The sequence below is a fragment of the Stenella coeruleoalba genome, assembly GCF_951394435.1.
Source record: "Stenella coeruleoalba genome assembly, chromosome: 13".
Lineage (NCBI taxonomy): Eukaryota > Metazoa > Chordata > Mammalia > Artiodactyla > Delphinidae > Stenella > Stenella coeruleoalba.
The window spans coordinates 7,891,933-8,180,290 of NC_137159.1; the positions used below are offsets into that span (position 1 = coordinate 7,891,933).

The 288,358-nt window shown below is 40.2% G+C and overlaps 7 protein-coding genes and 1 pseudogene across 28 annotated transcripts; 4 read left to right on the plus strand and 4 right to left on the minus strand.

Annotated features, from left to right (window-relative positions):
* Window positions 1-16,173: 16,173 nt before the first annotated feature.
* MRPL30 (mitochondrial ribosomal protein L30) lies at window positions 16,174-87,503 on the minus strand. 15 transcript variants are annotated; one of them, XR_013830964.1, is made up of 19 exons: window positions 87,074-87,358; window positions 82,644-82,721; window positions 81,114-81,194; window positions 71,071-71,217; window positions 70,789-70,862; window positions 70,527-70,710; window positions 61,724-62,050; window positions 60,816-60,971; window positions 58,353-58,432; window positions 58,106-58,207; window positions 55,453-57,285; window positions 40,420-40,563; window positions 37,418-37,541; window positions 35,260-35,352; window positions 33,787-34,081; window positions 32,480-32,771; window positions 22,675-24,461; window positions 19,792-20,006; window positions 16,174-17,347 (listed from the first exon to the last, which is right to left on the minus strand). XR_013830964.1 is itself a non-coding variant. In XM_079940357.1 (6 exons), exons 1-6 carry the CDS (start codon window positions 87,146-87,148, stop codon window positions 70,578-70,580), a joined length of 588 nt encoding a protein of 195 aa, XP_079796483.1. In that variant the 5' UTR covers window positions 87,149-87,358; the 3' UTR covers window positions 67,316-70,577. The 15 variants fall into 15 exon arrangements, 1 of the variants encoding a protein (XP_079796483.1); XR_013830965.1 differs by having other exon boundaries at window positions 55,453-55,568; window positions 55,898-58,207; XR_013830970.1 differs by having other exon boundaries at window positions 22,675-22,891; window positions 24,296-24,461; window positions 55,453-58,207.
* Window positions 22,253-29,960, plus strand: LYG1 (lysozyme g1; the record flags this gene model as incomplete). Its single annotated transcript, XM_079941681.1, is given in 4 exon segments — window positions 22,253-22,312; window positions 27,822-27,834; window positions 27,837-27,959; window positions 28,146-29,960. Coding segments are annotated over 4 exon segments (297 nt in total). The 3' UTR covers window positions 28,247-29,960.
* On the plus strand, window positions 50,381-54,731 carry LYG2 (lysozyme g2; the record flags this gene model as incomplete). Its single annotated transcript, XM_079941682.1, is given in 9 exon segments — window positions 50,381-50,578; window positions 50,703-50,763; window positions 50,875-51,077; window positions 52,006-52,094; window positions 52,097-52,233; window positions 53,116-53,121; window positions 53,124-53,256; window positions 54,615-54,672; window positions 54,674-54,731. Coding segments are annotated over 7 exon segments (618 nt in total). The 5' UTR covers window positions 50,381-50,578; window positions 50,703-50,763; window positions 50,875-50,940.
* Window positions 87,497-97,634, plus strand: MITD1 (microtubule interacting and trafficking domain containing 1). Its single transcript, XM_079940356.1, has 7 exons — window positions 87,497-87,772; window positions 93,760-93,861; window positions 95,482-95,618; window positions 95,702-95,788; window positions 96,380-96,495; window positions 97,247-97,307; window positions 97,409-97,634. Exons 1-7 carry the CDS (start codon window positions 87,622-87,624, stop codon window positions 97,502-97,504), a joined length of 750 nt encoding a protein of 249 aa, XP_079796482.1. The 5' UTR covers window positions 87,497-87,621; the 3' UTR covers window positions 97,505-97,634.
* A 6,775-nt stretch (window positions 97,635-104,409) lies between these two features.
* On the minus strand, window positions 104,410-111,325 carry LIPT1 (lipoyltransferase 1). Of its 3 annotated transcripts, XM_079940472.1 has the most exons (3): window positions 110,877-111,325; window positions 106,084-108,338; window positions 104,410-105,883 (listed from the first exon to the last, which is right to left on the minus strand). In XM_079940472.1, the coding sequence occupies exon 3, from the start codon at window positions 105,880-105,882 to the stop codon at window positions 104,761-104,763; it is 1,122 nt and encodes a 373-aa protein (XP_079796598.1). In that variant the 5' UTR covers window position 105,883; window positions 106,084-108,338; window positions 110,877-111,325; the 3' UTR covers window positions 104,410-104,760. The 3 variants fall into 3 exon arrangements, with proteins under 3 accessions (XP_079796598.1, XP_079796599.1, XP_079796597.1); XM_079940473.1 differs by lacking the exon at window positions 106,084-108,338; XM_079940471.1 differs by lacking the exon at window positions 110,877-111,325 and adding an exon at window positions 110,505-110,752 and having other exon boundaries at window positions 104,410-108,338.
* Window positions 111,326-115,967: 4,642 nt separating this feature from the next.
* On the minus strand, window positions 115,968-118,263 carry LOC307196154 (uncharacterized protein C2orf15). Its single transcript, XM_079940902.1, has one exon. It carries the CDS (start codon window positions 116,816-116,818, stop codon window positions 116,543-116,545), a length of 276 nt encoding a protein of 91 aa, XP_079797028.1. The 5' UTR covers window positions 116,819-118,263; the 3' UTR covers window positions 115,968-116,542.
* Window positions 118,264-135,984: 17,721 nt separating this feature from the next.
* On the minus strand, window positions 135,985-136,765 carry LOC307196174 (large ribosomal subunit protein uL13-like; annotated as a pseudogene). The gene has a single exon. The product of its transcript is annotated as a large ribosomal subunit protein uL13-like (transcript).
* A 5,028-nt stretch (window positions 136,766-141,793) lies between these two features.
* TSGA10 (testis specific 10) lies at window positions 141,794-236,132 on the plus strand. Of its 5 annotated transcripts, none has more exons than XM_079941335.1 (20): window positions 141,794-142,130; window positions 151,443-151,578; window positions 152,037-152,252; window positions 159,533-159,598; window positions 160,626-160,793; window positions 161,369-161,524; window positions 167,359-167,529; window positions 167,619-167,696; window positions 168,875-169,026; window positions 192,216-192,331; window positions 194,986-195,140; window positions 199,066-199,121; window positions 200,250-200,418; window positions 204,005-204,115; window positions 207,637-207,822; window positions 215,825-216,034; window positions 228,107-228,309; window positions 230,514-230,618; window positions 230,796-230,945; window positions 235,410-236,132. In XM_079941335.1, the coding sequence occupies exons 5-20, from the start codon at window positions 160,743-160,745 to the stop codon at window positions 235,432-235,434; spliced, it is 2,094 nt and encodes a 697-aa protein (XP_079797461.1). In that variant the 5' UTR covers window positions 141,794-142,130; window positions 151,443-151,578; window positions 152,037-152,252; window positions 159,533-159,598; window positions 160,626-160,742; the 3' UTR covers window positions 235,435-236,132. The 5 variants fall into 5 exon arrangements, with proteins under 5 accessions (XP_079797461.1, XP_079797459.1, XP_079797462.1 ...); XM_079941333.1 differs by having other exon boundaries at window positions 160,670-160,793; XM_079941336.1 differs by having other exon boundaries at window positions 160,696-160,793.
* Window positions 236,133-288,358: the final 52,226 nt, after the last annotated feature.

The window sequence follows — 288,358 nt, forward strand, 5'->3', positions numbered from 1 at the left end:
ATAGGGGTCCCAGAAGGAGAAGAGAGAGAGAAAAGACCCGAGAAAATATTTGAAGAGATTATAGTCAAAAACTTGCCTAACATGGGAAAGGAAATAGCCACCCAAGTCCAGGAAGCACAGAGTCCCATACGGGATAAACCCAAGGAGAAACACGCTGAGACACACAGTAATCAATTTGGCAAAGATTAAAGACAAAGAAAAATTATTGAAAGCAGCAGGGAAAAACAACAAATAACATACAAGGGAACTTCCATAAGGTTAACAGCTGATTTCTCAGCAGAAACTCTACAAGCCAGAAGGGAGAGGCATGACATATTTAAAGGGATGAGAGGGAAGAACCTGTTACAACCAAGATTACTCTACCTGGCAAGGATCTCATTCAGACTTGATGGAGAAATCAAAAGCTTTACAGGCAAGCAAAAGCTGAGAGAATTCAGCACCACCAAACCAGCTCTACAACAAATGCTAAAGGAACTTCTCTAAGTGGGAAACACAAGAGAAGAAAAGGACCTACAAAAACAAACCCCAGGGCTTCCCTGGTGGTGCAGTGGTTGAGAGTCCACCTGCTGATGCAGGGGACACGGGTTCGTGCCCTGGTCCAGGAAGATCCCACATGGGGTGGAGCGGCTGGGCCTGTGAGCCATGGCTGCTGAGCCTGCGCATCTGGAGCCTGTGCTCCGCAACGGGAGAGGCCACAACAGTGAGAGGCCCACATACCACAAAAAAACAAAACAAAAAAACCCCAAAACAATTAAGAAAATGGTAATAGAAATATACATATTGATAATCACCTTAAATGTGAATGGATTAAATGCTCCAACCAAAAGACACAGGCTTGCTGAATGGATACAAAAACAAGACCCATATATATGCTGCCTACAAGAGATCAACTTCAGACCTAGGGACACATACAGACTGAAAGTGAGGGGATGGAAAAAGATATTCCATGCAAATGGAAAACAAAAGAAAGCTGGATTAGCAATATGCATATCAGATAAAAGGGACTTTAAAATAAAGGATGCTACAAGAGACAAAGAAGGACATTACATAATGATCAAGGGATTAATCCAAGAAGAAGATATAACAATTATAAATATATATGCACCCAACATAGCAGCACCTCAATACATAAGGCAACTGCTAACAGCTATAAAAGAGGAAATCGACAGTAACACAATAATAGTGGGGGACTTTTAACACCTCACACCAATCGACAGATCATCCAAACATAAAATTAAAAAGGAAACACAAGCTTTAAATGTCACAATAGACAAGAGAGATTTAACTGACATTTATAGGACATTCCATCCAAAAACAGCATATTACACTTTCTTCTCAAGTGCACATGGAACATTCTCCAGGACAGATCACATCTTGGGTCACAAATCAAGCCTCAGTAAATTTAAGAAGATTGAAATCATATCAAGCATCTTTTCTGACCACAACATTATGAGATTAGAAAACAATTACAGGGAAAAAAACGTAAAAAACACAAACACATGGAGGCTAAACAATACATTACTAAATAACTAAGAGATCACTGAAGAAATCAAAGAGGAAATCAAAAAATACCTAGACTTTGTTATAAAGCAGAAACTAACACACCATTGTAAGCAATTATACTCCAATAAAGATGTTAAAAAAATACCTAGAAACAAATGACAATGAAAATACAACGATCGAAAACCTATGGGATGCAGCAAAAGCAATTCTAAGAGGGAAGTTTATAGCAATACAAGCCTACATCAAGAAACAGGAAAAATCTCAAATAAACAAGCTAACCTTACACCTAAAGCAACTAGAGAAAGAAGAACAAACAAAACCCAAAGTTAGCAGAAGGAAAGAAATGATCAAGATCAGAGCAGAAATAAATGAATAAGAAACTAAGAAAACAATAGCAAAGATCAATAAAACTAAAAGCTGGTTCTCTGAGAAAATAAACAAAATTGATAAAACATTAGCCAGACTCATCAAGAAAAAGAGGGAGAGGACTCAAATCAATAAAATTAGAAATGAAAAAGGAGAAGTTACAACAGACACTGCAGAAATACAAAGCATCCTAAGAGACTACTACAAGCAACTGTATGCCAATAAAATGAACAATCTGGAAGAAATGGACAAATTCTTAGAAAGGTATAGCCTTTTAAGACTGAACCAGGAAGCAATAGAAAATATATACAGACCAATCACAAGTAATGAAATTGAAACTGTGATTAAAAATCTCCCAACAGGTCTTCCCTGGTGGCACCGTGGTTAAGAATCCTCCTGCCAATGCAGGGGACACGGATTCTAGCCCTGGTCCGGGAAGATCCCACATGCCGCAGAACAGCTAAGCCCGTGCACCGCAACTACTGAGCCTGCGCTCTAGAGCCTGTGAGCCACAAATGCTGAAGTCTGCGAGCCACAACTACTGAAGCCCGCATGCCTAGAGCCCATGCTCCACAACAAGAGAAGCCACTGCAGTGAGAAGCACGCGCACTGCAATGAAGAGTAGCCCCAGCTCGCCGCAACTAGAGAAAGCCCACACACAACAACAAAGACCCAATACAGCCAAAAATAATAAATAAATAAAATACATAAATTTAAAAAAATCTTCCAACAAACAAAAGTCCAGGACCAGAGGGCTTCACAGGTGAATTCTATCAAACATTTAGAGAAGAGCTAACACACATCCTTCTCAAACTCTTCCAAAAAATTGCAGAGGAAGGAACACTCCCAAACTCATTCCATGAGGCCACCATCACCGATACTAAAACCAGACAAAGATACTACAAAAAAAAGAAAATTACAGACCAATACCACTGATGAATATAGATGCAAATATCCTGAACAAAATACTAGCAAACAGAATCCAAAAACACATTAAAAGGATCACACACCATGATCAAGTGGGATTTATTCCAAGGATGCAAGGATTCTTCAATATACACAAATCAATCAATGTGATACACCATATTAACAAATTGAAGAATAAAAACCATATGATCATCTCAATAGATGCAGAAAAAGTTTCTGACAAAATTCAACACTGACTTATGATAAAAACTCCCCAGAAAGTGGGCATACAGGGAACCTACCTCAACATAATAAAGGCCATATATGACAAACCCACAGCAAACATCATTCTCAATGGTGAAAAACTGAAAGCATTTTCTCTAAGATCAGGAACAAGACGAGGATGTACACTCTCACCACTGTTATTCAACATAGTTTTGGAAGTCCTAGCCATGGCAATCAGAGAAGAAAAAGAAATAAAATGAATACATATTGGAAAAGAAGAAGTAAAACTGTCACTGTTTGCAGATGACATGATATTATACATAGAGAATCCTAAAGATGCTACTAGAGCTAATCAATGAATTTGGTAAAGTTGCAGGATACAAAATTAATGCACAGAAATCTCTTGCATTCCTATACACCAATGATGAAAAATCTGGAAGATAAATTAAGGAAACACTCCCATTTACCACTGCAACAAAAAGAATAAAATACCTAGAAGTAAACCTACCTTGTGAGACAAAAGACCTGTTTGCAGAAAATGAAAAGACAGTGATGAAAGAAATCAAAGATGTTACAAACAGATGGAGAGATATACCATGTTCTTGGTTTGGAAGAATCAATACTGTGAAAATGACTATACTACCCAAAGTAATCTACAGATTCAATGCAATCCCTATGAAATTACCAATGGCATTTTTCACAGAACTAGAACAAAAAAATTTTTTAATTTGTATGGAGACACAAAAGACCCTGAAGAGCCAAAGCACTTTTGAGAAAGAAAAATGGAGCTGGAGGAATCAGACTCCCTGACTTCAGACTATACTACAAAGCTACAGTAATCAAGATGATATGGTACTGGCACAAAAACAGAAATAAAGATCAATGGAACAGGATAGAAAGCCCAGAGATAACCTCACGCACCTATGGTCAACTAATCCATGACAAAGGAGGCAAGGATATACAATGGAGAGAAGACAGTCTCTTCAATAAGTGGTGCTGGGAAAACTGGACAGCTACCATGTACAAGAATGAAATTAGAACACTCCATAACACCATACATAAAAATAAACTCAAAATGGATTAGAGACCTAAATGTAAGACCGGACACTATAAAACTCTTAGAGGAAAACATAGGAAGAACACTCTGACATAAATCACAGCAAGATCTTCTTTGATCTACCTCCCAGAGTAATGGAAATAAAAACAAAAATAAACAAATGGGACCTAATGAAACTTAAAAGCTTTTGCAAAGCAAAGAAAACTACAAACAAGACAAAAAGACAACCCTCAGAATGGGAGAAAATATTTGCAAATGAATCAAGGGACAAAGGATTAATCTCCAAAATATATAAACAGCTCATGCAGCTCAATATTAAAAAAACAAACAACCCAATCCAAAAATGGGCAGAAGACTTAAACAGACATTTCTCCAAAGAGGACATACAGATGGCCAAGAAGCACATGGAAAGCTGCTCAATATCACTAATTATTAGAGAAATGCAAATCAAAACTACAACGAGGTATCACCTCACACCAGTCAGAATGGGCATCATCAGAAAATCTACAAAGAACAAATGCTGTAGAGGGTGTGGAGAAAAGGGAACACTCTTGCACTGTTGGTGGGAATGTAAATTGATACAGCCACTATGGAGAACAGTATGGAGGTTCCTTAAAAAACTAAAAATAGAATTACCATATGATCCAGCAATCCCCCTACTGGGCATATACCCAGAGAAAACCATAATTCAAAAAGACACATGCACCCCAGTGTTCATTGCAGCACCATTTACAATAGCCAGGTCATGGAAGCAACCTAAATGCCCATCAAGAGATGAATGGCTATAGAAGATGTGGTACATATATACAATGGAATATTACTCAGCCATAAAAAGGAACGAAATTGGGTCATTTATAGAGACGTGGATGAATCTAGAGACTGTCATACAGAGTGAAGTAAGTCAGAAGGAGGAAAAGAAATATTGTATATTAATGCATATAGGTGGAACCTAGAAAAATGGTACAGATGAACCGGTTTGCAGGGCAGAAATTGAGACACAGATGTAGAGAACAACCATATGGACACCAAGGAGGGAAAGCGGGGGCAGGGGGCTGGTTGTGATAGTGGGATGAATTGTGATATTGGGATTGACATATATACTCTAACATGTATAAAATGGATAACTAATAAGAACCTGTTATATAAAAAAATAAAATAAAATTCAAATATTCCTAAAAAAAAGAAAAAGGAAGAAGAAAAATTGTCAATATTTATAGATGATATGTATTACCTCTTATAAAGAAAATTCTGGGACTTCCCTGGCAGTCCAGTGGTTAACAATTCATGCTTCCACTGCAGGGGGCACTGGTTCGATCCCTGGTTGGGGAACGAAGATCCCGTATCCTGCAGTGTCGCGAAAAAAAAAAATCCCGAAGAGTCAACCAAAAAACTGTTGGAACTATATGAAATCAGTAACATTGCAGGATACAAAACAAAACAAAACAAAACCCAACATACAGAGATCAGTTATGTTTCCTCTGATAAAGGAAATCAAAGATTATTCAAAGAATGGAAAGATATCCCATGCTCTTGAATTGGAAGAATTAATATAGTTAAAATGGCATACTACCCAAAGCGATCTACAGATTTTTTTTAACATCTTTATTGGGTATAATTGCTTTACAATGGTGTGTCAGTTTCTGCTTTATAACAAAGTGAATCAGCTATACATAGCAATCTACAGATTTAATGTGATCCTTATCAAGTTACCCATGACATTTTTCACAGAACTAGATCAAATAATCCTAGCATTTATATAAAACCACAAAAGACCCAGAATTGCCAAAGCAATCCTGAGGAAAAAAGGATAAAGTCTGGAGGCATAACCCTTCCAGACTTCAGAGTAATCAAGGCAGCACGGCATTGGCACAAGAGCAGACATACAGATCAATGGAACAGAATAGAGAGCCCAGAAATAAACCCAAACACCTATGGTCAATTAATCTTCGACAAAGGAGGCAAGAATATACAATGGAGAAAAGACAGTCTCTTCAGCAAGTGGTGCTGGGAAAGCTGGACAGTCACATGTAAATCAATGAAGTTAGAATACTCCCTCACACCATACACAAAAATAAACTCAAAATGGCTTAAATATAAGACGTGACACCATAAAACTCCTAGACGAGAACATATGCAAAACATCTACCAAGGCAGAAGAAATAAAAGAAAAAATAAACAAATGGGACCAAATCAAACTTAGAAGCTTTTGCACAGCAAGGGAAACAAACAAAAGGATAATCTATGAACTGGGAGAAAATATTTGCAAACAATGCAACTGACAAGGACTTAATTTCCAAAATACACAAATAGCTCACACAACTCAATATCAAAAAACCAGGGCTTCCCTGGTGGCGCGGTGGTTGAGAGTCCGCTTGCTGATGCAGGGGACGTGGGTTTGTGCCCCGGTCCGGGAAGATCCCACATGCCGCCGAGCGGCTGGGCCCGTGAGCCATGGCCGCTGAGCCTGTGCGTCCGGAGCCTGTGCTCCGCAACAGGAGAGGCCGCAACAGTGAGAGGTCCGCATACCGCAAAACAAACAAACAAACAAACAAAAAAACCCAAAGAACCCAATCAAAAAATGGGCAGAAGACCTCAATAGACATTTCTCCAAAGAAGACATACAGATAGCCAACAAGCACATAAAAAGATGCTTAATATCTCTAATTATTAGAGAAATGCACATCAATACTACAGTGAGGTATCACCTCACACCAGTCAGAATGGCCATCATCAAAAAGTCTACAAATAATAAATGCTAGAGAAAAGGAAACCCTCCTACACTGTCGGTGGGAATGTAAATTGGTGCAGCCACTGTGGAAAACAGTATGGAGGTTCCGTAAAACACTAAAAATAGAGTTAACATATGATCCAGGAATCTCACTCCTGTGCATAAATCTGGAGAAAACTATACTTTGAAAAGATACATGCACCCCAGTGTTCACTGCAGCACTATTTATAATAGCCAAGACAAGGAAGCAACCTAAATGTCCATCAACAGATGAATGAATAAAGAAGATGTGGTGTATATATATACAATAGAATATTACTCAGACATAAAAAAATGAAATAATGCCATTTGCAGCAACATGGATGGACCTAGAGATTATTATACTAAGTGAATTCAGACAGAGAAAGACAAATATTATATGAGATCGCTTATATGTGGAATCTAAAAAAAAAACAGTACAAATGAACTTATTTATGAAGCAGAAACAGACTCACAGACATGGTAAACAAACTTATGGTTACCAAAGGGGAAGGGGGGAGGGAAAAATTAGGAAGATGGGATTAACAAATACACACTACCATAAATAAATAGATAAACAAGTATTTACTGTATAGAACAGGGAACTGTATTCAACATCTTGTAATAACCTAGAATGGAAATGAATCGAAAAAAATATACACACACATATATGTATCTATCTCTCTATATATAAATAAAACAAAATCACTTTGCTGTACACCTGAAACTAACACAATATTGTAAATCAACTATACTTCAATAAATAATATTTAAAAATCAGTTATGTTTCTATATACTAACAATGAAATATGTGAATAAGAAATAAAGAAAATTATCCCAGTTACAACAGTATCAAAAACAATACCTAGGAATAAATATAAGGAAATGAAAGAGCTGGACAGCAAAACCCAAGACTCTGATAAAAGAAATGGAAGACAGTGTGAAAAATGGAAAGAGATACTATGTTCATGGATCAGAAGAAATAATATTGTTAAAGTGTCCATACCACCCAAAACCATCTATAGATTTAATGCAATTCTATCAAAATTCCAATGACATATTTCACAAAAATACAAACAACAATCTTAAAATTTTTATGGAACCACATAAGACTCTGAACAGCCAAAGCAGCCCTGAGAAAGAAGAAAACTGGAGGTATCACGCTTCCTTATTTCAAACTATACTACAAAGCTATAAGAATGATATCACGGGCTTCCCTGGTGGCACAGTGGTTGAGAGTCCGCCTGCCGATGCAGGGGACACGGGTTCGTGCCCCAGTCCAGGAAGATCCCACATGCCGCGGAGCGGCTGGGCCCGTGAGCCATGGCCGCTGAGCCTGGGCGTCCGGAGCCTGTGCTCCACAACGGGAGAGGCCACAACAGTGAGAGGCCCACGTACCGCAAAAAAAAAAAAAAAAAAAAGAATTATATCAGTATGGTGCTAGCATAAAAAACAGACACACAGACCAATGGAATTGAATAGAGAGCTCAGAAATAACCCCCTGCGTGTACGGTCAACTACTTGACAGGGGGTCTGAACACTGAGTGGGGAAAGGATAATCCCTTCAACAAATGGTGTTTCAAAAACATGCAAAAAAAAATGAAATTGGATCCTCACCTTACTCAACTCACCAAAATAAACTTGAAATACTGTTAAGTCCCCTACAGACGAACCTTCAAGTTGTGAACTTTCAAAGATGGGAATGTGGGGGCTTCCCTGGTGGCGCAGTGGTTAAGAGTCCGCCTGCCTATTCAGGGTACACGGGTTCAAGCCCTGGTCCAGGAAGATCCCACACACCGTGGAGCAGCTAAGCCCGTGCACCACAACTACTGAGCCTGCGCTCTGGAGCCCACGAGTCACAACTACTGAGCCTGTGTGCCACAACTACTGAAGCCTGCATGCCCAGAGCCTGTGCTCCACAACAAGAGAAGCTGCCGCAGTGAGAAGCCCGCTCACCACAAAGAAGAGTAGCCCCCGCTTGCCGCAACCAGAGGAAAGCCTGCGTGCAGCAATAAAGACCCAACGCAGCCAAAAAGAAATAAATAAAAATTTAAAAAATTAAAAAATAAAAAGCTTCTGCACAGCAAAAGAAACCATCAACAAAATGAAAAAAATAACCTATGGAGTAGGAGAAAATATTTACAAACCATATATCAGATAAGGGGTTAATATCCAAAATATATTTAAAAAATCATACAACTCAATAACAAGAAAACAAACAGTCCAATTTAAAAAATGGGCAGAGGAACTGAATAGACATTTTTCCAAATGTCCAAAGAAGACATCTGAGTGGCCAAGAGGCACGTGAAAAGGTGCTCATCACTAATCATCAGGGAAATGCAAATCAAAATCACAATGAGGTATCACCTTATACCTGTTAAATTGGCTATCAGCAAGGAGACAAGAGGTAACAAATGTTGGCAAAGATGTAGAGAGATAAGGGGACGCTCTTACACTCTTGGTAGGAATGTAAATTGGTGCAGCCAGTATGGAGTTTTCTCAAAAAAATAAACATAGAACTACCATATGATCCAGCAATCCCACTTCTAGGTATAGATCCAAAGGAACTGAAAACAGGGTATCAAAAACATATCTGTGCTCTCATGCTTATTGCAGCATTATTCACAATAGCCAGGATATGAAAGCAACCTAAGTGTCCGTCAATGGATAAAGGAGATGAGATATACACATATACCTTATATACTATGTATACAAACACACAATGGAATATTATTCAGCCAAGAGAGATAAGGAAATCCTGCCATTTCAACAACATGGATGGATCTTGAGGGCATTATGCTGAGTGAGATAAGCCAGACAAATATTATAATATATGATATCAGTTACAGGTACACTCTAAAAAAGCCAAACTTATTAAAAAAAAAAGAGTAGAATGGTGGTTACCAAGGGCTAGTGGGGGGGGGGAATCTGGGAGATGGTAAAGGGTATAATCCTGGAAGTAGAAGATGAATAAGCTCTGGTGATCTAATACACAGTACAGGGATTATAGTCAACAATTCCGTATTACATGAAAGTTCCTAAGAGACTAGATCTGAATTGTTCTTAGCACAAAAAAAGAAATACTAAGTATGTGACATGATACAGATGTTAGCTAAAACTATGGTGGTAATCAAATTGCCTCATATAATTGTATCAAATCGACACAGACACCTTAAACTTACATGATATTACACATAATTGTTTGTTTGTTTGTTTTGTTTTGGTCATGTAGCATGCGGGATCTTAGTTCCCTAACCCACACCCTCAGCAGGGAAAGCACAAAGTCCTAACCACTGGACCACCGTGGAGTGGAATTCCCATAGTATACATAAATCATATCTCAAGTTTTAAAATTTAGAAATAAAAAAGAACCGGAAACAGTCGAGACAAGCCCCTTCCTCTCAGGCAAAGCCACACTCTTAGAAAGATTTCGGCAAATGACGGCTGAGAGCCCACAGAAACTCTACAGCAGTGGGGCTTTCTTTTGCTTTTTGCAGTGGTTCTTAACTTTGGTTGCATATATCAGTTTCTTGTTGCTGTTGTAAAAATTACCACACACTTGGTGGCCTAAAACAACAGAAATGTATTACCTTACCGTTCTGGAGGTCAGAAGTCCGGGGCTCTCACTGCGCTCAGATTGAAGTCAGCAAGGCTGTGGTCTTTCTGGACGCTCTACAGGGAATCCATTTTCTTGTCTTTCCCAGCCTCTTGATGCTGCCTCATTCCTTGGCTCGGGGCCCTTTTCTCTCTGTCTTCATGAGCGTCAAGGCCGGATAGAGTCTCTGACACTGACCCGTCTGCATCCCACTGTCACATTGAAAGACCCCTGTGAATACTGGATTCACCTGGATAATCCAGAATATTCTGCCTATTTTAAGGTCAGTTGATGAGCAACCTCAATTCCATCTGCTGCCCCGATTCCCTTCAGCTGGGTAACATACATCCAGAAAACAGGTCACAGGTTCCGGGGATTAAGATGCGGCCTTCTTTGGGAGGCCATTGTTCTGCCCACCACACCTGGGGCGCTTCAAAAAGTAATGATGCCTGGGCCCAACCCCCAGAGATTCTGAGGTAATTGGCCTGGAATATGGCACGGGCATCTTGATGTTTTTAAAGCTCTCCAAGAGGCTCTAACGACCTGCCATTGAAAGCCACTGCTCTAAAGAAATAGAATATACATAGGCATCTAGCATGGTCCTAGATGTTTTTATTATTTATATACCATTTAACCTTCCCAACAACCTGTTTTTACTTAACAACTGTTAAAGTAACCTGATTAGGCCCAAGATGGAGTGGTTCATGCTACTTTTCTGTGTTCAGCTCTCCCGTAAAAGGAAAGGTCAGGTCACCCAATCAGTGCTTGCCTGCTCAGCACAAGTGAGCTAACCTGCTCCAAGACTGTCCTTTGCTCCATATAAGGGAATAGTCCTGCTTTTACCAATCAGCAAATGCCCAGGATAACTTCCTTGTTCCTGTTTACTTTGGTCTATAAAAATCTCTCACCTTGTACGGTTCTTCGGAGCTCCTTTCTATCTGCTAGACTGGAGACTGTCCGATTCGTGAATTGCTTCATGAATTGTTGAATAAAGCCAATTAGATCTCTCAAAATTTATGATGGTTGGATTTTTCCTTTATGACAACTAACATCTATAGGTCAGGCATTGTGATAAATTAATTGTGCTAATACTGTGGTGACATTTTACAGATATTTTCTCTCAAGCAATCCCCACAACAACCCTAGGAAACAGGTACTGTTTTTAGCCCCATTTTACAGACAAGGAAACAGACTCAGAAATTTGCCCAAGATCATGTGGCAGAAAGCAGTAGAACAAGGAGTGACTCCCAGTTCTGTCTGACTTGTTGTAACATCTGCATCATTTTGCTACTGGATAATAGAGGTAAAAGAGCATTTAGAGTTTCGACTCACAAGCAAAAGGTGTAAATCAGATATTTAACATTGAAATTCCAGGAGGGCTATAAACTGTGGTGAACTCTAGAAGCTATAGATATGACCTGAGGAGTCTTGATACAGGGGGTCTGTGTTTAGAGAAGTAGAAATAGGTTCATAACCAGGTACTTTTAAATGGTCTTTAGTGTGGATGGGCCAGGTTACATTTCATGATTTATAAGCCAATACTGAGCTTAACTACTTTTTCATGCATTTAAGATCAAACAGAAAACATATATATATACACACATATCTTTACTCCTTTAAAAATAGAGCCTCCCTGATTTTTGTTAGGGATCCACATCATAAAATCAGCCAAACTGTAGCTTAATTTCCCAGTAAAGCAACACTTATCAGCTTTTGGTAGTTTTCTTCTGGAGAATTTAGAAGATTCTCCAGGCCTTACTGAGTAGGCCCGACCCTTCTAAGTCATTTCCAAACGCCCCAGTGGCCACATTCATGGCTTATTGCTCTTTTTTTGTTTGTTTCGGCACGTAGGCCTCTCACTGTTGTGGCCTCTCCTGTTGCGGAGCACAGGCTCCGGACGCGCAGGCTCAGTGGCCACGGCTCACAGGCCTAGCTGCTCCGTGGCACGTGGGATCTTCCCGGACCGGGGCACGAACCCATGTCCCCTGCATCTTTAACACTGTGGGCACCCAAGTTTCCCCACATCTCCATCTTTGAAGGAAAAGGGGAATGAGCGACCATGAAAACACCACCAATGGGGTTTGTGCTGTGTGGTCATGGATCATCTCTGGAGGGCCCATGGCTGCGAGGACTGGGCAAGGTGGCCAGTTAACTGAACCTGGCAGCCTTACACTGGCAGTACAGGGCACTGACCACGAGTCTGCACTGGAAATCATCCAAGCCTGGAATGCAGCTATACACAATGTGGATGGGTCCTAGCAATATAATATTAAGTGTGAAAATAAGCTTTAAAAAAGTACCTTTTAGGGCTTCCCTGGTGGCGCAGTGGTTGAGAGTCCGCCTGCCGATGCAGGGGACACGGGTTCGTGCCCCGGTCCGGGAAGATCCCACATGCCGCGGAGCGGCTGGGCCCGTGAGCCATGGCCTCTGAGCCTGTGCGTCTGTAGCCTGTGCTCCACAGCTGGAGAGGCCACAACAGTGAGAGGCCCGCGTAAAAAAAAAAAAAAAAAAAAGGTGCTTAAAAAAAGTACCTTTTGGGAATTTCCTGGCAGTCCAGTGGTTAGAACTCAGTACTTTCACTGCTGGGGCCTGAGTTTGATCCCTGGTCAGGAACTAAGATCCTGCAAGCCCCGTGGCATGGCCAAATAATAAATAAATAATAAAGTACCTTTTGGAAAATATATTAATGTGAAAAAAATTTCCTTTCTTTCAAAAGCAAGTGAATGAAGGACTTTGCTTCAGGGAAGGTAGAATAGACACTCTGCTCCCTACTTTTCCCTCTAAGTACAACTAAAAACCCTGGACCTTATATATTTTAAAAAACATTTTGCAGCAACATGGATGGAACTAGAGATTATCATACCAAGTGAAGTGAGCCAGACAAAGACAACCATCATATGATATCACTTACATGTGGAACCTAAAAAAGTGATACAAATGAACTTATCTACACAACAGAGATAGACTCACAGACACAGAAAACAATCTTATGGTTATCAAAGGAGAAAGCTGGGGGGGAGGGATAAATTAGGAGGTTAGGATTAACATATACACACCACTATATATAAAATAGATAACCAACACTGACCTACTGTATAGCACAGGGAACTATAGTCAATATCTTAACAACCTTTAAGGGAAAAGGATCTTTATATATATTCTTTTATATATATTCAGCTATATAAATATATATATGCATGTGTGTGTGTGAATCACTTTGCTGTACACCTGAAATTAACACAATATTGTAAATCAACTATACTTCAGTTAAAAAAACCAAAAAACAAACAAAAAAAAAACATAAGAAAACTGTAAGGTTGAGAGAAGAAGGCAGACTGGCTCAGGACCTGAAGAATGACATGGCAGTGAGTTCCCTGGGTTTTGTTTTCTCTTGCTTTGTTTTTTTTTTTCTTTTGTTTGTTTTTTGCTTCATATATGCTAGACTTGAAGTTGAAGAAGCCACTAACCTGGAAACACCTAAGGGCCCAGAAAAAGTCCCTCCCCTCCCCCAAGAGACCTCAACAGAAGCCTGCTGTGTCTAACCAAAGGACCAGGAAAGGAGAAGCCTAGCAGGACAGACAAACTTTAGACGACCACCGCTCAAGTCTATCCAAACACCAGAGGCAAAACTGTGGCCCCACCCCCAGCAACAGAGGCTGAACGGGGAGCTTAGACTTCCCCCCTCGCCAGGCTGTAACAAGGGGCCCCAATTCCTCCCTATGCTGTGGTGTCAGGAAGGGAGCTGGTACTTTCATCCCAAAGCAGCTAATGAATGTCCTGCTCTCACCGCAGTGTCACTGGGGACCAAGTGAGGAACCTGGACTTCCACTACCACCTGGCAGTAATAAGCACCTCTCTCCAATAGAGGTGATTCTGAGCAGGTCTAATAGAGAATCAGGACTTTACCACCCAGAGGTAATGAGGCCACCCGCACCCAATGCCAGGGGAGCAGCAGGGCACCCTTAATCTGCCCAGCTGGGGAGATGTCAACGGAGGCCTGGCTGGGAACCAACCCCCCACCCCCGCACAGCAGTAATGACACCCACTGGGTGTCAGTGGAACTGAGTAGAGAGCCGGAACTTTCACTCCCACCTAGCAGGAAAGACATGGCACCTCTCTGGGGCTTCCCTGGCGGTCCAGCGGTTAAGACTCCGAGCTTCCACTGCAGTTGGCATGGGTTCAATCCCTGGTCAGGGGAACTAAGATCCCGAATGCCACGGCATGGCCAAAAAGAAAAAAAAAAAGGACATAGCACCTCTCTCTTCCCCTGTTGGACCAGTGTCAGAGGGAGCTAGCTAAAAGAGAAGGTTTAAATAAGATCCAGAGTCTCATAACATAATACCTCAAATGTCCAGGTTTCAACTAAAAATCACTCATACCCAAAACCAGTAAGATCTCCAACTGAATGAAAGAAGACAATCAGTAGATGCCCATACCCAGAAGACAGATGTTAGATTTATCTGACAACGATTTCTAAATCCTTCAACAAACAATTACAAACACCCTTGAAACAAACAAAAAATTAGAGTCTCAGCAGATAAATAGAAAGTCTCAGCAAAAGAAAAAAAATTTAAAAGATACCAAGAATCAAATAGAAATTTTAGAATTGAACACAATTACACACTCATTTCCACAAGTCGAGTGGATGCCATAATAATATTATTTGGGGGAATCACAAGATAGAACAGCCAATCCTTGCGTCTCAGCCTAAGTTAAACTTAATTCAGAACCAGTGGATGGGAAGCCCTAGCCAGCTTTGAGCACACTCCTTTTGATGCAGACACAAGGCAGTTATTCTCAAGGGATTATCTGCAGACCATAGGACCTTCTTATTCCCTTTGGTTGCTCATGTAGCTACTATTACAGAAGCCCTAGATGGCTTGGAATTATTGGCTGCTAATGAGGAGGGCCCAAGACTCAGGTCTTCATTTCTCAAGGCCACAAATCCTACTACTTAGAGAAGCCTCCATCTCAGATTTTCCAGGGTCACCCCGGACCTGATATTGGTGACTCCATGACCTAGGCTTCCCCCATGATCTGATGTTGGGTAACAACCCCTGGGAGTTCCATGCTCTTCTATAGAGACTGGACAGAGCATCCAACATCCTCCATTCCTGAATGCAAATCCCCAAGGCACAGGACACAGTGGTCCATTCCCTCACCTGACCAATGGCATTCCCTGACCAATGGCAATCTCCTCAGCCTTGCCAGGGAAGCATCATACCCCTGGGATCCCAGCCACCACCGGAGGCCAATCACCTCTCTACAGCCATGGTGGGCCATTGTTCCCCACATAGGCAAACTTCTGTGGCCTTGACTGATGCTGAATCCCAAATCACGGTACTCCCAGAGATCCCATTAAAGAGAGGAACTCTATCCTCTACTGGGGAGTTACAGGACATAAAATTGTAGGCAAACAAGTCTACCTAACCTGACCTGATTAGGTCATCTAAGTCATTTCATTACTGAGGATCACAGTTTCCTCAACTGTAAAATATGGGTAATGATTACGCCTGCTTCATACATCATAAGGACGCTTCTATAGCATGTGTGAAAGTATCTGATACCCTGGGAAGTGATCCACCACTGTGACGTCTGACCGGGTGATCCCTTGGGCAGGTTTCCACATTTGGGATATTTGAGACACTGCATGAGTCACAGCATCTACGAATTTTATTGGTTCCTGAATAAGACAGTTTTATTGGTCTCACACTTCCATGCCTGTGGACAATAAAGAACTTTACTTAGAGTTACTTCATCAGTTTGTTTCAGGGTAGCTAATGGATCCTATGGAGTTTTATGGTCTGTACATGAGAGGTTGGATGTTTGCTGCAGGGGGGAACCAGCAATTTAGCCCCTTGGCCCAAGAGAAGTCAGAAAAATATCAGTAAATACCTGGTAGTGAGCTTCCTGAGGGCAGAGGTTGTGTCTTATTCAACTTTTTATTCCTGGCATAAACCCAGTGGTTGGCACAATGTGGGTACTAAGTAAATACTTATTTAATGGACAGACAGAAATATGTTAAAAGGAATACGGTTGTTACTTGCTTCCTGGAATTGCTTTTCTCCATAGTCAGCCTAGGCATTTATTATTTGCCTTGTTTTTGTATTGTATTTGTTACACAGGGTCAATATTTTATTTCACACTTATTGGAGAAAAGGCATCATGTGAATATAAATAGAAAATGTACAGAAGTACCTATGTCTGGTTCATAATTCAAATCCCCAATTATTCTTTTTCTTCATGTAAACTAGAAGTAATCTGAAACAAATTAAAGATCCAGCCTTCATTCATAGATCATCTCCCTAGTACTTTCAGGCAAAGGTAGTTTCAGGTCCATGTAATAGAAGTTTTTGACAATTGAAAAGTATTTCTCTTGGAGATTTTATTAGGTGTAAGAGGAAAACCAATAAGAGACATGCATTTACATGTCTAAATTTATATAAGTACTCGCATGTTTATAAATTGGTATTAAAACACTGCTCTCAACACACAAGGAGATTTCACAACTTAGGGATGTGCCAAGCCAAAGATTAAAAAGGAGGAATGCAAAATAGAAGATTCCCCCCCCAAAAAAAAGCAAACATGGTAGAACCTCTCAATGAACTGGGGTTTGACTATTAAGAATAAGTCAATTCTTTCTGAACCCCAGAGCTGGCAGGAGGCGTCTTGTGAGCAAGATTGATCAAAATACTCCTCTTCTTCTGGCAATCACTGACAAGAAAAGCAGCAAGGTTTTGAGCTTTCCTTTCAGCAACCAGCAGTATATTTAGACATGGCACCTTTTTCCATCTGATAGTTTTAGGTAGTCAAACTTTTGCCATGCTGAAAATTCAATCGTATCTTTCCACTGTCACACTGACCTTAATGAAAACTAGAAGATACGGTCTTTTGCAGTGAGAATGCTTGACTACATGTAGACTTCTGTTTCTGAGGATGGCATCATAGACTGTGAAAAGAAATAGAAAAAATCATCCACAAATTCTGTGTTCAATGTATGAAAAAAATCACATAGATTTTATTTTTCCTGGTGTTTTGAATAATCTATGATAAAGAGCAGTGATAAGGCTTATATGACTGTAGGGTCTCTTGAAATGAGTATAAAGGTTCTATAGGTGAACATCAGATCAGATCAGTTCCTTCGTTTTTAGAAAAACACTAATGAGAGCTTTCCAGGATGTAGCAACAGGAAAGCCCTCTTCAGCTTGCCCACTAAGTGAGTGTAGGCTGCACCTGGTATCTGTGGGGTACATTCTGTTAGACTGCACCTCAAGCCTGTGTCTGGGACCAGCCTGTGTGTCCTTCCTCAGGGGAGGGCAAGAAGAGCTGCCAGGTTTTCCCCCGGGAAATATTAGCAGAGCACAACACAGCATCTGCCCTATCCAGCCAGCCACCTCTTATAAAATGCCACAAGGAGCATTCCTGGACCCTGACGTGTACAAAAGTACATATCTGTCATTTTTTCCGCAGTGTCCAGGAGGCTTTTTGGAAAATGCCCTCTTAGGTCATGAGGATTCTTAGGGTGGGAGGAATTAGAAGTCATCGAAGAATCAGCAGGGTCCGTGAGAAGCCACTTCCCAGAGACATGAATAGCAACCAAAGACAGGAGCTCCACTCAGGACTGACAGTGGTGGAAAGGTCAAACACTGAGTAGGGCAGAGACTGAACAGAAGAGTCCAGGAAGCCCCTGCCTAAAAGAGAGTGTCCATAACTTCAGGACCAAATGCCACTTGGAGCAGCATCTAGGGGGAAACAGGTTTGGCTCTTAGCCTAAGCCTGGGTTCCTAGCTTGGTCCCTCCATTTGTCCCCCTCCTGGCACGGAGCTTCTAAAACCCTTAGAATTTCCTAAGCGATGAGAACCATGAAGTTGTCTTTTGCTATTTTAATGAAAGCCCCTAAGCATGGGGGCTGGTTGCCAGTGGAGCCAATCTGGTGATTTTAGGGTTGGAACTTTCAATCCCACCCCTCTACTTGGGAGGGGAGAGGGGCTGAAGCTTGAGTTCAGTCACCAATAACCAATGATTTAATCAATCCTGCCTCTGCAATGAAGCCTGCATAAAACCCAAAAGGAGAGGGTTCAGAGAGCTTCTGAGTTGGTGAACATGTGGGGATGTGGGGAGAGCGGTCCCAGAGAGGTCATGGGAGCTCTGCACCCCTTCCCCATCCCTTGCCCTACAGCCTCTCTTCCATCTGGCTGTTCCTGAGTTATATCCTTTGAAATAAATAGGTAATCTGTAAGTATAAGGTTCTCTTGAGTTCTGTGACCCATTCTAGCAAATTAATGGAACCCAAGGAGAGGTCGTTGGAACTTCTGATCTACAGCTGGTAGGTCAGAAGCCCAGGTGCAACCTGGACTTACAATTGGCTTCTGAAGTTGGAGATGGGGGTGGAGGGAAGTCTTATAGGACTGAGACCTTAATCTTTGGGATCTGATACGATTTCCAGGTAGATAGTGTCAGAATTGAGTTAAATTATAGGACTCAGCTGGTGTCACAGAACTGCTTGGGATGGAAAAGAACACACACCTCAGAACTGGTGTCAGAATTGCATGGGGCATGGCAGGGAATATCTTCAGCTGTTTCTAATATTTAGTCTCACTTAAGAACAGGCGCAACAAGCTTTCTTTTCAATACCCGCCCTCACCCCCACTCCGCCCCAGCTTCCCCACTGAGTGTCCGCCAGGTCTTTGAAAGGGAGGTTGTCCACACAGAGCAGCTGAGGACTGAATGAGCCTGAGGGCACTGGTGTGCGTCATTTCCGTGGAGCTGTTGCCAGGCAACATGCTGGCTGCCAACCAGGGGAGAAACTTCCAGGATGCTCATGTGCATCCTCGGCGCTGGGTTTGATTGGCCCTGGTGACGTGGTGTTTTTGCAGATGGGGCCAGGGCCTTCCCGAGTTTTCACACACTCTAATAAATTTGAGTTGTCGTTGGTGTGTGCTACACCTTGGTAGACAAAATAAAGAGAAAGGATTCCACTGTTTGGTAGGGACATGGTTTCTAGTGGGGTACATTATTTGTCTGCTTTTTATCCCAACTCTGCCAACAACAGAGAGGAGACCAGCATTCTCACACCCTCTCCCCAAATGTAAAGGTCAGGAACTCCTGGCCTCTGGGTCTGGATCCTTGCTCAGAGTGCCCTGTCTTCTCGTAGCCTCACCATCTACGCCTTGGGGAGTGAACTAGGAAATCCCAGTCCCCAAAGTCTGAGCTGCAAATACGGAGTCAGTGACTTCCCCAAGTCATAAATATCCTTTGGTTCATTTATTCATTCTATCAACATCTACCGAATACCTCTTATGTGCCATTTAGGGGATACAGGAAAAAAGACCCAGTCCTTGCTCTCAAGTTGTTTTCAGGCTGAAATACCTACCAGGCAGCATGGAAACCAACCTGGGACGCGGGGTTGGAGGACTGATCTGAACCTTGCTGGGTGAGACTGAAGATTCTTCATGCACTGACGGATTCAACAGATATTTACCGAACACACACAAGGTGCTAGACTCTGATCTGGTCTCTGAGGACTCAGTCATGAATGAAGCCGCCAAGTTCACTGCTCTCACACATTCCAGGTGTGGCAGGGCAGGGGACCCGGGAGAAGGCAGGGGCTGCAGAGGAGACAGATTAGCAACAGGTCAGCCAATGCGCAACCCATTTATTCCATGGGTTTTATTGAGTATCTCATATGTGTTGGGCAGGGTGTTAGGTGCTAGGGTTGTAAAGACAAATGACACACAGTCCCTCGGGGGGGACACACAATGTCCCCGAGGGCATTTCTGCCAGAGGGAGGAGCCTGTCCATAGGCAGAGAGCAAATGATGGGGCTGCTTGGGGGAGATCAAGCATTCAGTAGAGCTGCGGCGTAGGGCGTGGTGGTTGAGGAGTTTCCTTCTTTTAATTGTGGAACTCATCCTTTGGGCAATCTGGGGCAAGGAGTCCTTCCTGGAAATTTCATATAAACCCTCTTGAAGTATCTATTGGGGTAGACATTTAGGAACAAACTGTAGGCATTAGAGGTGTATAAAAGAGCATCATTCAGCCTAAGGTGTGGCTCTGCTTGCCTGAAATACACATGAAGAATAAGAGTTTCTAACATTTCAGATTCAGTTCCTTCCACCCTCCCTCCCTTCCTCCCTTCCTTCCTTCCTACCTGGCCCCATTCCCAGAAACTGGTGCAAATAAAAACAAGTGTAGGACTAGAAAATGTCAAAATGAATATAACTAGGATCTGCCCTCTGAGGTGTGGCAGGAAACAATATTGCTTAATGTTTGCAAAATGTCAGGACGTTCTTGAATAAAAGGCCCCATATAAGTTCAAAGTCTTTATAATTATTTGATGATTACTATAATTTATGATTCATTTATAATTACTATAATTTATAATTACTATAATAACTATAATTTATAATTACTATAATTGATGATTACTTACTAAAGTAAGACAGTCATAAATCTCTCAGTAAGAGGGTGAAGTCAACACTTTTTGAAAGAGGCAGCAGGCCAGGGACTCTATATAAGGGGTGATGAGCGGATGGTCTCTAAGGACAAGAGCTCACTGAAAACAGGTGAGCGGTGGAACTCTGCTCAGGCCTATTTAGCTTGAAAAATCCAGGATATGGTGATCAACTGATAATGACTGTGTCTCTGCTGCTAAGTAAATAAGTAAAGTTGGAGTCAGAGAAAACTCAAGAACCTTGCAAGGAAAACACAAGTTATAAAAGATTATGTAGATGATAGAATGATTTTTTATTTATAATACTTATACATGTTCAGATTTCTTTTAATTTAAGTATATAGTTACTTTTGGATTTGTGAGCACGGGCGAAAGAGAGAATGGGAGAACAGAAACATGTGTGCATTTAATGGGAACTGTTATAGGCCATATGAGATGCATTTTTTTGTGAATTCAAAGCCAAAGGACAGAGGTGTTTATGTTTTTCCAGATGTAACCTCTCCCCCACCCTCAGGCTCCCTCCTATTTCATTAACCCCACCCACCTTAAGCGATGCCTCTATAACGAACTCCTATCTTCTCTGGAGGCTGTGAAAGATCTAAGGCCAACAAGTCTAACAGCTTAAACTTGGCGGAGTCAAAGGCTAGAAAGGCTTCAGGAGTCTTGCATGGAAGAGAGACCATGGTCTCTTAGATTTGATCTTTGTTCAGAACGGGATATTCCTGGGACAGTCCTTCACACTGGGAGAGGAGCCTTCCTGGAGTTCCCAACTCTGGGAATCCCAGATGGGCAAAGTGAGGAAAGCAGGCACAGCGGCCGAAGGGAGAGAAGGAACTCCTTCCCAGGTTTCTCTCAACCAGGAAAGGATTTGCCTGCAGAGAGTGAAGAGAAGTGATCGAACCTTCCAGGCTGGCAATCCTTGCTCACAATCCAAATTCAGTAAATACATATTTTCATGGACCATGTGAAAGTGCAACTCTGCAAAAAGTGAGTTTAAAAGGAGCCTTATATCTGACTCTAGAAAGTTAGATTTTTCTCAAGAAAATGTGGTCCTAGTGGCAGAAACATTTTATGTATGTGGCTGTCATTGCTGTTGTTTTCATTTAAGGGCTGTTGGTGCACAGCAGTCTGCGGGGCAATGCTAGGGTGTGTGTGAGGAGGGAGAGCATGAGGGGATATGGCTAAGATGTGATGCTACTGGAAAGGCCTTTCAGTCCATAGGGAGCAAGCAAGAAAGCTGAGTTAGCAATAAAACCAGGGTCAGGGTGACAGTACAACGTGGAGCAGAAGAGACCTGCCTGGTGTGTGTGTAGAGAGCAGTCCTCAATCCTTCCAGGACCAAGTGGGGTGGGGCACGATGGGGCAGGGCCACCTCCATCTCCCAGCACCTTAGGATGTTAACATGGCAACTTTTCCAGGCTGGTCGGAGGACCCTAAGGACCTAGGATGCCTGTGGTTCAAGGTTTGTGGGGATAATCTGGGAGAACATTCATGGAAAAGGAATGGGGGTTCTCTTGTGAGAGAATTACAAAGAACAAAGATCTTTATTTCCATCTTTTCCAGAAACATTGTTTAACTGAGGAGGAAATAGTCCATGACACCTTACAAATCTAAACACTGCTTTGAGAATTACAAAGTGCTCAGTGGAGGAAGGGTGTGTGGAGGCCACCAGGAACCTGAACTGGCCCCAAGTGGTGTTCAGGTTGTCAGTTTCCAGCGTGCCCTCCACCTTGACACCCCCATGCTGTCTGTCACAGTTTTGCTCTCCAGAAAGGGAGAAGAGGGATGCTGTGCTTGGCATCATGAACACAGTGCTGGACTGACCTGACGTTTTGATAATGGTTCCAAGTGTCTGGAGCCACAGGGGTTTGACCGGATTGGTCCTGGGTGACCGATGGACTCTCCCCACACACACTCCAGTGACGCCTCAACACTCCCTTCTGAACATAGACTCCTTTTTGGCACCTGGAAAGTTGTGTCACAGAGTTTGGGTTCCTTCGATATGCTATGTTGATGTCTTATTGTCCCTTCTTGCTCTTTCCTGATGTAATTGAAAAAAAACAAACAAAGTAACTCTGTGTTCCTAAGTCATTGGCACATGTATTTACACAGACTCTTTTCATTCAAGTGCTTACGCAACACAGACATTTAGCTCCATGCTTGGAAAATGAAACGAGCTTTCATGTTGCAATAAAAGCTAAGTTTTTCCACTTGTGTTTCCAAGAAGAATTTTTTTCCCCTGGAAAAGCAGTACAAAGAGTAAAATGCTCTGGGCTTTGCATCTGGTTGCAAGCAGTCCTTTTTTCGGATGGGTCCTTTCCATAAAGCCAGTGAGAAGCCTCTGTAAATAAACACTTTCACGAAACTATGAGCTTTTCCTGTACCTACATGGCTCTTTCTCTGCTCTTTTTCCTGGGACGGAGTGTCCTCTCTCATTCAGTGCTGGGGGCTCAGTGGGTGATTCCTGTTAGGTGATTGAATCTGAGAGTTCCTGTAAACACAGCTAAAATGCAAAGTTCCTGTATCTTTCTGGTGTTCTGGACTGGGCACGGCATTTTCTACTCAACTAAGGGAAATCAGATAGACTATCTCAATGTTGTAGGGAAGAAAAACAAAAAGCATGGCTTTTTGTTAATTCAAATGACTTCCTTAATACCTCTTCTTCATCTTGACATATTCTCTTCCTGGGTATTTGGAAGGAACCGCCCACAATACTAACCTTCAAACAAAAGAGATGAGAAAAGCATCATGAAAGTGCCGAGTACATATTTATACACACATCCCACTTGTAATGATAGTAGTAACTCAAAAGGATCGTAGCCAAGCTCCGCTGACCAAGGGAGATGATGGGAGCAGCCAGCAGTAGAAGGGGCTCGTGGAAGGTGGAGGCTTTGGGGGCAGGTGGCTGGCTCCTCAGGCATCCCCTGGGGTCAGCGGCAAGCTATTCTGGGTGGCATTTGTATATTCATTTGGTAGCTAGTGGGGGAACCAGGGCTCTTTGTACACGAGGAAGGTGATTAGAGGAATAGCTGGGATGAGAAAGTATTTGAGAGCAAGTGCTTGATGGTGACCAGTTGTCCGATCTCTTGTCTGCTGACCCCCTTATGAGTTCAATCCTGGACCCCTATCATGACCTGACTTCGTGAGAATTTGACTTTGCTGGTGGAAATAGCCTGTTTATTGGTCTCCCCAGGCTCTGGCCCAGGTTTGTTCCTGCCTAGGAGTCCTATAGAGGGAGAACGGGAAACATGGCTCAAGGTGACCAAAGGGGTCTGAGATTCCCAGGCTGGGGGCTTAGAGCAGTGGGGGATGTCTTCCAGCTTCTTCTTCTAACCAAAGCAAAGATGGCAAGGCACCAAGGAAAGCGTAACCTTTCCTCTTAACTCAAGGAAAAAGAACCCAAAGTAAGAGGAGCACTGATGAGAAATTCTACTTTTGGTATTACCTTTTGATAATGAAGAGGCTATTGGGATGAGGCACATGCATCAGAAACTGGCTTTTCAAGATCTGCAGTCAGATCACCGTATTTCTCAGTGTTGAGAATCAAAGTATCTTGGTTTCTTGAAAGAACCTGTATTTGGTAACTCGACAGTATGTTGAGTTCCTGTGGGCTGCGCAGGAGTCTCGTCATTTTTAAGCTAATTAAAAGGATGGATGGAGCACATGTCCCGCTCTGGCTTATTTCATTATGATTCAAATAATTAATTTTCTTAGTTCAGACAGGGGGACACACATTCATTCTTTTCACACTCTTCCATAGAAACACTACATAATGTTATGACAACAATTGATATCTTCACATCTTTGAGCTAATTTCTCTTTTAAAATCATTTTAGGATCTGTAGTGCCAAGTCATCAATATGTCTGTGCTGTGGCTACTTCTGGGCCTTCTTGCCTTTACTGGTGAGTGTGTTGCATTTTTCCCAAATGACCTTGGAGATGGGAAAGATAAGCATGGGAACATAGTGGTACTTCTGATACTTAAAACTGCAGTGGAAAAAAAAAAAAACTGCAGTGGAAAATGTTCTTTTTCCCCCCAAGCTGTTCAACAAATCCTGGAGTTGCTAACAGCCACTGACAAGCAGCCTCTTGCCAGGTGCCTCACAAAAGGAGGGGGCTCTGCAGAATGTGGGGTGGACTTACAGAAGCATTGCTTGGGCCAGACTTTAAATCCATACCATTGAAAAATGCTCACTGTTCCTCTATAAAAATTCTTTCACCAGAAATATTTATTGAATTTATTAATAGACCATATAATTCTACAGAAGCATTGACGTGATTTACCAATGTAAAACTAATGTAATGCAATACAAAACTAGCAACACTGGGATCAAGGAGATGGGACTCAGCTAACCACTGAGGCTGACATCGTTGCCATGCTTGAATTTCAGATTCGGTCCTAAGGTTCCTTGCAACTGGGGCAAAGAGGAAAAGGCAATTTTTTTTTTTTTGACAAAGAAAAGTAGGAAGCATAGTTCCTCAAGAGAAGCAAATTTTTTCCTGGCTCTGAATTCTAAAAACTTCTCAGATAGGGCCAGCCTTACATTCATTCCTTTCTTTCTTGAACCATCCATTCAACAAACATTTTTTAAAATTTTACAAGGAATTTTGGGACTATAAGGAACTTTGGGTGAAGGAGACAAGATGGCAGAGTAGAAGGACATGAGCTCACCTCGTCTTATGGGAACACCAAAATCACAACTAACTGCTGAACAACCATCAACAAAAAAGTGCTAAAGATACCCTACATCCAAAGACAAAGAAGAAGCCACAATGAGACAGTAGGAGGGGTGCAATCATGATAAAATCAAGTCCCATACACTCCAGGTGGGCGACCCACAAACTGGAAAATAATTATACCACAGAAGCTCTCCCACAGGAGTGAAAGTTCTGAGCCTCACATGAGGCTCTCCAGCTTGGGGTCTGGCAATGGGAGGAGGAGCCCCCAGGGAATCTGGCTTTGAAGGCCAACAGGATTTGATCACAGGAATTCCACAAGACTGGGAGAAACAGAAACTCCACTCTTGGAGGGTGCACACATGGTCTTGTGCACACCAGGACCCAGGATAAAAAGCAGTGACCTCATAAGAGACTGGACCAGACTTACTTACTAGTATTGGAGGGTCTCTTGTGGAGGTGTGGGGGGCAGCTCTGGCTCACTTCAGGGACAAGGACACTGGCAGTAGCAGTTCTGGGGAGTACTCATTGGTGTGAGCCCTCTTGGAGGCCGCCATTTTCTCACCAACACCTGGCTCCACGCTACAGCCTGTAGGCTCCAGTGCTGGGATGCTTCAGGCCAAACAACCAACAGGGTGGGAACACAGGCCCACCCAACAGCAAACAGGCTGCTTAAAGTCTTCCTGAACACACAGCTGTCCAATAAACCACACCCCCTGACACATCCCTGCCCGCCAGAGGGACAAGACCAAGCTCCACCCACCAGTGGGCAAGTACCAGTCTCTCCCACCAGGAAGCCTGCACAAGCCTCTTAGACAGCCTCATCCACCAGGGGGCAGACAGCAGAAGCAAGAAAAGCTGCAACCCTGCAGCCTGTGGAGGAAACTGCAATCACAGAAAGTTAGACAAAATGAGATGGTAGAGGAATATGTTCCAGATGAAGGAACAAAATAAAACTCCAGAAGAACAACTAAGGGAAGTGGAGATAGGCAATCTACCTGAAAAAGAACTCACAGTAGTGGTAATAAAGATGATCCACAATCTTGGAAAAAGAATGGAGGCACAGATCAAGAAGATACAAGAAATGTTTAACAAAGACCTAGATGAACTAAAGAACAAACAACAGAGATGAACAATACAGTAACTGAAATGAAAAATACACTAGAAGGAATTAGTAGCAGAATAACTGAGGCAGAAGAACAGATAAGTGAGCTGGAAGACAGAATGGTGGAAATCACTGTGGTGGAATAGAATAAAGAAAAAAGAATGAAAAGAAATGAGGACAGTCTGAGATCTCTGGGACAACATCTAATGCACCAGCATTCACATTATAGGGGTCCCAGAAGGAGGAGAGAGAAAGGACCTGAGAAAATATTCGAAGAGATAATAGCTGAAAACTTCCTTAACATGGAAAAGGAAACAGTCACCCAAGTCCAGGAAGTGCAGAGAGTCCCAGGCAAGATAAGCCCAAGGAGGAACATGCCAGGACACATAGTAATCAAATTGACAAAAATTAAAGACAAAGAAAAAATATTAAAAGCAACAAAGGAAAAGCAACAAATAATGTTCAAGGGAACTCCCATAAGGTTTTCAGCTGATTTCTCAGCAGAAACTCTGCAGGCCAGAAGGGAGTGGCACGATATATTTAAAGTGATCAAAGGGAAGAACCTACAACCAAGAATACTCTACCCAGCAAGGCTCTCATTCAGATTCAACAGAGAAATCAAAAGCTTTACAGACAAGCAAAAGCTAACAGAATTCAGCACCACCAGACCAGATTTGCAACAAAGGCTAAAGGAACTTCTCTAGGTGGAAAAGAAAGGCCACAACTAGAAACCAAGAAATTACAAATGGAAAAACTCACTGGTAAAGGTAAACATACAGTAAAGGTAGGAAATCATCTGCACACAAATTTGATATCAAAATCAGCAATTGTGAGGACAGCACAAATGCAGGATTTTGGAAATGCATCTGAAATTGAAAGACCAGCAACTTAACACAATCTTGCTTACATACAGACTGCTATATCAGCAGCACTGAAAGAGGGCATCAGACCAGTCCCTACGCTACATCTGTCACCTCTGTTTTCCAACTCTGCCTCTTACCATTACCCTGAAAACAGCTGTGAAATGTCTGCTCGTCCCTTCCTTTGCCTAAACTTGTAGCTTTACTATTTATCCTCAGGAAGATTGAAGGTGGCGATGGTTCTGCCAAAGGGGAGGAGAGAAAAAGGGAAATGAAAAAGTAGCCCTGAGCCCAGGAAGCTGCATCACCCTCTGCCTCTCTCCTTGCAGGACCCTGGCCTTCATGCCCCACCTCCTGGATCAGCAAGGCCCAGGTTTCCCAGATGACTGAGGTCCTGACTGTTAGAATCAAAGAAATCCAGAGGAGGTTTCCAACCTGGACCCCTGACCAGCACCTGAGAGCTTTGTGTAACCCATGGGTTGGTTTCCCAGCGTGGAGTTAATAGGTACAAACATAATTCATTGCAGCAGATTCTCCCAAACCTCAGTTGCCTCCTAAAAAGCAACTAGGAAAGAGAATCTGAGTTAACTGCTGAGCACCCTGCCACAGCGAGGGGCTGTGGGCTTGGCATTAACCCATCTCACAAATTCCAGGTGGACTCCGTGACTACACCCGAAGCAGCCAGGACCTGAGCTGTGACTTCTGCAATGGTGTCCTTGCACGAGCCAAATACTTCAGAAGACAGGGCTTCTAACGCTTCAGCTCAGACCCAAGATCATTATTGTGCAGGCAGCTTCAGCTGTTACACAGATAAAAGTAGCCAATGAGGGCTTCCCTGGTGGCGCAGTGGTTGAGAGTTCACCTGCCGATGCAGGGGACACCGGTTCGTGCCCCGGTCCGGGAAGATCCTACAGGCCGTGGAGCGGCTGGGCCCATGAGCCATGGCCACTGAGCCTGCGCGTCCGGAGCCTGTGCTCCACAACAGGAGAGACCACAACAGTGAGAGGCCTGCGTACCGCAAAAAAAAAAAAAAGTAGCCAATGAGGCCAGTAATTCTGAATCTGAGTTTGACCCAAATGTCATCAAAATAACATGAATCACATTAAAGAATTATTATCTGCATTTTGTGGTCTGGTGTGTGCAAATAAAAGGCTGTGTCTCTTGAAAGGTATTTCCATGGATGTGAGCTGTAATGTGGACTTCTGTGAAATGAATCCTGTGTCTCATTGGCTTGCATTGTCAGACTTAGCAAATAAAAATATCGGAATCCCAGTTAAATTTGAATTCCAGATAAAAAATGATTTTTTTTTAGTGTAAGTCCCACGCAATATTTAGAACACATTTATACTAAAATATTATGTGTTGTCTATTTGAAATTCAAATATAACTGGGCATATGGTTATTTTAGGTGGCAACTCTATCACTGATTTCTTTGATAAAAATCATAGTTTCAAATTTTAATTGAAAACTTTTGATGAGGAAAAGGGTAAGAGGGTAGCCAGTCCTATCTGCTGGGGGGGGGGGAATAGTTTTGCAAAAGGAGGGAAGGGCACAATCTTTATAAAAATGACATAGCCACTGAGGACACGACAAAAACTGGTTAGAACCAACTAGGTCCAAGATGGCAGAAGGTTCTACTTCCAGCAGACTTTGAGCCTCATTATACGTTCATTGTAATACATTAGCTAAATGACATACCCAGGGGTGCCATGACTGTTCTGAGGCCAACCATAAAAGGCCAAAAAGTGGGCAGTGGCCCAATACCTGGAAATCTCTGCCTTTTCTCCAAAATAATTGGAATAATCTTCTCACTCATTAGCCTATGAAATTAACCCATAAAAACTAACCACACCATATTTTGGGGTCTCTCGTCTTCTGAGATGGCCCACACTCCATGGAGTGTGTTTCTCCCAGGGCTGCTCTCACTTTCGGAGATGACCCCCATGCCCTGTGGCCACTCTCACCTTTTGAGACGGACCACATTCTGTCTATGGAATGTGTACCTCTCTAAATAAATCTAATTATAACCTATCACTTTGCCTCTCACTGAATTCTTTCTGCGATGAGACATAAAGAACCTGAGCTTCATTAAGTCCTGAGACCAGGTGTGTGATCTGTAAAAGACAGTGGGATGGTGAAAAACTGAAAGCATTTCCACTAAGATCAGGAACAAGACAAGGATGTCCACTCTCACCACTCTTATTCAACATAGTTTTGGAAGTCCTAGACAGCAATCAGAGAAGAAAAAGAAATAAAAGGAATACAAATTGGAAAAGAAGAAATAAAACTGTCACTGTTTGCAGATGACATGATACTATACATAGAAAATCCTAAAGATACCACCAGAAAACTACTAGAACTAATCAATGAATTTGATAAGGTTGCAGGATACAAAATTAATGCACAGAAATCTCTGACATTCCTATACACTAATGATGAAAAATCTGAAAGAGAAATTAAGGAAACAATTCCATTTATCATCACAACAAAAAGAATAAAATATCTGAGAATAAACCTACCTAAGGAGGTGAAAGACTTATACTCAGAAAACTATAAGACACTGATGAAAGAAATCAAAGATGACATAAACAGATGGAGAAATATACCATGTCCTTGGACTGGAAAAATTAATACCATGAAAATGACTATACTACCCAAAGCAATCTACAGATTCAATGCAATCCCTATCAAACTACCAATGGCATTCTTCACGGAATTGTAAAAAAATTTTTACAATTTGTATGGAAACACAAAAGACCCCAAATAGCCAAAGCAATCTTGAGAAAGAAAAACGGAACTGGAGGAATTGGGCTCCCTGACTTCAAACTATACTACAAAGCTACAGTAATCAAGAAAGTATGGTACTGACACAAAAACAGAAATGTAAATCAATGGTACAGGATAGAAAGCCCAGAGATAAAGCCATGCACATATGGTCACCTAATTTATGACAAAGGAGGCAAGAACATACAATGGAGAAAAGACAGCCTCTTCAATAAGTGGTGCTGGGAAAACTGGACAATGTAAAAGATTGAAATTAGAACACTCCCTAACACCATACACAAAAATAAATTCCAAATGGATTAAAGACCTAAATTTAAGACCAGACACTACAAAACTCTTAGAGGAAAACATAGGAAAAACACTCTTTGACATAAACCACAGCAAGACCTTTTTTGACCCACCTCCTTGAATAATGGAAATGAAAACAAAAATAAACAAGTGGGACCTAATTAAACTTCAGAGCTTTTGCACAGCAAAAGAAACCATAAACAAGATGAAAAGACAGCCCTTGGAATGGGAGAAAATATTTGCAGATGAAACAACAGACAAAGGATTAATCTCCAAAATATACAAACAGATCATGCAGCTCAGTATCAAAAAAACAAACAATTCAATTAAAAAGTGGATGGAAAACGTAAATAGACATTTCAATAAAGAAGATATACAGATGGCCAAGAGGCACATGAAAAGATGCTCAACATCACAAATTATAAGAGAAATGCAAGTCAAGACTACAATGAGGTTTCACCTCACACTGGTCAGAATGGCCATTATCAAAAAATCTAGAAACAATAAATGCTGGAAAGGGTGTGGTGAAAAGGGAACCCTCCTGCACTGTTGGTGGGAATGTAAATTGATATAACCAGTATGGAGAACAGTATGGAGGTTCCTTAAAAAACTACAAATAGAACGACCATATGACCCAGCAATCCCACTACTGGGCATATACCCTGAGAAAACCATAATTCGAAAAGAGACATGTACCACAATGTTCTTTGCAGCACTGTTTACAATAGCCAGGACATAGAACCAACCTAAATGTCCATCAACAGATGAATGGATAAAGAAGATGTGGCACATATATACAATGGAATATTACTCAGCCATAAAAAGAAATGAAATTGAGTTATTTGTAGCGAGGTGGATGGACCTAGAGACTGTCATCCAGAGTGAAGTAAGTCAGAACAAGAAAAACAAATACCATATGCTAACACATATATATGGAATCTAAAAAGAAAAGAAAAAGGTTCTGATGAACCTAGTGTCAGGGCAGGAGTAAAGATGTAGACATAGAGAATGGACTTGAGGACATGGGGGTGGGGGGAAGCTGGGGCGAAATGAGAGTAGCGTGGACATATATACACTACCGAATGTAAAATAGTTAGCTAGTGGGAAGCAGCAGCATCGCACAGGGAGATCAGCTCAGTGCTTTGTGATGACCTAGAGGGGTGGGATGGGGAGGGTGGGAGTGAGGCTCAAGAGGGAGGGGATGTGGGGATGTATGTATGTATATGGCTGATTCACTTTGTGGTACAACAGAAACTAACACAGTATTGTGAAGCAATTATACTCCAATAAAGATCTATTAAAAATATAATAATAACAATAAAAGCACCATCTATACACCTAAAAAGAAAAGAAAAAAAAAAAAAGACAGTGGGTTTGAGTTCCAATATGAGTTGTGCGGTTTCAGTTTCAGGAGAGTCACTTTTAAACTTTGCAGCATTTTCTTAACCCCAGGTCTCTCTGACATCTAAGTTTACCTCTTCCTCTCCTTCCCTGAACCACAATCTCCTACGTCCAATTTCCCCCAACTCAGCTAAGCTGTCCCCTTCTTTGGGGCACTTAATTAAGACTGATAGAGTCAGGCCACCGGAGAGTGATTCCTCAGTTGGAGCTGCCCTCAAGGATATTGACCACTATACTGACAAATTATTTAATTCTAGGGGTTGTACGCTATAAAAGTAATTAACATCCCACTCTATCAACACTTTACAGAGTGTCATTCTAGAACAACTATCATCATTTCAAGCAAAAACTTGTTTTGGAAATGACTGTCTCACCATATATGAAGCACTATATCAGAGTCTCTGCCCTCAGGAACCGTTAAATCATAACATTTGGTTGGGAATAGCAGCCAGCCACACATGTGCACAAGGTACAGATGCAGGGCGGACATCAGGTGATCATGTAAAGTGCTTACCTTCTGTGTTACGGGCTTGTGGAACCTGCTCGTGACCATCATGACCTTGAACTCCTGGGCTGCTTCCTTCTTGTCTCCCCACCGTCTATCTTCCAAGACCCACTTTCAAGGCTGAATCCAGTGAAGGGATCCTCACTAAGGACAATATGACTGAGAAGACCTCAGGAATACACCTTTGGAGATTTCCATTTCCCTGGCACAATGGCAATGGACTGGGAGGCACTGGTTACGAGTCCACGTGTGAACCAGTTGGGTAAAGTCCTGCAATCACCAGGGCAGCCTCGCGCAGCTTCTGTATTCAGATAGGGTAGGGGGTCCCCAGAGGAAAAGAACCAGATTTCACTTTTCTTTTTTTGACATAAGAGAAACCATTCTGGCCCAAGTCATTTTGTGATCTAAGCCTGGCTGCAGTGCTTGCCCTTGAACAAGTCATGAACCCAAGGAGGACCCTGTGGGGCTCCTGGGCTCGGAACCCTTTCAAACAGCTGCTAATCAGGGAAGGGAAGGGATGCAGAGACAAGGGAGGAGCAGCCAGGAGACAACAGTGCAGCCTTGCGGCAGGTCCTGGTTCTGTCTCAAGGGATATGCATAACAGTATCTTTGAGCTCTTCTGCGTAACTAAAACCCCCCCAAAATGGAAAATGCTAACTACTTGATGAAGCATTCTTCAGAGAAGATCAGGAGACCAACTGAGGCCAGATTAAAGAAACCACAGAAGCTCAACAGGAGAAGCTCAACCACAGAAGCTCACCTGAGACCAGATTAAAGGAATACAGGCCCTGCACACACCCTGATCCTTGTCAGCAATCCTGCCCTTGCACCATTGCTATAAAACTCCTCACCAAACCCTCCTGGGTTGGGACACACAGTTTCAAGGGCAATAGCCGGTTCTGTCCCCCTTTGCCTGGCAAAGCAATAAAGCTACTGGCATAGCCTTTGAGGATAAGACATAAACTGGTTAGAACCATCTAGGTCCAAGATGGCGGAAGATTTGACTTCCAGTAGACCTTGCGCCTCATTATACACTCATTGCAATATTGATACATTAGCTAAACGACACACCCACAGGTGCCAGGACAGTTCCAAGGCCCGACCATAAAAGGTCACAAAGTGGGCGGTGGCCCAATTCCTGGAAATCCCCACCCCTTCCTTCAAATAGTTGGAATAACCCTCCCACTCATTAGCCTATGAAGTTACCCAGCCCATAAAAACTAACCACCCCATATTTCGGGGCCATTCTCACCTTTTGAGACAGACCGCATTCTGTCTATGGAATGTGTATCTCTTTAAATAAATCCACTTCTTACCTATCACTTTGCCTCTTGCTGAATTCCTTCTGGGATGAGACATAAAGAACCTGAGCGTCATTAAATCCTGAGACCAGGTGTGTGGTCTCAATTAAACGACAGTGGATTCTGGATTCGAGTCCCAGCCTGTGGGTTCAAGTCCCAATCTGAGTTTTGGTGGGTTTGAGTCCCATCTGAGTTGTGCAGTTTCAGCTTCACCATCAGTCCTTTGCAGCTCTCCCATGTTGCATCTCCCCATTTTTCACATTTTTAGCTTACTCCTTTGTTTATATGGAGCACATCCTCCAGCAGCTTTCTGAGAAAAGTGAGTGGGAGGTTAATTTTTTGAGGCTTTTCGTGTCGAAAGTACCTTTTTTTCTACTCTCACATGAATTGGTGATTTGGCCTGGCAAAAAATTCTAGTCTGGAAATAGTTTTCTTTCAGAATTTTGAAGGCATTTATCCCTTGGTCTTCTGGCTTCTAGGAGTACTCTTGAGAAGCCTGAGGTCATTTTGATTTTAATCCTTTGTATATGATATATCCCCCGTTCCCTCTAGAGTTTATAGAATCTTCTCTTTGTCACATGTTTGACATTTCACAATGATGTGCTTTGGTGAGATTCTGGTTTTGATATATGGAATATTAGCCATAAAAAAGAATGAAACCTTGCCATTTGTGACAACATGGATGGACCTACAAGGTATTATAAGAATATTAGCCATAAAAAAGAATGAAACCTTGCCATTTGTGACAACATGGATGGACCTAGAAGGTATTATAAGGGAAATAAGTCAGACAGAGAAAGACAAATACTGTATTATTTTGCTTACATGTGGAATCTAAAACAAAACAAAACAAATGAAAAAACATAACAAAACAAGAGTTATAGAAACAGAGAACAAACATGTGTTTGCCAGAGGTGGGAGGGGTAGGAGGTGGAAAGAAATAGATGAGGGAGATTAAGAGGTACAACTTCCAGCTGCAAAATAAACGAGTCGCAGGTATGAAGTGTACGGTGTGGGGAATACAGTCAATAACGATGTAATGTCTTTGTATGGTGACACAGCATAACTAGATTTATTTTGGTGATCAGTATGAAATGTATAGAAATATCAAATCACTATATTGTGTAATAAGAACTAACATAGTGTTAGTTCAATTAGGTCAATTATACTTCAAAAACAAACAAGCAAACAAACCCATAGAAAAAGAAACCAGCTTTCCAGATTTGTGGTTACCAGAGGTGGAGGTAGGGGGTGGGCTGGGGAGGGGGAACTGGATGAGGATAATCAGAAGGTCCAAATTTCCAGGTATAAGGTAAATAAATACTAGGGATATAAGGTACAGCATGAGAAACGTAATTAACACTGCCGCATGTTATATATGAAAGTTACCGAGAGTAAATTCTAAGAGTTCTTATCACAAGAAAAAAATTTTTTTCTATTTCTTTAATTCTGTACCTATATGAGATGAAGGATGTTCATTAAACTTACCGTGAGAATCACTTCATGACGTATGTAAACAAATCATTATTCTGTACACCTTAAACTTATACAGTGCTGTATGTCCACTAGATCTCAATAAAACTGGAAGAAAAAACAAACAAACGAACAACAACAAGAACTCAGTCCCATTCCCAGGTGATTCTAATGTGTAGCCAAGGCTGAGAATTATTGCCTCACAGATTCTCCAGAATTACCTGAACGAAATAGGATGCTGATAGGTGGTTTTGTGTAGCCATCTGAAGACTCTTAAAGTCTCCTCTCGTGTTTCAGGGCTATTTAAAACCCAGATTCCTGGGACTTCCCTGGTGGTCCAGGGGTTAAGACCCTGTGCTCCCAATACAAGCGGCACAGGTTCCATCCCGCATGCCGCGCATGGTGCAGTCAGAACAAAAACAAAAAAAACAAAACCCAGATTCCTCATTGAGGTGTGCACCACTTCTGGCTTAGCTGGGCAGATGGAGCTGAGTCCCCTTTGACTTGCTGAGTCGGCCTATCCAGCCAGGGTGAATCTATCCCACTTCCCCCTCTGTCAGCCTCCCCTGCAGCCTTCTCTACCCGCTTTCCCATGCTGCCTTAGAGCAACCTCATGGGGACTTTTTTCTTTTTCAGATATTGAAGCAGTGCCCAGTCAAAGCAACTCCACTTCTCTTATGTTTGACTTCCCTATATGACCTGAATCTGTTTTTCTAGCACAGACCAAATAGACATTTTATACTTCCAATAACTTATTTATATTTCTTGTGATGGGGAAATGAAAAGGGGGAATACTTAAGACCCTGAGTAAAAGCTCTTTGAGAAGACAATATGAACCAGATCCCTCAAATTTTTTGCTCCAGAGTGTGAGATAGTAAATGAGCAAAACTCCAAGTATCCCCACGTTATCAGGTCATGTAGAGTAGAATGAACCCGGCCTGAACACACGGGGCACTAACAAAACATCTCATCACGTGGGTGCTGCAAAGAGCCAGGCTGTTCCTCCATGAGTTCCCACCCTCCCAGAAAGCAGTGGAGGCTGCTGGAATTGATAAAAGGAACTTGGTTAATGGCTTCACCTCAGGCATCTGACAGCATAATCATGCACTCTTTTGTGTTGTTTCTCCCTACAGCCTAGAAGCTCTGAATAACTCAAAAGAAGGATTTGTTCTTACTTCTGGGGGAAAAAGAAAAAAACCAGGACATATGTACAGGCACATAAAGGAATTACTTTATGTTGCAAACACAAATGAAACTTTAGAGAATAAAGCTAGATGGGGGACTTCCCTGGTGGTCCAGTGGTTAGGATTCTGCGCTTTCACGGCCACGGCCTGGGTTCAATTCCTGGTCGGGAAACTGAGATCCCGCAAGCCGTGCAGCGCGGCCCAACAAACAAAATCTAGGTGGGACTGGGTTGTGACTTTCTGCGATCTTGAAAGCAGGTAGCGTTTTATTCTCTCCTCGTGGTCCCAGGGGAGCCAAGAACCAGTTCACCGGAGCAGAGTCACTGGTCACAGCTGGCCGGCTGCTGAGGCACAGATCAGGCCGGACACGCTGGGGAGCTGCCAAGAGGACTGGGATCCTCCCATGTCCCTGCTCCCCACCCAGTGCACGCGTGTCCCCGACACTGCATCCTCCTTCCGGCTTGCGCTGCCCACGCTGTGAACGGTGCTTTCTCAGCATCTCTATGTATAGCCTCACTGGCGGTGACCAGGTGCTTTTTATTTGACAGGGATCTCAATGTAAATTTTCGTTAACATGTAAACAGAGGTAGACTGAGACAGACGTTTAAAAGGGGGATATCTTACAAAGCAAGAACAATGTCAGACCTGTTATTTATTCTGTGTCCAGGTCTTAATTTCTTTTTTTATTTTATTTTATTTTTTTTTATTTATTTTTTTGCAGTACGTGGGCCTCTCACTGCTGTGGCCTCTCCCGTTGCGGAACACAGGCTCCAGACGCACAGGCCCAGCGGCCACGGCTCACGGGCCCAGCCGCTCCACGGCATGCAGGATCCTCCCCGACCGGGGCACGAACCCGCGTCCCCCGCATCGGCAGGTGGACCCTCAACCACTGCGCCGCCAGGGAAGCCCCGGGTCTTAATTTCTAAAGGTGACTGAGTGATGACAGAGAGAGATCAGTGCCATCGTAAGAAAAATTGAATGGTACTTACCGTTCCCCTAGATACAAGAGGCAGGCCCCGCAACTCAGGGCCACGGGAGAAACGCCAGGTTTTGGTCGGGAGGCCGAAGACAAGAGCGAAGGGAGGGCCTGAGTCAAAGCCTCCAAGGGGGTTTCTGTGGGAAAGGCAGCAAGGAAGGGCAGAGGAAACAGTGTAGGATTGGCTAGTTTGCATAATTTCTGTGGGCTTTGGTCTTTAGACGTGGTCTCTAGTTGCCTGGAATCTGGTCTTGGGATAATTTAGGGCCGGGGAAAGATTGGCTCCACGTGCGTGAATTAGGTAAAGGTGGTGGTTAAGGAATAAGGGCTTGGATTGGTTGCTGTGTGTGTGTGAAAGGCACGCTCCCCGCTGAGCCATTTTCTTTCTCAAAGAACTGCTAGCCCTGGGAGGAGCAGTTTTTCTCTGGCCAGCAAGCTTTTTAAGACGTCAAAACGTCATAAAATACAGAAAATAGAAAACATGATTAATACACTATTCAAAACAGCCCACTGCAGACCAGCAGCATCCCCAGCATCACTGGGGAGCTTGTTGGAAATACAGATGAAGAGTGACCAGTGCACAATAAGCATGCAATGAGGGTTTGTGAATGAATAAGCCTGTAGAGGTGGTTCTCAAAGTGTAGTCCTTTGACCTACAGCATCACAATCCCCTCCCTTATTTAAATGCAATTTCTGGGTCCTCAGTCCTGGCCTATTAAATCGGAATTTCCAGGGATGCGAGCCAAGCAATTGCATTAGAGAAATGTATCGATTGATGGATTAGGTAATATTCATGAACTTCACAATTCAAGATACGAGAGGGTATATTATGAAAATTTTCTTCCCATTCCTGTCCTCTAGCCACTCAACTCCTCTATCCAGAAGCAACTAATTTTACCAGTTCTTGTCTATTTTCTCAGAGATATGTTGTACATATGAATAAATATTCATACAATATTCTCATGCTTTAACAATTCCCCCAGTCAGAGGCACACTATACACACCTTAATGTAAATTATTTCTATTTAAATATAATTTACGTAAAATGCTTACACACACTTTAAAGAATAATAAAATGCACGCCCATCCACTTATCTCTCAGGTAAAGAACTAGAACCTCACTGCTGCTAGGGGAATCCCCAAGGAGCTTCTCCTCCATTACCGCCAGGAGGATCGTGGACTGAATTTTTGTATTAACCACTCTTCTGCTTTGCTTTTTACTTTTACAAACCATGTGTGTATCCCTAGATGATACATCATGGAGTTGGGCCTGCCTTTGAACTTTATATCAATGAAGTCATTTTGTATCCATCATTCAGTAAGTTGTTCCTTTTACTCAATATTGCTTTTGAGAAACAAACAGCTTGATGCCTATGGCTGTAATGTATTTATTTTCACTGCTGTCTGGGATTCCATTTTGTATGTATGTGACACAGTTTACTTATTAATTCCACTGATGATGGACATTTGGATTGTCCAGACTTTGCTACTATGAGCAATGCTGTTACGGCCATTGTTGTACAGGCCTCCTGTTCCGCGTGTCAAGTTTCTGGAGCTATGCTGTCCAGTACAGTAGCCACTAGCCATATGTGGTTGCTAGGCACCTAAAATACAGCAAGTCCAAGTGCTGCAAGTCTAAGACTACTCACTGAAGACTTGGTATGAAAAAAATTCTAAATACTTCATTAATAATGTTTTTATATCTATTACATGTTGAAATGATTTTAAAAATTTGGATATATTGGGCTGAATTAAAATGTTATTAAAATTAATTTCAGCTGATTCTTTTTACTTTTTAAATGAGCTATTAGACAATTTAAAATTACATATATGGCTTGCATTTATTTCTACAGGACAGTGCTGATCAATAGGGTATTTATCTTGTTGTAAAATTGCTGGATTTAATACTGGGTGATGCCAAAGTGTTTTGTAAAGTAATTCTAACCATTGCACTTCCACTGGTGGTGTATGAATTCTCCTCTTGCCACATACTCCAGCATTGTCAGGATTTAAATGTTTTGCCGATCTGGTGTGTGTGAAACGTTATTACATTGTGGTTTGCGTACGCATTCCCCTGATCACTAAAGGTGTGGAACATTTTGTCATGTTCATTTATGGTTTTTCTTCTCAGCTCTTTTTCATTTTTTATTTCAGTGCATCTCTTTTTCTTTTTGATTGATAGAAATTATTTTGGGTGCTAATCCTTAATCATTTCTGTGTCATGCAATTATCTTTTTTTGTTTCTAACATTTTTTTCACTCTTTTTGATGTAAACTTTTGATTTTTTTTTTTTTCTGGCTGCTCCACACGGCTTACAAAATCTCAGTTCCCCGAACAGGGATTGAACCCAGGCCACGGTAGCGAAAGCGCCGAAGACTAACCCTAGACCACCAGGGAACTCCCTAAACTTTTGATTTTGAAGCAATCTCAAATTTACAGAAAAGTGGCAATCTCAAATGTACAGATACTGCAAATAACTCATTTTTCCCTAAACCATTTGAAAGTTGCCAACATGATGTTTCATTATTTTTGAATATTGTAGTGTGAGGTTTTTACAAACAAGGACATTCTCCTACACAGCCACAATACAACCATCAACATGGTTATCAAGGAAACGCTGTCTGGCAGCATTTTGTCCAGTTTTTCCTTGTAATCTGAGGGTGAGACAGGCTGTAGTGGGCTTATGCCATCTGAGTAAGAACGAAAAGCCCTGAGAGCTTTTTAAAATTACATTTCGTTGTTGCTGCAGTTTACAAATGCAATTAACATATATTTTTTCATTAACATCAGATGCATAAAATAGATAAATCATAAACCTTAGTCTGTGAAACACATCATTAGTCCATTTGTGGCCTTCCTCTATTATTTGTTTATTTTTAAAATACAATGAACACTTGTGAACCCACACCAAACTCAAATATCACCAATAACTGCCAGCTACCTGTGTGTTCTCCTATTCCATCCTCTGCTTTCCTCCCAACAATTACCCTGTACGCCTCAGGGTGTACTCCTTACCTTAGAGATGTATGCTTTTTGCCTCTTTTAAAAATCATCAACTTGTCCTCTCCGGACCTTCTTTTACCTTCTTCATATCTTCATGTATCTTCTCTATTTCTACTGCTTTCAGTAGCCCTTCCACATCTTTTGTGATTCATAAGGCTGTAGAAGAAAAGTTTATTTTTCTGTTCTTAGTGCTTTTGGATGATCTCCAAGAGGAAAAGGGAACTGATGACTTCATGGAGTCATGTTCAAACTAGAAGCTGCATTTTTGAAAATCTCCTTAAGTGATTCTGATGTCAATTGAAAATGAGAGCCAATTTTGTGAAGATGATCCAGAGAAAGGTCATGTATATTGAGTCAGAAGCAGGGTGGAAGGGGAGCGGGTGGATAGCTCCACTTTGAGGTCAGTACAAGAGCAGAGCTCAAGGGAGCCTAGAGCTGACCTGACCTGGCATAGAGCACAGCTTGAAATACCCAAAAACGTCTTCTCCACAGATTCAAAAATATCCTGTGTTAGGCTACTCCTTTGCCTTAGGGCATCAAAGCCTATGTTAATAGTCATCATTTAGAACTGTGTTGTCCAACATGGTAGCCACTGGCTCCATGTGGCTATCGAGCAGTGTGGCTAGTTTGACGTGAGCTGTGTTGTGATTCTAAAATACATAGACTTAGTATTAAAAGAAGGTGGTAAAATATCTCAATTTTTATACTGGTTACATACTGAAATAATATTTCAGATGTATCGGGCTAAATAAAATATACTACAAAAATTAATCTCACCTTTTTCTTTTTACTTTTTCAATGTGGCTAATAGAAAATTTTAAATCAAAGTTGTAGCTCATGTTATATTTCTGTTAGACAGCACTGGTCTAGAAAGCCTCTGAACACAGAACTCCAAACAGGTACAATTTCCAATGGGACTGGGAGTGAGTATATCAGAGACGGTGGACAGGTAGTGAGCAGTGCCAAAATTAAAGTGGGCCTAGGTGACCCTGAAGGGGTGGTTTGTTCAGCCGGGTGGTAAATGAGGGCATTAAAGCCTGGCTGTTGGAGATGACAAAACAGGTAAATCACTGAATCCTGGAATTTCATGATTAAACAATGCTTTCAGGTTCATCTGGTCCCGTAAATGATGGGAAGGAAATCCCTGGACTCAGCATCTGAATGTTTGGGTTCTAGTCTCACCTGCACCATTTACTAGCTGGGAGGTCTTGGACAAATCATTTAATCTCTTTTCTTGTATGTAGGATGGGGGAGATAAAATCTGCTTGACCTTTCTTGGAGGGTTATTTCAGGTTTTTTAACTTATTCAAAAGCCCACTTAAAATTCGGAAGCACTGTACAAATATAAGATATTAAAAAGACATTGCCTACATCACAATCCTGGCTCAGTCCAGCTCAGCAAGAGTTGTTGATAATTTTCAAAGTGGACAGTTACTTTCTAGATAATTTGGCATTGAACATATCAGCACCTTTGTGCTTATATCTCTACAGAGAAGCAATTCCTTTCTTCAGTTTTCATATGACTAACAAAAGACTTGGACTCAGACTGCAGTGTAATAACGATTCCTATTTTTAAAAATGAGAAAAAAGGGGCTTCCCTGGTGGTGCAGTGGTTGGGAGTCCGCCTGCCGATGCGTGGGACACGGGTTCGTGCCCCGGTCCGGGAGGATCCCACGTGCCGTGGGGCGGCTGGGCCCGTGAGCCATGGCCGCTGAGCCTGCGCGTCCGGCAGCGCGAGAGGCCACAGCGGTGGGGAGGACCGCGTACCGCAAAAAAAAACCCCAAAAAACGAGAAAAAAACAACCAACCTCAATTGGGAAAATGAGACTTTTCTCACCCAATTTAGAAGTCTGATAATAGGAAATTTTGGTGGAGAAGCTCCACTCATCATCCCCTGCTCTAGAGGGTAAATGTGGTGTAGCTGCTTTGAAGAGCAGCTTTATGAGATCTGGTACAGCTGAAGATGCAATTCGGCTTATTTTCCATGACTGTACATACATACGCTTAAAACAAAATTGGTAATATTCATCAGTGCCCTTTAATAACCTGCTTACATAAAGAGCATAACAATATGTCATGAGCATTTCTTGTTGTTAAACAAGAAAACTTATTATTAAAAAGCCTCCCGCTGAGGCCTAACATGTGCTTCCTCTCTCTGCACCTCAAGGGGCCTCTGGCCTGATTAAAAGTAACTGGAACCCTTTGCACACGCCATCCCAGGGTCGCACACACCTGAAGGCCCCCACTGCCAGTGAAGAGGCTGTGTGCCTGATTTATTCCTCTCACCAACCGCTCCCCACCCCCAAATAATCCTGCCCTTGATTTCACTGTTACTGAGGAGCACTTCCAGTTCCCCTAGAAATGAAAACTGCAGAAGGCAGGGAACAGGGAGTGATCAGGAACAGGGAAGGGCCAGGGCAAAGCAGGTTGAGGCTTGCATGTTGCTGGCTGGCGTCCGGGGTCAGGAGAGAAGACCAGGTGGAACAGAGGAAAGCCCCCCTGCTTTCTCCCTGTCGATGCCGAGGCTGCTGAGCCAAAGCCTGGCATTTCAGTGCCTCTGAACGTTTATGGGCTCCAACCTCAGCTACTCTGTATCTGGACCCCAGTAATCTTTCTGGCTCTCTTGTCAGTTTTAATCCTCCAGAGTGACTTTTCCACATTTTCTCCATTTCCTTAAGCCTCTAATTCCACATAATTTTTACTCTCAGCACATGATTTGGCCTCCTGCTTCAGAGGGATTAGGAATCATTAGAGAACTCTCAATTTTCTCTCATCGACTCTATAAATTGAACTGCATTGCTATCCAACTTCTTCCTCTCTTCCTCCTGCTACAATGGAAGGGGTGTTCCCATTCCTGCCTCAGGCCAGTCTCTATGATTTTGAACTCAAGCCTTTTACCTTACCTGATCACATAACGCTTCCATTCCCGAAAACCTCAATACCTTCTACAGGATTTAATATTCCAAGTCACTCCCAGCATAAACCCTAACAAAATGGCCTGACCCAAGTCTTTCTCCAGATGCCACCCCAGCTTTTCTCTCCATCACAGGCAGAGAGAGCAACTATGACACAGTTCTTAAAAATTCAGACTTCTCTTTTCTCCTTTTCAAACCACAAGGAAACTTCAAACAAATCTATTTCTAGATGTAGTTGAATGTGGGTACCTGGCTCAACCTAGGGATGGGAGTTCTCTGATTCGTTTGTTAATCTGAGTATTACTCTGTAATACGGCTATACCACAATTGTTAATCCACTCCCCTACTGACGAATTTTTGGAGTGTTTTCAGTATTGGCCTATTATGAATCACACTACTATGAACATTCTTGTACAAGTCTTTGGGAGACATTTGTTTTCACTTCTCTTGGATAAATGCCCCAAAATGGAATGGCTGGGTCATAGGGGAGATGTATGTTTAATTTCATAAGAAAGTGCTAAATAACTCTCCAAAGCAGTTATACCATTTTACAGTCCAACCAGAAATGTACAAGAGTTCTATTTGCTTTATATTCTCACCAACTTTTGACACAGGCAGTCTTTGATTTTAGTCTTTTAAGATAGTATGAAATGCTATCTCATTGTGGTTTTAATTTGTATTTCCTTGATGTCTAATGGTGTTGAGCACCTTTTCATGAGCTTTTTGACCATTTGTCTATCTTCTTTTCTGAAATGCTGGTCACATATTTGACCCTGGAAGACCCTGGAAGTGGTGTCTTCAGCAGGATATGGCATTTTACCTACTGTATAGTAGATTAAACCCCAAACAAGAAAAGCATACGGCAGTTCAAGCCAGGCATTAAAATATCTTGAGGTTACGGGCTTCCCTGGTGGCGCAGTGGTTGAGAGTCCGCCTGCCGATGCAGGGGACGCGGGTTCGTGCCTCGGTCCGGGAAGATCCCACATGCAGCGGAGCAGCTGGGCCCGTGAGCCATGGCCGCTGAGCCTGCGCGTCTGGAGCCTGTGCTCCGCAACGGGAGGGGCCACAGCGGTGAGAGGCACGCGTACTGCAAGATATATATATATATATATATCTTGAGATTAAATTAAACTTTTTAGTGAAATGTTGTGGAAGGGCTCCCTTCCACTAGCCATTGTTACCAAAGTGCCTTGCCATGCAGTCTCGGGCAGCCCCTTCATTCTATAGGCCATGCAGTAGATGCCTGGGCTGTGTGTGGCTATTTCTGGTATTGTTCTTCTCCTGTCCCACCAGGCAGGTTACAGAGTTGCAGCAATAGCCCTTGATTGTCCTGCCATATTTCCTTCCTGGAGGAAATGAGGTTTTACTTGTTACTTCCTATCCTGTAAGTCAACTCTTCATTATTTTTCCTGAAGCCCCGCGGATAAATAAATGAACAAATCAACAACCAGCTAACCCATCAGGATCTGAGGGCAACCCCATCATAATAACTGGCATCTGTAGGAAGCACAGCAGTTTATAACATGCTTTCACATATATAATTTATTTTTATCTTCAAAACAAAGTCACAGGGTACCACTATCATGGCCTCATTTTACAGATGAGCCCAACTAAGGCTCAGAGAAGTTAAAGGAGTTACCCATGATAATCATCCTTGGCTGTTCTTGAGAAATGGAGAGCTGTGGCCAGCCTTCACACATGGCAACATGGTGGAAGCAACCCCGTGTCTACAACCACAGACTAGTTCTGGGAGGGAGGTGAGAAGCCACCGCAATGAGAAGCCCGTGCACCACAACAAAGAGTAGCCCCCGCTCACAGCAACTAGAGAAAGCCTGCGCGCAGCAGCAAAGACCCAACACACCCATAACTAACTAACTAACTAACTAACTAACTAACTAAATAAATAAATAAATAAATTGTACCTGAAAAGGATATGACTTTAAGTCTCTGTCATCAATGACTACAACTCTGTTATCAGATCAGTCTAAGGGGCGGGAGAACACTGGGGTTAGGAAATAGAGAGGCAGCAGAAAGAAAACTGGAAAATTTACTGGACTTGCCAGAGGCCTTTGACTCTTGTCTCAGACCTGGACATCACTGTGCCACAATAATGAGTCCCCCAACTGTGGCCCCCACCGGGCCCCAAACTATGCGTGACAGCGACCAGAACCTGGATTGGAGAGTCTTCTGACAATTACGATTTTTAAAAAAAAAGAAGCTTGAGTTTTCAATTTACTATATTTGCCAGCCATTTACATTATTTGGGGAAATTTTGAGGCCACTCTTGACACATGTAAAGTTTAAAAATTTCATTGGCAGCACTCGTAACTGCCATGAGTCACCCAGCCTGACAGGGAAATCTGGAATTATGGCTGAGACTAACAAGCAAGCAAATGACACCTCTTTCTTTATTGTCCTTGTCAATACGAAAATGGTTGATGAATCGGGTCTTAAATTTAAGACCTGGGTTTACATATGATAAAGGTCTTCTACTCTTCACCAATTGCAAGATAGAGAAGAAAATCAGAGAAAATTCACTTTGAAAGCCACCTTAAACACAGGATGACTTGCATGGCACTTGTGGGTTTTGGGTTTTTTTAAATTTCATTTATTTTGGGGTCTCCATTCCTGCGTGAGGGCTTTCTCTAGTTGCGGCGAGTGGGGGCTACTCTTTGTTACGGCGTGCAGCCTTCTTATCGCGGAGCACGGGCTCTAGGCGTGCGGGCTTCAGTAGTTGCGGCACATGGGCTCAGCAGCTGTGGCTCGTGGGCTCTAGAGCGCAGGCTCAGTAGTTGTGGTGCACGGGCCTAGTTGCTCTGCGGCATGTGGGATCTTCCTAGACCAGGGATCGAACCAGGCCCTTGCATTGGCAGGCAGATTCATAACCACTGTGCCACCAGGGAAGCCCCGCACTTGTGGTTTGGATGAGAACAGAAACGCAGTGCAAGTTTCCACACCTCTCCACTCAACCTCCCATATTTATTCCCTCTTCTGGATCAGGATGCACTTGACTCACCAACTCCAGTAGATGGTTGGAGCCGGAGGAGACCTCAGCGATCATCTGCTCTCATCCAACTTTTTGACTCTATAAGTGGGAAAATGATGTCTACACTGGTGGTTACCCTCAGCTGGTTAGTGGCAGATCTGAGACTGTGAGCCAGGTCTCTAGACTTCCAGGCCAGGGATCTTCCTGCCATACTCCGCTTTTGGAAGACTGATCGAAGCAAGCTGTCTGTCTGGAACCGGCGTACATCTTGGCTTAAGGTCTGTTGCTGAGCCCATTTAGATGTGAGGAGTGACTAGAGTCCTCACCTCTAGTGCCAGGAACCCCAAATGTATCATGACTCACCAGAGGCTACCAGACAATTGCTATATTGTAAATTCTGAGAGGCAGATAACTGATTGGAAGGGGCAGGAGGTCAGGGGTCTGGTCACAGAGTTCCATTTGTACAGCAAGGACATTGCTTGCATATAGATTGTGTTTTTATTTTGGGAAGCCTGGAGATTGATGGAGATTATAGCAGGTGACAAGGTCCCCTCAATCCCCTCCTGACAATATCAGTACAACTCACGTGCATAGTCATTTTTGGCACCCCTAGGAAGAGATGGAGGATCACTAAGTAAATTACTTTCAAATGTCAAAAATTACTAAGATCCTCACATGATAGTACTTGTACTTAACCATCCATTGTGTCAGTAGATCGTAGTCATTAAGAATTAGGTTTTAGGGAATGTAAATTGGTGCAGCCACTATGGAAAACAGTATGGAGGTTCCTCAAAAACTAAAAATAAAATTGCCATATGAGCCAGCAATCCCACTCCTGGGCATATAGCCAGAGAAAACTAAAAGATACATGCACCCCGGGGCTTCCCTGGTGGCGCAGTGGTTGAGAGTCCACCTGCCGATGCAGGGGACACGGGTTCGTGCCCCGGTCCGGGAGGATCCCACATGCCGCGGAGCGGCTGGGCCCATGAGCCATGGCCGCTAAGCCTGCGCGTCCGGAGCCTGTGCTCTGCAATGGGAGAGGCCACAACAGTGAGAGGCCCGCTTACTGCAAAAAAAAAAAAAAAGATACATGCACCCCAACGTTCACTTGCAGCACTATTTGCAACAGCCAAGACGTGGAAACAACCTCAATGTCCACTGACAGATGAAAGGATAAAAAAGCTGTGGTACATATATACAATGGAATACTACGCAGCCATAAAAAAGAATGAAATAAAGCCATTTGCAGCAACGTGGATGGACCTAGAGATGATCATACTAAGTGAAGTAAGTCAGAAAGTGAAAGATTCACTTATATGTGGAGTCTAAAATGTGACACAGGGAATTCCCTGGTGGTCCAGGGGTTAGGACTCTGTGCTTTCACTGCCGAAGGTGGGGGTCCAATCCCTGCTTGGGGAACTAAGATGCTGCAAGCTGCCAAAATAAGTAAGTAAGTAAATAAATAAATAAATAAAATATGACACAAATGAACTTACCTATGAAACAGAAACAGACTCAGACATAGAGAATAGACTGTTGGTTGCCAAGGGGGGAAGGTGTTGGGGGAGGGACGGTTGGGGTGAGCAGATGTAAGCTTTTATATATATGATGGATAAACAACAAGGTCCTACTGTAGAGCACAGGGAACTATATTCAATATCCTGTGATAAACCATAATGGAAAAGAATATATATATATATATATGTATAACTGAATCACTTTGCTGTACAGCAGAAATTAACACATTGTAAATCAACTATACTTCAATAAAATAAAATTTTTAAAAAAGAGCTAGGCTTTAGAGTGCAACCAATCTGGGTTCAGACCTAGGCTGTACTCCTTACTACTATTCTACCAGGCCTACTGTGCAAGCTCGATGCATGTTAGCTACCATTGTTATCAATAGAGAAGATATAAAGTGACAAAAAGCCACTGTGGATTCAGTTGATTCATATTCATCTGTATTTAAAAATTACAACAGCATCTACCTGAATGACTGGTAAATATCTATGACTGGAGTTATTTATTCAGGCCACAGACAATGTTTTGTGTGCAAATTAATTGATTTGAACCTGTTACAGTAATCACTCTGCTGGGTCATGGGTCCATGGTGCTAGTACCTCTGATGTTGTAGAAGAGCATGGATTTTGGAATCTCACAGTCCAGGGTCAAATCCCAGCTTTGCCATGTTCTACCTGTGCCATCTTTGACAAGTTGCTTAACTTCTCTGAGTCTCAGTGTCCTCATCTCTAAAATAAATGATAATACCTCCCTCACAAGGTTGTTGGGAAGATCAAGTGATACAATGTCCACAGCAACCTAATGGACGATGGGTGTCAAATAAATGTTCATTTGTAGTCTCACAACTTGGGCAAAGCTTCATAATCCACATCACTTTGAAAACCATTACTTAAATTGCAGAGGACAGGGACTTCCCTGGTGGCGCAGGGGTAAAGAATCCCCCTGCCAATTCAGGGGACACGGGTTTGAGCCCTGGTCCAGGAAGATACCCCATGCTGCGGAGCAACTAAGCCTGTGCGACACAACTACTGAGCCTGCGCTCTAGGACTCGTAAGCCACAACTACTGAAGCCCACGTGCCTAAAGCCCATGCTCCGCAACAAGAGAAGCCACCGCAATGATAAGCCCGCACACTGCAACAAAGAGTAGCCCCCGCTCGCCGCAACAAGAGAAAGCCCGCACGCAGCAGCGAAGACCCAACACAGCCATAAATAAATTAATAAATATATTAAATAAATAAATAAATTGCAGAGATCCTGGACATTAAGACCTTCATACCTGGAAGGACTTGTAGCCCCACTATCTGAAAACAGGGAGAAGAATAAAGTAAGCTCCACATTCAACAGTCCTTTCTATGCTTTATTATTTCTTTTATTCTCTAGGAGCATCTAAGGACAGCTTCAGCCTCTACCTAGTATCTTTCACCTAACTTAATTCTTGGTCTACTTCTCCTTCTCCCTTTCTTGAACTTTCTCCTTACCCTTAGCCTGGAAGCCCCACATAAGCCCCTGCACTGGGAGGGCCATGAGCACTGTGTCAGCGTGCTGTTGCCACTGTCACTGGTGGAAGCCCAGGTGTTCCTGAGGGCTACCCTGGAGCAGCTGGACCCATGCCAAACCCCTTCTTACAGAGAGGCACTGACTGTGGCGTTGATGGTGGTGGTGGAACAGGTCCTGATAGTCGAAGCAGGATCATCCGTGGCTCAGGACATACCCACCCTTCTTCCCTGGAATGCAAGGCTGGAGGCCACTTAAAAGGGCAGGCTGTTCTGCAAACAGGAAGGCAGTCTGGGCAGAAGTGAGTGCAGTGGGGGAGAGCAGAGATCAGCTTCTGGAGGGCATGTTCTCCTAGAAGGTGTGGTTTACCCATTGCCAGGGAGCTGGGAAAGTCACTTGACTCCGGGCCTCTGTCTTCCCTGTCTCCTGCTCAGTCTCCCTCACATCTCTGTTCACTTGGTGGATGAGTGGAAGGACGTGTACAGTCATGGAAATTTCTCACACTGCTGGTAGGACCCGTGTCAGATTCCCTCCTCCCCTCTGGGAAATGCGCTTTGCCTATTTCGAAAATATCTCTTCCGCTTCCTGTTTCTGGAGCTGCACAATGTGCTCCGTCTCTTCCTTTAGACAGAAGTTTGAAGACAGTCCATCCTTGAAGAAATTTTCCTCCTTGGCCAAATCCTTTTTTACCATTTCCTCAGGAAGTTTGGGAAACTGGCACCCATGTTCCCAGTCCCTGGCTTCGCACTGACCTCCCAAGAGCAGGCAGACACTCTTGGATCTGCTTATCAGAGGCAGAAGTGGAGCAAGGAGCCAAGGTCACCCATTGAGATCACGTGACATGTTGCTATGGGAATCATGTGAGAGTGGAATGAAGAACAAAGAACAGAAGCCTCAGCATTGCAGGCAAACAACCAATCCAGGAAGGGCAGCTGCTAGTATTTCCTGTTTATTTATCTTTTTTAGACTAAGTATCTGTTTCTTGTTCTCAAATTTAGAAGCTGTTTGCCTAGCACAATTTTAGATACCCAGAAACAGTCCACCAAATATATGCCTCCAGTACACCTTGGGGGTTCATTAGATTAATTAATAGTGGTTAATATACGCTTTGAAATCCTTTCATTAAAAGGGCCACCTAAATCCCAAGTACCATTATAATCAGGCCTAATGAGGTCAGTGGTTTAAAGAGGGTTTTAAAGCATATATAAAGCTCCTCCCAGATCAGGGGTACAGCATGAAGGTGAGAAGAGGCAGGTGAGTCTGCATGCTGGCATTTAAAAGCTCCTCCACAGCGGGAGAGCCACACTGAAGGCAGCAGATTGAAACCAGGTGCTTGGAGATCTGCTAATGGATTCTCAAACTTAAACCTATGTTTTAGGGATAAGGCCACCACTTTGTAAAATCCTGACAGGTTGCTGCTGAGTTCGGAATACCTTCTGGTGAGCCATTCTGGGGGTCTTGGGGAGGGGCTTGGGGAGGATTAAGCCTATGGCTTTGCCGTTGGTTGAGTGATGTTCGTGAGAGCAACTCCGAGCAGTATTTTCTCGCAGGCTTCACGTGAATGATCCTTGTGCCCCGCAGGCACTTCTAGGGGCTCACGCTCCTTCACCCTTTCAATGAACCCTCGCCTGCGTTCCTGCCTGTACCGTGGCTGCTATGGTACCATCATGACCATGGAGACCTCTGCTGCTACCTGTGATATCACCGGGGTGATTGCCGGCAGTGAGTGTGAAGCCAGGCAAGCATTTGGCTAGCCCCCTTTCATCATTTTCAGATTCTTTCTTAGGAAGGAGCTCAATTCTGAGAAGTTCATTATTATAGTAGTAATATCAACATTAAAACTGAGGGAAAAACAGAATCCTGACTCCCCTATCAAGCTGCTGCTTTTCACTTTCCCTTCATCCTTTCCAAACCTGGTCGAGAGGTGTTTATTTCTACATATTGAAATGATTGCTTAATTAAAATATCAAATTCTGGCTTTGTTTGTTCGTTTGTTGTTGTGTCGACTTCAGGTTACAGCGTGAGCATTTTAAGCAACGCTCTCTGTACGTCCTCTCTTGTGTAATTCTGTTCTGAAGTCTTCTTCATGTTGTCTCAGTATTAGCATATCAGAGCTGGAAGCAACTACAAGGTCAATCTAATCCTACCTTCCCAATTGACAGATCAGACAACTGAGGCTCAGCAAGGAAGAGAGACTTCCCGAGGGCCCAGGGCTAGGTAGTGTCAGACCAAACTCAAACATAGGTTGGCTGATTTCTAGTCCAAGACTTTTCCCAATGCACCAGCTGTGGCAGAAAAGAGAACAAGAAAGAAAGCAGAAGTGGTATCCATCTGGGGCTGAGGACCTTTCTGGGTTTATGCAATCAGAGACCAAAAAATGTCCTAAGGGGCTTCCCTGGTGGCGCAGTGGTTGAGAGTCTGCCTGCCGATGCAGGGGACACGGGTTCGTGCCCCGGTCCGGGAGGATCCCACATGCCGCGGAGTGGCTAGGCCCGTGAGCCGTGGCCGCTGAGCCTGCGCGTCCGGAGCCTGTGCTCCGCAACGGGAGAGGCCACAACAGTGAGAGGCCCGCGTACCGCAAAAAAATAAAAAAGTTCCTAAAATGGTTGTCCCAAGCCTGTGGGCCACAGTCAGACCTGTGGCTAACTTATTAAACTTTGAAAAAGGGGTCTCTTCTGGAGTGGAGGAAACAGTTTATTTTCTATTGGTGTAGGCATCTGTGGTTTTGAAATGTTTGCTGAGATGGATTTGAAGGTCTTCAAGTCTTACAAATTCTAATCAAAGAAGTCAGGCTGAGGCACTGCATGGACCCTGCTCTCACTGCAGCCATCATTTCCAGAGAAAGCCATGGCGGAACCATCCGGCAAGATGGCTGGGACCACAAAGGACTTAAATTTGGCTTGACGCAGGTACTCAGCTAGAAACTTTCAATCGGCCCCACTTCATCCTTCCTCACAGAAGCTAACCCAAACTGGAAATGTATCTGCATTTATCCTAGGCTTCAAAACACGGGTACCTGCGTAATTTCCACTGGGATTTCTGTAACAAGTCAAGGTATACCAGTTATTGGATATCTTTTTTTAAGTATCTTATGAGTTTTGTAATTACAATTTGTAATTAATATTATGCAATGTACTTAAATTGAGAAAATCTTATAAAGGGTACTATTATAGGTATCCCTTTGAGGTTCATGAAATAGTAAATTTCATCTGTGTAGATCAAAACATTATAATGAAACCCTACTTGAACCAACTTGTCCTTTAGGCAAATTGGAGGAAGGGGACCCAAATTATCGGATATTTGCTTCCAGGTTTTCCCCTATTCTATTCTATTCTATTCTATTCCATGCCACACGGCTTGAGGGATCTTAGTTCCCCCACTAGGGATTGAACCCAGGCCCCGGCAGTGAAAGCACTGAGTCCCAACCACTGGACCGCCAGGGAACTCCCCCAGGCTTTATTTTAAATTGTCTGAGAAACCGAGACTTCTAGCCTTCCAATTATTTTTGACTGCAAATATCTAGACTTTGGGTGCTCATTATTTGTTTTGAAACAACTTTTTAATTTTTTTTGAGTGCTTAACTAAAACTATGCTACATCCACTTCTCCCAAATCTTACTGTATTTCTCTGATTCTCTTTTCTGTGAAAGGACTTGTAGAATTGATTCTGTGGGAATAAAGAAAAGGGATAAGGCCAGTGTCTATGACCTTGAACATAAGGAGGAGAAATCAGGACAGCAGAAGAATGTGTTACTCCATCCAGATGTTGACATTCTTATCTGAATTTTCTAGCTTGATAACAAAAAATCCATCGACCTGTTGGTACCTGGGACAGCAAAGAACACCTTTTGCAGGCTGTTGGGATTCTCACAGACAGAATTAAGGCAAACCAGAAAAAATTCCCCACGTGGAGTGTGGCTCAATACCTCAAAGGTAGGCCAGTGCTTTGTTTAGAAGAGCAGTGAGTGAGAGCCCAGAAGGCCGGGTGTACCTTGGGCCTCCCTGGGCCTGTGCCCATAGGGTCAGCAGTGGGCCTGGGAGGACCCCTAGTGTTCTCTGAAGCACTGAGTTCCTTGGAGTGTTCTTCATGCCCAATTTCCATTCCCCTTCTGCCAGATGTTGGGGGTTCTTGTTACATCTCATTGGTTATTGAGCCATTGAGTGATACCTTGAGCGTTAGTGTGATTGTTTAAAAGAATGTTTGCCTTCCTCTGATGGGTTTTTTTCCCCTGGTGCAAGAAGATTTTACCCACTTTCTGAATTTTTTGAACAAATTTTCACTCTCTGAGCGTCCTCAGTGACACCAGGGCTTTAGGTACCATGATGTGTCCAGGTGGAAATCCCTGCTAGGCTGATCACAGACCCCCTCAGGTTCAGCATCTCCCAGACTGAACTAACTCACTAGCCTCTCACTATAAACTTGCTTTTTCTTCTGTATTTTCTGCCTCTGTGAAAGGCACTATAACATACCCAGTCATCCCAGCCAGAAAAAACATATTTTTTTCTTAGGTTCTCTGGTTCCTTCTCCCTTCACATCCAGCCATACCAATTCTTATTAAGTCTGCCTCCTATAGGCCCATGGTGTGTATATACCTCTCTCCTTTTATGGCCTTAATTTCAAATAAACAGTTTTACATTTTATGGCCTTAATTTCAAATAAACAGTTTCTATTTTCTATTTCAAGGTCCTTGAAGGCAGGGATCAGGACCAGGGGTCTTTATCTCTAGACATCCGAGCAGAGCACAATTACGGTAAACACATGAGTAACTACTGAAGATTAACCTTCTAGGGGATAATACACATATGCTCAAACATGCATATCGCACACATACACCTACAAAGGAATGAGTATGTCTCGAGCATCACTGTGCGCTCAGTGTGGCACACATCCTGGTCATAGTAGGTGCTTAAAACATTTTATTGAATGAACGAATGAGTGAATAAATGAGTGAGTTCTTGAATGACTGAGAGAATGTTACAAGCAGTTTTAGACTGAAGATTTACTGGGGATCTAGTTTTGCCAGGCCTGCACTAAATAAGAAGCAAATCTGACTTTTGCAGCAAGAAAAACAAAAGTCTTCAGAAAAAGAGAGAGAGAAGGAAAGCAATCTGGAAGTTTTTCAGTGATTCTTGAGGAAATGGATCCTTTCAGGAGGAGAGGAAGGGGGGAAAGAGGATCTGGGACTGTCTGCTTTGGAAGATTTCCCTGGAGGGCTGACATCCCGGGAATGCTCATATCTTATTTCTGCTGAAAGTTAATCTTTCAATCTGAACCTCTGGTTTCATCTCAGGTGGTCTCTCAGCCTTCAAGTCAGGAACTGAAGCCACTGCCACCCCCGCGGACATAGACTGATGTCATCAGTGATATTATAGCTCGAGCTAAATTCTATAAGAGACACGGCTTCTAGGCAAAGCTCTGTGGGTGGGCCAGGTTGGCAGGTGCTCAGATAGCCCCTCTTCGAGGGTTTGATATGGTTGTGTTGTACCCAACACTGGCAAAGGAATGGTCGCACTTATGACAGAAAATTCATTTCTCACTTTTCTTCATGCAAATAAGCATAAAAAAAGGAAAATCTACCCAGTTCACATTACGGTTCCCATGAAATATGCATAAACATATGCATAATTATTGTGCAGTAAATGTAAATGTCATAGTAAGTGACATATTCTTAAGAATAAGTCCACATATTGCAGCAAGGCCTCATTTTAGCCCATGATTTCTTTTCTTTATTTTATTTATTTTTTTCTTGGTTATACCACATGGCATGCGGGATCTTAGTTCCCCAACCAGGGATCAAACCCATACCCCCCTGCAGTGGAAGCGTGGAGTCTTAACCACTGGACTTCCAGGGAAGTCCTAGCCCATGATTTCAATGCCCACCTACTCCCTGTCTTACCAGAATTGCTAACAAGAAGAGAGCCTGACCTGAGCCTTTGTCCTTTTCCTAGTATCTGCTCAAGCTACTAGGGCTTTGCTTGTGAGGAATGCCCGACTCCCAAGCTGGTCAACCTGGGAGGCCATGGAGAAACCAGGCTGGAATTCTAGCTCCCTGGGTACCTGAGAGCCAACTGTGGTGAAGCTGATCTTCCTCAAGGGACATACACCGTGTCCCTCAGGCCCACACCTACCTCTTGTGTCTTCTTCCTGTTGTTTGCTGAAGATCCAGGGACTGGCTTCTTTTCTTCCCTTTTCAGTAGTTGCTGCCACACAATCTTTCAAGAGGTCCATTCTCCACCAAACATGGCTGAAGATAAGCATATAGGAGCCAATTTTGTTATTGTTCTTTAGGTGTAAGTAAAATGAACCAGTTCTGGAAATTTTAAGCAGTAAAAGGAAATTACCGAAAGGCTATCAAAAGGCTCCCAGAGCCAGTGAAAGGCTCAAGGACAAGAAGAGTAACCAAGCAGCTCTGGGGTCTGGGTAGCAGGAAGCAGTTGACCATACTTTATAGCATCCCTACTGCACGAATGAATTAGCACTCTCACTGCGTAAATGAACTCCAACGACCTTTTCTCCCATCCTTTCATCATTCTGCTTCACCTCTATAGTTCCGGGAGAGACTGATGGACTTACCTGGGATCATATACACACCTGCAGGCTGGCTGCTCTGCTTTTTGGTCTTGCCCAGACCACCCACAATGGAGAAGAGACATTCTTCCAGAAGGAAACCTGATGCAGTTTGTGGCTTTACTTCCACACTCAGAAGAAAACACAAATAATATGTTGGAATGTAAAGCTCTCAAAGTCCCTGCCGATATGGCCCCTGCTGGGCCTTTAGCTCCCTTCAGAGATGTTCAATAAATGTTTCTACACATCACTTCTTTTTCTGAGGAGGAATCAAAATCATACCCACCTACCTCTGAGCCCCCTTGGAGAAAGGCAAGTAAACCCTTCTCTGCTCAATGACCTCTCAAGTCTACCTGCAGATTTCACCCAGGCAGAACTGGGACCCCTGTGTTTCACTGGGCAGAGCCTATGGTCAGCTGGTGAGGCAGCCCTGCAGCATGTAGACCAGCATCTTTTATGACTGGTTGAGGACCATGCTGTACCAGTTAAATACTCTGATTATTATCTCTGCATGTGGGCAATCCAGGACATTCTTTAGATGTTCACTTTGCTCAAGAATGATTTCTTCTGTGGGAGAAATCACAGCATGTACTCCATCTAATTGCCAACTCCTTCAATGTCACTACTAAAGCAAAAAAGTACACCCAGGTGAGATAATTTCCAAATAATTTGAAAAACAAGAAATAGTATGATGACTCATACTCTGAATCTATTCCCCCAGTATTCTTTTTATGACTGAGATACCAGATGTTCTAGAGGAGAGTCAATATTTAAGGTGTCTTAGTTTGGTTCCCGTAGAAGCAGACCCTGAAACAACTTCAGGTGCAGGTGGTTTATTTGAGAGGTTCAGGGAATGCTGATATGAAGTGGCTGGGGGATACAGGGAAGGGAAGAAAGCCAATAAAATGTGTGTCATCAAGCCGGCTACCACAGTGGGCACTGGAGCTCAATCCTCCAAGCAAACACTGAGGGACTGTGCAAAACACACTGCAGAATTATTATACACAAGGGCCAAGAAGCTGGGGTATTTATACATCAACTTCTAAGAGCCATTGACTGGGGTATCTGCCTGTTGGGAGGAGAGCAGCTTAATTCTTTGCTCCTCTGGTCTTCCATGCAAATAGGTGGCACACTTTTCAGAACTTCCAAGGGAATGAGACCGTTGACACCGAGATGCAGATCCTGGCAGATGGAAGTCAGCTGAGCATCCTGAAATGTCTAGGGATGTAGGAAGGCCCCTGCTTGGGTGTGGGGTGCAGAGCATCTCTTTTCTCCACTCTTCAAAACATTTCTCTTCCCTCCCTCTAGCCTAATACCCCTTAATAACTTCACGCTTTTAAAAACAAATACCTGGAACAGAGGCTGACCTCAGTCAAAGGAACACAAAGGAAGGCCTGGCCAATGAGGGAGAGAAAACACAAAAAACAAAACACAAATTAAAGTCTCAGAGGAATTATCATGCCACGTGGACATTCCTGCTGCTTGGGTTCACTCAGTAGGTTCCTCAAAAAAGCTATGCTGTTTACTTTTAGTAAGATGAGAAGTTAAAACTTGGATGAAGCTTTGAAAATGTGAAGGGCAGAAAGGGATGGGAGAGGCGTGGTTTCTGACTGTGGCTTTGAGCTTGAAGCACCTGCCTGACCCCCAGGCTCTGGCGTCCTGAGATGAGCTGCACACAGGGAGCGAGCGGAGTCTGGGTATGGACGGTTTGCTGCTCACTTCTGTTCCACCTGCTTGTCTTTCTTTGCTGGTTGTCTGGGGGTGAATGCCTACTTGACTGACAAGCTCTAATTTAAGAGTAGCAAAGAGTAGCAACCCCACTCCAGGGCTTGGCTTTGCCAAATCCATTCTGAATGTAGGAAAAATAGCTTTTCTCATTTTTAAAGAATGAAGTAAGTCGCTGTAGGCTGTTCGCTGTAATTTGAAACTGGCCAAACTATATGGAGGGTTCTAGGAGCCACGACTGTGAGCATGTCGTCTCACCTGTTGGACCACACCAAGTCGACGCCATGAAAAGCTACGGGTTTGGCTTCTCTTCGCGGCTCTACATGGCTCCGTTCCTAACCACATCCTCGTCTATCCTGCCTAAATTTCTCTCCAACCATGTCCTTCACTCCGTCTCTCACACCCTGGTCCTTCCTTCTGCAGGATCTATGCTCCCCCACCTGTTCCCCAGGTCGTCTGCCCCTTCTGAATTCTTGGGTCTACACCAACCTCTCCACTGCTGAGGCTCTGCCACGGGCTTGGCGTCCCCTCCCGCTGCCTCCATTTCCCAGCCTTCTGTCACTACTTCCTGTCTCTCTCCCGCACTGGATTCTAAAATGAAGACAAAGATGTTTTACAAAGTGAACTCTTAGTTAAGTTATCGTTATTATGTGTTATTTCCAACTTAAGGAATTGGAGCCAGAGAATCTGGATTAGCATTTTCACAAGTAAAGAACAAAAATTCCTTATCACTCACATCTTTGAGGATTGTTTGAAGTTCTCTCTAAAGAGAAGAGTCCCCTGCTCAGGTGTCCTTTGAGCTTTGTGTCCACGGATCTAAAATAAAAATGATCAGATAGAACAATGTGTTTCCATATGTGTCCTTATACTTTATGAAAGTTATAAAAGCATAATAATTAGATTAAATTTGATGATGTACACACATTTTTACTTCGATTTTCTTGCAAGAATATAATGAACTGATCTTGGGGTTGTCCTGGATTCTAGAATGTTTTGTCAGAGTATCTTAGGGGAAGAAGATACAACTTAAACGCAATACAGTTCTGAAGGTATTGTTGTGGGGTTTATGGGTGAAGAAAACACAGCTTTCCTCACAGCTGCTCAACACCATGTTGCTTACAAAGACTTTCCCCTAGGTGCAGTGCATGGGTTGTTTTAGTTTTTTGTGGGTTTTTTTGCGGTACGCGGGCCTCTCACTGTTGTGGCCTCTCCCGTTGCGGAGCACAGGCTCTGGACGCGCAGGCTCAGCGGCCATGGCTCACGGGCCCAGCCGCTCCGCGGCATGTGGGATCTTCCCGGACTGGGGCACGAACCCGTGTCCCCTGCATCGGCAGGCGGACTCTCAACCGCTGCGCCACCAGGCAAGCCCGGTTGTTTTAGTTTTTATCTGTGTATCTGTCTATGCTCTTATTTACAGAGTAGTGCTAAGAGGTAGGGTCTGTTCTCATTTCGTCTCATTCTCAGCATACTTTGAAGACAGGTGAGGATCATGAGGCTGTGGAGTCTGTGGATGGTTCTGGGTCTTGGGGTCTTCTTGGGGGATCTGGGGAGAGTGTCCACTCTGGAGATCTCAGGACATCTTGACTATCATCACCAGCGAAGACCTCTGAAAGGTCCTGAGGTCCAGTACCCACAGTGAGAGCAGAGTTGGAGGGGGAAGTTGTGAGAGCCACAGGTATCTTCAGAGTATGGAAGATGCATTCTGAGAAGAGAGAAGCCTTCTGCTCAAAGAAAAGCCAAGAGCTGAAGGTTCACCCGAGAGTGCGTGCTCTGTGGGAGGTGGCTCAGCACGGGGGTGGGGGTGTGGTCAGAAGGACATGAATTAGACCAGAGTATGGAGTACATCCATTAGGGAATAAGATTAATTTACCAACATTGATCAATATTCAATGAGTGAATCCGCCTGCATACCTTTACTGATAAGACCTCTTTGCACGTAAAGCTGCTGTTGAAACAACAGGAGAGACCAATAGAGGACCTCCTTAATGGCAAAGTACATTCAATTATTAAAACTCACGATGATGAAGAAAACTGAGCCATAGCTGCTGTAGGTACGATATGGACCATTTCGCTTAGACGTTCTTTGTTCTGTGTGCAGCTTCTTCCCTTTTCTGGGCCTGGCCTCAAAGTCTTGGCCTGTTCCCTTCCGGTGCAATGTGGGGGCCTGGAGCTGGGTCCAGAAACCTCCATGTGACCACTTTTCCAGAATTCCCAGTAGGCAAGTTCGGCCCTGAGGAGAGCAACTCTGCCCCGGCCAACACACACTCTCATTTCTCTGCCTAATTTTCAGTTGGTGTTTGAGAAGGAGGGAACTGGATGGGTGTTTTGGTGATCTACACAAGTTCGAGATTAAGGGAGCATCAGTGATAACCTCCCAAAGAGGGAAAAATGATCTCAGGTGTGAATAGTAACTATCGTGTTTGCACAGGGGCATAAACATTTTAGGCACCGGACACCCCAAGTCAGCACACAGATATGAGTCCACTTCGCAAAACTTTCAAATCAAGTCTTTCCCGTGAGATCAAATTCTTACGGACATGGCAGGGTTATGGATCTAATTCAATTGCATAATCGCTCAGGAAATGAGCCCTACTCTGGGGGCAAGCCCAGTGCTAGCAGGTGTCGTCTGCCTCCCAGGTGCTAATAGTCTGGAGAGTAAGGAGGCCTACTTCCCAAACTAGGACGTCAAGGAATCTTAAAATTCATTGCTTTCCTCAACACTTTGGCAAAAGTAGGGGCCAGTCCAAGGTTCACCCCAGCAGCCTGGATTCACTGATAGCCTGGGCCTTAATATGCTAGGGGCAGAGGTCAAATGGTATAAAAAGGTTAAGTGGCTGTGTTCATTTCTGAAGGAAACATACTGTCACCATTACTAGCAATAAAAACAGTGATAGCTACTATCTCTGGGTACTGAATCAGTTGCTTTACATTTATTTCATTTAATTCCCATGATAAAAGTGCTATTATCATCCTCATTTAATGGATGAGAAAATGGATAAGACACAGCAAAATTAAATTACTTGCCAAGTTCCCACAGCCAGTACTAGGGTTTGAACCCAGGGATGCCAGGCTCTGTAGCATGTGCCCTTAATCCCCGTGATGTCCTATGTGTGTAGTAACAGTGTTCTGTCTGCATCATGGATTCCCCAATTCCCACCTCTGCCCTCACAATTTCTAGTTGACCCCATAAGGTACGTACGTGGCTGATTAAATGTCTGCAGTAACGCAAGGGATCAAATGTTGGTTGGAAATTATTTCTTTCTCTGAATCTTTTCTTCCCTCGTACGCCTCCTTCATTTTGTATGTAAAACAAAGGCCTACTCAGTTTCAGACATGTATAATGTTGTGGCTAATTCTGAAATGTAAAATACAACAGCTTAGAAACCTTGTCCTCCCCCAACCCCTTCGATCAGTCACCCTGGAAATTTCCAGCATAATTTAAAACATTCTTCTTTTGGAGTTGCCTAGGAAGCAATTTTAAATTATCACCCATGAAGGCAGATTACCTGTGAAGGTAGATGTGTTACCTGGAAACCCCCAAAAGTTCTTTGGAGTCACATGTTGCAAAAAGCTAACACACAAAGAACCAGGTGATTAACCCAGGCAAGGTTGTTTTCATTCAAATGTAGAGGCTTAATGAGCCTGATTTAACTCAGATGGACACCACACTGACCCAAAGGAAGAATTTCCAACCTGGTGGACTAAGTAGGATCCTTCCCAGGGTGTTGACTCTGAAGAAAACATACTGAACTTTTATCATGGGAACTGAACGAGGAAATAAATATAAAGCAACTGATTCAGTGCCCAGAAACAGTAGCTGTCATTGTTTTTATTGCTAGTCATGGTGACAGTATGTCTCCTTCAGTGCCCTCATGCAGATGGGCTCTTTAAAGCAGATGACATAGAGCACATCCATCAAAACTTTCTTAATTGCACATCGCTACTAGTGAAGAATTTTTTAAGGATACCCGAATATATTTGTTCATTTTACAAATTTCCTGTATCCTGATATTTTACATACGTTATGAAATATTACAAAAATACAAATTTGAAGGATTCGATGAGAAAACAAATGGAAACAGAATTTCCAGGACTTATTTCCCTCACCCCAGTGGACCACGCTCTCTCCCTTGGGTATGCAAGCTCCACTTTGGAGACAGCACCCTCTCTCTTCTCCTGTCCTCCAGGGTCACTGCCTCCGAAAAGACTGAAGCAAAGGATCTTCGAAGGATGTTAGCCAACAAAGCCAGCATCCAAGAGGCTGGGAAATGGTTTTGTGTGGACTCAACGACCATTGCGGCCATCACCTCCTGGGAGAGCCATGCTGGGCGGGTCCTCAGAGATGCCTGGGGAGATACAGGAAATTGGATTCGGGCTGATGCAGGTAGGACAGCAAAGCCGTGCAGACTGGTTCAGTTGGCTGTTGGATTTTGGCTGTAAAACATCACAGGAGGTTAAGGGACTGTTTTATTTTATAGCACGAAAATGATCCCAACTCGTACTCTGTGGCAAGCTTTAAGTGGGCAAAATGCACCTTTCCAGGTCCCCTCTTTCAGGGGCTCTGCCCTGCACCTCTTCTACCCAATCCCAGCTCCCTCCCTGGGGCACCACCTCCCTCTGTGCTCCAGACAGGCTGTTGCTCCCTGAGAACCATCACTTTCCCACTTGCTTCCCCCACCAGACTGAACTGATGACCTAAGGAGAGCAGAGAGTGGCTTGGAGGTAACTTTTCTGAACAGCTGCCCCTTCCCTGAGTATTCCTGAAGACTCAAGGCCTTAATTCGATGACTGTGTTTCTTTTTTTCGTTTATTCATTTTAGTTCAGTTTTTTTCCCAGTTTTATTAAGATACAATTGACATACAACACTGTCTGTTTAAGGTGTACAGCATGATTTGACTTACACATACTGTGGAATGATTAAAAAGTTTAGTTAACATCCATCATCTCATACGGATGCACACACACAAAAAAGAATTTAACGTGATGAGAATTTTTAGGATCTACTTTCTTACCAACTTTCAAAATACATCAACAGCAGTGTTAACTCTAGTCATCACATTGTACATTACTTCCCTAGTACTTGTCTTACAACTGGAAGTTTAGGCCTTTTGACCACTTTCATCCCATTCCCACTCCCCCACCTCTGGCCTATGGTAACAACAAATCTGGTCTTTTTCTATGACGTTTCTTTTTAGATTCCACATATGAGTGAGATCATATAGTATTAGTCTTGGTCTGACTTATTTCACTTAGCAAAATGCTGTCAAGGTCCATTCATGGTGTTGGAAATGACAGAATTTCCTTCTTTTTATGGCTGAATAATAGATATATATATTGAATATATATATAATGTATGTATGTATATATATATATGTATATGTATATCTATGCTACATTTGGTTTATCCATTCATCCATTGATAGACACTTAGGTTGTTTCCATGTCTTGGCTATTGTTAAATAATGCTGTTATGAATGTGGGGTTACAGAATAGACCCCCAGAGACAAAGTGGTGTCTAGTTGGGGAACAAGAGCGTGCTCTGGTGGGAGCTGGGGAGATGGTCCGCTAGGACTGTGGTCCAGGGGCCAGAAGGGCTCTGGTGTCAGAAAGAAGCCCAAGGTTGATGGTGAACAAGGGGGAAGTGGGGAGGAGGTGGGTCTAAGGACAGAGAAGACCCCGGTAGCCAAGACGAAGAAGCCGGTGGGGATGAGTGGGAGTGAAAGAGGACAAGTGACAAGTATGAGGACACAGTGGCCAGGGGACTCCGGAGCAAAGTGGTAAGGCCAGCTGTGGGGGTGGGAATGCCAGTGAGAATGGAGGGGCCTTGGCAGAGAGGGCCCTGGCGGCAGAACAAGAGCCAGTGATGTGGTGGGAAAGTGTGGTGGGGGGCAGGGCCCGCCGGTGAGGAGGGAGACAGTGAGGGAGACCTGCCCGGAGCCTGGACGGCTTCAGTGAAGGGAAACAGGCCTGTGGAAGACAATCCAGCAGAGGCTGGGAGACCTTGTAATGCCCTCTGAGAAGGTGGAGGCTGGGGTTATGGGGGCTCAGAAAGAGGACCGTGAACGCTGAAGTGGGCACAGAGGATGCAGTATCTTCTCCAAGCTCCCCAAATAGCAGAATGCCAGCTTTGGAAGACAACCTGTATGTACATATATGAAAACACCTCACAGCCAGGATAACGACACACAGTGTGGTGACAGTTGCCCTTATCAAGGAGCTTACCCGGAACTCCCTGGGGCTGCAGGGGACAGGGTACAAGTCTCAGTTAGGGCGGAACAGGGGCAAGGTCCTGGCAGGGATAGCGGCACCTGACGGTTTCTCCTGTCCTGTTTCCTGCACCCCATTTCTCACCAAGGCTTTATCCCACATTCTCTTCCCTAGAGATTGCCCTGACATGTCAGGCCAAGCTGTCCTGAGGCCCTGGAATTGTACCAGCCTTCCTGGGAAAAAGGAACACAGAAAGCAGGGAAGTGATGGACCTCCTGCACAGAAGAGAAAGCAGGACTGGCGCCGCTTGTTTTTTTTTACAGCTTTATTGGAGTATAATTGCTTTACAATGGTGTGTCAGTTTCTGCTTTATAACAAATCCACTTGAGTTTTTTTCTGGCAAGCTCCCCAGGCTGCGAAAACAGCAGACTGGGTTACCTGTGGTGAAGGAAGGAGCAGAGATACTCTAAGGAGGTCGAGGCTGAGTAGAATGTTCCTTAGCAGCTTAGACCCGAGCGCCACAAGAATTAGTATCGGGAGTGCAGGCTGGCCACAGACCACCAGACACACCTGGGGCTGGATAAGTTCCCTTTATTGCATCTCAGGAAAAGTCCTTTGGGAAGGACTTTAAAGGATCTGGGCTCTTATTAGATGATTTTGATGAGTGTTCAGAGAAGCATGGTTTGCTCTGGATTGGATGCTGTCAGGAAAAGAGAGATGGCTCTATGATTGGTGTCTTCATGAATCCCATCTAGAAGGTGAGAGGAATGAAGCGAGGCTAACGCTGTGTGGTGAGAAGCAGCAGGCCCCACATTACCCAGAAGAGGGGACATGCCTCATTTTTCCGGCTTGAACAATGCTTGTGTTTTCGCCTGCGCTCGGATGTGATTACGGAGTGAGCTTGTCTTCGCCTTGATCCATCAGTTACAGAGCAGCTTCATCTGATGTTGGTGACCTGTGAAATTGCTTACGTTCAATAGGCAACACCTGTCCGTGCTGGGCCGGCTCCTAGACACACGGAGGCTTTCCAGCCCAGCCCCTGGCTGTCACAGCTGCTCTTCTCTGATGCCCCTCTTCAGCCAAAGGCAGACAAAGTCAGACCACAAGGCATCAATCCACAACGTCCAGATTTTTACTGGTCAAGATTTTGTCAGTTAAGACCAGGAGGATGTCCAGAGGGCATAGTCTTTGTTGGACTAGGGCCAGTTGTAGGATGAGTTGTTGAGTCACCTGATGTGCCGACGGCTGCACCGCAGCATTTAAGTTTTTGGACAGGATACACTGAGCAACTGTAACACAGGCAATGACCAGAAGCAAAAGGATCATGAGTCTTGTGACAAGACTTAAAGCCAGGGTCCCAGATTATAAAACCCAGGCAATGAAAACATGTCCCAGAATCCAGCTGGGTCTTTTAGAGAATCGGATGGATTTTTTGTTTATCCTAATATCCACAGTTGTGCTTGCCCTGTAGTTCATAAATGCAGCAAGAAGTACAAACCACCCTCCACCAGCTTAGAGGAAATCAAGGTGTTCAAAGGGGCCTTGAGCATCCTATCCAGTCATGTCAGAATCTTGTCAGGATTGTGTTGTTGGCAGGTAGGATGTGCAGTGGAAAAATCCTCAGTGGTATCTTGAAAATTACCCTACTAATGCTGGTTCAATACTGTTGTCAATTTTTCTCTGCTTTATGGGTAATATCACTACTTTTTGATATTTTTAATATCACAATATTTGCTAAATTTCACTTTTTATCACGGTCACCTCCTTACATATAGAAAAGCATGGCAAAGCTCTTTAATTCACTGTCAACGTTACAGGGGCTCCTGTGATGGGCATTTATTTCTAAAGCATTTCAATGTCATGGACTATCTCCAAATCATCTACCTATCCTATCAGTATATTTACTTTTGTTATTTGGCAGATCTGGGAGAGGGCATTGAATGGACACAATTTTTGAGAAAAGCTTATAATTCAAGGGTAAATTTGAGTCTGATGACACTTTTAATTTTACTTTCTAAGTATGAATAATCTACATACACAATCAAATCAGAGTTATCCAAGGGAGTCTTCAGAAGGTCAGTGCAGGGTATACATAGTTCCCTGAGGCAGGCAATTATGGGCTGTTCCTTCGTGGGAGAGGGAAGGAGGTGGCTGGGTTTAGAGAGGGGCAGTGATGCGTGATGGAAAAGCATCAGTACTCCCTAGGTTAGTTGACTAGCTGAAAGATGCTGAGAGCTTACTGTCAATGGAAGAATCTATACAGCACAGCATGGGAAACCATTAAGATGAGTGGAGACCCTAGAACTAAACCAGCTGAAGTTTTCACACTTTTGTTGTCACTGCTGTGGTTCTTAGACAAGATGGATATATATATGTTTTGGCTACTGGAGCTAAAGAAAGACTGAAATAAGCAAAGGGCCTCTGGTGATTTCCATTTAACTGAAGCAGTTCCCTAATGCCTGTTCAGATTTATAATAAAAGGAAAGGGGGTGGGGCAAGGGGAGGATCTGTGAATCCAGAACAATGGAGGAAACATTTGGAAGACAGTTTTATTGTACCAGTCTTTGTGTCCAAGGACTATGTTTCTTTTAACTTGAAAAACATATTCATTGAAAGATATTTAATAGACCTTACTTATATATAACTAACCTAGGAAGATAAACTCCTTTTTTAATTTGTCAGGATTGTTTTAACAGTAAGTTTGGTAGGGACTTCCCTGGTGGCAGTGGTTAAGAATCTGCCTGCCAACGCAGGGGACAGTTTGAGTCCGGGTCCCGGAAGATCCCACATGCCGTGGAGCAACTAAGCCCGTGTGCCACAACTACTGAGCCTGCACTCTAGAGCCCGTGACCCACAACTACTGAGCACATGTGCCACAACTACTGAAGCCCGTGCGACTAGAGCCCATGCTCCACAACAAGAGAAGCCACCGCAATGAGAAGCCCACACACCACAACGAAGAGTAGCCCCTGCTCGCCGCACCTGGAGAAAGGCCGCGTGCAACAACGAAGACCCAACGCAGCCAAAGTATAAATTAATTAATTAATTAAAAGAAAATAAGCTTGGTAGACAAAAATTCTCGCAATAGAATTGAAGTTCGGAGAACCTTTGGACAATCATTCCTATTGCCCTTACTTTTATGTGGTTAACAGCGAATCTTTATTTATGCCATCTAATGGCCACTTTAGAAAATCCACAGATAATGCAGGCATAAAATTCATCCTAACAATTTTATTATTTTGAATCTAGGTATGATTTTGCGAAAGGCAAAATCAAGACTAGTTTTTATAGAAGACAAGATATGTGATAAGTACCCCAAAATAGGAAATAATTTGATGAAAAATACCTTAGTTTACCCAAATTCTATTTTTACTTTTATTTTACATTATTCATGCACAGATTGTAGTAATTACTAATATACATTTATATGCAAGTATTTAGGCATGTGTAAATATATTTAAGACATTTAAAGCTTATATTGATTACCTATAGATTTAAAACATAATTTATCAGTAATATTAAATACAAAATGTACATATCACTAAATTTACCATGTTAATAAGCAGAAAGTCATATCTATTATGTTAAATACATATTTGTATTTCTCTGTAATTACTGTGCCTGGTATAATTAACTGTTTATATTCTCTTGAAGTGATCAACTATTTTTCTTTTCTCCAGAAAATAAAGAAAATTAGAGAACAGAAAATGAATTGTTTGGCTATTTTTTTCTCCATGAGCACTCATTTCATATCATTTTATTTTATTTTATTTTATTTAGTTATTTTTTTTGCTGTACGCGGGCCTCTCACTGTTGTGGCCTCTCCCGTTGCGGAGCACAGGCTCCGGACGCGCAGGCTCAGTGGCCATGGCTCACGGGCCCAGCTGCTCTGCGGCATGTGGGATCTTCCCGGACCGGGGCACGAACCCGTATCCCCTGCATCGGCAGGCGGACTCTCAACCACTGCGCCACCAGGGAAGCCCTCATATCATTTTAATAATTTTGAGGGAAAAAGAAACATAAATAATATTATTCAAAGGCATTTTCATCATTTGTTAATGGATTGCCATTCTGAGAAATAAGGGTAAAAATTTTATTTAGTGACTCATGTTTTGTATCAGTTTCTTATTTAGAAACTGTCCAGACTTCCAGTTTTAATTAACTGTTTACCAAGGTCTTAAAGCTGAGAAAAGTTTAAATGTATAAAATAGATTTTGACACATATACATAAAAAGAGAGCGACAGATGGTTTAGACAGTAACTTGGACCCTTGATATTTTTATCAAGCTGTGTGATCAAAAAGTCAGTACTTAATACTCCTCAAAGTATAGAAAGGAAGGAGAGGATATTAAATATCCTCTATATTAAATAAAATGGCCTTTTATTTTTTAAAGAAAAACAAGACAAATAATGTCTGCATGGAGGGTTCTTCACTTTTTGTTCTTTTTTGCTCTAAAGTACCTCCCAAACATACAATCTTGCTCGTGTCAAAAGCTCCCTAAAATGGCCAGTGCAATTCCAACCTGTCCTTGGTGAAACTGTGACAGTTAGAATGATAAGCATACTAGTTAGTATTGTTAACAAGAAAAGATGAAGAAAACACGTGTTTGGCCTGAAACAGGCACCATTTAGATTGAGAAGACCTTGAGAACTGGAATGGCCCTTAAAAAGAGTGCTTGGGTAACTTTTGTCTCCCCTGAGCCTGACCAAAGGCCAATGGTCACCAAGGAGTGGCCAGAAAAACCTGAAATAAAGCAATTCTCTGAGACACAAAGACAGGACAGAAGAAGTCCTTGTAAGGTTTGAAATGATGGGAGGCAAAGGAGTACCATTCTGGGGAATCCCCTGGGTGCAACTTAAGGATGGACTGACTGGGTTTGGCAGGTCGACTTTACAGAGGCCTCCCTGATCCTGGCCCCTGGTGGTCACACCTTTGTGGAATTCCCCTCTTCCTTGAGTGTGAGCTGGACCTGTAACTTGCTTCCAACCAATGGAATGCAACAGAGGAGACAGAATCTAGGCCACTGCATTTATATGATTACCTAAGAGGGTAGCACCCATCTTGCTAAAGTCTCTCACTCCAGTGTTGGTTTTGAAGAAGCAACTTGCCATGAATTTTATAACCACAAGGAAATGACTTCTGCCAACAACCTGGGAGAGCTTGGAAGCAGATACCTGCCCTGTCAAGGATCTGAGGAGAACCCAGCTTTGGCTGATGCCTTTTTTGAAGCCTTGTGAGACCCTAAGCAGATTAGTGGGCTAAGCTGTGCCCAGAGTCCTGACCGAGAGAAACAGCAGGGTTGTGAGCATGTGTGGTTTTAAGCGGCTGAGACTGTGGTAATATGTTACGTGACAACAGAAAACAAATGCTCTAGCCTATGCTCATCTCCCTACAGGCTTTTCCTCTTCTGGGCAATTTCATTTCTAAATATCCAACTTATCATTCAGATATTTTCCTCTAGTCATGAGCAGCAGGTTAAAATTACTTACCAAAACTTTATGAGACTCTTTGGGTAAAAATTAACCAATGGTCTTTTCCCCGTTTTAAACATTAATATTAGCCTAGTAAAAGAGGCAGCAAAACATTAGCAGGGGCTGCTTTTATCAATATTTATACAGCTGGCCTCAATCCAACTCCAGCAAGGACAGCTTCTGTTGAGGCATACAGGTCTCTCTCCAGTTAGACCCAGCCCTTCGAAGTTAGTGTCCTTCTGCTTTATATCCTCTCCAGGCCGTACCTATACTGGATATTCAATAATTGTGGAATTGAAAGTGTGATTACCCTGAAGCTTATTAATTAATGATATCTGGCTTCACTTCACACAGCACTTCTACGTGATGCCAAAACTCTATGACAGGACAGATGCTGGGACCACAGGCAGTGAGTATGCCAATGTCACTGCTGCCTGAGCCAAATTTTACGAGACACGGAAAATAAAGGGCGGCTAGAACTCTGAGTCCTTAGCACCAACTTCAGTTAGCTGCCACAGAATTTCCCGGTACTGAACCTCTCTTAAAATTCTTACTTCTCCCCACCCCTCCAGGTATCTGAAATAGAATAAAAGGAAATAAAACAACTTTCCCTAAATGATTTTTCCCTTCTCTTTTTTCTTTTAAATAGCAACCTCAACTGTTAGCAGAGGTTTCTAGGAATTCAAGGAACATCAATAAAGTTTAGGCCAAATGAGGTTTATAATTAGAAAACAGATACTATTTTGGGTATTGAATTTAAGGATAAAATGAAGCCAAGTCCACATACCTATTTATAGACACCACAGCACAGAGCAGCCGGTCCAGCTGCACCCAGTGTCTAATGCTTCTGGCTGAATCTCTGCTCTCCAGGGGAACAGACTAAGCTCCTTTAGGGCAGGGACCACATTCTGGTCAGCTCTGGATTTCTCCAACACATAACACACTCTTCACTCAAAGGGCCACTCATAGAATGTGTTGAATTCAATTAAACGAGAAAACAGTTTTTTTAAAACGTTAACGACGATTGCTAAGGTGACATCTGAACCCACATGTTCAAACATTGCCATCCTTACCCATTTTCCAGTGAAACTACTGGAGGGAAAGGGGACAGAATTAAACCAATTAATAGCACTAAAACCTCCAAGGCTACACCAAGGAAGACTCACACCATGTTTAGCCAGTGAAAATGACTAGAATTTAAAACATATTTTAATGAGAACACTTTCTCACCATCTTGAGACAGAAATGACTTGCACTTTTTACTCTGAAGCCGCGAGGCCATCAGGACTTATTCACTTCCTGGTCCGTGGGGCTCTGAAGCCACCCCACCACCAGCTCTCCAGTGCTCTTGAGGCACGTGCTGGACATGTCCTCCTCTCTTGGGAGACCCTGCGGCAGCTTCAGGGGCTTGATTCTGTGACATAAGGGAATGCTTTTAGAGTTATACTAGGTAACACGTTTTAAGAAACTGCTGGAATAACAAACAACAAACCTTATCAAATGTTTAACCACTTTCAGTTTTGCATTCACCGAAGGGATATTCTTGTGAACTTGAGGAGTATGTGCCTACAAACAAAGGAAACAATGTTATGGATCAATTTCAAAAGCACAGATGGTCCCATGTTACAGGAAAAGGTTAAGGTGTAGGCTCATTCTGTCTAAATCAAACTTCCAAATATATTACGTGAAATCATACATTTAAACAAAAGTTTTAAAAGTGGAAAATTTAAAGCAAATTTAAACAACACTAAAGATGACTAAAATAGTTACGTACTTTTTGTAACCCAAGCATCTTTATTATATCTTTCTCCCAATATGGACGTCTTTTTGTACTTTTTATTCTGGTAACAATATGCAGTTTATGAGGCTGCTGGGGATCCCCACCATATTTTTCATGATCTTCAGGTGAAGGTTGAAAAACCTGGAAAGGAAGAATTATAAACGGTATATTTTCAATTTACACAGCTTCTATGTGCCTCCTTTATTTTTTTTCCTTAAAAAAACTTCAAACAACTACATAATGATTTCATCCCTAATAGTTCTATAATCCTCACCTTCAAATTGAACATTTCTACCAGTCTGATTACTCAGATAGATGGAGTCTAAGAATTTCATACTCTAAGAAAAATACCACACAGGTAAGGGTTTGTTTTGTTTTGTTTTTATTAAGAGAAAAGCAGGAGCAACCAGATGACACTAAAGAGTTCAAATGTCAAGAGAATATGTTGCGTTATATGAGCTGGGCCTTGGGCTGCACCCCCTCCCCCATTCAAGTAGGGGGACAAACAAAAACTTACAATGACAATAACACATGAATATTATAAAAAGTACGTATTCACTGCAACCCCGAATAAGGATGTTATGTATAACACTATTTGTAATACTGACATTTTTTTTTTTTTTTTTGCGGTACGTGGGCCTCTCACTGTTGTGGCCTCTCCTATTGCGGAGCACAGGCTCCGGACACGCAGGCTCAGCGGCCATGGCTCACAAGCCCAGCCGCTCCACGGCACATGGGATCTTCCCGGACTGGGGCACAAACCCGTGTCCCCTGCATTGGCAGGCGGACTCTCAACCACTGCGCCACCAGGGAAGCCCAATACTGAAAATTTTAAAGGCCACATCTATATTCCTCAAGAGAATAGCTAAATAAATTATGAGGCATACACTCTAAATAAAAATAAAAATAATATAACTAAATAAGATATGATGCAAATAAATCATGATGAATCCTACGGGCTATAATGCTACCATTAAAACAAATAAAGTTTACTATCTTTGTAAGTACTAACATTGAAGGTCATAATATATTGAGCAAGAAAACCAAATTTCCACACCACTGTGTAACAGGATCTTGTATCTGTTTCATCTACACCATGATGAGTGTGTATATATGATATATTCTGTAACTACTAATTCTAAGAATATGATCCTAAATTCTATTTTTTGTTTTTAACATCTTTATTAGAGTATAATTGCTTTACAATGGTGTGTTAGTTTCTGCTTTATAAGAAAGTGAATCACCTATACATATACATATATCCCCATATCTCTACCCTCTTGCGTCTCCCTCCCACCCTCCCTATCCCACCCATCTAGGTGGTCACAAAGCACCAAGCTGATCTCCCTGTGCTATGCAGCTGCTTCCCACTAGCTAGCTATTTTACATTTGGTAGTGTATATATGTCCATGTCACTCACTTCATCTCAGCTTACCCCTCCCCGTCCCCGCATCTTCAAGTCCATTCTCTATGTCTGCGTAGTTATTCCTGTCCTGCCCCTAGGTTCTTCAAAACCTTTTTTTCTTTTTAGATTCCATATATATGTGTTAGCATATGGTATTTGTTTATCTCTTTCTGACTTACTTCACTCTGCATGACAGTCTCTAGGTCCATCCACCTCACTACAAATAACTCAATTTTGTTTCTTTTTATGGCTGAGTAATATTCCATTGTATATATGTGCCACATCTTCTTTATCCATTCACCTATTGATGGACACTTAGGTTGCGTCAATGTTCTGGCTATTTTAAATAGAGCTGCAATGAACATTTTGGTACATGACTCTTTTTGAATTATGATTTTCTCAGGTTATATGCCCAGTAGTGGGATTGCTGGATCATATGGTAATTCTATTTTTAGTTTTTTAAGGAACCTCCATACTGTTCTCCACAGTGACTGTATCAATTTACATTCCCACCAACAGCGCAAGATGGTTCCCTTTCCTCCATACCCTCTCCAGCATTTATTGTTTGTAGACTATTTGATGATGGCCATTCTGACTGGTGTGAGGTGATACCTCATTGTAGTTTTGATTTGCATTTCTCTAATGATTAGTGATGCTGAGCATTCTTTCTTGTGTGTGTTGGCAATCTGTATATCTTCTTTGGTCTACTTAGGTCTTCTGCCCATTTTTGGATTGGATTGCTTGTTTTTTTGATATCGTGCTGCATGAGCTGCTTGTATATTTTGGAGATTAATCCTTTGTCAGCTGCTTCATTTGCAAGTATTTTCTCCCATTCTGAGGGTTGCCTTTTCATCTTGTTTATATTTTCCTTTGCTGTGCAAAAGCTTTTAAGTTTCATTAGGTCCCATTTGTTTAGTTTTGTTTTTATGTCCATTTCTCTAGAAGCTGGGTCAAAAAGGATCTTGCTGTGATTTATGTCATAGAGTGTTCTGTCTATGTTTTCCTGTAAGAGTTTTATAGTGTCTGGCCTTACATTTAGGCGTTTAATCCATTTTGAGTTTATTTTTGTGTGTGGTATTAGGGAGTATTCTAGTTTCATTCTTTTACATGTAGCTGTCCAGTTTTCCCAGCATCACTTATTGAAGAGGCTTTCTTTTCTCCATTGTATAGTCTCGCCTCCTTTAACAAAAATAAGGTGACCATATGTGTGTGGGTTTATCTCTGGGCTTTCTATCCTGTGCCGTTGATCTATATTTCTGTTTTTGTGCCAGTACCATATTGTCTTGATTACTGTAGCTTTGTAGTATAGTCTGAGGCCCAGGAGCCTGATTCCTCCAGCTCCGTTTTTCTTTCTCAAGACTGCTTTGGCTACTCTGGGTCTTTTGTGTTTCCATACAACTTGTGAAATTTTTTGTTCTACTTCTGTGAAAAATGCCATTGGTAGTTTGATAGGGATTTCATTGAATCTGTAGATTCCCTTGAGTAGTACAGTCATTTTCACAATATTGATTCTTTCATTCCAAGAACATGGTATATCTCTCCATCTGTTTGTATCATCTTTAAATTCTTTCAACAGAGTCTTATATTTTTCTGCATACAGGTCTTTTGTCTCGTTAGGTAGGTTTATTCCATGGTATTTTATTCTTTTTGTTGCAATGGTAAATGGGAGTGTTTCCTTAATTTCTCTTTCTGATTTTTCATCATTAGTGTACAGGAATGCCAGAAATTTCTGTGCATTAATTTTGTATCCTGCTACTCCACCAAATTCATTGATTAGCTCTAGTAGTTTTCTGGTAGCATGTTTAGGATTCTCTATGTATAGTATCATGTCAGCTGCAAACAGTGACAGCTTTACTTCTTTTACATTTGGATTCCTTTTATTTCTTTTTCTTCTCTGATTGCTGTGGCTAAAACTTCCAAAACTATGTTGAATAATAGTGGTGAGAGTGGACAACCTTGTCTTGTTCCTGATCTTAGGGGAAATGGTTTCAGTTTTTCACCACTGAGAACGATGTTGGCTGTGGGCTTGTCATATATGGCCTTTATTATGTTGAGGTAAGTTCCCTCTATGCCTACTTACTGGAGGAGTTTTACCATAAACGGGTGTTGAGTTTTGTCAAAAGCTTTTTCTGCATCTATTGAGATGAGCATATGATCTTTATCCTTCAATTAGTTAATATGGTGTATCACACTGGTTGATTTGCATATATTGAAGAATCCTTGCATTCCCGGGATAAACCCCACTTGATCATGGTGTATGATCCTTTTAATGTACTGTTGGATTCTGTTTGCTAGTATTTTGAGGATTTTTGCATCTATGTTCATCAGTGATATTGGTCTTTAATTTTCTTTTTTTGTACTATCTTTGTCTGGTTTTGGTATCAGGGTGATGGTGGCCTCATGGAATGAATCTGGGAATGTTCCTTCCTCCACAATTTTTGGAAGAGTTTGAGAAGGATAGGTGTTAGCTCTTCTCTAAATGTTTGATAGAATTCACCTGTGAAGCCATCTGGTCCTGGACTTTTGCTTGTTGGAAGATTTTTAATCACAGTTTCAATTTCATTACTTGTGGTTGGTCTGTTCATATTTTCTATTTCTTCCTGGTTCAGTCTTGGAAGGTTATACCTTGCTAAGAATTTGTCCATTTCTTCCAGGTTGTCCATTTTATTGGCATATAGTTGCTTGTAGCAATCTCTCATGATCCTTTGTATTTCTGCAGTGTCAGTTGTTACTTCTTTTTCATTTCTAATTCTGTTGATTTGAGTCTTTTCCCTTTTCTTCTTGATGAGTCTGGCTAATGGTTAATCAATTTTGTTTATCTTCTCAAAGAACCAGCTTTTAGTTTTACTGACATTTGCTACTGTTTCCTTCATTTCTTTTTCATTTATTTCTGATCTGATCTTTATGATTTCTTTTCTTCTGCTAACTTTGGGGGTTTTTTGTTCTTCTTTCTCTAACTGCTTTACGTGTAAGGTTAGGTTGTTTATTTGAGATGTTTCTTGTTTCTTAAGGTAGGATTGTATTGTTATAAACTTCCCTCTTAGAACCTCTTTTGCTGCATCCCATAGGTTTTGGGTCGTGTTTTCATTATCATTTGTTTCTAGGTATTTTTTGATTTCCTCTTTAATTTCTTCAGTTATCTCTTGGTTATTAAGTAGTGTAATGTTTAGCCTCCAAGTGTTCGTGTTTTTTAGATTTCTTCTTGTAATTGATATCTAGTCTCATAGCTTTGTGGTCAGAAAAGATACTGATAGAATTTCAATTTTCTTAAATTTACCAAGTCTTGATATGTGACCCAATATATGATCTATCCTGGAGAATGTGCCATGAGCACTTGAGAAGAAAGTGTATTCTGTTGTTTTTGGATGGAATGTCCTATAAATATCAACTAAGTCCATCTTGTTTAATGTATCATTTAAAGCTTGTGTTTTCTTATTTATTTTCATTTTGGATGATCTGTCCATTGGTGAAGAGTGGGGTGTTAAAGTCCCCTACTATGAATGTGTTACTGTCGATTTCCCCTTTTATGGCTGTTACTATTTGCTTTATGTATTGAGGTGCTCCTATGTTGGGTGCATAAATATTTACACTTGTTATATCTTCTTCTTGGATTGATCCGTTGATCATTATGTGGTGTTCTTCTTTGTCTCTTATAATAGTCTTTATTTTAAAGTCTATTTTGTCTGATATGAGAATTGCTACTCTAGCTTTCTTTTGATTTCTATTTGCATGGAATATCTTTTTCCATCCCCTCACTTTCAATCTGTATGTGTCCCTAGGTCTCAAGTGGGTCTCTTGTAGACAGCATATATACAGGTCTTGTTTCTGTAACCATTCAGCCAGTCTGTGTCTTTTGGTTGGAGCATTTAATCCATTTACATTTAAGATAGTTATCAATATGTATGTTCCTATTCCCATTTTCTTAATTGTTTTGGGTTTGTTATTGTAAGTCTTTTTCTTTTCTTGTGTTTCCTGCCTAGAGAAGTTCCTTTAGCATTTGTTGTAAAGCTGGTTTGGTGGTGCAGAATTCTCTTAGCTTTTGCTTGTCTGTAAAGGCTTTAATTTCTCTGTCGAATCTTAATGAGATCCTTGCTGGATAGAATAATTTTGGTTGTAGGTTTTTCCCTTTCATCACTTTAAATATGTCCTGCCAGTCCCTTCTGGCTTGCAGAGTTTCTGCTGAAAGATCAGCTGTTAACCTTATGGGGATTCCCTTGTATGTTATTTGTTGCTTTTCCTTTGCTGCTTTTTTTTCTCTTTGTATTTAATTTTTGACATTTTGATTAATTTGTGTCTTGGTGTGTTTCTCCGTGGATTTATCCTGTATGGGACTCTCTGTGCTTCCTGGAGTTGATTGACTATTTCCTTTCCCATATTAGGGAAGTTTTCAACTATAATCTCTTCAAATATTTTCTCAGTCCCTTTCTTTTTCTCTTGTTCTTCTGGGACCCCTATAATTTGAATGTTGGTGAGTTTAATGTTGTCCCAGAGGTCTCTGAGACTGTCCTCAATTCTTTTCATCCTTTTTCCTTTATTCTGCTCTGCAGTAGTTATTTCCACTATTTTATCTTCGAGGTCACTTATCTGTTCTTCTGCCTCAGTTATTGTGCTATTGATTCCTTCTAGAGAATTTTTAATTTCATTTATTGTGCTGTTCATCTTGTTTGTTTGCTCTTTAATTCTTCCAGGTCCTTGTTAAATGTTTCTTGTATTTTCTCTATTCTACTTCCAAGATTTTGGATCATCTTTACTATCATTACTCTGAATTCTTTTTCAGGCAGACTGCCTATTTCCTCTTCATTTGTTTGGTCTGGTGGGTTTTCACCTTGCTCCTTCATCTGCTGTGTGTTTTCTGTCTTCTAATTTTGCTTAACTTACTGTGTTTGGGGTCTCCTTTTTGCAGGCTACAGGTTAGTAGTTCCCGTTGTTTTTGGTGTCTGCCCCCAGTGGCTAAGGTTGGTTCAGTGGGTTGTGTAGGCTTCCTGGTGGAGGGGACTGTTGCCTGTGTTCTGGTGGATGAGGCTGGATCTTGTCTTTCTGGAGGGCAGGACCATGTCTGCTGGTGTGTTTTGGGGTGTCTGTGACCTTATTATGTTTAGGCAGCCTCTCTGCTAATGGGTGCAGTTGTGTTCCTACCTTGCTAGTTATTTGGCATAGGGTGTCCAGCACTGTAGCTTGCTGGTTGTTGAGTGGAGCTGGGTGTTAGGTTTGAGATGGAGATCTCTGGGAGAGCTTTCGCCGCTTGATATTACATGGAGCCGGGAGGTCTCTGGTGGACCAATGTCCTGAACTCGGCTCTCCCAACTCAGAGGTACAGGCCTGACACCTGGCCAGAGCACGAAGGCCCTGTCAGCCACACGGCCAGTTACGTGGGGAGTTTCTTGCCTTTTGGGAAGTCTGAGGTCTTCTGCCAGCGTTCAGTAGGTGTTCTGTAGGAGTTGTTCCACATGTAGATGTATTTTTTTTTTTTAGTTTTTTTTTTTTTGTTTGTTTGTTTTTTTAAAGAAGATGTTGGGAGTAGGAGTTTATTAATTAATTTATTTATTTTTGCTGTGTTGGGTCTTCATTTTTGTGCGAGGGCTTTCTCTAGTTGTGGCAAGCGGGGGCGACTCTTCATCGCTGTGCGCGGGCCTCTCACTGTCGCGGCCTTTCTTGTTGCAGAGCACAGGCTGCAGACACGCAGGCTCAGTAGTTGTTGCTCACAGGCCTAGTTGCTCCGCGGCATGTGGGATCTTCCCAGACCAGGGCTCGAACCCGTGTCCCCTGCATTGGCAGGCAGATTCTCAACCACTGCGCCACCAGGGAAGCCCGATGTATTTCTGATGTATTTGTGGGGAGGAAGGTGATCTCCACATGTTACTCCTCCACCATCTTGAAGGTCTCTCCCCTAAATTCTAAATATGATTCTAACAATTATATATACATGTGTGTGTATTTTATATATATATATATATATATATATATATATATATATATTTATTTATCCTTATTTGTATAAAGGTGTCAAAAACATTAGGTCAAGAGTCATACCTCTAGGGAATCAGACTGAGGAAGGCCAAAAAAAAAGATGGTACTTTAATCAAAAAGGATATTATTCAATCATTAACTTATCCACAGAGGGTTCACATTACATTGCGAAATGATGAAAGCAGCTGGAGAAGCATTATAGGCAAGATGATGCACATCTTCAAAAATATTTAACAGAAAAGTATGTGGAGGGTGTTAGCAGTATTTGCCTCCAGGTGGGTAGGATGAAGGGTATTTTTCTAGAAGTTTTGATGGGGTAGGTGCACCAAAGAAAAGGAGAGAAGAATTAAAGAAATGGTGTGAGGAGCATGAAATATTCAGGAAAAGTAAGTGGTTCTGTGTGACTAAGGTAGAAAAAAATAGGAAAAGCAATGCAGGGCGAGAAGTTAAACCAAGCTTAACTATGCTTAGTCTTCAGAAATTCCCAGAATGGATGTAAGGTTATTGGAGGTTTGAAGCAAATGACATTTCAAAAATAGATTCAGAAAGAAAACTCTTTCAAATGAACTGGAGGTGGAGACTGATACAAGGAAACTCAGGAAGCACTTAGAGCCATGGTTTAAGAGTCTGAATTATAGCAGCTGTAACAGAAAGAGGCTGATTTGGGGACTTTAGGTAATAAAATAGATGGATTTGTGGTGGGTGAGGGAGAAGATAGGGTTGAGACTGACTTAGAGCTTTCTAGTCTGGGAAGTCAGGTAGAGGATGGTAGCATTAACTGACATCACTAATATAGGACAAGCACTCTCTTTTAGTTTGGTTGTCTGGAGGACAACCTCATTTGTAAGACAATGAGTCTAATTTTGGATAACTTGAAATACCTACAGGTTATCTAAGCAGCAAGGTCTAGAAACTACAGGAGAACATAGGAGTAAGTTCAGAAGATAGGCGAAGAGCTGGAGGTGCAAATCTCAGAGTCATTTCTATAAAGTTTAAAAGTTTTCATGCTCACTGCAACCAGTGATCAAAATCACTCCCCCCACATTTTAAACAATGCTAACATCTGTATCTATCATTTCTTCCAGAAGTTTACAGTCTAAGGAACATGAAAACATATAAGACAATGCAGTTGTGGACCATGACTTGAAAAAAAAGAGATTTCTGATAAAAGAACATCAAGCACATTAAAGGTATCTAAATAGTCAATGGTAATACTATTTTAGCTTTAAAAAAATCAGTGGAGAATGGTGGTTACCAGGGACTAGGGGGAGAAGGTATGAGGAGTTACTGTTTAATGAGTACAGAGGTCCAGTTTTGCAAGATGAATCATTCTGGAGATGGTGGCTGTGATGGTCACACGACAATATGAATGTACTTAATACAACTGAAATGTACACTTAAAAATGTTTAAATTTTATGTTGCATGTATTTTACCACAGTACAAAAAAATTGGAGAAATCAAAATAAAACAGAAATCTACTGAGGGCTTAGTCAGTGTTTTCTAAAAGAATCATAGGTAGACACAAATCTAGCAGAGAAGAAGATCCAAATTAGCAATGGCTGATAGAGAAAGTGAAAACCAAGAGCCACACAGACAGTCTGAGCAGGAGGAAGAAACACTGTTTTCTCAGGACAATGGTGATATGAAAACACAAAGTATCAAGGGAAAAAGCCATAAGCAGGAATAAACAGATTCTGAGACCAAAACCCAGTACTTAAAAGGTCAGTGGCACATATTTATTTTAAATAATCATTTACATAAATCCTACTATGTTTAATTTTAAAAAATTTTTTTTATTTTTAAACTTTTTATTGGCGTACAGTTGATTTACAATGTTGTGTTAATATCACGTGCACAGCAAAGTGAATCAGTTATACATATACATATAGCCACCTCTGTTTTTAGATTCTTTTCCCATATAGGCCATTATAGAGTATTAAGTAGAGTTCCCTGTGTTATGCAGTAGGTTCTTATTAGTTATCTATTTTATATATAGTAGTGTGTATATGTCAACCCCAATCTTCCAATTTATCCCTCCCACATAAATCCTATGTTTTAAACTCTACACTTCTACCTATACCCGCAAATAATTCAACATGAAAGTTTTCAATATTACAAAAATCGGTACCTTCAAAACATAATGTAACAGGGAAGAGAGAATTCTGACTCCATGTTGGTTCTGTTTCTTTCACTTTAACCTTTGCTTTTCGTTGCTTTTGTTATAGCTGTAAGCATAGATAATGGCCTGCCACAAGGAACCCTGCTCCTCTGCCTGTTAAACTAAAAGGCCTTTGTTCAGCTCACAGACAGACATTCTGACCCTGACCACCTGTGAATGGCTACAGAAAAGAAGAAATTAACACATCCCGTCCCCATGCAGGCCGAGGGAGGAGATTTTGCAAGACAAATGGCCTTTTTACTTTACTTCCTCACCTCCTCCCCCTGTCTGTTCTATAAAAGAAACTGGCATCCTGACCCCAATAAGATGGTTTTTGGGTACACTAGTCCGCCATCTTCTCAGTCTGCCGGCTTTCCAAATAAGAGTCGCTATTCCTTGCCTCAACACCTCATCTCCCGATTTACTGGCCTGCCCTGCGGTGAGCAGAATGAGCTTGGACCCGGTAACAGTAACATTTTTTTCAAATCAGTAATGTAAAAACTTACTTTATCTGGAATTCTTGACTTCGTAAATTTGTGACGAATCCAATCTGTACAAACAAGGGGCTCCACACCTTTTGTCACCATCTAAAATATGCCATAAAACATTTGATTTTTAGAACTCTATCTAGTGCAGAAATCATAACCTACCAATTTTTAGGTGACAAAATCTGTTCTCACCTAACCTGTAATTATTAAACATTTATCTCAGCCCCCTAGCTGAATGAATACATCTCATCTTACCACTAACATGAAGAAAAAACACATTAAATATAAACTTCTAGACCAGCAGCTGGCAATATTTTTCTGTAAAGAACCAGACAGTAAATATTTCCAGCTCTGGGGCTACACAGTTTGCGCAGCCAAGTCTCAGCTCTGCCACAGCAGGGCGAAAGCAGTTGTTGACAATATGTAAACAAATCTGTGTGGCTATGTTTCAATAAAACTTTTACAAAAATAGGTGGTGGGCTGAATTTGGCTTGTAGGTTGTAGTTTGTCAGTGTGCTCTAGACAACATACGATAATTCAGCTTCAGCAATACAGTGTAAAAGAAAGCCAAAATGAGTTTCCAGTTTTCTTTCTAGTCCCAAGAATGCCATCAACTCCTGTTTCCTGTCTCTTGTTCCCTTTCTACAATCTTCCAGTCGTGTTTCTCTCAGGCTGCAGAAGAAAAAGGATTCACTGCTAATCCTTCATACCAGGAAACTCCTCTGGGTGGAAAATAATCATTCCCTTCATGCCCTCCCTGTACTGCAGAGATGGTATAAACAATGGGAGAATAAGCAGGAGGGAACTGGGGGTTAGGGGGAGACTGGTGAAGGACATGGGCTTTGACATACCAGGAACACTGGGCCTCTAATCCTGCTCTGTACTTACCAGCTGTGACATATGAGATACTTATCCTCTCAGAGGGTCGGTTTCCTCAGCTATAAAAAGGAAATAATACTTACCACCCAGGATTAATCTGAGCTTAAGGTAAGTGTGTAAAGCACCTGGCATTATTATTATCTAAAGGCAGCAGCAGGTCCTATCTAGACTCTGGACCTCATGAATAGATTAGGCTGCACCACTGAAATTTCTACAAGAAAGACTGGAAGGAAATACATGAAAGTACAAACATTAATGGTCTCTGGGAAACTGTTTCTTTTCTTTCTGCTTTTCTACATTTTTCTAATTTTCTATTACTGAAAATGGACTCTTCATAACTGAAGGAAAAAAAATCTAAAACTTTCAAAAGATTAAGGTGGGCCATGGGGAATCAACACTAGCCATTTTTTACCAGCATTTTCTCCAGGAAAAGGTCTTTTGTGATTTCAGATCTTTAGGGATAAAACAGCAGATAAACCACAAATAAAATTAACGTTCAACATTAAAAAAGTATATATATATATATATATATATATATATATATATATATATATATATAAAGAAACTTAAAATTTTAACTTGCCTGTATGTTTTGTTAATTAGAAAAGAGAGAAAAAGTTCTTAAGGAATAGGAAAAAAAAAAGATCATTCTTGAAAAGAAATACTTACTTGTAGTCTGCCTGGGGGCCTCTGAACTATTGAGCGCAAAATCCCTGCCATGAGTGTGGTGACTGTTCTCCTTAGGGGCTGTGAGAAGTAGAAAACAGATCTGTGGGTCAGGTATGTCTTAGAAATGGATAGCTCAAACTGAAAAACTGGATGAAGTTTAACAGCAAAATCTTGATTGTTTTAATACATTAAGGACAAGAATTAAGTTACAATAGATGTTTTATTGAGAGTTCAAGAAAACCATAGGAAGTAATTATACATTAACCATATCCCATTTTCACCAAAGAGTTAAATTACACCCTAGGCTGATTCAACAAAAATAGGCAATGGAGGTTACTATCATTTAAAAAATCTTCAAGAGCGAGGGCAGATTCTATGCTTTGCTATAGAATCAAAAAAAAAAAAATTAAAGAGCTGGAAGGGACTGAAGAAATCCAAACTCCCAATTAGGACTGACAACGCTCTTACTTTATTTATGAGGAAAATGAATCCCAGAGAGTTCAATCATTTACCAAAGGTCATCCAGCTTTCAAGAGAGTATATGGTCTGGAACCCAAACCTCCTAATACCTAGTCCAGCATATTTTCACTAAATCATAACACCCTTCTGTTAAATAAAGCAGAATGTTCTTTTTTGCTTATTTATATTTTTAGACTATTCTTAACGAACATGCATTGCATTTATAAACTAAAGGTCATGTTTATTTAGACACAAAACAATTATAGCGTACCGACTTAAACTGAATGCAGAAAGATTAAGTTCATGAACTACATGTATATTTTGGACAGGTTACTTAATTTGTATGTTTCAATTTTTCCCCCCAGAGAACAGAAAAAAAAATAATACCTATCTTGCAAATGAATTACTCTGAAAACACCTAAAACAGTACTTGGCACATAAGAAGCCCTCAATAAATGGTAGTTTTTACTATTATAATATCATTAAATTATTACAAAGCTATAATAAGAATACCCTAACATGCCAAAATAGGGCAAGTACTGTATTTCAGTGCCCACCAGATTCTGGCTCACTCGAGCTCTGCAGGCCTTTCCTGTGGTGTGGACAAAGCAATGAAGCTACTGGAATCAATGCGAGATGTCCCATTAGAAGGGCCTGACTTCAGAAAAAGTCTCAGCAACCGAACCAGTCTCTCAAAACTAATTACGTATCAGTTTTAGAAGAGTTAACTACTATATCCTTAACGCCCTGAAAACAAGAATTTTGTCTTGTTCATCTTCTACTCTCAGCATCTGGCACACCATCTGATGGACAGTAGGCACCCAGTGTTTGTTGATGAATGTCTGAATCAGTTAACGGGTTAGATCCATGGTCCGCTCAACTCAGAATTCAGAAGTACATCAGAATTTCATAACTGCCATTCTGACTTCAGACCTCAAACATTACAATACAGCAGAGCAATTTCTAGTTCACATCATCCAGTTTGCTTGGTTGGTTGTTTAGATGCCTTGTATCAAGGCTTCTTTAGAAGAGACGCTTAATCCTCTGTCCCTCCCATCAAATAGACAATGCTAAATTATTTTCTCTACCATACTCATTCCTCCCAAGTTAAGCGTTAGGTACTAACCCAACTTATTTAGCTTCACTCTTTGTTAAATCTTTCTCTTATCACTTAGATTTCAACAAGAGCCTCCTAACTGGCCTTCCTGCTTCTATTCTAACTTCCCCAAGGTCTTTTCTCCACAGCAGCAATCATCTCATTAAGTCCGAAATCAGATAATGTCAACTCCTCCGCTCAAAACCTTCCAATGAGCCAGGCTTCTCATTATCAGAGTAGGAGGTTACACACAGGCCAGAGAGGAAGGCTACAATGATCCATGTGATCCAATGACAGAGGATTAGTGTTGGAACTCATGTTTAGTTTAATATAGATATGATGGATAGAGAAATAATTATAGATACATATACACACATGGGTTAGCTCTGTTAGCCAAGAGGACCTAAAGGCAATGGCATCCCGGTAGCGATGAGCATGCCCAGTGCCCAGATCTTAGTTTCTAATGGCATTCTCTAAAAAAAAAGAACCAGGACTCCTTGGAGAAATGGCTGATTATATGGCTGTAGCAGGGAATATATAACGATGAGTCTGGAGCACCTAGTGCTAGAAAGGAACTACTCAAAAAATCAAAATGATGGGGGTATGTCAAAGGGACCAGAAGCCAAATGAAAGAGCTCCCAGTGGCTACAGCTGAAATAATATGAGCAACAAAATAAGTAACAAAGTATTGGCTTATAATCCAAAACATAAACTAACCATGAGTCCATACTGATATAAATAGATGAATAAATTAATTAATGAGGGAGAAGAAACAAATCTCCCTTACAGAAGAATTTCAAATAATTTATGTAGACACTCCCCTCTCAAAGAGGTGGAGTAAAGCTATCAACCCTGAGGCATGGGTCATGCTTAAACACTTCCTACCAGAATATAGTATAGAAAGGGGGGAAAATACCGTTACATTAGAGGAACCTAACAAACACTGTGTCATCGAGGTGATTTAACATCAATTGTGATACAAGTCAAGCTGATAGCATGTATCCTTGATATGATGGAATGAGAATGGCACTTCACCTCTATGTCTTCCTTCCAAAAACCCCTAACACTTCTCTCACAGAAAAATATCAGACAAACTCCAATTGGAGGACATTGTACAAAATACTTGACCAGTGCCTCCTCAAATGCCTGACTGCCTCGAAACTGTCAAGGTCATCAAAACCAAGGAAAGTCATAGTCAAACTGTCATAGTCAGGAGGAGCATTTGACAACTAAACACAATGTGGTATCTTGGATGGTATTCTGGAACAGTAAAAGGACATCAGGTAAAAACTAACAAAATCTGAATGAAGTATGACCTTTAGTTGATAACGTATCAATATTGGCTCATCAATTATAACGAATGTACCATACTAATGTAAGATGTTAGTAAAAGGGGAGACTTGGTGTGGGGGGTATGTAGGAACTCCATACTATTTTCATAACGTTTCCATAAATCTAGTTATTCCAAAATTACAAGTTTATTTATTACAAGACTAAAAAGCTCCAATGCCTCTCCATTTCAATCAGAGTGACAGCCAGTGCTAAACCCCCGCCTTGAGGACACCACCTCCATACTTTTGGTCAATCGCTACACACACTGGCCCCGTTGCAGGTCCTGGAACCTGCCATGCAGGTATACTCCCCTGACTGGCTGTTCCCTCTCCTGGAATGCCCCTGATATCCACATAGTTAACTCTCTTACATCCTTCAATTTCTGGCCTAATTCTCATCTTCTCAATGAGTTCTACCCTGACTCCATTATTTAACATTTTGACCCAAACTACAATTGTCAGCACTCCCAATCTCTCTTACTCTCCTTGATTTTCTTTCCATAGCATTTAACATCTTCTAACATAATTTAATTTTTTGTTAGGTTTGTGGTTTATTGTCTGTTCCCACCCAACAGCATGTTGGTTCCACAAGCACAAAGATTTTAAAATTTTCTTTTGTTTTAGGCTTGCTCTGTCTATTCGTATCCCAAGCATCTACCTAAAGCAGCACTGCCATGTAGCAGCCACTCAATTAATTCTTGCTGAATGAATGAAGTGTCATTTACATACTTCAGAATGTGTGACAGTCAAAAGTTGTAAGTTTCAATAAAGGTTATTCTTAATAATTAGGCATGTAACTCTTGGACCTTGAAGCAATTATACTGTCTTTCACCGTACAATTAAGTTTCTCTTGCAAAGACACAAAAGCAGGAAAATAAATGCACCATAGGAAAAGGATGATCCCATTTTCATTAATTAGAAAAAAAAAAGATGTCTGTGAATGTGTGTGTAAACAGAGAAAAACTCTGGAAGGCTATCAGAGAAACGTTAGCATACCCAGGGAGAGGAGGGCTGGCTACCAGGGCTATTTCCGCCCCTCCCCGACGTCCCACACCCCCGTAATGTCTGATAGGTTTGTTGTTGCTCTTTTACAATGACCATGCGCGTAACTGTTCTTTAAAAAAAACTAACTCCTTTTCTAAAGAGACATAATGGTAAATGGGGGGGGGGGCACTACTGAAAATGCAGAACATAGGATTTCCCTTTCAATAAATCGACATCTCTGAAGGCAAGAAATGTCTCTTTAACTCCTAATGCCTTCTAGGCAGGCGTCCGAAGTGCCTCTTGGAATAAACAAAACTAAACAAAAAACCGCGGAAAAAGCAGCTCTGGGTAGGTGGCGATCAAAACGCGGTTGCAAAATCACGGCTTTTAGTAAAACGGTAAATATTTTAACTGTCAACTTCACAGGATTTACGTTCTAAAATGCGGCAATTTTTAAATTAGGCAATCTTGTATCTCCATCAACAATTCAAGTTAGGCTGACCCCAGAGGAAAGCCGAAGTTATGCATAAAGCAGAAGCACAGAAAATGTTAAAACATACTTGAATTCCCTTTCCCGCCAGACTGCCCAGCCGAGGCGGCTCTGTCCTCGAGCTCCAGGAGGCGGGGCTCCACATGCCGCGTCCCGGGATTCCACAAACTGGGAAATGGGATCCAGCCGGCCAGTGGCTTTTCGGGAGCCCAAGGGACAGTACCTGGACGTAGTTCCATTCAGGTTACTGTGACCCGTAAACACAGAATCGAATGGAGAAAATCAATCCGCATCTGCATAGGATTCCCAGATATGTACTCCTGGAAAAAATACACTACTTTCGGCCACTCATTCCCCACTCACCAGCAATTCCTAAATGTCTTTCAGCCTGAAGCTCACCACTCAGGGGAACCGGAACAGAGAAAGGACCCAGAGTGCCACACTCAAATCCCACCTTCACAGTGCACACACCCTGGCATTTTAGTTCCGGCCGAGTCCCCCCACTCAGGCATCATAAAAAGAGAGCGCAGGCGCATTGGAGTCACGTGACCGCTCCCGGCAGCGCTGCAGACCCTACAGCCTAGGGGCAGGTTGGGGCGGAAGGGAGTTGCTGGCATTATGGCGGGGTCTCTCCAGGGTCAGGACTCTGGAAGCACAGCTGCAGTCACTGTGATAAAGCGGGCGTTGGAACTAGAGTCCGAGTCCCGGTACCCGCAGGCTCTGGTGTGTTACCAGGAGGGAATTGATATGCTCCTGCAGGTTCTGAAAGGTGAGCAGTGAGCCTGGGAGGGAGGACTAGAGGAAAAGGAGCTGCAATCTGCTGTGTCTGGGCGGGAGTGAAAGATTAAAACGCTTACTGTGCACAGCGAGAAAGCCTTAAAATACAGAACGTAGGGTAGTCTACAGGACAGGTGGACTGATTTCTTTGATATCGTTAGTAGATTAATGTTGTCAATAAAAGAGGGATTACTATCCTAGAATTTTAAGAGACGTAACCAAATGTAATAGATAAGCCTCGAAAGGACTTGGGTTTGAATGAACTGTAAAAGACGTTTTGGGATCAAGTTGGAAAGGTTGAATATGGATTGGGTAGCATTAAAATTAACTTTGTTAGGCAGTATGGTATTTTTCGAAATCTGTTCTTAATTTTAGAGATGAAGCCTGAAGAAGTGTTTGGAGAAGAATTGTCATGATGTCTGAATTTGATTTTACTTTAAAAGAAAGTTGAAGCAAATATGGCAAAATGCTAACAATTTTTAAATCTAGGTGGTGGGTAATAAGGGTGTTCGTTACACCCTTTTCCTTACTTTTCTCATTAAACATTTTAATTAAAATTTTTTTTTTTTTTTTTGGCCGTGACCCGCAGCATGTGGGATCTTAGTTCCCGGACCAGGGATCTAACCCGCGCTCCTGTATTGGAAGCGCGGAGTCTTAACTACTGGACCGCCAGGGAAGTCCCTTCATTAAAAGTTTAAAAATATATATATATTTTTAAATTAGAAATGGGTATACTGACATTCGGTGTGAGAAATGTACAGGATTGTGAGAGGAGACAGTTAAGACTTTCTGTTACATGGTTATTCAATGTTGAGAGGTACACAGATAACCCTTAACACCCAGTACAATCCCTGGTAGGTAGTAAACACCTAGTAATTATGTACTAAATTGACTTAAGACCAGCCCCTGCTCCCCAGCCCCTGGGGCTCTTAGTCTGGCCTCAGATCTCCTCTCTGTGCTTTTTAGCCTGAGTGTTTCTGATTTGTTTCAGAAGCTTTGAGATAGTAGAGGCTGCTTTTCAATGTTCAGCACTTTTCTCAGAATGGTAAAACTCTACCTTGGGCAGGGACCATATGATGATGATGATGACGGTGATGATGGTGGTGATAATGAGAGTAACATCATTTGTGAGTGCTGAGTGCCAGGCAGTGTGCAGAGCACGTTAAAAGCATGATCTCAATTCATTCTTACAATTGCCTTATGAAGTAGGTGATGTTATCCTCATTTTACAGCATAAAAAATAAAGTTTGCTTTCCAGTTCTGCCACAATTGGTAGAGTCACAGCTGAAACCCAAGGCTTTAAAGACTCTACTATACTGACTCTTAGAAAGAGAGATGGTGTACATTGTTCGACTCTGAAGCAGCAGCATCACAGCAGTTCTGCTCCTCTGTGCTCCACTGATCCTGTGGGGCTTAGAGAGACAGTGACGTGATCTTGCAGGTTAAGATGTAAATGCAAATAACTCTAATACAGGGAAGACGTGCCAGGAGCCATAATGACAAGTGCAACGAGGATTTAAACAGTTAACAGTCATTGGGGGATGGAAAGGTTTGGGTGGCTTTTGATAGGGGTTTTGGAGGGATGAGTAGAATTTCAGAAATTCAGCTGAAGGTGTTCCAATTCTGTCCGTACTGTTTTACCAAACAAGTGGCATAGGTCTGTAGAGAAAGAGTGAGAAGTAAAGATTAAAGGTAGACTGGGGCTTGGAGCACACTGCAGATGGCCTTGGCTGCCAGGAGATTTTAACTCATTCCATTGACAAGGAGAAACCATTTAAAGTTTTTACAAAGGAGTGACGTAATTAAAGTTGCATTTCAGGGCTCGGCTCTCTGAGGAATATGCTTTTCTCCCAAATATTTGCATGACCTACTCCCGCTCCTCTTCCAGGTCTTTACACAAATATCACCTTATTTGTGAGGACATTCTCTGACCCCCAGTGTAAAATTACAACCCCCATCCCAGGACTCCCTTATCCTTCTTCCTTGCTTTATTTTATTTAATAGCACTTACCACAATCTAACATACATGTTTTACCAATTTATTTATTTATTTTAAATCCATTCATCTGTCAGTGAACACTTAGATTGCTTCTACCTTTTGACTATTGTGAATTTCCCATTGCTTATTTATTTATTTGGCTGCGTTGGGTCTTTGCTACTGCGCATGGGCTTTCTCTAGTTGCGACGAGCAGGGGCTACTCTTTGTTACAGTGCGCGGGCTTCTCATTGCGGTGGCTTCTCTTGTTGTGGAGCACGGCCTCTAGGCACGTGGGCTTCAGTAGTTGCAGCACGCGGGCTCAGTAGTTGTGACTCACGGGCTCTAGAGCGCAGGCTCGGTAGTTGTGGCGCATGGGCTTAGTTGCTCCGTGGCATGTGGGATCTTCCCGGGCCAGGGATTGAACCCATGTCCCCCTGCATGGCAGGCCCCCCTGCATCCCATGTGCCACCAGGGAAGTCCTACCAATTTATTTTTATTGTTGTCTTTCCTCTCATTTGAATGATAGGGGAGGACTTAACTGCTACGTCTCCAGTGCTTAGAACAATGCCTGGCATGTGGTAAGTTCTCAGTAAATATTTCTTGAATAAATGAGTGAATATGGCAGGAGCGTAGGAGAGACATTAACCTGAAGATACTGAAGTCAAGCAGACCAACTAAGGAGCTCCTGCAGAAGTCAAGATGAGAGGTGATAAGGGCCTGAATGAACCAGGGGGGCAACACCAGTATTAGGAAAGGGAGGGGACAGTCTGGACATTGAATTACTGGCACTGGCACGTGATTAGATGTTGGAATGGGAATTGAAGATGGCTGTATGATTTCAAGCCTGGAAAACCAAGGCATTTTTGAAGAATGGGTCTATAGTATCAAACTCTGATCAAGGATGATGATTAAGAAAGGAGTACTATATTTGTAGAGGACAGGGAAAATAGAGTATATTTATAGGCAGGAGCAAAGTAACAGTAGAGCTTAAGAAAAGAGATGTTAGATAAAATGTTCTAAAGGAAGCTGAGAGGGAGGTGTATGGAAAAAATTATGTAGATGATAATCATATTGACATTTATTGAGTATTTCCTACACGCAGGTCTCTTTCATAATTAATCATCTCCACAACTCTCTAAGGTACTGTTACTCTTTCTGTGCTACAGATGAGGTTGCAGAAAGGTTGAATAACTGGCCAAGGTCACATAGGCAAAAGTGACAAAGCAAGTTTTGAACTAGAACAGCCTGACTCCAGATGCTTTGCTGTTAACCACTTTTCATACTGCCTCTTTGTAAAGAGTCCGTAAAATGCTGAATCCTGACGAAAAGTTCAAAGTTTCTGAGTTTAGAGGAACATATATCAACGTTGGAACGTTCTGAGTTTAGAGGACGTTCTGAGTTTAGAGGAACATATATCAACAAAGGGTTGGAAACAACTTAAATGCCCCTGGGTAGGAGAGTGGTTGCATAAACCATGGTACGTTCTGAGTTTAGAGGAACATATATCAACAAAGGGTTGGAAACAACTTAAATGCCCCTGGGTAGGAGAGTGGTTGCATAAACCATGGTACAGCCAAACAATGGAGTACTATACTGCTGTAAAGAGGGTTGAGCAAAATCTTTGTGAAGTGATATGGAGTGATTCCCAGGATATATTGTTTAGTGAAAAGGACGAAGAGTAGCTATAGTATGGTAACCTGCATGTAAAGACAAAGATATAAGAAGATTTTCATGTGTCTCCTCATTTGTTGAAAAGAAACACAGGAAGGATAAAACCAGAAACTAATGAAATTAATTACTTAATATGCAGTGGGTGGGAAAGAGGTGGGAAGAAAGGAGAAATGGGAGTAGGGTAGCAGGATGAGGACGGAGTGAATAACTTCTCTAAGTTATTCAATTGTTATACATAAAGGAGAGTGAAAGAAATAGGTAACCTAAGCATCTTTGGAAAATAGTATTTTGGCTGTATTCTGTAAAGTTAAAGACAAAGTGAACAGTATACAAACATTGTATTATTTTAATTGGTAAATTATTTTCTCACAACGGTATGGGTTAGGAATTCTCAAACTATTTTATGTCTATACTAGGCTTGAACAAGCCAGTAAATATATTGTGGATAATAAAAGAAGTTACAGGTAAGGAAAGGAGGAAGGCTAGAATGAACCCTATGGGATCAAAGTAATCAGCATGAATTCATGGTTTTTAATATAGATACAGATGGACAGACATAGAAATAGAGTTGTATGTGTGTGTTAGTAAACCTCCACGTACTTTCTACCTGCATTGACGGAAAGGGTCTAGAGGTAGTGTTAAGACGCCCTGAGTAGCAGTGAGCACAGTTAGTACCCAAAATATGATTTCTTGATACCATTCTCCAATAAAAGGAACCAGGTCTCCTTGGAGAAATGGTTGATTCCAGGGCTGGGGCAAGGAAAATAAAACATTTTGCACCAAAAAGTAAGGAAGTGCTCAAAAAATGATGGGTTATGTCAAAAGGACAAAGGAGCCAACATGATGGAACTCTTAAAGCCAACACTGGTAAAATTTGAGCAAGAAAAGATTGATAGTATTGGATTACAACCCATAGAATAAAAGATATATCCATGAGTCCATATTGATATAAATCAGTAGTTGAATAAGTAAGTAGATGGGAGAGCAGAGACAGCTCTTCCTTACAGTGGAATTCCAATTAATGAATTAAAGAGGAATGATGGGAATAGAAAATCACCATTTGGCAAACACTGCAGTAATAATCATTGCAGGCAAAGACCATCAATGGATGCTAAAATTAGCGGATGAAGAGTGGAGAGAGACAGGATATCTTCCCACAAGATAGCGATTCCATACAAAAGAGAAAATAGTGATTTTTGTAGTGGAGAAATCTGTGAACTCCACCTTAACCAAGTGACCAAAGTCAGCGTCACCAGGAATAAGACACATCAACATCGTGTACCCACTGAGAAGGGCGCAACACTTCTGTGATTTTCTTGCTAAAAAAATGCATAACCTCAGTCTGTCTAATCATGAGAAAACACGACAGCCCCAAATGAGAGACATTCTACAAAATAACTGACCATGTACTCTTCCTAAATGTCAAGGTCATAAAAGGCAGAGACACACTAAAGGAACTGTTACAGATCGTAGGAGGCTAAAGAGACATAACAACCACATGGTATGTGGGATCCTGGACCAGAAAACGAACTTTCCCACTAACTTTCTTTAGGTTTGTAGATGAGCTAATAGTGTCGTGTCAATGTTAAGTTACTTACTCTGATAATTGTACCATGGTTGTGTGATATGTTAATACTAGGGGCATCTGGGTGAAGGGCTTCTGTGCCATTTTTGTAGCTTTTCCATAAATATATAGTTAATTCAAAATAAAATGTTTTAAAACTCAGGGTTTAAAAATAAAATTATAATGGAAAATAAAAGCAGTATTAAAAGGGAGGAAGGAAGGAAGGAGCCAGGAATTGATTTGGTGACTGATTGGGGGTGGGGCTTGGAGTAAGACTTTATTGATAATGTATATTCAAAAATACCTTCCATTTTTGGGGTGGCTGGGAAAATGATTCAGCATAAACCATAAAGGGGAAGTCTGGAACAGACGCTGGTTTTGTGGAAGAAAGATAGATATTGTTTGCTCTCTTTTGATTATGCTTAGATTTCGAACTTATGGGTAATTAGGACAAAATAGTGCTCAGACTCAGTGACATCAATAAGCCACCTTTGTTTCCTCACCAGAGTTGAAGTCTCAGCAGTGAGACATGGTGTCTGAGTCCCCACTCCTAAATAAAGCTGCTTCAAGTGCTTAGTGAAGAAAATGAAGGCCCTACATGATCAAGCTAAATTTGGGCCTATTATTTGTGCATTTTAGGACCAAGACAGACCATGCCAAAGAACAGGAAAGCCGTGGAAAACTTGGGAAATGGGAAATACTGCTTGTACCAAATAGGAAGCCTGTTTTGAAACTTGAAAGTGTATTTTTTATTTTTAATTTGTAGGCACCAAAGATGTAACAAAGAAATGTAATCTCAGAAAAAGAATTTCTGACTACATGGATAGAGCAGAAAACATAAAGAAATACTTGGATCAAGAAAAAGAAGGTAAAGAGGCTGTTTCGGAGAGTATGTGTATGTGCTCTTGTGATAAAGCCCATTTCACCCAGTGTTTCTGGCTGTGCCCTTTGGAGCTTGCAGGTCTACTCTGCATTTCCATTCGTCTGTACACGAGCTGTTCTTAACCTTTTTCTTCCCTGGTGGGGGGAAGGTGGGGCTCAGATACCCTCCTGAGAATCTGAGGACAGCTCGACGTACTGCAGAACTTTGCATGCCATTTTAAGGAGTTCATAGATCCCCGTGAAGCTTACGTGTAGACTCCAGTTTAAATAATACTACAGAGGAATACTGAATATAAATCCTGTATTTTATTTGTATTTCCCTTTATAAAATGACCGAAATATTAAAGTAGCTCAAGAAACTCCTGGGACTTCTTTGAGATTTTCGTTGTGAGTCAAGACATTTCAGGAGTTAGGTATTCCTAATGATTAGAGGTGCAGGAGGTATGGTTCCCTATTTATAACTGGTTCTCTACTCAATGAGGATCCAGTTTACAAACATATAGAAACAAATGGCCATTGCCACCTGAAGTGCATGGCTGCTGCTTTCTACAGTCAGTGGAACTACTGCCCTCAAAAAACCCAGTGCCCCCGGCCCTCAGCTGCTCTTTACTCCAGCCCTCTCCCCACCTCTTCCTGGTATTCTGTACTAGCGCACACCCTGACTACCCCCATTGAGGACCTCTGTTGAGTGGGAATAAAATTGTTTCCTTCACCCCAAATTGAAATCCACAATGCAATTTCCCTCTAAAACTTGGATGAAATATAGTACCGTCAGCATTGTGGTTTGAATACTGTGGGTTAAATTAACCTGTGTGGCTAGCTTGGCTTGAAAACCGATGCACGGTTGGTAACGTTCTATCTTTGGAACTATTAGGAACAGAATCCAAACTACTGGTTTTCAAACAAGGTTTAAAAGTGCAACCACCATATAAATTAGGAACTACCATTAAGGGTCATATTTTTAAAAAAAACATAAAGGTCTTCGATAACTTATTCAATAATTAGCCATTTTGGATAAACACAAACAATGGAACTACCCTGCTGACGCTGTGGCATTCTGGGCTTTGGCTTGGGTTATTAAGAAGTACTATAAATTTCTGCTTAACACAGTCTCTACAAGTTCTAAGAAAGACTCCTAGACTCCATATTATTTTGCATTTATATATTTAATACTTCAGCTATTCAGTTGCAAGACATAAAAAGACTTAAATCTGAAAAGAAGGACCAGATGGCCACTGACTCATAGCTTGTGGTTCTACTCATGGTGGCAGGAATATTAGATATCTTTATACATATGGTTCCCTCTTGAATAAACTGCCTGGTCTATAGGATTTAGTTCAAGAACCTGTTCCAAGAAATCTCTGGACTTTCCCACTTGCCTGGCCTCCATGAAGGCAAAAAATCCCACATGGAATTTACCTTTGCGGGTGTAGCATCTTGCAATGTGCCTGGCATGGAGTAGGCATTCAAAAATGTTTGCTGACTGCACGAGTTAAAAAAAAATTAACTTGTATCTGATGCTGATTTATTACTGGATACAAATATAGTATGTATAAAAAGAAAGGAAGTAGTCCCTGGTTTTATTATGGAAGCTTGTGTTTTGTAGCTGGAAAATATCACAAGCAAATTAAAATAGAAGAGAACGCAACAGGTTTCAGTTATGAGTCACTTTTTCAAGAATACCTGAATGAAACAGTTACGGAAGTTTGGATAGAAGATCCTTACATTAGACACACTCATCAGGTAGGTGAAATGTACTCCCGTACGATGAAACGTTATTGTTTTAAATGTACGAGTTAGTAATAACGCCTCCTAATGTCTTTCAGCTGTATAACTTCCTTCGATTTTGCGAGATGCTGGTTAAGAGACCATGTAAGATAAAAACTATTCATCTCCTCACCTCTCTGGATGAAGTAGGTATCTGAAGGCATTTACTGTCTCTTAACGTCATGAACTTTACTCAGTTGCAGGGTGTAGTTCGAGGCAAACCTGGACGTCATGCTTCAGCTAGAGCTGTTTCACTGGGAATGAACTTATTCTCTAACAACCGGCATAAAACACCTTGGGGAAAATGCTGTTGATTTCAGTATGTCATATCTTGTATTTGGCCACTTTGCTAAACTCTCTTGTTCAAGTAGTTTCTCAGTTTCTTGGATATTCTATGAGGCAATCACACTGTCTGCATTATTGACAATTTCTGTCATCTTGATTTTGATTTAAATAGGAATGCTTCTAAAGAATTCATATTTCTAGGATTAATTTGAGAAGAAGGAAGCCCCATCTGAATAACGAAACAGCACCATTAAAATACATTTTATTTATTCTTTAATTGAATATAGGTTTATTCACTTTCACTTCCTTTGGTTGCTTGTTTGCAATAATGGACAATGAAACTAGTATAGAATCTTTTCATTTTAATTCACCTATGATACACATTGCATAGTTTAGGAATAATTTAAAATATTAATAACTGAGGCAAAAAGTTGTATTTTTCCTATTAACAGGGCAGTGGGAAAGAACAGCAAAGTAGTGGCCTGGAAGAAATAAGAGAGTCACTCAGGAATCATGGAGTGCAGTTGGAATTAGAATACTCTTCTGTGATACACGACCGGGAAATTAGGTTAGTGTATGGTAATATTTTAATTTTTATGCAGTTGAAAAATACTTGTTTTTATTTCTCATAATAAGTTATATATAATTACAAATAATATTCAATTTAAATATTAAAGATTTAAATAAAGCTCAGTTTTCATATCTTTTCACTTTTGAAGAAAAAAAAAATCTGGCTTATTTTGTCCTGTATGTGAGTTTCCTATTTCCTAATGGAATAAAATTTACATGTTCTGTGTCATGTGAGAAGAGGAAGTACTTTTCTGTCATTCAGCTATACACAGTGTTATGGCATTGGGATAATTTCCTTTTCTAGTGATACTAATATTTATTTAATGTGGTTTTACTTCTCATGGTCTTTTAAATATTCTAGTAGACATGACAGGACGCTGTGTCATGCCTGCCAGGGCTCCCCCTGCTTATGTCCCCCACCTCAAGGCAGGGAAACCCCTGAAACATCACCACAGTCTGCCTGAGTACGCTTGGAAGCCACTTCTTAGCAGAACTGGGAAGCTTTATCAGTAAGGTGAAATTCAGGAGGAAGGTTTAATTGAATTGTTAAACTCTTTATCAGCTAATGGATGTTTTGTTTCACTGTAGACACAGCCCATGGGTAAACCCAGGTTTGGTTCAACTCTTGCCACTGGAGGAAGTGATTTTATTTGTTAGGGGGAAATTTAGCTGACACTTAATACATTATGATTTTGGTCATTGTCTGACTTAAATGTCTGGAATGTAATATTATATACTAATTTCAATAGGTTCAACAATGGATGGATGATTAAGATCGGAAGGGGACTTGATTATTTTAAGAAACCACAGGTAGGATATAGTCTTAAGAGTGACTGTGTAGCATTCTTTTTATTTTAACAAAATGGCTTTGGTCCTTTTTGTTAAAAAAATTTCTTTTCTTCTCTTCTTAGAGTCGTTTTTCCCTCGGATATTGTGATTTTGATTTAAGACCATGCCATGAAACAACAGTGGACATTTTTCATAATAAGCACACACAAAAAATATGACGGGTAGTAGCTTAATTTACATTATATGTTTCTATTTTAAATGAATATTGGATTTTTCTTTTTTTTTTACTTTGGACAGATCATTCCTGTAACGTAAGAGTTTAACAATAAACTTTTACATTTCTACTAATCTATGGATTCATTGTTCAGTTGTGTGACCAATCCTAAGTATTTTTATAAATACATTGCTCAGTAGAGTTATAGTGTTTCAAGTCATATGGTTAATTTAAACATTTTACCAGATTTTCTCTATTTGACTGTTGGAGAGTGAATCAACACGTAATGAGCACCTATGAAGAAGATGAATTAGTTGCTTTAATCTTGCCCCTGGGAATGTAGGGTCCAGCAAGAAAAATCATGTATTAGAGTACTCTTAAGAGACAGATGGGCTTGTGGGTCTAACAACCAGAAAAAAATAACCACCGATAATTTCGTTACAATTAAGTGTCTTTAGCAGACATTTACCTATTTACATTTACATATATATATATAAATGTTTGGGCATAAGAATGGACAAATAAGTCACTGAGACAGAATAAGGAATCCAGAAACACACCTGAGAGAAAGTGGATGTGTGTATGGGCACATAATAGATAATAAAGGTCTTTCAAATTAGTGGGAAACAAGTAGACTGCCAGTAAAAGTTTGCAAAAGGTAACATTAGATCTCTACCTTATGCCACATAGAGAAATTATTCTAAATGGGTTAAAGAGCTAATGAAATGAAATATTCAAACACTTTTTTTTTTAAACTCCACTGAATGTACTAAGCATAACACAAAACCCAGGAATTATCAAGGAAAGTAAAGAGCACATGATCATATAAATATTTAAAACTTGAATAAAGGGAACCATAAAAAAGTTAAAAACATATGAGATCAAATTTACAACATATAGGAAAAGGGTTAATAGTCCTAACATACAAGGAAGATTGCCACATTTTCAGCAAGTTTGACCTGACCAAGGATTTGGTCCTTTGAGCAATCTCTCTCTACTGGGTTGTTCCTGCGGTACATACATTCCCATCCAGATACACCCTGTTTCTTTGTTCTTCATGAACAAATTTCTTGGAGTTCTCTATACAGTTTTTTCCCCTTTCCTCACCACCTATTCACATTTCAATTCACTTCTATCCGGCTGCCCAGTCACTCCACTGAAATTGTTCTTATCAAGGTCAGCAGTGACCTCCATACTACCATATCCAATGGACACTTTTTAACCCTCGTGTTACTTGTTTCAGGAGTATTAGACCTAGCTGGCCACTCCCTTTTTTTTTTGTAATTTTTTTTTCATTGTGTTCTGAATTCACAGCATTTTAAAATTTATTTATATTTCATTTTATTTATTTTTGGCTGCATTGGGTCTTCGTTGCTGCACACGGGCTTTCTTTAGTTACGGCGAGCGGGGGCTACTCTTCGTTGCGGCGAGTGGGCTTCTCATTGCGGTGGCTTCTCTTGTTGTGGAGCATGGGCTCTAGGTGCACGGGCTTCAGTAGTTGTGGCTCGCGGGCTCTAGAGCACAGGCTCAGTAGTTGTGGCGCATGGGCTTAGGTGCTCCACAGCATGTGGAATCTTCCCGGACCAGGGCTCGAACCCATGTCCCCTGCATTGGCAGGCGGATTCGTAACCACTGCCCCACCAGGAAAGTCCCTGGCCACTCCCTTCTTGAATCTCAACTTCCATGTAACACACTTTGCTTCTCCTTCACCCTACCTTTTAAATATTGGAGTTCTCCTAAACTAGGTACTAGGTAGTAACCATTTTTTTAGTAGGAACTTGTATGGGGAGGTCTTCCCCTATAAGAATTACACTTGTGGGGCTTCCCTGGGGGCGCAGTGGTTGAGAGTCCACCTGCCGGTGCAGGGGACACAGATTCGTGCCCTGGTCTGGGAAGATCCCACATGCCGCGGAGCAGCTAGGCCCGTGAGCCATGGCCGCTGAGCCTGCGCGTCCGGAGCCTGTGCTCCGCAACGGGAGAGGCCACAGCATTGGGAGGCCCGTGTACCACAAAAAAAAAAAAAAAAAAGAATTAACACTTGTGGGGAAAAAAAATTAATAAATAAATAAAAAAGAATTACACTTGTGGCCTGATAATTAGATGTTAATGTGGCTGCAGCTTTAGGAACTTGACCTAGTTGTGTGTACCTTCCATGTTGGCTGGAGGAGGAAGCACTATCAGGTGTGAGGAGATGGACGGGGCAGGATCTGCCAGACCAGGACTCCCACCTTCTCCCCTTTTTCAAAGGTGTGTGTTCTGTTCCAGGTGTAGTACCTGGATGGGTCTGGTTTGCAGCAGGACATCAGCATCCCAGTGGAGAATGAGTCATTCCTCCTCATACAGGGATGCAAAGTAACTCACCCGTCTTGGTGGGACGTCCCTTTACAAATCCCATTGCAAACTCCCCTCCCAGGTGGGACGGGGCTTGGTGTTCTCGGCAGCATAGCACGTAGATCCACAGTGAGAGGGAAATGGCTGTCTCCTGCAATTTCCATACCTTACTGTGGGTACTGTGTGTCTAAGCAAGGGTCTCCCATCTGGCCTGTGGGGCAGCAGGCCCTCCTGGTTGATCACTCAAATGTCTTAAAGCCTGGGATAGTACTTTAGTCCATCTGGCCAAGGTGGTTTTTACCTGTTAGTAATTCAATCTGCTGCTTTAATGTTTCATTCTTCCTTTCTACCGACTCTGCTGGTTGTAGCTTGTAGGAGAGACAGAACCTCCTTCAGTGTCATGTTCCTTCACCCAATCTTATGTTGACTGAAAGAAAAAGGCACAACATAAGAGTTGTTAGTTTCAGTTTTATTCGGAAAACTTAGTGAGGACTATAGCCTGGGAAACAGCCTCTTGGTAGCCCAGAGGGGACTGCTCCCCAAGACACAGGGGAAGAAGCCAGTATATATGTGATTTTGGCTGGGGAAATGGTGCAGTGAAGTATACATCTCAGTAAAAGGTTAGTGCTGGTCATGAGGAACAGATGTATTAGTTAATGATGTTAGTGCTTTTTCTATGTATGCAAAGATGCAAGAATCTGGGTTCTTTAAAAATCTTCCTGAGATATATCTATCTAAGGGGCCCGTTTTTCCAAAGCATATATGTTCTCATCCTGTTTTTCGTCCTGAATTCCTTTCAGGGTGCACCGTCAGTCAGCGACTGCAGTGGCTAATGACTTGATCTTGTAGAGCTGGATGGTGGGCAACATTCTTTGTTCTACACTTGCATATCATGACCTTTAAAATGTGACTGCCCAGTCACTGTCTATTGGACAAGGGTATCCATAAATGGTACTCAGCTTCTCTAATGCCCTTACGGTGGCAGCCTGCTTTGCATGGCAACAGGGGAAAGCTTGAGTGAAGCCAGACCTGGTGGCCTCCTGGCACAGGAACAGTGGGCAGAACATACATTCCATGGACAGGGGAGGAGGTTAGGAGCCTCTGATTGCCTGGGTCCAGTTTGAAGGACAACAGGTGGTCACATCCTCTTGATGGCCTCCTCCAAAAGGTGGGCTCCACCTCCCACCAAGATTTGTAAGTTGGAGGATTCCCCAAACATAGGGGACTTGGATGCTAAACACTTTAAACTTTAGATGAATTACACAAGTCCACAATTATCCATTTTCATGATATACGATACTATCTATATGCTGTCAACTCCTATTAAGCTAAGACTTCTCCTTGGAATTCTAATCTCACATACTCAGCTGCCTGTTTGGCATTTCACCTGGCATCTCAGAAACACACAAGCATTTCAAACATAACAGGCCCCAACTGAACTTGATACACACTCCCCCACTGCTCCCGTGTACCCCCATCCATCCAGTTGCTTAAGTAAGAAATCTAGGCGTCATTCTTGATTCCTCCCTCCCCTTCATCCTCATATGCAGACATGCAGAAAGTTCTGCAGAATCGACCTGCAAAACATGCCTTTAATCCATGTGTTCCAGGAATGCTCGTCAGATTTCCCTTTTAGAACCTGAAGCCCTTAACAGCCTTCACCTGATGTCATCCTCTCTCTCGAGAAACAAAGGGTATCAGAACATCACGGCTGCTTTATTGCCCCAAGCACATCATGTCAGGATTTTTATACCTTTCTTAGAAAATAATTTTCAGTTGTTGTGACACATGTAGTGCTTAAAAACGGGCCCATGAACAACCCCTTCAAAACTGTGTTTACTTGGTATTTAATATTGCAAAAGAACAATGGGGCCTGCCCGTGAAACCTGCCTCAAATGAAGAACATTTAGCCTGGCACCTGTGTTTGTCCCAGGAGCAACTTGAAAAATCCCCTTCCCTTACCCTGCTCCCATTTTGAGATAACCAGCTGCAGCAAAACCCTGTGTGTCCACCTCCGCTCCCCACAATCCCTCAGAAACAAGGATGGGATCTGGATCCACTGAGATACATGAAAGGAGAAGATCTCCTAAGAGGACTGAAATTAATGTGATAGCCAAACACTGGGTTACGTTGTTTCAGGCGAAGATGTCTGAAGGTCTCTGAGTCCTGAAACCCCTGTTATGGGTTGAATTGTGCAAACCGCAGGCCCCCCTAACCCCCCCCCCAAGAAATTCACACGTTGAAATCCCAGCCCCTGGTACCTCAGAATGTAACCATATTTGGAAATAAGGTCTTCAAAGAAATAAGTTAAAATGATGTCTTTAGGGTGGCCCTAATGCAATATGACTGGTGTCCTTGTAAGAAATGGACATCTGGACACAGATACGCACACAGAGGAAAGACTATGTGAGGGCATAGCAAGAAGGTGCCACCTGTAAGCCAAGGAGACAGGCCTCAGGAGAAATCAAACCTGGGAATTCCCTGTCGGTCCAGTGGTTAGGACTTGGTGCTTTCACTGTTGGGGCCCAGGTTCAATTCCTGGTCAGGGAGCTAGGATCCCACAAGCTGCCAGGTGTGGCCAAATTAAAAAATAATTTTTTAAAAAAAGATGACTTTATTTTTTCTTAAATTCCATATATATGTGTTAGCATACAGTATTTATCTTTCTCTTTCTGACTTACTTCACTCTGTATGACAGACTCTAGGTCTATCCACCTCATTACAAATAGCTCAATTTCATTTCTTTTTATGGCTGAGTAATATTCCATTGTATATATGTGCCACATCTTCTTTGTCCATTCATCTGATGATGGACACTTAGGTTGTTTCCATCTCTGGGCTATTATAAATAGAGCTGCAAGAACCTAGGGGTAAGACAGGAATAAAGACACAGACCTACTAGAGACTGGACTTGAGGATATGATGAGGGGGAAGGGTGAGCTGTGACAAAGCGAGAGAGAGGCATGGACATATATACACTACCAAATGTAAGGTAGATAGCTAGTGGGAAGCAGCCACATAGCACTGGGAGATCAGCTCGGTGCTTTGTGACCGCCTGGAGGGGTGGGATAAGGAGGGTGGGAGGGAGGGAGACGCAAGAGGGAAGAGATATGGGAACATGTATATGTATAACTGACTCACTTTGTTATAAAGCAGAAACTAACACACCATTGTAAAGCAATTATACTCCAATAAAGATGTAAAAAAAAAAAAAAAAAAGAAGAAACCAAACCTGCTGTCACCTTGATCTTGGACTGAATAAATGACTGTTGTTGTTTTAAGCTACCAAGTTTTGGAGTGGTTTGTTATGTAGCAATAGATAACCGGTGAATCCGGATTACTCTCCTCCCTGCTCCACTTCTCATTCCTCAGGGCTCAGCTTCAATGTCAGGTCCCTGATCACTCTAGCTAGGGAGCCCGTATTGTCTAACTGCCTGGACTTTTCTTTCATACTTTTCTCATTTTGTAAGCATTTACTGATTTCTTTCCCTAGTTTTAAAAAACTCAAGTCTTGACCTATTAATGGGTCATAAAGTCAATTTTTAAAAGAAATAAAATTGAATATAAAATATCAGATAAGTAAGTAGTAAAGGATAAGCATCGTATTGTGAAACTTGTTAGTTATAGGCAACATATGTGTGTGCTGGTGCACAATATAAAATACATTTTGTACTCCAGTTTTTAAAAAGTTTGAAACCACTGCTCTAAACTGTCAGTTCTTAAGCTCAGTGAGCATGTCGCTTTCACTCACCATGAACATCCAACAACTAGCAAAGTCCTTAGCACAGAGTAGGCACTCAATAAACATGTAGGAACTACTGCAGAAATAAGAGGAGTATGTGAGTGAACTGTAGAGACAGGAAATGGTTGGCAGTGGTGGTACCCTTTGAAGAAGTCTGACAATGAAGTGATGGAGATAAACAGAGTAAAGCCTTGAGCAGGAGTCTTCGGGAAAGGGGAGACATGAGCGTGTCTATTCACTAAGGCTAAAGATCCAGTAAAAGTCGAGAGAGAGTTAGGCAAGATAAAGGAGATAAATAACTGATAGTACAATACAAAGCACAAACAGGCTGGAGAGGAAAAAGCCACCAGCCAATTCTCGAGCCAATTCTTTGAGATTGAATGAAATGAGAAAAGTTGAAGTAGAGAACACGGGGGCGCTGAAGGAGCTCATTTCTGAAAGCCTCCACTCTCAAATTATAAATCAAGGTTTGTGACCAGATTAAGAGTAATGGAATTCTGAGCTTAGGAAGAGTGGGAACATTTACGAATAAGGCCTCTGAAGAATGAGGGGGAGTCAACGGGTGAGTCGAATCTGGTACCAACAGAACAAAGAAATACAAGTTGAAAACTATGTGAATTTTCTTCTAGCATTGCCTGCCATCTGGGTATAAGAGTGGAAATCAATTGTTGGAAAAAAAAAAGGGTAGCTATGATAGGTCAAGAGAAACAAATGAGAATGCTGGTAAGAAATGGAATTGAAGCAAGAGACTGAGGAAAAGTTTTTGGCTTAGAAAAGTGCAATAAGCTTGATTTAATGGGAGAGGACGGAAGGATAAGGAAACAATGAAACGGGAGAATTTTAGAGTTTAAGGTATCAGAGGTGGCAAGCAGCTGGGGTTATATTCCCTAGAGGTAAGAAAGAGAACGAACTCTGAGGTCAGAGTGTCCCATATGGTATACAACCCCAAGATGGTAACAGAGGAAGGAGGTGAAATACAAATGCAGCCAGGTATTAAAATCAATAAAGACAGAGAGAATCTTAGACATCAATGGAAAATATGGACTAGGATAGGTGATAGACAATTTCAAATAGGGAGAAGTTACTGGAGGAGACTAGATCTTTTTTATTTTAAGAGACAGACAATGTACTGTAAACATTTTTAATTCTGTCATTGAAACTGTCAATATTAAGAAATTTACTTGGAATCACATTATTCCCTTAATTTTTTCACAGAGCATATTCCATTTACTGTGTAGTTCATCATCTTCTGGACATGTTCTATGTAATATACTTGTAAGCATAGTCGTTTCAATTGGGCAAAATTTACTACCAATAAAACCTGAATTTAACTTGTCACGTATTTCCAGCGGCAACCAATGGTCAGGTGCTTCAATATTACAGATTTCAATTCTTCCATTCTTTATGTCTATGAATACTTTAATTTCCAAGTGTGAATGTTCATGTAACACATTGAAGGAAGTGTTTACACTGAACTTTGGAGTTTTGCCATATATCCACTCCCAGGTCTGTAGTTCTTTGGCTCTGCTGTTTATTCCAGGAAACAGCGTCTCGTCTGTTGGGTTTATTAGGTGAATGTGATTATCGATTTGATGAGATGTAGCATACTCTGTGGCAATAGCATTTATCACTACTTCGCAGGTCAGGGTGGGATCTTTTTCCATAAGATTTTTTACTAAGGCAGGTGTGCTCGCAGTGGCAGTACTCCTGACCCCTTGGTAAGGGCTCTTCAACAAAGATGACAAGAAGGTCCCATCGGTACTGCATAGCAAAGTGCAGTGGTGATAAGCAGCGGTCTGGCCAATCCTGGAAGCTGTTCCTGAGATTTTAAACTGTCCATCAAGTAAAAGGTCAAACCTTTTGGTAGCCCGCACATCCAGCTGCGGCTGGACAGCCTTCAGAGCTTTAACAACTAATTTTAGATTTTCCATCCTATCGTACTTTTTTTTGGTTGTAAAAAAAGTCAAGTTGATGTTACCCATATCATGGTAGACTGTTCCTCCTCCACTTCTCCTCCGAGCTAGTTTTACACCTCCTTCTCTCATCAGATTCAGGTTACATTCCTGCCAAGGGTTCTGATGCCGACCAATTACAACAGAGGGAGAATTCCTCCAAAAGAAAAGAACCGGCTTGGCTTCTAGATTCATATGGTCATGGATCCAGTCTTCTACAGCCAGGTTTTGGTAAACATTATTGGAAACTGACTGTAAAATGAGCCCACTTTTAACTGTGTCTTTAAAACCAGCTGCTGGGACCTTGAGGTTACAAAGTAACTGGAAGCAATTCTTCATCGAAAATGGGATCAGCATGCTTTTAAAAATGGAAGACAAACAAATTAATGATGGAGAAAAAGAAAATTAAATTCTAGTTTGTAGCTATCAGTTCTTGGTTATTTAATCCAAACTTATTTAAGTATCCGGTCTGGTTGCTTTTCTTGCCTTTTAGCCTTATCATTAGTCTTTAGCAAAAATTGTACAACAGAGTACTCAAAGGAAATAAATGATACAAACCTCAAATTGTTTTAGTTGAAATGGAATAAGGGCACAGATTTTTCCAATAATAAAGCTGAAAATACATTATGTAATATATCTCAGAGACAAACAAATTATTTTGAATTCACAGGTAATACACATTATTTGAGAAAAATGAGAAAATACAGACAAGCAAAAAGAGCAAAATAAAAGAAACCATAACATGACCACCCGGAGATAATCCCAATTAACACTTTAGTGTGTACCCATTTTTTTATGTGCATGTGTAAAATACACACACACACTTTTCCCCACCAAAAGTGGAATGATACTCTTATTTCATTCAACGTTAAACCTATTTTTACATCGGTTTTAATGTCGTGTTACATTCCATTGTCAAGATACACCACCGTTTACTCAACCAGTCTCTTAGTTTGTAAGTTTAGACTGTCTCTAGTTTTTCTATGTTATCAACAATGTACTCATGGACATCTGTCTGGAAAGCTTTAATTATGTCCTTGTAGTACTTTAAAAATAATTCCTATTTAATTTTGAGATACATGTTTACTGGCAGCCTGTTTTATTTAGATCAATATTAAATTAGGATGGACCCCCTGAAGTCAGGGGAGAGGTGGTCAGAGTAGCAAGGTTAAATAGAAAGGCTAGGAACAATTTTATTATGTTTTGACACTTTACACATTATTTGTGTTAGCAGTGATGATGAAAAGGCTGAAAATACTAGCTGTAATAATGAAGTATTTTGACTGGTTATGGTTGTAAAGAAACCATTCTATTCCGATTTCGTTTCTTAGAATGGTCATAATTTTCCTTTAGGTTAAAGACCTGGGAAGGACTGGGTTATTAAAGCCCAGAACTAGGCCCCATTCTCTTGTAGTTACATCCTAGATGCACAATTCCTAGGGTAACAAGTCTTCGTATTTTCATCACTCTTGATATATCTTGATAAGTTATGCTACAGAAAAGCTGAACCAATTTACACTCTTTCTATCTAGAAAGGTCAGGAGAGGTGTAACAGAGGAAGGGATACTTGAACTGAGTCTCGAAATCTGATGGTTTTTACCACGTTGATGGGAGTAGCATGTTCCAGGCAAATGCAAAGACAGAGAGTCCTCCAACAGTAAGGCATGTCTTGGGGACTCCCTCCTCAAAGGAGTTCCACTACCAGTCTTCCAGCTCCACTGAAACCTTTGGCTGTGCTGTCCTAGGAAGCCTCTGCAGCCAGATGCCGTTTCTTTGGTTAAACTCTTTGTTCTTGGTTCTGTTTGACCAAATTTGATATCAGTCCCTCCTTCACTAAACAAATGTTTATGGAGTGCCTACTAGGCACAAGGTAGAATAAAGAAGGGGAGGAGACAAATTCATGTAATTCTAAAGCATCTGGCCTTTTTCTAAAAGCAGCTGGATCTAGTGAGGTGTTTTAAGCAGGAAAGTGTTAAGTCAGCCGTTATACAAAACTGCTTCTGCTGGCAGTGTTGAGCATGGATTAAAAACAGATAGACTAGGGGCAGGGAGACGGTTTAACCGACCCATGCAGTTGTCCCAGTTAGAGATAATGAGGGCCTGAACGAGGGTAGCAGACACTGAGAAGGGATGGACATGAGGACATTAAGGTCACAGACTGGTCCTTGCCTTCAAGGAACTCACTATCTAGTGGGAGACACTAAAAAGCAAGGAAGGTGATAATTAAAATACAGTGTCAGGGCTTCCCTGGTGGCGCAGTGGTTGGGAGTCCACCTGCCGAAGCAGGGGACATGGGTTCGTGCCCCGGTCCGGAAAGATCCCACATGCCGCGGAGCGGCTGGGCCCATGAGCCATGGCCGCTGAGCCTGTGCGTCCGGAGCCTGTGCTCTGCAACGGGAGAGGCCACAACAGTGAGAGGCCCACGTACCACAAAAAAAAAAATTATGGTGTCATAAGTGCTATGACAGGGTAAGTACATTAGAAGGCCATTTAACCCTCTCATCATTGGAAGTGACATTGAAGTTGAGACATAGAAGGGGTAAGGAAAAGTATTCCAACAAAGTACAGTAGCTTGGAGAAGAAGACCCATTCAAAGAATTCGAAGAATTTAACTAAATTGGCTGGTATTTAAGAGTGCAGGAATGGGGAGCTGCAAGAGATAAGGAGGCAGAAGTAGAGATCAGATTATGAAGAGACTTAAAATCCAGTTAGGGACTTCCCTGGCGGTCCAGTGGTTAGGACTCTGTGCTTTCACTGCAGGGGGCACGGGTTTGATCCCTGGTCCGGGAACTAAGATCCCACAAGCCTCGGGCCTAAATAAAAAAAAAAATCCATGTTAAATACTTGAACTTCACCCTGAGGGTGATGAGCAGGTGCTGAAGAGTTTTACAGATTTACACTTCAGAGACATCGCCTAGAGATTTAAGCAGGGAGAATCTTGATATCTGGTAATTGGTTCAGTGAGGGTGAGAGAAAGAAGTCAAGGGTCCTTTATGGTATGATTACAAGCCAGCATTCAAATCCCAACTCTGTCTCTTCCCAGCTAAGGCAGATTAATTGACTTTTCTGTGCCGCAGATCCCTTATCTGTAATATGTGGGTAACTGACAGGACTCATATCAGGATTAAATGAACTAATACATGTAAAGTGCTTATAAGAGTGCCCGGCACATAGAAAGTACACAGGATGTTAGCTCTTTTATTAATTTTATGCATACCCTGACTTCTGGCCTGGGAAATGGGTGGAAAGAGGTGACATTTCCTAGGACAGATTTCATAGGAAGAGGAGATACAGGGTGAAGATAACTGGTCCGTTTTGACTGCATTGGACTTAAGAGTCTTTGGCTACCAGCAGCCAATGGCACAGAGCTGAAGAGATGGTAACTAAGGGCTCCAGAATTGATCCAACTAATGTATTAATAGTGATCAAAATATCTGTATTCATCCAGGCATTGTGGATACGGTGTGAGTGAAACACAGTAAAGATATTAATTCAAGAGATCTTGCATCTACTACGCAACAGGCATTGTTCTTGGCACTTGGGATTCATCAGTGAACCAAATCAAGGAAGGTGATGAGGACCATATGAAAAAGGAAAGGGAACAAAGGAAATGTGTATGTGAGAGGAACTGGGCTGCTATTTAATTTAATTTATTATTTATTTATTTATTTATTCATTTATTTTGGCCACGAGGCATGCGGGATCTTTGTTCCCCTACAAGGGATCGAACCCATGCCCCCTGCAGTGGAAGCACCAAGCCTTAACCACTGAACTGCCAGGGAAGTCCCCAGGCTGCAATTTCACATAGGGTTGTCAGGCTAGGCTTCATCAAAAAAGTGACCAAAAAAGCAGACTAAGTCAGAAAGAGAAAAACAAATATCGTATATTAACGTATATATGTGGAATCTAGAAAAATGGTACAGATGACCTTATTTGCAAAGCAGAAATAGCAACAGAGATGTAGAGGACAAACGTATGGACACCAGGGGGGAAAGAGGGGGGTGGGATAGATTGGGACTGACATATATACACTACTATGTATAAAACAGATAACTAATGAGAATCAACTGTATAGCACAGGGAACTCTACTCAATGCTCTTTGGTGACCTAAATGGGAAGGAAATCCAAAAAAGAGGGGATATATGTATACATATAGCTGATTCACTTTTCTGTACAGCATAGACTAACACAACATTGTAAAGCAACTATACTCCAATTAAAAAAAAAAAAAGCAGACTGAAAGTCGAGGGAGTTAGGCTAAGTGCCTACTATGTGCCAGAAACTGTTCTAGGCACCTGAACACACAAACAAATAGGACCCTGTGAAGAGGTAACATTTCCTACTGAGCCTCGTAGGACAAGAAAGAATCACACAAAGAGTGAGAAAAAGTGGGAACCCAGGGATGTCTGAGAAAACCTGAATGCCAATTTATTAATTTACAAAGAGAACTATAGGCTATCAACCGGATATTCAGATCGGCCGGTCCAACTACTCTCTCATCATAAGTTTTTTTGGTGAATACTGAATCCGGACAAAAGGATGGAGTTATATGACTTCAATGTCTGGTGGAATGAGCCTTGAGGAAAGCGCCTCTAAGCTCCTGGGCTCTGGAGAGACCCCACTGTTAACGCCAGGACACCCTGTCTCTCCCAGAGGAGGCCTGGAGTCATCCGGTCAGGCGCACCTCTCTTTTACTCCATGCTTCAAAAACAGATCAGACCGCCAGCTGCATGATGTACCGTCTTTTTTTAGTTGTCAGGATACTGTCAAGTTCTGAAGGCCTGATAAAATTTTGTCTCTTTAACTTTTCATATCTCTACTCTTACCTTTTAATTATTAATTTTTTATCGTTTTTTAATCAGAGGACACTCATATTTCCATGTTCTGGGAGGGACACTTAGCTACCACCACTTTGAATTTACCAAACCTGCTTCTCCATCATCGAACAGAAAGCAAAAAATAACAGGATCTCACCTACCCTCCTAGGCAGGCCCAGCTCCTTCAAAAAATCCTCCCCAAGTTTTATCTTGCCATCTTGCCACCTGTCTTAGTACATAACTTATCCAGTCTCAGGACAGCCGTGTGCCTGTTTGATTTCGCCTTTTTGGTTCTCGGTGGGCGCGCACGGGGCTGGCACCCAACATGTCTAATTTTTTGACCCTCCCGTGTTGCGGATAATCCGTTCCTAACCGTGGAGCTACGTCTTCCCAAGCTCTGACAGGACACTTCAGGGCCTGCAGCGCCAGCCGTGCGCACCGCCCCAGGGTCTCAGGTCCCCGCCCGCTGCCTGACCTCGGGGGCCCACGCTGCCTGCCCCGCCCCGCCTTGCCACGCCTCCGGTTTCACGCACCTGAGGCTTCCGGTCGCGGCCAAGCAGCGCGCGGGCCCGTGGGGGAAGGACGCGTGCGACCCGGAGTCCCGTCCTGCTGCGCACGCAGCCGCCCCGCCCGCCGCCCCGGCCCGCGGGGGGCGGGGCACCGGAAGCGCTGCGTAGGGGCGGGGCCGGGGGTTCCGGAGGGTCTTTACGACCGGCCGAGCTGGCGCCGAGCCAGAGGAGAGGCAGGGACGCCGCCCACGTTCGAATAATAGTATCAATAATATCGAAAGTCCTAGAGCCCCAGGGCAGATGGAGGTTCCCCGCGTGACAGCCCAGAGCGTTACCGGGGAACAGGTAGGAGCGGGGTTGAGTCAGTCTGGAGGGGAGCCCGCCTGGTACCCAGAGCAGTCGGGTCGGATGTTCTTTACTGAACATCCAGGCATTGCGCGGGGCTTTGCACGTCTCATAGTCCAAAGGGCAGGCAACTCCACTTGGAAGGGGACGAAACTAAAATCGGTTTTAAAAGATAAATGGCATTTAAAGGAATAAACGCTGGTATTCCCAATACAGGGACAGGTAGGAAGGAGTGGGTCGGAGAACAAACACACTGAGCGCAATGAACGTTACCACTCGGGGTGTCCCTCGGTGCAGCTGGCAAGAAAATCCTTGTGGCTTAGCCAGATGGGAAATTCCCCCGTCAGGCAAAGTTCCAAGTAACTATAGCTGCGTAACAAACTGCCTCAAACGCCAGTGGCTTAACACAACGATTTATTCTAACATTTATATGGTCAAGGCTTGCTCACGTGGCTTCCTTCATTCAGCACAGGTTGGCTGAGCGGGGAGGTCCAGGACGGCCTTATTCACGCCTTTGGCGGCTGGTGCTGGCTGGCTGATGGGGCACCTCCGTTCAGCGCTAGCCTTGGAAGGAGCACTTTGGCCACATTCTGTTGACCAAAGCACCAGCAAAGGCAGCCCAGAGTCAAGGGGTGGAGAAATGGACCCCACCTCTTGATGAGAGGAGCCCAAAGAATTTGTGGTCATCTGTTTCAGGCTTCCACAGAAATCAATCTCTTTTGGCTTAGAATAGAAACCATCAAGACTTGCATCTTGGAGTAAGAAGCATCCAGTGTTCACAATTTGGTGATGCCAATACAATGACCAGGGCTCCATATAAAGCTATAATAAAGACACACAGTGGCTCCTTATTTATTTACTATTACCCTCTTGAAGTCACTCTAGTCTTTCTTGGATTATGCAGGTGGGAATGGATTCTGTGCAGTTAATCCCAGTAGTTTTCCAAGTTATCATTAAAAAGAGCCACGCAATTCTCTTGCCCTTTGCTTATAGTACATCTTTCTAAATTCCATTTCTCTGGAATCTGAGGTGGTACAATTTCCGCCCCCCCCCCTAATTTCCTACCGAAGTGTTTTTCAAGAATGGATCCGTCCTCCCTGCTCCTAGACTTCCACCCTGTGGTTATCTTAACCCCTCTCCTACTTCTTCAGCTTCTCCACTGGATCCTTCTTCTGCTGACACTCAAACACGACCTCCATCTCATCTTCCATCTCTCATGCTGTCTACTCCCCTTCAGAGTTGAGCTTCTTTGTGGAGTTGCTACACATCCAGTATCCACTTCCTCACTTCCCATTCGTTTTTTAACCTACTCCAACATAGATTCTGTCCTGGTGTTCCATCAAAAGTGCTTTTTGCAGGGTGAGCAACATGGGTGAAGATGATCAAAATGTACAAACTTCCAGTTATAAGATAAGTAAGTCCTGGAGATGTAAATGTACAGCATGGTGACTATAAAAATACCGTACTGTATACTTGAAAGTTGCTAAGTGAATATATCTTAAAAGTTCTCATCACAAGAAAAAAAAAAAAACTATGTGTTGATAGATGTTAACTTCTTACAGTGATCACTTTGCAATATATACGAAATCATTATGCTGCACACCTGGAACTAATATAATGGCATATGTCAATTATATATCAATTTTTAAAATTTATTTTAAAAATAATAAAATTATTTAAATCATTAAAAAACTATTCAGGGATGATGGAGAATTAGGTCAGCTACTTACTCTCAAATGGTTGGGAGGAGAGGGAAAGGCCTTTGTACCATGCTTGCAACTTTGCTGTAAATTTGAGATTGTTTCAAAATAAAAGGAAAATAATATATGTTAGGTGTCTGGCATTGTAATAAAGACTGTGAGCACCCCACCCAGGTCCCCTTTACCCTTAATTCATCATCCATTCTCCAGCTGGTGTGAATGAAGGAGCTAGCAGGCACAGGCACACCAGAGTGATTCACCCTGCATCCCTGCCCACCAGCCTCCCCACTTTGGCTTGGAGGTGGCAACCGATGCCTGACTGGCCTAGCGCTGCAATAGTCCCACCCCTTGCCTCAAAGTGGGACAGTGGGACAACTCTGCAGTATGATCCCTCCAGAGCACCCTGTGAGTCAGGCCATGAATTTATTTGAGTGCTCATTCTTCGTTGATTCCTTCTGCTTCCCTGACTCCCTTACAGGCTTACCTTAAAGAGCACACTCTCAAAAATCATGTGCATCTGGGTCCTTGTCTCAAGCAGCTTCTAGGGAATCTCAACTAAACCAGTTACACAACAGCTCAGTAAATGATAACTATTATTACTGGCATCAATGACAACACCATTAGATGCAATACCAATGCATGTATTATAGGTCTTATAGGTATGTTGAATCTAAGGTCTCCTAACATCCTTATTTCTCCTGAACTATATTATTTTTATATGGAAAGTTTCTCATCAGAAGCAACGGTAGAACTCTGAAAAATGTTCACTTTAGGATTCTTCTTGTAGAATTCTTCCATAAAACAAACACCTAAGTGAGGCTGTTGTTCTGATTAAACTTATTCCATTCTACCCCTTCCAGGAAGTATTTGTGGATTTCCATTCCCAGGTGTGCTGCTAAAACTATGGCTTCGCTTGGATTTTGGGATTCCAATTCTCTGATGTCTTAGCAGCAATAGTTCTCAATCAGAGTAATTAATGCTTGCATTTGTTATCATCTCAATGACTGGATTGTGCTACAACATTTGACATCCTGCAATGCCCGGGGCATCACATACAATGAAGGACATCCCAAATTCAGTGTCCAACACACTATCAAATGTCCTGTTGGACATTCATGGAGGTGAAAAACCAGTCTGTAAATATTTGAGCCAAGTCCCTATTAAAGAAAAAAGTGGTTTTGCTAAGGTCACTAGTGCCATTCATGTTGCTAGATCCAGTGGACCTTTCAAGTCCTCATCTACCATTTCAGTTGACTGCCTCCACCTTAAAGACTTCTGTGGGCAATCTTGACATTATCCTGTCTTGGTTTTCCACCAACTCTGCCAACTCTTCAGTGCCCTTAGCCAGCTCCCCCTGCGCTGACCAGCTACACCAACTCTACCAACTCTTCAGTCCCCTTAGGCAGCTCCCCCTGCGTTGACCAGCTCCACCAACTCTGCCAACTCTTCAGTCCCCTTAGCCAGCTCCCCATGCGCTGACCAGCTCCACCAACTCTGCCAACTCTTCAGTCCCCTTAGCCAGCTCCCCCTGCGCTGACCAGCTCCACCAACTCTGCCAACTCTTCAGTCCCCTTAGCCAGCTCCCCATGCGCTGACCAGCTCCACCAACTCTGCCAACTCTTCAGTCCCCTTAGCCAGCTCCCCCTGTGCTGCCCAGCTGCTAAGTGTTGTAGTTGCTTTATCTCACACTATACATCCACCATTAGCAACCTCTTTCGTTCCCATAGCTTTAGATACCATTCTGTATACAACTTCACAATTTGTATTTTTTCATTCCATACATAAGACTGTCTGCCTTAGAAACAGGTATGCCCAAAACCCATGCTCCCAAGCTCTTTCCCCCAGGGAACCTCCATGCATCTAGCTTTTTTTTTTGTTTTTTGTTTTTTGTTTTTTTACTAGAAATCCTTTCATTTTCCTCATTTCCCACTTTAAGACCATCAGTCTGCCCTGCCAAACTTCACCTGGACTCTGTCCCCTTCTCGATATACCTCGACCATCACCATCACCTCACTTGGACAACCATGTCCCTGCAAAAGTTATACATGTCACATCCTCAGAGAAGCCTTCCTAGTTCCCACAATTAAAAATCAAGTGTAGGGCTTCCCTGGTGGTGCAGTGGTTGAGAGTCCGCCTGCCGATGCAGGGGACACGTGTTCGTGCCCTGGTCCAGGAAGATCCCACATGCCGCAGAGCGGCTGTGCCCGTGAGCCATGGCCGCTGAGCCTGCGTGTCTGGAGCCTGCGCTCCGCAACGGGAGAGGCCACAACAGTGAGAGGCCCGCGTACCACAAAAAAAAAAAAAAAAAAAAAATCAAGTGTATGTGTTATGTCTCCTCTCCTGTCTCTCTGAAATTTAACTTTTTCTTCATGGCACATCACAATTTGTATCATATAATTACTGTCTGACGTTCTACCTTCCCTGGTAGACAGACAGTAAGCACTATGAAGGTAGTGGTAATTTATTCACCACTGTATCCTGAGCACCAAGCACAGTGCCAGGCTAGGTGAACAAATGAATGATTTGTGTATTTTCTCTCTCCCAAAGAATTATATTCTATAAATGATAAAGAGCATTATCTTAGTGGCTTACATCCCATTCAATGTTTTTTTTTTTTTTTTTTTAACTCTACAAATACGTGACATCTGTTTGGTTTTTTTCTGATTTACAAAATATTTCTTCTCCTAAAAGAAGATGCCTTTTCCTCTTTGAATATGCCTTTTTCCTTTATGAATATTAAGGAGATTACTCAATTGAGCATTAGAGATCACCAGTAAATATTAAAGTACAGGAAAATGTTCAAACCATACATAATAGAAATATTTATAGGTCACTGTTTGTCCAGACACACATGGTTTTTAACTTCAGCTTACATTACTTGGGACAATACTGCTGTTTCAAACTACTAGCTGTTTTAATAAGAATGGCAAACTGATATATACAAAACAAGAATTTTTTTTAACAACTAAGCTGTTTTATTATATTAAATATTGGTGGTATAAAATGGTAACATCTGCAAGATAAATTATTACACTTAGAAAAAACTGTTTTGTGAACTCTGAAATGAATTCCACGTGGGTGAAAAAAAAGTTTTAAAAGGATGATTTGAAATGTGAAATGCTTCTCAAGGTACATAATTTACTGGTCTTTGAGTTTAGCTGCCAGTGATCTTTAACAGAACAGACATGAAAAAATGCAATAAGATAAAGTATTCTAAAGCAAAATCCCTAACTAGAATTTCAACATACAAAATCAGTACACCAGAAATCATGTGAAATACTGATGTCAAATTGTTTGGGCACTGTTTTTTGGGTTTTTGATCACTTGTTAGAGAAATACATTATAATTAAAATGTTTTGGTGCCATTTAAATACTGTTACACAAAAACTCTGATTTTTTGACAAGGACAGAATGTAATACCAGAGAAATCTTCTTTGAATTTTGGAAAGCTTCTTCTCTCTAAAGCAACTTTTCTGAATATGTATCATCAAAAAGTGCAATCTACAGTGATTCATAAATAGTGAAAAATAAGCAATCGTCTTCCTTCATTTTGTTAGGTTTTCATAATAAGGTTACGTTCTCATTCAACAGGCCCTCTTAGTCAAAACCAATTTTTGGTTTCTTTGGTAACATACACAAATAACTTCATTCCACATCTATCATTTCTATTCCATCACTTTCTTTAACATACACCACTGAACCCAAGGCTTTCTCCGAAAGAGATCCTGTGCCAGTATCTTTGCTCCTTGTAAAGTTTTCTTGGTTTGTGTCTTCTAATCTTATTTTCTTGGTGTTTTGAAATAACTGAGTCACTGGTTCCAATTTGCTTTTCTCAGTCCCTTGCATTAAGTGATCATCCACTTTTGAATCCATACGCATAGCAGATACCTGAGTAGCAGATTTACTAAGAGAAAATCCCATTGGGACAGCTGAATAGAAATAGTTTGCAGGTCCCTCTTTAAGTAGTGGAGACGTTTCTTCAACTTGACTGCTTGGGGAAAAAATTGTTACAAGTGAATACAGCGGGAATTTCAACTAACGTCATGGCAATGTTTGTTTTAATGAAATTTCATGGTGATGATGCTAAAAATATAAAGTAAAATCGCCTTCCACCTCTCAGTGTTTACATTTTCTTTGTGGAAGGGTTTGCTGGTTCTACAGATTCTCCGAAAGTCTTTTTATTAAAAGGAATTTCCTAGATGTTACCTTTCATCACCTTGCAGAAAATAATAGAACTTCTCTACTTAGTCCTGCCTATCATTCTTATTATCAAAAACTTTTAATTTATTATTAATGGATTAAAGAAATAATTACTGAAGGCCAAACACTCTGCTAGATGTTCTGGAAAAAAAAAAAAAGCTACCCAAACAACTGTAAACATTTACACACGTAATAATACACTATCAAAATAATGAAGGAAAAACTGACAGAAATGAAGGGAGAAATAGACAGTTCTACAATAATAGTTGGAGATTTCAAAACTGAACTGTCAATAATGGAGAGAACAACCAGACAGGACACAAGTAAGGAAATAGAGGATTTAAACAACACAATAAACTGACTAGAGCTAACAAACACATGCAGAACACTCCGCCCAACAACAACAGGATACATATTCTTCTCAAGGGGACATTTTCCAGGATAGACCATATGTTAGGCCACAAATTAAGTCTCAGTAGATTTAAAAAGATGGATATCATACAAAGTATGGATATCATACAAAGTATCTTCTCTGACCACAATGGGATGAAGTCAGAAATCAACAACAGAAGTAAAACAGGAAAATTCACATATTTGTGGAAATTAAACAGTATACTCTTAAACAACCAATGGATCAAAGAAATCACAAGGGAAATTTTAAAAAATACTTAGAGATGAAGATAAACAAAAACACAACATATCAAACTTACGGGATGAAGCAAAATCAGTACTAAGGGGGGAATTTATAGTTATAAATACTTGCATTGAAAAAAACAAGGAACATCTCAAATCAACAAACTTTACAGCTTAATGAACTAGAAAAAGAAGAAGAAACTAAACCCATTACTAGCAGAAGGAAGGAAACAATAAAGACTAGAGCAGAGATAAATGGAGTAGAGAACAGAAAAGCAATAGAGGATAATCAATTAAACCAAAAGTAGTTTTTGAAAAGAGCAACAAAATTGACAAACTACCTCGATGGACTGAGAAAACTCAAATTACTAAATCAGAAATGAAAGGGGACATTACTACTGATTCTACAGAAATAAAAAGTATTATAAGAGAGTGCTATGAACAATTGTATGCCAACAAATTGGATATCCTAGCTGAATGGACAAATTCCTAGAAACGCAAAACCTACCAAGACTAAGTCAATAAGAAACGAAAATCTGAATAGACCTATGACTGCTCAGACCATTCAGTGGGGGAAAGGGCAGCCTTTTCAACAAAATGTGCTGGGAAAACTGGATATCCACACGCAGAAGAATGAAGTTGGACCCTTACCTAATACCATATACAAAAACTAATGCAAGATGGATCAAAGACCTAAATGTAAGACCTAAAGCTCTAACTCTTAAAAGAAAACATAAGGCAAAATCTTCCTGATGGATTTGCAATGATTTGAATACACCACCAAAGGCAGAGGCAACAAAAGAAAAAATAGACAAGTTGGAACTTATGAGAATATATAAATTTTGTGCATTAATAGACACGAGACTATAAAGGCAACCCACAGAAGGAGAAAATATTTGCAAACCATATATATGATAAGGGACTAATACCCAGAATATACAGAGAACTGAAACTCAACAACAACAAAATAATCCAATTCAAAATTTGGCAAAGGACTTGAATAGCCATTTCTCCAGAGAAGATATATGAATGGCCAACAATTACATGAAAAAATGCTCATCATCACTAATAATTAGGGAAATTCAGATCACAGCTACCAATTAGATACAGCCTCACAACCATTAGGATAGCTACTATTAAAAAAAAACAGAAAATAACAAGTGTTGTTGAGGATGTGGAGAAATTCAAACCTTTTTTTAAAAAAATTAATTAATTATTTTTGGCTGCATTGGGTCTTCATTGCTGCGCACGGCCTTTCTCTAGTTGCAGCGAGTGGGGGCTACTCTTCATTGTGGTGCACGGGCTTCTCATTGTGGTGGCTTCTCTTGTTGCAGAGCACAGGCTCTAGGCACGCAGCCTTCAGTAGTTGTGGCTTGTGGGCTCTAGAGCACAGGCTCAGGAGCTGTGGTGCATGGGCTTAGTTGCTCCGCGGCATGTGGGATCTTCCCAGACCAGGGCTCGAAACCGTGTCCCCTGCATTGGCAGGCGGATTCTTAACCACTGCGCCACCAGGGAACCCCGACATTCAAACCTTTATGCACTATTGGTGGGAATGTTCAATGGTACAGCTACTATGGAAAACAGTGTGGCAGTTCCTCAAATAATTAAAAATAGAATTACCATACGATCCAGCAAACCAACTTCTGGGTTTTGAAGACATATTTGTACACCCATGTACAAATAACATAAGCTATTATTCACAATAGCTAAAATGTGGAAGCAACTCAAGTGTCCAACGATGGATCATAGGTAAGCAAAATGTTGTATATAAATATGATGAAATAGTCAGCATTAAAAAGGAGGAAATTCTGCAATATGCTACAACGTGATGAACCTTGAACACATTATGCTAAGTGAAATAACTCATAAAGACAAATACTGTATGACTCTACTTACATGAGGTAGCTAGAAGTCAAAATCATAGAGACAGAAAGTAGAATGATGGTTGCCATGGGGAGGTGTTGTTTAAGGGGTATAGACTTTCAATTTTACAAGATGAAAAGAGTCCTGGAGATAAATGGTGGTGATGACAGCACAAAATTATGAATATATTTAATACACTGAACTATACACCTAAGAATGGCTAAGATACTACATTTTATGTTACATGTATTTTACCACAATACAAAAAACTAAAGAAAAAAAAAAGATGTCCAATAAAGAAACAGTACCTTTTATTACCAATGCCCAATCTGCTTAGAGAGATGAGCATGCAACATGGAGGGAGGGGCTTGGAAAGGTTGTGAAAGGAGGGGGCCTACGTCAGGGTTGGGCTTTGAAAGATGGTCAGGAATTTGGTAAGCAGAGTTGACCAGGATGGCAGAAGGGACCAGAGCTTGTTACAGAACAGTGATCTACTGAAGAAGCTCTAGCAGCAACTTGAGATCTGGAACCCACTCCACAGCTGTGAATGAAAGCACTTACTCACCTTTTAGAATGTATTTCTTTAATATTTAGGTACTGGAGTTATCTTTTATCAGTTTACAATTCCATCCCCATCAAGCCCTAATCATTTACTGACAGAAGATTTCTAAAGATATCATCTTGAAACCTTGTTTATCCATATTCGTGATTGAATATCAGTGTTTAATCTGTAACAGAACAGAGTCAGGAGTCTACAGTAGTATCCTAAACATAGTAGTTAATCAAATATTGTTAGTATAACAAATACCTGTTTCTTAGATTTGGAAATTGAAGATGAATTTTTTTCTCATCAAGTGAATATCCAATACTACCTTCAAATGAGTAAAAGTGAGTTTATTCTGTTATTTGGTTCCTCCTCTTTGATTATTTAAAAAGGAAACACTCCTCTCAAAAATGTATAAGTTGGGGCTTCCCTGGTGGCACAGTGGTTGAGAGTCCGCCTGTCGATGCAGGGGACACGGGTTCGTGCCCGGGTCCGGGAAGATCCCACATGCCGCGGAGCGGCTGGGCCCGTGAGCCATGGCTGCTGAGCCTGAGCGTCCGGAGCCTGTGCTCTGCAATGGGAGAGGCCACAACAGTGAGAGGCCCACGTACCACAAAAAAAAAAAAAAAAAAAAAGCATAAGTTGAATCTAATCATGAGGAAACAATCAGATAAACCCAAATTGAGAGACATTATATAAAATAAATAACCCATACTCAAAAATGTCAATGTATGAAAGACAAAGAGAAGTTGAGGAACTGCTCCAGATTAAAGGGTACTAAAGAGACATGATTTCCAAATGTAGTCAATGATCCTGAATTGGGAGGTGGGGTGGGCTGGAACGTGGAGGAAATGTACTACAAAGGCCATTTCTTGGACAATTGGACAATTTGAATATGGATGGTTTATTAGATAATAATGTTGCATCACTGTTAAATCCCCTGATTGGGATAATTGTATTGTGGTTATATTAGTGAAAGTCCTTGGTCTCAGGAGATAACATGCTGACATAGGGGTAAAGGATCATATCTACAACTTGCTTTCAAATTATCTAGTGAGAGATAGATACAGAGAGAAAGTAACATATGCAAAATGTTAATGACTCTAGGTGGGAAAGGATAAAAAATTCTTCAGTATATTATTTTTGCTAAACTTCTATATGTTTAAAACTTTCTCAAAATACAAAGTTAAAAAAAAAATTAAAGGGACTATCCTGGTGGTACAGTGGTTAAGACTCCGCACTCCCAATGCAGGGGGCCCGGGTTCGATCCCTGGTCAGGGAACTAGATCCCACGTGCTTGCTGCAACTAACAGTTCACATGCCACAACTAAGGAGCCCATGTGCCACAACTAAGGAGCCCGCCTGCCACAACTAAGACGTGGTGCAACCAAATTAAAAGAAAATTTAAAAGAAAATACTAACAAAACTATAAAACATACCACATTTGAAATTGACAGAGGGTAAAATAATGGTAATGTATACAATTACCCACTAGCACATTAAACTTCACTCTAACAGAGGGACTGAGAAGGAATGAAATGCAATAGGTTAGATTTGGCCCTATGAGTCTCACCTTAACTTCTCTGGGATTTTGAGGACAGGAAGGGAGAAGAAGTCTATTGGGGGCCTCTTTGACCTAGTATTTCAGTTGCCATTCAAAGGAAATCTTGTATGCATAAGGAAGAATAAAGATCTATAAAGAGCTAAATAAATTTGGACATACACACACAAAAAGCACAGAGACTTGCCTTACCAGATTTTAAGATATGCCACAGGGCCTTCCCTGGTGGCTCAGTGGTTGAGAGTCCGCCTACCGATGCAGGGCACACAGGTTCGTGCCCTGGTCCAGGAATATCCCACATGCCACGGAGTGGCTGGGCCCTTGAGCCATGGCCGCTGAGCCTGCGCATCCGGAGCCTGTGCTCCGCAACGGGAGAGGCCACAACAGTGAGAGGCCCGCATACCGCAAAAAAAAAAAAAAAAAAAAAATCTTCCAACAAACAAAAGTCCAGGACCAGATGGCTTCACAGGTGAATTCTATCAAACATTTAGAGAAGAGCTAACACCTATCCTTCTCAAACTCTTCCAAAAATTGCGGAGGAAGGGACATTCCCAAACTCATTCCATGAGGCCACCATCACCCTGATACCAAAACCAGACAAAGACACTACAAAAAAAGAAAATTAAAGACCAATATCACTGATGAACATAGATGCAAAAATCCTCAACAAAATACTAGCAAACAGAATCCAACAGTACATTAAAAGGATCATACACCATGATCAAGTGGGGTTTATCCCAGGGATGCAAGGATTCTGCAATATATGCAAATCAACCAGTGTGATACACCATATTAACTAATTGAAGGATAAAGACCATATGCTCATCTCAATAGATGCAGAAAAAGCTTTTGACAAAATTCAACACCCATTTTTGATAAAAACTCTCCAGAAACTGGGCATAGCGGGAACCTACCTCAACATAATAAAGGCCGTATATGACAAACCCAGAGCAAACATCATTCTCAATGGTGAAAAACTGAAAGCATTTCCTCTAAGATCAGAAACAAGAAAAGGATGTCCACTCTCACTATGATTCAACATAGTTTTGGACGTCCTAGCCACAGCAATCAGAGAAGAAAAAGAAATGAGAGGAATACAAATTGGAAAAGAAGAAGTAAAATTGTCACTGTTTGCAGATGACATGATACTATACATAGAGAATCCTAAAGATGCTACTAGAGCTAATCAATGAATTAGGTAAAGTTGCAGGATACAAAATTAATGCACAGAAATCTCTTGCATTCCTATACACTTTAGATGAAAAATCTGAAAGAGAAATTAAGGAAACACTCCCATTTACCACTGCAACAAAAAGAATAAAATACCTAGGAATAAATCTACCTTGTGAGAAAAAAGACCTGTATGCAGAAAACTATAAGACACTGATGAAAGAAATTAAAGGTGATACCAACAGATGGAGAGATATACCATGTTCTTGGATTGGAAGAATCAATATTGTGAAAATGACTATACTACCCAAAGCAATCTATAGAGTCAATGCAATCCTTATCAAATTACCAGTGGCATTTTTTATGGAACTAGAACAAAAAATCTTAAAATTTGTATGGAGACACAAAAGACCCTGAATAGCCAAATCAGTCTTGAGGGAAAAAAACTGAGCTGGAGGAATCAAACTCCCTGACTTCAGACTATACTACAAAGCTACAGTAATCAAGACAATATGGTACTGGCACAAAAACAGAAATATAGATCAATGGAACACGATAGAAAGCCCAGAGATAAACCCACACTCCTATGGTCAACTAATCTATGACAAAGGAGGCAAGGATATACAATGGAGAAAAGACAGTCTCTTAAATAAGTGGTGCTGGGAAAACTGGACAGCTACATGTACAAGAATGAAATTAGAACACTTCCTAACACCATACACAAAAATAAACTCAAAATGGATTAGAGACCTAAATGTAAGACCAGACACCATAAAACTCTTAGAGGAAAACATAGGAAGAACACTCTTTGACATCACAGCAAGATCTTTTTTGATCCACCTCCTAGAGTAATGGAAATAAAAACAAAAAATAAACAAATGGGACCTAATGAAACTTCAAAGCTTTTACACAGCAAAGGAAACCATAAATAAGATGAAAAGACAACCCTCAGAATGGGAGAAAATATTTGCAAATGAAGCAACCGACAAAGGATTAATCTCCAAAATATATAAACAGCTCAATATTAAAAAAACAAACAACCTACCCAAAAATGGGCAGAAGACCTAAATAGACATGTCTCCAAAAAGACATACAGATGGCCAAGAAGCACATGAAAAGCTGCTCAACATCACTACTTATTAGATAAATGCAAATCAAAACTACAATGAGGTATCACCTCACACCAGTCAGAATGGCCATCATCAGGAAATCTATAAACAACAAATGCTGTAGAGGGTGTGGAGAAAAGGGAACACTCTTGCACTGTTGGTGGGAATGTAAATCGATACAGCCACTATGGAGAACAGTATGGATGTTCCTTAAAAAACAAAATAGAATTACCATATGATCCAGCAATCCCACTACTGGGCATATACCCAGAGAAAACCATAATTCAAAAAGACACATGCACCCCAATGTTCATTGCAGCACTATTTACAATAGGCAGGTCATGGAAGCAACCTAAATGCCCATCAACAGATGAATGGATAAAGAAGATGTGGTACATATATACAATGGAATATTACTCAGCTATAAAAAGGAATGAAATTGGGTCATTTGTTGAGACGTGGATGGATCTAGAGACTGTCATACAGAGTGAAGTAAGTCAGAAAGAGAAAAACAAATATCGTATATTAACGCATATATGTGGAACCTAGAAATATGGTACAGGTGAACTGGTTTGCAGGGCAGAAATTGAGACAGAGATGTAGAGAACAAACATATGGACACCAAGGGGGAAAGCGGCGGGGCGGTGGCAGTGGTGGTGTGATGAATTGAGCGATTGGGATTGACATGTATACACTGATGTGTATGAAACTGATGACTAATAAGAACCTGCTGTATAAAAAAATAAATAAAATAAAATTCAAAAATTAAAATAAAAAAAGAAATTGTAAACAAAGTTCAGAAGACGGAGAAAGGACTGGAAGATGTGCTGTCCAAGCTGACAAGGGATTTATAGCTAAAATATAACAAGAACAACTATGAATTAACAGGGAAAAAGGAACCCCATTAGAAAAATGGGCAAAGGATACAGAGACATAATTCACCGATTGGAGAATCCCCAAAAGATAACATGTGCATAAAGCGATGCTCAGACTTATTAGAAATCAGAGAAATGCAAGTTTGCTACCATCTGAATGGCAGATAGGTGGGTAGCACCGAATATTTAGTAGAATGCAGGAAACCTTGTGCATTGCTGATGGAGTAATTTTTAATTCCTACCTCACATTCCAAATCCAATCCTTCAGTGAATCCTGTTTCTGTTTCTACCCTTGCCTATGCCTCCCCACTGTTTGTTCTTCTAACTGTATCTGGAATGAGCCTTTTAAAACATAAGCCATATCACATCCATCCTCTGCTCAACACGCTCTAGTTACTTCCCATCACAGAGTAAAGCCAAATTCTCTACCTAACAAGTCTCCAGCTGTGGTAGGCAGAAGAATGGTCCCCAAAGAAGTCCACATCCTAATCCCCACAACCTGCGAACGTTCTGTTACATGGCAAGGGGGCATTAAGGTTGCCAATCAACCTACCTTGAGGTGGGGAGATAACCCTGGGCTAATTGGTGGCTACGAATATAATCACAAGGGTCTTTATAAGTGAGGGAGAGGGGAACCCCCTGGCGGTCCAGTGGTTAGGACTTGGCACTCTCACTGCCAAGGGCCTGGGTTCGATCCCTGGTTGGGGAACTAAGATCTCAGAAGCCACTCAGTGCAGCAAAAAAAGAAAAAAGAAGAAAAATCGAGGGAGAGACAGGAATGTCACTGTTAGAGTGATGACTGGCCATCGCTGGCTTTGAAGATAGAAGGGGACCACAAGCTAATAAGCAAAGCGGGCAGCCTGTAGCAGCTGGAAAGGCAAGAAAACAGATGCTCCCCTAGAACCTCCAGAAGGAATGCAGCCCTGCTGACATCTCAGTATTAGCCCAGTGAGATCCGTTTTGGATTCTAACCTCCAGGACTGTAAGATAATAAATTGGTGTTGCTTAAAGCTACCACGTTTGTGCCAAACTGTTACAGCAGTAATAGGAAACAGATACACCAGTAACATTCTGTCATCCCAAGCTCTTCTCCTCTCCACTCTGCCCCCCGCCCCATGACCTCATTACTGTTCCTCCAGGACATGCTTCAGGGACCTCTTCTGCTTCAGGGCCCAGGCACTGACAGGTCCCTCAGGCTGAAGCAATTTCTGAATTGCAAACCACTTCTGATGGGGATGATTAGTGGAGATAGCTGACTTCTGCTTCTGTCCAGGATGGAGTAACATGGACCAGATTTATCCTCATGCCTTAAACATCTTAAAAACAGACAAAACACATGAAGCAATGGTTTTTAGATACTGGACAATAGGTAGTACAGGAGAGTGATCCCTAAGAGAAAGGAGATAAGGTTAAGTCTTATGAGTGCTCAGGGCCTGGAAATTTTAGGTTTCATCACAAGGAAGGGGAATCCAAATTGAGTCTGGCCACTTCAGTGAACTGTGAAGACAGACTTCAGAGTTTGCAGAGGCCAAGATGGCTAGAATTTGTGGAGAGAGGGGAGAGGTGCAGCGAGAGAGCGAGCTCCAGAGATCTGCAGAAGATTCCCCACAGTTCTTTGGCTGAATACTGATCAGTGTATGTGTGTAAAAAAACTATTGAGCCCTGGGGAAAACAACACCAAAAAGGAGAAGGCAGAATAGTTCTTAGAGCCTACACAGGGCCAAGAATAGAGTTCTCACCAGTCAGAGTAGAAAGAACTCTTAATACACTGGTCATTGAATAGAGTCCTCAGAAAGGTCTTGCCTCAGTAATGGGGTCAAATTAGCCCTAAATAAAGACTATTTTGGACCTAACAAAGCTTAAAAGCAAGCTTCTAAAGCAGGTCTGTCCAACAGGACTTTTTGCAATGATGGAAACATCCTATATGGATTGTCTAATATAGTAGCCACTAGCCACGTGTGGCTGTTGGCAGGCGAGAATTCTAATACAGAACGACCGATGCAAGCTGGATGTTGGAATTTGAAATATACAGAATACAAATGAGGAACTAAACTTTAAATTTTATTTAATTTTATGAATACAAATTCAAATAGCCACATGTAGCTAGTGGTTACTATTTTCAACAGGGCAGCTCTAAAGGATCAAACTGTTTCCAAGTAAACTTGTTGCATCTCAGAAAAAAGCCTAAATATATTTAAAGAATGACCAAAACCCAAACCTCCAGCACCCAACAATGTCAAATCTGCAACACCTGGCAGCCAATAAAAACTCACCAGGCATGAAAACAAGCAGAAGAATGTAACGCATAACCAGGAGGAAAAAAATCAGTTAATAGAAACAATGCCAAGAATGAGACAGACGATAGAATTAGTATACAACAGCTATTTTAAATATATTCCATATTTCCCAAAGCATGGGCATGATGAAGTGAGAAATGAAAGACATTTAAAAAAATCAAACTGGAATCCAGAGATGAAAAATACAAATCGGACATGAAAAATATCGTGGATGGGAGTAACACCCGCCAAAGGAAAGAACAGTGAGCTTGAAAATATATCAGTACAAACTATCCAATTAAAAAAAAAATGAACAGAGCATCAGTTAGCTGCAGAACAGCAAAAAGCAGCTTAACATGTGTATAATTTTTTTTTAAGGGGACCAGGGAGGTACCGAGGAAGAAAAAAGGTGAAATAGAGGTTTTTGTAGCGAAGTTTGTGAAATGGAGAAACCCGATCTCAGACTTGCACAGGAGTATCTATTACAAGGGAGAGAGCTCAGGTGCTGTAAAAGGATTAGGTGGGGCAGGAGGGGGCACTTAGCACTCTTTGGGTTTCCACAGAGGGAGGAAATTTTTCACTTTCTTGGGCTGAGGGAGGAAGTCAACAGTCCTTGATAGGAAAAGAAAGGAAACTCTTCACGCCCTGGTCTAGCTTTAAAATGATCTTTTCCCTACATTCTTTTTTTTTTTTTTTTTTTTTTTTTTTTGCGGTACGCGGGTCTCTCAGTATTGCGGCCTCTCCCGTTGCGGAGCACAGGCTCCGGATGCGCAGGCTCAGCGGCCATGGCTCACGGGCCCAGCCGCTCCGCGGCATGCGGGATCCTCCCAGACCGGGGCCAGGGAAGCCCTTCCCTACATTCTTTCCAAAGACTCTTTAGTAACATCTACGTGGCGGACATAAATGCTTAAACTCTTCTAATTTTTTCCCTAAAGGAAGTACTTTCCTACCACCTATATTAACAATCCCCTTCTCCCCACAAGCCTTCAACTCTATCTTAGAGTTTTGAGGTTTGTACATTTTTCCCCATTTCTTTTCAATAATGCTAGATCATGAGAACATTTTATTCAAAATAATCTTAGTATTTCAAGAGGAAATGAGATTATACTTTGTTTTCCCTAAAATAACTTTTCAGGATGGTCTTTGAGAGCTCATGCTTCTTTGTAACTTATTTTATCAGTTAGGTATAATTATATTTCACAGGAAATGTATCTCTTGGGACCTCTGACTTCTTTATCTAAAATAACAGGGACACGATTTAATTTTTTAGTATCTAGCTATACTTACAAAGTATATTATATCTGAAAATATGAGAAAATGTACTGGCACAAGTAACAAATAAAATGTACTGGCATAAAAAAATCAGAGCAGAGACTGGAAAAACATATGGCACATATTTAAATGCACTTCTGTGAAATTCGTTCTAACATAAAATTTATTTATGCCTGTCAAAATACATTGTGGGAAAAAAATGAGTACTCACCTGGCAAAAACAGGAAGCGTTAGTCTCTTGAAATGTGAGATTACTTTTGAAAGACACAGGCGAATACTATACCAAGATCATCAGAGAACAGCTATGAAAACCTAGTTTATTTCATCTGTAGGAAAAGACAGGGAGATAAAGCCACCTTTAGAGTTCAGAAGTCCTTGGGTTACTTAAGAAAAGTGGAACATGTTAAACATTAAGAAATGTTTAAAGGACAATATTTCTTTTCCAGCTGAGCTCCAAAAATTTGGCAGAATAATGCAATTCTCATTCTTTTTCCCTAAAAAGTTCATTTCTTCATTTTTAGGTAATGTGGTCAATATTAACATAGTTGGATGGCCAAAAATAATATTACACCTGGTTAACTTAAATGAGTGTTCCCAGACTGAAGGCTCCTATTTGAGAGGACAAATTTAAACGGTATTAAACAGGAGCAGAATCTGTACAATATTAAATATCAAGTGATATTTCTTTTTTTTGTTAACCATGATCAGTTTTTCTTCAAAGGGGACTTGGAGAAGGCCTGGACTGGGGAGAAGGCATACCGGTCAGGAACCTGCGCTGTCATCACTAGTTCTGTCACTGCCAGATTCAACCCAGACTGGATGGTGCCTGGCGGACGGGGCTCGGGGTCCGCAGGCTCCCCAGCTGCGGGCGCTTACCGCAACAGGACGGTCTCTCCCCCGAGGCTGCAAGCAGCAGCACCCGACCCGGGAGGCTCCCCGCAAACAGGCCCCTGACTGCGGCCCGAGAGCGCACCACCCTCCCAGCGCCCAAGAGCAACTCTGCGGAGTAACGAATTCACTGAACGTGGGTCCAGAATGGTACCCGATCCCTGGGGAAAATAGCACAAAAGAGCGGCAGCAAAGCAGCAGGTGTCCCAGAGCTAACTGAAGGCAGCCGGAGGGAATGGAGCCCCGCGCATGCGCATTCCACTCAGGTGCGGCCACCGCCCCCAGGGAGTAAGGAAAAAGTCTTGGAAAAGGGGCTAGCTGCTGGTTACTAGGAGACGGGACTCTCGGAGGGGTAGTCTACACGCTGCGTGGGCGTGCGCCTGCGCGGCGCGGATGAACCAGGAAGAGGCCTTATCCTCAAGCGCCCTGTAAGGCGGACAGGAGGACGTACGCGTCGCTACGTGCGTGGGTGTGCGCGCGCGGCTTGTAGTCCCCGCGAGAGGGAGGGTCGAGCCAGGTACGCGTGCGCACAGGGACTTGGGGCGCGCTGGACGGAAGCGGAGCAAAGGCTCCGGGGAGGTGGAGGACTAGTCCCCTCAGGTACAGAGCGTGAGGGCGGGGCCGACGGCGGCGGAGGCCGGCGCTAACCGTCCCCGCCTCCTTCCTGCCGGGTCCCGCCTCCCTGCGACTCCCGGGGCGGGGCCAGGTCGATTTGGGATGGGAAGGGAGAGGAAAGGGGCGGAGGATGGAGACCTCGAGGGACTTGGATCCCTGACGGAGGCGGAGTCCTGGCAGTCGCCAGGATGAGCTCCGGGGAGGATGGCAGGCCGAGAAGCCCGGGGAGGGACCCGCAGCCCCAGGTAGAAGCGCGGGGATGCGCCGTGTTGGGGTAAAAAGCATCTCCTGGGCCAGAAGGCCTCTGAGAGGGCAGGTGCAGGGGGAGGGTGTGGTGGGTGTTCGGGGCTGAGGGCGACCCCCGAGGTGGGTATTGGCTGCTGGAGCCGCTGTTAGGGGCGGTAGCCGGCGGAGTTGCGGTCCAGGGAAGCCCGCCAGGAGCAAACTTTGCCCGTGTTGTCGTTTCTCGGGAGCTTAGGGTTGAGCCCAGTTCCTATGGTGACCGCCTCGCTGCCTACCGCGGCTCTCCGCTTGGTCGTTGCGGGGATTGTTCTGTTTAGAAACGCTCTGGAGTGGAGCTGAGGAATTTGGAAGCGAGAGATTTGGGAGTTCAACCTGGCTCTTCCTGACTCCCAGCCTCTCACTTTTAAGCCACTTTATAGACTTGGCGAGGTGAAGGGCCGAGACTACGTAGTCAATTGCATGAAAATCTCATATAATTACAGTAGAAATTATACACCAGAAGGGCAGGGTACGCTGGCTTTCCTTGGAAAAAGTACTTGAGGTTTAAATTGAATAACTGCGGCGATCAGGGAGCTGATACCTAAACACGCATAGGAATACACTTTTTTTTTCTTTAAATAAAGTCAAGGATAGCGATTTCAGGAAACGTTACATAGATGACACAGGGTCTCTGTGTTTGTTTTCCTTTTTCCATTTAAGGCCATTATATCTCACGATATTCGTTGTTTTAAATTTCCTCTAGTGGTTTTCAAAATTTCAAGCACACTTTTTTTTTTGTTTTTTCCTAACCTGTAAGGAAATAAATAGAAGAATAATCGGGTTGCAACTAGAAGAAAATAGTTTAGTTATAACTATGAAAGGAAAGGGTTACATTGCTCAGATCTGCCTCCAGGATAAAACTGATTTTTGTTTGTATGTTAATTGATGAATGAGCTAAGCCATTTAGTCTTAATTAGTGGGTAGTAACTAGGAAGATACATTAATTATATATTTATTTTAAACAGTATACAGTTTAGCATTATTTAATGGCAGCTTCCAAAATAAATCTTGTTTACCTTCTGAAAAAAATCACTGCTTATGGCCCAACAGATGTAGACATTCTCTGACCTGTCTGTCTTCTTCTTCAGGTGCTTCTTTTTCCATTTGTTTTAGGATTATTTGCTTTTTTTTTTTTTTTTTTTTTGCCGTACGCGGGCCTCTCACTGCTGTGGCCTCTCCCGTTGCGGAGCACAGGCACTGGACGCGCAGGCCCAGCGGTCATGGCTCACGGGCCCAGCCGCTCTGCGGCATGTGGGATCTTCCCGGACCGGGGCACAAAGCCGTGTCCCCTGCATCGGCGGGCGGACTCTCAACCACTGCGCCACCAGGGAAGCCCTACGATCACTTGCTTTTAAAAGTACTCCACATACAGAGGCAGTTAGAGCAGGTGTTGTTATTCATTCCCTTTTCCCATCACATGCTCCTCCTTGTTCCCTTTCATGACTTCTATGATAGCCACTTCCTTGCTTTTCCTTGTAGTTTCACCATCTTTGTATATGACCATGCACTTCCTAGTTTGGCTTGTTTTTGAACTTTAGGTAGATGGGATTGTACTAAGTTTTCCTTTGTATTTTGCAAAGTTTGCTGTTGTAACAATGTTACTCAACATTGTTTTTACGATTGATCCTTTTTATTGCTTGTAGTTAGTTTGTTGTTTGGTGTTCCATTGTAAGAGTATACCACAATTTACCTACTGTTGGTGGACACTAGGGTTTCTATGTTTTTTGGTGAATATGAGGAACACTGCTGTGAATTTTCTTGTACACATACCCCATGATAATCTCTTGAAGTGTGCTGGTTGGTAAGGTAGTTCTGTTTGTCTTAGTTATGCTATTTATGTCAGTCTGTATTAAATTCCTTTGGTTCTGAAAAGCCTCTTGACAACAACTCTTTGACCCCCTTCTTATGTTTCCAAGAGGAACTGATAAATGATTCTTCTCCTAAGGCCATTGTTTTATGCTCCTTAAAAAGGGCAAGTTATTTCTTCACGGTACAGTCTGGATTGACGAGAACTGAGGAGCTTTGGTTTGGATGGAGTGACTGGAGAGATTATTTCTTTTTAAGAAAGGTTAAACAAGTGACCTTACTGTTTTGTTTGAAGTGAATTTCCAAAACATATATTCACTTATTTTTTATAAATACAGAACCCACCTCAAAATTATTCATAAAATTTTATGTGGTTTTCTACATCCTTCTCTTAGTGAAGCTATTGCCTCCTACTTCAAAGTGTCTTTCAGTCTAAACTTTTGGAGACAGTTTTCTAAAAAGAAAACAAGTTGACCTTTTGTGGAACCAGATTTCAAAATCCTATATAAGATACTCCAGTATTTTCAATTATTCTATCAAAATATTCAGTAGACGTTTGTTGAGCACATATTATATTTTGCTCAGCACTGATGATACTTTTTAGCATGTGATTCCAACTCCTGTTTCACTGAAAAATTAAAATTCTGCCAGGCAGGAACTTCTTCAGATTTCTACCCCTTCTTATCTAAATCGTTACCTGACCTTGCTTTTTTCTGTCTTGTCTCAAAGGACAGTGCGCACCCTTTACCTGGGTTTTCTCTTACTAGCTTATTGGCCTTTCTCCTTTAGTTAACATTAACCCATGTCTTAGGAATCGTCATTGTGTTTATACTGGTAAGAATTTTTAACCTGGAGTACAAGAAATTTGGGGAGTTCTTGAACCCCCTGGAATTGTTTTTAAAGTTTTGTATGTGTTTGCATTTTCCTGGGGTAACGACCTAGGGCTTTTGCTTAATTCTGAAAGGGGTCCTTGATATAGAGGAAATTAAGAAGCAAGTTTTTCTCCTCTTCTGTTGGCCCTTCAACAACCCTGGTCTTTTCCCAAATTTTGTTCTTTCTTCTCACAATCATGCTTTGTAAAAGAAATCTACACTTCCTATTTCTTTTTCTTCACTACTCATTCATTTGTTCGTCCTGCTACCATTGAAACTACCTTGTTTGAATCATCAAAATTCATTATTTGGGAAATGTTTTATTGAGTACCAACTTTGTGCTGGGCACTCTTCTAGGCATTAGGGATATAACAGTGACTGGACAAGAGCCTAGATCACTTGGAGCTTACATTTGGTGGGGGGTGACGAACAATAAACAAATGAAGAAATAAGTGATATAATTTCAAATAGTGTTAAGTGTGATAACCTAATGGGCGAGTGAGTAGGAGAGAGGCTACTTTAGGTAAGAGGTTGGGGAGGATGCTCTGATATTTCAGCCAAATTGCCAAGGGTAAGAAGGAGCCATTCATGTCAAGGGCTTGGGGGTGAGAATGTTCCTGACGGAGGGAAAGCAAGGGAGGAGGCCTCAGAGTGGAATGAGATTGGCACAGTAGAGGAACAGAAAGAAAACCAATAAACCTGGGGGGTGAACAAAGAAGAGAGTAGTAGGTTTATTTAGGGAAGTGAAGGCAGGGGCCAAATCATGTAGGACCTTAAAAAGTTTGACTTTTTTTAAGAAAATTGAAATCATATCAAGTATCTCTTCCGACCACAACGCTATCAGACTACATATCAATTACAGGAAAAAAGACTGTAAGAAATACAAACGCATGGAGGCTAAACAATGCACTACCAAATAACCAAGAGATCACTGCAGAAACCAAAGAGGAAACGAAAAAAATACCTAGAAACAAATGACAATGAAAACACAACAACCCAAAACCTATGGGAGGCAGCAAAAGCAGTTCTAAGAGGGAAGTTTATAGCAATACAATCCTACCTCAAGAGACAAGAAACATCTCAAATAAACAACCTAACCTTACACCTAGAGCAATTAGAGAAAGAAGAACAAAAAAACCCCCAAAGTTAGCAGAAGGAAAGAAATCATAAAGATCAGATCAGAAATAAATGAATAAGAAATGAGGGAAACAATAGCAAAGATCAGTAAAACTAAAAGCTGGTTCTTTGAGAAGATAAACAAAATTGATAAAACATTAGCCAGACTCATCAAGAAAAAGAGGGAGAGGACTCAAATCAATAAAATTAGAAATGAAAAAGGAGAAGTTACATCAGACACTGAAGAAATACAAAGCATCCTAAGAGACTACTACAAGCAACTCTATGCCAGTAAAATGGACAACCTGGAAGAAATGGACAAATTCTTAGCAAGGTATAGCCTTTTAAGACTGAACCAGGAAGAAATAGAAAATATGAACAGACCAATCACAAGTAATGAAATGGAAACTGTGATTAAAAATCTTCCAACAAACAAAAGTCCAGGACCAGATGGCTTTACAGGTGAATTCTATCAAACATTTAGAGAAGAGCTAACACCGATCCTTCTCAAACTGTTCCAAAATATAGCAGAGGGAGGAACACTCCCAAACTCATTCTACAAGACCACCATCACCCTGATATCAAAACCAGACAAAGATGTCATAAAAAAAGAAAACTACAGGCCAATATCACTGATGAACATAGATGCAAAAGTTCACAATAAAATACTAGCAAACAGAATCCAACAGCACATTAAAAGGTTCATACACCATGATCAAGTGGGGTTTATCCCAGGAATGCAAGGGTTCTTCAATATATGCAAATCATTCAACGTGATACACCATATTAACAAACTGAAGAATAAAAACCATACGATAATCTCAATAGATGCAGAAAAAGCTTTTGACAAAATTCAACATCCATTTATGATAAAAACTCTGCAGAAAGTAGGCATAGAGGGAACCTATCTAAACATGTAATAAGGCCATATATGACAAACCCACAGTCAACATCATTCTCAATGGTGAAAAACTGAAAGCATTTCCTTTAAGATCAGGAACAAGACAAGGTTGCCCACTCTCACCACTGTTATTCAACATAGTTTTGGAAGTTTTAGCCACAGCAATCAAAGAAGAAAAAGAAGTAAACGGAATCCAAATTGGAAAAGAAGAAGTAAAACTGTCACTGTTTGCAGAAGACATGATACTATAAATAGAGAATCAAAAAGGTGCTACCAGAAAACTACTAGAGCTAATCAATGAATTTGGTAGAGTAGCAGGATACAAAATTAATGCACAGAAATCTCTTGCATTCCTATAAACTAATGATGAAAAATCTGAAAAAGAAATTAAGGAAACACTCCCATTTACCATTGCAACAAAAAGATAAAATACCTAGGAATAAACCTACCTACAGAGACAAAAGACCTGTATGCAGAAAACTATAAGACACTGATGAGAGAAATTAAAGATGATACCAACAGATGGAGAGTTATACTGTGTTCTTGGATTGGAAGAATCAACATTGTGAAAAAGACTATACTACCCAAAGCAATCTGCAGATTCAATGCAATCCCTATCAAACTACCAAAGTCATTTTTCACAGAATTAGAACAAAAAATTTCACAATTTGTATGGAAACACAAAAGACCCCAAATAGCCAGAGCAATCTTGAGAAAGAAAAACAGAGCTGGAGGAGTCAGGCTCCCAGACTTCAGACTATACTACAAAGCTACAGTAATCAAGACAGTATGGTTCTGGCACAAAAACAGAAATAGAGATCAATCGAACAGGATAGAAAGCCCAGAGATAAACCAATGCACATATGGTCACCTCATCTTTGATAAAGGAGGCAAGAGTATACAGTGGAGGAAAGACTGCCTCTTCAATAAGTGGTGCTGGGAAAACTGGACAGCTACATGTAAAAGAATGAAGTTAGAACACTTCCTAACACCATACACAAAAATAAACTCAAAATGGATTAAAGACCTAAATGTAAGGCCAGACACTATAAAACTCTTAAAGGAAAACATAGGCAGAACACTCTGACATAAATCACAGCAAGATTCTTTTTCTTCTTTTTTTTTTTTTTAAATTAAGAATAAACAGTCAATTTTATTGGGCTCAGACTAAGAATCCATGGGTTTTGAGGACCTCTGTGAATTTGTCAATTTTCTTCTTCTCTGTGTTCTTTTCAGCCTGCTTCCATAGCCTCGTGAGCTGCTTCTTTTTCCAGTAGTGGATCTTGGCCTTCTCCTTTCTCTTCTCCTCAAGGGTGGCTGTTACTGCCTGGTACTTCCAGCCAACCTGATGAGCCAGGGACCCTAGGTAGGCAAACTTCCACATAGGCTTCAGATGCACAACCTTGAGGGCTGTAGGAACCACCATCCTCTTTTTCTTGTCATAGGGTGGCAGGATCCCATCAAACGCCTTGAGGCAGTTTAGAGCGGCCTGGCCTTGATTGGTCTTATGGGACAGCATGCCTTGCACTGTCTGCCAGAAGATGCGGCTGGGGGCTCAGAAGTGGTAGGGGGCTGTGGGAGAGGTTGGTGTTCATCCGCTTACAGAGGAATGCCAGGTACTTCAACTTGTTTCTATAGAAATTGCCAGAAATGTTGATGCCCTCACAGCACATAACCACCACCTTTTGACCCAGAAGCACCTGCTCGGCCATCATGGCCACCAGGCAGCCCAGGAGATGGCCTTGGCCATCAAGAACCAGGACCTGCCCCTCTGCCATCTTTGGCAGCTGCCTCCAAGATGCTTTTTGACCCACCTCCTAGAGAAATGGAAATAAAAACAAAAATAAACAAATGGGACCTAATGAAGCCTAAAAGCTTTTGCACAGCAAAGGAAAACAAAAACAAGATGAAAAGACAACCCTCAGAATGGGAGAAAATATTTGCAAATGAAGCAGCTGACAAAGGATTAATCTCCAAAATATACAAGCAGCGCAATATCAAAAAAACAAACAACCCAATCCAAAAATGGGCAGAAGACCTAAATAGACATTTCTCCAAAGAAGAAATACAGATTGCCAACAAACACATGAAAAGATGCTCAACATCACTAATCATTAGAGAAATGCAAATCAAAACTACAGTGATGTATCACCTCACACTGGTCAGAATGGCCATCATCAAGAAATCTACAAAAAATAAATGCTGGAGAGGGTGTGGAGAAAAGGGAACCACCGTCTTGCAGTGTTGGTGGGAATGTAAATTGATACAGCCACTATGGAGAACAGTATGGAGATTCCTTGAAAAACTAAAAATAGAACTACCATATGACCCAGCAATCCCACTACTGGGTATATACCCTGAGAAAACCATAATTCAAAAGAGTCATGTACCACAACATTCATTACAGTACTACTTACAATAGCCAGGACATGGAAGCAACCCAAGTGTCCATCGACAGATGAATGGATAAAGAAGATGTGGCACATATATACAGTGGACTATTACTCAGCCATAAAAAGAAACAAAATTGAGTTATTTGTAGTAAAGTGGATGGACCTAGAGACTGTCATACAGAGTGAAGTAAGTCAGAAAGAGAAAAACAAATACCGTATGCTAACACATATATATGGAACCTAAAAAAAAAAATGGTTTTGATGAACCTAGGGGCAGGACAGGAATAACTACGCAGACATAAAGAATGGACTTGAGGATGCGGAGACGGGGAAGGGTAAGCTGAGATGAAGTGAGTGGCATGGACATATATACACTACCAAACGAAAAATAGATAGCTACTGGGAAGCAGCTGCATAGCACAGGGAGATCAGCTTGGTGTTTTGTGATCACCTAGAGAGGTGGGATAAGGAGGGTGGGAGGGAGAAGCAAAAGGGAGGGGATATGAGGATATACGTATGCATATAGCTGATTCACTTTGTTATACATCAGAAACTAACACAACGCTGTAAAGCAATTATACTCCAATAAAGATGTTAAAGGAAAAAAGAAAAAAAATATATGAGCTACCTTTGTAGGCTAGAGATTAAAGTAAAAAAAAAAGTTTGACTTTTATTCTGATTTCAGTGCGAAGCCATTGGAGTGTTTTGAGCAGGATCTCATTATTTTAAAATGATTGTTTTGATTTCAGTTTGGAAAACAGGTTGCAGGGAGCAGCAGTAGAAGGAAAAAGACCAGTTAGGAGACAATTGCAGTAATCCATGTGGGAGATGATGGTGACTTGAACCAAGTAGGTGATAATAAAAGTGTACAGCAGTGGATGATGGATTGGGGATATATTTTGGAGGTAGATCCAAAGGGCTTGTTGATGGATTTGATGAGGTTCAGGAAAAGAGGAAACAAAGACAACGCCTTGGTTTTTGACTTTGATCACTGCACAAATGACAGTGACATGGGAAAGACTGGGAAGGAACATGGTGGAGGCAGGGTTGAGAGTAGAAGTGCAGGTGGGGGAATTGAGGTCTGTTTTTTTTTTTTTTTTGTGGTACGCGGGCCTCTCACTGTTGTGGCCTCTCCCATTGCGGAGCACAGGCTCTGGACGCGTAGGCTCAGCGGCTGTGGCTCACGGGCCTAGCCGCTCCGCAGCATGTGGGATCCTCCCGGTCCGGGGCACGAACCCATGTCCCCTGCATCGGCAGGTGGACTCTCAACCACTGCGCCACCAGGGAAGCCCAAGAGGCCTGTTTTAACATGTTAAGTTGTGATGGCTTTGGACATCCAATAAACAATATAATGTGTTAAGTGCTCCAGTAGGGATATGTTCATAGTTTGGAGGGAACATGGAAAATATATGCTAAGTCTTTGGGGGGAAGTAGAAGTCCGAAATACTTTTTTGTAGTCCTGTATTCCCTTAGCATACATGTATGTGGCACGAATCATACTGTACTGTAATTTCTGATTTGTTTTGGACTTCCCTAGATTCATTGAGGCTTGAAATTGTAAGTTTTTTGTTTTTATTTTATTTTATTTATTTTATATTGGCTGCATTGGGTCTTTGTTGCTGCACGTGGGCTTTTCTCTGGTTGCGGTGAGTGGGGGCTACTCTTCGTTGCGGTGCGCAGGCTTCTTGTTGTGGTGGCTTCTCTTGTTGGGAACACGGGCTCTACGTGCGCAGGCTTCAGTAGTTGTGGCACACGGGCTCAGTAGTTGTGGCTCGCGGGCTCTAGAATGCAGGCTCAGTAGTTGTGGCGCACGGGCTTAGTTGCTCCACAGCATGTGGGATCTTCCTGGACCAGGGCTCGAACCTGTGTCTCCTGCATTGGCAGGTGGATTCTTAACCACTGTGCCACCAGGGAAGCCCCTTGAAATTGTAAGTTTTTATTTGTTTTCTATCTTTCTAGCTTCCCAATCTAATATTGGTTCATCCTTATCCTAACTGTTTATAAATTTGTTTGGTAAGTGAATAAATGTTACAATCTGATAGTATGAACTGAAACAGTGATAGTAGTGATGGAAGAAATGTGTTTGAGAGAGATTTTAGTGAAAAGATCAGTAGGACATGACGGCCAATTAAATAAGTTGAGTCAGTGAGAGGAATTAGTAATAATAGTAATTGTAAATAATAATAATATATATATAGCAGTTATTATTTATTGCCAGGCAGTGTTCTAAGTGCTTTACATATAATAACTCATTTAATCCTCACAACAACTCTATGAGGCAAGTACTGTTTTCATCTCTATTTTAGAGATGAGGAAGCCATGGCCAGAGAAGTAACTTGCCTGTGGTCATGCAGCTAAGAAGGGGCAGAACAGGCATTATGAACAGAAGCAGTCTGAGGCTAAAGAACACGCTCTTAACCACTATGCTGTGTTGCTTGCCTGTTGAGAATGATTGTGATTCTAGCTTGGGTGTTTATGATGACAATTTGCTGCTTACAAAGTACTTTACTTGCGTTCTCTGAGATCTGTACAGGAACACAAGTTCCATTCAAAGCTCCATCTAGAGATCACTGGAAGGTGGAAGATATTCAGGTAGCCTGAGGTGGAGAAACTGGCATGCCAGGCATGGGCATTTCAGATACACTGATTTCTCTCCCTTTTTATTGCCTCCAAAGTTAGTGTAGGGAAAGTCGCAGCTCTAATATGATGGCTCACAATTGTCAGGTAGACTCTTGGTCTCTCTATACTTCTGATTTCTAGGCTAGACTGATAGTAAACGTGACTGTTCATTTTACCAAAAAGAAGAGGGAAGGTTCCATTTTATCTGCTTCATTATCAACCTCTACAAATTTGTATTGACGCCTTCCTGTTAGCCAAAGAACTGTGCAGATTGATGGAATAGAGAGCTCTAGGATATTATTTGTTAAGATTCTAATAACTGTGTGAGGAAGACATATCCAGAAAAAGTAAATAGCTACATAAGTTGTTCTATTACCAAGATATTTGGATGTCTCAATGCAGAGGTGATCACCGTTCGATGGAGAAGACAGAGAAAGCCTCCTAGAGAATATGGAATTCAAGCTGAGCCTTAGAAGTGTCTTTACTTCAGTGGAGAAAAGAGTGAGGGCAAAGCTCATGAACAAAAGATAATATGTTTCTGAATGTATGTATAAAGAAGGTGTAGAATAGTTTGTCTTTAATAGAGGGGTTCTTGGAGGTGTCAAGTAGGAGGTAAATTTGAAGAAGTAGGAAGGGACCAAATTATGAAGAACTGTATGCTAGGCAGGTTTAGATTTTAGGTCCTTGCTATTCAAGGTATAGTCTGTGTGCTAGCCAAATAGGGATCGCTGAGCAGCTTTTTAGAAATGCAGTATTTCAGACCTACTGTGAGTAATGATCTCATTTTAACAAGATTCCCAAATGATTCGTATGTTTACTAAAATTTGAAAAGTACTGCTATAGTGAGGAGTCATTTGATTCAGTTATACTTAGTCACATGTTTATAACTAGGAACACATTTTTCAACAGAAACTATGTAAGAAATGGTAGTTAGGATTTCAGCCTAACCCATAAAGGCCTAAAACGATTCATAGTTAGAAATGCTGTGTGAGATCTAATGCTGAAGTTCCAGGAGAGGCAGGAATTGCTGGACTGGAGAACAGAAAAAGCAGATTTGTGTCTTGTTTAGGGAAAGGGAAAAAGGGAAATAAACCTGTCGGACTGTTAAGGACTGGGTTGTACAGGGCGTTAACACAAGGTCAGTGATCCTGAGCCTTAATTTCCCAAGCACTAGATTTTGGAGCATAGCATCTGTGTTGCTTTGCTTGTAGCAAATTCTCTCTTAACGTAATGGTAGCCTTGATTCAGAGAAAGAAAAATTATTTCCTTAAATTATACAGTTTCTAAGATACATAGTCAAGTAAAAAAAGCACAGTGAAGAGTAGTATGTGTAGTATGCTAAAGTGAGAAATCTTTTAACACTGTTACTTTGCACATGTGCAAATATGTATGTAGAAAAATTCTGAGAAATGGAATTATTTGTAAAGAAGCTATGTGCATTTGTAATGTTGCTAGATTTACCCAGTTGTTCTCCATAAATACTGTGTCAATTTACACTGCCACAGAATGCTAATTTATATATCCAACTTTATGATTTTGCCAATGTGATGGTTAAAAAATGGTATCCCAGTGTTGTTTTAATTTGTATTCCTCCAAATGGTGAGATTGAATATCTTTAAATCTATTTAAAAGCCATTTCTGTGAAATATCCATATTCTTGGCCAATTTTTATATTAGGGTATTTCTTTTCCTTTTTTTAATTATAGGAATTATTTATATATTAGGGAAATTAGCCCTTTGTGATATGGGTAGCAAACCTTTTTGTTAATATACAAAAATAACAATAAACAGGTAGCTAGTGAACATCATAGCCCTGGAAGTAGACCACTTAATTTGCTGCTGACCCATATTCCCTTAGATAGAGTGGAGTATGTCTTTTTTGAAAAGCATGTTCAATACTATAGTTTCATATTTGGAAAACACACAGAAGTTTTATAATATAAAGTTTTAAGAAAGTAAACGTTGATGAAGTCCTTTTAGCTGGTGGAACAGGTTAAAAACAATTTTTTAATTGAATGTTGTTAATTTTCAAAATTATGATTGTTGTGGGAAATCACAAAGCTGTTTTAAACCTGACTGTCTCTATATTATTCCCATTCCTTCCACTAGGTTACCACCAAAGAACATGATTTTGATCTAGGGGCTCCAGTTTCTGAAGCTGAAAAACACCAGAATATTCTCCAGCTAGAACAAGAAGTGAGAAATCAAGACAAATTCATTTCTTCACTGAAGTTACAGGTTACATTTAATTTCTCTGCATATTTCCCTAAATTAATTTGGGATGGGGGCCTATATTAAAATAAGATAGAGAATAAATACCAATTCAGTGCTCATTTAAATTGTATGGGTCTAAAATCATTCCATTTTTATCTTAACCATTTTGACACACATAGATTCAGAGTTAGTGAGTGAAAACTATATCCCAGGTGTTGTATCAGATGCTTTCAAGTACATAATCTTACTTAATCATCCCAACTTTGTGAAATTGTGATGTTATTTCCATTTGACCAATGTGGAAGCCCAAGTTCCAAGAGGCTAAAGAATTATGATATTTGACTAATGAGTGACAGAGCTAGGATTTCTCTGAACTCCCACATTAGCTAGAATTTGAATCCAGTTCTCTGAACTCCCAAGTTCATTATTGTTTCTGTTCTCCTGGTGTCTGACCTGTGGTATAGCTATTAATAAAGGCTATTAAAAGAAACTTCCTCTTCTAGGAAAATGGAGTAGACTTACTTTTCCTTACTCTTCCCAATAAGTACAGCTAAAAACCCTGAATATTATGTATAAAACAAGCATAAGAACACTCTGAAAGGTGGGAAGAAGGAAGACTGGCTAGAGACCTCAGCACACAATGAATGTTAGGACATGTTAGGGAGTTCCTGGTTTTTCTTTTTGTTCCATATATCCCAGGCAGAGTACTGGAAAAACTGGCAACCAGAAATCATGGGTGCAGATTTATAAAGGTCTCAGAAAAGCCATCCCTTTCTAGCTGAAGGACTAGAAATTGGGCAATCTAGCAAGGCAGATTACTCTTAGACAAGAACTGCCCATTTTAAGCAGACACCAGGGAAAAAAACTAGCTCCATTCCTGCCAGCAAAGGCTAAGAGCCCAGACATCCACCCTTCTCATGCTATAACAAAGAACCCCATCCTTCCCTCATCCCCCCACCCTGCCCCACAAGGCCCCCATCCCACCAGGGTGGTATCAAAGAAGGCTGAGTGGGGAACCAAGACTTTTGTGTCATTCAGGAAGTAAGGAAGTCCCCAACCCCATATTGTCAGCAGAGACCACATGGGGAGCCAAGAAGTCCACTGCCACCTGGTAGTAAGAGGTGCCCCATTTCCTTCTTTGCTGGGATGATATCAGAAGAGACCTAATGCGGAGTCAGAACCTTTACCACCCTCCAACAGTAACAAGTCCACCCACCCACAGTGGCAGTGGAGGATACATGGGAGCGGTAATAAGGAGCCTCCATTCTTCCAGCTCTGGTGATATCAGCAGAGGCCTGGTGGGGAGCCCGAAGTCCCATCCCTGCCTAGCCGTCACGAGGAGCCCCACCCTTCCCAGGTGTCACAGGAGGCCTAGTGGAGAAATTGGGCTTTTACTCCCATCCAACAGTAACAAGGCAGTGTCCCCCTTTTCTTGCTGGAGCGGTGTCACAGGAAGCCTACTGAAAGATAAGAGTCGGTGTCTTAGACTATGAGGTCTCAATAAAAAAAAAGGAAAAAACACTCCTCATCCCAAAAATCAGGAAGATTTCAACCTCTATGAGAAAAGACAATCAAGAGATGCCAATACAGAAATGAATCAAATATGACAATTATCTGACAAGGATTTTAAATTAGCCATCATATAAATGCTTCAACAAGTAATTTTGAGCATGCTTGAAACAAACAGATAAAGTACAGCCAAGTGAAATTTTGGTAGCAAACAGGCTGTTGGAAATAAAAGATATAAAGTAGAGGCAAGTGGAATTTTGGTAGCAAACAAGCTGTTCTTCAGTAGGTGAATAGAATAAACAAACTGTGGTATGTAATACAATATTATTCACTGATTAAAAGACATGAGCTATCAAGCCATAAAAAGACATGAAGGAACCTTGAAAGGATATTGTGAGGTGAAAAAAGCCAATCTGAAAAGGTTACATACTCTGTGATTCCAACTATACGAGCTTCTGGGAAAGACAAAACATAGAGACATTAGAAGATCACTGGTTGCCAGGGATTTGGAGGGAGGAAGCGGTGAAGGGAGCACAGGGGATTTTTAGGGCAGTGAAACTATCCTGTATACAGTAATGATGGATACATGTCACTGTACATTTGTAAAAACCCACAGAATCAACAACCCTAAGAGTGAACCCTAATTAAACTCTGGATTTTAGTTAATAATAATGTATAATGTTGGCTCATCAATTGTGACCAATGTACCACACTAAAACAAGATGTAAATAAGGAGAAACTGGGGTGAGTTGGAGGGGGGAGAAGGGGTATGTGGGAACTCTCTGTACTTACTGGTCAATTTTTCTGTAAACCTAAAACTGCTCTAAAAAAAAGTAAGTTCTATTAAAAAATACATGGGAGAAAAGACTTCCAAATTATGTATCTGATAAGGGATTAATATCCAGAATATATAAAGAAATCCTATAACTCAACAACAAAAACCCCCAAAACAATGCAATTCAAAAATGGCAAAAAACTTGAATAGATGTTTCTCCAGAGAAGATATACAGATGGCCAATAAACATGAAAAGATGCTCAACATCACCAGTCATTAAGGAAATGCAAATCAAAACCACAATGAGATGTCACTTCACACCAATCAGGACCACTATTATCAAAAAGCAGAAAATAACAAGTGTTGGTGAGGATGTGGAGAATCTGGAGCTCTTGTGCATTGCTAATGTAAAATGGTTTAAGCATAGTACAAAATTTTGGCAATTCCTCAAAAAGTTAAGTATAGAATTACCATGTGATCCAGCTATTCCACTCCTAGGAATATCCCCCAAAGATTAAAAGCAGGGACTCAAACAGATACTTGTACGCCAATGTTCATAACAGCATTATTTATGATAGCCAAGAGGTGGAAACAACTCAGATTCCATTGCTAGATGAATGGATAAACAAAATGGGGTATGTACAAACAATGGAACATTATTCAACCTTAATTCTGAAAGGAGACTACAAGATGGAAGAGCCCTGAAAACAGTGTGCTAATTGAAATAAGCCAGGCACAGAAGGACAAATATTGTATGATTCCACTTATATGAGGTAGGAAAATTCATAGATAATTATTTAATGGGTACAGAGTTTCAGTTTGTGATGATGAAAAAGTTCTGGAAATGGATATGGGATAGTTGCACAATGTTGTGAGTGTACTTAATGCCATTGAATTTTACATTTAAAAATGGTTAGAGTGGTAAATTTTATGATGTTCTATTTTACCACAATAAAAAAGTTTAAAAAAATACAGTAACTGAGATTAAAAACTCAGTGTTCTCAAACAAAAACATGAAGAGGAGGAGAAAAGAATGAATCAGTGAACATGAAGATAGAAATAAAGAAATTACCTGATCTGAACAATAGAGAGAAAATAGATTGAAAAAATGTGAACAGAGGCTCAGGGACAGGTGGGAATATAACAAAAGATCTACATTTGGATTGTTGGAGTCCCAGAAAGAGAGGTAAGAGAAGGTGGGGCTGAAAAAATATTCAAAGAAATAATGGCTACATAGTCCCCAAATTTGGCAAAAGACATAAACAAATGAAAGAAGGTGAGTGAAAAGCTACCAGGAGTCTCCCAAAGAAATCTACACTGAGACACTTCATATTCAAACTGAAAACTAAAGACAAAAAAAATCCTGAAAGAAACAATTCATTATTTATGGGGGAGCACCAATTCAAATGGCAGCAGGTCTGGAAATGAGATCAGAAGGAAGTGGCACAACATTTTTCAAGTGTTGGAAGAAAAGAACTGTCAACCCAGTGCATATTCTGTATTTAGAAAAGTATGAAGGGAAAAGTAAGAAATAAAGGGAAAATTAAGATATTCTCAGATGAAGAAAACTGAGAATTTGTTGCCAGCAAAGCTACCCTAAAAGAATATCTAAAGGAATTTCTCTAACAAGGAAGGAAGTGGTAAAAGGAGTAGTCTTGGAAGAACAGGAAGGAAGGAGGAACAACATATAGAGCAAAAATATGGGTAAACGTGATCGAATTTCCTTTTCTACTTTTCTAAATTATGTTTGTCGAATGTAGTTCTCAGTGCATGTAGAGGAAATATTTAAGAATTATTTTATTAATAAAGGAGGGTAGAGGGACGTAAAGGGAGGTAAGGTCTCTGCACTTCACTTGGACTGGTAAAATGTAGGCTGTGATAACTTATGAACATACAATGAAACACCTAGAGCAACCACTAAAAATCTGTAAAAAGAGTTATACTCAGAATTGCTATGGATACCTCAAACTGGAATTCTAAAAAATGTTCAAGAAACCCAGAGGAAAGTGGGTAAAACAAAACAGAAAGAAAAATTTAAAAAAAAAACAAAACAGAAAACAACAGGGGCTTCCCTGGTGGTGCAGTGGTTGAGAGTCCGCCTGCCAATGCAGGGGACCTGGGTTCGTGCCCCGGTCGGGGAAGATCCCACATGCCGCGGAGCGGCTGGATCTGTGAGCCATGGCCGCTGAGCCTGCGCGTGCGGAGCCTGTGCTCCACAACGGGAGAGGCCACAACAGTGAGAGGCCCGCGTACTGCAAAAAAAAAAAAAAAAAAAAAAAAAAACAAACAGAAAACAACAGAAAAGTCACACTTGAATCTTAACATAAAAGTAAGTACATTAAATACATGTAATCTAAATACACCAATTAGAAGCTAGAAATTGGCAGAGTGTATTAAAAAACCATGACCTAGCATTATGCTGTCTATAAGAAATTCACTTCAAATATAATGATATAGCTAGGTTGAAAGGCATTCAGACCCAAATGAAGAAATAAAACTATCCCTGTTTATAGATGACATGATCTTCTTCCTGGAAAATCTCATACCATCTACAGTGTAAAAACTAGAACTAATAAATGAGTTCAAAAGGTCAGAATACAACACAAACATACTGTATTTTTGTTTTAAATGTATTTATTTATTTATTTTTTGGCTGCGTTGGGTCTTTGTTGCTGTGCGCAGGCTTTCTCTAGTTGCGGTGAGCGGGGGCTATTCTTTGTTGCAGTGCACGGGCTTCTCATTGCAGTGGCTTCTCTTGTTGCAGAACACGGGCTCTAGGTGCCTGGGCTTCAGGAGTTGTGGCTCGCGGGCTCTGGAGCACAGGTTCAGTAGTTGTGGCACACGGGCTTAGTTGCTCCGCGGCATGTGGGATCTTCCCAGATCAGGGCTCGAACCCGTGTCCCCTGCACTGGCAGGCGGATTCTTAACCACTGCACCACCAGGGAAGCCCTGTATTTTTGCATATTATCAATTAACCTGTAGAAATCTAAATTAAAAATTACATGCCATTTACAATCACTCAAATAGGAAATGGAATCCTTAGATGTAAATCTAACAAAATAAGTATGAACTCACATTCTGAAAACTACAAAATGCTAATAAGAGAAATCTAAGAAGATCTAAACAAATATTCAGGGATTGGTAGCCTCAACATAGTAAGGTATCAATTCTCTCCAAATCTGTATCCAAGTTTAATACGATTCCCATCAAAATCCCAGCAAAGAACAATTTTGAAAAAGACCAAAGTGGAAAGAGTCATTCTCCTTGATTTAAAAACTTAATATACAGCTACAGTAATCATGACTGTATGGTATTGCTAGAGGGACAGACATAGATCAGTGATACAGAATAGAGAATCCAGAAATAGCCTTACACGAATACAGCCAAATGATTTTTGACAGAGGTGCAAATGCAATCTGATGAAGAAAGGTAGTCTTTTCAACAAAATGTGCTGGAGCAATTTGATATCTTTTAGGAACAAAAATGAGCCTAGACCTAAACCTCACACCTTATACAAAAATTAACTCAGAATAGATCATAGATTTAAATGTAAAACATAAAACTATGAAAGTTTGAAAAGGTAACATAGGAACAAATCTTCAGGACCTTGGGCTTGCTGAAGAGTTCTTAGACATGACAGCAAAAGTGTGATTCATAAAAGAGACAATTGATAATTTGAATTTCATCAAGATTTAAGTCTTTTGCTTTGTGAAAGACCCTGTTAATAGGATGAAAAGATAAGCTACAACCCCTGTTTCTGTCAAAGGAATCGTATCTAGAACATGTGGAGAACTCTCACAACTCAACAGTAAAAAGCAAACAATCCAGTTAGAAAATGAACAAAGAATATAAAGACATATTTCACAGGAGGATGTATTGTTGACAAATAAAAAGATGTTCATCTTTTCTAAACATCAGGGAAATACAAATTAAGACCATGATGAGATAACAATGCACACCGTTAAGAACAGTTAAAATAAAAAATAGTCATGATACCAAATGCTGGCAAGGATGAGGAGAAACTGGATCACTGATACATTCCTGGTGGGAATGGGGAATGGTACAGCTACTCTGGAAAATAGTTTAGTTCTTAAAAAACTAAACATACATTTACCATACAGCCCAGCAATTGCACTCTTGGGAATTTATTCCAGAGAAATGAAAACTATGTCCACTCAAAAACCTGTATACAGTTATACAGTTGTTCATAGCAGCTTTATTTGTTATAGTCCCAAACTGGAAACATCTAAAACTTCCCTTAATTGGTGAATTATTAAACAAACCGCGGTAATCCATACCATGAAATATTATTCAGCAATAAGAAGGAACGAACTGTTGATCCACTTAACAACTTAGATGTCAGGGGCACTGTGCTCAGTGAAAAAGCCACCGTCAACAGATAGCATACTGTGATCTCTATCACATGATTCTATTTATGTAACATTCTCAAAATGGCAAAATTATTATAGAGATCAGTGGTTGCTAAGAGTTAAGGGTGGGGAGGGAAGGCTGTGACTATACAGGAGTAACGAGAGGGTGATCTTTGTGGTGATGGAATAGTTCTGTGTCTTATTGAGGTGGTAGTTACAGCAATTTACACGTGATAAAATGGTATAGAACAATAGGCACACGTTGTAGCAATGTCAAATCTCTGGGTTTGATATTTTACTGTAATTTAAGATGTAACTGTTTGGGGAAACCAGGTTAAAGGCACATGAACCTCTGTACTACGTTTGCAACTTCCTGTGAACCTTTAGTTATTTCAAAATAAAAAGTTTTTTTTTTTTGCAAGTTTTTTTTTTAATAAAAGCTACTTTTTGAGTACCTATTGTCTGCCAAAAATTTTACTTGAACTTTTATATCTCTCTAACTACACCCTGAAAATTGTAGGTATTCTCTCCATTTAACAGATGAAACTCAAGAAGCTTCCATTTATTTTTTTCTGAAGTCAGATGCATCTCTTAGGATCAAGAAAATATGGTAAATTGTCCGAGGTTAAGTGACTGGTGAGGAACTGCAGCAGGATTTAAACCTGTCTGCCTCAGTCCAAAGCCCACATCTTTTGTAACCTCCTACTCTAAAGTACTTGTGTCTTGGAATTAAGTAAAAGTGGGGCTTGATGTCAAGGTGAGGGAAGTGTTCATTTATTTATTTATAATGTATTTGTTTTATTCATTTAATAATTGAGCATCATGTGCTAGATATATAATAAATGATACAGAAAGGAGAGGTATGTTGATACAGAAATTAGAGACATGATCCCTTTAAAGTCGCTTAGGACTTAGTGGAAGGGACAGGGAAACAAATGATTATAACACATCTTATAAAATACTAAGATAAAAATATATAAGAAGCTGTATGGGAGCCCAGAGAGGAAAAGCATGTAACCTTTCCTGGTGGGAGGTCAGGAAACATTTTTAGCATGTTCTTGTTGCTCAGAGACGTGGCACTGTTGAAGCCATGAACAAAGACAAAAAGATAAATTGAAGTTTGTTTATCCCTATAGTTAAAAAAAATGCTAGTAATGAAAAGAGGTAATAAGAGTGCGGGAAAGTAAAGAAACAGTGAAAGCATGGATAAGAAGAGCAAACAGGAAATCATTGCATGGTTTCTGTACTAGTTGCTAGAGGTGAGCTGCAGATTTCTTTAAAATTACTACAGGCAAAAGCAACAAGGAAATTGTAAAGTAATTCACGGTACAAAGAATAAAAACAAACCAGGTATACAAAAGAAGCACATGTTTTTCTGAAATTGAGACCTGAGCGAAGTTTTCCCTGAGGATTCTTTTTTTTTTTTGTGATACGCGGGCCTCTCACTGTTGTGGCCTCTCCCGCTGCGGAGCACAGGCTCTGGACGCTCAGGCTCAGTGGCCATGGCTCACGGGCCTAGCCGCTCCGCGGCATGTGGGATCCTCCCGGACCGGGGCACGAACCCGTGTCCCCTGCATCAGCAGGCAGACTCTCAACCACTGCGCCACCAGGGAAGCCCCCTGAGGATTCTTATAGAGAGGGTTCTGTGATATAGTATATAACATTTTCAATAAATTTCCTAACGGGTTTTAAAATGAGTTTAGCAAGTTTCTTACAGCATGTCTAGAGCTTAGGTGTATATTGGAGATGGTGGAGAGGGCTTGGACAGGGCAGTAGGCCTGGGACCACAAATGGTATTTGTTCATCTTATTCTCAGTGTAATGAAGCACCATAAGGCTACAGGAATTACTTCAAATTTGCATTTTCAAAGAATTTTTAGCTGTAGTTGGGAGAATGCCAAAAAAGAAGAGAGTAAGAGGTATTGCTGAAATTCAGCCTGGTTGTGATAAAAGGCTCAACTACAGAAATAAGTGCATTTACAGTTTGCCTTTTTGCTTTTTAAAAAATCCTTCAAGCTTTTTTTTGTCTCCTGGTTTTGACAATTTAAACTCTTTTCCTGTAAATCTCACAAGTTAGTGTGCCTTACAAAATACCAAAGTGAGAATTGGATTAAAATAATGGCTTTTATTGTGCTTCTTGAGTATAATAAATGTCATTGTGGTATAGTTATATATAATTCATGACCTTTAGGATATTTCTTTATATAGTGACAAATAATAAAGTTTATATTTTTAAAGAAAACTTTGTTGATTTTGATGGTTTGGAAAGAGCTCTCTCTAGTTACTTGAAAAGGGCAAGGTTACAGCAAAAATAATGTTAGAACTAAGAATAATGTTACATAAGAGATTTAGCAATTTTAGATGCTCTTTAAAGACCAAGACTGTTTTTTTCTTCTGTCTTTTCACATCTTGCACACACAGTGCCTTGAATATAATAGGTGCTCAATAAATATTTGTTAAATATACAGTGAGAGACAAATCCTGTGGAAAAGGGCTTTGTGCCACCCCTTTATCTCAGATATTTCTCTTACGGCACTTAATATACTGTATATGTATTTCCACAAGTAAACAATACATTCTCTGAGGCAGATAGCTAACCTATCTTTGTATCTGTTGAATTTAACATAGTTCTTGACGTATTATCATTATTCAATCGGTATAACATATCTTTTTTCCTTTAAAGGCATTTGGATACCTTCGTGATAGAAAAGGCCCTTTTCTTCATCCATTGATGGTTTGATAGTGGGCTAGGAAAGAAAGCTGTGGTCCTCCGCATAAGTCAGCAGATACTTGATTGATTTGGTATTTAGCTTAGTCAAGTAAGTTACTGATATGTTCAAAAGGACTTTTCTAAAGAGTTAACATATTTTGATGACAGTAGTTAGAAACTTAATTCTAAAGAATGCCTAATTGATGATATTAATTATTTAAATTAAATAATTTCAAGACTGGTTTCTTTTCTGCAGATATAAATATTTGGCAATTTTTCTAATAGTTTTGTTAAATATCAACACTAAGTGTTTTTTTTTTGTTATTAAGCTGTAAATTGTTTTGACAATTATAGCTATAAACCTTTAAATTTTCACTTATTATATTTTTTTCAGATAGGTAACACAGTCACATGGTACAAAATTCAGAAAGTAAAAAAAGATATATAGTTAAGTCTCCTTGCCAGGGAAGCAAACCTCCCTTCCTGAATCTAGTCACCTAGTTGTTCTCCTCAGAGGGAAGCTAAGGAAATAGTTTAATTTGATGATTTTCTTTCTACTTGTAACAGATTGAAGATCTCAAACAGACAAATCATGGCTTGGAAGAATGTGTTAGGAAACTCTTGGATGGTAAGGAGGTGGTAAGCAGTCAAATAGAGGATTTAACCAGCCACAATGAGCATCTTTGTCAAGAACTGATTAAAATTGACCAACTAGCAGAGCAACTAGAAAAAGAGAAAAAGTCTGTGGTGGATACTGCCAACAAGGAACTTGAAGAAGCAAAGGTATTAGATTGATCACTGATCAGGTTTTTTTTTTTAATTGAGGTATAATTGACATATAACATTATATTAGTGTACAACTAGTGTACAATTATATTCAGGTGTACAACATAATAATTCAATATTTGTATGTATTGTGAAATGATCACCACAGTCTAGGTAACATCCAACTACTGATCAGGATTTTAATTCTACTTTAAACATCATATAGTTATTAATGCAGTGGAAAAAGTGGCATTCTCATTTACATCATTTGAAAGTTTTTTAGATTTGACATTGTAATTAAATGTTTATTCTAAGGATTAAATTGTTTTGTGTTTCACATTTTATTTCTTTTAAAAATTTTTACCCAAAAATTTTCCTAAGTAATATGTAGTCATAGTAAAAACTCAAAGCAATGGGAATGTTCTGTATATAGAACATTTCTCTTTCTCCCTAATCCTTTTTTCCTCTGCAGAGGTATCTACCAACAAGTATATATATATATATATTTCCATTCTTCTTTTCTGTTTTCACACATACACAATTTATTATAATTATATAATTATAATTTACACATTCACACTTTTAAAAAAGGTGGGTTTTTTTTAACCAAAGCTTTTAAATTTCTATGTAGTCAAATTTGTCAATCTTTACTGAATTCTGAGTTTTGATCTTTTATTTTTTGAGGTCCCACCCCCTCTTAAAACATTTGAATGAGACTTCCCTGGTGGCGCAGTGGTTAAAAATCCACCTGCCAGTGCAGGGGACACAGGTTTGATCCCTGGCCCGGGAAGATCCCATATGCTGCAGAGCAACTAAGCCCGTGTGTCACAACTACTGGGCCTGCGCTCTAGAGCCCACAAGCCACAACTACTGAGCCCGTGTGCCTCAACTACTGAAGCCCTCGGGCCGAGAGCCCATGCTCCACAAGAGAAGCCACTGCACTGAGAAACCTGCACACCGCAATGAAGAATAGCCCCTGCTCACCGCAAGTAGAGAAAGCCCACATGCACAGCAACAAAGACCCAATGCAGCAAAAATAAATAAAATAAATAAAAATTTAAAAAAATATATTTGAATAGACTTTATTATTTTAGAGCAGTTTTAGGTTCATAACAACGTGAAGCAGAAGGTAACAGAGATTTCCCATATACTCCCTGCCCCCACACATGCCTAGTCTCCCCCATTATCCACAATCCCCCACCAAAGTGGCACATTTGTTACATTTTATGATAAAGAATTGACATATTGGGACTTCCTTGGTGGCACAGTGGTTAAGAATCCGCCTGCCAATGCAGGGGACACAGGTTCGAGCCCTGGTCTGGGAAGATCCCACATGCTGCGGAGCAACTAAGCCCATGTATCACAACTACTGAGCCTGCACTCTAGAGCCTGCAAGCCACAACTACTGAGCCCATGTGCCACAACTACTGAAGCCTGTGTGCCTAGAGCCCATGCTCCACGACAAGAGAAGCCACTGCAATGAGAAGCCCGCTCACCACAACAAAGAGTAGCCCCCGCTCGCCACAACTAGAGAAAGCCCGTGCACAGCAACGAAGACCCAATGCAGCCAAAAATAAATAAATAAATAGATAAATAAATTTATTAAAAAAAAGAATTGACATATCATGATCACCCAGAGTCCATAGTTTACATTAGGGTTCACTCTTGGTGTTGTACATGCTATGGATTTGAACAAATGTAAAATGACATGTACCTACCATTATAGTATCAGAGTAATTTCACTGCCCTAAAAACCCTCTATCTCCACCTAAGGTTTTTTTTTTTTGGGGGGGGGATACGTGGGCCTCTCACTGTTGTGGCCTCTCCCGTTGCGGACCACAGACTCCGGATGCGCAGGCTCAGCGGCCACGGCTCGCGGGCCCAGGGGCTCTGCGGCATGTGGGATCTTCCCAGACTGGGGCTTGAATCCGTGTCCCCTGCATCGGCAGGCGGACTCTCAACCACTGCGCCACCAGGGAAGCCTCTCCACCTAGTTTTGAACCTTGTTTAGGAAGGCCTTCTCACCTCAAGAACTACAAGAATATTTTCTACAGTTTTCTTTAAAGAATTCTTAACATGTATATTTAAAGTTTTAATCCTTCTGGAATTTCTTTTTGTTCTAGTATGAGGTGTGGTTGAATAGTCCTTTCTTCAGTCACTGATTTAAAGCGCCATTTTAACAGCTACTGAATTCTTGTACGTGCATGGATATGTTTCTGGACGATTTGGTTTCATTGATTCATTTGCCATCTTCTATGCCACTACCGTATTATTTTAATAACTATAGCTTTATGATATTTTGATAAACATTTTATTTCTTGATTAAATTTTAGTACCCTACCATGACCTTTAGAAACTAGGAATTTAAACACTACTATAAAATGAAGACTTTGATTTCTCATTGTTGTCTAATGGCTTACAGGCAAGACACATGGTATATGTGAAAGCCAGAAAACAACCTGTTGAAATTTTAAGTGATAACATGTGCTTATTCATCTTGATTTTATTAATCACCAAATTAGTAAATTGTGTCTGTAAGATGGTAGTTTCCCAAAGCTAATTGTTATTACATGTTATTTCATACACATCCTTTTAATATACTCTTGGTAGCATATATAATATAATAAAGCATATATTATTATATAATATAATAAAATAAAAATATATTATTTATTATAATAATTTAATAAAGCATATTATATGGTACTCTTGGTAGCATATGATAAAGCACTTAAATGATCAGGCTATAAACCTAAGTGTTATTGAAGACATTATTTGTTACAGTAATTTGAAACCTAAGAGCCTAGTTAATGAGCACTAGGATGGTATTTGTATACATACAGTAGCCTCACGTATTTGGAGTGTGTAAAGGATAAGTCTGTATTAATGAAAAGTCTGAATAATGGAATATTTAAATACATGAAGTTTATTACTTTAATATAAGGACACAATCTTCCCGGAAGAAGATTGTGTTGCCTGGAGGAGGTCCTTAGGAGAACTATTTGAGAGAGTAGATAAGAATGATTTGTTTTTAACCTGCAAATTATTTATCTTGTAATAGTTGTTACCAAAGTATTTGAAGGGTATTTAAAAGTAACTTAACTATTTTAAACATTCTCAACAAACTTTTTTGTTTGTATTGTTTCTTTTTTAGTAATAGTTGTCATTCATTCACAGTTTAATGGTAAATTGAGTTCAGTCTTAATTATAAAAATTGTCAAAAAACACTGGATTGATGTTTTATTATGTCTTTCTTGTTTTCTTCTTCAAATTTAAAATTAACAGCACTCCTTCCCAGACTGTGGGAAGCCTAGTTGGCCAAATTCCCATAAAGAGAATGCCTGGTTTAGAAGTCATCAATTTTAAAGGGTTGTTAGGGTCTGTGTTCCAGAGAGAGAGTGAGTACTCTTTGAGGGTGAATCCTCTGCTATCAAAAGGAAGAATTTCAGGAATGCAGAACATCTAAAATAAAAGAGCTAGGATTTACCGAAAACTGAAAATATTAAATTCATAGATGGAAATTCTGCCTAGCTCAGAAAAGAGTGTTTCTAGGAAATAGATATCCATATATATATGATTTGGAATGTTTGGTGTATTCGAGAATTGGAAAACTATTTGTAGAAGAGGCGGACTGTAGTCTTAGGGTAGAGATAACATTGCTGATGCAGGGAAAACATTGGAAAGTTAATAAAGAGAGGACAAAATGGAAATAGGTCCTTTGTGTTGGTAAAATGCCCTGAAATGAAAACACCAACCTCAGTAAGGGGATGTTCCAGGTAGAATGGGGATTAGAAAGATGCGTGAAAGGTGCTGGGAATGTGAATACCAATGCGTGTTGTTATCATCATGAAGTCATTGGGTGTACAGTTTAGGCATCCAGTCACTGGGGAGAGATTCCTTGTCTGATTTGTGAGATGAGACTTGAAACAAGAGAATTTCTAATTTGAGAGCTGAGAATGTTTGGGTCCCTGTACTATTTGAGATTATTCTTTAGATATGTGGAGGTAGAGTCTGAGGCTAAAACTGCTGTTTGTCTAGAATTGAGATAGTATTAAATTTATTTACTCAGAAGAGTTTACTTTTAGTCATATTTTTAAAGTCCACTGAGTAACTTCTTCCATCATTCATTCCATGAAAATGTTTTGAGGATTTGCTATTGTATTATCTATCACTATGTAACAAGTTACCCCTAAATCTTAATGACTTCAAACAACAAACATTTATATCTCACAGTTTTAAGTGCAGCTTAACTAAGTAGTTCTAGGTCATGGTTTCTCAGGAAATTGTAATCGAGGTGATGGCCAGGCTGCAGTCATGGCTTGATTGGTACTGGAGGATTTGCTGTTAAGATGACTTATTCAGATGGCTCTTGGCTTTTGACAGGAAGCTTAGTTCCTTGACATGTGAACCTCTCCCTAGGTTGTTTGATATATTCTTTTTTTTAAAATATAAGTTTATTTATTTATTTACTTTTGTTTGCATTGGGTCTTCGTTGCTGCGCGTGGGCTTTCTCTAGTTGCGGTGAGCGGGGGCTACTCTTCATTGCGGTGCGTGGGCTTCTCATTGAGGTGGTTTCTCTTGTGGAGCACAGGCTCTAGGCACGCGGGCTTCAGTAGTTGCGGCACGCGGGCTCAGTAGTTGTGGTTCTCAGGCTGTAGAGTGCAGGCTCAGTAGTTGTAGCTCGTGGGCTCTAGAGTGCAGGCTCAGTAGTTGTAGTGCACAGGCTTCAGTAGTTGTGGCACGTGGGCTCAGTAGTTGTGGCTTGCAGGCTGTAGAACGCAGGCTCAGTAGTTGTGGCGCACGGGCTTAGTTGCTCTGCGGCATGTGGGATCTTCCCAGACCAGAGCTCAAACCTGTGTCCCCTGCATTGGCAGGCGGATTCTTAGCCATTGCGCCACCAGGGAAGTCTCTTGATGTATTCTTTATGGCATCTGGCTTCCCATTGGAGCCAGTGATCCAAAAGAGACAACAAGGAAGAATTTCCAGTGCCTGTTATGATCCAGTCTCAAGAGTTACATACCATCACTTCCACCATATCCTGTTCTTTAGAAGTGAGTCACTAAGTATAGACCACACTTAAGGGGCAGAGAAATTAAGCTCCATCTTTTGAAGGAAAGAGTATCAGAATTTTGGGACATATTTTAAAGCTTCCACAACCGTAAGCCTTCTTTGATCTTTTCTTCTTGAGTTGTTATCATTCATGACTTAATGCAGTGTTTCCCAGATTACTGAACACAAGTTTGTGAAATATGAAGAAACAGAGTTGCAATTTTACCGTTACTATTTCTTCATACAGTTTATATCTTTAATTAACATGGGGCCATTATTGGACTGGATCTCTGGTGGCTCTTGTCATTACTATTACTTTGTATGTGATTCAGTCAAAAATGCTTCAGAACCTACTATGAGGAAGACAAGGCGTAAAGCCTGTATCAGTTTCTGACCTACACCCCCAACCACACATGCTTATTCCCTCTCTCTCTCCCTGATTCATTTTTCTCTAGCACTTTCCTACTACTTTCCTCCTCCTTCCCTCTGCTGCAGCCACACTGACCTCCTTACTATTCCTTGGAATTTAGCAGACAATCTTTTGCCTTTTGCTATAGCTGAATGTTCTGCCTGGAATATTCTCCCAAATTTTTACATGGTTGACTCCCTCAGTGAGGACTTCCCTGATCACCCCCTTTAAAATTCCAGCCTATTCCTTCATAAACACTCCCAATATTCTTAAGGATATTGCTCTTTTTTTCTAATGTAGTATGTAATTTATTCGTTAGGTTTATTTTTTGTTGTCTATCCAGCTGGAATGTAAGCTGTCCAAAGGCAAGGATCTTTGTCTATTTTATTCCCTTTTTAAAAATCTTAAGTATAGAACAGATGTGAGTACTCATTATATATTTTTGAATGACACAATGACTATCTGATATATACTTTACCTATTATCTTTTATTTTTCTCTTTTCAACGAGAATGTAAGCTCCATGAGGGTAGACGTTTCTGTCTGTTTTATTCACTGCTATAGCCAGCAAATAACACAATGTCAGACACATAGTAGACACTCATTAAACAATTGTCAAATAAATGAAAGCACTGGGCTGGCATCTTTTCATTTGAGCCAGTTATAAGTTTGTTTTTCAGAGTGGAATAAGCATTAATGTTTTTATCTTTATAAAAGTAATACATATTTTTTTAATAGAAGAGTATAATGAAGAAAATAATATGTACTGTTAATCACACCTTGCTATACCTAGACATAATCTATCTTGCGCAATTTACTTATTGGTTATGTTCCATCTGTATCTAGGATATGTGTGTATGAATTTATTTTTTACAAGAATGTGTCATACTAGATAAAATTTTTGGCAGTGTGAGTTTTTATACTTAATATATATGGACATCTTTGCACATAATTCAGTATAGATCCATTTTTTTTAGCGTCTACATAGTAGTACACATTAAAGCATTGAAAAATTATCAAAATTATCCAAAACTATATATAACCTTATCCAAACTGTATGTAAGTTATATTCTATACCATAACACCCCTTAGTATATCATAAACTAAAATATAACTGCCAGAGAAATCTTAGAACTTTGGTCTAAAGAACAAATGAGAAGGAATAATTGCAGAAAATTCAAATTTAAAATATAACAGGAGACATTTGTGATTAGAATAACAAGGGGGAGGTTTACGAATTGAGAAATCCATTAAACTAATATGCCAACTTTTAACAAAGAGATTTACAGCTTTACATAAAAACATAGTCACTATCCTCCAGGAACGTACAATCTAGTCATAGACTAGATATATGATTGCAGGTGGCTATACTGTAAGACTTTTAAGACAATGTTATAAAACTGATACAAAAAGTATTTTGTGGGTTGGATTGAACTAAACTATTAAAAGAATTCAGAGGAAAGAGCAATCACTTCTGACTATGGTGACTTGGGAAAACTTATTCTAGTCATTCTTTTGACTCTTCTGCATTATCATCTTCAAAATTATAATTAGTATTAACAGTTTGTTCCAGTTTATGAGGAGCAATTTGACAAAATAAAATCAATTAGTATTTTATACAAAACATTAGACAATTTAAAGGAACTGCTTCATTTCATTCTAGGTTCTTTTACCATCAAAAGTAGGTAAACATAAGAGTGTATTATCTTTTCTTTCATAAAGTATTCACTGTCTGCATGTTTTTATTTTTAAGCAGCTCCTGTTTTTGATGCTCTCTTTCCAGTGAAATCAGTTTAAACATTTTACACCTAAATAACAATTTTTTCTGGCTTGTTTTTCAGATTGAACTCATTTGCCAGCAAAATAATATAATAGTATTGGAAGATACAATAAAAAGACTCAGATCTGTAAGTACATTTTTCATAAATATATATTAAGGAATCATTTTTATTCTGTTAGTAGGACAGCAAAAATTGTACATATGTTTTGGCTCTCATGCATTTTGTGAACAGTAAAAAATGTTTGTTTTCTAAAATCAGCACTCTCTGCTTGATGCCCAGGGGTACTCCCATCCGTAAGAGCGATGCTATTCTTGCTCTATTTCATCATTACTTCTTTCTTTCCTAGAGCTGGAGAGAACTTTTGGTTGGTTTTATTAATGCTCTTAGCTGTTACTTGATTAAAATGACAGCTGTGAGTAATTTAATTCTCAAAATGTAAGATGTATTTGTGTACACATTTATTCCTCTTAATAATAAATATTTTAAAGTCAAGTGTTGTTACTTAGTTCTGAGTAATATGTTCTCTTTAACAATGTGAAATGAAAATTGCTCTGATTAGACATTTTAGTGTTATCATTTAAAATATTTGAAACATCCTCTCTAAAATATCTGTACTTTTTTCCCAATAAAGTATTGGTAAAATATATATTGTAAAACAAATGTTTCTAAATATATTAAAGTGAATGGAAATGCACTTGAAAGTATATACACATATAGAATATCCAGCATTCATTTAATTTATTCATCCATTGAATGATTATTGAACAAAATTGAACGCTATGAACAGGTGCTTTAATAGTAGCATACAAGTTTCTCTAAGCAAATTAATTCCATTTTTAGGATTTGTTACTAGATCTGATACAAGAAACAATTCTGGCCTCTCTGAAATTTCTTTACTATTTTTTCTTCAAAGTTATTGAGTAAATGTAGGGACATTTTCAGTGAAATAAAAATACACTACATTCAGAAATGCTGGAAAAGAAAGGTATCTAACTGCTTTTTAAAAAGTATTGATGAATTATTATTTTTTGAATTATTTTCAAAATACCAAATTTATTATTTTTAAGGATCCTGTTTGCTTTCAACTTTCATTTAGAAAATGATGCTATAGTTTAGCTTGAAATAATGGCCTAATTTTTTCCTCCTTGGCAAGATAATTTTAGAGACTGAAAAAGCACAAAATAAATCTCCTTCCAGACTTGATTCCTTTGTCAAAACTTTAGAAGCAGACAGAGAATACTACAAGAGAGAAGCTCAAAATTTGAGAAAGATGATCAGAAGTAGATCTAAAAGCCCAAGACGCCCATCTCCATCTTCCCGGGTAGGTTTTGGAAACTTATAAATACTTTGGAGTTTGTTGCTCAGTGACTTTTATTCTTTGATTTATCTAATCTGGAAATAATTCCTTTTAATTTGGCATGAATTGGTATACCAACGAGGATGGGAGACAGAGCTCTCTTTGATAGCACAGTGGACCGTTGAAATTGGCCTTTATCCCCAGCATTAGTAGTGGTTGGGGGTAGTCATACAAATGTGGAGCAATTTGGGATGAAGTTGATTAAAAGAGAGGCGATTTTTAAACTTTTTTCATCATTTCATTATATCGTCATGTTTGCTTAACTAGAGATCGTGTGCTGCCATCAGTAGCACCTTTCTATCAGTAACACATGTCAAAGAATAATTTCAGATTTCTTTTTTAAAAAATTTTGTTGAAGTATAGTTGATTTACAATGTTCTGTTTAATTTCTGCTGTATAGCAAAGTGACTCAGTTATACATATGTATTCTTTTTCATATTCTTTTCCATTTTGGTTTATCACAGGATATTGAATATAGTTCCCTGTGCTCTACAGAAGGACCTTGTTGTTTATTCAGATTTCTTATGTAATAATTGTAGGGTACAAAGTGTGATGTAGAGCTTTTGAAGACAACAAGAGACCGTGAAGAGCTCAAATGCATGCTGGAAAAATATGAGCGTCATTTGGCAGAAATTCAGGGTAATGTCAAGGTTCTCACATCTGAGAGAGACAAGAGCTTTTTTCTGTATGAGCAGGTAAACTTATTTATAAGTAAACAAAATACATAAATACTAACAATTCTAGAGATAGGTAATTCTTTAAGTTCTATGAGAATGCTTAAATCTGTCAATCAAATTAATCTAACATTTGGGAATTGCCTTTGTTCTTATGATATTCTTAATGAAATGTAATGTATTTGTGTATGTGTACACACACACACACACACACACACACACACACACACACACACACAAGTTATCCCCGTATCCGAAAAAGCTCATATGCATGCATCGGAATAGTCTGATTTTTGGAATAAGAAATGGGGAAAGTGTTAAATGATAGGGTGTGGTGAGTTCAAGGTAAAAAATTTGGACTTGGGGGTTAAAAAATACAAACACATCACTTTGATGTACTGTCAGTCACTTTAGGAATTGCCATATAATTTAATATAGAGAGTAAAATTAGTTTGTAGTTTATCTCTATTTTTAGCTTAAGATTATATAACCCTTATTAATCAAATGGCTTCTTGACTCAACAAATAAACCCCATACATCACCAATATAATTTATTTATTTTATTTTATTTTTTTTTTAAAACTATTTATTTATTTATTTGGCTGCCCTGGGTCTTAGTTGTGGCACATGGGGTCCTCATTGCCACATGCAGGATCTTTAGTTGCAGCATGCGGGATCTAGTTCCCTGACCAGGGATCGAACCCAGGCCCCCTGCACTGGGAGCGTGGAGTCTTAACCACTGGGCCACCAGGGAAGTCCCTATAATTTATTTTAAAAATATCAAATTTTATTAAGAATTACAGCTACTAAGTGCAGGGCTCTGGACTTGCTACTCTAAAAGATAGAAAAAATAAACCAGACACTGTTTTATATGTTTGCAATCTAGTTGGGGAGATAAAATATATTATCTTGTATATACTTTTTGTTACTTTAGCGTAAGTAGTCTAGAAGATACTGTAAGAAATAAAAGAGGTGAGTACTTTTAGTTATGGTTATCAAGATCTTTGCTAGACGATGTGGAGTTTGAGTCCTGAAGGATGAATGGGGTTTCTTTTATCTTGAAAGGGGTAAGAAAGAACATTCCAGACTAAAGGAATGGTATGAAGCAAAGGATAAAGGTGGGAAAGTCAGTACATAAATGGATCAGTTTATGACTAGAATAAAAGTATATGTCAGTGAAGTAAGGGCTTGAGAGGTAGACTAGACTAGAGCAGGAGTCTGAAAACATTTTCTGTAAAGGCCCAGATAAGAAATAGCTTGGGCTTTGCAGGCCATGTGACTTCTGACACAGCTATTCAACTCTATTGTTGTAGTGTGAAAGCAGCTATAGATCATATACAAATGAATGAGTTTGGCTGTGTTCCAGTATAATTTATTTATGAACACTGAAATTTGAGTTTCATATTCTTTTTACCTGTTGTGAAATATTCATCTTGTTTTGATTTTTTTTAACCATTTAAAAATATAAAAAACATTTTCAGCTTACAGAGTTACAAAAATAGGCAGGCTGGATTTGGCCTGTGAACTATATATAGTTTGCCAATTTCTAGACTACATGGTAGAAGCTGTTCAGAAGGCCCTATAGGAGGTTTATACTTTGCTTTCTTATAAGCAATGGACAGTCTGTTTGTTTTTTTTTTAAAGTGGAAGAAATATGATGAAATCTACATTTTTACAATTTTAATCTGGTAACAGTTCTTTATTATCTCTTACGTAATCTTTCTATGTTATCATCTTATATAACAATTTCTCCTTCAGGAGATTTGGAGGAGGGGGAAACAATGGACTCTTTTTTTTTTTAATTAATTAATTTATTTGTTTATATTTTTGGCTGCATTGGGTCTTTGTTGCTGAGCGTGGGCTTTCTCTAGTTGCGGTGAGCGGGAGCTACTCTTCATTGCAGTGTGTGGGCTTCTCATTGCGGTGGCTTCTCTTGTTGCTGAGCATGGGCTCTAGGCGTGTGGGCTTCAGTACGTGTGGCATGCACGCTCAGTAGTTGTGGTCCACGGGCTTAGTTGCTCTGTGGCATGTGGGATCTTCCCAGACCAGGGCTCAAACCCGTGTCGCCTGCATTGGCAGGCGGATTCTTAACCACTGCACCACCAGGGGAGTCCCCATGGACTCTTTAGAAGGCTGTTAACAGTAGTCCATGCATGAAGCATTAAGGGACTAATCTAGGGTGCGATCAGTGGAAATAAAGATAGGGACAGGTGCAAAAGACACTGAAAGGAAGACTTAACAAGATTTGATTTTAGCACAAAGGAGGGACAAATGGAGATCACTGAAGTTCTGTTTTGAATGACTGAAGAATTGTGGTAATAGAAAAAGAAACAGGAAAGTCATCAGTGGTTTGAGAGAAAAGATGTGTTTGGTTTCAGAGAGATAGAGTAAGATGATGGTGGTACATCAGGTAGTAACTGCCATCAGGCAGTAAGAAATGTGGGACTGGAGTGGGGAGAGAGGCAAGAGCTGAGTATGTAGATTGAGAAGTCATCTGTTTTGAACCTTCAGAATGGATGAAGTTTCTGAATGAGAAAGCTATAAATAGAGTAACAGAGAAGTCAAGATGGAATCTTGGGAAGTTTTATTCAATTGGTAGAGGAACCTTTGAAAGAGATAAAGAAGACAGGAAACTAAGGCAGAACATTGTTATACGCCCAAGGAAGGAAGGAATCTCAAGGAGAGTGTTAAAGGCAATGGCAAGTGTTGCTGAAATATCAAGAACAGGAACTGAGAAGAGGCCATTAAATTTGGTGAGGTCATTACGTGAAATTCTGCAGAGTGGTGGGTGTGGGAGCCAGGTTAGACTGGGGAGAGAGAGTGGGAGGTAAGGAACGGTCAAGATGTACAATCCATGGCACTAAAAAAACAAAAAGCCTGTCAAAGGAAAAAGAGACATTTGATGGTAAATGGGGCAGCAGGATTTAGTGACAGTTTTTCAAGATATGGGAGTTGTGTGCATGGTTGAAGAAGTAGAGAAAGAGTCAGTGGAGAGGATGATATTCAAAAAAAAGTAGGATGTGAAACAAAAGTAGGATTCAAAAAGTAGGATATGAAATCATCTGTAGATATAGAATAGATTTGGAACCCAAGGATGGTTGTTGAACAAGGGTGTAAAGAGTTTGTTGGGTTGTCAGTAAGGATTGATGGGCCCTTCTGTCAGGGTAAAAGTAGCCAGGACATGGAAATGGCATATACATTTTGGAGAGAAAGACTGGAACGCTATGATATTTTTTAAACCAGTATTCTACCTGAGTTGTGCTGAATTCAAATTTATCACAAAATGGATGGAGTAAACCCACAGCCAACATCATTCTCAATGGTGAAAAACTGAAAGCATTTCCTCTAAGATCAGGAACGAGACAAGGTTGCCCACCCTTGCCACTGTCTTTCAACATAGTTTTGGAAGTTTCAGCCACGGCAATCAGAGAAGAAAAAGAAATAAAAGGAATCCAAATCAGAAGGAAGAGATAAAACTGTCACTGTTTGCAGATGACATGATACTATGCGTAGAGAATCCTAAAGATGCTACCAGAAAACTACTAGAGCTAATCAATGAATTTGGTAAAGTAGCACGATACAAAATTAATGCACAGAAATCTCTTGCATTCCTATACACTAATGATGAAAAATCTGAAAGAGAAGTTAAGGAAACACTCCCATTTACCATTGCAACAAAAAGATAAAACACCTAGGAATAAACCTACCTATGGAGACAAAAGACCTGTATGCAGAAAACTATAAGACACTGATGAAAGAAATTAAAGATGATACAAATAGATGGAGAGATATACTATGTTCTTGGATTGGAAGAATCAGCATTCTGAAAATGACTATACTACCCAAAGCAATCTACAGATTCAATGCAATCCCTATTAAACTACCAGTGGCATTTTTCACAGAACTAGAACAAAAATTTTTTCACAATTTGTATGGAAACACAAAAGACAACAGCTAAAGCAATCTTGAGAAAGAAAAACGGAGCTGGAGGAATCAGGCTTCTGGACTTCAGACTATACTACAAAGCTAAAGTAATCAAGGCAGTATGGTACTGGCACAAAAACAGAAATATAGATCAATGGAACAGGATAGAAAGCCCAGAGATAAACCCATGCACATATGGTCACCTTATCTTTGATAAAGGAGACAAGACTATACAGCGGAGAAAAGACAGCCTCTTCAATAAGTGGTGCTGGGAAAACTGGACAGCTATGTGTACAAGAATGAAATTAGAACAGTTCCTAAAACCATGCACAAAAATAAACTCAAAATGGATTAAAGGCCTAAATGTAAGGCCAGACATTATAAAACTCTTAGAGGAAAACATAAGCAGAACACTCTATGACATAAATCACAGCAAGATCCTTTTTGACCCACATCCTAGAGAAATGGAAATAACATAAAAGAAAACAAATGGCACCTAATGAAGGTTTTGCATAGCAAAGGAAACCATAAGCAAGACAAAAAGACAGCTCTCAGAATGGGAGAGAATATTTGCCAACAAAGCAACTGACAGAGGATTAATCTCTAAAATATACAAGCAGCTCATGCAGCTCAATATCAGAAAAAAAAAACAAAAAACAACCCAATCCAAAAATTGGCAGAAGACCTAAGTAGACATTTCTCCAAAGAAGATATACAGATGGCCAACAAACACATGAAAGGATGCTCAATATTACTAGTCATTAGAGAAATGCAAATCAAAACTACAATGAGGTATCACCTCACACCAGTCAGAATGGCCATCATCAAAAAATCTACAAACAATAAATGCTGGAGAGGGTGTAGAGGAAAGGGAACCCTCTTGCACTGTTGGTGGGAATGTAAATTGATACAGCCACTATGGAGAACAGTATGGAGGTTCCTTAAAAATCTAAAAGTAGAACTGCCATATGACCCAGCAATCCCACTACTGAGAAAACCATAATTCAAAAAGAGACATGGTTCATTGCAACACTATTTATGATAGCCAGGACATGGAAGCAACCTAAGTGTCCACTGACAGGTGAATGGATAAAGAAGATGTGGCACATATATACAATGGAATGTTACTCAGCCATAGAAAGAAATGAAATTGAGTTATTTGTAGTGAGGTGGATGGATCTAGAGTCTGTCATACAGAGTGAAGTAAGTCAGAAAGAGAAAAACAAATACCGTATGCTAACACATATATATGGAATCTAAAAAAAGAAATTGTTCTGAAGAACCTTGGGACAGGACAGGAATAAAGATGCAGATGTAGAGAATGGACTTGAGGACATGGGGAGGCAGAAGGGTAAGCTGGGACAAAGTGAGAGTGGCATGGACATATATACACTAAAATGTAAAATAGATAGCTAGTGGGAAGCAGCTGCATAGCACAGGGAGATCAGTTCAGTGCTTTGTGACCACCTAGAAGGGTGGGATAGGGAGGGTGGGAGGGAGATGCAAGAGGGAGGGAATATGGGGATTTATGTATACATATAGCTGTTTCACTTTGTTATACAGCAGAAACTGACACAACATTGTAAAGCAATTATCCTCCAAATAAAGATGTTAAAAAAAAAGTCTAAAAAAAAATAGTTGGAGTACTGTATATATTTCTTAGTAAAACACTGTCTCTTTCATTGACTGCTTCCAAATTAATTTTTTTTTTAATTTTTGGCAAAGACATTGTAAACCAAGCTTCTATTCATTTACATATGGGGGAATCATTTGCATTTATATGTGTAAACTCATTAAAGAATTATACCATTATCCTGCCACATGCATATTAATATAGGTTTGCATTTTAACTGGCTGGATATAAGATAGCTGTATTTATTTCTGTTCTAAAGCTTGTTAAATAAAAGTCTATCTGTGTATTTAAATAATAGGCACAGGAAGAAATTGCCCGACTTCGACGAGAAATGATGAAAAGCTGTAAATCTCCTAAATCAACAACAGCACATGCCATCCTCCGGCGGGTGGAGACTGAGAGAGATGTGGCCTTCACTGATTTACGAAGAATGACCACAGAACGAGATAGTCTAAGGGAAAGGCTGAAGGTTTGGAAGAATTTTATCTATACGAGCATTTGTGAGACACCATGCAGTGACATTGAAAGCGCTCTGTTTTGTTTTTGTTTTTTAAACAGATTGCCCAAGAGACAGCATTTAATGAGAAGGCTCACTTGGAACAAAGGATAGAGGAGCTGGAGTGTACAGTTCATAATGTAAAGAAAAATCACTTTTGCACTTTCGGCTATAAACTCTCAGCGGTTCCCCCCTTCCCCCTTTTCTGTGTTCAGAGAAGTTGGTTTTTTGTTTTTTGTTTTTGTTTTTGTTTTTTTGTGGTACACGGACCTCTCACTGTCGTGGCCTCTTCCATTGCGGAGCAAGGCTCTGGACACGCAGGCTCAGCGGCCATGGCTCACAGGCCCAGCTGCTCCGTGGCATGTGGGATCTTCCCAGACTGGGGCACGAACCCGTGTCCCCTGCATTGGCAGGCGGACTCTCAACCACTGCGCCACCAGGGAAGCCCCGAGAAGTTGGTTTTTTATGATAGTGTTTGTAATCCTAATATATTTGTGGTAGTATGTATGGTGTAAATAGTCACTTTTTCATTATTTATTTCCTTCTAAAAAATGTGAGTGAAGTCTTTTTTTGTGTTAGGTTGCAAAGTGTGTTCTTTTAAATAAACCATTAGGGATGCATTCTAAGGGATTTTAGCAACTTTTTCATCTCCCTGTTTCATTAACGATAACATTGCCAGGGATAGAAAAACTGGCTTATTCTACCTAAAGAGTAGCTAGGGTAGAGAAAATTATAATGAAGTGGCAATTAATGAAATGTATTTAAACTGAATTTAATTATGAAGCATCACCTTTTTACTAATCAAGGATTTGAGATGCTATGAATATATATTTGAAATGTTTTTACTATATAAACAGAATTAAGGGAATTCAACTTTCTGTTAACCAAATTTAATTGATTATATTTCTGAATTCATCTGTTTTATGTTGTTATAATGAGTTTTAGAAAAAGCAGTAGACAGGAGAAAAACATTATTTTTCATAATCCCACTTTATATATGTAATTTGTTAATGCTGAGCAACAAATAAGAAATCCTTTTGCAAATAAGCTGTGTGTGCTTATAGTCCAGCTGAACCAGACTGAAAATATAGATGTGTATACTGTGATAGGCTTTATGGAAAAGCTGTGCAGTGGCTTGTCTGAGTTCCTGCTCCACGGTCGCCTTGTCCGTACAGCCTTCTGCAACGTTTAAGTCTAATCTGATCATCTCATTGTGTGAATCTTATATACCGGTTTGTACAAAGAGAGGATGTCTCTTTAGGAAGATTACTGGAACGTTTTTAGTGATGGCAGTAACTTTGTCATTCTGCTTGTATAGCTCGATGATGAACGTATGGAACAAATGTCAAATATGACTTTGATGAAGGAAACCATAACCACTGTGGAAAAAGAAATGAAATCACTAGCAAGAAAGGCAATGGATACCGAAAGTGAACTTGGCAGACAAAAAGTAGAGAATAATTCTTTGAGGTAAACTCAATTACCATTAAACAACTAATAGTTTAACTATAAATAATAGCTCTGCTTTTTGTAATGTATTTTATAGTGATAATTAAGTTATTTGTTGACTTTGTTTTCTGAGAGGATTATTATGAAGCAGTCATAGACACCTTAGCAGACATTAAATGATTTCCTGAAGGTCAGTCACAGACTGGGAATGCCACACTTAACTAGTAATCTTAATCTTATATTTGCAGAAAGCCTCAATGTTTAGCTGAAATAGCTTTTACACAGCCCTTCTGTGTAAAGAGCATATTTGACTTTGGTATTTCACTGCTTAATTTATTTTTTATTTTATTTATTTAATTTTGGCTGCATTGGGTCTTTGTTGCTGAACGCAGGCTTTCTCTAGTTGCAGCGAGCGGTAGCTACTCTTCGTTGTGGTGCGTGGGCTTCTCATTGTGGTGGCTTCTCTTGTTGTGGAGCATGGGCGCTACGGCGTGCGGGCTTCAGTAGTTGTGGCGCGCGGACTCAGTAGTTGTGGGGCACAGGCTTAGTTGATCTGCGGCATGTGGGATCTTCCCAGACCAGGGCTCGAACCCATGTCCCCTGCATTGGCAGGTGGATTCCTAACCACTGCACCACAAGGGAAGCCCTCACTGTTTTATTTACCTTATAACTTTAGTTATGTTCTGGGATCTGAACGATATAAGAAAGCACAAAGTACCGGTTTGATAGTAGCTTAGGAAAGGGGTAGTTTAGCATGTAATAAAAGCCATAGCAGAGAAATAGGAATATGTAATAGAACTTCTATTAATTGAATGCTACGTACTGTGCTTAGCACTTCTACATATTGCAGAAAGGTAGCAGGAGATATTCCAATTGAAGCAACCTACAGGCAATGACGTAGGGGAATAAGTGTTTGAAGACCTCCATGTTAGTGCTTTACTTGTAGTATCTATTGATGTGAGAAATAGACATTCTACAGATTCAGTAAGGTTGAATTTCAGTGCATCTATGAACATATGAAATATAATAGTTCATATGAGTATGAAGTATATTATTAAATCTACAGATAATATTTGGGTCATATGTGAATTCCCAGAATCCCCTCTTTGGTCTTTCATGGGTCTGTGGTGCATATATTGGAATCACTTGTCAGGACAGAGAGTCACTTAAATTTTTTCCCTTCATTTATTTTTTACTTTCCTGCTTAAAAGGATATTGCAAGCTCAGGTAAAATAAAAATAGTAATAAAATAAGAAGGACAACAAAGAAAACTTTGGAAAATAGAGAAAAGCATACAGGAAATTTAAATCACCCATGATTCCATAACCCAGGGAAAACTATTATTAATATAGATCATTTTTCTAACCAGAACTAGATCTATCTGTGTGCATAAAAGCTTTCTATGTAATTGATACCATCCTATATTATGTTATATATTTGGCCAACTTCACTTAATTGTATACCATAAACATTTACACATGTCATTAGAAATTCTTTGAAAGCATTATCGTGGTTTATTAAAATATTCTAACAGATAAATGTACAATAAGTTAGAGGTTTTTTTGTATATGGTTTTAACAGTATTATTCAAGTTTAATTGATATATGTACAGTAAACTACACATATTTAAAGTATTCAGTGTGGTAAGTTTTGACATGTGTGTGTACCTGTAGAACCATCACCAACCTCAAGATAGTAGCCCTGTCTATCACTCCACAAAGTCTTCTTGTACTCCTCTAACCTCTCCCCTCCCCTGCCCTCCCCAGGCAACCACTGATTTGGCTTCTGTCATAGAGATTTGTTTGGATTTTCTAAAATGTTGTATAAGTGAAATCATATAGTATATATTCTTTTGTTGGGCTACTTTCACTCAGCATCATTATTCTGAGATTTATCCATGTTGTCACATATAATCAATAGTTTATTCCTTTTTATTACTGAGTAGTATTCCATTGTATGAATATACCACATAAATATTTCAGTTGCTTCCAGTTTAGGGCTATAACAAATAAAACTGTTATGAGTATTCTTATATGGGTCTTTGTATGGACATATGCTTTTATTTCTCTTGGGTAAATACCTAAGACTGAGTCATATGATGGATATATGTTTAACTTTTGAAGAAACCATTAAACTGTTTTCCAGAGTGGCTGTATTATTTCATTTTACATTTGCACCAGCAGTGTGTGAGTGCTAGTTGTTACATATCCTCACCAACACTTGGTATGCAGTATCTTTATAGTTTTAGCCATCCTAATAGGTACGTATTATGGTTTTGATTTGCCTTCTCTAATAACTAGTAATTTTGAACATCTCTTCATGTCCTTATGTGCCATACATATATCTTCTTCAGTGTCTGTTCAGAACTTTTGCACACTTTTATTGAGTTTTTTATAGTATTAAGTCATAAACATCCTCTCTGTATTCTAGATAAAAGTCCTTTGTTAGGTACATATATGTTTGGCAAATATTTTTTTCCCAGTCTATGGCCTGCCTTTTTATTTTCTTAAGTGTCTTTTAAAGAGGAAATGTTTTTGATTTTTGATTAAGCAAAACTTATTGATTTTTAAAAATTTATATCCAGCTTTTGTGTTCCTTTAAAGAAATGGTTGTCAAGCCTAAGATGAGATTTTTCTCCTGTGTTTTCTTCTAGCAGTTTTATAGTTTCAGTTCTTAAATTTAAATCTATGCAAGTTAATTTTTGTATATAGTACAAGGTGTAGCTCAAAGTTCAGTTTTTTTTCATATGGATATCCAATTGTTCCAGCACCATTTGTTGAAAAACTTTCCTTACTCGTCTACACTGAATTGTTTTGTACTTTTGTAGTAAGTCAATTGTCCATATATGTTTAGGTCTGTTTCTTGATTATCTATTTTGTTTGGTGGATCTATATATATCTTGATGCCAATACAACATTCCTGATTCCTTTTTTTTTTTTAATCCTCAAATTAGGTAATGTTAGTCCTCCAACTTTGTTCTTTCTCAAAGTTGTTTTGGCTATTCTGGTTCCTTTGCATTTTATTTTAATTTTAGAATTAGCTTCATAGTGTAAACACAAAAGCCTGCTTGGGGATTTGATTGGAATTGGGGAAAAACTCCCACTCATGAACACTTTCCATTTCTTTATTTAGGTCTTTAATTTCCCTCTGCAATGTTTTATACATATAGATCTCTCATTTCTTTTGTAAGATTTATCCCTAAGTATTTTCCATTTTTTGATGCTGTTGTAAGTGGAATTTTAGAATTTCACTGTCTGATTGTTTATTGCTTGTATATGAAAATATCAATACGATTGTTTTTAAAAAATAAACTTTGTATTATATAACAGTTTTAGATTTACAGAAAAATTGTGAAGATAGTGAAAAGTTCCTACGTACCTCACACCCAATTTCCTCTGTTAATAACATCTTACATTAGTATGGTACATTTGTTAAAATTAATGACTCAACATTGATACACTATAATTAACTAAAGTCTGTAATTTATTCAGATTCCCTTAGTTTTTCCCTAATGTCCTTTTTCTGTTCCAGGATCCCATCCAGGATACCACATTATATTTAGTTGTCATGTCTCCTTAGGCTTCTCTTGGCAGTCTCAGACTTTCCTTGTTTTTGATGACCTTGACAGTTTTGAGGAGTACTGATCAGGTATTTTGTAGAATATCTCTCAGTTGGGGTTTGTCTGGTGGTTTTCTCATGATTAGGTTGGGTAATGTTTTTGAGAGAAAGATCACAGAATTAAAGTGCCATTTTAGTATACACAGATACCCAGGGTGTCATGAGTACATCTTATTGATATGATTCATTACTGTTGATTTTGACTTTGGTCGCCTGGCTGAGGTAATGTTTGCCTTATCCAGAATGTCATATAATTGAAATCATACAGCACGTAGCCTTTTCAGACTGGCTTCTTTCACTTAGTAATGTGCATTTAAGGTTCATCCATGTCTTTTCATACCTTGATACCTCATTTCTTCCCATTGAATAATATTCAATCATATATATGTACCACATTGTGTTTATCCATGCATCTATTGATGGTCGTCTTGGTTGCTTCCAGTTTTTGGCAGTTGTGAATAAAACTGCTATAAACTTTCATGTGCAGGTTTTTGTGTGGACAGAAGTTTTCAGATCAGTTCAGGAAATACCTAGGAGCACAATTGCTGAATCATATATAGAAAAACTTATTTAGCTTTGTAAGAAACTGCCAAATTCTCTTCCAAAGTGACTGTAAAATTTTGCATTCCCATCAGCAGTGAAGGAGACTTTCTGTTGCTCCACATCCTTGTCGGCATTTGGTATTGTCAGACTTTTGTATTTTAGCCATTATAAGTGTGTAGTGATATCTCATTGTTTTAATTTGCAATTCTCTAATGACAAGTAATGTGGAACATCTTTTCATATTGCTATTTTCCATCTGTATATCTTTGATGAAGTGTTTATTGTTTAAATGTTCTTAACCAATTATAATTCTAGTGACTTCCGCTTAAGATAAGCAGATCTCAGTTGTAAGTCTCCTAATTTGCCATACTTTTCAGTTTTTGGGGTGGTGATTTCTCTTGCAACTCACTACTCTGATATGTCCATGAAAAGTCTTTGATTCTCAGCTTTTTCATCTTTATTTCCCCCATAACAATGGGAATGATGGCTCCTAAGCTCTTTACATGTCAGGACTAAAACCAAAAGTCCTACAATTTATTTTTATTTATCCAGTATTCTACAACCGTGCTAAATATACCTTTTAGTTCTAGTAGCCTTTTTATAGATTCCATTCAATTTTCTACATAGATAATTAGATCATCTGCAAATAAAGACCCTTTTACTTGTTCAAGTTGCATGCTTTTTTTCCCTTTATTTTTCTTGCCTTATTGCACTGGCTAGAACATCCAGTGATTTGTTGAATGGAATTGGTGAAGTGGACATCCTTGTCTTGTTCCACATCTTAGGGGAAGCATTCAGACTCTCAATAGTTGGTATGATGTTAGCTTCATGTTTTTCCCAGATGTTTTCTATCATAATGAAGAGGTTTCCTTCTATTTGTGGATTACTGAGAGTGTTTTTTCAGGAATGGATGTGCTTTGTCAGATTGGTCAGGGTATTATTATACTTTTTATAAATTTCTGGTCTCAGTTAACTAATGCTTTGTTTAAAATATTTTTCAACTCTATTTTTATAAATGAGATTGGCTAATAATTTGCCAATCTTGGGGGTTTTTTAAATCAGATTTTGGTATCAAGGTAATATAAACTTTATAATAATCTTTCCAATTCATTTTGTCTTCTTTCATTATCTGGAATAATTTATTACTTCCCAGTGAAGCCAATTAGGTCTCAAGTTTTCTTTGAGGGAAGCTTTTATTTTATTTGTTTAATGGAAAAAGGGACAATCAGAAATTTCTTCTTATGCCTTTCAAAATATATATTTTTGTGGCATTTGTCCATTTTCCCTAAATTTTAAAACGTTTTTAGAATAATGTTGTATACAATATTCTATCAACATTTTACTGTCCACAGAATCAGTAGTGATTTGCTCTTTTTCTAGTCTGTTATTAGTCTTTTCAAAGGACCAATTTCCCTATTGTTTGTCTTATTAGTTCATTAACTTCTGTTCTTTATTATTTCCTTTCTTCTATTTTCTTTAAATTTATTTTCTATTTTTTAATTTCTTAAGGTGGATGCTTACATTTATTACTTTTAAGTCTTTTTTCTCATATAAACATTTAAGGCCATATAGTCTCAAAATACTTCTTTTAATGTAAGCTATAAGTTTTGGTATGTACTTCTTTCTTTATAAAATATTTTCTAATTTCCATTATGACTTTTTATTTGATCCATTGGTTATTTATAAGTGTGATTTTAAATATCCAAAAAACATAATGAGTTTTCCCTTTGTGATTGATTTCTTGCTTAATTACATTGTTTTGTTAACATACTGTTAGATTTAAAATTTCTGAAATTTGTTGTTCTCTATTTTATGGTCAGTTTTTGGTAGTGATCTGTGTATACTTGAGAAATTATAAATTCCGAAATAGTTGGTGCATTGTTTTTGTATTTGTCCCTTTGTAATCAGATTTGTAATCATGTTATTCAGATGTCCTATATTTGTACTAAATCTTGTGTCTCATTTACAGGAATTTCACTGAAAGAGTTGCCTGAACTTCTGGCTCCAATGTCTCACTTCTTGTTTTCTCTTGAACCTACTATAATCTGCCTTTCTCCCTCACCATCCTATCAGAACTTCTTTTCAAGGTAATATTTACTTTCATGTTGCTCAATGCAGTGGTCAGTTATCAGTCTTCATTTTATTTGACCTATTGGCAACATTTGACAAAGTTGATCACTTACGTTCTCTTTCTCTGCTCCTTTAAACACATGTTCATTTGGCTTCTGAGATACCATGCTCATTTGATTTTCTTTTTATCTCTTGGGTTGTCCTATTCAGTCTTTCCTGATAGTTCTTCCTCATCTCCTTACCTCCAAATGTTGGAAGTGTCCCTGAGTTCAGTCCTTAGACTGCTTCTTTTTTCTATCTATACTGATCCCTAGGTGATCTCATTCACTCTCATGTATTTACTCTTGACTCTCAAATGTATATCTGTAGGCTGGACTTCTCTGTTGAACTGTAAACTTGAGTGTCCAACCACCTTCTTGTCATCTTCACTAGGATGTCTAATAGGCCTCTCAAAATTAACATTTCCAAACTTGAGTTTCTCCACCCTTCCCCTCTGACACACACAAACCCAAACCCGCTCTTTCAGTCTTCTCATCTCAGTCAATGGAAACTCCATTCATACGGAAACCTTGAAGTGATCCATGATTTCTCTTTCATATACCCATATACAATCCAGTTGATTTTGTCTTCAAAATGTATCCAAAAGCTGAGTGTTTCTCACTACCTCTTTTGCAACCTTACTGTACTGAAGGATATTTTTGCTAGGTAGAGAATTCTACAGTTTGGGAATTATTTTTATTTTAACACTTTGATGATATCCTTCTGTCTTCTGACTTAAATTATTTCTGCTGAGAAGTCAGCTGTCCGTTTATTTTAATAGGTCAATGTCTTTATAACGCACTCACATTTATCATAGATTTCATATATATGTGTACAAAAGGCAAAGAATTATAATGAACCTATGCATAGTTAAAATACCATTGTCTCTGTTTTCCATTTTGTCAGTTCATGAGAAAAATTTTAAGTTTATCCCACATGTGAACTCCACTCGTTAGAAGTTAAGTCCTGAGCACAGTTCAGCACATGCTTAGGTTTCTATAACTCTAAACTGAGGTTCCATAGTGTTCAGGTTGAACCAGCCAGAAAGAAATGTATCTATTGCTGTTTATGTTTCATTGCTAGTGGAAAAAAAAAAAATCTCCAGGTTTCAAAACCAATACTTATTTTCTGTGTTTCTATACTGCTTACATGAACTTTTCTTTCTAAACAGCTATATTTTAGTAGTAGAAGTTCTTCAGTTTGGATTTCGATGTCAGATAAATCAACACTTCTAAAAAGCTGGAGTGTTGTCAGAATATTTCCTAGAAGCATATCATTTTGAAAAAAAGGTCTCTATGTCTGCATTTGTACATCAAACATCTCTAGGCCCAAGAAGTTAGAATATCCCATGGAGTTGAATGATCGATAGAGTTATCTGTTACTAAAAAGTTAGTTTGGGTCTCCGTGTCCAGTGATTCTAAAACTGGTTTGGTTTGAATTTGGATATTTGAAGCTAAAAATATTTCAATATTAAAATCTACTCTAGATGACATGATATCCTAGAAAATCCAAAAGAATCAACAAAAAAATCTGGAACTAATAAACATTTATAACAAGGTTGCAGGATACAAGGTTAATATACAAAGTCAGTTGCTTCACTATTTATTAGCAATGAAGAAGTGGAATTTGAAATTAAAAGCACATTTATATGAGCACCCCCTCCAAAAGAAATACTTAAGTTAAATCTAATAAACTTTGTGTAAAATTTATATGAGGAAAACTACAAAACTGGTGAATGAAATCAAAGAAGAACTAAATAACTGAAGAGATATTCCATATTCATGGAAAGGAAAACTCAATATTGTCAAGATGTCAGCTCTTCCCAGCTTGGTCTACAGATTCAGTGCAATTCTGATCAAAATTGCAGCAAATTATTTTGTGTATATTAACAAATGGATTCTATTTTATATGGAGAGGTAAAGAATTAAAAGATACTGAAGAAACACAATTGGAGTACTGACACTACCTGACTTAGGACTTACTGTAAGACTACAGTAATCAAGACAGTGTGGTATTGGCAAAAGAACAGACAAACCAATGGAACAGAATAGAGAGCCCAGAAATAGATCCAGATAAATATAGTCAAGTGATCTTTGATAAAGGCGAAGGCAATACAATAAAGCAAAGACAGTCTTTTCAACAAATGGTACTGGAAAAACTGGACATCCACGTGCAAAAAAACCAAAACACAACAACAACAACAAAAAACCCCGAAACAAACAAAACCCCACCCATACACAAAGAAACAAAGAATCTAGACAGAGTCATTACACCTTTCATATTAACGCAAAATGAATCATAGGCCTAAATGTAAAATGCAAAACTATGAAACCTCTGGAAGATAACATAGGAGAAAACGTAGATGACCTTGGGTATGGTGATTACTTTTTAGATACAGCCCTTAAGCACAATCCATGAAATAAATAATTGATAAACTGTACTTCATTAAAATTAAAGACTTCTACTCCACACAACACAATGTCAAGTAGGTGAGAAGACAAGCCAGAGACTGGAAGAAAGTATTTGCAAAAGACACCTCTGGGGCTTCCCTGGTGGCACAGTGGTTGAGAGTCCGCCTGCCGATGCAGGGGACACGGGTTCGTGCCCCGGTCTGGGAAGATCCCATGTGCCGCAGAGCGGCTGGGCCCGTGAGCCATGGCCACTGAGCCTGCGCATCTGGAGCCTGTGCTCTGCAACAGGAGAGGCCACAACAGTGAGAGGCCTGTGTACCTCAAAAAAAAAAAAAAAAAAAAGACATCTCTGATAAAAACTGCTATTCACAGCTCAATTTTAAAAAGACAACTCAATTTAAAAATGGTCAGAAGAATTGAATAGACATTTTTCCAAAGAAGACATACAGATGGCTAACAGGCACATGAAAAGATGCTCAACATCACTAATCATCAGAGAAATGCAAATTAAAACCACAATGAGATATCAGCTCATACCTGTCAGAATGGTCATCATCCAAAAGACCACAAATAACAAATGTTGGGGAGGATGTGGAGAAAAGGGAACCCTCGTGCACTGGAAACAGAAATTGATGCAGCCACTATGGAAAACAGTAAAGAGGTTTCTCAAAAAACTATTAATAAAAAGGGAACTACCATATGACCCAGCAGTTTCACTCCTGGGTATTTATCTGAAGAAAATGAAAATAATAATTTGAAAAGATACATACAGGGGCTTCTCTGGTGGTGCAGTGGTTAACAATCCGCCTGCCAATGCAGGGAACATGGGTTCGAGCCCTGGTCTGGGAAGATCCCACGTGCCGTGGAGCAACGAAGCCCGTGTGCCACATCTACTGAGCCTGTGCTCTAGAGCCCGCGTAACCCAAATACTGAAGCCCACACACCTAGAGCCCGTGCTCCGCAACAAGAGAAGCCACCGCAATGAGAAGCCCTCACACTGCAACAAAGAGTAGCCCCCGCTCATCGCAACTAAAGAAAGACCACATGCAGCAATGAGGACCCAACACAGCCATAAATAAATAAATAAAATTAAAAAGATAAAAAGAATGACTATAAATCAAAAAAAAAAAAAGATACATGCAGCCCAGTGTTCCTAGAATCATTATTTACAGTTGTCAAGATAGGGAGAAAACCTGTGTCCATCAACAGGTGAATAGATAAAGAAGATGTGGTATTTACATGTCTGTGTGTATATATATGTATGGGAATATATACATATATATATTCATGAATATGAATATACAATATAAGAAATTTTGCCATTTTGCCCTTTGTAACAACATGGATAGACGTGGAGGGTATTATGCTAAGTGAAATAAATCAGACTATAAATGGCATAAACCTTTAAAAATTGTGAATCACTATGTTACACACATGAAACTTATATAATATTGTACATCAACTGTACCTTAATAATAGATAGATAGGTTTTCCAAAACATACAAAGAACTTTTAAAAAACTCAACAATAAGAAATAACCCACTTAAAAAATGGGCCAAAGACCTTTACAGACATCTCACCAAAGAAGTTATACAGAAGGAAAATAAGCATATAAAAGGATGTTCCACATCATATGTCATCTGGAAATTCAAATTAAAAACAACAACGAGATACCAATACATATCTATTAGAATGGCCAAAATCGGAAACACAATAAATGCTGGTGAGGATGTGGGTCAACAGGAATTCTTATTCATTGCTGGTGGGAATTCAAAATGGTACAGTCACTCTGTAAGGCTGTTTGGCAGTTTCATACAAAACTAAACATACTCTTATCATATAAACCAGCAATCATGCTTGTTGGTATTTTTTTTTAACATCTTTATTGGGGTATAATTGCTTTACGATGGTGTGTTAGTTTCTGCTTTATAACAAAGTGACTCAGTTATACATATACATATGTTCCCATATCTCTTCCCTCTTGCGTCTCCCTCCCTCCCACCCTCCCTATCCCACCCCTCCAGGCGGTCACAAAGCACCGGGCTGATGTCCCTGTACCATGCGGCTGCTTCCCACTAGCTATCTACCTTGCATTTGTTAGTGTGTATATGTCCATGACTCTCTCTTCCCCTGTCACAGCTCACCCTTCCCCCTCCCCATATCCTCAAGTCCGTTCTCCAGTAGGTCTGTGTCTTTATTCCTGTCTTACCGCTAGGTTCTTCATGACATTTTTTTCCCTTAAATTCCATATATATGTGTTAGCATATGGTATTTGTCTTTCTCTTTCTGACTTACTTCACTCTGTATGACAGACTCTAGGTCCATCCACCTCATTACAAATAGCTCAATTTCGTTTCTTTTTATGGCTGAGTAATATTCCATTGTATATATGTGCCACATCTTCTTTATCCATTCATCCGATGATGGGCACTTAGGTTGTTTCCATCTCCGGGCTATTGTAAATAGAGCTGCAATGAACATTTTGGTACATGACTCTTTATGAATTTTGGTTTTCTCAGGGTATATGCTCAGTAGTGGGATTGCTGGGTCATATGGTAGTTCTATTTGTAGTTTTTTAAGGAACCTCCATACTGTTCTCCATAGTGGCTGAACCAATTCACATTCCCACCAGCAGTGCCAGAGTGTTCCCTTTTCTCCACACCCTCTCCAGCATTTATTGTTTCTAGAGTTTTTGATGATGGCCATTCTGACTGGTGTGAGATGATATCTCATTGTAGTTTTGATTTGCATTTCTCTAATGATTAATGATGTTGAGCATTCTTTCATGTGTTTGTTGGCAGTCTGTATATCTTCTTTGGAGAAATGTCTATATAGGTCTTCTGCTCATTTTTGGATTGGATTGTTTGTTTTTTTGTTATTGAGCTGCATGAGCTGCTTGTAAATTTTGGAGATTAATCCTTTGTCAGTTGCTTCGTTTGCAAATATTTTCCCCCATTCTGAGGGTTGTCTTTTGGTCTTGTTTATGGTTTCCTTTGCTGTGCAAAAGCTTTGAAGTTTCATTAGGTCCCATTTGTTTGTTTTTATTTCCATTACTCTAGGAGGTGGGTCAGAAAGGATCTTGCTGTGATTTATGTCATAGAGTGTTCTGCCTATGTTTTCCTCTAAGAGTTTGATAGTTTCTGGCCTTACATTTAGGTCTTTAATCCATTTTGAGCTTATTTTTGTGTATGGTGTTATGGAGTGATCTAATCTCATACTTTTACATGTATCTGTCCAGTTTTCCCAGCACCACTTATTGAAGAGGCTGTCCTTTCTCCACTGTACATTCCTGCCACCTTTATCAAAGATAAGGTGTCCATATGTGCGTGGGTTTATCTCTGGTCTTTCTATCCTGTTCCATTGATCTATCTTTCTGCTTTTGTGCCAGTACCATACTGTCTTGATTACTGTAGCTTTGTAGTATAGTCTGAAGTCAGGGAGCCTGATTCCTCCAGCTCCGTTTTTCGTTCTCAAGATTGCTTTGGCTATTCGGGGTCTTTTGTGAAATTTTTTGTTCTAGTTCTGTGAAAAATGCCAGTGGTAGTTTGATGGGGATTGCATTGAATCCATAGATTGCTTTGGGTAGTAGAGTCATTTTCACAATGTTGATTCTTCCAGTCCAAGAACATGGTATATCTCTCCATCTATTTGTATCATCTCTAATTTCTTTCATCAGTGTCTTATAATTTTCTGCATACAGGTCTTTTGTCTCCGTAGGTAGGTTTATTCCTAGATATTTTATTCTTTTTGTTGCAATGGTAAATGGGAGTGTTTTCTTGATTTCAATTTCAGATTTTTCATCATTAGTATATAGGAATGCCAGAGATTTCTGTGCATTAATTTTGTATCCTGCTACTTTACCAAATTCATTGATTAGCTCTAGTAGTTTTCTGGTAGCATCTTTAGGATTCTCTATGTATAGTATCATGTCATCTGCAAACAGTGACAGCTTTACTTCTTTTCCGATTTGGATTCCTTTTATTTCCTTTTCTTCTCTGATTGCTGTGGCTAAAACTTCCAAAACTATGTTGAATAACAGTGATGAGAGTGGGCAACCTTGTCTTATTCCTGATCTTAGTGGAAATGCTTTCAGTTTTTCACCATTGAGGACAGTGTTGGCTGTGGGCTTGTCATATATGGCCTTTATTATGTTGAGGAAAGTTCCCGCTATGCCTACTTCTGCAGGGTTTTTATCATAAATGGGTGTTGAATTTTGTCAAAAGCTTTCTCTGCATCTATTGAGATGATCATATGGTTTTTCTCCTTCAATTTGTTAATATGGTTTATCACATTGATAGATTTGCGTATATTGAAGAATCCTTGCATTCCTGGAATAAACCCCACTTGATCATGGTGTATGATCCTTTTAATGTGCTGTTGGATTCTGTTTGCTAGTATTTTGTTGAGGATCTTTGCATCTATGTTCATCAGTGATATTGGCCTGTAGTTTTCTTTCTTTGTGACATCCTTGTCTGGTTTTGATATCAAGGTGATGGTGGCCTCGTAGAAGGAATTTGGGAGTGTTCCTCCCTCTGCTATATTTTGGAAGAGTTTGAGAAGGATAGGTGTTAGCTCTTCTCTAAATGTTTGATAGAATTCGCCTGTGAAGCCATCTGGTCCTGGGCTTTTGTTTGTTGGAAGATTTTTAATCACAGTTTCAGTTTCAGTGCTTGTGATTGGTCTGTTCATATTTTCTATTTCTTCCTGATTCAGTCTTGGCAGGTTGTGCATTTCTAAGAATTTGTCCATTTCTTCCAGATTGTCCATTTTATTGGCATAGAGTTGCTTGTAGTAATCTCTCATGATCTTTTTTATTTCTGCAGTGTCAGTTGTTACTTCTCCTTTTTCATTTCTGATTCTATTGATTTGAGTCTTCTCCCTTTTTTTCTTGATGAGTCTGGCTAGTGGTTTATCTATTTTGTTTATCTTCTCAAAGAACCAGCTTTTACTTTTATTGATCTTTGCTACTGTTTCCTTCATTTCTTTTTCATTTATTTCTGATCTGATTTTAATGATTTCTTTCCTTCTGCTAGCTTTGGGGTTTTTTGTTCTTCTTTCTCTAATTGCTTGAAGTGCAAGGTTAGGTTGTTTATTCGAGATGTTTCCTGCTTCTTAAGGTGGGCTTGTATTGCTATAAACTTCCCCCTTAGAACTGCTTTTGCTGCATCCCATAGGTTTTGGGTCGTTGTGTCTCCATTGTCATTTGTTTCTATGTATTTTTTTATTTCCTCTTTGATTTCTTCAGTGATCACTTCATTATTAAGTAGTGTATTGTTTAGCCTCCGTGTGTTTGTATGTTTTACAGATCTTTTCCTGTAATTGATATCTAGTCTCATGGTGTTGTGGTCGGAAAAGATACTTGATACAATTTCAATTTTCTCAAATGCTTGTTGGTATTTATCCAAAGGAGTTGAAAATGTATGTCCACAGAAAAACCTACATGCAGTGTTTATAGCAGCTTTAGCCATAATTGTCCAAATTTGGAAACAACCAAAGTCTATTCTAGGACTCTGAGCTGGAGATGACAACTGTATGTCAGATCCCATATTAATGTCATACTGAGAACCCTCACTATCTGATTTCTGGCCAGACAAATCACCTGATAACACATTTTCCAAAATTGCTTTAAAAATCTATGATTTGGTTCTGATTCTGTCATTTTGTGAAGGAAGCATTCTGTGCAGTGAGGTTTATAATAAGTGCAGATTTCTCATCTTGAATTTTAAGTCTTAGAATCATTCTGAGGTAACAAAGCATGAATTTCAGCCTCTGCTAATCAAACTGTTGCTTGTAATATTATTTGTTAAAATGCTGAGTGGAAACTATAAAAAACTGTCACCATACATTACAGCTTGGTTTATCAGTGCTGTCGTCTGTAGAGTTTTCTATTTCACTGGTTTGAGTTTCTCTGGAGAGTCTACTTGATTATAACCAACTATGTGTAAAAGCATTATTTTGAGTGTCTCTGAATGAGTGTCTCCCTTAGAAATGGACAGAAGTGTATACATCTGAGCTCTAATGGAGAGTGCAACTTGAGAACTAAATGGTAATTTGTTTTGAGAATAAGACCATACAGAGAAATCAGGGGAATCGCCCCCCATGGCAGATCCCTGATTTTTAACACCTCCTACTAAGGCTGCACAGAGGGTTGGTTTTAAGCCCCAAAATAGGCATTTGATAAAAACCCCTTTGGGCTTTGGTAAAAGCAACTCCTAAACATATCTTGAACAAGTTTTCTGAGTGCCTGTTTTCTCATATTGGAGTTAGAAGAGTCTGCAAAAGAAGCTACCAGCTTTATTTCTAAAGTTTCTATTTCTTGAATGTCTGTTTTCGGTGTGGGTTTATTGGCCAGTGATTTAAAGGTCTGATCTGAGAACTTCGGCTTATGAATGTAGTTTTCCATTTTTCCTTTTTCTTATTAGGTATATTCTTGTGTTGTGCAGGGGTCTTATGGCTATTTGGGAAGATATGTGGCTGCAGTGCAGTTTAACAGGATAAGGACGGCCACAGTGTACGCCGGAAGGTTTTGCCACATTCTCCGCTTGTCTTTTCTGGACTCGTTCATTATCATATGCATTGATATACTTATTATTGCAATATATTTATGGCTCTTATATTAGCATCCATTTTTTAAAGAATTTTTTAATGGAGTTGATTTACAGTATTGTGTTAGCTTCAGGTGTACAGCACAGTGAATCAGTTATATACATATACATATATATATTCCTTTTCAGATTCTTTTCCCTTATAGGTTATTACAAAATATTGAGTATAATACCCTGTGCTCTACAGTATGTCCTTGTTGGTTATCTATTTTATACATAGTAGTGTGTATATGTTAATCCCAACCTCCTAATTTATCCTTTCTCCCACCCCTCTTTCCCCTTTGATATCCATAAGTTTGTTTTCTATGTCTGTGAATCTCTTTCTGTTTTGTAAATAAGTTCATTTGATCATTTTTTTTAGATTCCACATACAAGCGACATCATATATTTGTCTTTGTCTGGCTTACTTCACTTAATATGCTGATCTCTAGGTCCATCTATGTTGCTGCAAATGGCATTATTTCATTCTTTTTTATGGCTGAGTAATATTCCATTGTATATATGTACCACATCTTCTTTATCCATTCATCTGTCGATGGACAATTAGGTTGCTTCCATGTCTTGGCTATTGTAAAGAGTGTGCCAGTGATCATTGGGGTACATGTATCTTTTCACAGTACGGTTTTCTCCAGATATATGTCCAGGAGTAGGATTTCAGTATCATACTGTAGCTCTATTTTTAGTTTTTTAAGGAACCTCCATTCTGTTCTCCATAGGGGCTATACCAATTTACATTCCCACCAACAGTGTAGGAGGGTTCCTCTTTCTCCACACCCTCTCCAGCATTAATTATTTGTAGTCTTTTTGATGATGGCCATTCTGACTGGTGTGAGGTGATACCTCATTGTAGTTTTGATTTGCATTTCTTTAATAATTAGCGATGTTGAGCATCTTTTAATGTTCCTGTTGGCCATCTGTATGTCTTTGGAGAAGTGTCTATTTAGATCTTCTTACCATTTTTTGATTGTGTTGTTTATTTTTTTGATATTGAGCAGTATGATTAGCATGCATTTTAAAAGTGTTTTACAAGAAGAAAGCTAAGAAAATAATCCGTCAGGGCATTTGAAGGGATTCTTCTTGGACTACAGTAGAATTTAACTATATTTTAAAATATTTTATTACTGTTGATTTACTATGCATTGGTGCTTTTTTTCCCAGATGCATACTGAATGAGGGTTATCAGGTAGGATCTTGTAACAGTCAAGTATAGTGCACAGAATGTTGGTCTCCGTTGTCAAGGGCAGCTCTCCACCAAAAGCCAGATAAGTACCACTGTAAATCCTTGCTGCCCTGATCCTATAACCCAAGGACACAGTGGTGGTTCCCCTGATAGCTTCCAGGGCAGCCAAACTGTTTTCCAAAATTGTTTTACCATTTTATATTCCCACCAGCCGTGCATGAGAGTGCAGTTGTGTTATATCCTGATCAACATTTGATATCATCTGTCTTTTTACTTTAGTTATACTAGTGGGTGTGTAGTATCTGAGTGTAGTTTTAATTTGCTTTTCCCTAATGATCAGTGATATTGATTATCTGTTCATTTACTTATTTGCCATTCATATATCTTCTTTAGTGAAATATCTGTTCAAGTATTTGCCCATTTTTTATTGGTTTGTTTATCTCTTTATCATTAACTTATAAAAGTCCTTTATAGGGTCTAGATACAAATTTTTTGTCAGATACATGTTTTGCAAATATCTTGCCCCAGTATAGAGCTTGCCTTTTTATTTTGTTATCAGTGTCTTTTGATGAGCAAAGACTTTAAATTTTGATGAAGCACAATTGAAATTATTTTTCATTTATATCATGCTTTTTGTGTTCTATTTAAGAAATCTTTGCCAAACCTAAGGTCACTAAAAATTTTTGCTGTGTTTGCTTCTAGCAGTTTTATAGTTCTACCTCTTACATAAACGTAAGGTCTGTAATCCTTTTTGAATTAATTTTTGTGTAAAGTATGAGATAAAAGTAGAGGTAGTTTTTTGGTTTGTTTTTTGTATATGGGTATCCATTAGTTATTTGTTAAGATTATCCATTCATCCACTGAATTGCCTTGGCATCTTAGTGAAAAAATTGGTTGACCACATATGTGAGTCTGTTTCAGGACTCTATTCCATCAGTCTATTTTTCCATCTTTATGCTAGTATCACTCTGTCTTGATAATTGAAGCTGCATAATTAGTCTTGAAATCAAGTACTGTTAAGTCCTTCAACTTAGTTTGTTTACAAAATTGTTTTGGCTGTCCTAGATCCTTCACATTTTCATATAAATTTTAGGATCATCTTGTCAACATATACAAATTATTATTGGGATTTTGCTTAGAATTATGTGGAATCTACAGATCAGTTTTGGAAAATTAACTATGAACAATATTGAGCCTTTTGATCCATAAATAGAAAATCTCTCTCTATTTATTTAGATCTTTTAAAATTTCTCTCAACAGTGTTTTATATTTTTTCATTGTACAAATCTTGTACACCCTTTGTCATATTTATACCTAAGTATTTCACATTCTTTATGCTATTATAAATGCTTTTTAAATTTCAGTTTCCTATTGTTTTTTTGCTAGTACAAGCAGACCTTGGAAATATTCTATCTTCTGTTCCAGACCACTGCAGTAAAGCAAATATCACAATAAAGCAAGTCACATAAATTGTTTGGCTTCTTAGTACATATAAAAGTTATGATTACACTATACTGTAGTCTCTTAAGTGTGCAGTACCATTATGTCTAATAAACAGTGTACACACCTCAATTTTAAAAGACTTTATTGGACTTCCCTGGTGGCACAGTGTTTAAGAATCCACCTACCAATGCAGGGGACATGGGTTCAAGCCCTGGTCCGGGAAGATCCCACATGCCGTGGAGCACCTAAGCCCATGCGCCACAACTACTGAGCCTGCATTCTAGAGCCCGTGAGCCACAACTACTGAGCCCGTGTGCTGCAACTACTGAAGCCCATGTGCCTAGAGCCCGTGCTCCGCAACAAGAGAAGCCACTGCAATGAGAAGCCCGTGCATTGCAACAAAGAGTAGCCCCCACTCACCGCAACTAGAGAAAGCCCACACACGGCAATGAAGACCCAACACAGCCATAAATAAATAAATAAATAAATAAAATAAAAAGACTTTATTGCTAAAAAATGCTAACTATCATTTGAGCTTTTAGCAAGTCAATCTTTTTGCTGGTGGAGGGTTTGAAATATTTTGAAAATTACCAAGATGTGACACAGAGACATGAAGTGAGCAAACGCTGTTAGAAAAATGGTGTTAATAGATTTGTATTATGCAGGGTTGCCACAAACCTTCAATTTGTAAAAAAAAAAAAAAAAAAATGCAATATCTGCAAAGTGCAGTAAAGCAAAATGCAATAAAATGAGGTATACCTGTGTAAGAAACAAAATTGATTTTTGTGTACTGCTCTTGTATTTTGCAATCTTGCTAAAACTCACTTGTTAAGATAGTTTTTTTTTGGTAGATTCAGTAGGATTTTCTACATAGATTATCATGTTGTCTGTGAATAGAGAGTTTTGCTTCTTCTTTTCCAATCTGAATGCCTGTTTCTTTTTCTTGCCTTATTTCTCTGGCTAGAACCTCTAGTATAATGTTGAATAGAAGGATGAGAACAGTCATCATTGTTTTATTCTTAATCTTAGTGGGAAAGCATTCAACCATTCACCATTGTGATGTTTGCTGTAGACTCTTTGTAGGTGCCTATTATCAGATTGAAAAAGTTCTATTCCTAATTTGCTGAGAGTTCATATGAAGAGTGGATATTGAATTTTGTCAGATGTCTATTTTGCATCTATTAATGTGGTCATATGGCTTTTTTCTCTTTTTTTTTTAGGGTGTTAATATGGTGAATAACATTAAATAATTTTAGATTGTAAACCAACCTTGCATTCCTGAGTTAACTCCACTTGGACATGATGTATTATAGTTTTTCTATATCCTTGGATTTGATTTACTAAAATTGGTTAAAACTTCTTATGTGTATGTTTGTGATTTCTCTCAAAAGCATTATATTGATAGTTTTAGCTTTTATATTATGTCTTTTGTATGTGGTGTGATGTAGGGGTCAAGATTCATTTTTTTCCCCACATGGCAATTCAGTTGTTCCAATACCAATTGTTTCTTTTCCCCATTATATTGCTTTTTGTTGAGAATTAATTGACTGAATAAATGTGAGCCTATTTCTGGGCTCTCTATTATGGTTTCTATAGTAAGTCTTAAAGTCAGTTTTGGTAAGTCTTCTAACTTTTCATCTCACGTTTTCAATTTTTTTTTTTTTTTTTTTTTTGCGGTACACGGGCCTCTCACTGTTGTGGCCTCTCCTGTTGCAGAGCATAGGCTCTGGACGTGCAGGCTCAGCAGCCATGGCTCACGGGTCCAGCCGCTCAGCGGCATGTGGGATCTTCCCGGACTGGGGCACGAACCTGTGTCCCCTGCATCGGCAGGTGGACTCTAAAGCACTGCGCCACCAGGGGAGCCCTCATGTTTTCAATTTATTTGTCCTTTTATACTTCATTCTGAGAAATATCCTCAATTTGGTCTTTCAGTTTGCTAACTCATTGATCAGCTATATTCATTCTGCTATTTACACCATCTGTTTTTTTTGTTCTTTTAATTTCATCTACTACATTTCTCATACCTGTCACATCTGTTTTTCCCCTTGGTTCTTTTTTCATATTGCTGATATCTTTCTCTTTCTTTTAATATGTTTATTAGTCTAATTAAAAATTTTTGATCTGTTTCTTCTGATATATCTGCTATTGCTGGATTCTGTAATCAGTATATTTTGTTTCTTTTGAAATGACTTGTCTTTTCAAATGTCTTGTCATTTTGGTCTGTGAGCACATTTTTCCATCGAGATATAAGTTATTATGTCATACAGTCCTTTGGGGGGAACAGCCTCATTGAGTTCACACTATGGGGGATGGAAGAGTCCTAAGATGGGAGAGACACCATAAAATTGCAATAACATTTTGTCTTACATAACATCTGCTTGTCAGTTTTTCACCTTTTGCTCCCCTGGGTGAAGCAGCAGTAGGAGGCACTCCTTAACAACCTTGGCTGCATATTGAAATCAAATAAGGAACTTTAAAAAAAATAGTGATTCCTAATTCCCACCCTGAGATTTTGTTTGTTTGTTTGTTTGTTTTGCGGTGTGTGGGCTTCTCACTGTTGTGGCCTCTCCCGTTATGGAGCACAGGCTCTGGATGCGCAGGCTCAGCGGCCATGGCTCACGGGCCCAGCCACTCCGCGGCATGTGGGATCTTCCCAGATCGGGGCATGAACCCGTGTTCCCTGCATCGGCAGGTGGACTCTCAACCACTGTGACACCAGGGAAGTCCCCCCACCCTGAGATTTTTATTTATTTTAGTTGTGCAGATTGGATTTGAGAATTTGTTTTACTTCTTAAATTTAAAATAATTTAGGGTGAAAGGAAGTTGCAAAAATACAGAGAGATTCCTTCACCCAATTTCTCCCAGCTATTACATTTTATATAACTATAGTACAATATCAGAAGCAGAAATTGTCACTAGTTCAATGTGTATGTATAGTTTTATGTATTTTATCATTGTATTCCATGGTATGGATGTACCACAGTTTAACCATTCATCTATTGAGGGACATTTTGATTGTTTCTAGTGTTTAGCTAACACAAATAAGGTAGACCTTATGTATTTAATGTAATTATTATATGTTAGGGCTCAAGTCTCCTGTTTTATTTGTTTTTTTGTTTGTTTCTTCCCTTTGTTTTTCTTATCTCTTTTTTCTTTTTCCCACCTTTCTGTGGGTTACTTGAACATTTTTAAGAATTTCATTTGGATCTATCTTTAATACTTTTGAGTATCTCTATGTAGATGTTTTCATTGGTTGCTCTAGATATTACATTATACACACAGCCTACGGGTGTCACATTTTATCAGTTTAAATGTAGAAATCTTGTGTCCCTTTAAATACTTTTACCCTCCTCAATTTATAATTGTCTTAATAGATACAGCTTTTTTTTTTTGGCTCTACCCATGATTTACATTCCCTCAAAGCTGCTGTTTATGTTTTTCATTGATGTTTCTTTAGTTTAAGATTTCATGTATTATATGAGCCATTGTTTCTTTGAATATTATGTTTATTCTCTTGTGGAATTTTTATTAGGTGAATACTGGACCTTCTCATTCTATTCTTTATGTCTCTTAAACTTTATTTTGTATTTTTTCTATCTTTTTTTTCTGCGCTCTATTATAGGTAATTTCCTCTGATCTGGCTTTTTTTTTTTTCTTTCTATCTTACTAATTGTCTCTTTAGCTGTGTCTATTTTGTTCTTAAACTTGTCATTTGATGTTGTCCTTTTAAAAGTTTTATTTCAGTGACTTCAGTTTAATTTCCTGAAGTTCTCTTTGGTTCTTTTAAAAATCTGCTGGTTCTTTTTTCTTTTCATTGTGTATTCTATTACTTATGTTATGTCTTAGTATTTAAAACTTTTTAAATTGCTATTTAATAATGCTATAATCTGAAGTTCTTTGGGATTTAATTTAGTTTGTGTGTATTTTGACTCCCACTAAGTTTGGGTTGTTTCTTAATGTGTTTTTGAGATTGAATTGTGAGCTCATTTTCAACAGACCTTTGTCTGAGGTTTAGTTTGTGCCTGAGTTGAGGACATGTCCCTCCAGAGAACTTTTATTTCCACTGAGTGTTCTAGATTATATGACCATCCTGGAACCAGATTTTATTTTGATTTCTTATCTTGAGGTTGAGAATTCCCAATGAAGACTTTTAGTTATTTTTGTTACCCTGGCGCTAGCAATGTTTGGCAAGCTGATTTCTTCTAGTCCTCTCCAGTAATAGTGTAGCCCTTAGTGGCCTTATGGTAGAGGATCTTAATTCTTTTTTTTTTTTTCTTTTTTGGGCATGCCACATGGCCTGTGGGATCTTAATTCCCCAACCAGGGATCAAACCTGGGCCCTCAGCAGTGAGAACACAGAGTCTTAATCACTGGACCACCAGGGAATTCCCGGACCTTAGTTCTAATACTTGTGTTGCAGCCATCTCTGTGGCCTCATCTTCTGTTTCTGAGTTAAAAGGCAAGACTCTAGGCCACAGAGACAGGCAAACCCCAACTTTATCTAACATAACATCAGTTCATTGTCTTATTGCTCTGATTTGGCTCCAGGGGACTTCCCTTACAAATCCTTCTAAGTTTTGCTATACATTTAAAAGGATGCTTCTTACATCATATTTAGTATGTGTAAGTGTTTTGTGGTGAGAGGACTTTCAGATTATCTAGCTTCCATATTTCCAGAAATTATAGTCTGTTTACTTATTAATATTTGTTTATTGACTGTGAACTCCATGAGACCACGGCCACTGCCCACCTAGTTCACCATAGCTTCCTCAACACCTAGTGCCTGGTACATACTAGCCACTTAATAAATGTTTGTGGACTCAATGAAATGCTATTCATTACAGATTTATTTGTGATAGTGAAAACCTGAAATGAACCTAAATGTCTAATATTAGGGGAGTACTTAAGTAAATGGTTACTGCTCATATAAGGTTTTTCAGCCAAAAAATGATAATTTGGAGGGCTGAATAATAAGACTAAAAAATATTAAAGATTAAGTGTAGGTGGAAAAAAATCAGGATTCAGTTTTGAATTTAGAATATGGTAACTTTAAAATACGTGTAGCCAAAAAAATACGAACTAATGAACACCAAAATGCTAATAGTTGCTTATGTTGGAGTGGCGGATTGAGTATCCCTTTTTATCCTTTATATTTCAAACCTCCTATAATGTGTTTTTATAATGAAAATACTAAGAAGAAAAAAATGTACATTAGTATTCTTAAAAGTTTTTAGATTTAAATACACTAAAAAGTTGATAAAACAAAATTTCAGAATTAGTTTCATTATTAAAATGTTTACAGACTTTTATATGAAAACACAGAAAAAGATCTTTCTGATACTCAACGATACCTTGCTAAGAAAAAATATGAGCTACAGCTTACTCAGGAGAAAATTATGTGCTTGGATGAAAAAATTGGTGAGTTGTTTTTTTTTTCCCTGATGTTACTTTTTTTTTAAAGTCTGGTTTAAAAAAAGTTTTCTTCTCTTCAGTTATAACATAGATAAACTTAGAAATATGCCCTTAAAGTTTTTTAGTCAGAAATCATGGGAAAATATATTTTTCTTTGATAATAAAAATTTTTACTTAAATTTAGGACCATAAATACTTAGACATGGCTTCATATTTTTCAATGAAGAAATAGCTAAACAAAGCAGCAATACTTTGTAAATTTATGATGATCAATTTTGAATTTATAAGTTTTTGTATTATATGTCATGCCCATAGCTGTTGTAATGAAATACATTACATATATACTATCTTTGGTGGAAAGTGTACATATATTTGGCTATATCTATGGTATCACTTGAGTTTATAAAGATTATTTTTATAAAGTCTCCTATTATTGTTTCTTACCAGTGATCTTTATGAAAATATGGTTATAACTTTAAAGTAAAATTTTGGTCAAGATTATAAAAGAGCCCATTTTAAAACAATAAATATTTTTAAGATTTACTATTATGCAGTTCAAAAATATCTGACATAAGCAATTAGGTGGGTGGAGGTGCTTTTTATTGAGACAGGAAGTATTAAAAGAAAATATAAAAGGGGAAGATTGAAGAACTCATTTCTGGATATTTTAAGTTCAAGTAAAAAGGTAGGGTAAGCAGGTAAATAGATAAGTTTGTATCTCAGATGAGAAATCTAAGCTAAAGATATACATTTGGGACACATCAGCATATAAATGGTATTTTAAAACCATGAAATCACCTAGGGGAAATATAGAGAATGAGGAGAAGAGGATCCAGGACTGAGTAAGAAGAAGCCAAAGACATAGGAAGAAAACCCAGAAGTGAGTGTCATTTTGGGAAGCAAGAGAGCAACATGTTTTAAAAAGGAGGATATGATCAATTGTCAGGTACTTTCAAGAAGCAAAATAAGATGAGAATGAAAAAACATTGATTGGATTGGCACATTGGAGGTTTTGGTAGCACTGACCCCCCTAAAAAGTTTGAATTACAGTGTTAGATGTGGAAGATGGGGTAGGTTGACGAATGATTGGGAAGTGAGGAGGTAGAGACAGGAGAGAATAGAAGTCTTAAGAAGTTTGGCTATTAAGAGTAGTAGAAAAATGGGGTGGCAGCTTAAGTGGGATGTGGGGTTGAGGATTTTTTTAAGCTAGGATATACTAGTTGTTTTAGAGTTTATTTTATGCCAATGGGAATGAACTCAGATAACAGAACACCCAAAACATGTGGTTTGCCTGGAAAAGGGATGTGATGTATTATATAAATCACCCTCTTGGCATATGGGATTACATCTCTTAGTGGTGCACTGGGTGGCCCTTGGTGGGCATTTACTTAGAGGTCTAGTCACACAGAGCTTCCTTGGTAGAGCTCTAGACCAGTGGTTCTCAAACTTCAGTCTTTACCTGGAGAGCTAAACCTCACTGAGCGGGGCTCCTCGAAGTAGGATACGGCCAGGGCTTTTGTATCCTTACCAATTTCCTCAAGTGGTTCTCAAACTTTATTGTGCATTAGAATCACTTGGGAGGGGTGCTTGTTAAAACATAAATTGGTCTGCCCACTCAGAATTTCTAATTCAGTAGGACTAGGATGGGACCTAAGAATTTGTATTTCTCACAAGTTCCCAGGTGCTGCCAATGGTGCTGGTTGAGAAACCACAATTTAGAAACCACTATTCCACACCATCTTTCAGTCCTTCAACAGTGACATTGGCTTGCCAGCGTTCTTACAAATCAAATCAGACTTCCTGGGATGATTTTTTTTCTAGGAATTTTTATAACACTACTTTAGAAAAACCAAAATACTAGAAGATATTTGACTCTGAAGATGACTTAACTGGATATTTTATTAAGATCTGTTAGTTACCAGCTTACATCCAACAGTGATTCTAAGCTAGAGGGAGGTGAAATTAGAGGGGGGAAAATTGATAGTGCACGTGCTACATCCACACACCCTCCCTACCCCACCACACATCCTACTTTGAGAACTTGTTATAAAGAACTTTCCTTTGCTGTTCTTTTTTCTAAAAATATACTTTATTGAAGTATAGTTGATTTCCAATGTTGTGTTAATTTCTGCTGTACAGCAAAGTGATTCAGTTATACATATATATCTACATTCTTTATCATATTCTTTTCCGTTTTTTTTTTGAATTTATTTTTTTATACAGCAGATTCTTATTGGTTATCTATTTTATACATATTAGTGTATATATGTCAATCCCAATCTCCCAATTCATCCCACCACCTCCCCCCACACCTCTTTCCCTCGTTGGTGTCCATATGTTTGTTCTTTACATCTGTGTCTCTATTTCTTCCTTGCAAACCAGTTCATCTGTACCATTTTTCTAGATTCCACATATATCCTTTGCTGTTCTAATTCAAATATATTAATTGTGCTTTTACATTTATATCATTTAGAATTTCATGATTAACCTTCATTTTTAATCACTAACAACAAAAGCCATTATTTATTTGGGATACAGTACTTTATATTTAGTCATTGAATATAATACAGGATAATTTTCTTTGAAACGTATTTCACTCTGCTTGAACTGGAAAAAAATTTATCTTGATTAAAACAATGCCTTTATGATTACACATTTAGATAATTTTACAAGACAAAGTATTGCCCAGCGAGAAGAAATCAGCATTCTCGGTGCAACCCTCAATGATCTGGCTAAAGAAAAGGAATGCCTGCAAGCATGTTTGGATAAAAAATCTGAGAATATTGCATCCCTTGGAGAGAGTTTGGCAATGAAAGTATGTTCTGACAACCGTGGTTTAAAAGAAATGTTTGAACTTGAATCTGAATAAAATAATAGGATTTTCTCAATTTTTTCCTAGAGAGCTAAAACTTTAAAATCTGATTTTGAAATATTTCAAGATAGTCTTAGGAAATATGTGTTCAAATTCACTAGCTAATATTTTGAAATAGATTTTTCTTTCATCACTTTATGATCAACATTCACTAACAATAACTAATTCAAATATCAAAATGTAAAGCATAATAAAAAAAAAGCAGTAAGACTGATTTCTTTTTAAAAGCACACCAGAACTTACGTTTTCAGGTAGCCACCTTGGGAGGCAATATGTGTATTTCATTAAAACCACCTTTGTAATTGTATTCAGAACTGGGGCACATTGTTACATCATCCTTACCCTTGAGAGTGGATCACATGGAACTGGTGAATAAAGTTAGATGATAAGCTTCATCCCACATTTCTGTTGTTCAAACAACAACAACAACAACAAAAAGGTGTTCTCAAAAAGGCAGGGATATATTGACCCCCTTTTCTAGCTCATAAGCTGATTCTGAAGGCAATTCCTAAACTGTTTTCCACAAATGTTTTAAGCAAAGGCAGCATCTCTGGCATAAGGTCTTTCCCCTCTCTAAGGGAACTAATTCATTCATTTATCCAGCCATCCATCCATTCAACAAACATTTATTGACATGTACCAGGAATTATGTTAGAAACTGAGGTTGAGTGGGCATACCTTCCAAAGGCCTATGGTGTAATTCAGAGAAAGATAAAGAAAGAGGCTGTTATGATAGAATGTGCTAAGTACCATAATGACGTATGCACAATGTATGAGTGAAGTTTGTCAGAAACATACCTGATTCAGCCTGGGGGATGGATTAGGGGAGGGAGAAGATCTAGGAAGCCTTCCACACGGTGATGGTGCCTACACTGCCCTGAAAGATGACTAGGAATTAGCCAAGGAAAGATTTAGAGAAAGGGGACAGTGAGAGAAAGAGTGATCCAGACAGGCAGAGCGCTTTTTAGAGAAAGGGTGATCCAAACAAGTAGAGCAGATTATATGAAAGCCCAGTGGCTCTCATAAGAGAATTTCATGAGATTTCTTGATAGTTTAATATGTCCAGAGAATAGAGTGCAAAGGGGAGTATGGGGGGAATGAAGGGGGCGGCGGTGGTAAAAGATGAGGTGGGATAGATAAGCAACAGATCAGAACTACACATGATACTGAGTTTAGTTTCCATCATCATGGACATAGAGGAACATTGAAATAATGAAAATGAAATGTTACAATTAGATCATTAAAACATTATCCTAGCCCTTGTTAATCTACATAAAAGGTGGACTGTAGGGAAATGAGAGTAGTGACAAGGACACTAGTTAGGAGTAAAATGATAAGAACTGTATTAGGAGAGTGGCAGTATCCATGAGAGAAATAGACAACTCTAGGAAGTAAGACTGACAAGATGCGCTTTCTGACTTCAGAACCAAATGAATAGTTCCTATGTGTGAAGTAGGAAACACAGGACACAGAACAAGCTTAGAGAGGAAGATTATTGACATGCCTTTGGGACATGTAGTGAAATATTCATAGGCTCTTGGATTTTAAGGTTTGGAGAGAAAATTGAAGTTAATAGATTTGGGAATCATGAGCACAATTGAAGTTATCAAAATACATGAGGTAGTAAATTTTGGCTTTTAACTTGTTGAAAAGTCTGACTCATTATAGTTAATACCTTTTAATATTTTTGAAATTTTATGGTATTTTGGGGGGTGGGATTTTGTTTCTCATTATATTCAAACCACTTTTTGAATAGTTAAACATGATTTGCTTTAGAAACAAATTACTCAATTCTTTCTGAATATCTGTTCCTTCTGTTATATCTTATATTTCACATTTCTTCCATTCTACTAACTGTACCAATATTATCTTTTCCTTCACAAAGAATATTGAGTTGCAAGTCTATTTCAAAATTAAGAGTTTTGTATAGGATTATGAATGTAAACACATCCATCCTATGAAAGGAAAATAACTTTTTAAAGCAGTGTTAGACATTCAAAAGAGGAAATGTTCTCTAGAGTGATATTTCAGAGCTGAATTTATAATGCCTTTCAGTGAAAAGCAGTAGTTTTATAGTTTAATCTGGAGATTACAGAAATAAATTACTATGGAAAAGTCTATATTATAGTGAATAAGGTGAATTTTTACTGGTAATCATAGTTTTAAAAGATGTTCTACTACCTGCTACCAATTAAAGTTAGAAAATTCAATAGCCAGTTCACCGATTTTTGAATCATAAAAGCCAGAATTATTTGTGTAAAATTTTAGTTTGTTTCTTTTTTCTGAGTAGATTTATGACCATCCTGTCCAGGTTGAATTTTTAACAATTAACTTGAATCTATGTCACTGGTTGGACAGATGTATTGAGATTGTACAAGGAATATCAAATTGATAATGATGGCATAAATTTCAACAATTTAAGAAACAGTACTATTTGGGTCATATTAAGAGAAAAATAGGCTAAGAGGATATATTATTGGATACTATACAGTAATTTTGTTGCCCTGGATACTTTACAGTGTTCTTAGAGAGTCTTTCAAGATGAATTTCTATTGATAAAGGAAAGTCCTTTTTAGGCTTATAAGCCATGTTTAAATTTTAACCAAGGAACTTCTGTCAGAAACACTAGAAGTTCAATGAGCTTTTCAGAATTTATTTAGAGGTGTATTAAGTTATATTTCGAAAGCATGTGTAAATATTCCATTTTAAGTGGTATTGTCTCTTTGAGTTTTTCTTCCATTGGCTTGTGCTTCTTAAAGGGATTTAACAGTTTTGCTAATAGATATTTTAACCATACTTCAATACCTATTACTGCCAGATGTGGAATCTGTACCATTCTACCAGAAAGCAGAATGGGAAACCAGAGATAAAAATACCCTAGAGAGGAGCACGTGAATAAAGGAAGATCACGTACACACACACACACACACACACGTGTCTCTCTGATGAAAAAAACAGCACTAGTTGGGAAATACAGATTTAGTTTTTCATCTTGCTACTTGGTTACTAAGGATTTGAAAATTTAAAGGGCAAAGTGAAATCTAGGTATTTAGTGAAAGAATAATTTTCCTTTTTTAGGACTAATGTTAGTGCTAAGAACCTATGTAAAGTATCTGTAACTAGTTCAGGATCAGCGAGTTTTTAAAGGAGGAGGTGTGGGAATGGTATTGATGGCCTTAAGATATTCCCCCTCATTTCAGTCTTGATTGACTCCATTAATTCTACTTCTTCACCATACCCTTGAAAAGGAAGAATAGCAATTTATTTTTTTATACCTTTGCTCTAGGCCTAATGCTTACCTCCTTGTTAACTCACACCTAAAATTAGTCATATACTTTTATAAGTAATTCCATTGGAACAGCTTTTTGAAGATGATGTTGATGACATATATATATTATACTTGGTCAAAGTTATTATTCTTAATAACTAATTCAGTTTTACATGATTCACTTTCCTGGGTTTTATAGCATGAAGAAGTGAGGAAGTAAATCAGTCCTATTCCCAGTATAGAACACTACAATGTCAACCATTGGTTTTCTTCCAAAAACAGGGTGCTTAAGGGGTTCTTATGTTGCTGGATAACTGCACAAAACATCTTTTAACAGTATTTGATATAATGATATCATATCAATATACTTAAGTATAGTCTTTGCTTAAATGAGCATAATCTATTGTTTTTATCCAGTACGTATACTCACACTGATATATTAGGCTTTAGTTTTAAAGTGTAGCAAAGAAAAATAGAATATAAATGTTTAAAACCAAATGGAAATCCAAAAGGGAGGGGAAATTCTTTTAGTTTATTCAGTTTTAACAGAAATAACAGTTTAAGATAATTTTTTATTTAATACTTATATTACTTTTCAAGGAAAAGACCATTTCAGGCATGAAGAATATCATTGCTGAGATGGAACAGGCATCAAGGTAAGTCACTTATTCAACAAAAATGTGAGCACTTATTGGGGGCAAAGTACTATGTTAGGTATTGTACAAAGATAGTAAGAAACAAGGAGCTTAATGTTATATGTAAGATGATAACTCTCTAATGTTGAAAGGAGGCCTAAGTCTGTTTAGGGAAGTAAAGGGAGGATACTCTGTTTGCCAAGGAAAGCAAAGAGAAGGCATTCAAGGTAGAAAGAATAACAAAGCCACAAAGAACCACAGATCATGTTCAAGAGCCTCTTGAATGACAAGTAAGTGAGTGTGTTGGAACCCAAAGTGTAAGGGGAGAAATGAAGGAGAAGAGGCTAGGTAGGCAGGCAGAGGCCTGTGTTACAGACAAATGAGTCTGTGGGCAATGAGAAATCATTAAAGAATTTTGAGATTTTTATGCCGGAAAGATGAGCTAGGCTGCAGAGGTGATGATAAATTGGGGTTGGGAGTTTGGAGGACAGGAGTGTGGTGTTTGTAAAGGAGAAAATCTAGGAAAATGCCAGGTTTCTGTCTGGGGATGAATACTGGACATGATGAACCTACGTGAGAAAAGACTTTTCTTTGAAGAGCTTTTGAGATGTCCTTATAAGTATGTCTAGTTAGCAGTTAAATATAAGGGTCTAGAGTGTGAGGGAGAGGCTGAGGCTGGGGTGATCATTTCAGAGTCATCTGGGTGTAGACAGGGTTGGGAGCCACGGATATGAATAGGAATTGTCTGAGCAAAGGGGTAGCGTGAGAAGAATCAGGAGGCTAAGGGTTAAGCTCTGAGAACCATTCATTTTTAAGAGGGCAGGAGAAGAGGAGCCTGCAGAGGAGACTAAGCCATAGCAGCTAGAGGTAGGATGAAGTCTTTCTTATACTTGAATGTCAGAAGTTTTGAAATGCTTAACAAATCATTGACTACTGTGTATATTTGGCATCCTTGTTTATAGTGAAATGTTGGCAACACAGAGGAACTGCAGTGCACTATCTCTGCAGTGTTTCTTCCTACACATTTAAATGTATTTAAAACTTCTTCAAATGTTTTCATGCTAACTGTCTATCTTCTGTCTTGGGAAAATTTGTTATTCTTTTCTGGTAAAATGTCTCTTCTTATGTACTATTTGATTTGTGGAATAGACAGTCTACTGAAGCCCTAATTATGTGTGAACAAGACATTTCCAGAATGCGTCGGCAATTGGATGAAACAAATGATGAGCTGTCTCAAATTGCCAAGGAAAGGGATATCTTGGCTCATGAGAATGACAGTCTCCAAGAACAGTTTTCTAAAGCTAAACAAGAAAACCAGGTATACTTGTTCCTACAATCTTTTTCTCTGAGAAAAATAGGTATTTCTTCTGAGACATAACCCTCATTTCATTTTGTAGAAAAGCTCAGGCTTTGGAACTAGCCATTTTTTACCTTTATTACACAGAATATGCCACATAATTTCTAAATGAAATTTTCAGACATATAGTTTAAATATCAGAGAAAAGAGGGAATGGGGATATAATAGATTTGCATTAAACCTTAGGAAGTACTTCCTTAGTGAAGGATAAATATTTGAATAAACCAACAAATGAAGATAACCTTCCGAAATTTTTAAGAAAAGCATAGATTTATTTGATGGACTGTTACTCCGTTTGAATATGAGTATACAGACCATGATACATTATTTGGTTCTCTTTAGCACTGTGATTCTTTTTAGGAAAATTTCTCTTTTAATTACTTGCTAAGCCAGTACAGTTCAGCTTTATCCAGAGCTCTCATTACCAATATCACTTTTAATTTTAACATTAAAAAATTCTACTTGGGGCTTCCCTGGTGGCACAGTGGTTGAGGTCCGCCTGCCGATGCAGGGGACACAGGATCGTGCCCTGGTCCGGGAAGATCCCACGTGCCGCTGAGCGGCTGGGCCTGTGAGCCGTGGCCGCTGAGCCTGCGCGGCCAGAGCCTGTGCTCCGCAAGGGGAGAGGCCACAACGGTGAAAGGCCCGCGTACCACAAAAAAAAAAAAAGAAAAAAGAAAAAAAATTCTACTTGGAAACTTTCTTCCCCCTTTAAAATTTTTGGTCCAAATAATTTCCCTTGCTTTGCTATCACTCTCAATGTGTTCAGTTTGCATCATAAAAGTCTGTATTTTTTTAACTGTTAAATATTTTAATTTACATAATCAGATATAAAGATGCAAAACTTGATTAATTATTAAAAAGTTGCCTGAGGTGTTAAAGTACTTTGTTCAAAAATTAATGAATAATGGGATCCTGGAACAGAAAAAGGACATTATGTAAAAATGGAAGAAATCTGAATAAAATATGGACTTTAGTCAATAATGTATCAATATTGGTTCATGAATTGTGACAAATTTACCATACGAATATAAGATGTTAATAATAGAGGAAGCTAAGTGTAGGGTATATGGGCACTCTCTATACTATTTTAATAACTCTTCTATAAGTCTAAAACTATTTTAAAAGAAAGTTTATTTTTTAAAAGTTAATAGCAATAAAAACAAGAGATGTGAATTTATAGGATCTACTTTGTGTGCTCTATTTATAGCTAAAGCAAATAGGCTAAAGGTAAATATAACTTATATTTATGAAAATTAGATTAAAAACTCTCATATTTACCACCCAGAGTTACCCACTGTTAATGTATTTTTTACTGATTTTCAATGTACTTAAAAAATTTTTATACTATCTTTTACATGAACTTTTCAATGTAGCTGGGATAAAACCACATAGCACTTTATATCATGTTTTGTTGTACATGAGAAGACAATAGAGTGGAGTGTTTAAGACCCACATGAGTTCAAGTCCCCTGCCTGGCTGTGTGATCCTATCATTTAACTTCTCTCAGTTTATCAACTGTAAAAATGGAGAGTAGATGAGAATATGCCTGGCAAGAATGTAGAGTGTCTCGCATAATCACTAGATAAATATTTTTTAACTGTTATTAGCTTACTGTAACATCATAGTTGTTTGTTACACCTTCATAAACATCTTTTATAATCAGAAGAAGAAAATTAGTATCATAACAATATACAAATGTTCAAGAATAGTTTTTTCCTTTGTTTGGGTCAGAGGGCCCAAGAGTAGAAGATGGATCCCTCTGTGGACTGCAGGTTGTTTAAAAACTCATATCATATTGCCAACAAACACATGAAAGGATGCTCAACATCACTAATCATTAGAGAAATGCAAATCAGAACTACAATGAGGTATCACCTCACACTGGTCAGAATGGCCATCATCAAAAAATCTACAAACAATAAATGCTGGAGAGAGTGTGGAGAAAAGGGAACCCTCTTGCACTGTTGGTGGGAATGCAAATTGATACAGCCACTATGGAGAACAGCATGGACGTTCCTTAAAAAACTAAAAATAGAACTCCCATATGACCCAGCAATCCCACTACTGAGCATATACCCTGAAAAAAACATAATTCAAGAAGAGTCATGTACCACAATGTTCACTGCAGCTCTATTTACAATAGCCAGGAGACGGAAGCAACCTAAGTGTCCATCGACAGATGAATGGATAAAGAAGATGTGGCACATATATACAATGGAATATTACTCAGCCATAAAAAGAAACAAAATTGAGTTATTTGTAGTGAGGTGGATGGACCTAGAGTCTGTCATACAGAATGAAGTAAGTCAGAAAGAGAAAAACAAATACCGTGTGCTAACACATATATATGGAATCTAAAAAAAAAATGGTTCCGATGAACCTAGGGGCAGGACAGGAATAAAGACGCAGACGTAGAGAGTGGACTTGAGGACACAGGGAGGGGGAAGGGTAAGCTGGGGCTAAGTGAGAGAATAGCATTGACATATATACACTACCAAATGTAAAATAGATAGCTAGTGGGAAGCAGCCGCATAGCACAGGGAGATCAGCTCGGTGCTTTGTGACCACCTAGAAGGGTGGGATAGGGAGGGTGGGAGGGAGACGCAAAAGGGAAGGGATATGGGGATATATGTATATGTATAGCTGATTCACTTTGTTATACAGCAGAAACTAACACAACATTGTAAAGCAATTGTACTCCAATAAAGATGTTAAAAAAAAGAAAAAACCCATATCATAAAAGATTTGGAAAGCAGAAACCTTAAAAAAAATTTCTTCCTCAATACCACGATTTTAAACAAATTGAGTTGTTTTCAGTGTTTTATCCTGATTTTTTTCAAATATACATTAACATTTTTCTCTGTTATTAAAAATTATTCCAAACATTTCTCATGAATTCATAGTATTCTGTGTGGTTTTACCACTATGTAGATACTATTAGGTACTGCATCATTCACCTAATGTGAATAAATATTGTCACATAGCAAATAATGCCTTAATAAACATTCTTTTTCATTAAATTTTATAGATTGAGTTTCAAATTGAATCAAACGCTTATGAGGTTTCTTTTTTAAATTAAAAAACCTTCTAAGTGGACATGGGTATCGTGAATACCCAAGTATCCATCTCCCACCTTTAACAAAAAGTAACATATTTTTGTCTTTCTTGTTTTTATGAGCTTTTAAAAATGTCTCATGTCATGACCAGGTAGCAGATCACAGATTTGCTTTTCTCAAATTTACATTTACTCTAATAATACATGGAAACGCCCATTCCTTACCGTATCTTTGATTACTAGTAAATTTTAACTTTTTTCAAGTATTATCCACTTATGCTTCCTTTTTGTGAATTGTGTTTGGGTTCTTTGCCCATTTACTGTTTGGACTCTTGTGTTTTTCTCACTGTCTTTATATGAGCTTTATATATTAGGCATATTAATTTTTATTTATCATATATACTGTAAATATTTAAAAATTTATGGTAGTTTTGACACAGAGCAATTTTTAATTTTTTGTAGTCAGATCTAACTGTCTTTTTCTTATAGGCACTGTCTAAAAAACTGAATGATACTCATAATGAGCTTAATGACATTAAACAGAAGGTTCAAGACACTAATTTGGAGGTTAATAAACTGAAGAATATATTACAGTCCGAAGTACGTATATATATATTTCCACCTTGGCTCGAGACACTTGAGTTTTCACTAAAGCTGTTGATTGATTGCACTGATAGGGACAGCTGAATCAAGTGCATTTCTTTAAGGCATAACCTATTTTAATGTTGACAGTTACGTGTTAACTATATATTTAGAATGTCACCAATGTCCAGAAGGGTAACTCAAGGATACACCCCTTTTATTTGCCGCTTAGCCATTTTAGATAAGCAGAATCCTCCTAACTGGATGAAGAACAAGGGGCCAGAATCAAGTTGGGCTCACTTATATTTGGAAATGGTAGTTTACGGTTACAAACCTTTGACAAAAGAGGCTCCACCTGATTGTGTAGCAGATCAGAATTGATCTCTCTGTTGTGGAGCCACCTGTTTCCCAGGACCAGAGGGCAGATGGCTCTCTTCTCCATTTCTCTGTTAGTAACCAGTCGACTAGACACATGTCGACTGGTATGTCTGATATCAGATGATTCCTGATAAATTTGGGCACATGTGTGACAACCCTGGAATAAAGAGACAGCTAGACCAAGGATGTTAGGTATGTCCATCTGATAAACTATTATATAAAATAGTGTTGGATTGACTCCTGTAATAGGTGTGGTGTTACCTACTTACGTAACAATCAAACCACTAATAGGAATTCCTCCCCCAAACAGTCTTCCTCATCGTATTTAACATATCATTTAATTTCAGTCCATAAACATATCTTGAGCATTTATTTATGGTGTACATAAGACCGTTCAGGACTTTGAGAGGTGAGAGATTCTAAGGACTCCTGAATTGCAACCCTTGTTTTCAGGCAGTAAGGCAGCAGCCTCATGTTGCCAAATCAGGTGATTTCCTACCCTTCTTGAGTTGAAGGTGCTAGCAATGTAATGTCATAAATGGACAGAAGCTTTGGAGTCAGGTAGGTCTGACTCTTCCTCTCACTAATACCATGGACTTCTGTAGGCCACTCAACCTCCCTCAGTCTCAGTGTCCCATCGGTAATTGGGAAGAACACCCAAGTGAGTAAGATACGCCTAGCACAGTGAGCCGTCTAAGTCTATTCTGGAATAGGGCAGAATATAAATAAAAGACTATCTGAACAACATTTAGCGTAGTAAGCTTTCAGTCGGTGTTAGACACTTTTTCTCCCTAGCCCATCGCATTACCTGAAATTCCACCATTAGGGATTGGGGCTTTTAGATTCTGGAATTGTATTTTCAGACATCACACATCAAACTCCTCTCAGCTTTTAGCATCCTCATGTGAGTTCTTTTTTGAGACTCTGTTTCACAACATAGCTGGATGGATCCAGGCACCCGCCTGAGAGAAAGGATCACGGGTCCATTTTGGTAGGGAGGTCCATTAAGGATTGTCGAGTACTTTATTCATCACCCATCCATTCAGTGTGCAGTATGCTGGGCGCTGAGGTGACAGAGTTGAAAAACTGCGAGGAGACAGAATGGCATCCCCGGCAGTGGGGACAACAAGTAGAGGGGGGGAAAAGTAGGTCCTGTAGCTAGAGTGGAATGTGAAAGTGGGTGGTAATAAAGAGGTAAGAAGGATATGTCTGAACTGTGTTTTTAGGAAGCTCTCATTACAACATACACAGAAGTTATTTGAAGAATTGCCTTTTAGAAAGATTGTTCAGGAAATGTTGGAAAAAGAATAAATCAGAAGGGAAACAAAAGAGGGGGAAGAGCAGTTAGGAGAGGGGAGGGGTGTAAAGAGCCCAGTGGTCAACCGGAGGGAACTGGTGGGGAAGCACCAAAAAGAGGGAAAGAGATCTGCAAAGAGAGAACTGGAGAATACCAAAGATCAGTTGCACTTTCTTTATAATGTTGCCCATCTTGCCCCCCACACTGCTCTGGCTGCTTTGGGCAGGTACAAAAACGGGTAAACTGGTTGCCGGCTGCTGGGAGGGAGGGCACTAAGTAGTTAGAGGGCAGAGAGACGTTTTAATGCAGGCTTTTTCGCTGCTTAAACTTGGACCCATATATTACCTAGTCACAGAGCCAAATTTAATATAAAAATGATTTCTACCTTAGAAAACTGAATTCAACATAAAAATGGTTCCTGTCTTTGAGGAATCTGAGGGGTTATTGGGGAGATGGTACATCCACAGCTAACTACATAAAGCTATAAGGCTCTTTTAAGAGAATGACACACAATAAGTGCTACAGAAAGTTAAAGAGGGTAAAAATTAATGTGGGTAAAATTCAGTTTATGTATATTATATCATGTAACTCCCAAGTACATACTCTGTACAAAACTGTTATTTTTAGTACAATAATAGAAAACACACATCAGATTCCTACCGGCACATTTGGAATATCTGAATCTTAAAAGCCAATACAGTAGTTTAGTATGTTAACTTGTTAATAACAGACTTGGCAAAGATCCTTCATATTGGTCAAGGTACAACCAGACCACAAGGTGGCAATATTAACTGAATTTCAACCAGTCTCATGATTAATCATATTTCTGAGAAAAACCTGATTTGAAAGCTTTATACAATGCGGTGTTGTTTATTGTAATTTGCCTTATACAATTAGGTGTTGCTCATTCCAGTGTTTCTGAACTGTTTATTAACAGGTAGGAGGCAAAGAGATCTAGTGCCTTTTTAACGAATTACCAGAATTATAAATGATTTTTTAGAATGAGTTGGCCAAACCATACTACTAAAATTATATTTTTAAAAGTAGCTTCATAATTATTACTCTGTATAATATATTATTTGAGGAGCTGATTGTTTTCCTTTAGAAATGAGATCCTACTTTAGTCAGTCCATCATGATAGAACTTTATCATGATAGGTTCTAACAGTGGTTCTATACTGTATGCCCAGTATGTACATGAATGTATATTTGTGAGTAGTGTCTATTGGCATAGGTTCCATATTTTACTTCTGAGCAACTTCAGGCAAGGTATTAGAACAGTGAGCAAAAGTGAATTATAGAACAGTCCATGATCGAGGAAATGAAGGCTGGGGTTATGAATGAAAGGCAGGAACCAGATAGGAAGCATGCCAAACCAAGAGAATTATCAGAAGCTGACGCTTAAGATACGCAAGCAGGCAGAAGCTCTATCGCCGTAGTACAACCCAGGAGAGCAGTCAGGAACAAGGGAATTACACAGATACAAAAGGTCAGGTCGAGGCAGAAGCTCGGAAACCAGACCAGCAAGTAGTCAGCAAGCAGCTATAGGGAGGCAATGAGGATTTTGTTTGAACAGAAGCAAATAGAAGAACATATTCATTGAGGTCTTGAAGATAAGAGTGAAAACTTTACTAGATGAGTGAGTGTGACTCAGGAGCCAGGGCAGATCCTGCTTCCATTCCCTTCTGTTAATTACAGGATGACCAATTTTCTAAACTGAGAGTAGAGATAGGAGTCCTTGAGATTGTGGTACAGTTGGTCATCGTGGCAAGTAAATTCCCAGTGGCCTGGCAAATAATGTTTAATTTGCATCACATGTTTAACATTTTACTCTCCTAAAGTAATACCTAAGATTTGCTTTTTAGGAATCTGAGAACCGGCAAATGATGGACCAACTCCGAAAAGCCAGTGAAGATGCTGAAAACTGGGAAAATAAGTGCCGTCAAGCAGAGGCAGATAACAGTACCCTCAAATTAGAACTTATCACTGCTGAGGCAGAGGGTAACAGATTAAAAGAAAAGGTAGATGCCCTCAACAGAGAGGTCGAGCAGGTAAGTTTGGTAAAATATGCTTGTAGTACATCCTGTATCATATTTAAAAGAGTTTTGTTTGGCTTTCCGTAAATTAAGTGTATAAACAAACACTTAAGTTATTTAAATATACTGTGAATTGTAGTCTGTTAACTGTTCTCCGCTCTGGTTCTCTAATCTCTTACCTACTCTACAACTAGAATAATCTTTAGCTTTTTTGAAAATTAGAAACTATATCAAGCATACAAAAACAGTGCCCTCCCCAAAAGTAATATAAAAGACCCACATATGCCCATCTCCAAAGTTGAAGGATGCTAACATTTTGCCATATTTATGAAGAATATATTTATTATTTAAATAAAGTCTCTCTTTATTTAAAAAAACAAAACATTGCAGATACAACTCCTCATCCTTTCTTCTCCTCCCTCCCTAATGGTTGGTATGTAGAACTTTCATGTCTGTTGTATAACTCTTTATCATATGTTTGTACTTTTTCTACATATCTGTCACCCACAAATGATGTATTTTGTGTTTTGTGTGCTTTAAGTTTTTTTAAGTGATAATACACTGTAGGTATCTATTTGCAATTTGCCTTTTTTGCTCAATATTATAATTTTGAAATGTATCTATTTTAATACATAGAGTGTACATCTAAACAGTTGCTTCTATAGTCATTGAATAAAATATTTTATTTTTAAAATTCATTCCCATACTAAAGGACATTTAACTGTCTTCACTTTTTCTATAATAAAATGCTGCAACAAGCAGCATTTGGTAAAAGTTACTGAGGTAAATAGGCCTTTACTGTGAAGTTTTGTGTTTATCTGTCTATGAGTTAGGCTATGATTACTGTTTACTGTAGCCGTGCATGTCAGAGAGGCTAAAATTCCTTCTGATCTCCTTCTTTGTCTCCTCTATTGTCTTTGGGTTCACTTAAGAGGCTCCTTAAATAGAGTCTGAACCTTGTAGTTCTTTCAACTGTGACCTCCTGTTATTATACAGGAGCCCTGTTGACATGGTAGTGAAGTGTAGGTGGAGGAGACGTGTTCTATTATCCTACGATTAGGTCTTAGTCTTTTAGTGGGCATGTGCCCCTGGGATGCGACCTTCACAAGCGTTTCTCAGTTTTTTTCTCCCTTAGATGAGGTAGAAAGGCTTGAGAGACTCTGCGTCAGGTACTACCATCCCTCCACATTGGTTAGGCTCTGGTACAACCATGTTGGTTATGCTGTCACAAAATCATCTCCTTTGAGGGCAGACCTTTGTCAAGAAGTACAGACTCCTGTGGGATTATTCAAAATGGTTACTTTTCCCCTCACCCTGCTAGAAGCATGAGGGGATTTTTCTCGGATATTAATCCTGAAAACCCAGTGGGCTCCAGGAGGTAAAACTAATAAAAATGTGGGGTTCTTCTCAGGCTGGGAGCCCAGGAGGATGTATCTCTCAAGCTAGTTCATGCTCAGTCTCTAGCAGGTGGTCAATTACCCTTTAAGAGTCGCTACCGGTTGCTAGCTCCAACGGCAGTTTCTCCTCCTGGTAAGCTGCAATTCTCTGTATTTACCTTTCTCTATATTTTGGGTGCAGTGATTCATTTTATGTCTTCAATTCTCTGATAGATCAAAGAGGAGTTGTTTATTGTCATATTTTCTGCTTTTTTTGTATTGTGAGCATGGGAGTGATGATCTCTAAGCTGTTTACATGTTGGAACAGAAACTGGAAGGCTGCTTGTTTATATGATTAGAGACTGGCTGGATTATTTAGTGAAATCTCTTTCTCCCCTTTCCCCTTGAAGTGTGAAGCCTCTGATGTTTCTCCTCAGAGGTGCAGCCTTGAATGCGTCCACAGTTACCCTGCAATGACAGTGGCTTTGGCAGGGCCTTTTTTGACTCTCTTCCTTTACTACACTCAGCTGTTAAGCCCAACTAATTTCTGGCTATTTGCTTTATTGTTTTCAACAGTGCCCTCAAGCACAAATTGCTTCATAGACTGATTCAATTAAATTTGGGTTGTTTTACAGGGATAGCTTTTGAGGTCAATGTTTGAGTTTTTTCTGAACCCGAGAACATTCTTTTTAGCAGTCTCTTCCCCTAATTTTCGCTGGTAAACTAGCTGACCTATGGTGGAGCTTGTATCTCTTAAGAGTTTACCATTCTTTTTAAAATTTCTTTTCAACATAGCCTTGAAGTATTTTCGCTGTACCTTCCATTGTTCTTGAGAGTGCCTTAGACTTGAATTTTCCTATAGTCAGTTGTAAATGAAGTAAAGTTCCTTTGGAAGAATTTAGGAGCTTCCTGCTTTAAGGCCTCTCTCTCTCCCTGGGCAAAATCTCTGAGCCCTGGCTCTAAAGCTGGTACGGGGACAGTGGTGCAGTTCTCTTGCAGTGACGTGCCCACTTTAGGATCTGGGCACTTGGAGGGGATGGTGGGTATATGGCTGTAGCCTCTGGCCTTCTCAGCATGCCTCTCCAGGTATGGAACCTCTTCCTTATGAATAACCTGTGTCAAGGAGAATCAGAGCCACAGTGTTCTCAGTATGCCACAAACAAGATAGAACCTCCATCCCATGTGGAGAGGCTGGTCAGAATGCCTCCCAGACATTGTTGCCAGAAACTTGGCCTCTGAAATAAGTAGCTGTTGGAGTGGCATGAGAAATGCTGATAGCCTGCCTCTCCTGGGAATACACTATCGTTCTTGACTGAGTACTGAGGGGAGAGGGAGCATTGTTTTTAGCTGCACCCACCTGGAGTGGAATTTCCATCGTGCTGAGCTGGGTGTGGGGAGAGAGGGTCATACTTCAGAGGCCACGGACTTTTCCTGTTTCCTCCCAGTTTTAGTTGGTTTTCTGAAAAGTGTTTCTTCATTTACTGTATGTTCTTAAGACCATTTCCAGAGACTATTTAAAGACCATTTAAGGTTGCTTTTTTATAGTTTTCACTACTTTCACTGGTTCTATGGAGCTGCTCACACTGCCGTGCCAGAAATGGAACCTTATTCTACACAGTTGATATGTTTTCATTTTATTTTATGTCAAAATAATTTTCTGATTACCCTTATATTATTTTGTGGTATTGTTTAATTTTCAGTATTTGGAGATTTTAAAAAAATACCTTTCTAGTTATTGATTTTTCAGTCTTTTACATTTATTGAGACTATGGCTAGCATATGGTCATCTTTCTGGGTTTTCCATGTACACATGAATATAACGTGTATTATTTTGTTGTTGGGTAAAATGTTCTATAAATGTCTATTGGGTCAAGTTCATCAATAGTGTTTTTCAATTCCTATCATTACTGAGTTTCTGTTTACTTGTTCTACCAATTATTGAGAGAAGAGTGTTGAATCTCCAAACATATTTGTGTATTTTTTATTTCAGTTCTGTCATGTTACTTCATGTATTTGAATCTGTATTATATTACTTCTTAATGAATTCATCTCTTTATCCATTGTAATGCTTCTCATTCTGTAGTATACTACAAGTAAGTAAGTAAGTAATACCTTACTGTAGTATACTACAAGTAAGGTATTAATATAGCCACTTCAGACTTCTTTTAATTATTGTTTGTATGGTATATCTTTTTCCATGCTTTTGTTTTTAATCTTTCTATGTCTTTATGTTTAAAATAGTATCCTTTAGACAGCATATGGTTGGATCTTGCTTTTTTATCCTGTCTTACATCTGTCTTTTAGTTGTCTTTGGGCCATTTATATTTAATGGAATTATTAATATAGTTGTGTGTAAACCTACCATGTTATTGTTTTCTATTTGTCCCACTTATTTTTTGTTTCATTTTCACTCTTTTTCTGCCTTCTTTTGAGTATTTTTTTTAGTGTTCCATTCTATCTCTATTATGGCCTTATGAGCTGTACATCATTATTTTTTTCTGCTGATTATTCTGGAGTATAGACCATGTATCTTTTTTTTTTTTTTTTTTGGCGGTACGCGGGCCTCTCACTGTTGTGGCCTCTCCCGCTGCGGAGCACAGGCTCCGGACGCGCAGGCTCAGCGGCCATGGCTCACGGGCCCAGCCGCTCCACGGCATGTGGGATCTTCCCGGACCGGGGCACGAACCCGTGTCCCCTGCATCGGCAGGCGGATTCTCAACCACTGCGCCACCAGGGAAGCCCTAGACCATGTATCTCTTAATTGTCACAGTCTACCTTCAAATAATAGATTACTTCTTAGTACCCCTTTACTTCCCCCTCCCATTCTTTATCCTACTGTTCCTCCATTTTTCTTCTACATATATTGTAAACCCCATAGTACCTTATTATTTTAACTTTTAATAGTTATCTTTAAAGAAATTAAAATATGAAAGACATTTTTATTCACCCACATATTTACTATTTCTCATGCTCTTCATTCCTTTGGGGAGATCCAAGTTTTCATCTACTATAATTTTCTTTTTGCTAGAAGAAGTTCCTTTAAACATTTCTTCTAAATAAAGTAACAAATAGAAAAAAATTTAACAAAAAGTAAGTAAAATAAAATAAAGTGGTAAGAGCTAAGTTCTTTTCAACTGAGGGGGAAAAAACCCGTTTTTTGTAGTACGTTGGCATTGAATTCTCTCAGGTATTGTTTGTTTTAAAAAGTATTTATTTCACCCTCATTTCTGAAGAACCTCCTTTTTTTACATGTCTTTTATGTGTTTATTTTCCTTACACACTTCCTACCCCACTGCTGATTGGTTTGGCAGTTATATGTTCTCAGTCTCTTCTTTTGGTAGTTAAAATTGTAATATGCATACTTAACAAAGTCTGTTGTTAGTATCTCCAACCTTTCTCCTAAACAATAATATATGGTCCTGAGAAAATTTGAATACTGAGCATAAAACTACTGCTTACTAGATCTTGTGCCCTCTCTCTTATTTTCTCTTTCACACAAACACACATACACCAATCTTTTATGATACTGTTGTGTACTATTTTAGTTCCACCTTGTTTTTATATTCTTAAAAATAAATCATTACTATTGTTCTTATTCTTTGTCAATCCTTATTTGTATCTACCCATATGTGTACAGAATCCTTCATTCATCGTTGCTTCTTTTTTTTGTCATGAATATATTAAAAATCATCTGCTTTAATCACTGTAAATAACTCTTGCTCAAAGAACCTTATAAATAATTGGTATGCTTGTTTCAATATCAGTGTTGTTTGTTTTTGTCATTGTTATATGACAATATTGCTATCCTTGATCCTAAAACCTTGTGATCAAATCCAGGAGGGTTGACTTTAGGTGATATTAAGGGCAATAGTGATCAGGGCCAAGAGTTTGGTATAAAACATGCTCAACCCAATTCTAAAAATCCAGTTCTCTGCAGAACTTTGGTAAAATATACTTAGCAGAATATATGTTACTGAAATTTGGGATTTCCTAAGGATACATTTTTCACTTTTTCTAAAAGGAAAACATTTTTGAAGACATTTAATATGTGTTCACATGTCTGAGTAAATTCATTTATATATTAAAACTTGTTCAAGTGTAAGGAAAAGAGATCTACTCCAGCTAGTTCAAGAAAACAGGAGTTATTGTAAAAACACAAGCGGAACATGTGGGAGAAAGGATTTCATGGGAACTCTTAAGTCCTAAATCTGCCAGGAATGGAGACTAGAGGATCGTTTTGTGATAGAAAGTAGCTCTCAAGACCTCCACAACCCAGCCAGAAAACGTTCATCTTTCCTGTTGTGCTTCACTGTGAATTTCAGGGAGGTGCATCTGCTTCTACAGAAGGACTCTGAGTTATCATTGGCATGGAACAAACATTATGTTAAAGTTTAGAATTGTGTATGGCAGGGTAAAGTCAGACTCCAAAATTGGGTGAAGCCAGACCAAAGTTTTCAGTTTCTTACAGAAGACATTTTTTTTTCTCTATCCAGAGACTAGGTCAAGATAAACTTTTGGTTGTCTCTCTGTGAGGTTGAGTGAATTTTTTTTTCCTGGAGCCTCCTTTCAAGGGTCCCAGATTATATGGAGATCTCAATTCCAACTCTCCATTAGTCCTAAATTCTTGTCTCCTAGTCTTACTTGAGTGTGTTAAGCCATTCGCCATTACTGGGTCTTCCAACCCCCAACTCTTAGCTTCAGACCTGCTCATTTGCTCCTTGCTCTGGTTTTGTTTTCTCTGTTTTTGGCATGTGAGAATTTCTCTTTCTTACCTGCAAGTTCAACTATGAACTGCAAAAATAATTTTTTATTCTGTTTTATCCAGATTTTCCTCTTAGCTTAATCAGCTATTTTACTAGAACCTGAAACGTCCAAAGCATTCTTCTCAAAACACAAAACCGATCACATAACCTACTCTGTAAGATCTGTCAATTGTAATAAAGACCTGAATTTTACAGGGCTTACTAGGCTCTATTTTGTAAATTATGTACCTTTTCAACTGCACCTCCTATCACTCTTCCCTGTAGTCTCTGGGCTCTAGCCATACTAGCCTTCTCTCTGCTCTTGCTTTGCACTTAGCATCCTCTGATTTGAAAAGCCACCCTCCCCCAACACACTGTATATCTACTCACTCTTCAGATCTCAGTTCAAGTGTCATTTACTTAGAGAAGACTTTCCTGATTTCCCCGATCCCATCAGTCTAGGTCACTTTCCTGTGTTCTACACTTTTTTCTCTAGAAATATTTGCTCAATATATATTTACATATTCATGTGTATGATTATTTTATTAATGCATGATTCCCCCATAGTCTGGAAACTTCATGAGAGCAGAGACCATTTTGCTTATCATTGGATATGCATCAAGGCACATTGACTGGAACATAGAATATACTCAATAAGTATGGAATGGATGGGCGGGTGGGTGGATGGATGGATAGAAGGTTGTTTGAAGAATGAGTGAGAAATTGAGTGAGTGAGGAAGGAAGGGAGGCAGAAAGGTAGGAGTGAATTGTGGCCAAATAACTTATTCCAGGAGCAATTTTTTGTGCATTTTACTTGTAAAAACGCTTGTAAAAGCAGAAACATTTCTTTATTTGTCTCTCAGTTCTGTTAGTCTCACATAATAGCAAATACTCTGTAGGTGGCAGTGCACTTACATAAGACATTTTTCTGAAAAAAAAAGGGGCGGTTTGTGGAATTATCTTGAACATTTGAAAGCATTTATATAACTTGACTCTCATATTACAGTTTTAAAGACATGCTCTTATTTTCCATAATGTGGATGTGTTCTTGATTTATACTTGCCCGGAGTCTTTTTCCCTCAGAGGTATTAGTAAGTGCTAGAGAGTTATCAGCTCTCGTTTTATGATATTATGATCCATATCAGCATGCCATTCAAGAATTAGAAAATGGGTATTGTGAATGAAACAGTAGACAATGTTTTGTCTTTAACAATAATAATATTTATACTGTAGAATAATTGGAACTATGGCAAATATAGACAGAACTACAGGCCAAACGTGTATATCTCAACTAACTTTGGGGATGAGACTTTTCAATTGTTTTCTAAATACATTGAAAAGAATGACCAGGGACGTCTCTGGTGGCATAGTGGTTAAGAATCTGCCTGCCAATACAGGGGACACGGGTTCAATCCCTGGTCCTGGAAGATCCCACATGCCGCGGAGCAACTAAGCCCGTGCGCCACAACTACTGAGCCGGTGTGCTGCAACTACTGAAGCCCGTGTGCCTAGAGCCCGTGCTCCGCAACAAGAGAAGCCACTGCAGTGAGAAGCCCGCGCACTGCAATGAAGAGTAGCCCCCTCTCGCCGCAACTAGAGAAAGCCCGTGTGCAGCAACGAAGGCCCAACGCAGCCAAAAATAAATAACTTTATTTAAAAAAAAAAAAAAAAGAACGACCAGTTGACCACTTTACTCCTGGATTTTATATATAGAAATTTGAAGCCCAACTTTATCTTTCCCAGAATGTTTTGTGCACATACTATTGCCACCTATATCATCTAAAGTTCCTTATAATCTAAAAGTACTATCATTAAAATATTTGCCCCACTTTGTTTTCCATGCTGTAGGTTTTTTTCAAGTTAAAAAAATACATATATATAATAATTTTGTCCTTGCAGCACTTAAATGCAGAACGGTCTTACAAGTCCCAGATTGCTACTTTACATAAGTCTGTTGTAAAGATGGAAGAGGAGCTTCAGAAGGTTCAGTTTGAAAAAGTGTCTGCCCTTGCAGACTTGTCTTCCACAAGGGAACTTTGCATTAAACTTGACTCAAGCAAAGAACTTCTTAATCGACAGCTGATTGCTAAAGATCAAGAAATAGAAATGGTATGTATTATGTTTTTAAATGGTTCTTTTAATATTACTATAAAATTACCACCATTTTCAAAAAATGAACTATTTTTTAATAAAATATTACATCAAGCCATGCCTTTCAACTTTAGATTTTATTTTTAAAGTCCAAGAAATTAATTTATGCTGTGTTCCAAACAACTCAAGACCATAACAGAAGCTCTTCCTTTGAGTGTGTAATTTGCATTTACTTTTAGCCAAAAGAAGTATAAAACACATTGACATATCAATCAGCAAAGAACCATGAGGCTGAGGTTTATCTAGCAAAATAATAACTTTAATGATATCCTTTTAAGCAAAATTTACTATTTGGCTGAGTTCTTTTAAACTGTAATTCACTTGACTGTGTCTACCACGTGCCTGACATTGTGCTTGCCACTGTGAATATAATGTTCAAAAGATACAGTCCCCTGCCCTCAAGGGCCTCCTGGTATTGACATACAAATTATTTGGGGTGAATATTTTACTAGTAAGGAATACTCAAGTTTTCAGAGAGGGAATTCCTTTTTGGCCTATGGGTGTCAGAGAGGAGTTCACAAGGGCAAACTACTGAACTCGGAAGTGATGAGGCATCCCATTCAGAGGGAACAACCACTTAGGCAATGGTCTGAAGTTATAAGTAAATTCTTGAGTGAGTAGTAAGTCATTTGCAATGGCCAGGTGGCTGAGATGCATCTGGAAAAATAGATGGAGCCTGAATCCTGAAGGGATATGTATTCAAGTTGCATAGCATAATTGAAATGTCAACACATTTTGGTTATATGTTGATACACATACACAAATACACCATAACCAAAAGGATTAGTAATCTTTAAGCTTTAAAATTATTACCCTTAGCAGAACTAAATATAAAATCGATAATGATTTATATTTATTTTTTAATCTTTTAAGGATGTTTACTACAGGTTTTGTTGCTTACTTACTAGTCTTTAAATATTTTTTCTCTTATTGTGTTAAAATACATATAACCTTTACCATCTTAACCATTTTAAAGTTCAGTGGTTTTCACATTGTTTTGCAGCCATCACCACCGTCCATGACCATAACTTCTTTCATCTTATAAATCTGAAACTCTATACCTATTAAACAATAACTCCCCGTTCTCTCCTCCCTGCAGCCCCTGGCAACCACCATTATATTTTCTATCTTGATGATTTTGACTACTCTAAGTAACTCACATAAGTGGAATCATACGTATTTGTCTTTGGGAGGCTGACTTATTTCACTTAGCATAATGTCCTTAAGGTTCATCTATGTTGTAGCATATTGCAGAATTTCTTTCCTTTTTTTTTAATACATCTTTATTGCAGTATAATTGCTTCATAATACTGTGTAAGTTTCTGTTGCACAGCAAAGCGAATCAGCCATATGCATACACATGTCCCCATATCCCCTCCCTCTTGAGCCTCCTTCCCATCCTCCCTATCCCAACCCTCTAGGTCATCGCAAAGCACCGAGCCGATCTCCCTGTGCTATGCTGCTGCTTCCCACCAACTATTGTACATTCAGTAGTGTATATATGTCGATGCTACTCTCACTTTGCCCCAGCTTTGCCCTCCCACCCCATGTCCTCACGTCCATTCTCTATGTCTGCCTCTTTTTTCCTTCCCTGCAACTAGGTTCATCAGTACCATTTTATTTTATTTTTTTAGGTTCCATATATATGCGTTAGTGTATGGTATTTGTTTTTCTCTTTCTGACTTACTTCACTCTGTATGACAGACTCTAGGTCCATCCACCTCACTACAAATAACTCATTTTCGTTTCTTTTTATGGCTGAGTAATATTCCATTGTATATATGTGTCACATCTTCTTTATCCATTCATCTGTTGATGGACCCTTAGGCTGGTTCCATGTCCTGGCTATTGTAAATAGAGCTGCAGTGAACATTGTGGTACATGACTCTTTTTGAATTCTGGTTTTCTCAGGGTATATGCCCAGTAGTGGGATTGCTGGGTCATATGGTAGTTCTACTTTTAGTTTTTTAAGGAACCTCCATATTGTTCTCCATAGTGGTTGTATCAGTTTACATTCCCACCAACAGTGCAGGAGGGTTCCCTTTTCACCACACCCTTTCCAGCATTTAATGTTTCTAGATTTGTTGATAATGGCCATTCTGATCCATGTGAGGAGATACCTCATAGTGGTTTTGATTTGCATTTCTCTAATAATTAGTGATGTTGAGCATCTTTTCATGTGCCTCTTGGCCATCTGTATGTTTTCCTTGGTGAAATGTCTATTTAGTTGTTCTGCCCATTTTTTAACTGGATTGTTTGTTTTTTTGATATTGAGCTGCATGAGCTATTTGTATATTTTGGAGATTAATCCTTTGTCTGTTGTTTCATTTGCAAATATTTTCTCCCATTCTGAGGGTTGTCTTTTTGTCTTGTTTATGGTTTCCTTTGCTGTGCAAAAGATTTTAAGTTTAATTAAGTCCCATTTGTTTATTTTTGTTTTTATTTCTGTTACTCTAGGAGGTGGGGTGAAAAAGATCTTGCTGTGGTTTATGTCAAAGAGTGTTTTTCCTATGTTTTCCTCTAAGAGTTTTATAGTGTCTGGTCTTACATTTAGGTCTTTAATCCATTTGGAGTTTATTTTTCTGTTTGGTGTTAGGGAGTGTTCTAATTTCATTCTTTTACATGTAGCTGTCCAGTTTTCCCAGCACCACTTATTGAAGAGGCTGTCTTTTCTCCATTGTATGTTCTTGCCTCCTTTGTCGTAAATTAGGTGACCATATGTGCGTGGGTTTATCTCTGGGCATTCTGTCCTGTACCATTGATCTATATTTCTGTTTTTGTGCCAGTACCATAGTGTCTTGATTACTGTAGCTTTATGGTATAGTTTGAAGTTGGGGAGCCTGATTCCTCCAACTCTGTTTTTCTTTCTCAAGATTGCTTTGGCTATTCAGGGTCTTTTGTGTTTCCATATGAATTGTAAAATTTTTTTGTTCTAATTCTGTGAAGAATGCCATTGGTAGTTTGATAGGGATTGCATTGAATCTGCAGATTGCTTTGGGTAGTATAGTCATTTTCACAGTATTGATTCTTCCAATCCAAGAACATGGTATATTTCTCCATCTGTTTATGTTATCTTTGATTTCTTTCATTGGTGTTTTACAGTTTTCTGAGTACAAGTCTTTCGCCTCCTTAGGCAGGTTTATTCCTAGGTATTTTATTCTTTTTGTTGCAATGGTAAATGGGAGTGTTTCCTTAATTTCTCTTTCTGATTTTTCGTTGTTGGTGTATAGGAATGCCAGAGATTTCTGTGCATTAATTTTGTATCCTGCAACCTTACCAAATACATTGATTACTTCTAGTAGTTTTCTGATGGCATCTCTAGTATTTTCTATGTATAGTATCATATCATCAGCAAACAGTGACAGTTTTACTTCTTCTTTTTCCAATTTGTATTCCTTTTATTTCTTTTTCTTCTCTGATTGCTATAGCTAGGACTTCCAAAACTATGTTGAATAAGAGTGGTGAGAGTGGACATCCTTGTCTTTTTCCTGATCTTAGTGGAAATGCTTTCAGTTTTTCACCATTGAGTATGATGCTTGCTGTGCATTTGTCACATATGGCCTTTATTATGTTGAGGTAGGTTCCCTCTATGCCCATTTTCTGCAGAGTTTTTATCATAAATGGGTGTTGAATTTTGTCAAAATCTTTTTCTGCATCTATTGAGATGATCATATGGTTTTATTCCTTAATTTGTTATTGTGGTATATCACATTGATTGATTTGCATATACTGAAGAATCCTTGCATCCCTGGGATAAATCCCACTTGATCATGGTATATGATCCTTTTAATGTGCTGTTGGATTCTGTTTGCTAGTATTTTGTTCAAGATTTTTGCATCTATATTCATCAGTGATATTGGTCTATAATTTTCTTTTTTTGTTATATCTTTTTCTGGTTTTGGTATCAGGGTGATGGTGGCTTCATAGAATGAATTTGGGAGTGTTTCTCCCTCTGCAATTTTTTGGAAGAGTTTGAGAAGGATGGGTGTTAGCTCTTCTCTAAATGTTTGATAGAATTCACCTGTGAAGCCCCCGGTCCTGGACTTTTGTTTGTTGGAAGATTTTTAATTACGGTTTCAATTTCATTACTTGTGATAGGTCTGTTTTTGTTTTCTAATTCTTCCTGGTTCAGTCTTGGAAAATTGTACTTTTCCAAGAATTTGTCCATTTCTTCATGGTTGTCCATTTTATTGGCATATAGTTGTTTGTAATAGTCTCTTATAATCCTTTGTACTTCTGCAGTGTCAGTTGTGATTTCTCCTCTTTCTTTTCTAATTTTATCTGTTTGTGTCTGCACCCTTTTTTTCTTGATGAGTCAGGCTAAGGGTTTATCAATTTTGTTTTTCTTCTCAAAGAACCAACTTTTAGTTTTATTGATCTTTGCTATTGTTTTCTTTGTTTCTATTTCATTTATTTCTGCTCTGATCTTTATGATTTCTTTCCTGCCACTGACTTTGGGTTTTCTTTGTTCTTTTTTCTCTAGTTGTTTCAAGGGTAGGGTTAGATTGTTCATTTGAGATTTTTCTTGTTTCTTGAGGTGAGATTGAATTGCTATAACCTTCCCTTTTAGAATTGCTTTTGCTGCATCCCATAGGTTTTGGGTCGTCATGTTTTCATTGTCATTTGTTTCTAGGTATTTTTTTATTTCTTCTTCGATTTCTTCAGTGATCTCTTGGTTATTTAGTAGCGCACTGTTTAGCCTCATGTATTAGTGTTTCTTTACAGATTTTTTCCTGTAATTGATTTCCAATCTCATAGCATTGTGGTCAGAAAAAGATGCTTGATACAACTTCAATTTTCTTTAATTTTCTGAGGCTTGATTTGTGACCCAAGATGTGATCTATCCTGGAGAATGTTCCATGTGCACTTGAGAAGAAAGTGTATTCTGCCACTTTTGGGTGGAATGTTCTATAAATATCAGCGAGATCTAGCTGGGCTATTGTGTTATTTAAAGCTTGTGTTTCCTTATTTATTTTCATTTTGGATGATCTGTCCATTGGTGTAAGTGGCGTGTTAATGTCCCCTACTATTACTGTGTTACTATCGATTTCTCCTTTCATGGTTGTTTGCATTTGCCTTATGTATTGAGGTGCTCCTATGTTGGGTGCATAAACATTTATAATTGTTATATCTTATTCTTGCATTGATCCTTTGATCATTATGTAGTGCCCCTCCTTATCTCTTGTAACAGTCTTTATTTTAAAGTCTACTTTATCTGATATGAGTATTGCTACTCCAGCTTTCCTTTGATTTCCATTTGCATGGAATATCTTTTTCCATGTGTTCACTTTCAGTCTGTATGTGTCCCTAGGTTTGAAGTGGGTCTCTTGTAGACAGCATATATATGGGTCTTGTTTTTGTATCCATCAGCCAGTCTGTGTCTTTTAGTTGGGGCATTTAATCCATTTACATTCAAGGTTATCATCGATATGTATGTTCCTTTGACCATTTTCTTAATTGTTTTGGGTTTGTTTTTGTGGGGTTTTTTCTTCTCTTGTGTTTTCCGCCTAGAGAAGTTTCTTTAGCATTCGTTTTAAAGCTGGTTTGGTGGTGCTGAATTCTCTCAGCTTTTGCTTGTCTGAAAAGCTTTTGACTTCTCCATTGAATCTGAATGAGATCCTTGCTGGGTAGAGTAATCTTGGTTGTAGGTTTTTCTCTTTCATCACTTTAAATATATCCTGCTACTCCCTTCTGGCCTGCAGAATTTCTGCTGAAAAATCAGCTGATAACCTTATGGGGATTCCTTTGTATGTTATTTTTTGGTTTTCCCTTGCTGCTTTTAATATTTTTTCTTTGAATTTAATTTTTGTTAGTTTGATTAATATGTGTCTTGGTGTGTTTTTCCTAGGGTTTATCCTGTAGGGGACTCTCTGTGCTTCCTGGATTTTGGTGACTATTTCCTTTCCCATGTTAGGGAAGTTTTCGACTATAATCTCTTCAAATATTTTCTCAGACCCTTTCTTTTTGTCTTCTTCTTCTGGGACCCCTATAATTCAAATGTTGGTGTGTTTAGTGTTGTCCCAGAGGTCTCTGAGACTGTCCTCAATTCTTTTCATTCTTTTTTCTTTATTCTGCTCCTCTGCAGTTATTTCCACCATTTTGTCATCCAGCTCACTTATTCGTTCTTCTGCCTCTGTTATTCTGTTATTGATTCCTTCTAGTGTATTTTTCATTTCAGTTATTGTATTGTTCATCTCTGTTTGTTTGTTCTTTAGTTCTTCTAGATCTTTGTTAAACATTTCTTGTCTTTTCTCAATCCGTGCCTCCATTCTACTTCCGAGATTCTGAATCATCTTTACTATCATTACTCTGAATTCTTTTTCAGGTAGATTGCCTATTTCCTCTTCATTTATTTGGTCTTGTAGGTTTTTACCTTGCTGCTTCATCTGTGACATACTTTTTGCCGTCTCATTTTTTTTTTTTTTTAATGAGTGGGATTGTGTTCCTGTCTTACTGGTTATTTGGCCTGAGGCTTCCAACACTGGGGTTTGTAGGCTGGGTCTTGGTGCTGAGATGAGGAACTCTGTGAGACCTCACTCTGATGAATATTCCCTGGGGTCTGAGGTTCTCTGTTAGTCCAGTGGTTCAGACTCGGAGCTCCCACCACAGGAGCTTCAGCCTTACCCTGGGCTCGTGAACAAGATCCCTCAAGCCACATGGGGCAGCAAAAAAAAAAAATGAGAGAGAACAATAACAAAGTAAAAAATAAAATTAGACTAGGAAACTAACAGATAGGTTAGAAAGAATATAAAAATAAAAATATAGATGAATCAACAACCAGAAGGTACATCAGTACCCCAATAGTAAAAAAGAGGAGGGAAAAGCAAAAAAAAGCGGTGTGGGGAAGACCTTGGCTGTGGAGGGCAGGGCCTAAGCAAGGGCGAGGTTTGGGCAGTGGGCGGGGCCTATGCTTAGGACCCACAGGGCTGGAAAAGACCCTGGGGGCTGTGGGGGGTTGGGGCTTAGGCTCTAGGAACAGAAGAGGCCCAGGCATGCCCCCCACCCCTGGTCTTAGAAGGCAGGAAACCTTACCTGGCAGCCCAGCAGGCTTCCTGGGCTTGAGGGGGTAGGGCAAATGCCCTCCTCTCCTCTCCCGCTCTTCCCGTCTGGGAGGGCCCCTCCCACCTGCCTCTCCTGATCTCCCCGGCCTCCCTCCCTATGTCCCCAGGACCAATGAGGTGTGGGCGGCCTTGGAGGGCAGGGGACCGGCCTGGGAGCTCAGCAGCCTCCCTGGGCCCGAGTGGGCAGGGCAATCATCCTCCACTCCTCTCCTGCTCCTCCTGGATGGCCTCTCCCACCTGCATCTCCTGATCTCTCCGGCCTCCCTGCTATGCCCCCAAGGATGCATGTGGCCTGGATCGGGCTTTGGATAGGGGAAACCAGCTTGGGAGCTCAGCAGGCTCCCCGGCCCTAGTGGGCCAGGCGATGGCCCTCCGCTCCTCTCCCTCTCTTCTGGGAGAGTCTCCCCCAACTGCCTCTCCTGATCTCCCTGGCCTTAGGGGGCACAGATCCTGTCTGGCCTCCACTTCTCCTCCCCCCTCAGTCCCCCTACATCCTACTGGTTCACTTTGGGGTTCCTCCCATCTCCTTGGGTGTCAGAGTCCCCCACCAGCGGCCAGCAGGCACCCTAGTTGTGGGGAGAAGCTAACTCCACGTCTTCCCACACTGCCATCTTGACTCCACCCTCTCTTTCCTTTTTAAGGCTGAACAATATTCCATTGTGTGAATATACCACAGTTTGCTTATTTATTTGTCAGTTTGTGGACACTTGGGTTGCTTCCATGTTTTAGCTATTGTGAATAATGCTGCTATAAACATGGGGGTATAAATCTCTCTTCAAGATGCTGCTTTCATTTTGTTTGGGTCTCTACCCAGAAGTTGGATTTCTGGATCATATGGTAATCATATGGTAATTCTATTTTTAATTTTTTGAGGAATCTCCATACTGTTTTCCAAAGCAGCTGTACCATTTTATATTCCCACTGACAGTGCACAAGTGTTCCAATTTCTCTACATCCTTGCCAACACTTGTTTTTCAGCCTTTCTTTCTTTCTTTCTTTCTTTCTCTCTCTCTCTCTCTCTACCCCCCTCCCTCCCTCCCTTCTTCCCCCAACCTCTCTCTCTCTTTTGCTAATAACTATCCAGATGGGTGTGAAGTCATCAGGCTAATTCTCATAGTATTTTTAAATACTCCTGACATAAATTTTTTTGCCTTAGAATTTAGTTATTTATATATTTATGTTTATCCCCATAATAAGCTGTATTTCAAGTGCAAGAACTATCTTATTTATCTTTGTATTTCTTCAGCTGTACTATGCATATAAGGGACAGTCAAATAATTTTTCTAAGTTAAACTTTTGATTTTGAGATAATTGTAGATTCACATGCAATTATAAGAAACTATACAAAGAAATGTTGTGTCTCCTTTACCTGGCCTCCCCCAATGGTAACATCTTGCAAAACCATAGTATAATATCTCAACCAGGCTTTTGACATTGTTTCAGGCAAGATATGGAACATTTCTATCACAGGACCCATCATGTTGCCCTTTTTTAGCGCTATCTACTCCCCTCCTATCCACAACCTCTCCTTAACCCCTGGAAACAAACAGCTAATCTGTTCTCCACTTGTAAATTTTGTCACTTCAAGAATGTTATATAGATAGAATCATACGATATGTAAACTTTTGGGATTGAATTTTTTCACTCAGCATAATTCTCTGAAGATTCATCCAGGTTGTTGCATATATTAGTGGTTCATTCCTGTAACATAGTTTGTTTAATCATTCATCCTTTGAAGGACATCTGTTATTTCCAGTTTGGAGACAGAGAGAGAGAGAGACAGAGAGAGAGAGAGAGAGAAAGACAGAGAGAGAGAGAGAAATTAAAGACCCAAATAAAAGGAAAGACATCCCACATCCATGGATCAGAAGTCTTAACACTGTTAAAATGGCAGTACTACCCCAAATTGGTCTACAAATTCAATACAATGCCTATTAGAATGCCAGCTGGCTTCCTCATTGAAACTGACAAGATGACATAAAATTAATATGGAAGTGCAAGTGACCCAGAATAGCCAAAACAATCTTGAAAAAGAAGAACAAAGTCAGAGCACTTCCCAATGTCAAAACTGTCTATAGTAATCAAGACAGTGTAGTACTAGCATAAGGAAAGCTATATAGGTCAGTGGAACAGAATTGAGAGTCCAGAAATAAACTCTTACATTTGTGGTGAAGTGATTTCCAAAAAATTGGTAGCAATACAATTTAATGGGGGAAGAATAGTCTTTTCAACAAATGCTACTGGGACAACTAAAGATCTACATGGAGAAGAATGAAGTTGGATTCCTATCACGTACCATATACAGAAATTAAATTCAAATGTTTTATAGGCCTGTATGTAAGAGTTAAAATTATAAAACTCTTAAGAAGAGAACATACAAATAAATCTGTGTGACCTTGGGTTAGGTAATGCTTTTTTAGAGTCACATCAAAAGTACAACAGAATAAAAAATAGATTAGAAGGACTTCATCAAAATAAAAAACTTTTGTGCTGCAAATGATATCAACAAAGTAAAAAGACAATGCACAGAATGGGGAAAACATTTGCAAATCATATATCTAATAAGAGATTTGTATCCAGAGTATATAAAGGACTCTTGCAACTTAGTAATAACCCAACTCAAAAAATGGGGAAAGGATCTCAATAGACATTTCTCTACAGACACTACATAAATGGGCAAAAAGCACATGAAAAGATGCTCAACATCATTAATAATCAGAGAAATGCAAAACAAAACTATACCATTTCATAACCACTAGGATGGCTATAATTTACAAAAGACAATAGCAAATGTTGGCAAAGATGTAGAAAACTTGGAACCCTCATACATTGCTGGTGGGAATGTAAAATAGGCCTCTTTGGAAAACATTTTGGCAGTTCCTCGAAATGTGAAAAAATAGGATTACCATAAAGTCCAGAAATCCCACTCCTATTTATCAAAGAAGAATGAAAACATAGGTCCATGTAAAAACGTATACACAAATGTTCTTATCAGCATTATTTATAATAGCCAAAAAGTGTAAATAACTCAAATATTCCTACATCTATGCAAGGGAATATTATTTGGCAATAGAAGTAATGAAGTACTGATACCTGCTAAAACATGGATGACTCTTGAAAACATTACACTAAGTGAAGGAAGGCAGTCCCATAAGACCACACACACATTGTATGATTCCATTTATATGAAATGTTTAAAATAAAGCAGTTCATAGAGATAGAAAATAGATTAGGGATTGTCTAGGGCTAGTGCTGGGGTAGGAGTGGGGGAATGACTGCTAATGTGTGCTGGGTTTCATTTTGGGATGATGAAAAAGTTCTCACAATAGGTTGTGAGATTGTGGTATGATCATACAACTCTGTTAATATACTAAAAACCATTGACTTGTACAATTTAAATGGGCAAGTGGTATGGTATGTGAATTATATTCCAATAAAGCTGTTACCAAAAATGTGACGCTCCATTTTATATTCCTGCCAGCAAGGTATATGAGATTGCCATTGCCCACTTTAATGTTAATCAACACAAAAGCTAAGAAATTTGCCAGTTTGATAAACTACAACATTGGTTCACCTGAAAGAGGTTTTGCTCCCCAGGAAACACTTAGCAATGTCTATAGACATTTTTGACTGTTACAACCAGGGTTGGGGGCTGCTGTGGATCTCTGGTAGGTAGAGGCCAGGGATGCCACTAAACATCCTGTAATGCATAGGGCAACTCCCTACCCCAAATAAATGTCCAACCCAAAAGATCAGTAGTGTCAAAGTTAAGAAATCCTGGACTAGAAATACCGTCTTGATTTAATTTCTATTTCTTTGATTATTAGTAAGGGTAAGTTATTCTATATGTTTACTAATTAGCTGTATCTTGTACATTTTCTGTTCACATCATTAGTTCATATTTCTCCGCAGTTTGTTCATCTTCCTTATATTAATAAGATATTAACTATTTACTGAGTTTATTTTCATCTGGTTTTTTTCCTCGTAAATTTTGTTTCTTTATAGTGAGTATAAATATGTTTGTTTTTTCTACAGTCAGACATAATTTTTTAATTGTATCTAGTCTAAAAAGTTCTTCCCCTACCTGCCCGCCACTTTCCTAATAATTTCATTTTTATTTAACTTTTTTTTCTTAGGGTTTTATCTTTTACATTTAACTTTTTTTTTTTTTTTTTTGCGGAACGCGGGCCTCTCACTGTTGTGGCCTCTCCCGTTGCAGAGCACAGGCTCCGGACGCACAGGCCCAGCGGCCATGGCTCACGGGCCTAGCCGCTCCGCGGCATGTGGGATCTTCCCGGACTGGGGCATGAACCCACATCCCCTGCATCGGCAGGCGGACTCTCAACCACTGCGCCACCAGGGAAGCCCAACATTTAACTTTTTTAATGCATATGTAAATTATTATAATATGTATTATGAGATAAGGAATAATTTTTTTCTAAATAATGTCTGGTTTTTCTCCTTTTGAAGAAACATTTGGCTTATAGAACGTATTTTAGGCTCAAGATAACCTTCAAAAAGTGAAGTTTTCCACAGGATCATGCAAGAGAGGGAATGTGCAATTACTCCTTATCTTTCTTAACTATGGAACGCAATGACATTCCGTCAGGAAGTTAGGTGTTTATAATTCACCCAACTCAGGACAAAGCAGTAGTTACAGATACTACCATGTCAGTCTTGCAGAAATAAGAAATATCAAAGCTGGAAATGGAAATTGTTTGAAGTTTGAGATTAATAACTCTTTACTTAAATTAATGAACTTTCTGATATTATCAGAGAGTTGGGGAAAGTGATACTCAGTGTGTGTGCGTGTGTGTATCTGGTAAGAAGGAGGACACAATTTCTAATCAAGAAATTAAAAGTGGTTGTCAGTTTATAACATAATACAGACATTTTATGAGTCTCTGATAATACATCAGTTAAGTGAACGAAAAGGAATAAGTATAGGTATCTTCCTATTATTGTACAGATGGAGAATGAGTTGGATTCTGCTCGTTCTGAAATAGAACTCCTCAGGAGTCAGATGACAAATGAGAGAATCTCCATGCAGAATCTAGAAGCTTTGCTGGTGGCCAATCGAGACAAAGAATATCAGTCTCAGATAGCACTTCAAGAAAAAGAATCTGAAATTCAGCTTCTTAAAGAACACCTTTGTTTGGCAGAAAGTAAAATGTGAGTTGGTTAGCAATATGATAACATAAAGTCATATTTCTAAAGTTTTGGTACTTTATAGATTAATAGAATTTTAAAGCTGGCGTTTAGACAATTTAGTGTCATAATTTGCTATTAATTAAACTGAGGACCCCAAATATTGTGATTTGTCTAAGATTTAGTACTTATTTCTATTATATGTTTATCTAAATTTATCTAAATTTAAGTTTAACCATCTTTGTTGATTGTTTGGGTATAAATGAACACCTACTGATCTAACATATTGCCTTTAGGAAATAACCAGATTAGAAGAAATTAAGCACTTCTGAAACCAGAAGAATTTTTCCATTTATGGACCCACCTGATAGTGCTACCGTCTTTCCATTTGCCACATAATATTTCCCTATGTACCTGTAAGTGTATGCTGGTTACCTGGAAGAACTGCTGCATTTACAGAATGCTGAAGACTTCCCCCAGAGCATTGATTTTGACTTTTTTTTTTTTTTTTTTTTTTTGTGGTACGCGGGCCTCTCACTGTTGTGGCCTCTCACTGTTGTGGCCTCTCCCGTAGCACAGGCTCCGGACGCACAGGCTCAGCGGTCATGGCTCACGGGTCCAGCCGCTCCGCGGCATGTGGGATCTTCCCGGACCGGGGCACGAACCCGTGTCCCCTGCATCGGCAGGCGGACTCTCAACCACTAGGCCACCAGGGAAGCCCTGATTTTGACTTTTTATTTTAAGAATCGCTAATACCGTTAGCACCTTATTTACAAGACTGGAGGATTAGGTGGAAATGCCTGCCTGCATAGTGAATATTTTTTATTAAACATAGTGAATATTTTATTATTAAAATATTAAACTAATATTTTATTATTATTATTATTTTTTTTTTTTTTTTTTTTTGCGGTACGCGGGCCTCTCACTGTTGTGGCCTCTCCCGTTGCGGAGCACAGACTCCGGACGCGCAGGCTCAGCGGCCATGGCTCACGGGCCCAGCCGCTCCGCGGCATATGGGATCTTCCTGGACCGGGGCACGAACCCGTGTCCCTTGCCTCGGCAGGCGGATTCTCAACCACTGCGCCACCAGGGAAGCCCTAATATTTTATTATTAAAATATTTTATTATTAAACTTAATATTTTATTATTAAACTCACTTCTCACAAAACTTCATGGGGACCTTTAGCCTGTGTTCTTATCTGTCCAACCTATAACACTTTTTCATCCAGCCTCAACTCTGCCCTCCCATCCGAGCAGGGGACGTGGGGAAGGACAGGAATCATGGTCTCAGGAATCAGCTACTTGTAGGAGCCCCGACTAAGCAAAGGCTGCAAAGCCAGGGCCCGTTTCCTTCAGAAACTGATTTTAGGTTTTGGCAGCTGTGATTGAGTCATTCTTTTCAATCACTGCAGCTGGGCTTTTGGGGTACCTTCAACCAGTTCTGCAGGATCATTTCCTCAAGCCGTAGATGGAAATTGCCTCAGTGAAATGTGCCGACTCTCCCACCTTAAGGGGTACATTCTGTTTTAGACTGGCTGGTGAGTAGTATCAAGTAAGCTTGATAAAGTTGTGTGTTCTTAGTCTCTCAATTTTAGACTCCAGCAGTCTGTAATGCAATCCTGAAAGCCAGCAGATAGGATAGAATGTTCTGTGCAAGAAGCATTCACCTCTGTCATCTGCCTCATGGTAGTGTGCCTTATCACAGGGTTTTTGAGGCAGTGTTTAGCCCTAAGGAAGATCCTGTTAAATTGAAGAGATTTTGTTTTTAACAGTAGATATATCAAATTTCATTGCAAGTATATATAAGGCATTTGGTCAATTAAATGTACATATATACACACACATTCATCATGGTGCTAGTGAATTCTAGTATTATATGCACTGGAATATGCACCTAATACCTTAAAGTACACTTGTAAAAATGATCTGCAGTAAATAAGTAATATAGGTAGATAATAGATAATAGTACCCCTCTAAACATAAAGAAACTGAGACAGAAAAGGTTTAACTAATTGAATGGGGCTGGGACAGCTTAGGCTTTTAGTAGGCTACTTTGCACATTTACTACATCTAAAGCTGGCATATTTTAGATGCACTAATACATCTATGAAAATGACAATTTTGCTTGGATCCAGCTGAGAAACCATTGCCAACATGGTTTCATGTACTCTAGGAGTCCTAGCCATATTTTACCTGTAATTAACTGTCACTCACATTCTTTTACACAGGGCCATCCAGAGTAGAGATGTGGCCCAGTTCAGGAACGCCATAACGCAGTTGGAAGCTGATTTAGACATTACCAAGAGACAACTAGGGACAGAGCGCTTTGAAAGGTAAGTGTGTCTCTATGCCACGTTCAGCCTGGAAAGCATTGTTCCTTGGATAACCACAGATTTTGGTTATTTCATGATGCTTAGATTTTAAAGCATGATTTGAACTATAGTTCTACGACAGTGTTAATAATGTCGCTGGATATAAGGTTTAGTAAAAGTCTCACTGTTTTGCTTTAGGGAAAGAGCTGTGCAAGAACTTCGCCGCCAGAATTACTCAAGTAATGCTTATCATTTGAGTTCCACAATAAAGCCAAATACAAAATGTCACTCACCAGAACGTTCTCACCATCGATCTCCTGACCGAGGCCTGGATCGATCAGTAGAAGAGTAAGTGGTTTAAGGATCCATTCTTCGGGAACCATATAGCAATAAAAACTGAATATCTGAGGGGGTAAGAAAACTCTGTAACAGTCTACCATTAATAGTGCTATTTAAACATCATTACATAATTAGATATGTAGACATAAAAATAAAGTATTTTGATAATTAGTTTTATATAAATATGTTAAAGAAAGGTCTATTTTATCTAATGTCTACATAAATTATATTTTTAAAATCTGATTTTCTTTTTTTTTCTACATCATACAGTTTTTTCATATACTTTCATTGACAAAATATTGGCTAATTATTACAGCACCATAAAATACATATACTTCAGGAAAATAATAGGCTAATTTTTCAGAGGAAAATATTTTAGATATATTCTTGTATGTCACAAATTTCGTAAAAACATTTTTATTTAGAAATAATCTCAACGTTACAAGAAGTTAAAAAAAAATAATACAAAGAACATCTGTGCAACCCTTTACCCATACTCACTATTATTAAAATTTTACCGCATTTGCTTTTTCTGTGTTTATGAGACAACACATGCTGTCTCATGCACTCACATTCTTGCACTTGTTCCTCCCTCTCTCTCTCTCTTCTATCACATTATCTTGCTAAATTCTTTTACTTTTTCATTAAGTTTTGTAATTGAATCTTTAGGGGTTTCCAGATATACTATCATGTCATCTGCAAAAAGAGATAATTTTATTTCTTCTTTTCCTATATGTATCTCTTGAATTGTATTCTCTAGTTGACTGCATTTGCCAGTATCATCAGAATAATGATAAATAGCTGTAGCAAAAGTGGACATTCTTGGGGCTTCCCTGGTGGTGCAGTGGTTGAGAGTCCGCCTGCCGATGCAGGGGACACAGGTTCGTGCCTCAGTCCAGGAAGATCCCACATGCCACAGAGCGGCTGGGCCCATGAGCCATGGCTGCTGAGCCTGCGCATCTGGAGCCTGTGCTCCGCAACGGGAGAGGCCACAACAGTGAGAGGCCCGCATACTGAAGTGGACATTCTTGTTTTAATTCTGACCTGTGGTGGGAATGCCAGTGGGGTTTGCCCATTAAGTAAGATACTGGCTTTAGGATTGAGGTTTATATGTTTTATGATATTAAGGAAATACTACCCATTACTATTTTTTCAAGACTTTTTATTAGGAAAGGATGTTTTTGTCAAGGACCTTTTTATCATCTATGAAGATATGGTTTTTCTCTTTAGAACTATTAATATGTGAATTATATTAATAGATTTTCAAGTACTGAACCATCTTTGAATTTCTGGCATAGCCCCTACTTGGTCATAGTATATTATTTTCTTGGTGTTCACTATTTCATTTATTTTAGATCTGTGTATCAATATTCGTAAGTGATATTGGTCTGTAATTTTCTCTCTGTGCTATTTTTATCAAGTTTAGATATAAATGTTATATTTGTTTCAAAAAAAGAATTTGAAAATCTTTTGTTTACCGTGCTTTGAAACAAGTTATATAGTTGGGGATTATTTGATCTCTAAAGATTTGGGTGAGTTTACCTGTCAAACCATGTGGCCTTGGTTCTTTTTTTTTGTGGGATGTACTTCCTTAATAACTTTTTCTATGCTTCTTTTTTTTTTTAAAGCCTTGACACGACTTTTTTTTTAAATTTATTAATTAATTTATTTTTGGCTGCGTTGGGTCTTCATTGCTGCACGCGGGCTTTCTCTAGCTGCGGTGAGAAGGGGCTACTTCGTTGCAGTGCGCGGATTTCTCATTGCTGTGGCTTCTCTTGTTGCAGAGCATGTGCACTAGGTGTGTGGGCTTCACTAGTTGTGGCACACAGGCTCAGTAGTTGTGGCTTGCGGGCTCTAGAGCACAGGTTCAGTAGTTGCGGAGCACGGGCTTAGTTGCTCCACGGCATGTGTGATCTTCCCGGACCAGGGCTCGAACCCATGTCCCCTGCATTGACAGGCGGATTCTTAACCACTGCACCACCAGGGAAGTCCTCTATTGCTTCTTTGGAAATTGGTCTTTTTAAGCTTTCTATCTCTATTTGCCTAAAAGTTATCTAGGCTTTCAGTTATCTAGGTTTTCAAATTTATTTGCACAGAAGTAACCAATGCAATATCTTATAAATTTTAAAATTTCTTCTGTATCAATAGTTATATCCTTTGTCATTTCTTATTTGTATGTTTCGTCCTTTTTTTGTTGATTACCTTAGCCTATGGTTTGTTTACTTTGTTCATTGCTTCAAAGAACAAGCATTTTGATTTATTGATTTAATCTGTTTTTCTTTCTTATTAATTTCTGTTTTTATTTATATTATTTCCTTCCTTGTGCTTTTTCATTTACTTTGTTGGGTTTTTTTCCCTAGAGTTTTGAGTTAGAAATTTAATTCATTTATTACCATTCTTTCACTTTTATTGATGTAGATATTCAGAGCTATGAATTTTTCTGTGATCACTGCTTTAAATATATCCCATAGATTCTGATATATGGTGTTTTTGTGATCATTATTTTTCATAAATTCTGTAATTTCTGTTTGTATTTTCACTTTTACCCAAGAGTTATTTGATAGAAAATCTTTTAATTTTCAATGAGAAGAGCTTTTTTGTTTGTTGGTTTTGGTTTCATTTTTAATTCTGAGTGTTATTGCATTGTGATCAGAGACTATTGTCTATAATATTTCTATTTTATGGACACTACTGATTTTTTTTGTACTTTACTGCATGATCAATTTTTGTGAACAGTTCATGTGCACTTGAGAAGATACATTCTTTCTTATCAGAGTATAGTGTAATATATCTAAAAGATTTGCCTTTTTAATTTTTAGTTCTTTTATAATGTCGTTTAATTTTTGTTCACTTGTTTTACTAAGAATGGTGTTTTAAAACCTATTATTAGTATGTTTTTATTTCTTCTTATGTCTCCTATAAATTTTGTTTTATATAGGTGGTTTGCTGTTTTATTTGTGGCATAGATATTCTGAACTATCATATCTTTATTGTGAATGTGGCTTTTATGAAGTGTTATTTTCTGATGCGTTTAATTTTTTTGGAAGGAGGAAGGACTTGACGCCTGCTTTGTCTGGTATTAGAGTTACAACTCCTGTTTCCTTATTGTCTCCATTTGCCTGGTAGATCTTGGTCCATCACTTTATTTTTAACTTTTTTGAATCACTGCATTTTAAGTATCTCACTTCTATATAGTATGGATTTGAGTTTTGCTTTATGAATCATTTTGAAATTTTTTTAAAACAGGTGAATTAAGCTCCTTCATTTTATTGATATAACTTAAATTTGGCCTCAACTCTGTCATATCATCTTATGCTATGATAACCGCGTTTACTATGTGATATTTACGCTATTTGATTATTCTTCTTTGCTTGTGAACATTTCTTTTGATATTCAAGAAGTTTTGTGTTTCATTATAATGGTTACCTTTCTATTAATACTTTTAATAGTACCCTTAAAGTACCCTTTTTAAAAAATTTTAACTTTTTGCTGTTAGTTTTAAATGGTATCCTTTGACTGCCACCTATTATCCAGACAACAGTCAATGTACTTAATTTACTTTCCCCGAACCACTGATCTGTTTCTTGTTCCTCTAGTGTTGCCTTTTCAAGTTGTCATATAAATGGAATCATGTGTTAAGTAGTGGCTGACTTTCACTCAGCGCTACATATCTGAGATTTATCCGGCTTGTTGTATGTATCAGATATTATTGGATATTCCTTTTAACTGCTGAGTAATATTCCATTGTGTGACTGTAACACAGTTTTGTTTTGCTTTGTTTTACTTTTTATTATTTTGAAATCATTACAGCAGTCTCACAGGTAGTTGCAAAAATAGTACAGATAGTCCCACATATCCTTCCCCCAGCTTCCCCAATGGCAAGCCAGGAAACTGACATTGGCATAATTAACCAGTCTATAGGCCTTATTCAGTTTTCGCTAGTTTTTACATGTGCTTGTGTGTGTGTGCAGTTTTTTTACACAGAGAACATATGACATCACCACAGTCAATATTCTGAATTGTTCCATCAGCCCCGAGGAACTCATTCCTTCATGATACCCTTTTATGGTCACAGTCCTCTCGTTCTCCTCCCTATTCCTGAGCAAACACTAATGTCTTCTCCAGCTCTATTATTCTGTCCTTTTGAGAATGTTGTATACATGGAATCACACATGGGATGTAAGTTTTTGAGACTGGTTTTTCTCTCTTAGCACAGTGCCCAGGAGATCCATCTAAGTTGTGTGTGTCAATAGTTCATTCTTTTTTATTGTTGAATCCATAGTATTCCATGATATGGATGTATCACAGCTTGTGAAAACTGAGTGAAAAAATACATTGTATCTGTTTTCTTACACAGAAGCTGAGGGAAAAATCCTAAGTCTTACCAAATTAATATTAGAACACATTTTTTTATTCATCATGAAATCATTGAGTTGAAAATATTAATCTACATAATTTTTTTCTCTCTTATAGGAATCTTTGCTATAGAGATTTCTGACACGTGAAAAGATTCTTCATATCCTTGGGAGAGGTCAAAGTTTCAAACTGATTTTTTTCTTGCTATATGATTGCATTTATCTTTTGAATGCTTGACACTGTTAAATGAATTTATTAACGTTGTGCCTCTGAATCTCTGTTTTCATGTGCCATATCGCAGTGATCTGAGATGACTTGTAAAAAACAAAAATGCATATGTCTCTTTCTATCCATACAGTAATAGTGAGTGTAAAACCTGCTTACTTCACTATTGAACACTGTTATGTTAACTCTCCGGAGTAAATAAAGAAGATTATAAAAAGGGGGAAAAGCGTTTTTACAAAACTGATTTTTTCTTTGTGATTTATGCTTTCATGGCTGGACAAGTTGTGCCACAATAGGTGCAGTGTACCAATACTGGCCTGGGACCCCATATTCCATTTTGGAACCAACGTGACATTAACTCTAGGCCATAATCTAACTTCAAAGCAGTAGATAGTACGAGTGTGTCAGGGTTTTTAAATACATAGTGTTGTACCACTAATTAACATACATTTTCTACAATTGTTTACCCTTACTATTTTTAGAAAGGTAGGTGATGCTATATCTGTCAAGAATGTAAAAATTTTTAAAAAGTCTGTATTTTTAATATGTTTTTCTTTAAAATATTAAAATACTGCAGTCAACTTAATTGCCATTTTATTTATTTATTTTTTTGCCTGTGGCAGCTGTCTATAATGTAGAGTACCAAGTTCAGTGGTGTTTCCTTATTTATTCCTTATTTATTCCCTAAAATCTCCTAAATCTCTTACCGTTTCTGTCCATAGACTTTGATTTAATGCTGATATTACAGTCTGAACACTACTGGTAAAAGCTATTTGTACTCTTGCCATTTTAATAATTTTTAAAAAGCCCTGTCATTAATAGTATTCATATGATGCAGACAGTTTCTCATTTTATAGAGTCACTATTCATTATGACTACAGTAATGTAGGATAGTGCCCCGATTTAGGTCTTGTTTATGCATTAGCTCTCTAATGTTTTTCACCATAAATTTATGCTCTATATTCACTTTACTTTGATTTTTAAAACCCTTGAGGTTTACACAGCTAGTTCAGGACAGTTATTACAGATTGGTTTTAAAAATTGAATAATTAAAAATAAGATGTCTTTTTATAAACATGTTACAGAATAATATACAAAAAGTTTTTCTTGCTGGTATTAAATAATATACAAATAGATATGCAAAATTAACCTCTGCTAGGTAGCAAAGCATCACAATATTCATTTTAGTCTCTCCACCTCCTAGAAGAGCTGATAAGGAGCTGAGTGTCACCTATTGCGTGCACTTAACATATATTGGGGTTTTTTAAATTAATTTTTATTGGAGTATAGTTGCTTTACAATGTTGTGTTAGCTTCTACTGCACAGCAAAATGAATCAGCCATACATTATACATATATCCCCTGCCTTTTGGATTTCCTTCCCATTTAGGACACCACAATGCATTAAGTAGAGTCCCCTGTGCTATACAGTATGTTCCCCTCAATTGTCTACTTTATACATAGTATCAATACTGCGTATGTGTCAATCCCAATCTCCCAGTTCCTCCCACTCCATCCCTTTTCCCCTTGTTATTTGTTCTGTACCTCTGTGTCTCTATTTCTGCTTTGCAAATAAGGTCATCTATACCAATTCTCTAGATTCCAAATATATGCATTAATATACAATATTTGTTTTTCTCTTTCTGACTTACTTCACTCTGTATGACTCTCTTTGATATTGTAAGTGGAGAGGGCAGTATGAGGGAGAGGGGCGTGACAGAAATAGAAATGAAGTATGTCAGAAAATATTTCCATACTTGATTAAAAGTATACTGTACTTGACTTGTGCCATTAATTGCAGAATACTTAAAAGGAAAATTATATGGTAAGTATAAAGGGGCCAACATTATCCAAAGGTAGGGAAACCTTAAGTATATTCTATGCTAAAATTCAAAGAAAAGATGATTTCTTATGGTAATATATATTTTTAATTAATTAATTTAATTAATTTGGCTGCATTGGGTCTTCGTTGCTGTGCGTGGGCTTTCTCTAGCTGCGGCAAGTGGGGGCTACTCTTTGTTGCGGAGCACGGGCTCTAGGCATGTGGGCTTCAGTAGTTGTGGCACACAGGCTCAGTAGTTGTAGCTCGAGAGCTCTAGGGTGAAGGCTCAGTAGTTGTGGTGCACGGGCTTAGTTGCTCCACAGCATGTGGGATCTTCCTGCACCAGGGCTCAAACCTGTGTTCCCTGCATTGGCAGGCAGATTCTTAACCACTGCACCACCAGGGAAGTCCTTATGGTAATATTTAAGAGCATTTATGGTTTTATTTTATTTTATTTTTTGTTAGTTTCCGCTTTAGAACAAAGTGAATCAGTTATACATATCCATATATCCCCATATCGCTTCCCTTTTGCGTCTCCCTCCCTCCTACCTTCCCTATCCTACCCCTCTAGGTGGTCACAAAGCACTGAGCTGATCTCCCAGTGCTATGTGGCTACTTCCCACTAGCTATCTATTTTACATTTGATAGTGTATTTATGTCCATGCCCCTCTCTCACTTTGTCCCAGCTTACCTTTCCCCCTCCCCTTATCCTCAAGTCCATTCTTTAGTAGTTCTGCGTCTTTATTCCCGTCTTCCCCCTAGGTTCTTCATGACCATTTTTTTTTTCTTAGATTCCATATATATGTGTTAGCATACGGTATTTGTTTTTCTCTTACTGACTTACTTCACTCTGTATGACAGACTCTAGGTCCATCCACCTCTCTACAAAAAACTCAGTTTCGTTTCTTTTTATGGCTGAGTAATATTCCATTGTATATATGTGCAATATCTTCTTTATCCATTCATCTGTTGATGGACACTTAGGTTGTTTCCATCTCCGGGCTATTGTAAATAGAGCTGCAATGAACATTATGGTACATGACTCTTTTTGAATTCTGGTTTTCTCAGGGTATATGCCCAGTAGTGGGATTCCTGGGTCGTATGGTAGCTCTATTTTTAGTTTTTTAAGGAACCTCCATACTGTTCTCCATAGTGGCTGTATCAATTTATATTCCCACCAACAGTGCAAGAGGGTTCCCTTTTCTCCACACCCTCTCCAGCATTTATTGTTTCTAGATTTTTTGATGATGGCCTTTCTGACCAGTGTGAGATGATATCTCATTGTAGTTTTGATTTGCATTTCTCTAATGATTAATGATGTTGAGCATTCTTTCATGTGTTTGTTGGCAATCTGTATATCTTCTCTGGAGAAATGTCTATTTAGGTCTTCTGCCCATCTTTGGATTGGGTTGTTTGTTTTTTTCGAAATTGAGCCGCATGAGCTGCTTATAAATTTTGGAGATTAATCCTTTGTCAGTTGCTTTATTTGTAAATATTTTCTCCCATTCTGAGGGTTGTCTTTTCATCTTGTTTATGGTTTCCTTTGCTGTGCAAAAGCTTTGAAGTTTCATTAGGTCGCTTTTGTTTATTTTTGTTTTTATTTCCATTTGTCTAGGAGGTGGGTCAAAGAGGATCTTGCTGTGATTTATGTCATGGAGTGTTCTGCCTATGTTTTCCTCTAAGAGTTTAATAGTGTCTGGCCTTACATTTAGGTTTAATCCATTTTGAGTTTATTTTTGTGTATGGTGTTAGGGAGTGTTCTAATTTCATTCTTTTACATGTAGCTGTCCAGTTTTCCCAGCACCACTTATTGAAGAAGCTGTCTTTTCTCCACTGTACATTCCTACCTTCTTTATCAAAGATAAGGCGACCATATGTGCGTGGGTTTATCTCTGGGCTTTCTATCCTGTTCCACTGATCTATATTTCTGTTTTTGTGCCAGTACCATACTTCTTGATTACTGTAGCTTTGTAGTATAGTCTGAAGTCAGGGAGCCTGATTCCTCCAGTTCCAGTTTTCTTTCTCAAGATTGCTTTGGCTGTTCGGGGTATTTTGTGTTTCCATGCAAATTGTGAGATTTTTTTTTGTTCTAGTTCTGTGAAAAATGCCATTGGTAGTTTGATAGGGATTGCATTGAATCTGTAGATTGCTTTGGGTAGTAGAGTCATTTTCACAATGTTGATTCTTCCAATCCAAGAACATGGTATATCTCTCCATCTATTTGTATCATCTTTAATTTCTTTCATCAGTGTCTTATAGTTTTTTGCATACAGGTCTTTTGTCTCCTTAGGTAGGTTTATTCCTAGATATTTTATTCTTGTTGCAGTTGTAAATGCAGTGTTTTCTTAATTTCACTTGCACATTTTTCATAATTAGTGTATAGGAATGCAAGAGATTTCTGTGCATTAATTTTGTATCCTGCTACTTTACCAAATTCATTGATTAGCTCTAGTAGTTTTCTGGTAGCATCCTTAGGATTCTCTATGTATAGTATCATGTCATCTGCAAACAGTGACAGCTTTACTTCTTCTTTTCCGATTTGGATTCCTTTTATTTCTTTTTCTTCTCTGATTGCTGTGGCTAAAACTTCCAAAATTATGTTGAATAATAGTGGTGAGAATGGGCAACCTTGTCTTGTTCCTGATAGTAGTGGAAATGGTTTCAATTTTTCACCATTGAGGACAGTGTTAGCTGTGGGTTTGTCATATATGGCCTTTATTATGTTGAGGAAAGTTCCCTTTCTGCCTACTTTCTGCAGGGTTTTTATCATAAATGGGTGTTGAATTTTGTCAAAAGATTTTTCTGCATCTATTGAGGTGATCATATGGTTTTTCTCCTTCAATTTGTTAATATAGTGTATCACATTGATTGATTTGCATATATTGAAGAATCCTTGCATTCCTGGGATAAACCCCACTTGATCGTGGTGTATGATATTTTCTTTATTTTTTTTTGCGTTACGTGGGCCTCTCAGTGTTGTGGCCTCTCCCGTTGCGAAGCACAGACTCCAGATGCGCAGGTTCAGCGGCCATGGCTCACAGGCCCAGCTGCTCTGTGGCATGTGGGATCTTCCCGGACCGGGGCACGAACCTGTGTCCCCTGCACTGGCAGGCAGACTCTCAACCACTGTGCTACCAGGGAGGCCCGGTGTATGATCCTTTTAATGTGCTCTTGGATTCTGTTTGCCAGTATTTCGTTGAGGATTTTTGCATCTATGTTCATCAGTGATATTGGCCTGTAGTTTTCTTTCTTTGTGACATCTTTGTCTGGTTATGGTATCAGGGTGATGGTGACCTTGTAGAAAGAGTTTGGGAGTATTCCTCCCTCTGCTATATTTTGGAAGAGTTTGAGAAGGATAGGTGTTAGCTCTTTTCTAAATGTTTGATAGAATTCGCCTGTGAAGCCATCTGGTCCTGGGCTTCTGTTTGTTGGAAGATTTTTAATCACAGTTTCAATTTCAGTGCTTGTGATTGGCCTGTTCGTATTTTCTATTTCTTCCTGGTTCAGTCTCAGAAGGTTTTGCATTCCTAAGAATTTGTCCATTTCTTCCAGGTTGTCCATTTTATTGGCATATAGTTGCTTGTAGTAATCTCTCACGATCCTTTGTATTTCTGCAGTGTCAGTCGTTACTTCTCCTTTTTCATTTCTAATTCTATTGATTTGAGTCATCTCCCTTTTTTTCTTGATGGGTCTGGCTAATGTTTCATCAATTTTGTTTATCTTCTCAAAGAACCAGCTTTTAGTTTTATTGATCTTTGCTGTTGTTTCTTTCATTTCTTTTTCATTTATTTCTGATCTGATGTTTATGATTTCTTTCCTTCTGCTAACTTTGGGGTTTTTTGTTCTTCTTTCTCTAATTGCTTTAGGTGTAAGGTTAGTTTTTTTGAGATGTTTCTTGTTTCTTAAGGTAGGATTGTATTGCTGTAAACTTCCCTCCTAGAACTGCTTTTGTTGCATCCCATAGGTTTTGGGTCGTCGTGTTTTCATTGTCATTTGTTTCTATGTATTTTTTGATTTCCTCTTTAATTTCTTCAGTGATCTCTTGGTTATTAAGTAGTGTATTGTTTAGCCTCCATGTGTTTGTATTTTTTACAGATTTTTTCCTGTAATTGATATCTAGTCTCATAGCATTGTTGTTGGAAAAGATACTTGATACGATTTCAATTTTCTTAAATTTACCAAGGCTTGATTTGTGACCCAACATGTGATCTATCCTGGAGAATGTTCCATGAGCACTTGAGAAGAAAGTGTATTCTCTTGTTTTTGGATGGAATGTCCTATAAGTATCAATTAAGTCCATCTTGTTTAATGTATCATTTAAAGCTTGTGTTTCCTTATTTATTTTCATTCTGGAATGATCTGTCCATTGGTGAAAGTGGGGTGTTAAAGTCCCCTACTATGATTGTGTTACTGTTGATTTCCCCTTTTATGGCTGTTAGTATTTGCCTTATGTATTGAAGTGCTCCTATGTTGGGTGCATTAAATATTTAAAATTGTTATATCTTCTTGGATTGATCCCTTGATCATTATGTAGTGCCCTTGTTTGTCTCTTGTAATTGTCTTTGTTTTAAAGTCTATTTTGTCTGATATGAGAATTGTTCCTCCAGCTTTCTTTTGATTTCCATTTGCATGGAATATCTTTTTCCATCTGTTCACTTTCAATCTGTATGTTTCCCTGGGTCTGAAGTGGGTCTCTTGTAGACAGCATATATCTGGGTCTTGTTTTTGTATCCATTCAGCCATTCTGTGTCTTTTGGTTGGAGCATTTAATCCATTTACGTTTAAGGTAATTATCGATATGTATGTTCCTTTGACCATTTTCTTAATTGTTTTGGGTTTGTTATTGTAGGTCTTTTCCTTCTCTTGTGTTTCCTGCCTAGAGAAGTTCCTTTAGCATTTGTTGTAAAGCTGGTTTGGTGGTGCTGAGTTCTCTTAGCTTTTGCTTGTCTGTAAAGATTTTAATTTCTCTGTCAAATCTGAATGAGATCCTTGCTGGGTAGAGGAATCTTGGGTGTAGGTTTTTCCCCTTCATCACTTTAAATATGTCCTGCCACTCCCTTCTGGCTTGCAGAGTTTCTGCTGAAAGATCAGCAGTTAACCTTATGGGGATTCCCTTGTATGTTATTTGTTGTTTTTCCCTTGCTGCTTTTAATAATTTTTCTTTGTATTTAATTTTTGATAGTTTGATTAATATGTGTCTTGACAGGTTTCTCCTTGGATTTATCCTGTATAGGACTCTCTGTGCTTCCTGGACTTAATTAACTATTTCCTTTCCCATATTAGGGAAGTTTTCAACTATAATCTCTTCAAATATTTTCTCAGTCCCTTTCTTTTTCTCTTCTTCTTCTGGAACCCCTATAATTCGAATGTTGGTGCATTTAATGTTGTCCCAGAGGTCTCTGAGACTGTCCTCAATTCTTTTCATCCTTTTTTCTTTATTCTGTTCTGCAGTAGTTATTTCCACTATTTTATCTTCCAGGTCACTTATCCATTCTTCTGCCTCAGTTATTCTGCTATTGATCCCTTCTAGAGAATTTTTAATTTCATTTATTGTGTTGTTCATCACTGTTTGCTCTTTAGTTCTTGTAGGTCCTTGTTAAATGTTTCTTGTATTTTCTCCATTCTATTTTCAAGATTTTGGATCATCTTTACTATCATTATTCTGAATTCTTTTTCAGGTAGACTGCCTATTTCGTCTTCATTTGTTAGGTCTGGTGGGTTTTTACCTTGCTTCTTCATCTGCTGTGTGTTTCTCTGTCTTCTCGTTTTGCTTAACTTACTGTGTTTGGGGTCTCCTTTTCTCAGGCTGCAGGTTCGTAGTTCCCATTGTTTTTGGTGTCTGCCCCAGTGGCTAAGGTTGGTTCAGTGAGCTGTGTAGGCTTCCTGGTAGAGGGGACTAGTGCCTGTGTTCTGGTGGATGAGGCTGGATCTTGTCTTTCTGGTGGGCAGGTCCACATCTGGTGGTGTTTTTTGGGGTGTCTGTGACCTTATTATGATTTTAGGCAGCCTCTCTGCTAATGGGAGTGGTTGTGCTCCTGTCTTGCTAGTTGTTTGGTATAGCGTGTCCAGCACTGTAGCTTGCTGGTCATTGAGTGGAGCTGGGTCTTGGCATTGAGATGGAGATCTCTGGGAGATTTTTGCCATTTGATATTATGTGGAGCTGGGAGGTCTGTTGTGGACCAATGTCCTGAAGTTGGCTCTCCCACCTCAGAGGCACAGCCCTGATGCCTGGCTGGAGCACCAAGAGCCTGTTATCCACACGGCTTTTGCACCACCCTAGTCTCAAAGCTCCCGCCCCTGCTCCTCAGGCTGGGGGCCCATCACATTTATTGTTTTAAATGAGATTCTAATTGCTTGAGGTAAATGTGTAATAGCCTATTGATATGGTAAGGACACAATAGAAAAAATGCAATAAAATACAGAATGCAAAAACTATACCAAACGTATTCTTTCTTTGATGACAAAGAAATCTCCTGAAAAAGAGCTCTCAGTTTTGCAAAGTCATGTTTAGTACAAAGCATCCATCCACTCTTGCTGAAGTAAGCGTGTTTTAAAAGAGGATTATTAACCCTCTGAGTTAAATATCTCATAGGCACTGAGTCTTGTTACGTCTAAACTCAATTCAACAATGTTTCCTCCTTGTAGTCTCTACCCTGGTTTCCCACCATGGAGTGCCACACCAGCCACTAAGTCAGACACCTGAACCCTGAGGCCAGATGCCACACCAGGTCACTCCCTTCCCTTCTCACTCCACACATTCTGTCAACTTAAATGTCACTTCCTACTATGCAATATTGCTGAAAAAATTAAAGACCTAAATATGTGGAAAGACATCCGGCATTCATGGATTGGGAGGCTTAATATTCTTAAGAAAATATTCTCCCAAACCGTCTTCTGATTAAATACAATCCTTATCAAAACCCCAATGGAGTTTATTATTATTATTATTTTTTGCAGAAATGGAAAAGCCAGTCCTAAAATTCTTATGGAATTACAAGGGACCCAGAGTAGCCCAAGCAGTCTTGAAACAGAAGAACAAAGTTAGAGGATTCACATTTCCCAATTTCAAAACTTACTGCAAAGCTGCAGTAATCAAAATAGTGTAGTACTGGCATACAGACAGACATAAGGATCAATAGACTAGAAGTGGTTTATTCTATTAGCACAGAAATAAACCCATACATCTATGGTCAATTGATTTTTGACAGGGGTTCCAAGACCATTCAATGCGGAAAGAACAGTCTCTTCAACAAGTGGTGCTGGGGGCTTCCCTGGTGGTGCAGTGGTTAAGAATCTGCCTGCCAATGCAGGGGACACGGGTTTGAGCCCTGGTCCGGGAAGATCCCACAGGCCGTGGAGCAACTAAGCCCATACGCCACAACTATGGAGCCTGCACTCTAGAGCCCACGTGCCACAACTACTGAAGCCCGTGTGCCTAGGGCCTGTGCTCGGCAACAAGAGAAGCCACCGCAGTGAGAAGCTCACGCACCACAACAAAGAGTAGGCCCCGCTCGCTGTAACTAGAGAGCCCACGCACAGCAATGAAGACCCAATGCAGCCAAAAATAAAATGTAAATAAAATAAATAAATTTATTAAAAAAAAAAGAAAAGAAGTGGTGCTGGGACAACTGGATGACCACATGCAAAAGCATGAAGTTGGATCCTGCCACACACCACATGCAAAAATCAACTCAAAGTGGATCATATACTTAAGAGCTAAAGCTATAGAACTCTTTGAAGGAAACATAGAAGCAAACCTTCATGACCTTGCATTTTACAAGGTTTCTTAAATATCACTAAATGACAAACAACAAAAATAGATAAATTGGACTTCATCAGAATCACAAAACCTTGTACATCAAAGGACAGTATCACGAAAATGAAAAGCAGCCCAAGTAATTTGAGAAAATATTTGCAGATCATATATCTGATAAAGATGTCATATCCAGAATATATATAGAATTTTTACAACTCAACAACAAAAAACAGGTATGCTTTCATACTTCCATCTAATCCATTCTTCACACTGTAATCAAGAAAGTTTTCAAACACAAATATGCTTACTTCTCTCTCTCCGCACACGCACGCTGTGAGTACCAAATTTATCATTAGACTAAAGTCCAATCTCTTCAACATTGCCTTTACAGACCTCTCTGTTTTGTTTTTTTTTTAATCTCTTCAACTTCATACCTCACCCCCCCCACCTTACAATTATATATTATAGTTATTCTGAATTGCTTTCAGTACCTTGAACAGTTTATGCTCTTTTATCTCTCGGCCTTTGCACATGCTGTTTCCTGCCTGGATCACTCCTTTTCCTCTCTCCTATTCCCCTCCCAGCCTGGAAAATTCTTGTTTGTCTTAACATTGCGTCCTCAGCACCTAGCACAGTGCCTGGCACTGATGTGTGCTCAATATTTATTTCTAAAAATGAAATCCTTTTTATTTCTTGCTAATTTCTGTGTATTCTTCTATTCACTATTTTTTTTTAATGTATTTATTTTATTTTTGACTGCGTGGGGTCTTTGTTGCTGCGAGTGGGCTTTCTCTAGTTGTGGCGAGTGGGCTTCTCACTGCACTGGCTTCTCTTGTTGGGGAGCGCAGGCTCAGTAGTCGTGGAGCACGGGCTTAGCTGCTCCACGGCATGTGGCATCTTCCCGGACCAGGGATCACACCCGTGTCCCCTGCATTGGCAGGCGGATTCCTAACCATTGCGCCACCAGGGAAGCCCTCTATTCACTATTAATTTCACTTATCCCATGTGCTCCATTGCATTCTTTTTTTTTAACATCTTTATTGGAGTATCCATTGCATTCTTATTGTATCTTCTTGTTTGTGTGTCATACGTGCTAGACTGTGAGCTCCATGAAGGCAAGAATAGTCTGATTTATTTATCATGGTACAGACCATGCCAGACTCATGGTGGTTTCCAGTTGATATATATTTACTGAAAGAGTATAAAGCATAGGTGGTTATGATCATAGGTTCTTAAGTCCCACTGCTTGACCTTACGTCATGTTTCTACATAGCTGTGTACTTGGGCAAGTTAGCACTTTCTAAAGTGCTAACTTTTTATTTTCCTTATCTGTAAAAGGTATATTTATAATAGTACCTAACCCAAAATAGAATCATGTGGTTTAACTGAGATAATATATCTAAAGTGCTTAGTTTCAGTACAATGCCAGATGTACAGTAGGTGGTCAGTTGATGTTTTTATGATTTGTTGAATTAATAAAGAAATCTATAGGTTTCAGTATCAAGAGAGAAAACTTGCCTGGGGAAAGAGATTTGTTAGTCCTTAGCAGGTAAGAGATAGGAGATCAAACGAATGAAAAACAAGATAGGGAAAACGAAAAGCAGTTTAGGAAGGGAAAGATTAATCATGGTTTACCAGGTGGCTCAATTGCAAATAGTACTTCGCAGACATAATAATGTAAACACTGAATATAAACCTAAACAAAATGAATTAATGAGAGAATGAAGGAATTGGAAAGAAGCAATGTGTAATGAAGGCCTTGGAAAGAAATAAAGCTAAATTCTCTTCCTTTGTGGTGGTAAGTCAATAGCTAATGCCTAAAACTGAAAAGTCAAGAAATAGTGATACAAGTTTGTTATTTAGAGAAAGGGATACCAAAACAATCAGCTAAAAGAGGTAAAACTGGTGGCCTCTGGGAGGGGAAAATGCACAGGTGGAAATAAGGCTGGCTGGAGACTTTTGTCTTAATAACCTTGTGGAACTATCTGAATCTTTTATAATTTTGATTAAAATTAAAACAGAATGTGTAAGTGTTAAGTTTTTGTTTTGTTTTAAGAGAGAAGGTGAGAAACAGATCAACAGCTAGAAGGCTTTTGAAGTCTTCTCTAATCCCATCAGCCCTAAATTAGTTTGCCCTTCTGACCTCCCCTTAAAATGTTTACATTTTTTAGGCCTGTATCACATAATGCCTTGTATTACACCTATTTGAGTAGATGTTTTATAATAGACTTTGAATATTTTGAGGGAAGGGAACATAGTTTCACCCACTTTTATCTTTATCCCCAGCCTTCTCCTGCTCAAAACAGTCCTTTGTACATCACAGGTAGTCTTTAAATATATGTTGAATGGGTTAAAGTGTATTTAGCTAGGTTCCCACTTCACGTGTTTTTGCTTTGTTTCATCAAATACAATACTAGGATCCGGTTTTTAAGTTATTCCATCTCTAACCATGCTGAAAATGTAAGTGGGTGCTTAATAAATGCTAGGATGATTCACAGGTGCAGAATCAGCTCTCTAGATTTTGAACAAGGTAAGATTGATCAGTATGCCAAAACTAATTTTCCGAAACAACCTACGTTGTTCTAATGTGCTAGAAACATAAACTGGCATGCACACCCTCTATACAGTCTATTTAGTTATCTTCATTTACTTAACGTCCTTTCCTTTATTTGTACACACCAGGGTCTATTTGTTTGTAGTGTTTTCTGGTGCTGAGAATATACACATTTTGTTCCAGTCCCTCAAAATATTTCCTTTGAGTCAAAGCTCTAGTTCCTCCATCCCCCCTCCCTTCTTCCCTTGCTCCCTCCCTCCCTTTATCCTTCCTTTTAATAGCTTTATTGAGATATCTACATGCCATGCAGTTCACCTATTTGAAGTATATAATTCGATGGTTTTCAGTATATTCACAGAGTTGTGTCACCATCGTCACAATCTAATTTTAGAACATTTTTGTCACCCAAAAAGAAACAGCATTCCCATTAGCAATCACTCATCCCCCATTCTCCTCCACACACTCAACCCCCTGCCCTAGGCAACCACTAATCATCTTTCCACTTCTATGATTTGCCTGTTCCAGACATTTCACATAAAAGGAACCGTACAAACATGTGGTCTTTTGTGACTGGCTTCTTTCACATAGCATATTTTCAGGGGCTTTCTATGCTATAGCAGGTATTGGTGCTTCTTTAATTTTTATTGCTGAATTATGTTCCATTGCATGAATATACTGTATCTTATTTATCCACTCATGAATTAATGAACACTTTGATTGTTTCCACATTTTGGCTATTATGATAATACAATGAACATTCATGTACAAGTCTTTGTGTGGATATGTGTTTTCTAACCTCACGGGTAGGTACCTAGGAGAGAACTTTCTAGGTCATATAGTAATTAAGGAATTACCAATCTGTTTTCCAAGCAGCTGCACTACTTTACATTCCCATCAGCAATGTATGAGGGTTTCAATTTCTCCACATCCTCACCAACACTTGTTATTATCAGCCTTTTTTTTTAAATAGCCATCCTAGTGGTTGTGAAATGGTATTGTTTTGACTTACATTTCCCTAATGGCTACTGATACTGAATATCTTTTTATGTGTTTATTTGACATTTGTCTGTCTCCTTTGGAGAAGTGTCTATTCAGATCCACTTCCCATTTATTAATTGTGTTATCTTTTTATTATTGTTGTAAATTTTCTTTATTCTAGATATTAGACCCTTATCAGATGTATGGTTCGTAAATATTTCTCCCATTCTTTAGGCTGTCTTTTCACTCTCTTGATGGTATCACTTGTAGTACTAGTTTTTAATTGATCAAGTCCAATTTATGTATTGTTTCCTTTTGTTAGGTGTACTTTTTGGTGTTGTATCTAAGAAAACGTTGCCTAACTCAAGGTCATGAATATTGATTCCTATTTTTTTCTGAGAGTTTTATAGCTTTAGCTCTTAAGTTTAATTCTATGATTCAGTTGGAATTACTTTTATGTACAGTGTGAGGAAGGGGTTTGGGTTCATTCTTTCGCTTGTGGATATCCAGTTGTCTGGGCAACATTTGTTATAAAGACCATTCTTTCCCCCATCAAATTCCCTTTGCATCCTGATGAAAATAAATTAACCATAAATGTGAAGGTTTATTTTTGGACTCTCAATTCTGTTCTATTGACCTATATGTCTCTCTTTATGCCGGTACCACCCTGTCACAATTACTGTAACTTTGTAGTCAATTCTGAAACCAGGAAGTGTGAGTCCTGCAACTTAGTTCTTCTTTTTCAAGATAGCTTTAGTTACTTTAAGTTGCTTTTATTTCCATATGAATTTTAGGATCAGCTTCTCAACATCTGCGAAAGAGAGTACCTGGTTTTGATAGGAAGTGCATTGAATCTATAGGTCACTTTGGGGAGTATGGCCATCTTAACAATATTAAATCTTCTGATCCATGAATATGTGATATGGATTCTTTAATTTCTTTTGACAATATTTTGCAGTTTTCAGTGCACCTCTTTTGATAAATTTATTCCAGTTTTTTTTCCAGTTTTATTGAGAAATAATTGATACGTATCACTGTATATATAAGTTTAAGTTATACAGCAAGATGGTTTGATTTACGTATATTGTGAAACGATTACCAAAATACGTTTATTTAACATCCCTCATCTCAGATAGGTACAATAAAAAGAAAAAAAATATCTCCTGGGGCTTCCCTGGTGGCACAGTGGTTGAGAGTCCACCTGCCGATGCAGGGGACGCGGGTTCGTGCCCCGGTCCGGGAGCATCCCACGTGCCGCGGAGCGGCTGGGCCCGTGAGCCGTAGGCATTGAGCCTGCACGTCCGGAGCCTGTGCTCCGCAACGGGAGAGGCCACAATAGTGAGAGGCCCGCGTACCACACACACACAAAAAATCTCCCTGTGAGGAGAACTCTTAAGATGTACTCTTAGCAATTTTCCTATATATCATGTGGAAGTGTTAACTACAGTCATCATGTTGTACATTACATCCTTAGTGTTTATTTATCTTATAACTAGAAGTTTATACCTTTTGATTACCTTTCCTCATTTCCCCCTCCCCCAACCCTTACCTCTGGTAACCACAAATCTGACCAATTTTTCTATAAATTTGTTGGGGGAGGTTGGGGTTTTTGGTTTTTTGTTTTGGTGTTTTTTAGATTCCACATATAAGTGAGATCATTCAGTATTTGTCTTTCTCTGTCTGACTTATTTCACTTAGCACAATGCCTTCAAGGTCCACCCATGTTGTCGAAAATGGTAGAATTTGCTCATTTTTTTAAATGTTTGAATGTTATTCCATTGTACATACATACCACATTTCTTTATCCATTCATCTGTTAATGGACATGTAGGTTGTTTCCATGTCTTGACTTTTGTACATGATGCTGCTATGAACATGGTGCAGATCTTTCTGAGTTAATGTTTTCATTTGAATATATTCCCAGAAGTAGAATCACTGGATCTTATGGGAGTTCTATTTGTAGCGATAAACTTTCAGAGTATTTCAAAGGAGATTTTTCTTTTATTTCCTCTTTTTTTAAAAAAGGGTATTTTGCTGTATCTACTAATGAAAATAGAAGAATGAAATGATGGTGAGTTTAGTCTATTGATGAGGAGTGAAAAGAATTAGGTCTTTGAAAAGAACATGCACTTGATGGGCACCCAGATTCATGGATAATAAGAGTTCCTTTCTTTGGACTGTGATTGGAGAGCTCACCTTTATTACTTTCAGTTAAGGTGGGCAGAGTTGTGGCAGAGAGAGTCAAACAAGGAGCCAATGAAGCCAAGGAGAGAAATTTTAGAGGCCCCGATGCACAGGGAAGCTCTCCTTGTGAGAAAGGTCAGCTTTTCAGCTGGGAAACATGCTCCTGGTATCCTTTCTGAGCCCCTTCTCTTTCTATAAGTCTATGATTTAATGTTGGGGAAAACCTACTATCCTTTTTTTAAAAATTTAGGTATAATTGACATATAATGTTATATTAGTTTCAGGTATACAATATACTGATTCAGTATTTGTCTACATTGTGAAATGATTAACACGGTAAGTCTAGTTAACATCCATCACCATACCTAATTTCTTATGATGAGAACTTTAAAGATTTACTCTTAGCAATTTTCAAATATGCAATATGGTATTATTAACTGTAGTCACCATGCTGTATATTACATCCCCATGACTTATTTATTTTACAACTAGAAGTTTGTACTCTTTGACCCCCTTCATTTAGTTTGCCCACTTCCTCCCCAGCCCACTGCCTCTGGCAACCACCAATATGTTCTCTGTATCTACGAGCTCATTCTTTTGTTTTTGTTTTGTTTTAGTGAGATCATACAGTATCAGTCTTTCTCTGTCTGACTTATTTCACTTAGCATAATGCACTCAAGACCTATCCATACTGTTGCAAATGGCAAGATTTCCTTCCTTTTTACTGCTAAATAATATCCCATTGTATATACATGCCACAACATCTTTATCCATTCATCCATCAATGGACACTTAGGTTGTTTCCATATCTTGGCTACTGTAAATATTGCTGAAATGAATATGGGGGTTCATTTTCATTTCATTTTCTTTGGATAAATACCCAGAAGTAGAATTGCTGGATCATATGGTACTTCTATTCTTAATTTTTTGAGGAACCTCCATATTGTTTTCCATAGTAGCTGCACCAATTTACATTCCCACCAGCAGTGCACATTCCTTCCTTTTGTCCACATCCTCTCCAACACTTGTTATCACTTGTCTTTTTTTTGTTTTGGAAGATTTTTAATCACAGTTTCAATTTCATTACTTGTGATTGGTCTGTTCATATTTTCTATTTCTTCCTGGTTCAGTCTTGGAAGGTTATACCTTTCTAAGAATTGTCCATTTCTTCCAGGTTGTCCATTTTATTGGCATAGAGTTGCTTGTAGTAGTCTCTTAGGATGCTTTGTATTTCTGCAGTGTCTGTTGTAACTTCTCCTTTTCCATTTCTAATTTTATTGATTTGAGTCCTCTCCCTCTTTTTCTTGATGAATCTGGCTAATGGTTTACCAATTTTGTTTATCTTCTCAAAGAACAAGCTTTTAGTTTTATTGATCTTTGCTATTGTTTTCTTTGTTTCTGTTTCATTTATTTCTGCTCTGATCTTGATCATTTCTTTCCTTCTGCTAACTTTGGGTTTTGTTTGTTCTTCTTTCTCTAGTTCCTTTAGGTGTAAGGTTAGATTGTTCATTTGAGATTTTTCCTGTTTCTTGAGGTAGGCTTGTATAGCTATAAACTTCCCTCTTAGAACTGCTTTTGTTGCATCCCATAGGTTTTGGATTGTCGTGTTTTCATTGTCATTTGTATCTAGGTATTTTTGGATTTCCTCTTTGATTTCTTCAGTGATCTCTTGGTTATTTAGTAACGTATTGTTTAACCTCCATGTGTTTGTGTTTTTTACGTTTTTTTCTCTGTAATTCATTTCTAATCTCATAGTATTGTGGTCAGAAAAGATGCTTGATATGATTTCAATTTTCTTAAATTTACTGAGGCTTGATTTGTGACCCAAGATGTGATCTATCCTGGAGAATGTTCCGTGCACACTTGAGAAGAAAGTGTAATCTGCTGGTTTTGGATGGAATGTCCTATAAATATCAATTAAATCTATCTGGTCTATTGTGTCATTTAAAGCTTCTGTTTCCTTATTTATTTTCATTTTGGGTGATCTGTCCATTAGTGTAAGTGAGGTGTTAAAGTCCCCCACTATTACTGTGTTACAGTTGATTTCCTCTTTTATAGCCATTAGCAGTTACCTTATGTATTGAGGTGCTCCTATGTTGGGTGCATATATATTTATAATTGTTATTTCTTCTTCTTGGATTGATCCCTTGATCATTATGCAGTGTCCTTCCTTGTCTCTTATAACATGCTTTATTTTAAGGTCTATCTTATCTGGTATGAGTATTGCTACTCCAGCTTTCTTTTTTTTTTTTTTTTTTTTGCGGTACGCAGGCCTCTCACTGTTGTGGCCTCTCCCGTTGCAGAGCACAGGCTCCGGATGTGCAGACTCAGCGGCCATGGCTTAGGGGCCTAGCCACTCTGTGGCATGTGGGATCTTCCCGGACCAGGGCATGAACCCACGTCCCCTGCATTGGCAGGTGGACTCTCAACTACTGCGCCACCAGAGAAGCCCCCAGCTTTCTTTTGATTTCCATTTACATGGAATATCTTTTTCCATCCCCTCACTTTCAGTCTGTATGTGTCCCTATGTCTGAAGTGGGTCTCTTGTAGACAGCATATATATGGGTCTTGTTTTTGTATCCATTCAGCAAGCCTGTGTCTTTTGGTTGGAGCATTTAATCCATTCATGTTTAAGGTAATTATCGATATGTATGTTCCTATGACCATTTTCTTAATTGTTTTGGGTTTGTTTTTGTAGGTCCTTTTCTTCTCTTGTGTTTCCCACTTAGAGAAGTTCCCTTAGCATTTTTTGTAGAGCTGGTTTGGTGGTGCTGAATTCTCTTAGCTTTTGCTTGTCTGTAAATCTTTTGATTTCTCCATCGAATCTGAATGAGATCCTTGCTGGGTAGAGTAATCTTGGTTGTAGGTTCTTGCCTTTCATCACTTTAAGTATATCATGCTGCTCCCTTCTGGCTTGTAGAGTTTCTGCTGAGAAATCAGCTGTTAACCTTTTGGGAGTTCCCTTGTATGTTATTTGTCGTTTTTCCCTTGCTGCTTTCAATAATTTTTCTTTGTCTTTAATTTTTGCCAAATTGATTACTATGTGTCTCAGCGTGTTTCTCCTTGGGTTTATCCTGTATGGGACTCGCTGCGCTTCCTGGACTCGGGTGGCTATTTCCTTTCCCATGTTAGGGAAGTTTTCGACTATAATCTCTTCAAATATTTTCTCGGGTCCTTTCTCTCTCTCTTCTCCTTCTGGGACCCCTATAATGCGAATGTTGTTGCGTTTAATGTTGTCCCAGAGGTCTCTTAGGCTGTCTTCATTTCTTTTCATTCTTTTTTCTTTATTCTGTTCTACGGCAGTGAATTCTGCCATTCTGTCTTCCAGGTCATTTATCCGTTCTTCTGCCTCAGTTATTCTGCTATTGATGCCTTCTAGTGTAGTTTTCATTTCAGTTATTGTATTGTTCATCTCTGTTTGTTTGTTCTTTAATTCTTCTATGTCTTTGTTAAACATCTCTTGCATCTCCTGGATCTTTGCCTTCCATTCTTTTTCTGAGATCCTGGATCATCTTCACTATCATTATTCTGAATTCTTTTTCTGGAAGGTTGCCTATCTCCACTTCATTTAGTTGTTTTTCTGGGGTTTTATCTTGTTCCTTCATCTGGTATATAGCTCTCTGCCTTTTCATCTTGTATATCTTTCTGTGAATGTGTTTTTTGTTCCACAAGCTGCAGGATTGTAGTTCTTCTTGCTTCTGCTGTCTGCCCTCTGGTGCACTTGTCTTTTTGATAATAGCCATTCTAACAGGTATGAGGTGATATCTCATTGTGGTTTTGATTTGCATTTCCCTGATGATTAGTGATGTTAAGTATCTTTTTGTGTACTTGTTCATCATCTGTATGTCTTCTATGGAAAAATATCTATTCAAATCTTCTGCCCATTTTTTAATCCAATTTTTTGTTTTTGCTATTGAGTTGTATGAGTTCTTTGTGTATTTTGCATACTAACCCCGTATCAGAGATAGGATTTGCAAATATTTTCTCCCGTTTGGTAGGTTGCCTTTTCATTTTGTTAATGGTTTCCTTGGCCGTGCAAAAGCTTTCTGTGTTCTAAATTTCTTCTTGCTGCACTTCCAGGAAATTTTGCATCTTACATTTACACATTTAGTAAAATGAAGACCAAATTTCATAAAGGCTCAACAAACAAGAGAAGATAAAATATAGAAAATATCCCATTTTGTCCCTAGGATGAAGAATTATTATCTTATGTTTACTTTGCTTTTGGAGGTAAGGTTAATTACAGGGAAGGTAACATGAGCTGTTATCTATTAAGACAAATACAGTGTCCTGTTTTAGGTTTAAGGGGAAAAAAATCTATCTTCTGCTTGCTGCCTCTTTATATGTGTTTTGTTGAGCTGGACTTAAACCAGTTTTATCTCAGTAGGAAACAGACATTATAGTAATTATTAATACATTTGCATCATCTCTTAGGCTATAGCGTCTGATATAATAGAGAGGCCATTTTGCAATATTCTGAAAGAGAAGACTTCAGACTCCAGCGTCTGATATGGCAGAAATCCCTTCTGCTTCCTCAGTTTTCTTAACAGGCTATGGAATCGCAGGGATTGCTATTAAAGGACCAGTTTCTTTAATGATGTTTCCATCAAAGTCAAGGCAATTGGAAGTACGCCTAGCTCAAGGGCAGCTAATTAACTCCATCTGTGCATGTCTGTACTTCAGGATAACAGCCTCTAGACAAATAGACCTATGGTTTGGCTTCCTACTAATGAGAGTGAGGGAGAGAATCAGGAATATGCCTCACGGTCATCTTGTTTTCAGAGGAAAGTGTTTTTATCTGTATTTAAGTGTAACCTTCATTTGATATTTACTTTCATATAGTTCTTCCTGTTTTTCTTTCATTGTACTGTTGCAGCATTTTTCGCCAATTCACACTCAAGTACCAGTGACTTTGATAGAGTAGATGTTCAATAAGTATTTGCTGAATGAACAAATGAGTGAAACCTACTTTTTATATTCATCAGGATGAAAGGTTTGCCTCAGTACTTCCCTGTAGCTCCAAGAACTCACTGGAACTGCGCTCCAGTGCAGGCAGCCTTAATATGTTTCCCTCACTGCAGCCAAACGGCTGGTAAAGACTCTGCTCGGCTGAGGGATTCTCTTCAACTGCATTTACATTTTTGAAACATGGCCCACTTCTCTCCACCTTCTAAAAATTCCTAGCTAAACAAAACACAGCTTTAATGCATTTATGTAGTTATTTATAATAATAATTTCCTCAGAAAAAAGCAGACAGTGGGTTTTTTCAGAAGCGAGTTAAAGGCAGATCTGAAGAAGATGGTCACAGGTGGGAAAAAATTCAAGATCTTTTCCTTAGCAGCCCAGAGTTGTAAAATTCAATAATCAAGTTAATCCATGATGAAACAAGTCCCTTTGACCATTTTCAGGACTTCCATTTGGAAGTGGACAGTTAATCCTGGGCTTCATAGGCATTAGTACAAGGACTTGATTGCCTCTATTAGAAAAAAGCTGTATTGAATGACTTAAAAAAAAAACCTTAATAACTACACAGACTAGTGAAAACTTTTTATAATAAGTAATTGAAAGTTATGGGTTTATGTATAAACTCACAGAAATTTATACATTATGTGTCCACATAAACCCAGGACTTTCAATTTCCTATTGCAAAAAAATTTCCATGTGTTAAAAAGTTCTAAACTATGTTTATAATCAGAATTTTACACTTGCTGTGGATTAAAAAAAAGATTTTTTCTTCCAATTCTGTACCTTGATTGAATTTTGGCTACTGCTATAACTGATCTTCATTTGATTATTGCAGCCCCCATTGTAGCATCTTTCAAATCCCTCTGCTTACCTACAAACCTCAGTCACTTGTGAAGTTTGAATTGTTCAGAGACAAGGATTTTCTGCAAGTAGATCAAAGATAAATGACTTCAGGTTTCACTAAGCTCCCATCTGGCAGTACGTTAGCCTTTAAAGGTTTTGAAATAAACACCTTCACTGGGGCAAGTGGTTAATTCATACATGAAGCAATAGAACAGTATCTCCCTTTATAGCAGTGAATGGCAGATTGACACAGGTAAATTCTGATGAGAAAGAATGAACAGGAATCGTCCATTTGAGGAGTTTCCACAGATCATCAGAACCAGACAGGGTAGACTGTTGTCCCTCTGTGTGTTTCTCTGTGCTTCTCTCTTTGTGCTCTGTTGTTCATTGTCTCAGAGCTCTCTGGGGTAAAATAGAGCAGACATCTCTGGATTCTACAATGAGAAGTAGGACTTTTTCTTTTCTGGCAAAATGTCTTTGTGACCATGATCTTATAGGATCATAAACCTGATATTGTCATATGCCAGATACACTGAGAAAGGCTAGAAAATGTCACCTATAGGGATAAGGGAAGTATTTGATCCCAATTTTCTGTATTTCATTATTAGAAAAATCTAGTAATAAAAAAAAATAAAATCTTAGCAGTACTTCATAGAGTGCATTTTTGGTGGTAAAGTATAACCACGTAGAAGAGTACAATGAATTATCACAAATACCCATAAAACCACTGTCTGGCTGGGTCAAGATCCAGGACATTTCCAGCATCTCAGCAGTTTCCCTGGTACCCCGTCCCAATCACTCTTCTTGTCTTGCCAAATAACCAGAGTCCTGATTTCTAAGACAAATAGTTCAGTTTTACCTATTTGGAAACTTTTTATAAATGGAATCCTAGGGTATGTATTGTTATTTCCTTTTTTTTTCACTCAATATTTTGTTTCTGAAATTTACCCATGTTGCTAAATGTAATAATAGTTTCAGGGTTTTTTCATTTTCATTGTTGTGTATTATTCCATTTTACAAATATGAGACTATTTATTTATTATTTGGGCTGCTGAGACTTCCCTGGTGGCGTAGTGGTTAAGAATCTGCCTGCCAGTGCAGGGGACACAGGTTCGAGCCCTGGTCCGGGAAGATCCCACATGCCGTGGAGCAACTAAGCCCGTGCGCCACAACTACTGAGCTCGCACGCCTCAAGGAGAGAGCCCACGTACTGCAAACTACAGAGCCCACACGCTCTGAAGCCCACGTGCCACGACTAGAGAGAAGCCCACATGCCACAACGAAGACCCCACGCAGCAACTAAGACCTGACGCAGCCAAAAAATAATAATAAATAAATATAAAAAATAAAATAATGTCCAATTTATCAGTTATTTCCTCTATGGATGTACATTTTTTTCTGTCCTATTTAAGAAAATTTTTCCTACCTGAAGTTTGCAATGGTGTCTCATATTTTCATCTATAAACATTATTTCTTGTTAATTTTACAACAGTGCATCTGGAATTGACTTTTGTGTAGAATTGAGGAAAGTGTTGAGATTTTAAAAATTTCATATAGATTTCCAATTAACTCAGCACTATGTGTTGAAAAGACTGTTGTTGTTTTTTTTAACATCTTTATTGGAGAATAACTGCTTTACAATGGTGTGTTAGTTTCTGCTGTATAGAAAAGTGAATCAGCTATACATATACATATATCCTCATATCTCCTCCCTCTCGTGTCTCCCTCCCACCCTCCCTATCCCACATCTCTAGGTGGTCACAAAGCACTGAGCTGATCTCCCAGTGCTATGCATCTGCTTCCCACTAGCTATCTATTTTGCATTTGGTAGTGTATATATGTCCATGCCACTCTCTCACTTCGTCCCAGCTTACCTTTCCCCCTCCCCGTGTCCTCAAGTCCATTCTCTATGTCTGCGTCTTTATTCCTGTCCTGCCCCTAAGTTCTTCAGAACCTTTTTTTTTTTTTTAGATTCTATATATATGTGTTAGCATACAGTATTTATTTTTCTCTTTCTGACTTACTTCACTCTGTATGACAGACTTTAGGTCCATCCACCTCTCTACAAATAACTCAATTTCGTTTCTTTTTATGACTGAGTAATATTCCATTGTATATATGTGCCACATCTTCTTTATCCATTCGTTTGTCGATGGGCACTTAGGTTGCTTCTATGTCCTGGCTATTGTAAATAGAGCTGCAATGAACAATGTGGTACATGACTCTTTTTGAATTCTGGTTTTCTCAGGGTATATGCCCAGTAGTGGGATTGCTGGGTCATATGGTAGTTCTATTTGTAGTTTTTTAAGGAACCTCCATACTGTTCTCCATAGTAGCTGTATCAATTTACATTCCCACCAACAGTGCAAGACGGTTCCCTTTTCTCCACACCCTCTCTAGCATTTATTGTTTGTAGATTTTTCTGATGATGGCCATTCTGACTGGTGTGAGGTCATACCTCATTGTAGTTTTGATTTACATTTCTCTAGTGATTAGTGATGTTGAGCATTCCTCAGAATGGGAGAAAATATTTGCAAATGAAGCAACTGACAAAGGACTAATCTTCAAAATTTACAAGCAGCTCATGCAGCTCAATATCAAAAAAACAAAAAACCCGATCCAAAAATGGGCAGAAGACCTAAATAGACATTTCTCCAAAGACAATATACAGATTGCCAAGAAACCCATGAAAAGACTGTCTTTTCCCCATGGGTTTGCATTACTACTTTGTCCTATGAAGTGCCAAAATAGGTGTGTCTTTGTTTTTGGACTCTCTATACTATTTCACGGGTCTATTTTTCTATCTGACAAATACCTCATTGTTTTAATTACTGTATCTTTACAATAAAGTTTTGCTATCCACTATAGCAGATCCTATCATGTTATTGTTCTTCTTCAAAAGTATCTTGACTCTTTTTCTTGTGTATTTCCATATAATTTAAAAATCATTCAGTGAAGTTCCATATAAACTTGTTATGATTTTTAACGTACTAGTTACATCAAATTATGGATATATTTGGGGAGAACTGACATCTTTCTAATACTGAGTCTTCTAGTCCATGAGCATATATTTTTCTATTTATTTAATTTTTCTTGGTAATATTTCATAGTTTTCTGTGTGAAGGTGTTGATACACTCATTTTAAAATATTTTTAGGTATTTGAATTTTTTGACGCATTTATACATGAATGTGTGTCATTTTTAACTTCTTGCTGACGTATAAAACTTATTTGAATTTTGTTATTTGACCTTGTACTGATTTAGCAACCTTGCTAAAAGTCATTTATTCTTTCTAATACTTTAGCGGTAAATTCTTTAGGACCCTACATATTCAATCATATCATCTGTGGAAAAAACCATTTTTATTGTCACAATACCTGTACTTCTAATTTTTTCTGGATTTAGTGCATTGGCTAAGACCACCTATATGAAGCTGAACAGAAGTGGTGATAATGGATATTTTTGTCTTCTTTATAATCACAAAGGGAAAGTTTTCAGCATTTCACCATTAAGTATGATACTTGCTGTGGGTTAGTGGCCTTTTTTTTTTTTCAAAGATACTATTTATCAGATTAACAAAGTTAATTACAGTTCCTAATTTGAGAGATTTAATCCTTGAATGGATGTTGAACACTATCAAATGTTTTTCTGCATCTATTTTGATTATCATATTACTTTCTCCTTTATTATGTTGACTGATTTTCAAATATTAATTTAACCTTGTTCTCCTGGAATAAAGTCAACTTGGGTTTCACATGGAACCTTTTTATATACAGCTAGATTTGATTTGCTAATATTTTATTTGATAAAACTGAATGAAATTGAGTTGTGTAAAATTTTATCCTCATAATGGCCTTATCAGGTTTTGGTATTAAGATTAAGTCAGCCTCAAAGAATAAATTAGGAACTTTGTATTTTCTGGAAGAGCAGTATAAGAGTGAAATGATTTCTTCCTTAAATGTTTAGTAGAATTACATTGGTGAAGCCCCTGGGCCTGTAGTTTCCATTGTAGGAAGGTTTTCAATTACAAATTCATCTTCTTTAATAGTAATAGGACTCTTCAGATATCATTCTTCTTAAGTCAGTTTTAGTTATTTGAATTCTTTTTTTAGGAATTTGTCCATTTAATTTAAACAAATTTTTAGACATAATATTGTTCATAAAATCCTGCAACTATCTCTTTCATGTAACAGGATCTACATACCCCCTTTTTCATTCCTGATGTTGACTATTTTTGCCTTCTTTCTCTTGTTTTTTTCAAAGTCAGTCTCACCGGGAATATATCAGTTTTATTAATCTTTTCAATTTCTGGCTTTGTAGATCCTTTCTACTGTGCTTTTTGTTTTCTATTTCACTAATTTCTTCTCTTTTTTTCTATTTTCCATTTTGGGTATAATTTGCTACTATTTTGCCTAGATTCTTTTTTTTTTTTTAAAGATTTTATGAGCATGGCTTTTAATTTATTTATTTTATTTTTGGGTGTGTTGGGTCTTCGGTTCTGTGCGAGGGCTTTCTCTAATTGCGTCGAGTGGGGGCCACTCTTCATCGTGGTGCGCGGGCCTCTCACTGTCGCGGCCTCTCTTGTTGCAGAGCACAAGCTCCAGATGCGCAGGCTCGGTAGTTGTGGCTCATGGGCCTAGTTGCTCCACGGCATGTGGGATCTTCCCAGACCAGGGCTTGAACCCGTGTCTCCTGCATTGGCAGGCAGATTCTCAACCACTGTGCCACCAGGGAAGCCCTGCCTAGATTCTTGAGTATGGATGCTCAAATTGTGTTTTCAGTCTTTCTTCTTTTCTAACGTATGTGTTTTGAACAAGTAATACTTTTCCACTAAGGCAAAGTATTTAGGTGTATCTCACAAGTTTTGATATGTAATATTTTCATTCATGACTGGTTAAAAATATTTTCTGATTTCCATTGTGATTCCACTTTGACCCACAGATTATTTTAATTATATTTCTTAATTACCAAATATTTAGGGATTTTTTATTATACACATTCTTGTGTGTGTCTAGTGGCTTTGATTTGCATTTCCCAAGTATATAATTTGCAAATATTTTGGTTACCTTTCTATTTTCCTTTAATTTATTGGGATTCTAATGTCCATTTACGGAACAGAGGTCTGGTGACATCTATGATATGCTATGAAATTCTGATATGAGGAGGTAGTTTTGGAAGCAAAATTCAGTGGTCTAGCTGTTTAACGGCCAACACTTCCAGAAAATCCTTTTATGCAATATTTATGTAACCTTTTGTATCCAGGAACTAAAGGAGCATACTTTATATGCGTTCATACAGTTCTATTAAAACATATCTGCTACAGTGGTTTCTGTACAATATGGTACAAAGAATAAAATATATTTTTAAAGACTTTTTGTATATTTTACTTTTAAGTAAAAGTTACTTAAAAGTGTAACATTTATCACTTTTTACTTTCTTGATGGTGTACTTGGAAACACGCAAGTTTATAATTTTGATGAATTCCAACTTCTCTTTTATCACTTGTGCCTTCAGGTATCATATATAAGCAATCAGTCCTGAAATCAAGGTCACAAAGATTTACCCCTGTGTTTTCTGCTAAGAGTTTTATAGTGTTAGTCTTACATTATGTCTATCATTCATGTGAGTTAATTATTGAGTACCACACTGTTGATTTCTTTAGCTTTGCAGTAACTTTTGAAACTGGGAAGTGTGAGTTCTCCATCTTTTTCAAGATTGCTTTGGCTGCCCTGGGTTGCTTGTATTTCCATATGAATTTTAGGATCAGCTTGTCCTGCTGCAAAAAAAAAAACAAACAAAAAAAAAACAAGCTGGGTTTCTGATAGACACTGCATTAAATTTGTAACTCAATTTGGAGAGTGTTGCCATGTTAAAGATACTAAGTCTTCTGATCCATGATCATGGGCTATCTCTCCACTTACTTAGGTCTCAATTTCTTCCAGTGATGTTTTTCAGTTTTCAGTGTACAAGTCTATGCTTCTTTTGTTAAATTTATTTCAATGTATTTTATTACTTTTGATGCTATTGTAAATGAATTGTTTTCTTAATGTCATTTCAGTGACATTTTGTTGCTAGTGTATAGAAATACAATTGATTTTTGTATATCGATCTTGTACAGTTCAACATTTCCTGAATTTTTTTTTATTTACAATAATTTTTAGTGAATTCCTTAGGATTTTCTATCTACAGGATCATGTCATCTGCAAACAGAGATTGTTTTACTCTTCCTTTCAAATCTGGATGTCTTTTATTTGCCAATTGCCCTGGCTAGTACTTCTAGTACAGTGTTGAATAGAAGTGGTGAGAATAGATACTTTTGTTCCTGATTTTAAGGGGAAAGCATTTAGCCTTTAATTGTGTACGATGTTAGCTTTAGGTTTGTTACAGATGCCCTTTATCCGGTTGAGAAAGTTCTCTTCCATTCCTAGTTAAGTGTTTTTATCATGAAAAGTCCTGAATTTTGTCAAATGCTTTTTTTTCTACTGAGATGCTCATGTGGTATTTGTCCTTTATTCCATTAACATGGTTTATCACATTGATCGATTTTTGTAAGTTCAACCAACCTTGCATTTCTGGGTAAATCCCACTTAGTCATGGTATGTAATCCTTTTGATATGTTGCTGGATTAATTTTGCTAGTATTTCATTGAGAACTTTTGTAGAATTACACATACCCCTGTGAAATGGTGATAGAGGCAGGAAAACCGTAAGCAATACTAGCCACTGACATCCTTGAAGGGATTGGTTTACGAGCATGTTGGTTTATTAGCTGAGGTGTATAGAAGGGGTACCTTTGAATTGGGCCTTGTCTGCAGAAGGCAGGCCTGGGGCATCTGCAGGATAGGTCTCTGAGCTGGAAGAGGACTCGAAGTGCACAAAAAACAAGCTTCACCTACATCACAACTTCGCATGGGTCAGCATTTCAGCACCCCTTATGCCATTTTCTATAGAAGCAACACGGATCAAACAATAGGCAACTAGATATAAAAATACAGTCAATAAAAATTTTCACATATACATGAAATAAATCAGACTCACAGACATCTAGAATGGGAAGAGATCGTAGAGATGAAAGTGAAATGCGGAACAGCTGTTTAGAGAGCTATCATGGCAGCAGAGACCCTCCCATTTCTTTGAAGGACATCTCCAGATCTACCTAAGGCCTCAAAAGGCCATACATCATTCCCACTTTCCTACTTTTCCATGGAAACAATGAAGAAATTATTCCTCATCCTACTTTCACTCCAAACACTATTTTTAGTGTTACCATTTGCTACAGAAACATTCCCTTCATTCTTTCACCTGAATGTCATATCATTTCACTGACAGAGCCACGGAAGAGCTGCTCCAGCAGTTAGCAGAAGAGAGTGTATGCTTCGGGTACCAAACTGCCTTATGAACATGTTTTTGTTCATAACTCAGGCAAAAAATAAGGAGCTGCCCAAACAGTGTCAATAAGAAAACCTTTCTGTGATTAAAAAAAACCTACATTTCCTTTTTTACTGTTTGTTTATTTATACTGTATTTGTTATTTACAGTCTATCAAATGAATAAGATGCTGCACTCCTACTAAGTGAATAGGAGTGTTGCTCATTTGTTCTACTAAGAAGATAAGTTTTCCATCAGAATCTTCTGGTGATTTTCAGAGACTGGGAGACTACAGAATCAGTGAGAGGTGAGCAGATGCTGTAACACACCTGCCTTTCGCAAAGCACAGCCAGCAGCGTGTAACCTTGGGCTAGTCACTTTCTAGTCCCCCATAACGTGAGGTTGGAGACTCTGATCTTTAAGATCCTGGACAGATCTCACCTTCCAAGCTGGAATTCCAGTCACGTAGCACACTGTGCTGGGGAGGCAAGACAAGCCCCAGGAAGCTTCATCTAAATGAAAGTCGTGAACTGCATTGGGTACTCAGAAACACAGCAGTGTGTTCATTGGCAGAGCTGATCACTCTTATTCAGTGCCTTGCATTTATACTCCCACATTTGTTCTCCTTGCTTCTAAATTAGTCAGTGTAAAGACTTTCAAAAGATTAGCTGGTTTAAAGCCACATTTGCAAAGGAGCTATGTGGGCCAGCCCATAAATCGGATCCTTGCTTGCTTTATCTCTCTGGGATAAAACCAAAAGAAAAGAAAAGTAGAGGTTTAGACTTTATAAGCGTAATGAAAGTTCTCATTTCTCTTACCGAAAATATTATTCCATATAAACACAAAATCAGCGTTGTTACGGATATTGTTCCAAAATAATCTTCCAGCTTCATCCCCGGTCAGGAAGCTGATGTTTTTGGATAAGAAATTCTTGTTAGGTTAGAGGAAGGGTTAAGTATGAAGGCTCAGGATTTTATGGAAAATGACATTACTACTGATAAGAAAACCAACAAAACTATGATTTTTAGATGGTGTAACAAGAGAATGAACTTTTTTTAAAAAGAGGGAATAATTAAAAATAAATCTTACAAAATTGGGGCAGGTTAAAATAAAACTGAAAGTATTTTTGAGTTCTCAGAAGATACTGTTGTGGACATTCCTGAAAGGCCTATAAATTGCCGAAGGGTATTTAAATGGCTGCCCAAGGCTCTAAAATTTCAGACTGTCAGCGTCTGGCATTTGTCCAAAAAAAAAAAAAAAAGTGCCTGGGAGAGCCTTAGTTAAGAATCTGAATCCTACATTGAATGATAATTTCCATTTAAAATATTAAGCTTATTCAGCTAGGATTGAGCCAAGGCATGTCTAATGGGGTCTCTGCTATAGACTGTGCCAGGGAGTGGGCATGGAGAAATAGACTTTCCAGCTATAAGTCAAGGGAATTCTAAAATAAATTCCATATTCATTTCCTATTGTTGCAGTAACAGATTACCACAAACTTAGTGCTTTAAACAACACAGTTTAATGATCTCACAGGTCTGGAGGGCAGAAGTCTGCTATATGTCTCATTAAGCTAAAAATCAAGGTGTTGGAAGGATTATGTCCCTTCTGGATCCTTGAGGGGAGAATCCATTTCCTTGCCTTTTCGAGCTTCTAGAATCTGCCCACTTTCCGTGGCTTGCGGCCCCTCCCTCCACCTTCAAATTCAGCACTACTGAGCTGAGTCTATCTCATGCTGCCACGTCTCTGGTCTTCAGCTGCTTCCCTCTTCCCTTTTAAGCACCCTTGTGATTACACTAGACCCGCCCAGATAATCCAGGAAAATCTCCCTATTTTAAGGTCAGCTGCTTAGCAGACTTATTTCCATGCCCAGTAACTTTGATTTTCTATGAAAAAAAAGGAAGCAGACCATCTGTTTGGAAGAGTGTGATGGGGGCTGAGAACACGTGGTGCATGAGAGCAGTAAGGGCTAGTTGCTGTGGGGAATGGGAGAAGAAGCTGCCCAGAGAGGAATGAAAGTATTATCCAATTGTGTCATTAAGGCCTTACAACCTAAGAAGCCTTCATACCCTGTGATTAATAGAGCCTCTGACTCATTCACAGCCATTGACCCAGGAACTCCTCTCTGGATCTCTCCTAAAGATATAATTATGAATGCAGACAAACTATGGACACAGATATTTGTCAAAGAATTTTGTATCATACTTTCAAAGGAAAACAATGCAGTAGAGAGATGGTATTTGGTAGTAAGTACTAAAGTTAAACTTACTATATATGTCCTATGACCCAGGATTCCACTCTTGGATAAAACTGAGTACTTATGCCCACCAAAAAACATATATGAGAATGTTCATAGCAGATATATTATAATATCCCAAACTTGGAAAGAATCCAAATGCCTAAGAAGAGTAGAAGGGGTAAGTTATGGTATATCTATGCAGTGGAATACTACACAGCAATACAAAAGGAATGACCTGATACACAGAACATGGATAAATCTCACAGACACTGTGTTGAATAACAGAAGTCAGATACAAAAGAAGACATACCGTATCAGTCTACATATGCCTGTTCATGAGCCTTAACAACACAGATCACTAATCTATGGTAACAGTGTGGAATAGTGGTTAGCTTGGGTATGTGCACTGACTACAAAAAGGCACAAGAAAGCTTCCTGGGATGCTAAGAATGTTCTAGATCTTGATGTGGATGATGGTTGCATGAGAGAAATGATATGTAACCGAAAATTCAAGCTGAACACAGAGATATGTGTCCTTTAGGTCCGTTATACCTCAGAAAACAAACCAAACCAAATCTTGTCATCAAAAACCACTGCCAAGATTTAACCCACCCTGAAACCCTAAGATTGTATGAAATTTATCAACCATGATAAACTTCTAGCAGAACTGTGACCTCCCAGCCCCAGCCAACACTAAGCCAGAATTACTGAATATCCCTACCTCACTAAACCTGAAATACCTTCCTACAGATCAATAAACTGGCCCAAAAGGATAAATAGTTTCTAACTTAGGAAAAAACATTCCATCAAGGAAAACAGAGTGCCCTGAACTTGTTCTGAACGTAAGTCCAGCCTTTCAATCAGACATCTATTTTACAAAAAAATTAAGATCGTAAAGATTTATGAGGAAACATTCAGAACCACTGAAATAAAGGTGTGACCTCAATGCAGAGCCTCGTGACCCTTGTGATGGTCTTGAAAATAGGTAATCACTACTTAGAGCAAAAATGCACAAGCTGCTTGATTGTGTGGACAAAAATGTACCTGCCTGGGTGTGTGGTGGCAGACGATGCCATGTAAACAAAAGACAAGGAAGGAGGACCTCTGACAGTGAGGCAGCTCAGTTCCACCTCTGTCACCAAGGCTCACCTGGGCAACGGGCCTGCTGTCATGAGAAGGTTGACATCTTTTTTCTCCTAGTTGGTTCCTGGCTGGTCCTTGGATGATATCCTCTGCCCAGGTAGGGATACCTGTGCCTGATGGGGTCTGTATTTTTGGAACCCAACGGAAGACAGGCAGGCTGAGAGTCTTATGAAGACCCAAGAGCAGAAGGCTGGGATGAAGCCCTGTCCTGCAGAAGGGTCTCCTGGGTACCAGCCTGGGCTAGTGAGCCTGGTACCTTTGGCGAACCCCTCTTCAACCCATCAATGACAGCCCTCTGGTCTGACTAAATGATGATTCAGGGAAGAGGAGACTAGACTTAAATACTCTTGTTTTCTGAGATCCCAGAAGCTGCCTCTTCCTGAGTGTGGGCGAGGGTGATTCTCCTTCCCTTTTTAAGCTAAAAGGTGTTTTCAGTTTGCAGCGTTAGATGCCACTTGTAGAAAGGCAGCCTGTTCAGTGCCGAGAGTGCAGACTGTGGCTCTGCCACTTCCTTCCTTCCTGGAATCCCTGGCTCTGCCACTTCCTTCCTGCCTGACCTTGGGCACCTCATTCCTCCACAACAGGGAGACGATGGCAGTGCCTTATCTGTAAAATGGGATAATAGCAGGTCTTAGCTCAGGGCTCTCCTGGGGACTGAATGGTTTAAATGAGCGACGAATTGTAAATGGTTTAGAACAGCACCTGCAGTTTGATAAAAATGTGTTCCCTGATCAGGTGCCGTATATTTAGAGGTAGCACAGACTTTTCCTTTTGCCTTGGCGGTGAGGTTCTCCTTCCCCGGGAGGAGGTGTTCAGGGATAGATGAGAGAGATTTTCTGGAGTTCCAGAAAAAACAAACAAACAAAACCAAAATGCAATCCTATGCTCGTAGCTTTATGGTTGTCTGTGCAGGCTTCCAGAAACTCCACGTGGAGACTATTTCCTTGGAACCTTTGGCAAAACTTCACTTTAGCCATTTCTCATCCTGGCTTCAAGGTTTGGTCCAAGAGGCATTATGGAGGTGAAGAGCTCCCTCGAAGGCTGTGTGGAGGAGCCCTGGGGACTGGGTGTGGGGAAGGGACATTCTTCCTTTCAACACTTTTAAAGCATGAAGGTGCTTGCTCTACCAGAAGCCGGTAACTTCCCATTTTCCTAACCTATTCACAAAGCTCCTCACCACTTTCTGTTGTGGGTGTTGACACCGTGTTCTTTCCCAGCCTTAACTAATCACCAAGAACTTTGGGTTTTGTCCCCTCAAAACCTCCAGGAACTTCAAAAGCCCCCCACAGCACACACAAATAAAGCCAGAGGTTTAAGATACTCTGGAAACAAATGAAATCCTTAGTTAGAAAGGGAATTTATGAAGTCAATAAATATTTAGTTATAACAAAAAATAAATGTGATTTTGAGGAGCAAGAAACAGAGGCTCAAGGTGGGAGAGGAGAGAAAGGAGTGTAGATTTGTTTGTAGTTGTTCAGTTTAGTCTGACGGTTCTGAAAAAAGCAACCACACACCCCTAACAAAGTCATTGTCTCTGGCTGTCACGAGTCACCTGTCCATCGTGAGGGCAGGTTGTTGACTTGGGGGGCAGTAGACTGATCCACAATATATTTTCGTTCCTTTCACACAGGGAATTTCAAGCATTTAAGGGCAAAGGGGGATTTTAAGAGAATGGCTTGTACCAAAGGGATTATACGAAAAAAAATTTTTTTTGAGTAAACCTCTCTTTATGTGCTCAAGTAAATGAGATCTGTCCTTAGCCTCTTTTCCCTGCCTTTGATTCTTGTGTTTGGGATTTTGATCCCCTTTAAAGCCAGGGGTGGGGAGAGCCCCTTCCAGGCTTCCACCCTGGCTCTGCTGCAGATAGTGGTACAAACGCAGGCTTCTCCAGTCCTCAGCGTACGCCGGGAAAATCCCCAAACCCACCACCCCAAGATGTGGCGCGGATTCCGGGCGTGTCCCCATATAACGGCGCTGAGATAGCTGATGATTCAGATGTCGGCTATCACTCGAGTGTTACTCCGTGATGCTAGCATGAGCTCTGCCAGCTAGCATGAGCTCTTCCAGCTGGCATGGAAGTTTCTCAAGGGTCAGCTGTCGTGGTCTCGGTCTCCTGCGGGTCACAGTTCACGTGCGTCTTCCCTCCCTGCCGGGAAAGCTCCCTGCTCTGGGGGCACATGGTTGGAGTGGAGGTGTCCCGGGCTGTGCGCTCCGCAGGCCCGGGCTTAAAGGCCGGCTCTCTAGTTGACTCGCTGAGCGACCACCCGAGGCCACGTTTCCTAAGACGCTCTCCTTACCTGGACCAGCCCGTCTCTAAAAGAAGCAAAGGGGAGCCAGTGAGGCTGGGAAGCTGTCAGCAGCCTTTCTTTCTTCCACCACTTGCAGTGTCACACCCATGATTCAACCCAAGACAGGGCGGCAGCTTCCCTAATTAGCCCGGAGACGCTCCGGACCCAGACGGTTATAAAAAAAAAAACAACTTTTACTTTTATTCAAACGTACAATTCCCATCCACGGCGCCCTCCCTCTGGACCCGGCCGTCGGGCCGCTGACCCCCAGGTGACCCCCGAGGTCGAGGCTGGAGTCGGGGCCGCATCCCTCTCGGATGGGGCGCGCAGGGGCGCGGGGCCAGGGCGCCTCGTCTTCTGGGTCGTCTGGGTCTCTGGCGGACCCCGGCCCCGCTCAGTGGGGGCAGCCAGGCCTGGAGCCCCGACAGCGCCGCCGCACGGGCCGGCCCAGGCGGGGTCGCCGCAGGCTGCTGAGGGGTTCCCGCGGGCAGCCAGGCCCGCACCCGGCGCCCTCCCGGCCTGCGGGGCCCACCTCCCCCGCCCCTCCCCGCGAGCTCGCGGCCAGACTCGGCCCGGCGGCGGGAGTGGCGCGCCGCGGGGGAGGTGCGCGCGACTGGCGGGCGAGCGAGCGAGCTGAGCGGCGTCCGCCCCCGCCGCGCCGAGAGCAGCCGAGCCGAGCCGGCGCGCCCGGGGCGGGGAGCGCGCACGAGGCCGGGCGAGCGCCGGCTCCGGAGGGTCGTGCCCCCGCCCGCGTCCGGGTCTCCGGGCCACGACCCGGCGGCGGCGAGGCCGGGCGGCCACCTGCAGCGCCGCGTGCGGAACGGGCGTCCGCGCTCCCGGGGCGGCCGCAGTCCCGCCGCCCCCACTTCGCCGACCGAGCCTCCGGCGCTTCGTGGAGCCGCCCGCGCTCCCGTGCAGGTACCGGGGCGGGGGGACCCGAGTGGAGCGGCCGCGGGCGCGCGTGGGCCGGGGACCGCGGCGCGGGGACCCGGGCGGGGACGGCGCGGGCCGGGAGCCGGGCTTGGCCGGCCAGCCAGGGGTCGGGGCGCCGAGGGCTGGGCGCGGGCCTCCAGGTGCCCCTCGGACCGCGGACAGGGCGCCTTGCCCGCGGCCGCCTCTCGGGGCAGCGCTGGCCCAGGGCCGAGTCTAGCCGGACGCGCTCCCGCAAGCGCCCGAAGTTTCCCTTTGCTCACTTTGCCGGACGACTTTGCGTCGTGAGGGGAAGCCTCGCAGTTGATCGTGTTCAGAAAATAGAAAAGAGGGAAGACGGTCTGCAGGGTTGAAGTTGTTAGTAGACGGAAGTATTTGTGCCTCCCGTCGCTAATGGCCACGGCAGGAGAAAATAGTGGACAGAGTCATAAACTATTTTCCTCCTGCTCCAGGTAATGGTTGATTTGTTATACAGGTTTTAGGCTTTGATTACAAGCCGCTAGTACGAGGTTCTGGGTGTGATCTAAGAAATGTTCGAATTTTTAATCAACACATATTTGTTGAACAGAGACTTCATCTCAGGCGGGGCTTTAATATGAGGTGAACAAGTGATCAAAGCATAAGTAGCTACGCCAATGTAGTAGTTACCAACTAAGCTTCGGCTTTTGAAATGCAAAGTGAAAAGGAATGCCACCGTTTGGATTGGACTTGCGTAGGTACAGGCGGCAGCTGGTATCGTGTCACTGCTGAAAACTTAATTTTGAGCCAGAAATCCATCCAGTGGGAGACAAGCAGCTGTGTGATCGAGCCCACCCCACACCTTCCCCAACTGATATCTTAAAATATCCCACCCCGTTATTCAAGCCTGCACGCTTCCTTCATTTACATAACATGTGCACGTGACCATGGAACAGAATCTGTTTAGACCCCGGTCTCCCTGGAGCTCACACCTGCGATGATGGAGCCTTCTGATCACTCCTTACAGCCCTTTGAGGTCATAAAATTGTGAGGAGAAACATATCTAGAGGCAGTGCAGGAGCATCAGGGGTCTCTGCCTTTGGGGGCCGGTGGAGAAGGGTTGAGCTGGGCTGGTTTCTTGGCACTGCCCCAGTGCTGTGCTGAGCCATATTGGAGCCTAAGGCAGAAGGAAAAATCAGTAATACGGATCCTGTCTTTATTTAAAATTGTGATGTTTTGTACAATGCGGATTTTGTGTTAATTTTGATGTTTTAAAACAGTTCATTATAACATTTATCTTCTGGAGTTTTTGGTACCGCCTTACATTTTGTGCCTGGAGCGAGGGCCTCGCTTGCCTCACCCTCGGTCTAGACTTGCCTGTGCGTCAAGTTTCTTAGCCTCTCTGAGCACGTTTCCTCGTTGATAAAATTTTAAAAAGTGGCCCCTCCACGGGTGTTGTGCAGCTCACGTACAGCATGTGGTTGCTGCGTGGGACCAGGCACGTGGGGCACACGAAAGGGTGGCTGTCCTGTTCGTATTGTCACTCAGCTTGGACATCTTGAGCTGGTCACCGAATCTTGCTGAGTGTCAGTTTGACTCAGCAGAATGGGAGTGGTGATCGCCAGCTCACAGGGTTAAGTGAGAGACTGTGGGTGAAGGTGCCTGGGCCTCTGGGGGGTGAGTTTTCCGCGATGGCTCAGGGGGCCTGGATTTGCCTTGGCAAGCTTGCAGTCACCTGCTCTTCCTCTGGAGGTTAGCCACGTGCCTTGTGCACAGACACACTTTTTTTTTTTAATTAATTTTTGTTTGGCTGCGTTGGGTCTTTGCTGCTGTGTGCGGGCTTTCTCTAGTTGCAGCGAGCGGGGGCTACTCTGGCACACGGGCTTCAATCGTTGTGGCCCGCAGGCTCCAGAGCACAGACAGACTCAGTAGCTGTGGCACATGGGCCCAGTTGCTCCGCAGCATGTGGGATCCTCCCGGGCCAGGGATCGAACCCATGTCCCCTGCATTGGCAGGCGGACTCCCAACCGCTGCACCACCAGGGAAGCCCCCAGACACACTTTTATAAACGCTGTTTGTGTTGCATGGAGACCCTGCGGAAGCATTTGAATCCGAGTAGAGATGTTTCTTGCCCAGCTTTATCGTGGAAGGGTGAAGGTCACCAGCCACCAGTTGTGATGGGCAAAGATTTTTATAGGTGAGCTTAATTTCGCTGCCCCGAACGGACTTTGGTTCCCGTTTGATATATCTAGTCCTAGGTCATGATCGTGATTTTCCTGAGCCTAATTCTAGTGAGTTTCTCTCAGCCGCTATCTAGCTTAAAGCAGCTTAGTCCCTCAGAGTCAGTCTCTGTCTCCCCAGCTCACCCTCTGGGGCCCCTTCTCACCGCAGGTGGTCTCTGGGCTCCAGGAGAAGGTTGCAGTTACATCGGGGCATGGGGGAGAGTGGCCCCTTGCTGTCCTCTGATGGGTTTCCCACGACTGAGCCTCCTTTTTCTGTTTCCACTGCCTATTGTCCAGCCGGGTGTCACTGGGGTGAGCCACAGCTGGGGACCCGGCTCCTGCATCTGGTCCTGAGGTCCCCACCCCCTTGGGTCTCCACCAGGTCCCTGCTGGGCACCTGGGAACCTGTCCAGTCTGTGTGTAACAGCCCAGGCCCCCATACCTGCTGTATTGAGCAGTCCCTGTGCTACCAGCAGGAGGAAGGACAGACTCCCCCCTGCCTTCTCCATCCCCCTCCACCTCCTGGGGGTTTTTCTTCCTGCACCGCCTCTCCTCCTCCAGGCACGGTGCAAAGGGCCAGGGGGCTCCCAGGCTCCTCTCTCCTGGTACCAGAAGAACTTTTTTCCACCTGCAGGGCAGGAATCTTTCTTAGGTTGTGTCTCCTGTCTTCTGGACATTGTGGCTTAGAGTAAAGCTCTTGATGTGTAAAGAGAATTTCAACATCTTTTTCTCTTAACTCCCCCATCCCTGGAGAAACCAGATGTACTCTGGCAAGGTGGGAAGGAAGCAGGGTGGGGAGCAAGCTGGGGAAATAGACTGGAAACTCCCTCTCCCCCCGCCCCATCTTCTGGGTCTCTGACCTCGGTTATGTGCACTGGGCTTCTTAGTACCTGAAAAAGACTGGAAAGGCTGTAGGGCCTGTTGGAGTTGCCAGTCTGGGGCTGGGAGGAAATGGAGAAAGAGCAGCTTTGAAGCTTTGGTGGTGGGGGGAGAGCAGAGCTGTCTGCCTACACACTACTGAGCCCAGCCCGGTAGACCAGTTTCACACGCATTAGTGTTTTCCGAACAGTCACCCTATTTCTGCCGCTGCTGCTTCATCGTCAGAGCGACCCACTGTATGCTTGGCATTTTACTAAAAGCAGCAGGAAAAACACAGAAAAGTCCAAGTCATAATGGATGCTTCAGGGTCCTTGGGAATTGTCTGGAGAATATGATTTGCTCTTATGAAACCTAAAGCTATACACCCAGAGCCCTGGGTTTAGTTCACACTCCATGCGTGGAAGGTTAAGTGGCCAGTGAAGGCTTCTCAGAGGAGGTGGGACTTTAAGTAACATTAAGACTTGGCCACACAGACGTGAGATGAAAGAGAACTTCCCCTGGGAAGGAGCTCTTGAATTCCTAGAGACAGAAGGCTGCCCCAGGAGTGGCCTTTCGGGTCCCACCTGTGACTTGACCCTTCCTGGTGTTGTGCTTATCCGTTTTGTTGTCAAGGGTACCTGTAAACCCTGGTACAGGTAGTGTCATCTGTACAAAGGACAACAGGACGGTCAGCTTTCTAAATGCCTGGTCTTTTCCCCCAGCTGAATGGAAATCAGAGGAATTCTCATCTAACCCTGTTATTCTTAGTTATCTGCACCTGGAAACTCATTTCAAACTTTCAGCTCAGGTAAATGGACCTTTAAGACGCATCGGTGATTCTTAGGAGTTACGGCGGCATCCTTTGTATTGCTTTAACGTGCTATGACCCATAACCCTGAGCTCAGTGGGTCACAAACCAGTAGATGCCATGGGGTGGGGGGGCGGATGCTCAGCAAACTTAGCAGCAGATTGACAAGAAATGATCAGACAGGTGTGGCCACACCACTAGGGATGCCCCCTCACCGGTGTTGGCCACTAGCTCCGTGCAGACACTTGCACTGTTCCTGTGTAGATTCCGGGTAGGAAGGGCTCCCAGTTATTTTTCTTATGGTTAAGCTATCCGTGAAAAGAAATTACAGAAGAGCCTTTTGAAAGGTGAGGAGTAGGAAGTTATTTATTTGCTCAAGTGTCTTCCTAGCCCTGATGTGTGGGACGGGCTTTTGAATGTATGAAGTTTGAGAACTTCTGGAGTACCCACCTTCACCCCTGGGGTCCAAACACCAATCTGACCATTGTTTCTATCCCCAGATTCTCACATCTGTGGGAGACAACAGAAGCATCAGCTGAGGTGTGCAAGTTTCCCAAGAAACTGGTCTCAGAACAGCTGTCCCAAGTGTGGACATGAAAATGTCAGAGATGTTTTGCTTTCTTAAAGCAGGTTGTCCAGCCGAGGTGGGCAGTCAGGGCTTTGGTTTCCGCTCTGCCACTTAGAGTCCCTGCGACCCCATAGCCTGGGGGTAGTGACACACGTGCTCACACACACACACACACACACACACACACACACAAGCATCACTTGAGGTACTGTATCAGCGGAGAAAATGCTTCATAAATTATTTGTGGCTGTTACTCTTCCATTGTCTTTCTTAGAAGGCAAAAGGGTGTTTATTATAGTTCTCAATTAGGAACCCCTAATAAAGTCTCCTAAAGCAATAAAGGGTCCTTCCTCAGCTGAGATCTGATGGCGTTCCAGGAAAATGAGCAAGTGTGCTCTACAGAGCACCCCTGAGCAGGGCTAAGTGGTCGATGTCCTGTGGGAAAGGACCTTGATGCAAGTTAAAGCAAAGAGCCAGGGCAGAAAGACGGGGAAGGTAACACAGGTAGGAGAGGGTGACACAGGTGGGAATTCCTCTGATTTCCATTCAGCAGGTGGGAGAGCCTCAGACCCTGAGTCCTGGGGCGTGCAGGGTTCCCGTGGCCCATCTCCCTCTGCAGTGTCAGCTTTCCCCGCTAACGTGTGCTTACAAGTACGAGCAGCAGGGCCGCGGATGGGAGGTGCCCTGGGCCAGTGACGCGCGCGCGCGCACACACACACACACACACACACACACACACACACGTTCTGCTGGGAGCCGTAGGGACAGTTCTGCCCGGCCACATCTGTGGCCTGCGGTGAGCCTCATGAACAGCGTGGATCAGAGGACCACAGTCGGTGTCACCAGTGGGTAACCGAATGACAGCCAGTATCAGGTTCCTGTTGTATATTTAGTCTCCTGCCTGTGAATAGATTATGAATATTTAGAACCTTTTCAGCATTAGTGTATCCTGAATATTTGCTGCCCAGCTGCCTGGGTATATTTAGCACCTCACGACTATCAGGTGTCTGTCTGTCCTTCCCCACCTCTCTGTGTTGGATGCACACGTGCCCTCCTTCCTGAGTTTTTATCTCCACTTAGTCATCCATCCCCTTTGCTGTCCTTTCTGTAGGCGCTGCTGCGAGCCTGTGCAAGCTGCTGTCAGCTCTTCGCTCTTGGTCTGCTTGCAGCTCTGGGGCAGGCACAGCCTCAGCACCTCGTGGGTGCAGGGGCAGGTGCGGTGCCCATGAAGGCTCTGACCTGGGTCCCTTGAGTTCTCCTCACGGCTCTGCAGCCCACGTGGGAAATGCAGGGAGCTGCTCCGAAGCAGCGTCTGCACTGGCACCAGCTATTCTAACCTGGGTTTGATACCTAACTCCTAATCCCGAGGTTCCATCAGCTTGCCTGTTAATTATTCATCCTTTCTCCCTGACCTCCTCCGCAAGGAGTGGTAGCAGGAGCTTTCTTATGGGTCCGTCTGCGTGGAAGATTCCTGACTTAGCAGCTGCAGTGCTAACTCTGCTGATGGAAGTGAGGAGCAGGAGGGTGGCGTTTGCTAGGGGGTCGACATCTGAACCAGGCGGCCATGCCACTCCACCTGGTGGTTCATCCTCCGTGCCCTGGGGTCATTTCCATGGGGATAGACTCGGCCCTGTATATTTGCTAGGTGGCAGCTGCATGGTCCATTGGAAATCAGATCTTTAAATCATGATGTATTAGCATTTCCAGTGTCCTTTCGGGGTGTGAATGGGCTCTTAGTGTACGAACACAAAACATCTTGCAGATGTGCGCCACCTGCTTTCCGAGGCTTAGCTGGTATCATCTTGCTGCTGTGTGGCCTTCGCGAGCGAAGACGGGTCTGTGCGTCGAGGGGTTCTGGTAAGCAAGGCTTATCCGGTACCACGTTCTAGAGCTGAAGTCGCTGGGAGCGTTCCATGGGTATCCCGGGGTCTCTAGGTGGCAGAGGGACCATTGCAGACAGGACTCGGCCAGGCCAGCAAGCGGGGAGGGCCTGGAAGGTGGTGAACCCGGCGTGGGACGGGTCGTCCAGCCGCCTGGGGCCCCGACCAGACTTGTGGTTTGGCTCCGTCCTGGCAGGCTGCCCCCCCTCGGGTGGCCCGAGGCCAGGTGCTGCATAACAGACAGACTCTCCCATCCAGCAAGCCAGGGGGCAGAACACGAGGCAGCTCGGTAACATTCGGGGGCGTATCCTTCCAAACTTTGTCCCTGCTGCTCTGAATACGCATACATACGTGTATGCACAAAAGTATATATTAATACAAAGAGGTAACGCCTACACTGTTTTCTGGGCTGCCTTTTCAAAATGAGTAGCTCTTTTCCACATGGTCGGATACGCTTCCTTAGCACCAGCTGTCATGGCTGCGAGGGATTCCATGGTCAGGGTGGCCCCCGCTTACTCACCAAGCCCTCTGTCGGATGGACGTTTCCTTAGGTCATTTTCAGCCTGTCACCGTTTAGCAGCACGACAGTGAAGGCCGTTGTCAGTGCTCTTTTGTACGTTGTCTGGTCGCTTCCTTTGACGTCCTGTCTCATAAGTAGATTTCCTGTCTATGTACAAGCCTCCTCCTTTGAGGTGTCCTGCCCAGAGTCTTTTTTTTTTTTTTCCCACACTAAAGTTTTTTTTCCCCACGAGATTTCATGGATCTTGGTCGACGGCATCGTCAGCATCTGTGCTATTCAGGATTTGCTCTGGTTAGTTTAAGGAGAAGAGGATTTAATGCAGGAAATTCAGGGATAACAGAATCATTGAAAGCTCAGCCCTGGGCCAGACCCGCAGGGGTGACCCCCAGAGCAGCACTGCAGAGCTGTCCCGCCGGGAGCTGCCTCCCACCCCAGACCCACCGCGTGGAGGGTCCCACCTGCTGCTCGGCGATCGTCGCGGAGCTGTGGCCAGTGGATCCCCTGGGACCCCCATCACCACCCATGGGAGAATCTGATGCCTCCGTGGTGGTGCCTGTCAGCAAAGAGGCACAGGAAACTCCACCTCGTGGGGAGCGTGGCCTGGATGGAGGCCGGGAAGTGTGGTCTTGCTTTTCTAGCTTCTAGCAGGCAGTGAGCAAGCCTGCAGGTGGGCTGAACTGTATCTCAGCCCTTCCCTCTTTCTTCTTAAAAAAATATTTTGTACTTTTTGTGTTCTATTTGATGCAGACGGGTGAAGTTCACAGAGTTTAGCCATGGGTTCTGTGGGCCTGGTCCCTGCCTTGCAGAATCAATCATTTGTCCTCTCCAGAGAAGGTCAAGGTCGTTTCCCCGATAAGGTTTTCATTTCAGTCCCCTTCTCTTCAGACCCCTTTTGACATGACCCCAGCCCCCTTCCTGCTCAGTCTTAGAAACCAGATTGGCAGCCTCTCCAGCCTGAGCTTCAAATAGGTAAAAAAAGAAACACTATATATCTGTCTCTATATATCAGTATCTATCTCAAGGTGAAGCCACACACGAATAGCACCTGCAGACTTGCCTTCTATACAGACCACGTATTTGAAAATCAGGCCCCCTGAGGCCTGCCTGTGGGAAGCTGTGGGCTGGCTCTTTTCTCTCTGGGGGACGCTGGGTTCTGTTGCCCCTTCACACTGAGCAGCCCTGAGCTGTCAGGCGTGGGTAGGAAGCAGGAGTTAGCTTATGCTAAGTTAATAGCCGATTTTTTTTCATGACCCATAATTGACCAGCAGGTAGTTTATGAACCGTATTTCTCCCTGCCTCTTCCAACGGCCTTTATGTGTAATTAGTGTGAATTCAGGTGTTTGTATAGCTCCAAGCTCCCCCTCTGCGTGGTTTCTGTATTTTCAGTTGTTCCAGGAAAGCATTGCCGAGGAAGGATTCCAGAAAAGACCGTGTCCTTAGCAACCCAGAGCCGTGGTGGGGGGGGGGTGTTTGGGTGACAGCAGGGGGGCAACCCCAGCCTGGGGGTGCACGCTCTCCTGACCCTCAACAGGTTCTCTGGCCCTCATGGTGTGTGCTCCCCCTTTAGAGATGGACTGTTTAAAACAAGCCGGTGCTCCCCAGCTCGAAGCTCTGAGGGGGGTGGTAGGGGTGAGAAGGGGGCTCGGCCCCCTCCATCTCCAGGTGGGCCGACACAGCCCTTGGGACTAGTCCTTGGAGGGTCCAGCAGGTCATGCTTTCAGCGAGGCGCATCAAAGGAACCCATGTCTTTTAAAAGAGAGAAAGTAATCGTGATTTGCTGTATCCCAAGTGATGTGCCTTAGGTTTCCACAACACCTTCTTTCTGTGGTTTATATGTAACAGACATTTGCCTTTCTTTAATTTTAGGGGGTTGTACATTGATTGTATATGATGAAGTAAACTGAAATAATTATTTTACCAGCAACAGGTGTTTCTTTCCGTTTTTCTAAGCACGTACAATGAGATTCTGAATTTTGTGCATGTGGCATAGATACATTGGATAATCCAGGCTGCCTATTGCATAACCTCCCCCTCCCCGAATCTTGTGCTTTCAAATAGTTACTAAGCTGTGAGTGTGTGTGCGATTAGATGAGTCCCTTTCCAGATTAGATGAGTCTCTTTCCAGCGCAGAGAGCAGGTGATGTCGAGGCCACGCATCATTTTGGGTCTTTCATCTTCAGCATCTCATTTTGTCCTTACGATCACCCTGTGCATTTTACAGATAAGGAGACTGAGGCCCAGAGAAGCCAAGTAACTTGGCCAGGGCCCCTCAGCTAGTGAGCAACAGAGCTGTGGACCCACTTCCACCCCCTCGTCTCTCAGGAGATGATTTCGCCTTGAAAACAGACTGTTTGTTCCTTAGGTAACACGCCAGGTGCTGCCAGGACTGCTTTACCCCCACCCCCATTTTTATTCCCATTTTCTGGAGGAGCAAACTGAGGCACAGAGCGGTTATGAGACTTACCTAGACAGCCAGTCCACGGTGGAGCAGGGAATTGAACCCAGTGTCCTTTCCTTGTCGCCTGTTGAACTCTTCCTTGTCAACCTCTTGAACTGTTAATGTGGAAATGGCCTGGAAGTGTCCTTATAACTGGCCCAGGGTTTCTCTTAGCGGGAGTGAACTTGGCAAGTTACTCCCCAGGGTGTGCACGAGGCCTGGGGCACGGGAGGGGCTCCTTGTTCCAGGCCACTTCCCCCCAGAGCTGCTTCCATGACACCCACGCGGGGCGGGAGTCTCTGGGGACCCTCCTCTTCCCTCCTGCATCCGCCGCCTGCAGCAGCTTCTGCAGGAAAGCAGAGGAGGGGAGGTGGCAGGTGGGGAGACAGCTGAGGGCACGGGCTGGGGGCTGGGCTGACCCAGTGGGCCTTGGGCTCACTTTCCTCCAGGGTTGTTGGGAGAAGCAAAGGCAGTCGTTTGTGTGGAAGTGGCAGGTATGCTGTAGCCAGTGGACAAGAGTGAGTTAAAAAGGACGTGTTATTATAATTAAGCCTTACTTACCTCTCTCTCTTTTTTAATGTTAGAACATTCCTAGTTAAAATTGAACGAGGTCTCGTGACTGGGAGCTCTGGGTGCAGAGCCTGACTCTCGCATTCTCCAGCCACATGGCCTCTCAGCGCCTCTGTTTCCCATCTGGAAAATGGGATGGGACGAGCCCCTACCTCTGAGGGTCGTTGTGTGGACCAACTGGGGTACTGTTGCCTGTAACGTGCCATCTGAGAGAATAAGAAGTGTCGTGTCGAGTGAGGGGGACGGGTTGGAGCCCCGGTGGGCTGAACATGGGCTGTGTTCGAGGCACTGTTGGGTGCTTAAGGAATACATGATCCCACTGGTTCTGGCAGCAACCTTAAAGAGTACAAACAATTATCCCTGTTTGGAGGTGAGGAAACGAAAGCTCAGGAGGTGAAAGTGGCGTGTGTGCCTGTCCCCATCCGGGGACACCTAGGTGGGCAGAGAGGGAGGCAGTCACCTGAAGCCCCTGGGGGTGGGGGAGGGGGTCCGGAGCGACCGGTGCTGGGATCCTGCCTTGTCACCAGGTCAGTGGTTGGCTGGCACACCAGGGTGGCTGCATCCTGCGTCTCTCGGGCTCCACGGGGCAATCCCAAGTGAACGGTTCACCATGTGCCGGCAGGATTAGCCAAGGGAGCAGATACTTCCCAAACATCCTCTGTTCTTGTTTCTCCCCAATTCCCAAATAAACACTTCCGCTGTAATATCAACATGACATTACAACAGTTCTTTGCTCTTCTCATGGATGTGTAGTCTTTTGTGTGAAGTTGCAGTTTAAGCTCTTCACTGTCAATCAAAGTGGAATTCCCATCTGAATTCAAGACACAACATCCAGGATGGTCTGCCATGGTGTTTGGTTTCTTAAAGGCTGTCAGTTCTCCCCTAAAGCCAGAGTTCCTGGTCTTTCTGAGTAGGAGTGTCCCTTTGTAACATTGGACAGTTAGGGAAACCTTCCACATGACAGCAGTTATATTTTTAATATATCAGTATATAAACAAAAAGACAGTATGAATTTTGAGGCTCATCTAGATGACATATTTTATTAATCACATCTACACTTATTTAAAAATAATAACCTACACAGGGAGATCCGCTCGGTGCTTTGTGACCACCTAGAGGGGTGGGATAGGGAGGGTGGGAGGGAGACGCAAGAGGGAGGAGATGTGGGGATATATGTATATGTACAGCTGATTCACTTTGTTATAAAGCAGAAACTAACACACCATTGTAAAGCAATTATACTCTAATAAAGATGTATAAAAAAAGTAAAGTAAAAATAATAACCTGCATATGTATGTGACATAATATTGATACCATTTCTATATAATGCTTCTTTATCAGGGATTCACAGGTAAAGAACTAAGGATCTGTGTTTGGAGATTTCATATTTGTAGCCTTTCAAAAAAGTGGATATGCCCTTTTGCAGTTTGCTTTTTCCTCCTGGGTACTTTGCTTGCAATTTCAGTAGGTTCCACCAGGGGGTGCTTCTGCAGTGGATGAAGCTTCACTCCAGCTATGAGACAAAGTGTAGTTTTCTACTCCCAAATGTTTTCTTTTTAGGACAAACATACCTTAATTAAAAGAAAACATATGAATTAAGAAAAAATGGTCTAAAAGAGGTAACCAAACATGAAGACAAATTTAAGAGATGTAATAGGCTGAATAATACCAAAATTCCAAGTATTAATTACTGCTTAGTTTTCTCTATTTCAGGATTTCAGAATTAATTAATTAACTAATTTATTTATTTATTGGTCATGCCACATGGCTTATGGGAGGGGTCCCCAACCCCCGGTACCAGTCTGAGGCCTGTTGGGAACCGGGACGCACAGCAGGAGGTGAGTGGCAGGCGAGCGAAACTTCATCTGCCGCTCCCCATCGCTCCCCATCTCTTGCATTACCACCTGAACCATCCTCCCCCACCCCCCATCTGTGGAAAAATTGTTTTCCACGAAACCAGTCCCTGGTGCCAAAAAGGTTGGAGACCGCTGGCTTATGGCATCTTAGTTCCCTGACAAGGGATCGAACCTGGACCCTGGCAGTGAAAGCGCCAAGTCCTTACCACTGGACTGCCAGGAATCCCCAGGATTGATTTTTAAAAAGCAATCCCCAAGCATCAGCCACTGCACTAACTTCCAAAGGGTCTGAAGTGTCACAGCCCAGGAGAGCTTTAGCATTAGAAGTACACAGGATGTCGTAACCACTTAGGGACCATGAGGCACCAGGACCCCACTTTTATACCTGGATCCTAACAGAAGGATCCAGGACTCTAGCAGGCACGTTGTTCCCTCAGCAGCCTGGTCTCACAGGCCACCGTGGCTTCTTATTCACCTGCGAGAGAGAGCTGCATGTCAAGCTAATTTGAATATGAAACACGGAGCCAAGAAAATCAGGCAAAAGTCCTCAAACAAACCTATCGTTTCATCCAGTAGTCCCACTGGTAAAAGTTCCCTGCTGTTTGTTCTTTTCAGTGTGCCTTCAGTACACATTATCAAGGTCCATGGAGCCCACAGTCTAAACAGCACTGAAATATAAGCATAAGTGCAATGAATGTGATGGGTGAGGGCAGCAGATCCTCTGGGGTGGGGTGCCTGGGGCCTGGGTCCTAGAGGCACTGGCCGAGCTTGCGCCAGTTTCCGTGGGGAGGGTCCAGGGAACCCTGTGGGGCTCACGGTGGGGCAGGGCCCACCGGCCCAGTGGACACAGGACGCACAGTGCTGAGCGTCCGTAATAGCTTTAGGGGCCCACAGAAATGTCTTAATTTCTTCTAAAATCAGAAGGAAAACATGAACTTTAGGTTCAAGAAAATGTTTTAGTATACAATAATATATTCATCTTTATACCAATGCAATTGTAAGACCTGGCCTCCAGGCATTGTCAAGCGTTATTTTCTTCTCCTTTGTTGGTCCACCTTGTCATTCAAGGGAGGCCAAGGAGGCGGAGGGTGATTGCCTGGGCTGTACCTTGGCCTGATATCAGCCTGCTTGAGGCTGCCGTCGCCTCACCTACCCTGCTGACTCAGGAAGTCTGGGTGGGACCATACTTTGTGTTTAACAAGCTTTTGCGGGTGAATCTGCTGCGTGGCCAGGGTTGAGGGCCTTGGCCTTCACCTGAGCGTGTCTGGGCCACGGTTGGGCAGATCTGATTTCCAGGACCCGGGCTCCCACCTTCCTGCAGGAGGGAGGAGCCCAAACAGTTGTTGGGGAAGATTCCAGGTGTGCAGGGCTGGGCTGGCCTGCACTCCATCTGCTCTGAAGAGGCACAAACGCTCCTTTGTCCTCAGCCCCTCGGGCCTCCCGGTCTTCCTGGAATCATTCTTCCTTTTGGCTTCTCCATACCCAAGGTGCACATTTCCAGCTTCCTTCACCCAATTTATCAGCACACACTTGCTGCAGCTGAGTGCACGGCACTGGGATTGGGGCAGGACAGCTGACTGTGGGCCGGGCCTTCCCAGCATCAGCTGACAGGGCACAGACGTGTGAATAGCTTATCAGAAAGTAAACTGGATAAGTAAGGGCTCCTCCACAAGGTGCAAACCCAGTGGGGATTTTTAAAAAATTCCTAACATTTTTATTTTACTTATTTTTGCTATTTTATTTTATTTTTTATTGAGCTATAATTGACATTAGTTTCAAGTGTACAACATAATGATTCAATATTTATATATAATGCAAAATGATCACAATAACTCTGGTTAACATCCGCTACCGTACACATTTACACAATTTTTTGTAATGAGAACTTTTAAGATCTACTCTCTTAGCACCTTTCAAATACGCACTACACTGATTTTTAAAAAACTGTATATACTGAGTTTTTGTTTAGTTTTGAACTCCACCCTTCAGGCACACTGAGAACAGGAGCCGGGGACAAGCAGCTCGGGGGCGGGGGGAGGGTGTGCAACCAGAAGGGGGTTCAGTCCCGGAAGCACTTTTGAGGTGCGGTAGACATAGCAGTGGATGGATCTAGAGGAGTGAAGGTCGTTGCTACAGGGAGCGACACCTCCAGTTGGGAGAAGGGTCTGGTGTGTGTGGGACAGGCTGTATCTGATGGGACAGGGCATGGGCTGTGTAGAGGGCTGTCGAGGGCGGAGGGGTTTAAAAGAGGAGGCTGCCGCGAGACCGAGGAGGAAAGCGCGGGCGCCCCTTAGTGGCCACAGCCCTGGGGGCCTGCAGGGGCGACCACTCACTCAGTGAAGGCTTTGGAACCAGCTGTGCTTGGCTGGGGGACATTGCAGAGACAGCGCCTACATGCGGAAGTGTTCACAATTCGCCTGTCTGCCCCTAAGATAGTCGGGAAATGCGATGGGGAAGCTTTTCCACCAATGACAGAATCGAAGATGGATTCCCGGGAAGGGTGCTGATGGGAAATGTACAGAACCTGCATGAAGATGGAGTTAATGCAACTCCCAGCTAGGATCTTGGTGGATAACCTATCAGATATTAAAACATATTATAAACTTATAATACTTTAAACATTTTGATTTGGGGCTGGTAATTGAAAGCATATCCATGGAGCAGACTAGAAAGTCTGGGAAATAAAAGTTAATAGATTTAGTTAATATTTAACCACTAGGAAAACCATCAGGTTTCTCACTCATGTCAAACCCCAAAATGTATTCCATGTGGATTGCAATTTTAAATGTAAAAATGAAGTCATTAAATTTACTTCAGTTGAGAATTTAAGAAATGATGGGATGAGGAACATCTTTCTACATGTGATACCAGAGGCAGAAGCCACAAGTCAAAATGGTTGTGTCTCACCAGGGGGAATCAAAACTTTAGTGTGCTAAAAGGAAAAAACCCCAAAACAAAATAAAAAGTCAGTTGATAAACTGAGAAAGAAAAACTCCTGCAACACGTATAGAAAAATACTCTTACATAAACAACTCTGATAACGGATATGAAGAACTCTTTTTGTGAATGAACTTGCCAATAGGAAAGTGGCTGAACGATGTGAATTCATTCACATAAGGAGAAATAAATGGCAGTAAATCTGAGAAAGTCGGTCGTAAAGTAATAAAATAGGTGCATATTAAAATTAGATACTATTTTTTGCCATCAAATTAGCAAAATTTGGGGTGTGTATCGTTTGTGTTTGTTTTCGTGAATGATGGTACTTGGTGCAAGTGGAGCCGTGTGGAAGATACAAGCTTTCTGTCAAGCAGTTTGGCAGTATGTCCCAAAACCCTTAAAAGAATTCACCCCTTCATCCTGGGGATTCCACTTCTAGGAAATTTTCCCAAGGACACAATTAAATCTGCAGTGAAAAGATTTCTATGCAAGGATGTTCATCACAACATAAGTTACAAAGATGAGAACTTGGAAGCAATTTAAACACCCAATAATAGGGAGTGAGTCATTCATACGCCAAGTGTGGTTGAACCCTTAGGAACATTTCCGAAGGATGCTTAGTCACAAGGGCACTTCGTGATCTAGGGCTAAATGAAGTAGGCGGGAGGGATGGTGGGCCGGGGCTGGAGGGGGAGCCGGGGACCCGTGGGAAAGAGCTGGGGGGCCAAAGTGAAGATGGGAGATGTGTTGGGAGAATAGGCCGGTCTTCACTTTTTTCAGAGCAGATACTGGGTGCAAGGCACTGTCATTTAGGTGTGATTTGGAGAACAGGAAAGTTTGAACCAAAGGAAGGGGTGCTGACACTGGGCAGGCTCTCAGAGTAGTGGACCGGCTTTCTGCCCTGGGGTCTGGGGTCCACCTGGCCCCTCCAGAGGCTTTGCTTCCGGGACTGAACCCCCTTCTGCTTGCACACCCTCCCCCCGCCCCCGAGCTGCTTGTCCCCCGCTCCTGTTCTCAGTGTGCCTGAAGGGTGGAGTTCAAAACTAAACAAAAACTCAGTATATACAGTTTTTTAAAAATCAGAATATAAAAACTTTTAAAAGAGGGATTGTAGTCTATATAAAAACAAGTTTAGGGCTTCCCTGGTGGCGCAGTGGTTGAGAGTCCACCTGCCGATGCAGGGGACATGGGTTCGTGCCCCGGTCCGGGAAGATCCCACATGCCACGGAGCGGCTGGGCCCGTGAGCCATGGCCGCTGAGCCTGCATGTCCGGAGCCTGTGCTCCGCAATGGGAGAGGCCACAACGGTGAGAAGCCCGCGTCCCCCCAACCAAAAAAAACAAAAACAAAACAAGTTTATATGTTATTTGTGTGTGTGTATAGGGAGAAGATTGAAAGAAAACATTGTTTTGGGTCAGCTCTGATAAAATTATGGGAGATTTAATATTTTTCTGTATTTTTTCTTATAATCAGCATCGATGACTTTTTTTAAACCGCTTTATTGAGATGTAAGTGACGTATAATCTTCTGAACACATTTAAAGTGCACAATTTGATAAGTTTGGACATATTTATGTATCCGTGAAACCAATACCACAGTCGAGACAGTGAACATATCCATCACCCCCAGAAATGCCTCATGCCCTTTCTAATCTCTTCCCTCCATCCCCCTCCCTTCTCACTGGTCCACTCTCTGTCACTGTTACTCAATTTACATTCCCAAGAATTTTATATAAAAGGAATCACGCAGTAGATCCTCTCTTGTCTGGCCTCGTTCAGCCTGTAATTATTTTGTGATTCATCCATGTAGTTGCGTCAGTGGTTTATTCTTTGTTATTGCTGAGTAGTATCCCCTCGTATGGGTACAGCACAGTGTTCTTACAATCCATTGAATTACTGTTATAATTAGAATCCCCATTTTTCTAGGTGTATCCTAACATTAGATGATGTCGTGGGAGTTTGGGCTCCTGCCGTCCGGCCCTCTCTGGAAGTTTGGGGCAGTTTTCCAGGCCAGTGCCCTGGGTGAGCCCAGAAGGGACACCTGCTGTCATTCACCAAACAAAAGGCTCGGCAGCGCCTTTGAACACTTGCACTGTATTCGGTCAGTGTTTTGATTTGTGTTCCAAGGAGACGGAGAGCTGGTTAGTAGACATTAGGAAGATTTGCCTGTGTGCTTCCTCTCGGTCATAGAGTTGGAGAGAACTGTGTCGAAAGAGCTTGACCTCTGGGACTTCCCTGGCGGTCCAATGGTTAAGACTTCGCCTTCCAATGCAGGGGGTGTGGGTTTGATCCTGGTTGAGGAGCTAAGATCCCACATGCCTTGCAGCCAAAAAACCAACATGTAAAACAGAAGCAGTATTGTAACAAATTCAATAAACCTGATGACTGCCGGACACTGCGCCGGACCGGCCCTGGGAGCAGCCTTGGGCTAAGATTCATCCTTCCTTCTCTCTCAGGGGTCTAAATTACAGGGACGAGACTGTCAAGAACGGAACCAGGAGGAAGGGCAAGTGGCTGTGTCCCCCCCGCCCCCCGCAGGAGTGCTGACTGCCGGGCGCGTGCACCCAGGGCAGCCCGCCTCCCCCGCGGACCCTCCAGCTTGAGCAGAGTTGATGAGGGGCCTGTGGTTCCAGGGCCCTGAACTGGTGAGCTCCGGAACCCGATCCCCGGGAGGCGGGAGGCGGAGGAGGGGTCAAGACAGGGCTCCACCTCCACCCCGCGACTCCTGTTTTTAAAAAAATCTCCTTGGAAGCGGACGGTAACCAACAGCAGGTCTGCCTGGACCACGTCCGGCCCGTGTAATCGGAGAGCTACCGTGGGGTGGAGACGGCACCCAGCCTCTGTAACCCGACGTGGGAGGGGTGAGCCCGGAGCAGCCCCGCCGTTTTCTGGAAGCGCCTGCGGGCTCGGCCCCGGACCTTTTCAGTTGCTGTGGTCCCGCAGCGGTGGCGGAGGAGCTGCGTCAGGGCTGGAGTCCGTGAAGCGCCTGGGGACAGGCCGGGGGTGGGGGTGTGTGCCGGTGGGGCTGCCCGTCCTTAGCATCAGGGGTGGGCAGGACCCTGCTGGTTTCTTGGGACCCCCCTCCCTGTGTGCGCCTTTTCTGCGCGTTTTCACTGGTGGCGTCCACGTGCGCGTGGGTGTGATGCCCAGCACAGAGAGGGGCG

Excerpts from the sequence above, each read along its gene's own strand:
- LOC307196154 (XM_079940902.1), bottom strand. The coding sequence starts at position 116,818 with ATGGGATTTTCTCTTAGTAAATCTGCTACTCAGGTATCTGCTATGCGT.
- MITD1 (XM_079940356.1), top strand. The coding sequence starts at position 87,622 with ATGGCGGGGTCTCTCCAGGGTCAGGACTCTGGAAGCACAGCTGCAGTC. Across the intron at positions 93,862-95,481 it reads CTTGGATCAAGAAAAAGAAG|CTGGAAAATATCACAAGCAA; the intron begins GTAAAGAGGCTG and ends TGTGTTTTGTAG. Across the intron at positions 95,619-95,701 it reads ACATTAGACACACTCATCAG|CTGTATAACTTCCTTCGATT; the intron begins GTAGGTGAAATG and ends AATGTCTTTCAG.
- TSGA10 (XM_079941335.1), top strand. The coding sequence starts at position 160,743 with ATGATCAGAAGTAGATCTAAAAGCCCAAGACGCCCATCTCCATCTTCC. Across the intron at positions 161,525-167,358 it reads GCTTTTTTCTGTATGAGCAG|GCACAGGAAGAAATTGCCCG; the intron begins GTAAACTTATTT and ends TTTAAATAATAG. Across the intron at positions 230,619-230,795 it reads GGGACAGAGCGCTTTGAAAG|GGAAAGAGCTGTGCAAGAAC; the intron begins GTAAGTGTGTCT and ends GTTTTGCTTTAG.
- MRPL30 (XM_079940357.1), bottom strand. The coding sequence starts at position 87,148 with ATGTGGAGCCCCGCCTCCTGGAGCTCGAGGACAGAGCCGCCTCGGCTG. Across the intron at positions 71,218-81,113 it reads AGTCAAGAATTCCAGATAAA|GTTTTTCAACCTTCACCTGA; the intron begins GTAAGTTTTTAC and ends CTTCCTTTCCAG. Across the intron at positions 70,863-71,070 it reads AGATGCTTGGGTTACAAAAA|GCACATACTCCTCAAGTTCA; the intron begins GTACGTAACTAT and ends CTTTGTTTGTAG.
- LIPT1 (XM_079940473.1), bottom strand. The coding sequence starts at position 105,882 with ATGCTGATCCCATTTTCGATGAAGAATTGCTTCCAGTTACTTTGTAAC.